At 46.0% G+C, this 270,460-nt stretch overlaps 1 protein-coding gene across 1 annotated transcript; it reads right to left on the bottom strand.

The window, feature by feature from the left end:
- Positions 1 to 86,467: 86,467 nt before the first annotated feature.
- LOC147701795 (germ cell-specific gene 1-like protein) lies at positions 86,468 to 210,507 on the bottom strand. Its single transcript, XM_086928701.1, has 6 exons — positions 210,410 to 210,507; positions 194,851 to 195,233; positions 100,923 to 100,970; positions 96,267 to 96,419; positions 93,645 to 93,756; positions 86,468 to 86,979 (listed from the first exon to the last, which is right to left on the bottom strand). Exons 2-6 carry the CDS (start codon positions 195,170 to 195,172, stop codon positions 86,631 to 86,633), a joined length of 984 nt encoding a protein of 327 aa, XP_086784827.1. The 5' UTR covers positions 195,173 to 195,233; positions 210,410 to 210,507; the 3' UTR covers positions 86,468 to 86,630.
- Positions 210,508 to 270,460: the final 59,953 nt, after the last annotated feature.

Below are 270,460 nucleotides of genomic sequence, written 5' to 3'. Positions count from 1 at the left end.
AGCACCATGGGCGTTACACCTTCCTGTGAAGACTTCTCGGCTTTCTTTAACCAAAAAAACGACAACATAAGAAGCGATCTCCTCAATGATGCAATCCTTTACTCCAACCCCCAACACACGGCATTGTCTGAACCAAAGAACAATGCTACATGGTCATCCTTTGGCACCTACTCCGAAGAAGAAATTGGCAGATTGCTCAGCACCCGGAAACCATCCAATCACCTCATTGACCCCCTTCCTGCTAACGCTGTAAAAGACTTTACCCCCTTGCTCCTCCCACTCTGGACTAAGATTATCAATAGCTCTCTTCAACAAGGATCCATCCCTAAGGCCCTCAAAGTTGGGCAAGTCACACCGCTACTAAAAAAACCAACAGCAGACCCCACTGACCTAAACAATTATCGCCCTATTACAAATATTCCCACCCTCGCTAAACTGTTGGAAAAATGCGTACAGCTACAACTGACTAAACACATAGATAAGTTTGATCTCCTCAACGCTCATCAATCAGCCTTCCGAGCAGGGCACAGTACTGAAACTGCCATGACTCACATAGTGGACGACGCCCTCCAAATCCTAGACCAAAACGATACCTGCCTCCTCATCCTTCTGGATCTCTCCTCAGCATTCAATACAGTTAAACATGAGAACTTACTCGATCTGTTAAACACAAGAATGGACATATCTGGGACTGTTCTCAAGTGGTTCACCTCCTTTCTACACAACCGATCACAAAGATTCAAAAGTAACAACCTGATGTCCTCTCCGGTACCTGTATCGCTAGGCGTCCCTCAAGGATCCTCCCTCTCCCCAACACTGTTCAACCTAGTTATGGAACCTCTCACTACCTTGCTACAGACATCCAATGTTCACTTTAACATGTATGCCGACAACACCCAACTTTATCTCAAAATACAATCTCCCAAGGACATCATGCTTCTGAACACCACGATCAGAAACACCCAATCCTGGCTTGCCGAGAATCACCTCAAACTCAATGCGCTGAAGACTGAGTTCCTCCTGATCTCACCTCCCACAAAAATCTCTACGGCTCAAACATGGCTTAAGCACTTAACGGCTCTAAATGTACAACCTACCGTCGTAGACTCAGCAAAATCTTTAGGCATAACACTTGACGCCAATCTCAACATGCAGCAGCACATCAGCAAGGCAACCAAAGGAGCGAACTTCCAAATCAATACCTTGAGAAAACTTAAACCCTTCCTTCCTGCCAAAGACTTCCAAACTGCAGTACAATCTATAGTCATCCCGCACATAGAATACGGTAGCACCGCCCTCTGCGGGCTCCCCCTAACTACAACGGCACCCCTAAGAGCGTCCCTTAACGCTGCAGCGAGACTCATCACTGGTTCAAAAAAACACTCGCATATTTCCCCTGACTTTAAATCCCTGAACTGGCTACCTTTTGAAGCCAGAATACATCTGAAAATCGCCTGCATGACACACAAGGCTCTACACATGAACTCTCCCGCCTACCTCCCTCAAAAGCTGACAATTTCGGGTGGCTCTAGAACTACTAGAAGCACAAACAATCTTCTGCTGAAGCCTCGAAGATTTCGGAAGAAAAAACCTATAAACGCTCCTTTTCAGGAATAGTTCAAGACAAAGGGTGCCACACCCTTTGTCTTGAACTACATATTGCCCAAGCCTACAAGGGTTGATTGGGTTTCCCCTGACAAAAATACCTTTTCAGGAATGGCACCCAGGATCTGGAACTCACTCCCACCTGAAACCAGGCTCATCTCCTTCAACAAACTTTTTAAGAAAGAAGGAAAAGCGATCCTCATGGCTAAATACACATGATCTATTATTCTGTATCTCTCATGAATCTGCTCTGGAAGACCTGCTTGACCCCCTGGTCTATCTGTATTATTTGTATTATCGACTTACTTGATTGTATACATTCCCTCGTTGTATATTGATTGTATACGTTCCCTCTTTGTATATTTTTATATTGTTGACGCACCTGTCTGACTTTGCACACTGTTTACCACCTCAACGATCCCTACTCTTGTACTACTGATGCACCTGTGTGACTATACATCCTGCACTCACCCACCTCAACTATGCCCACCTTTATGCCATCTCCAAAAACACTTTAATCACGCTTAAACAAGTATATGCGCTTTATTTTTGTACTTTTTATTATCGGCGCAACTGCTTGACTATGCACCTTGTACCGACACTACCTCACCTATGAACTACCTCATGTTTTTGACCTACCTATGTAACTACGCACCTTGTACCTAATTACCTCAACTATTACATTGTATTACTCTATCACCCCCGTGTCCTGTAAAGCGCTCTGATATCTGCAAAGATCTTGTTCGCGCTATATAAAACTTTCAAAATAAATAAATAAATAAAAATAAATACTTCAATCACTTGGTTAGGTCCTGTCAGCCACTTTCCACCTTACTATTACCAACCACCCTTTTTTACTCGCAAAATGTCCCCAGTCTCAACATTCACCTTTCTTCGCACATCAAACACCAACCTTGAACAACCCAGCCAGTCACACACTGCTAAGCTTCAGTTTTCAAAGATTTGGCAGGAGGCATTGTGCACATTGACCACTACATGTCTGTCACCATCTGTTTTCAGTTTAGTGCATTGACCAAGGTCCGTTGCAGTTGATCCTTCATCACTCATTTAAACCACTCTAATGACTGTAAATTGAACTTTTGGGATGCCACAAAGTCACAGAATCCAAATAAGTTTCCATTTCTTGTGATACTAATTGCATGTCCTTGCCCATCACTAATTCCTCTGAGTAGCGCTCCCTAATAAATTCATCCTTCAAAAACTCAATCATGCTTCTTGAGCAAGCAGCCACAATTTCTCCAAGAATCTATCTTCTGGCCTCTTTTAGGTAGATTCTGTTATCACAAACGCATATATTGGCAGCCTAGCCAAGACTGTAAGGGATCTAGAATATCCAATATTAGTTTATTTGAAGGTTGGATGGGAACATATACTGGTCTCATGGAACAGGAATATATTTTGAGACTCCCCACTCAAAATACATTTGTGAACCTGCTTCATGTCTTTTATGTCACGGTGGCCTCCAGTTGCAAGCTGAAGAATTTGATGCATACCTGTAGGAACCATACTAAAAGAACAATTGATGGACAGAATGCAAAACAATGTCATACATTCATCCCAGTACAGAGATCTGGTCCTAAATCCCTCGTTTTTAGTTCACCATGCCATTCCAGTTTGGACCCAGCCATATGCAAATCAGTCTTGACCCCGCGCCCAATGGGAACAGTCCTGCCCGAACTGCCAGGCCAGTCCTCCTCTTGACAGGAAACCAGCATCCTAAACCCGGTTTCGGGCCTTCAGCCCTCAATCGTCAGGATACTTTGACTCCAGTGGCATGGAGAGTACAGGACCCACGTCTGGGCTTACCCACCCCACTTGGGGTGACAAATGCAAAAAGAACAATTGATGGACAGATTGCAGAACAATGTCATACATTCACCCCAGAACAGATACCCCAGTCTGAATCCATTGTTTTTTTGCTCACCATACCATTTCAGTTTGGACCCAGCCATATGAATAAATGGGCAATTTGTTAAGCGCGGACTAATCCCAGGGGCATCAAGGCGCTGAGTACAGACAAGCCTACAGACAAAACCAGCATTCATACTCAAACCCTTCTCGCAGGAAACAACCAGGTCTTAAGGGTCTTACGGAAGATTGAGTGAACTTGTTGTCCCGAGAGGACAGGGAGAGCGTTCCATGCCTTGGCAGCAGCCAGTGAAAAGGTTCTCCCACCCCATTTCATCTTTTTAAATATAGGAACCACAAGCAGATTTTTATTACTGACCTGAGTTTCCTAGAAGGAGCGTACCTATGGAAGATATTCTTTATGCCCCCGGGCCATGTCCATAGTATGCATTAGGGGTGAGGCATAGGGTCTTAAACAAGACTCTACGGTCCACCGGGAGCCAGTGCAGTGAACAGAGAGAAGATGAGCCCGAATGACGCTTGGGAAGATTCAGCACCAGCCTTGCAGCAGCATTTTGCACCAGCTGAAGGCGGCACACCTGACCCTTGTTAATTCCCAGGTAAAGGGCGTTGCAGTAGTCCAGTCTGGCCAATATTAAGGCCACAACCACCTTATTACGAGCTTCAAGTGACAAAAACTGGAGAAATGTTCTTATGACTCGAATAAGTCTAAAACAAGTGGCCACTGTTCTGGAGACCTGACGAGTCATGGAAAGGCAGTCATCAACCACCACTCCAAGATTTTTCCTATGGGAGACAGGAGTGGGACAGGTACCCAGGAAATTGGGCTACCTCTCGCTCGACCAGATGTCAAAGTTGTCCCCAAAAATCAGGACTTCCGTCTTCTCGACATTTGAAGCCTTGACCCCCGGGCCAAGGTCAGCACTCACCCCCGCAGCCTCACCTGTTCTCAGCGCTTCTGTGGGTCTCCCGACCCTGGGTTCGACACTGCAGCCCGTGCGGCGGTAACTGCTCCTGCCGCTCTGTTATTTGTTTTGTTTGTGTGTATTGCACCCCTGTGCGTCCCTTTTTCATTGTGTACCCCGCTAAATTTATTATTTCTGCCTCTGTACCCCCGTTTTTTCTTTCCCACTTGCACCTCATTTCTCTGCCAGGCTCCTTTTGTTTTCCTGCCGCTGCTGCCAACGTGGCCACGCCCACCGATCCAGGCCGCCCTCGCCCACTCACTTTTCCCGCCCCCTCCCCTTCTTATGGCGACCGCTGTGCGGTCCCGCAGCGGACGGGCGCCGCTGGCGCTCCGGATGCACGCCAGAGACAAGCCCGTCTGCGCCCGTCCGTGCCTGGACCGCGTCCAGCGCTAGAACCGCTGGACTCCGCGCACACCACGACGCCAGACTCCAATACCACGCAACATCCTCCATGCTCTCAACACCGGCCGAAATCACACCTGCTTACAGGCCATCCCGAAACGCACCCATGGACCCTTCTCCTGTCACATCTGCAACTTCACCTGTGACAGAACCACTAAACCTCTAAAGGCCGGACCCAACCACCTTCACTGCATACTCCTCAACACCCGCTCCGCGCGCAAACACGCCGTCGAGCTCTGGGACCTGCTCGATGCCTCTGCCCCAGACGTTGCCTTCCTGACCGAGACCTAGTGGAACGACTCCTCGGCCCCGACATCTCCATAGCCATCCCAGATGGCTACAAAATAACCCACAGGGACTGCGCCAACGGAATCTGAGGAGGCCTCACCATCGCCCACAAGTCCACCCTCCAGGTCTACACCCACGCAGACGACACCCTCAACTCCGCCGAACACCTGCACTTCCGGATCCACACCGACCCCAACACCACCCTCAGAGGAACACTCGTCTACAGACCTCCCGGTCCTCGGGCTCTTTTCAGCGACTCCATCGCCGACCTCGCCAGCACCCATGCACTCACCTCCACAGACTACATCCTCCTCGGGGACCTGGACTTGCACCTCGAGAACAACAACGACGCCAACTCCGCCACCCTGATCGACAACCTTGCCAACCTCGGCTTCAGCCAACTTGTCACCGAATCCACCCACACCGCCGGCCACACGCTTGACCCCGTCTTCTCCACAAGCACCCACGTCGCCTTCAACCACACCACCGAACTCCACTGGACCGACCACGCACCACTGCACCCAACAGCTGCCCCGCCGCTGCTGGAGCAAAGTCACCGAAGACCAGCTGACCTCCACCCTCGCCCAGAACCCACCCACCGACCCAGACGCTGCCGCCCATAACTTCAAACAGTGGATCGACAACTGCGCCAACACGCTCGCCCCGCTCAAGAAACCCGCCAACAACCACTCCAGCAAGAAAGCAGCCTGGTTGGGGGGCGGAGCTTGCCAGCAACCAAAATGGTCGCATAAGGCCGGAGCTCAGCCATGCACAGACTAAATATCCTGCATTAACCGAAATCAGAGCGTGTATTTGCGCTCCCTTCCCTCTTCTCAAACTGCCCTGCGAACGGAGTATCCAGCGACACCCAAATCGTGGAGATCGCATGAGTCGGTGAGCGCTGGCGGCCAATGAGCTCCGGGAATCCAGGAAGGCCGTGACGCCGCGGGCTGAAGTTGACATCGAGTCCGAGCGACGTGACGTGGCGTGCGGCCACGGGATACGAGAGCAGCTCGGAGCCCCGGACCACGCGACTGCCAACTACAGCGGATCGCCGCGCCTGGGCCACAGCAGTGGAGGTGCCCTGTCGTTGTCGCAGCTGGAGGGCTCCCCGTGTGCAGTACCCCCAGGGTAAGTTGGCCCATGACGCTGTGACCCCGGGCGGCTACTGGAGTTTGCTGCGGAGAGGCGGCGGATTTCCCTACAAGAGGCCGTGATAGGGAACTCATGCCCCGGTGAAAGAACAGTGAAAGACGGGCACACGCAAGAGGGGAGAGAGGGCCCCTACACACGCCAGATCTATAGCGCTGGCTACGTGACTGTAGCACACACGCTTCGTGTGGTGGCCGTTTGTGCTGCACTGCTCGACGTGCTGGCAGGAGGCAGCTGGGCCCCCCCCCGGAGAATAGCTTGGCGGACGATCAACGGCTGGTGCGCTACAACAAGAAGCAGCCTGGGAGCGCACGGCTGCGGTGGGCCTCGGCTTCCGCTGCGCCTGGCTGGAGGCGACCCTAGACTGCCCTGCGGATCCCTTTGAATATCCTTGGCTGGGAGAGCGCGGCGGCAGCCGCACCTACGGCGGTGAATGTGTTCAATGTAAAGCGGAGGGAGTGCGGATTCGCCGACCACTCCTCATAAAGCACGCCCTAGGTGGGAAGCTGTGTACATTCACCTGAGGGAGAGTCGACGGGCGGAGCGGAGTTGTGGCCTGCGAGGGGGAGCCTGACTGCTGTGCAGCGGCGGCTGCCTGGCGACGGAGTCCTGTGAAGGTACCCCCCGCGATTGGAGCAAGCGAAGACACCTTGTGTTTAGTTGAGGGACCCGCCAGTCCCGGGAGACACCCCCCACCCCCTTTTTTTACCGGGATAACACGCACAACCCATCCTTTGACGAGTGGACAGAAAAGTGCACGATGGGCAAAGGGGTTAAAACGCAGAGTAGGCTGCCCTTTGCGCAAAGAAGGCTGCAACAACACAGCCCGCTCCCAGAGAGCAGAGATGCTGCGAGACCTGAAGAGGTCCAGGTGGCGAGCTAGGACATTAAGGACATGCTATTATCCATGGAACAGAGTCTCCAGTCTAGCATCTCCGCGCTGGGCACCAAAATGGATGCTAAAACCTACAGGATGGACCGCATGGCGGAATGCCTGGATAAGCACGCAGAAAAACATGATATGGCGGAGAGGAGGATGACGGAAGTAGAGGAGGCGCAAACAGACCCGGACACGGCGCATAAAAAGATGGAGAGAATGATGGAAGTCCTGCAGGTCAAGGCGGAGGACTTGGAGGCGCGCTCGAGCCGCAGTAATCTCTGCATCACGGGCCTTCCGGAGAGCACACACACGGGCCCTATGGAGCTGGTAGTGGAGAAACTTCTCACCACACTCCTGGGGGGCGGAGTATTCTCGGACATGTTCATTGTGGAACGTGCACACAGGTCTCTAGGCCCGCGATCCAGGCCGGGTGCGCCTCCTCGTCCCATAATAGCGAAGCTGCTTAATTACCGGGACAGAGACACTGCTCTTAGGTTGGCCAGAACCAAACAATCGCTTCAATATGAAGGTTCAGCAATATCAATATATCCGGACTTCACGGCGAAGGTTCAAGAAGAGCGCAAGCAATTTATTCCTCACAAGAAGCGCCTTAGGGAAATGGGCCTGGACTATGCACTGCTATATCCCGCCAAATTACGGGTCCATAGACAAGGTCACTCGCACATATTTACAGACCCCATAGAACTGCAGCAGGCTATGAAACGTTGTTCGAGGGACCAGAACGCGGACAAAGCCGGAGGGCCGGACACTGGAGAGGGGAGCAGTCACCTGGATGACCAGGAATGATGGATCACTGTAATATTGGTGGCAGGCCGATCTCCGGGGAAGCAACTGGCGACTGCCACTCTGTGGTGCCCTGCGGTGCGATCTCCGATGATGGTGGACTCGTCTCCAAGAGCTGAAGACTGTTGGCAGATAAGTGACTAAAGGGGCGGGGGGTGGCGGATCGGACACTTGCTCACTGTTTGGTATTTTACTGATCTGGACACCGCCACACTGTATTGATCTGAGCAGATGGTGCATGTAGTGTGGAGGACACGGTGAAGGGAGGAGTAACGGATACCTTCAGTAATGTTTAGGCACAAAATACATTGCTCTGATTGCACGAACTGTGCATGGCGGAGGCAGGTGGAGGGCCGCACAAGTAGGCTGAGACTTTGGAAGAGACTATGCCACAAGGCAACCTTGGCCCCTGTGCGCTAAGCATGGTTGAACTTTTAGTTCTCGACATTGGGGATTTGGGAGGGGTGGAGGGGGGGTAAGGTATCTGATGGGCCAGGTTGGGGTTGGCCTGCTGTGGGAGGGGTGGGGGGAGTTGAGGCAAAGATGGAAGAGTTACTGTGTGTTCCAGGGGGGGTAAGGTATCTGATGGGCCAGGTTGGGGTTGGCCTGCTGTGGGAGGGGTGGGGGGAGTTGAGGCAAAGATGGAAGAGTTACTGTGTGTTCCGCCAGCTAGAACGATATATCCATGCTACATTAGGCCGGCTCACTACTACCGCTCAACCTTAATACACAGATGACCAGTGCTACCGAAGTAACTGCAGTAGGCGCTAGGGAGACCCTTAGGGCACTGACGTGGAATGTGAGGGGTCTGAACGATCATCAGAAGCTTAGGAAGGTGTTGAATTATCTGCAGCGACATCATGTAGATTTGGCACTTATACAGGAAACACATCTCCCACTTGTAAGCAGAATGCTTCTCAGCAGGGGCCTGTCGGGTAACACCACAGTGGCAGGATTCACGACACACTCCAGAGGGGTACTGCATTGGATAAACCCTAGATCTAAATTAACGTTGTCCTTGCTGAGGGCAGACCCAGAGGGCAGGTACCTAATATCGAGATGCACGGGGAAAGGGCATGACCTCATCGTGGTTAATGTGTATGGGCCTAACTACGACTCCCCAGACTTTTATGAGACTCTAGCGAAGTTCTGCCGAGAATACTCCATGGCGCATATGCTGTGGGGGGGAGACTTCAACCTGGTGATGGATCCAGAATTAGACAGGTCTTCTGGCCCTATGCGAAGACCCTCTGCGGTGGCCATGAAACTCCAAGCTGAACTCTGTCCTTAGACCTAGTGGACATGTGGAGATTCAGGAACACTAACCGGGGTGGATACACACATTACTCAGCCTATCATGATATCCATACCAGAATAGACTACTGGCTGGCCTCCTTTTCACTTTCTAGACACATACAAACATGTACGGTGCTTTCACGCACCCTTTCGGACCACTCACCGCTCCTTTTGGTTCTGGAGACTCCGCTTAACAGAATTCCTCCTTTCACGTGGCGATTTCCCCCGTACTCGTTATTAGATGAAACCTTCAGAGGGGAATTAGCTGCAGAGATTGATTCCTTCTTTGATACGAACATAGAATCGGTAGACAGCTTCCAAACCGTGTGGGAGACGTTTAAGGTGTTTATACGCGGCATTGCTATGGCAAAGCACTCGAGCGTCCTTAAATCTATTCGCCAGCGTCTGAAATATCTGGAGACGCAGGTAGCCGAACTAGAGAAGAGACAGTTGAGTGGCTATGATCCCAACACGACGGAAGAAATTAAGACCCTCATTGCTGAATTCAATGAAGAGGCAGACAGGGAAGTACGCCACATGCGACGGCGCGGACATATGGAGAGGGCGAGCGTCCGAGCTCCCTCTTAGCTAAACTACTGAGTAACAACAAGCGCACCCCGACATTATCGGAGCTGGAAACGGCCACTGTTGACACCGTCACAGCAGATGAAGAGATACTAAAAGAGTTCAGGGATTATTACTCAAGGTTGTACACGTCCAGGATGGAGAATCTTGAGGCAGACATGGACGATTACTTAGAACATATACAAATGCCTTTCTTAACAAATTCGCAACGGGAGTTCTTAATGTTCCCTATACAGAAAGACGAGATATCGAAAGCCTTAGCAAGCATGCGTACGGACAGCGCCCCTGGGGCAGATGGCTTGACAGTGGGGTTTTACAAAGCGTTTACAGACAAACTGGTTCCCCACTTGTCCACTCTCTTTGATGATGTATGTGTGGAGGGCAGAATGCCACAGTCGATGCGAGAAGCATTAATAGTGACTATTCTTAAACTTGGCAAACCCCCGAACGCCTGCGGTTCTTACAGACCGTTATCTCTACTGAATGTGGACGCAAAATTATATGCCAAGGTACTGGCTACATGGTTGGCGTTATTGGCCCCTGAGTTGGTGGCACCGGAACAAGCGTGCTTTGTGCCTGGCAGAAACCTCACTTACAATATTCGTACTGTTCTGGGAACCATAAAGCATGTTAGACAGGACACGAAGACTATAGCCATCTTCCTAGACATGGAGAAGGCCTTTGACTCCGTGGAGTGGCCATTTATGTTGAGGGTCCTGCGACGGTTGGGACTAGGCGAGCCGTTCCTGCAAATGATTGGGGCATTGTATTAGTAGCCAACGGCCAGACTACGCATAGGCGATCGAGTATCTGACCCTTTTGAGATCCGCAGGGGCTCAAGACAAGGATGCCCGCTCTCCCCACTATTATATGCACTGGTGGCTGAACCTCTGGCATGCGCCCTGCGGGAATATCATTGGCACCAGGGGGTAAGTTTCCCAACGTATAAAATCGTCATCTCGACCTATGCGGATGACACTTTGTTGTATGTCCGTAACCCAGAGGTAAACTTAACTTCGATATTAAGGGAAGAGGTACACTTTGGCGCTCTATCTGGGCTCAGAATAAATTGGACAAAATCGGTGGCGTTCCCATTGACCCCAGTGACGGAACGATTTGATATGGAATACCCGCTACAATGGTCGGTGGAACCGGTGCGCTATCTGGGTATCATGATCCATACGGATGCGGAGGTCCTTTTCCGCAAGAACTATGGCGTTGCGTACAGTAGGTTGGAAGAAGACGTAGAAAAGTGGTGCAAACTCCAGCTGTCCCTAATGGACTGCATAGCCATCATGAAAATGGTGGTGCTACCTCGGTTTTTATTTTTATTTAACAACATACCCCTTGTGCTATCGAAGGCCTTCTTCAAAACATTGACTAAGCTCTTGATTCGGCTGGCCTGGGAAGGGAAACAACCAAGGGTGAAATGGACGACGCTTACACCTGCGTACGAGCTGGGAGGCCTGGGGGTGCCGGATATGGAAAGATACTACAGAGTTGCTCAGGCAGCTCACCTGCACACGTGGATACACAGTAGTGCGGACATACCCCATGTTCGCATGGAACGGCTTTATCCGGACCCGATCCCACTGCCAGCCACGATATGTGCTCAGCCGGACCGCAGAATTGGAGTTCTGGACTCGATCACCGCCACTAATCACGCATGGCATGCGCTACTGCAGGCCAGAGACGGTGTCTTGCTGTACTCCCCTTTAATGCCTATAGAGTGGGCACTGTGGCTAACCCCAGTTGAGGAGAAAGGTGTTGTCCGAGCGCTGCACGGGATAGGGATCAAAGTAGCGGGTGATTTGTTTGCAGACGGCAAGGTGAAAACTTGGGATCAAATTATACAGACACCCGGCGAGACGTCGCAGTTACAGAGTTTCCAGTTTCACAGAATTCGCAGCGCGTTGCTGGACCTCTTGGGTCCGGACCTGGAAAAACCTCCAGAGGTACCGGAACTTACCCACGTCATTAAAACAGTCCCCCCTCAAAAATTAATAACGAGCCTCTACAAAGCAATCGGAACACACAGAGAACAGCAACCCTCGAAAGCCAGAATAGCATGGCAGAGGGACTTGCAGATTACGATTGATGATAACATGTGGAAGTACTGCTGCATGAGCACCAAGAGACTGTCCTTAAATGGCAGGCACAGGCTAATACATTTTAAATTCTTGCAAAGAGTGTACTACACTCCGGAAAGGCTACACAGGTACGACCTCAGACAAACCGCTGATTGTGAGAGGTGCCATGCGCCAAACCCAGACTTCATACATCTGGCGTGGGGATGCCCGAGAATCCGCAACTTCTGGGACGATGTATTCGCGGAAATGGGTGCGATATTAGAGACGGAGCTGCCAGTGGATCCAGCCCTGGCACTCCTTGGCCACTCCAGGGGTTTGTCCGTGGCGGTAAGACGACTCACAGACATGGGCATGCTGATGGCTCGTAGTGTAGTGGCACAGTGTTGGATGAGGGGACCGCTGCCAGCTAAGAGGCGGTTGGAGCACCGCTGCCAGCTAAGAGGCGGTGGGCGCTTGACATGCTATATTGCTGCACGCAGCCGGAACATTATAGCGAGCTACTTCCGCCTACGAGTCGCCCGAAGAACTTCTGGAGCTTTAGGAGCACTAGGGAGGCAGTCACTGACCCATAGGAAGACAGACGAGAGGAGGCGGGGTCGCATACAGTGGGGGGCTAGTTAAAGAGGGTAATGCACTGGCGAGCGTAGCTACAGGACGCACAAAATCACACCTCTGACCTATACTATACTAGAGACTCATTCAGAAGAGAGCGGACCTATTAGACACCACGGGACCTAGATAGTCGGGGATTGAGTGTGACAACAGACAATCCGGATTGGTAATGTGGTCCTGTGTTGAACGCGCCGCCGGGCCTCAGGGATGCCTGCGAATTGGCTGTGTACCATCGGACTGCAACTCAGTCCAGCTATTAATGTTTCGCTGCCGGCCCCTGGGGTTGTAGGCTGCAAGCTGTGTATAATCTTCTGATGGTAAATAAAGGTGTTAAAAAAAAAAGAAAGCAGCCTGGTTCACCGAAGAGTTCCGGACCTCCAAACGTACATGCCGGAAACAGGAGAAGAAATGGCTCCAAGACTGCACTCCGGACAGCCACGCAGCCCAAAAGGACAGCACCCGCAGACATCGCCAACTCATCAGAACAGCCAAGAGATCATCCATTAAATCCCGCCTGTTCAACAACGCACACGACAGCAAAGAGCTCTTCAGCATGGTGAAGGAACTCTCTAACCCCAGCGCCAACACCAACGATATCCTGCCCTCGCAAGACCTGTGCGACTCACTGGCCACCTTCTTCCATCGCAAGATCGCTGACATCCAAGACAGCTTCAACACCTCGACCGCCCCATCTACGACAGACCCCACCACGAACGCCACCTTCACCAACCAGCTCACCTCCCGGTCCTACGTCAAAGACGACGAAACACGCAAAATCATGAACACCATCCACTCAGGATCACCGTCAGACCCCTGCCCACACCACGTATTCACCAAAGCAGATGCAACCACCGCACCCCAACTACGGAAGGTCATCAACATCTCCTTCGACACAGCGACTTTCCCGGAAAACTGGAAGCATGCCGAAATCCACGCCCTCCTCAAGAATCCCAAGGCGGTAGGGTGTTAACCTGGAATGTAAATGGTCCTGGTAGTAAAATAAAGAGGGGGCTGGTTCATGCCTACATGAAATGGATATGCCCCCTCATAATCCTACTACAAGAAACACACCTACAGGGCACCAAATGTAGCTTTTTAGCTAGAGGGCAATACACAGCTCTAGTTCACCTAGATCAGACGGGTTTCCTACCCGATAGGGCCACCAGATTGAACCTCAGACGGACGCATAATTGGCTACAGGAGGTGAGCAGGAGGCGGGACCCCTATTGGTTCCGGTCTCTAGACGCCGAAAAGGCGTTCGATGCAGTCCACTGGCCCTTCCTTGAAGGAGTCCTGAAAGGGTTTGGTTTCGGACCCAAGTTCCGGAAATGGGTACAGTTGTTATACACGGACCCCAGAGCGAAAGTTAAAGTCAATGGGATTCTATCTTCGGACTTCCCGGTACGGCGAGGGACCAGACAGGGATGCCCCCTGTCCCCCCTGCTATTTGCGCTAACTATTTAGGTGCTGGTGTGTGCAATAAGGCAAAACGCAGACATTAGGGGGTTTAGAATAGGACCAACGGACTTCACGGAGGAACAAATATCCCTATACGCAGATGACGTCCTCCTATATATCACCCACCCATAAACTTAGATAGCGACGTTGTTCTCAGAGCTGGAAAGATACGGAGCACATGCAGGCTACCAGATATACTGGCATAAGTCTGTTCTCTATGACCCCCGAAGCCAGGAACAATGGTCTGGCTTGCCAGAGAGGTTGCAGGCGACGAGCAAGGGTTTTGTGTACCTTGGGGTCTTTGTGACGCTGGATAGCGCCCGCTCCTACGAACGGAACATTAGGCGAATAGTGCATAACTCTATAGAAGATGCAAACTGGTGGCAGATGCTCCCCTTAACGATCCTAGGCTGGGCGGTCATGTGTAAAATGGTGACGCTGCCGCGGTTTCTGTACGCCTTCCAGAATGAGTACTATCCCCTCCCACATGGGGTGTTCACGGACATAAACGCAGAGCTGAGAGACTTTTGATGGCTGGGTAAACCGCCTCGGATGGCGACCCTAAACAGACATCAGTTTACTGGCAGGATCTCTCTCCCCAACATAGAAGCCTACTACTGGGCAGAACACCTGGTCCCTATCAATAACTGGCTCCACGCTCCCGCTGCACACCCCACCTACACACTGGAGAGAAGCGGTATGGCAGCCCGTACATGCACCTGCTATCTCTATGGGGCAAGGGGAAAGGGGGCTTGCTTCCAGCTACCAGGCTTACCCTGACGGTCTGGAATCGAGCGACCAAACTTATAGGCTGGGAGAAGAAACCTACTAGGCAGACACCATTATGGCACTGTGCCTGGTTAACAGAACTGAACAAACTGAAAGGGTTCCAGAGGTGGGATGACGGGATATCGACACTGGGAGACGTGATCGCAAGAGGGGTCTGAAACCATTTCAAGCGTTACGGACGGAATTCGGCCTACACTGTACTCAGTACTTTAAATATGCATAGTTGAGACATGCCTGGCGGGCGGAGGGGATCCAGGTGGGAGCGCTCCCTGAATTTGCACCTCTGGAAGGCCGCCTCTTACAGGAACAAATCCCGGTCAGGGCGGTCTCCCTAACGTACAGAACACTGATGAATAATATGCCTGATGGTTTGGCCACCCATAGGAGGAAGTGGGAGTGTGATGTGGGGGACATGGATGACGTGGACTGGGATGTGGTGTTGATGCATCCGAGAGAGGTAGCCATTAAATCCCGACTGAGGCTTATCCAATATAATGTCCTCCACAGGACCTCCTTTGACAGGGAGCGACTGCACAACATAGGGAGGGCTGGAGACTCGAGCTGCCTGAGATGTGGCCACAGTAGAGGGGATTTTTACCACACCATGCCCCACAATTCAAACCTACTGGGTGGAGATCCTGAGAGAATTGGGTGAGGTGCTGGAGATCGCCCTGCCGGTGGACCCTAAGCTGGTCTTGCTGGGCATGAGTAACGATGTGGATCTTGCATGCCCACTGTTGATTTTCTTAGTCCTGGCCCTGGTGGTAGCCAAGCGAGATGTGGCATGGAAGGGGGGCGGGGGGGGGGGGGGGGTCTGCATTACCGCAACTGGAGGAATGGAGAAGAGGTCTGGATTTGTATATGGCAGCTGAAAGAGTCACCTATAAGGCGAGGGGGTGCCTGAAGAAATTTGGTAGATTGTGGGGCAAGTGGAGACGATGCCATGGCTGGGGGTCTCTGAATTCTAGAAGACTGAGAGGGTCCATACATGGGCACTGGAGGATACACAAGGATTGGCATTTGGACGATGTTGCTTGGGACCTGCACAACAGTTTGCTGGGGCGGCCTAAGTTTAAAGGGGAATGTACTGCTTTTATTGGAGATGCATGGTGGGTGGGGGGTGAATGGGACGGGGGTGCTGACCGATGAGGACATGATCGTTATGTTGTTGAATAATAAAATGCAAATAAAAATAATTGAAAAAAAAAAAGAATCCCAAGGCGGACCCCAAAGACCTCAAGAACTTCCGGCCCATCTCCCTGCTCCCCTTCCCGGCAAAGGTTCTCGAGAAAGTCGCCAACATACAACTGACCCGACACCTCGAGGACAACAACATCTTAGACCCATCCCAGTCCGGATTCAGACGTAACCACAGCACCGAGACAGCCCTCATCGCCGCCACAGACGACATCAGGCGCAACTAGACAACGGCGAAACTTCAGCCCTCATCCTCCTGGACCTGTCAGCCGCCTTCGACGCGGTCGGTCACTACACACTAAGAACACGCCTCCAAGAAGCCGGAGTCCAGGAGAAGGCCCTGGACTGGACCACGTCCTTCTTCTCCTTCCGATCCAACGCCAACGACATAATCTGCGGCGTACTCCAGGGCTCATCCCGACTCTGTTCAACATCTACATGGCCCCCCTCGGACAAGTGGCCCGCCAGCACAACCTGAATATAATCTACGCAGACGACACCCAGCCCATCCGCTCCCTCACCAAGGACCCGCACACCGTCAAAACCAACCTTCACGAGGGAATGAAGGCCCTCGCTGAGTGGATGATGAGCAGCCGCCAAAAACTGAATTCGGACAGGACAGAGGTCCTCATCCTCGGCTGCACTCCCTCGGCCTGGGACGACTATTGGTGGCCGACCACACTAGGAACAGCACCAACACCCACTGACCACGCACGCAACCTAGGATTAATCCTCGACTCCTCCCTCTCCATGTCGAAGCAGGTCAACTTAATCTCCTCTTCCTGCTACAACACCCTCCGCATGCTTCACAAGATCTACAAATGGATCCCGACCCAAACCAGAAGAATAGTGACCCAAGCCCTACGGCAACGCACTCTACTCAGGAATCCCGGCCAAACACTTATGACGGCTGCAACGTATCCAAAACACCTCCGCCCGCCTGATCCCAAACGCCCCTTGGCGCAGCCACATCACCCCCCACCTAAGAGACCTGCACTCGCTCCCCGTCAACAAGCGGATCACCTTCAAGCTCCTCACCCACGCACACAAAGTTCTCTACAACACGGGACCAGCCTACCTTAACAGTAGACTCAACTTCTACACCCCCGCCTGCCAGCTCCGCTCCTCCAGTCTCGCCCTCGCTGCCGTCCCGCGCATCCACCAACAACCTCCGGCGGCAGATCCTTCTCCTTCCTCGCAGCTAAGACCTGGAACACCCTCCCTACCAATCTGCGGCAGACCCAAGACCTCCTCCCCTTCAGAAGGCTCCTCAAGACCTGGCTCTTCAAACAGTAGCTGCACCCCGCTTTGAGACCCTCTCGGGTAAGTAGTGAGCTCTACAAGTTTACTGATTGATTGATTGATTGATTTAATTTGGGGTAGTATTGAACCATCCATGATGAGACAGCCGTCATACAGTTTTGCACGGAGTCCCTGATCTTTTGTGTAATAGAGATCATGATCTGAGTGTCGTCCGCATAAGACAGCACCTCCAGCCCAAATGATTTCACCACCCTTGCCAGCGGGGCCACGTAAATATTAAAGAGGGTGGGGCTCAAGGAGGAGCCCTGTGGCACTCCGCTGACAAGGGGGGAGGACTCGAAGTAAAAATTGCCCATTCTAACGGTTTGAGACCGCTGACTAAGGAATGAAGCAAGAAGGTCCAGGGCCCGGCCCACAGCCCCTAACTCCTTGAGACGCTCCACTAGTCTCAAGGGAGACAGGGTGTCGAATGTGGCGGTAAGTTCGAGTAAGATAAGGAGAGTGGTTTGCCCTGCATCCACCTGAACTCGAATATTATCCAACACCGTGGTGAGAGCGGTCTCCGTACTATGAGCCCGTCTTTAACCCATGTGGAGTGGTGTGGCTCACTGGTTAGAGGCGGCAGACCCGGAAGCAGAGAACGGCCTGGGACCAGGGTTCAATTCCCGAAGCGGCAGGGTCGTGGACCAGGGTCAGCGGACTCTATAATTCTCGCCTCAGTGCCTACTCTCACCAGGGATCACACTCGGCAACTCTGGGCATTAGCTTGCCTCATCTCTACAACTGCCCCCCACATTCGCCGGGGATGCCTGGTTTCACCTTGGAGATACCCAGTAGGGACCATCTCACAGGGATAGCCAGGACGGGTTCCCCAGCCGTCTACAGCGCCACGACGCCTCAGGGCAGCAGTGCGCTTTACAAGACACATACATTACATACATAACATGTTGGGAGCTGTCCAGGATCTGGTGGTCCCTCAGGTAAGCACTCCGGTGTGAGTTCAGATGGGATTCAGGATTTTAGCAGGGAGTGGTAGAAGGGAAATGGGACGGAAGTTTTTTAAATTTAGAGGATCTAAGGAAGGCTTTTTTAGGATGGGCCTAACCACCGCAGCCTTCCAGATCAGAGGATATTGGCCCGAAGATATGGCTAAGTTCAAGACAGTCGTGAGATGCGGGATCAAAGCCACCTTGGCAATTTTCACGACTTTAAGGGGACAGGGATCCAAAGGTGACCCGGATTTGATACCTTCAAGCAAGAGGTCTCCAGTTTTGGGTGTGTAGCGCGGGTGTGGGAGCGGGCTCGATAGGTGCAGAGGGTGACTCAAGAACAGGCTGCACACTAGTTCTGCGTAAAAAGGGTTTTATTCGAATAAAGGATTTTCTGGTTCGGTATGTCAATCGTTCTCGTGCAAACTCCACCCGGTCCGTGATGGCGGTCGTACTGCCTTGGAATGATGTTGCTGTTGTCTCCACGTCAAGGGATGCTTTGCCTGGTCAGCTCCGCAACGAGAAAACCAACAGAGAGGGATACCGTCAGATAATATACTGATACCGGTTTCACCAAGGGGGCCCAAGTGATTGTGAGGGTACACCTGTGCTGTACAACTATTATCGGTGCTCTAAGAGGGGGGAAGTGAGGATCAGAAGGGAGGGTAGGGGGGTTTGCGGTAAACGGGAAGGGAAACGAGAGGGATACTATACACTATCATACACGGGCTCCTTTACTCCCGACCCAAGCTGCCCAACGCCGCCGTACCTGAGAAAGCCACACTCCTCCCTCGGGAGTGTGGCACGGCGGTTCACCGGATCGTTGGCCTCCTGGCTCTCCACCTCTGTCTTCTACGCTTTTTCCTCTGTCCTCTCCTCGCACGCCGTCTTCTCCGCGCCGATCCTCCTTGTCCTGACTTCCTTCCTCCCGGGTGTCGACACACCCCAGTAGAGTGCTTCCGGGCCTTTGTCCAGTCTTGGTCCTCCTACGTCATGCGGGGGCGTGGCCACGTCGCTGCTGAGATCCCAGTTAAAGGCGCCTTCCCTCATTTCGTCATCTTGGTCCAAGAGCAGGGGACGAGTGTCCCAATCAGACTGAAGGGAAGGAGGGGAAGTACAATCAGCTTTCCACCAGTCAGTAGGGATTGCCGCACCCACCCCGTTACAGGGTGACAACATCGGAAAAGCACAAAAACTTGGTGAAGTCATTTTACTTAAACAGCTGTTAGGGAGAGTTTCAGAGGAGGCATCAGGTGTCTGACTGGCATTTAGAATCTCCAACTGGTCATAAATATCGGAGATCTTAGAGCAAAAGAAGGAAGATAGGCTGTCGCAGAGCTCCTGTGAAGGCTCCACTTGATCAGAGACTGTAGGAGCAGTGGGCATAGTGGGCAAAGGACGATGGATTTAACCCAGATCTTTTGACTGGTGGAGAATGTTTGCATTGTCAGCATTCCGTCCATCATTTGTTTGCTGTAACACTTTTCGCCCTAAGTGGGATGGGTATGCCCAGATGTGGGTCCCTTGCTCACTGTGCCACTGGATTCAAGCTAGACTGGCTGAAGAAGAGTGACATACACTGAAACCGGTCCCAGGATGCTGGTTTCCAGGGAGGACCTAGCCTGGCGTTTGGTCTGGACTGTTCCCATGAGGCACAGGGTCAAGACTGATATACATATGGCTGGGTCCAAACTGGAGTGACGTAGTGGGAAAAAGAACAATGGATTTAATCCAGATCTTTTGACTAGGGGAGAATGTTTGCATTGTCAGCATTCCGTCCATCATTTGTCTGCTGTAATACCTGTATTAACCAGGTATCTCATACCTTACCCTCAGCCAGGGTATTTTTTATGGTTTCCTAATCTGATTAGCCTTACACACAACGACATTGTGAACATGTTTCCACATTTGTGATACGTTTGTGACTAAAGCCAGAGAGGGCTTGCCATTTTCTTGATGGAATCTGCTCTCACATCTAAACCATCTTTGTCTTGTATGTGGCAATCTTGCCACTTCATGGTGAGGCGCGCTGCATACATTTTTCAGTTGATTCAACAGAAAAAAAACTATGCAGCGTGCCCCACCATGAAGTTGTAAGATTCATCTTGATCAAAATGAGTAGTGTGGATAGCAGTAGTGTGAACCCAAGAGGTTGATGATAAGCATTAAGGATAACCAGGCTGTAATAATTAGGGAGGCTATGCATTACAGAATTCTTTGAAGAGGCCCAATGCACTCTCAAATAGTGGTCACTGGTCGATATACAATGTGTTCTTTCAGTGCAAATCAGGGGGGTTCCGTTGAATTCAGCTTGGGTGGACAGTCTTGATGAACACCACTATCTTAGGATACAAACCGTGACGGTGGATAGGGCTGTGGCTAGCCACCTCTGGTAATGGGTTGTGATACTATCCGAGTCAGCGCATCAGTGAATAATGGCCATCATGGCTGAGGACTGAAATGGATTGTCATTAGTAGTATGCAGCACATGCCAGGCCACTTCCAGTAATCAACTAGCAGGGGACAGCACATGGAACAGGACACAGTCATTTGTGCAAATGCGTGTCCCATATAGTGTGGAAGAGGACCAATACCAGTGATAATGATGTATCTTGATATAAGTGTATTTAAGAAGGCCTCTGTCAGCTCTTGCTCATGAGTAGCAAGCATTGCTGTCCATCATTCGCCAGTGTATTCCGTATTTAATAAGGTGTAACATCAGTCTCTAGTTTCCCGGAGCAGTGCTGCAGAGTGTATGGATTTGATCACCATATTGTATAGGTCTGAAACCATCCCCCAGCTGAAATACACCAACGTAATTTCTACAAAAGGTTTGGGAGACGCTGATTGCCAGAGCTGATGTTACCTGTCTGACAGTGCACTAATTACCTGTTTTTCCTTTACAAACAAAGGGCAGACGGAATTTGCTGCATAGTTCATGAATCGTTTTCCAACTGTTGTTATGTATTAGGTCATCTAATGTTTTTATTCTGCAAGACAGCCACTTATGGCAGTTGATCAAGACACCACTTTTATTACAGATTGGTGCCTAGCTATGTATGAATCCCCAGCTGCCAATGCACTAGAGCAGGGGTTTCAAAACTTTTGAATCCTGAGGACCCCCACTGAGTCACTAATTGAAGCCGGGGACCCTTAAGAATTTGTGCAATTTAAGCTTTTGAAACATTAAATCAGTAATTCGCAAAGCATACACAAACAAGTACACCCCAAACAAATACTCGAATTACTAAAGATTTTATTATTTTATATTGAACAATATGCAAGGGTGGGCTTTGGGGGCTCCGCCCTTCCCCTCGAAAAACGTGATAAAATTGAGTATTCTACAACCTAATTATGACCATATGGTGCACCAGGATATGACAGTCACAGAGCGAACTGTGTACCTTTGGGGCCCGTGAGTCAATTTTTTTTCTTCCTGACACTCCGACCCCTGGCCACCGGAGTCACCACGCCAGCCTGCCTGCCTCCCGCTGCCGCACACTCTCCCCATCAGAGTGCGGCCGCCGAGCGGAGAGTGGGACAAGGTGTTCCAGGGGACTTCAACCCCAGCAGCCCACGCGGAAGCCGCGCACCAGCCAACCGCGCTGGGAGACGCATAAAGAGCAGCGTCATCCCCGCCTCGCGGGACCACGCACGGGAATAGCCGGGCTAAGCCCGGGCAAAGGGCGGGCCGTCTGTGGCCGTCCGGGGCAGGACGAGGCTGGGCTGGGCCACGGATTTTGGATTTTATGACGTTGTAGCAGAGCCTATTCATACCCATCAAAGTGAGACTTCTATTTTCCTGTATGTTTACCTCCATGATTGACCTATAGGGTACCAGGAAATGAGCTGATATAAGCCCTTTATTACTGTATTTTGGTATCTATGATTGTTTTTAATAATTGAACGCTTTAGGATAATTCGACAGTGCTAACAATGTCTAAAGCTGTTAAAACCCCTCCTGTATCAGCCACGCTAGACAATTATCTTGTGAAAGTGGTTAACAAAATTGATGAAGAACGACGATTGTCGTTAGGCTGGGGGAGCCCTCCTGTCTTACCACCTACATCGCCTATTTCCTTATCTGCATCCCCACTGGATGATGGCTGTGATTCTGATCACCCTGACATTTTAACCATGGAAGCACTCAGCGCCTATCTGAAAGAAACACGTTAGTGTTAGATTCCTTACCTTAGAATATCCCCAGGCGTCAGTCTGGATCCGGAAACTTTTGCGTAGCAGTACCCCTGCGCGTCGGTAGGCGTCGTCTGCAGGCGTCCCCTGCGGCTCCGTGTCCGTCGTCGGCGTCGTGCGCCGTGATGACGTCGCTGGAGTATATAGACGCCGCCTCCGCGCGCTGACGTCAGTTCTTTTTTCCGCGCCAGTAAGCGCAGATCCGAAGAGCAGTACTCCGGTCTTTTGACCAAGTTTTGTCTATCTTTCCATATCTTTTTGGTGCCTGGTAGGATGCCCGGTTTCAAGAATTGTGACGGTTGTGACCGCACGATGTCGGTCACGGACCATCACCGACTCTGCCTCCAGTGCCTGGGCCCCGACCACGACGTGGACGCCTGCGTCGATTGCCGGGCTCTGACTAACAAGGCTAGACGGGAGCGGTCCCGCAAGCTACTCGAGCTCCGGGTGTCGGCCCCGCGTCGGGAGCGGTCCCGGTCCGGCCGGAGGTCCAGGGAGCGTTCGAGGGAGCGGTCGCGGAGCCGCGCCGGACGCTCCGGAAGTCGTCTCCATTCGTCGGGCTCTTCAGGTAAGAAACACAAGAAGTCGGGGCGTCGTCATCGTACCCCCGACTCCCCCGACGCTCGCACGACGCGGCCGGGGGTTTGGGTGACCCCAACCCCGCGGCTCCGCGAGAGTCGCCGGCGCGGCCTGCCCCATACCCTCCGGTCCCTGGGCAAGGTGCGACGCCTGAGGAGATTGAGGTGTTCCACATGGCCATGAGGGCGCTGGCTTCTCCGACGGGGCCTACGGCGCCTTCGGGCCCAGTGCTACCGTCTAGGGGCCCTGGCGGTTCGGGTGTCCCTGACTCGACGCCATCGGGTGCTCCGGCCCCGGTGCCGCCGACGGCTCCGACCCCGGCGCCGCAAGGGCCTTCGGGGTCGACGCCGGGTGGTCTGCCGGCCGCTCCGGCGCCGATTCCATCGGGGTTACCCCCGACGCCGCCCCCGCGTGGTGCCGGTTCTCCTGCGCCGGCTCCGGGCGGCGCCGTCCCCATACCCTCCCCGAATCCGGACGCGGAGTCGAACCGACGTCGCTCGACGCCGTGCTCGACGCCGATGGGGCCTGTTAACCCCGAGGAGCCGGTCTACATCGTTGACTCCGAATATGGAGATGATGAAGAGTACGGGGAAGGTTGGGAGGGGTCTGAGGACCCTCTGTCACGTGAGTGCCAGTATGACGTGGACTGGACAGGTGATTTGGGGGATGCCAGTGTTCTGGACGACTCACCTAACCCTGGCTTTGTCTCTCCTCCTTCCGTGGCATCGGAGGAGGGAGCTGCTTATTCAGTGGTGTTGATGAGGGCTGCCAAGGCCTTACACCTTGAGCTCCCCGTCGCGGCCGTGAGGCCTAACATCCTCACCGAGGTCTTCAAACCGCAGTCATGCCCACAGGAGCCACTGCTGCCGTTTAACGAAGCCTTGTCAGACGTTCTGTTGGGCACGTGGTCCAGGCCCGCTTCAGGTTCGCCTGTTGATCGGAACGTGGCCAGACGCCAGCGTCCTTGTCCGGACGACCCCAAGTTCCTGTCCACCCATCCCACCCCCGAGAGTCTGGTGATCCAGGCCTCGACCTCCCAGTCCGCATTCCCGTCGGCCCCGCTCGACCGGGAATCAAAGAGGTATGACCAGTATGGCAAGAAGGTCTTCTCGTCCCTGAGTTTGGGACTGCGGTCTTGCAACACCGCTTGCCTCTTGGGCCGCTACACCCACTCTGTGTGGGATACGGTCGTGGAACTGCTGCCAGAATGCCCCATGGAGGTGCGGGCAAAACTCGGCAAAGCTGTAGCTGAGGGCCGAGATGCGGCAAAATATTTCATACGGTGTGGTCTTGATACGACCGACTCGCTAGGCAGAGCGATGTCCACGACGGTGGCGATTCGTCGCCACGCCTGGCTGAGATCCGCCAACTTTTCGGCAGATGTCCAGAATGCCTTGATGGACATGCCGTTCGATGCCTGTTGCCTGTTTGGTGACAAGGCGGACCACGCGCTGGAACGCTTCAAGGACTCCAGGGTCACGGCCAAGTCCTTGGGTCTCTCGACCCAGCGCCAGCAGACTGGTTCGTTTCGCTCCATTCGTGGCCAAGGAAGGGGCGCCCCCACACGTGCTGCCAGCCACGCGCCGCAACAATCCTTTCAACGCGGTGGCGGCCATGGAAACCGCCGTGGCGGCGGTCGGGGTCAACGGCGGGGTCAGGCCACACCTCCCCCCGCAGCATCTGCCTCCAAATCCTCCTAGTCCTTGCTTTCGGCCCCATGTGACGCCAGTGGGTGGCAGGGTTCGCCATCACCACGCTCACTGGCGCACGATTACATCGGACAGGTGGGTGCTGCAACTCGTCCAAAGGGGCTACTCCCTCCCCTTCGAGACCACTCCTCCAGCCATGCCACCGCAGAACCACCGTGTGTCGGGGGACCACTTGACACTTCTGCAGGAGGAAGTTACGGCCCTCTTGGCCAAGGGGGGCATCGAGCGCGTTCCTGGGCCAGAAGTAGGGCGTGGTTGCTATTCCCACTACTTTCTGGTACCCAAGAAGGACAAGGGGGGCCTACGTCCTATCTTGGATCTGCGGAACGTCAACGGCTTCCTCTGGAAGGAGAAGTTCAAGATGTTGACATTGGCTCAGGTCTTGGCTGCTCTAGACCCGCAAGACTGGATGATAGCGTTGGACTTGCAGGATGCGTATTTTCACATCCCCGTCTTGCCGGCCCACCGGCGTTACCTGCGGTTCACGGTAGGCCAGGAGCACTTTCAGTTTATCGTGCTCCCCTTCGGCCTTACCAGCGCCCCACGGGTGTTCACAAAGGTGATGGCGGTGGTCGCAGCCCATCTGCGCAGGTGTAATGGCTGCCCTTTTCTGGCTCTTTTAAGGGGAAGAATGATGGAGAGTGACTCCAGCCTATCACCCCCATAGCATAGGGATTAGGACTATAGACAGGACCCCTGCCTTCCATATATTAGAGCATTTTCGTGTCACTTTCCTTAATGTAGGGCTTATGAATTTAAGTTAGGGGATAGATATATAAGTATTAATCATGATTTGCCCATTTGCTAACGTGTTAGGATATTTTCCATGGAGTTACGCATGTTGTGGGCCCCGTAGGCCTTAAACGAGACCGACTCCATTTTGCTTTCTGCCTGGTAGCTCGAGAAGGCTTTCTAGGTCAAGTGTAGTGTTTTAGTTTCAAGCTGTTGTTCGCTTGGAGAGAACCGGCTCAGGCTGGCCCTTATCGAAGGAATGTATTTTTCTCCACTCCGAAGACACAACTTCAGGCCGGCCGGCTGGGAACGTGTCCTTGGTACGGGGAGGTACAAGAATTTGGTGGGCGGCAGGTTGCTGGCCGTAGCTTTCCATGAAGGAACGGGCTTTGATATTAGCGAAGGGGTTAGTCAGTTGTCAGTCCGTAGGCGGCATCTAGCCGTTAGCATCTCTGCCATTAATTATTTCATGGCGGACAGTCGCCATCTTTGAAGTCCGAGAAAGATTTAAGACCGAAACTCTCTGAGAAAGACTGAAGGAGAATTAGCGCGGAGCGCACTGGCACAGAGAGAGAGAGAGACGGTAGCTAATAACCAGCAAGGTTCCGGTGGCCTGGAGGGAAGCAGACGAGGTTGAGCCTAGCGGTGCAGACGTGTACTTGTGACGGCTGGGGTGTGACTGCGAGGCGAGCCAGGACACAGAGACGAGGAGGGAACCTAGATGACTGCCGAGCCCAGACTCCATATTAACAAGGTGATCTCCGCCCTTTTCCCAATTAGCGCGCATTCTAATCTTTACCTTTTCTTTGCAGAAATTATGTTGCATAGTAATGTGATATGTGTTTATTGTTAATAAATACCCTAGTTCTTATAGAACGAACGTGTGCCTTGTGTTCCTGTTCAATCTTGGTAAATGGATCTCCTAGTCGAAAGTTGTTTATATGAACGGATGTGAAATCCCGATCAGGTAAATGGTGATCGAACAAAGAGGGAGTGAGTGGACCTTTGATGCCAAGAATAGGAGGTACATCATATGATTTGGGAACCGTATTAAAAGTCATTATTATAGTTTTATCCTGAGTAGATAACTGAGACATTGTCCCGATAACTGTTCATAGGAATGTGGTCGTCGTTGATATGCGGCGTTAGTGAGAACGTTGGGGGGGATTACCAACGTGTATACCCACAGGATTGTGGCTTGCATAAGTGAGAGCGTCAGGGAGGACACTGGCGTGTAGATCTACCGGATTGTGGATCGTTTGGAAAAGGGAGCATTGGGTTCTGCAGGCCCATTTTTAGACGCACCGGATTGTGTGTCATATCTGCCCTAGGGTAGACCGGTCTGGGTCGGGGTGGCCGCGAGACCAACTGATGTGAATAAGATATTGTAGAAAATCTATGCATGTGTATTGCTATTCCCCATCCTTAGGTGCGACCTGTATATACCTGTATATCTATCCATATACATTGTGAATACGTTCTAAGGAGGGAGGTGAGTACGTTTTGGCTGGGTACTAGGGGCCCCTGGGGGCTGATCCCATCTAAGCGGAAAATCCGGCCATTACATCTGGCGTCACGAACTGTTTACGAAGCCTGTGTGCATTGTGTTGTTTTAATCTTGTTGGTTTGCGCTCGGCTCGTACGTATAAAATTTTGTTTATAATTGTGTATATAACTTTTTTGTGTCAATATGTTTGCGAAAAAATCACCGTCAGTTTTCAAGTTACCGATTCAGATTCCCGGCTGGGAGTGTACGCCTTACGAGGCTTTGGCCCGTGAGTGGGCTGATTCTACTGGTTTGAGTGAAAATTGGTCTTCTTGCTTGGAGCAGGCGGAGCCTGCCGATGTGGTATCGTGCTTACAGAAAGCGCCGGTAGTGAAGGGTGATGAGCTTCCTATTTTAGGACGCAGAGGTTGGATTGTTCTTAATGCCTACAGAATACTGCATGAGAGGTTTGTTCAGCTACAGAAGCAGTTTAAGGACATGGAAGGACAGTGTGTTGAGTTGCAAAATGCGCATACTCTTTTGCGTTGTCAAAATAAATTGCTTGCCGACAAACTTGAAACATATCAGACCATTGCCGAAAGGGCTGCGGTCCGCATTGCACGATATAAGTATAAACATCGTCGTGGTCGCGTATCTACACGTAAAGTGCGTCTGGTTGTAGCAAAAGCCGGAATGGATTGGAACCCCGATGAGTGGGATGGTAATATCTGGGATTCACATACTTCTGACTCCTCGGCGGAGGAGGGTGACAAGCGCGAGTCTTCTCGCTCCGGACGTGATTGTAAATCTGCTTCATGTACTGATACAGGTCCTCACAGCGACCGTGCTCGTTCTTCCCGTTCGGATGACGTAGCTTGCCCTGATTGTTCTGCTAAATCTAAGATGCGGGCTTCCTCTGAAGCTCTTCCTGAGGTTTCTGCTCACCCTGTGTTTCGACGCAAATTACAACAAGCCCCTGGTAATCCGGCTGGTATAGCTTTAGACTGTATTGAAGATTTTACTCAGCAGGAGGTTAGTGACATTTTACAACGATTTCGACAACGGCCTGGTGAGGCCTTGCTTACCTGGATGGTGCGCCTTTATGAACTTGGCGCTGCCGGTATTATGCTCGATGCTGTTGATTGCTTACGGTTTTGCTCTTTGAGTTCTGATTCTACGATTCAAGATCATTTTCGAAACTATAATGGTGCTGGTCAAATTACTTTGCTCCAGCTTGCGTCTGACGGCTGTAATCATAAATATCCAACTGAATCTGATTGGCCCACTGATGAGAAACCATGGTACACTTTGCGCGATGCGTCGCAACGTTTAAAGGAGGAAGTCATGAAAACGGCTATCTTTCTTAGTACTGCTGATAAATTGCTGGATGGTCTTTTAACATCTTCTGTGCGCAATCGCATTATCCGTTCTTCGCCTGTTGCTTACAAGCAGGTCATGATGACTTTGTTGATTAATCAGACTGGCAATCCTTTGTCTGCTGTGCTTGAGTCTGTTCGTCAGCTTGGTGAGCTGGGTGAGTGGTTTAAACCTGAGAGACAATCTCGACCTGAGGGTCGTACTGGTGGGGACTATAAGTTCTCTAGACGTGACATGTTTCTTGCTCTCATTGCTGGTGGTGTCAAAAGGGAGGACATTGACGGTGAGCCTAATAATCGCTTATGGGACATGTTTCGTAAGCGTGGTTTGGATCGAAAGGAGGGTGCCCGTCGTGTGCGTAAGAATGAGTATGACCGTGGTTCGGATGACAGTGGTGATGAGAGGCGACGTGTGAATTCTGATCGCCGTGATGATCGGCGTTATGAACGTGATGGATCCCCTCATCGTAATGGCGGGAGGGGGAGAGAGGATGATCGTGAGAGGGGGAGAGATGATCGTGTTTCCAACCGACAAAGAGAGGAAAGGAGTTATTCCCCTGACATGAGAAAAAGAGAGGATCGTAACAGACTTTCTGACCGTAATTCACAATTTTTTGAACATGACAATAATCCGTTTCGTACTGGAGACGGATATGAACAAGACATTTTGATACCAAAGAAAACTGAGAGCATTTACCCTGATTTGTCTTGGTTGACGGAACGCAGGAAAAATGACTAGGAAATAGGTCAAGCTCCGGTACACAAGTGGGCTCACAGAGACAACAGACCCTATGTAGATATTGAGATTTTTTGGAAACATCGTAATATCCAAAGGGCCCGAGCATTAGTTGATACTGGGGCGGAGGCCACTTTAATTCATGGTAAATCAAAGAAATTTAATGGACAGTCTTTCACAATTACTGGTTTGGGTGGTAAAGAAATGCCCGCAGTTCAAACTGCACTTGACATTAAAATTGGTAGGATTCCTCGTAGAGAATACTCTGTGTTAGTTGTACCACTTTTGGAATATATAATTGGAATTGACATTTTAAAAGGAATGACTTTGCATTTGGATGATGGTTGTTATCAATTTGGAACTAGACAGTACATTTCGACCAGACCCGTATGGGTTGGCCGTTTGCGAATGCCACCTATTAAAATTCCTTTGGCCACGAAGGTGATTTCTCAAAAGCAATATCGTATCCCAGGTGGTCATGAAGAAATTCTGCTACAATTCAGGATTTGGTTGACGCGGGAGTCATAACTCCGGTCACGTCTGCTTGGAATAATCCCGTTTGGCCCGTGCGCAAAAGTGACAATTCTTGGCGCATGACTGTTGATTATCGAGAATTGAATAAAAACACACCTAAATTGACTGTTGCAGTGCCTGACATTGTCACACTAATTCAGAGAATTCAAAAGCATCCAGGTACGTGGTATGCTTCTATTGATATTGCTAATGCTTTCTTTTCAATTCCGATTGCCCCCGAATGTCAGGAACAGTTCAGTTTTACATGGAATGGACGTCCAATGACGTTCCGGAGTCTTCCTCAAGGCTATGTACACAGTCCTACGATCTGTCACCGGCTGGTGGCAGAGCATTTGTCTGAAGTACCCATGAATCCACGAGTTCAGGTCTGTCATTATATTGACGACATTTTGATTCAAGGTGAAACGCAAGACCAGGTACAGTCCCATTTAGATCTGATCCTTGACTGTTTGCGAGCGAAAGGTTGGGAAATTAATCCTGACAAATTACAAACTCCGTCCCAAAATGGGAAATTTTTAGGAATTAATTGGCATGAAGGTCACAGAGAAGTGATCCCACAGGTGAAGCGAAAAATACTTGATTTTGCAGTTCCTAGGAACAGGAAAGAGGCTCAATGTTTCATTGGTTTGTTTGGCTTTTGGCGTCAGCATATTCCCCATCTGAGTCAGATTCTGGCTCCATTATATCGAGTCACTCGTAAAAAGAATGCGTTTGAATGGGGTGAGTCTCAACAGAATGCTTTTAATTTGGCTAAAGAAGCTATTCAGTATGCTTTGGATTTGTGGCCTGTGAGTGAAGGTGATGTGGATTTGAATGTGTCCGTGGAAGGTCTGTATGCCAATTGGAGCCTGTGGCAAAAGCAGGGCAGACAAAAAGTGCCGTTGGGTTTTTGGACCAAAAAGTTACCTGAGGCTGGTGAGCGTTACTCACCCTTTGAGAAACAATTGCTTGCTTGTTATTGGGCTCTGGTGGATACCGAGCAACTGACCTTAGGCCATGCTGTGATTTTGAGGCCTGAAATTCCCATTATGCAGTGGGTTTTGAGTTCACCGAAGTCCCATCGAATTGGACATGCTCAGGAGGCGAGTGTGATTAAATGGAAATGGTACATTCAGGACAGGGCACGTGTTGGTCCGAAAGGTGTGGCGGTTTTACATGAGCGAGTGGCGCAGGCGCCCTCCAATGAGACTGAAAGCGATTGTTCGGTACCCGTGGTGCAGGAGTCTCCCGTTAAGTGGGGTAAATCATTTGATGATCTGTCCGTGGAGGATAGAAAACATGTGTGGTTTACGGATGGTTCAGCGAAGTTCATCGGTGACAAAAGACATTGGAAAGCTGTTTCGTATAACCCGATCACGCAGAAATTATTGAGTACGACTGGAGATGGTAAGAGTAGTCAGTATGCTGAACTCTATGCAGTTTACCAAGTTTTGAAACAGGAATTGCCTGGCACATGTCATATTTTCACTGATTCCTGGTCCACTGCGAATGGACTGGCGGTATGGTTACCAACATGGCATTCTCATAATTGGGAATTGCATTCAAAAGAATTGTGGGGAAAGGAATTATGGCAAGAAATTTGGGAGTTGCTCCCGCAGAGTACTGTAACAATCTTTCACGTGGATGCTCACACTCCGATAGATTCCCTTGATAAATTCTTCCATAACATTGCAGATGAAAAATCAAAAATTGCTGAGGCAGTGGTGGACATGCAAGATTCTGATTTGGCGGGATTGGCGAAGTGGGCCCACCAGAAAGCAGGACATTTTGGAGAAAAAGCCACTAGCAGGTGGGCTGCCGATAGAGGAATTCATATTCCTTTTTCTTTAATAAAAGATGTCATTTTACATTGTCCCATTTGTCAGCATTCTAGAAAAAAGGAGGTGCCTCAAATTGTTCGAGGCCACTTGCATCGAGGTAAATTGCCCGCTCAAATTTGGCAGATTGACTATATCGGTCCGCTCCCTATGAGCAGAAATTGTCAATATATTTGTACAGTTGTTGACACTTATAGTGGCCTTTTGGTCGCTTTCCCTTGCAAGAACGCTACCCAAGTGAATACCATTAAGACCCTGGAGCTGCTTATTCTGTACTATGGTGTCCCATTCCAAATTCAATCAGACAACGCATCCCACTTTCGTGGAAGGTTGGTGCAGGAATTCTGTGCGGAAAATAATATTGATTGGGTGTTTCACATTCCATATTACCCACAAGCTTCAGGACTGATTGAGAGAATGAATGGTTTGTTAAAAGAACAATTGCGCAAATTGACTGATGACCGATACAAGAACTGGAAGGATGTATTGTTTCAAGCTTTATTGATTCTGAATAATCGCCCTTTGTTACATGCTGAATCCCCTCTGATGCGTTTGTTTCCTCCAAATGTTGATGTAAAGCCTAATTCTTTATCAAACACTATCATGTATTGGGAAATTACCCCCGGTGCTTTGGCTCCATGTAGAGCGACCCCAGGTTCCGCAGGCCTCGACCTGCATGCTTTAAATGATGCAAAATTACCAGGAAAAGACCGAATCATTGTTGAAACTGGCATTGGTGTCTGTATACCTGCCGGTAGTTTTGGATTAATTGCCCCCAGATCTGGCCTGGCCCTGAAAGGCGTACAAGTGCTCGGAGGAGTAATTGACAGTGACTATCAGGGAGAGATTAAGGTTCTCCTGCTTAATAGCAGTGAGACTGACTTATTGATTAAAAAGTCTGACCGCGTTGCTCAGTTACTGATTATGCCTGTCTTCAGTGGTGAGATCAAAAAAGGCTCTGCCCCAACGTTGCTAACTGTGCGAGGACAAAAAGGCTTCGGATCATCTGATCTTCCTGGAGCTAAGATATGGGTGCAATCGCCTAAAAATCCTCCTGAACAGGCTGATATTATTGCGACCGGTCATGACAACACCGTTTTGGTGATGAAGCCAGGGAAAGATGGCTGGGAAGCTGTCCCAGCTGATAAATGTTATTTACGAGAATGATTAAGGCCTGTGTTTGTATTCTTTCAGATCATTCTCTGGACTGCTGCTGCAGGATGTGTCGGCGTTGGACTCCTTTTGGCCTGCTACGCCGGGAGAGGAGAGGATCTACCGACGCCGGTTGATGGGAGAATCAGAGTTCCACGGTCTGCGTGGAAGACTTCCTCTAACTTTTGGGTTACACTCGCAAAGCGGGTGACGAACTCTCCACATTTCTGTCTTACCCCAATGAGGTCTGTCACTGACATTTTAGCGACCTGTTTGGTTGCCGTCCCTGCATCTACCGAGACTTTGCGACATATTTTTAACATCTCGAATGCCCGACCAAATGTTATTCTGGGCGACTTTGCGGCCCACGAATTTTGTCCCTTATGTACTGCTCTTCCAGACCTCGATATCCCTATTCATTCCCGGATTACTACTTTTAATATTACCCCTGGAGATCTATGTTTTATAATGACGTGTGATCCTAAAGCCATCACCGAATGTATCAAGCTAAAAATACAGGCTGCAACTTCTTTTTCAGCTCCTCAACGATTACTGTGTTTAAAGAGACTTCCGAATTCATGTCTTTCTGTGAAGAATAATATGACATGTAAACGTTTATTAGTTGCCCCTAGTTATTATCGTTCCATGTTATTGCCAGCTGGATGGCTCTTTTCTTGCGGAAATTCATCTTGGCCCTATATTCCTGCCAATATTTCTGGTGGCCCATGTGCCATCACTAGATTGAGTTTATTAATGTTTTCCTCACATCCTAATTCACATTCCCGTATTGTACGTGACTCCATGTCGTTGCATAAGGACTGTGATTCCTCTGTCCACCTTTATTCTAAATCAGAATATCTTGGTTTAGCTTTTTCTATCATTGGAGTGCCTGCATTGGCCGTTTATAATGCCAAAACGATCGGCAATATGGCCTGCTGGATGGTTAAGTCCATCAACCAAACCTCTACTGTTTTATCTGACCTTTTATTAGACGCCCAAGGCGAACGTAGAGCTATTTTACAGAATCGCGCTGCTATTGATTATCTTTTGTTAAAACATGGACATGAATGTTCTGATTTTGAGGGCCTATGCTGTTTTAATTTGTCTGACCATTCTAAATCAATCCAAGCCCATATTGACAAACTCCACGACTTGACTGCAGAAATTAGACAACACATAGATCAGGGTTTCTTTGACTGGCTCTTTAATTGGTTACCTGACTTGCATTCTTTACGACAGATTTTAGGGGGAGTTATCGTTGCTATTTGTGTTTTGATAGCTATTTGTTGCTTTATTCAGTGCATCCCTTCCCTGCTCCAATTTTTTAGACTTAGTAAGAGACATAGATCAGTTAATTTTGTTTCCTATTATTCTTCTACTGATGTAAGTTCTATTTAGTTTGTGGTTAATAGACTGGAGTCAAGGGGTGTAATGTAATGGCTGCCCTTTTCTGGCTCTTTTAAGGGGAAGAATGATGGAGAGTGACTCCAGCCTATCACCCCCATAGCATAGGGATTAGGACTATAGACAGGACCCCTGCCTTCCATATATTAGAGCATTTTCGTGTCACTTTCCTTAATGTAGGGCTTATGAATTTAAGTTAGGGGATAGATATATAAGTATTAATCATGATTTGCCCATTTGCTAACGTGTTAGGATATTTTCCATGGAGTTACGCATGTTGTGGGCCCCGTAGGCCTTAAACGAGACAGACTCCATTTTGCTTTCTGCCTGGTAGCTCGAGAAGGCTTTCTAGGTCAAGTGTAGTGTTTTAGTTTCAAGCTGTTGTTCGCTTGGAGAGAACCGGCTCAGGCTGGCCCTTATCGAAGGAATGTATTTTTCTCCACTCCGAAGACACAACTTCAGGCCGGCCGGCTGGGAACGTGTCCTTGGTACGGGGAGGTACAAGAATTTGGTGGGCGGCAGGTTGCTGGCCGTAGCTTTCCATGAAGGAACGGGCTTTGATATTAGCGAAGGTGTTAGTCAGTTGTCAGTTAGTCCGTAGGCGGCATCTAGCCGTTAGCATCTCTGCCATTAATTATTTCATGGCGGACAGTCGCCATCTTTGAAGTCCGAGAAAGATTTAAGACCGAAACTCTCTGAGAAAGACTGAAGGAGAATTAGCGCGGAGCGCACTGGCACAGAGAGAGAGAGAGACGGTAGCTAATAACCAGCAAGGTTCCGGTGGCCTGGAGGGAAGCAGACGAGGTTGAGCCTAGCGGTGCAGACGTGTACTTGTGACGGCTGGGGTGTGACTGCGAGGCGAGCCAGGACACAGAGACGAGGAGGGAACCTAGATGACTGCCGAGCCCAGACTTCATATTAACAAGGTGATCTCCGCCCTTTTCCCAATTAGCGCGCATTCTAATCTTTACCTTTTCTTTGCAGAAATTATGTTGCATAGTAATGTGATATGTGTTTATTGTTAATAAATACCCTAGTTCTTATAGAACGAACGTGTGCCTTGTGTTCCTGTTCAATCTTGGTAAATGGATCTCCTAGTCGAAAGTTGTTTATATGAACGGATGTGAAATCCCGATCAGGTAAATGGTGATCGAACAAAGAGGGAGTGAGTGGACCTTTGATGCCAAGAATAGGAGGTACATCATATGATTTGGGAACCGTATTAAAAGTCATTATTATAGTTTTATCCTGAGTAGATAACTGAGACATTGTCCCGATAACTGTTCATAGGAATGTGGTCGTCGTTGATATGCGGCGTTAGTGAGAACGTTGGGGGGGGATTACCAACGTGTATACCCACAGGATTGTGGCTTGCATAAGTGAGAGCGTCAGGGAGGACACTGGCGTGTAGATCTACCGGATTGTGGATCGTTTGGAAAAGGGAGCATTGGGTTCTGCAGGCCCATGTGTAGACGCACCGGATTGTGTGTCATATCTGCCCTAGGGTAGACCGGTCTGGGTCGGGGTGGCCGCGAGACCAACTGATGTGAATAAGATATTGTAGAAAATCTATGCATGTGTATTGCTATTCCCCATCCTTAGGTGCGACCTGTATATACCTGTATATCTATCCATATCCATTGTGAATACGTTCTAAGGAGGGAGGTGAGTACGTTTTGGCTGGGTCATAGGGGCCCCTGGGGGCTGATCCCATCTAAGCGGAAAATCCGGCCATTACAGCAGGTTAGGGGTTTCAGTCTTCCCCTACCTAGACGACTGGTTGTTGAAGGCGGGCTCGCCCCAGACAGTCGTCCACCACCTTCAGATGACGGCAGACCTCTTGCACGACCTGGGGTTCTCCATCAATGTGCCGAAATCACACCTGTGTCCCTCTCAAAAGCTCCTTTTCATCGGAGCGGTTCTGGACTCGGCGCAGTTTCGGGTTTATCCTCCGGAACGGCGGGTCCGGGATATACAGGCCTTGATTCCCATCTTTCAGCCGCTATCCCGGGTTTCGGTCAGGTTGACGCTGCGGCTGCTGGGGCTGATGGCTTCCTGCATCCTTCTGGTGCATCACGCCCGGTGGCGGATGCGGGCTCTGCAGTGGGACCTGAAGTTTCAGTGGGCCCAGCATCAGGGCAACTTGTCCGACCACGTCTTGATCTCGGAGGGCACTGCGAGACAACTGCAGTGGTGGCTTACGGACCGCGATTGGGTCAGAGGCAGATCCCTCTCCCTTCCCCAACCCGAGCACGTTGTCGTGACGGACGCGTCCCTCCAGGGCTGGGGTGGCCACTTGGGAGAGGCAGAGATCAGAGGCATCTGGTCTCCGGTGGAGTCCCGGCTCCATATCAACCTGTTGGAGCTACGGGCGATTCGTCTAGCACTGAAGGCATTCCTCCCCTTTGTCAACGGGAGTGTAGTGCAGTTGTTCACCGACAACACCACCGCCATGTGGTACTGCAACAAACAGGGCGGAGTGGGGTCGTGGACCCTTTGCCAGGAGGCTCTGCGCCTCTGGCAGTGGCTGGAACGTCAGGGCGTGACTTTGATGGTTCAACACCTGGCAGGTTCTCTGAACGCCAGGGCGGACGAACTCAGCCGTCGGTGCTCGATGGATCACGAATGGCGTCTGAACTCAGACGTGGCGCAAGGCCTCTTTCTGCAATGGGGAGAGCCTTGGTTAGATCTATTCGCCACAGAAGAGAACGCGCAATGTCATCAGTTCTGCGCGTTGGAGTTTCCAAGACGGCACTCGCACGGCGACGCCTTTCGGCGTGAGTGGAGTTGCGGTCTGTTATACGCCTTTCTGCCTATACCACTTCTGCCCAGAGTGCTGAAGAAGATCAGGCGCGACCGGGCCCAAGTTATCCTTGTGGCTCCGGACTGGGCTCGAATGTACTGGTATCCCGAGCTACTCAGCATGTCAGTCGGTCCCCCGATCCGCCTGCCCCTTCAGGAGGACCTTCTGTCGCAGCAGCAGGGGACGGTCCTCCACCCGAACCTGTCCAGTCTCCACCTCCATGCTTGGAGATTGAGCGGCGGCAGTTGAGGCCATTTGACTTGCCTCCTGAAGTCTGTGATGTAATTCTGGCAGCCAGGCATCCCTCCACGAAGTCGGTATACGCCTGTCGGTGGAACAGATTTGTGGCATGGTGCACAGCAAAGGCTGTGGATCCTCTTTCTGCCCCTCTTTCCGAGGTTCTTCTGTTTCTTCTCTCTCTTGCCCAGCAGGGCTCTGCTCTGGGCACTATCAAGGGCTACCTTTCGGCCCTTTCAGCCTTTCTACGGCTTCCTGATCAGCCTTCTTTGTTCAAGTCCCCAATTGTAACGAGATTCTTGAAGGGCATCACACACATGTATCCACCTGTTCCGTTTGTGATGCCTCAGTGGGACTTGAACCTGGTTCTGACCTTTTTGATGTGTGCTCCCTTTGAGCCCCTTCATTCTTGTCCTCTCCGTCTCCTGACTTTAAAGACGGCTTTCCTGGTTGCCATCACCTCTGCCAGGAGAGTGAGTGAGCTCCAGGCTCTTTCTGTCCAACCTCCTTTCCTGTCCATTCATCCTGACAAGGTGGTTCTCAGGACTAGACCTTCTTTCCTGCCCAAAGTAGTTTCTGCTTTTCACATCGGGCAGTCCATCACCCTCCCCTCCTTCTTCCCGCCTCCGCATCCCTCAAAGGATGAAGAGCGGCTCCATCGTCTGGACCCAAAACGTGCGCTTTCCTTTTATATGGATCGCACACGCCAGTTCCGGGTGGATGACCAACTGTTTGTTGGCTACGTGGGTGCGAAGAAGGGACGGGCGGTGTGTAAACGAACCATCTCTCGGTGGGTCGTTCTGTGCATCAAAGCGTGCTACTCTTTGGCTCGGAAGGAGGCTCCGGTTGGGCTGAGGGCCCATTCCACTCGGGCCACGGCATCTACTACTGCCCTGGGCCGGGGAGTCCCCTTGCAGGACATTTGCCAGGCGGCTACGTGGGCCTCGCTGCACACCTTTGCGAGGCACTACTGTCTGGACAGTCAAGTCCGGAGGGATGGCTTCTTTGGCCTTTCTGTCCTCCAGGACTTTCTGGTGTAGGAATGTATTGGTTCGCAGACCCACCACCGGGGTTGGTATTGCTGGGGTATCTATTCTAAGGTAAGGAATCTAACACTAACGTGTTTCTTTCAGATGAACAAGTTACTTACCTTCGGTAACGATATATCTGTAAAAAACATTAGTTAGTGTTAGATTCCTTACCGAACCCACCCATCCTCCCCGTTCTGCGAACTGATACCTAGGGTTAAGGACATCCCTTTCAGGGCCCTAGTTTCAAATGGCACCAGTGTTGGTTCTCTCATGGCTCTGCGTTTTCTGGCGCGGAAAAGCTGTGTACAAAGAACTGACGTCAGCGCGCGGAGGCGGCGTCTATATACTCCAGCGACGTCATCACGGCGCACGACGCCGACGACTGACGCGGAGCCGCAGGGGACGCCTGCAGACGACGCCTACCGACGCGCAGGGGTACTGCTACGCAAAAGTTTCTGGATCCAGACTGACGCCTGGGGATATTCTAAGGTAAGGAATCTAACACTAACTAATGTTTCTTACAGATATATCGTTACCGAAGGTAAGTAACTTGTTCAACTAGGTCATACCGGATGCTTCTCATGATCCTCCAGTTCAGTGCTCCCCGGCCCCTAGAGCACAGAGAGTACTGAGATCATGTAGGAACACATGTAGGAACACACAAACAAAACAGAGGGGGAGCCGTAACAAAAAAAGAGCAGAAACGCCACCCAATAGTGTTGCATGTGATACTGAGTCAGTAGTTAACAATGCCACAGTTAAAATAGACACTGAGCAACTAGATTTCCTGATCAGTATTATAGACGCAAAGATCGATAAGATCTTTAAACCCCTAATGGTTAAACTTGACCTGATGTCTGCGGATGTAGTCAGATTAGGAGTCCTTTTGGGACCCCACATCGACACAACTGAAAGATCTAGAGCTGTTGAAAAGAGTTCTGCCGTTAATTATGAGACATCTAAGTTACCTAAAGGGGGATCTTGCACAGTTGAACCAGCTGCACCTGACCCCCCACAAATAGCATGCCAAAATACACCACCTATAACAGTCCCAGAAAGGAAGTCAGGGCGAACAGAGGTGAAGAATAAATGTTTTGTTAATTCTCTACCCAATTTACCACCGGACTGTGCGCCATATGTGGCAGTCCTAACTAATGTCCCTCCGGTAAGAGTGACCGGGCACTCAAGTAAGCCAGAATCCCACGAATCCTTGAAGAACAAAACTGTGTCATGGCTTAATCGAGAGTGTGGTTTCCCAGTAGCATTGTCAGATCAGATCTTAACTACCAGAAGAACTAACTGGATAGGCAGATCCCATAAGAATATTAGTGGCGATTGTGTTATCATTTATTTTAGTAATCCACACTTTGCCACCACCGCATTGATAAGAGCCACCTCCCTACCCCATAACGATCAGGGAATTACACTTCGACCCCTGGGATATTTTATCAGCATTTAATCCATCAGCCCATCAATGATTCCATTAGGGGCAGAGGTAATGGTACTGATATGCCCACTGGTTTTGAGGTTGTCACATCCAATCGATATCAACCCCGGACTGGTCTAGACTCTAATGATTGACTTGAACCTGACATTGCCCATTCTCAACCTGGTGTAGAAGCTTCTTTACCTGGTGTTGGGGCGGAGGCCGAAACACCAGGAAACTCTGTGAGTGCATGTGGGTGTGGCAACTCCATTACCACAGACGGTTTAGGGGATGCATCAGGTTGCTGCGGTGATGGCATGGCGGTAGCAGATAGGTTGATTGTAATCCATTACACCATGAAAGTAATACCTAGGAACAACAGATTAAGCCTTACGACCATCTTGCCTGATGGAGTCAATCGGCCCCCGACCTGTTTAATCGCCAACTGGAACTTCGCAGGTTTAGCGGCAAAGGGAGATTCCCTGGGGTGGTCCGAGTTTGTTAATGCTTTTGATATATTCTGTTTCCAGGAAACATGGTGTAAAGATTCAATTGGCTATAATGGTTTTGTCTCATATCATCTACCTGCTATGGCTTCCTCTTCCGGTAGAGCTAAGGGAGGGCTCCTGGTACTGATATCTGTAAAACTTCCCATTATTGTGAAAATACATGTATTGGTTGGGGCCCATTCCCAGATCCTATAGCTTTATCAGGAGCATGGTAGAAATATTCTTTTAATTGATTTTTATAATAATGTCTTTGACCGCACAAGGCACCTGGTGGTAAACGCCCTGGAGACTGCCTTGGGTGACTTAATTGCGGGATCAAATGTTGTTTTTGATTTTATTTGGGTGGGGGATTTTAATATTGCTGTTTGCCCCCTTTCGAACCAAAGGGTCTGTGGGGTTACTAACCACTTTGGGGATGTCTACCTCCATTTCCCACATAATCATTATGGGGAGTCCTTGAACAAACTCTTGGCCTCCTATGATATGAAAATATTGGTCAATGCGAAGAACGATCTAGGTGATACAGTCCCCACGTTTACCGGCAGGAACGCGAATACTGTGATTGATTTCATCTGTGTAAGGCCCCGAAGGTCATGGATAACATACTCAGCGATCACAAGTGTATCACTATCGAGGCTACCCTCTGGAAAGAAAAACTCGTACCTAACATGGGTATTGTTGCTAACATAGAACCACACAAACCAAATGGAATTGGAATCAAATGGAAAGGGGACAAAGCTGAAATGATGTCTAATTCAATCGTAAAAAGCTGCCTAGGAGAAATCATTGCTATCCTTGAGAGTGATGACGTTACCGTTGATACCGTCTGGAATTTTATAAATATTAATCTCACTATCGATAGATTTACTAAGAATGTTAAGGGAAAACCAGACCACTTAAGGGGGTGGTTTGATCATGCCTGTACCGCCGCATTAAAGGAGCTAAAAGTGGCACTGGCAGCTAGACCCTAGAGTCATGAGGCGAGGTAACTCAGCACAGACAAGTATACAAGGTAGCAGTTAAACGCAGGAGATTGAGTTACAGCAAGAGGCCTGGGATAAACTGGCACAGGCTGCCGAAACATCTAACTGCACTTTATTTTGGGCCACAGTTAACTGCCCGTTTCTCAAAGATGACAAGGTACCAGAATGAACATCGAATGTTAATATGGAAACATGGGTAACTCATGTTTCCACTATTTTTGACTCAGACAAGCCACCGGGTGATTTTTACGGTTGTTAGCCTATTGTCCAATTGGATATCACCATAACTGAGGTTCTAGAAAGTATTAGTTCCAGTAAAGGGAGTAAGGCTCAGGGATCCGACGGGGTGCCCATCGACGTTTATAAATTATTCCCTGAGCTATGGGGCCCAATGTTAGCCAACGTTTTTAACGCCGCTGTATGTAACGGTGTTCCACCAACGTGGGAGGAATCTATTATAATACCAATTTATAAGAAAGGAGATCGGGGGGACGTGAAGATTTACCGCTCCATTTCCCTATTCGATTCCTCTGTGAAAATTATGAGCAGGGTGTTATTAGTTAGGCTGGAAGAATGGGCTGAATCAAATGGCATTTTGGCCACCGGCCAGTATGGTTTTAGAAACGGGCGAGGGACTTTAGAACAATGTCTAAATCTTGAACATTTGATAGGAAAGTATACTCAGGCCAAGACGGGCTCCCTTTATCTCTGCCTTGCAGACTGGAGTAGCGCCTTCGATATGGTGGACCATTCCATCCTTTGGGCCAAACTGCTAGAAATGGGGGCACCCGAGGGTATCGTCTTTTTCCTGGCCCGACTCTATGATAACTTGCGTACCAGTGTACGATACGGTACATGCGGGGAGTGTACTACTAAGTTCAAGGTTGGGCGAGGAATAAGGCAACGGTGTGTTCTCACCCCATTGCTTTTTACTCTTTTTATTAATGAAGTGGATACTGTTTTAATAGCGATAGCGGCAGACGCCCCAAAATCTAACGATCTCGACGTCCCGGTATTATTAGACGCGGATGACGCCGTGTTATTGTCTAGGACCCCCATAGGCCTTCAACGTTTGATGAATACATTTTTGCTCTTCATTAGGGACAGAAAACTACTTATTAATAAGTCCAAAACCTATACCATGGCATGTGAGGCAGGGCGTGTGAAACCCCATTCATATTTTATCGATGGGCACAAGGTCCAACAAGTGGATAATTTTTGCTATCTTGGCATCATTTTTTCTAAGAACTGTAGCTGGGCCAGCGAGCTTACCAATGTGCAAGCCAAGATGGCTAAAAGTGCCCATGGGGTGTTTAAATTTGCCACCAAACTAGGGGACAAACGGATTAGAGACATGTTAAAGATCTATCAATCAAGATGTCTCTCCATTGCCCTCTATGGGGCCGGGGCCTGGGGATTTGCATCGGCCGGGAGCTTACAAGTGGAGAAAAATCTCTTTTTAAAGAGACTTTTGTGTCCGTCTAAATCTGCTTCCAATGATCTAGCCCACAGAGAGCTCGGAATCCACCATCTGTCCAATCTGATTTCTTTAAGACCATTAATGTTATGGAATTCGATCTGGCAGAAAGAGGAGACAACCCTAAATAGAGCTATTATCAGTGACTGTCTCTCTGTTGATAACCATCTTAAGATTCAGTAGATAAAATTTATAATTAGTAGCTATCAAGAAATCTATGGCTTTATTATAAAAGTGGATAGATATGCTGCCTCAGGTTTATCCAAAATCGAAATGAAGAATGTTTTTATGAACCACAAGTCAGAGAGGCGGATCAGCAATAGTGGCAAATTATCCACCTGTGTGTTCTATAGCAGATTTAGCGAGAGTGTGGGTTATCAATTATATTTGAGCCAAGTGGCTAGAGCCTCCCACCGGTTTGTTTTAAGGAGACTGAGGTTTCGGATTGTGCACAACTTGGTGGCTTTCCCTTCCCCCAATATGCACCCGGATGGTCCGTGCCCTTGTGAGAACAATTCAGCACAAAGCACTTTGCACTTTTTACTGCTATGTAAACTATATAGAAATTTTCACATAGCTTTTTTAAAGCCTGTCTTTGTCAAGTTTGGTGTTGGTACTGTACATGAATCCATGAGGCTGCTTGTTGGACTTGGCCCTTCTGGCAGGTTCACCCCTGAACTTTTTGCCTGGTGTTATTAAATAATTATAGTGATGTCTTTGTTTCTGCGCACTTTCACTGTGTCCCAGTGGAAAGTGCGTGCGCACTCTGAGTGCGTGGAGTAAGGTTGGCCTGCCCTCCCATAGGAATGCATGGGGAATGTATGTATCCCTGGTAGTTCCTGATGCGTGGGCTGTACAGGCTCGAGTCTGGTATGTGCGGACTCGTGTGATTGAATGCTGCGAAATGATGCGTGATTGGCTGGCTCCAGGATATCTGGATGGGTCTGCCCAGTGGTGAGTGTTGAGATTAGCATGCTGAAGTGGGGGGAGGAGTGCACCTGGGTCCTGAATGGGCTGGGTTTTCCCCACACAATGCTGGCTCTGCCCCCTGTGGTGCGTCTAACGACCCTAGCCCTGCCAGTGAATAGAGTGAGGGGCTGAGCCCATCACAGTGCTCACAAACCAGCTGCGCCTGCTTTTGCCCGCACCCTGCACCTTTAGACAAAGGATTTGTCTGTATAAAAAGAGGCTGTGACCTCTTGAAAAATGTTCTTGTTCCCAACTTGAATCTTACCAGGGGCATGCTGCTGCTGGGGCCCGGGGGAAGGCTTGCCTCCCTGGGCCCTGCGCAGCCCCTGGATGCCAGAAGGACTTTTTCTGGACTCCTGGTCCTTTTATTCATCTGCTAAGTGATGGGAGCACTTTGTGTCTCCCCCAAGGCGCCGGGGAGCGCTGTAACTGTCCCTAGCGCTAGGGAGCCCTTCATGTGCTTTGGCCGGTGCCCACCCGGCATTTCTTTGGGCCGCATTTTGCATGGGGGAAAGCAGGTGCCCACCCTGCGTGTCGCTGCTTGTTCGCGGCTGCCCACGCCGCACCTGTGGCCGTTTGTATTGCCCCGAGCGAGTGCCTACCTCGCTTTATATTTAAATTAGAGGGAGCCCACCCCTCGTAGCACCGAGTTCACCGCCACAGCCCTGGAGTGTTTTTAAACGTTGCCGGGCCGCTGCCTAGTGCGACCCGGAAGTGCCCGCCTCCCTGCTCGGGCCACGCTGTCATTGGTGACCACCCGAGGCAGGAAGCCAGGCAAAATGAGAGAAGACGTGGGCGGGCCTAGTCGTGCTCCGGGACACACGAGGAGAGGAAGCCCGGAGCAGAGGGGAAGCGTGCTGGTTCCCCCGCCTGCCGCCACTAGCAGCCCCCGGCCCCCAGAAGTGGGACCGGGTGAGGAAGGGCCCGCTTGCAGAGAGGCCCAGAGTGCAGGAGGGAGAAGAGCAGCCTCCACCCCCGCTGTCCGAAGTCAGGAGCGGGAGCCCTGCAGCCCCAGCCGCCGTGAGACCGGTGAGTGCAGCTCAAAGTAGAAAGGGGGGCCGTCGGGGCACACTGCCGGTGTGTAGATCCTGTTCAGGCTCAGGGGGCAATCAGTTTAATTAGAGCCCCGAGAGGCTCCCAACGCCACATCTGTTTGCGAGCCCAGAGAGGCTCGTGGCGGACATTTCTTTCGTTAGAGCCCACGGGAGGCTCTTGGCTCATTTTTGTTTATGCAGAGTCCGGGAGGGACTCCAACGAGGGGCATAATTGTTGTAGAGCCCGAGGCTCTTGGGGCATTGCTTGGTGTTTGAGCCCTGAGAGGCTCCACGTGGCCCATTTGTTAAGAGCCCAGAGAGGCTCAAGGCCACATTCTTCATTTAGAGCCACGAGGGCTCAGGGGGGCCATTCTGTTTGTTCTGAGCCTGGGAGGCTCCAACGCTGTCCCCACCATCATTGCTACACAGCTGCTCAGCACTTAGTGGGCAGCTGCTCCGTTTAGGACCCTGACTTTGGGACACAGGGCGTCCTAGCCCCAAAGAGGCTAGTTGGCCTAGGGACTGCCACAGGTGGTGGCTCATGTGAGTTTTGCGCATTGTTTTCCTTCCTTACACCTCTGAATGTGTTAGTTATGCTTCATGTGTTCTCCTGTGCTGCACCTCTGAATGTGTTGATTATGCGTCATGTGCCTTGTTCCTTACACCTCTGAATGCTTTTAGCCATCATGTGTTTTCCTTCCTTACACCGCTGAATGTGTTGTGATGCATCATGTGTAATGTGCTTATACCCCTACAGGTATTGTGATACTTAGGTGGTTGTTCTTGCTAGTACAGGTGGTGCTAGTGAGGTCCTGGTTCCCTGCGTAATATTCTCCTAAGGTAGTTAGGGTTACGTAGGTGGTACTTACCTGTTACCAGTAGTTACTGGTTGTGTGCTATTTTATGCTACAGTGATTTTACATTCTATGTGCTATGTTCTAAGTGCTAGTTCTAAAAGTGATGATTCCTGACAGTGGACCATGTGGCCCTGTCTTGTACATATCCCCTGTAAATTCTGCCGTGCCTGTTGGCACATTGTAAAGTGTGTGTGTTTTCGTCTAATGTGTTTTGGTGTAATACAAAGGCTATTTTTATATATAACCTTGTGTGGAGTTTCCTTTGTGGTGGGCCTTGGGTGTTGTTGCTGGGTCCGCGCGCAAACGCTTAACCTACATAGCCTCCAAGTTTAGCCTTGCTGCTCGCGCCACGTTACCTAGAGGGTGAGCAGGGGTTATCTTGGCGTGTAACTCCCTTGCCCTGACTTAGGAGTGGTGGTCTCTGACTGACTTTGGCGCAAGCCCTGGCCTGCCAGGGATCCCATTTCTAACACTGCTTTTTTAACATGCATCATCCTGATGTTTGCTTTTTTACTGCCACATTCCTTCTCAATCGGTTAATGCAAGGAAAAGTATGATTTTTTAAATATTTATTTTTGTCCTTGTAATTTCTACCATGATCTTATATTTGTTACTGTAAAACTGTTATGGAAAATATTATGTGCTTTTATGGACATTGTTTTTATGTACCGAATAAAGCCTTATGAAATGAATGACGGTCTTTGTTGAGGCTGTTCATTGATTCCCATCAAGGTCGCCCTCCAACAGTACCTCTCATCTCTCCATAGTCTTTCTATCGCATGTATTTCATTTGTTTTATAGCACCTCTTATCCAGTGTAGAGTGTCGAAGCACTTTCCATCACACACATAAAAAACTGTTCTTTAAAATACATGGTACATAATCTTTGTAACAAGAATATTAACCATCTGTGCTACCATAGATGAGTCTAAGCTGCCACTAGTCAAAACACCCATCTTTCTCCAGCAGGTACATTAATCACCTGAGTTATCTTGACACTTTTATTGTTGCCCGAAAACTGATGGGTATACAAGGAACTTTGCAGTGCTTTTAGAACTGCTGCCTGTGGCCCCCTGGGAATGTGCCACGTACCCCTGGGGGTCTGCGGACCACCTTCTGGGAACCGCTGCACTGGAGATGAGGAAGCCAGTGCTGCTTCAATAATAGGTGTCTACTGGAGTACACTCCAGTAAATTACCAAGGTGCGATCTTTTGTTCTGACCAATAATGGTGGATCATGATAGTTGTGGGTCAGATGCACCACTACCATTTTTAACAACCTATACCCTTCCCCAGAGAGATAAATGCATACAAACCATAAAGCAAAGTCACAGTCCATTTTAGCCATTAGCTGGCGATTGTAGAGTGTCCGGAACCATGTCCTCCCGGCCTCTTTAACTAGAATTCTTCATATCCCTTTACTGTACTTTAGAATCGCCTAAATAACCCTTATTTATGTTTTTTAACCTTCCAACGATCAGCATCCAGACTAGATACCATTATCTCTATTGTACACAAAGCAGCATGTTCAATTCCCCTAGTGATTTCTCTTGCCTGTTCCAATATGGGTTCTTATGTGGACAGTAGTCTCTCCTGAATCTTTTTTTTACACATGTTCTTTTCCTTAAACCTATCCATGGTCAACTCCTCCCTAAACTCTGTAATTACTTGCTGCTACCACCAATTTCAGTGCCGTCGTTTGTACAATGAGCAGTTCACCCAGAAGAAATTGTGTAGCCTTTTAAAGACCTTCTGCCGCTCCAAAACAGCCGCACCAAGGATTACATCTTGTATCTAACATATTAGTTACAGTGATGTACACATACTTCACTTCAATATCATCCTGTTCTCCTTCTCTTTGCATGTTTTTGAGAACATTTCTGCTGCCTCGACCCAAATAGTGGTCTGAAAGTGCAGATGCACTTTTTGTTGCAAATACATCAACCCTAATTATTCTGAGATAAACCACAAACCGTCTTTTTACTATTCTCTGTTTAAGAGTGATCGAGGTACCTCGCATTTTCTTGTACATGTCATTTCTTTTCTTACAGTAATAGTGGAATAATATTGATTGCGGAACGTGTTACATGTGGAGTTGATAAGTTGCTCCTTTTCTGTCATCTTTAAAGGAGGTGCACTTGTTTTAGCTTGAATGCATGTTATTCTAACCCAGAGCGATGGCTCACATATGAACTGATAGTCACTCCTGACATGGAATATTGGTGCGCTCACAGTGCAGCTCCAATGCTTGTGTAGTTTGCCCCCAGGTCAATAGCTCCAAAAGCATTAAATGTCCCTCCTCAGTGAGAAGTACTTCTTAAAGTGGCCATATGGGCTTGCGCATTTGCTGGTGGTACAGCAGGCAGGCTCCACACAACAATGCTGCACTCTTCAAAATCATTCTACTGTCTCACATCAATTAGGAAGCAGTGCTTGACAACATAGTGTGTCACATATTTGATGGTGGTTTTAGCGACACATAGCAGATGCACTGTCTGGCCAAGATACCGTTTCCTGGGCCTCGCTCCAAACAAGATTGTCAACACAACATGTGACCCCTCACAAATGTAGACATGGAACCTTCTACGTTATACACAGTCATGCAATAGTCCTATCCATCATTCCTGTGTATGAACAGATAGGCTGTCTTTGGCAGTATGCAGGGGTGGACTTGGGGTGGATCAGCCATGCCAAAGTATTCCTTGGGAAATTCCTTTATTCTGCATAGAGCAGGGTACTTCAATTCTGGTTCCCCCATGTACATGGACATGAAGTGTCAATTTATATGGTGCTAGAGGGGTTTAGCATTTAAGCTACAGATTTGGTTTTCAAATGTTTTCCTGCTCATGCAGTTGCTGATGATTCAACACTGAATCAGAGTATGAGAAAGACATGTCACTTGTGAGTCACAAGGTGGCGTTGAGGCTGCTGGTATGACTTCACTGCTCTAGTGGCCCCGCATTACCTACGATGCCTCCACCCTCCTAGCCCTTAACCCCGGCCGCTCCCCCAACTGCGTCCAAGCCGCTCCAGGACACACCCACGGACCCTTCTCATGCAACTCCTGCAAATTCAACGGCACCAACAACAACTCCTCATCTACGATCACACAACAGATATCCGACCCCAACCACCTACAATGCATCTTGCTCAACACCAGATCGGTCCACAGGCACGCCATTGACCTCTGGAATCTACTAGATACCATCTCTCCGGACGTCGCCTTCCTAACAGAAACATGGATGAACGCCACCTCATCCCCAGACATCACCATTGCCATCCCGGAAGACTATAAGATCATACGCAAGGACCGTACTGACCACACAGGAGGAGGTATCGCTATCGTCCATAAGAAATCCATCCGCATCTCAACCAGCTCTGACGTCAATCTCGCCAACTCTGAACACCTTCACTTCCAGATCCACATCAACCCCAAAACCACACTCAGAGGCACCCTCCTTTACAGGCCACCAGGACCCCGCGCAAAGTTTAGTGAAGACATCACGGACTTCATCACTCCACACGCACTCCCCTCCGAAGACTACATTCTTTTGGGCGACCTCAACTTTCACCTTGAAAAGAACAACGACCGCAACACCACCACCCTTCTGGACAACCTCGCCAACCTCGGACTTAAACAACTTGTCACCACCCCCACCCACATCGCAGGTCACACACTCGACCCTATCTTCACCTCCAGCAAACATGTCTCCTTCAGCCACACCACAGCTCTCCTTTGGACTGACCACAGCTGCGTTCACTTCACCTACAACAAGCCCACTTCCAACAACCACCCCCAACCCACTCTGCAAAGAAACTGGAACAAAATCACCATCGACCAGATCTCCTCATCGCTTCTTCTAAACCCCCCAGCCCACACTTCTAACCCAGACCAAGCAGCCACCAACCTCACCCAATGGTTATCCAACAGCGCCGACATCTTAGCACCACTGAAAAAACGACAAATCAAACTAGGCAGCAAGAAGGCCTCCTGGTTCAACGATGATCTTAAGAAATCCAAGAAACTCTGCCGCTCCCTTGAGAAGGCCTGGAAAAAAGACCCAACCACCAGCACCAAGGACGCCTTTAAAAACGCCACCCGCATACACCACCAACTGATCCGGACCACCAAAAAAGCCGCCTTCAAGGACAGACTAGATAACGCCCACAACAGCAAGGAATTATTCATCATCGTCAAGGAATTTACCAACCCCTCGGCCAACTCCAACGACATCACCCCCTCTCAAGCTTTCTGCGACTCCCTAGCTTCGTTCTTCCACAACAAAATTGCAGACATCCACAACAGCTTCGACAACAGACCCGAAGACCAACCCTCCCAACCCCCTTCAGGACCCTTACCCCCACTAAACATCCTCAACGACTGGAAGCCTATCTCCACTGAAGACACCATCCGTCTGATGAACTCTATCCACTCAGGATCCCCCACAGACCCATGCCCTCACCACATCTTCAACAAAGCAGACTCCATTATAGCACCGCACCTCCGAGACGTCAACTGCTCCCTCAACTCCGCAACCTTCCCGGAAAGCTGGAAACATGCCGAACTCAGCGCCCTTCTGAAGAAACCCACAGCTGACCCCACCGAACTCAAAAACTACCGCCCTATCTCACTCCTTCCATTCCCTGCCAAAGTCATCGAGAAAGCTGTCAACAATCAACTCGCCGCCTTCCTCGAAACCAACAAATCCCTCGACTCCTCACAGTCCGGCTTCCGAGCCAAACACAGCACTGAGACCGCACTCATCGCTGCAACTGACGACATTCAATCTCTACTGGACAACGGAGACACAGTCGCCCTCATCCTCCTCGACATCTCCGCACCCTTCGACACAGTCTGTCATAGCACCCTTCTACAGCGCCTCAGAAACATCGGAATCCAAGGAAAAGCACTGGAATGGATCACTTCGTTCCTCAACGGAAGAACCCAGAGAGTCCGCCTCCCACCATTCAAGTCAGAGGCCACTGAAGTCATTTGTGGCGTGCCACAAGGATCCTCTCTCAGCCCCACCCTCTTCAACGTATACATGAGCCCCCTTGCGACCATCGCTCGCCAACACAACCTCAACATCATCTCCTACGCTGACGACACTCAACTGATCCTCTCACTCACCAAAGACCCTAACATCGCCAAAACCAACCTACACGAAGGAATGAAAGAAGTAGCCGAGTGGATGAAGCACAGCCGTCTGAAACTGAACTCCGACAAAACAGAAGTCCTCATCTTAGGCACCTCCCCCTCCGCCTGGGATGACTCTTGGTGGCCAGAGGCCCTTGGAAAGGCACCCATCCAGACAGAACACGCACGGAACCTGGGCATCATCCTGGACTCCTCACTCTCGATGACCAGACAAGTCAACGCCGTTTCATCATCCTGTTTCAACATTCTTCGCATGCTCAAAAAAACATTTCGCTGGATCCCCACCGAAACTCGTAAAACGGTCACCCACGCACTGATCACTAGCCGCCTGGACTACGGAAACACCCTCTACGCCGGTACCACCGCAAAACTCCAGAAAAAACTCCAACGCATCCAGAACGCCTCTGCCAGGCTCATACTAGACATCCCGCGTAAAGAACACATCTCTGGTCATCTGAAAACACTCCACTGGCTCCCCGTCAATAAGAGGATTACTTTCCGCCTCCTAACCCACGCACACAAAGCACTCTACGAACTTGGACCTGAATGCCTCAACACACAACTGTCCTTCTACACCCCCTCCCGTCAGCTACGATCCTCCAACCAAGCTCTTGCCACTGTACCTCGCATCAACAAAACCACCATGGGAGGCAGATCCTTCTCCTACCTGGCAGCTAAAACTTGGAACTCCCTTCCCACTCACCTTCGCCTTACTCAGAACCACCTAGCATTCAGAAAGCAACTTAAAACTTGGATATTCGACAAGTAAGTCCCCACCCCACCGCAAGCGCCTTGAGACCCTATGGGTATGTAGCGCGCTATATAAATCTTTTTGACTTGACTTGACTGTCCACTTCCTAGTGAGCCTTCCCAGATGTATCTCTTTCAGCAGTCAGACTGATAGGTTAATGGTGAGGGTTATTGACTACATCTCTTAACCTGGTGGGAACCATTGGTTCCTTCTTGGTATTTGATAAGCAGAAGTCAAGCAAGCTGAAGGTGTCCAAATGACTTAGGCTGCCTTTTCTCTCATCCCTTTTTCCTCTGCACCAAGGCTAGGCATTCTGATAGCACAGCTCTCTTAAATTCATCACAAACCAAATCAGTGTAGCTCATATCCGTCATCTTGTGAGGTACCACGTCTTCTGTAAATACCTTGCAACCGGCTACAGCTATTTTGGCATCTTCCCCACAGTTCCTTCTTACTGCCTTTACCTTTTGAAGATGGGGAGAAAGGTGGTTCAGACATGGGATTTTTGAGTGTAAACGAGCGGAGTATTGAATAAAGAGGGAGAGATCCCTTCATTGAGAGAGGTTGAAAAGGTTTGTAAGATGAGTCATAGCTAGCAGACAGAAAGGTGGATGATATGGAGAAAAGAGGGGCAACCAGACACATGATGCGGTGGCCATGTTGAGAACAGATGCTTGTTATTCTAAAGCTGTAGGGAGAGAGAGAGGGTGAAGGAACAGAAGGACAAACGGGGACAGGCTGATTGCTAGATCTTTTTAGGTAAGAAGTGTACAGCAGAATTAAATATTAAAGAGGCTGAGGCTGGCGGTAGAAGAAAGTGGAGGGTGTTAGAGAGCCGGTAAGGGTCTTAGATTTTTTGCAAACCTGTGTTTTCAGCCAAGCAAGCCCGGAAGTAAAGCTGAATAGCAGATGAGTCTTTGAAAGAGTCAATTATATGCAACATCCAATCTTCTCATGTTAATATCTTGATTCCTTCGTCATTCTGGCTTACTCTTCTTCATTTTACTAATCCCTTTTCGCTAATTGTCAGTTTCTGCAGATCTAGCTCACTTGTAGGGTAATCTGGGATCACTGTGTTCATCAGATGGTGTGTGGGATCAAAAGGTAAGACCTGAAATTATCGCTCACTGGCTGTCTGATTGTTGTTGCTCTCACTAATTATTTAGACGTCTGATTTACCACTATTGGCTGTGCGCATAGCCTGGCTGCTAGGACCCGAGTTGACGGTCCTTGACGAAAGTAATATTATAGCTGAGTTAGGGTATGAAAACGGTTGTTTGTGCTAAAACCCCACAGTGGGAACCAAGCACCCTGCGTGCTGAATTTCCTGTTCATATATTTGTTTTTAGTGAAATTAATGGATTTGAAAATATTTTCTGAAGTTGCGTTGGGCTGCCTGTGACGCATGAGGCCAAAATTAAGATGTTGTCTAACATATGACCATAATGCCTTTCATTGTCTGGCTTCATTCAGTGCTCATCATAAGTTAATGATCGCCATCTCAGGTAAGTGTATAATGTTTTGCAATGTGTGTAATGTTCCCACAGGACACTCCAGTATCCAACTGCATACGTGAGAACATTTCATGCTACAGCCAGCATTGCCCAGGTAAGCTCTCTGGCTGGCTATGGCATGACACACAATTTCAAAAACCACTAAGAAACAACACATACAAAATTACATCAGAACACATTAGGATGATGACCTTTCATACATCCAACACAGCCCAATGAAGCCCACTATAGTGCTACTTGCAAGAGTAGTAACCATTTGTAAATAACACTCAAGCCTGTAATAGGATAGCCATCTGGGAGCACGGTTTTCTGGCGCCCCAAGAAATATAGTTACTTGGCGTTGGAATGATCTTATTAAAATCTCAAGAAATATTTTGGTGTCAGAACCCCGTTCAGAGGGCCACAGGGCAAGCGGGAGCTATTGGGCACTGCTCTGGGGGTTCAGGCCTTTTACCCCTGATGTCTTGGGGCCAGACATACTATGGATCCTGAGCAGTTGGGCCAAGTACCTCTTCAACACTTAACTCTCAGTGGTAAAGCGGGTCAGAAAGTCTAAGGCTTTTTGGGGAGGTAGACAAAGATGTGTGCACACAGGCTCACAACTAAAAATACCTTGAATAGCTGCAATAACTGATTGTCAAGTCAAATATTTGCTTTTATGAAAAAAGAGTATTTCTATACCAATACAAATTAAAATGTGGGAATAACAAACAATGCACATTGTCCCCCGAGGTATAGCTTCCCCGTACCTGGTGACATGATTCACCAAACCAAGGTATACTTGTTGCTTGAATGTGGGTGGGGAGGTTGAGGGGTTGAGTTCAAATGGACCAAGTATATCTATCCCCCCCAACGCCCTTCTGCTGAAATGCACCAACACCTTCAACTGGTAGAGACACTAACCGTTCCTTTGCGCTCCCTCTCATCTAACCACTCACCTGGCATGCAGGACAGGTTCTAACCAATCTTGCTGTCTCTCTTAGCATCACTGTCAGTAGAACCGAGGGTCCAACCTATCCTGGGTTTTTCTAATGCCAAAGTGTCCTGCTAAGGACACTTCATGGGCCAGTGACAACAGAAAATTCCTGTTCATTAATGGAACCACCAGCCTCTTGCTAGTTCCAGGCTCTGAATTCACTACCTCTCTATAAAGTAGGCAATCTGACCTGTTCCTAGACCTCCTTCCGAAAGTCCTACAAGCGTAGAACCCTCTTCCTGTGCCTTCTGTAGACCTTCCCAGTTAGGCCTTTCAGCAGCTAACAAACCATGCAGTTGTGGAAGCGACCTAGACTCTATACCTGGTCTGCTTCTGGAGCCTCATCCTCCACTTCCTGTGGAGCAGAAGTGATGACCTCCATGGCCAGGTCATTCCTGGAGGCTGCCTTTTCCTGCAAACTATCCTGCAAATCAGGAATGTTCCCATTTCCACTCTGAGACTGATGTGCAGCCTATACTCTGGTCAACACAACTGACGTGCTCCAAGCCATAAAAGGCTTCTGGATCTGGTACCAAGCCAGGGCAATCCAGTCATTGTCCAAGAGACATCCATCATCTTGATTTTCCCTTACCCTGACATAAACCATAGCGGCCTGGTAATTTAGCTAAATCTCAACCCAAAGTGAAGTAGAACACTCTAGCCCTCTCACCATCAACTAGTTAAGAGATTGAAAGGCCTTAGCCTCCATCCCTCTAACCCACTAATACCAATCATGCACTACACCATGAATCCAAGTCTTAAATGGAATGACATCTGCTCTCTCCTGGAATCTCTGAAGGTACTGAGCTGGCATCAACCCGACCATGTAATCAGAGCCTTGTTCATTCTGTTGCAGACCATCTGGTCTGCTGCAGGCATCCTTCCAAGGATGGCTGTCTCTTCCAATGGCATGTGCCCCATTAAACTATTGCTTAGACACCTCCCTACTAGTGACCTCAAAGCTTAAAAACATTCCAAGATGTCCTGTCCTTTCACATACATATGCACAAGATCTCTTAGAACCTTGGCCTCAATCGGGCCTGAACTGAATGTAGAGTTAGATATCCATGAAGGAATTGTCAAGGCTACTATCCTAAATTTCTCTTTCTCAAGGACTATCTTTCCCCTGTCCAGCTCTGTTTCCTTTTCTTTCGGTTTCACCTCCCATTCTCTGTTTCTTCTCCTTTTCTTCCCTTTCTTGCAATTTCTCTTCCCGGGCCCATTTCTCCTGTCTATCCTGTCACCTCTCTTGTTCCCAGTGAGCTAGCTTTAGGTACTCCCTCTAGAGCTCTCTGGCCTTCGCCTCTTCCTCAGCCTTTTGAAGAGCCAACTGCAAGCTCAGAGTCTCTGCTAGACCCAACCCACCCAAGGTACTCCTGAAATTGGTAACACTCCTGAAATTGGTAACACTGGTGCCCTAGAAGTTCATGGTGGCGTACATGCCTGTGGCATTCTAGAAAGCAAAATGTGGCAAGTTTCTTTGGGAAACTATTGATAATGCATTAGGGGGGGGGGGCGCACTTTCCGTGTCTCTTGGCTAGTTCTGTCATTAGGGAATCCTAGAAACTGAATCCACAGTTCTTTCTTCCTCTGTTCTTAACATGGTTCCCTCAGAGAGTAAACTATAGCCTTTCACCCAGTTTCTCAAACTGGACCCTAATGAAATTAGCAAGGACCGCTATCTCAACTCCTGGGAACTAAGCATGAGCGGATTTTGCGGATTGGCAATCCGCGAATTTGCGGATTTGCAAACTCGCAATCCGCAAAATCCGCGAATTCCCGCGAATTTGCGGATTTTTTTTTTTTTTGTGTTCGCCCGTGTTTCTGCCAGTTCGCGAGGGTTTTTACAATTTCGCAATTTGCGAACTTACCTGTCGGGTCGCAAGTTTTGCGAACTTGTTGTTTCTACGTGTCCAACCTGTTTGGGACACTCTTCTTCATCACTGCCACTCTCTGTCACCACTGCCACTCTCTGACTACTCATGCCACCCTCTGGCCCACCCATGCCACCCTCTGTTTCATCACCACACCCTCTGGTTGTCCAGTGTACATTATTTTTGGCAAAGCAAAGCACACCTTCCCTGCCTCAAGTGACCTGAATTAATTTGGGGCTGATTAATGTGTCACAGAATATTTTTTTAGCTGGCACCTGCTTCCTTAGTGCGCCCTGATTAGTGATCTTTTGCACTTGCTAAGTGCTTTCATTGTTGCAAAATTAGTTACAACACCTGCCCTGCCCCAACTGACAATAATGAATTAGGGGCTGATTAATGGATTTTAACTTCCAGCCTGGCTCCTGCTTGTCTCCCTTAGCTGTAATTCAGGACCTTTGTGGCATATGTGTAACTATTCTGAGGTTCAGAGCAGGGTCACATAATAGTTGCAACTGGCAACTGAACTCTGGAGGGGCCCCTCAGGAAGCACTACAGGAAATGGCTACTAATGATGAGCCTGAACTTTTGAACCTGGTAAGTAGTTACTTTCAGTTTTGCTAAAATCGTATTTCTGCAATTTCGCACTTATTCGCGGGGCGCGAACTCACGCGAACAGTGCGAGCAGTGCGAGCAAAATCCGCTGCTCGCGGATTTGCGGATTTTTCAGGAAATTCGCAAATCTCGCGGATTGCGGATTTCCCGAAAATCCGCAAAATCCGCGAGCGGAACGGATTTTCCGCCCATGCCTACTGGGAACCCTCCAGCCTCTGTCCCTACATAAATTCTTTATCTGGTCTACTGACATGCGAGGTCTATTCGCAACCCTTTGTTTTCCATTGTATATCTCTGCCGACTTTGTGCATAAAAACTGGATTTATTGTACCACTGGTGTAAATTGGAAATGGTCAATACCACACCTGTAGCCATGGCTCTTGAATGTTAGGTGTCGCACCACTTGCTGCCAATCGTAAGATCCTCATTCAGAGGCCCACAGGGGCAAGCAGGAGCTACTGGGTTCAACTGTGGTGGTTGATACCTTTTAATGCTAATATCCCAGGGCCCAACCTGTTATGAATGCTGAGCAAAGTGCCTAGAACCCCATCAGCAGTTGAATGTCAGTGGTAGCGCAGTTTGAGCAGACCAAACTTTTTCAGGATTGACGTAGATACAGGGGTTGAGCCAGTGCTTAATTTGTAAAATAATAGGTGCAGGTGCTCGCAATTTTTCTTAGGAGGCTACACCCACTTCTCCCGGCTCCACCCACATCTGCCACTGGCAAAGCTGAACACCAGGTGTAATACCTGATCGGAATTTCTGTTAGTGAGCCTTTCTAAAGTAAAGGAGGTTTTCTCCTTGATTACATTTTGGGGAAAATTAAACCAAAAAGTGCATTTATAGCACTATTTCTATTTCGGCAAAAAAGGTTGTGTGGTGAAATAAAGCTAATCTATGATCATGTGATTTGGGCAAGCAAGGTAGCTGTGTTTGACCTCAGGTGAGACTCAGGTTTCACATTGTGACATTGAGTCAGAATGATTAGATTAGTATCTCTTTCTGACATCCAAGTCCTAATGTTTTTTCCTTAGTTGTTATCGGATAAAAATTACAGTAGAGGTGACAAGCAGAACCCGTAATTTATTTCTGGCAGCTTTACATGGTGTGATGAGATCCCAGAATGAGGGTAGAAAAGCACTGCTCAACAATTGAGAGTGCATTATACTTTTTTTCATGTAAAGGGAGATTTATCCAATTCACAATGTGTTGAGCCAAGGGATTCCTACCTGGTTCCCTGTGATTCATGATGGGCAGCTGCAGTCATTAGGCCACGTGATCACCTCTCCTGAAAACTCACTGTTTTGTGTGGGCATGGGACTGAAGCTTTGAATAAATGAAGAAAAAAAACACCCTTGCACAATTTAAGCAGAGAAAGTACACAGACCCCTTTGCCATAACAAACGTTTGTGAAAGTTGAATTTATTCGGAAATCCATCTGTTGTGGCTCACATAGATTTTTATATTTTAAACAAAAATTGATTCTGCAGAGACAATGCAGCAACTATGTGGAATTCATATGCAAAAATACTTTACTGCTATTAGCTAACCTCCTTCCGACCATTTAAATAAAAAAGTGTTTCCATTTCTTTCTGGATGGTGGATGCCCTTTTTAGAAGCTCTTCTTTTTTTTCTCGTTCTTCTCATCACCCCAATCAGCCTGTTTCTTCACTTCAATAAAGTTAAAAGCAACTGGAACATTAGAAACGGGTTTCTCATACAGTGATATGTTATTCCTTATGGCTATTTCTTCTAATAATTGTGATCTTGTACTCTTGCAATCCTGTTTCCCCACATGAGGTCAGCAGACAGTGTGAACTGGTAAAAGACGTGCAGAAATGAAAACCCTACAAAATGCACAGTCCTTTTTAGGTCTCGTCTGAAGCAGCGCGCATGCGTTGCCCTGCGAGACTTTATGTAAGGCGCTTAAAAAATCTGACCACACGCTCGTGCGTGTGTTTTTGTTTTCGTTACAGGCTATTGACCTTTGCGTGCGTCTTTCTAGGAAAGACAGCACGCAATTGGGCGAAGGCGGGTGCATGTCCCGCCTTTGCTCTGCCCACAGCCTATTGCTTGCGGTTACCCGCACAACCGCCATCTGTTTTGAATTATCGCGCCAAGATGCGTGCCCGATAATTTAAAACAGATGGCTCGCTATTTGCTAATTATGTAAAGGGTGTGCTCGCTTGGCAGAAAGTCATGAAGACACAGAAAACCGCATTTCATCTTAAAAGTTTCACTGTGGATAGTTCTGCAATGTTTTTATTAAATTTCATTAAAAATCACACGATTTTGTGCCTCCACACAGCATGTACTAATTGTCCGTCTCTCCACTTCTAAGCTTTGCGCTCTCTAACACTCCTGCTTATTATTATACCACAGCGTCTCTGCAGGCGCCTCTTTCACTATCTCCCCGCATTTCCTTCCGTTCTTTCTACCCCACTACTTCTCCATATCACACTCATTTTTCAAGCTCCTCTGTTCCCTACCACCTTATTAGCATTTTGGAAGCGGTGACGGAGCAGCGCGCGAGCTCCTGGGGTCATTAATTCAGTGGTGGGGCATGTGCTGGTTGCCATCGAGCTGTACCTCTGAGCGGGAGATTAAGGCTGCGATCTGTGCAGTGACGCGGCCTCCAAGGGGAAATTATCTGTCATCTCTCCCAGGCGTTGATGAGACGACCCTGAGGAGCGGAGGGCAGTAAAGGGGGGGGGGGAGTGGGGTTGCGGGGGGCGCACCCTGAGGGTTTGAAGTGCGTTCTATACGCATATCTGTAGTGGGTGCTCATCTTGCAGAACGTCCTTGGTGAAACCTCTGTTATTGCTTACATAAAAAGTCTGCCTTGCGCATTTAAGTCCATGACTGAACCCTAACTGTTTTACTGTTTGCCATGGGCTCCACGCCTTTTTCTGACTATGATGGCTTTCTGCTACAACACATTCTCTTTGCCAGTGTCACTGGAATTATGTGGCAGTGGACAACCAAATATATGTCAGCTTTGACAAACTGTGTGGCTAGAAAACAAACATATGGTGCATGAAGTGGCACTATTTTGTAATTTCAACGCAAATTAATGTTGTCTGGTCAAAAGTTTCACGTACAAGTAGCACTGAACAGACAAGTACAGAAATTGACGGAGCATCTGCCAAAGCTCAGCACATGCCTGTCACACTTTTTGTTGTTATTACTTTTAATCCCTTTTGATTAGAAATTGAGTGTGCCCTGCTGGGTACTTCAAATGATAAGGCAAGTGCTACGTGGCAAGTGTGGTTAATCCATTATTATATAGAAAACACTGCAGTAGCATATTCTTATAGTTGCAGTGGCATTTGGTTATAACCAGGACCACTGAAATTATCTGAGAGGAGACAACCAAATTATGTGGCAGAGTTAATATTATACAGCGAGAAAAGGTAAATTATGCAGCATATTTTGTAACATCATTACTACATTATGTTGTCATTTTCACCCATGTTAATATTGTTATATCCAGTACAATACAGCAATAAACTTCTGAAAGGTGACCAGTTAACCTTTGGGAAGGTCCTTCCACTGTGCAGCAGCCCAAGTTGCTGCATTTTCTAATACATTTTGATCTGTATGCAAGCACTGAAAAAAATGCAGTTCCTCATTTTTTAGGTCTCACTTATAACACTTTTTTTATTATAACTTTTCAGCATGTAGCAGAGCACCCACACTGCTATATAACATAGCTTAAAACATTGGCACTGCCAATAGCTCTGGCTAAACACTTACCAGGTCCCAATTGGCTATGCCAATGCTCAGTCAGTCAGTCAGTCAAATTATCTTTTTTCGATTTAGTTAAAAATCATACAAAGAACATAAAAACATATTATGTACAAGTAAAATACAATTAAACAATTTCATTTCAATCGAATTCATGTGACAGGGTGTTACAGTAAAAAACAGAGTTTGAAAAATCTATAAAAACAATCTATACAGGGAAGTTTACTAAATTCTTACGTATACTTGATCTAGCTGATGCCACTAAGAAATTTGCCATGCAGAATGTAATGCGGATATTTTTCAATGATTGTAGGTAAAACATGGCTGGTCTCACCTGGGAGAAGCCAGCTTCCCTTAGAACAGGTAACAAGTGTTTTTTTCTCTGTTCAGAAAAGAAATCGCAAAACATAATAAAGTGCATGGTGTCTTGTACAGAAACATTATCACACGTACAGGGTGGAGCTAACTCTGGTTTTATCCAAGTGTTAAAACTGCCCAAATAAAAATGAATAAGGTTGAACCTAAATTTCGTTAAAAGAAACCTGTGGAATGAGTTAGTGACAAAACATAAGTAAGGTTCAAGTGCAGGTGAGTGAACTAACATATAATGGCGTCTAACTGTAGGCTTTAACAATTCAGTTTCTTCACGGCTCATTCTTGCCCTTAACATAAATTGTATTTTTATAGTATCCACATCTTGATTTGTTATGCCAGAAGGGTCAGTATATAAATCTGGCCGTCCCAGATCCATAAAGGTTTTTTTAAATAGGCCAACCATGGGATTGCACTACTATGCTCCAAACACATAACATATTTCATGATCAGATGGTTAAGGGTTAGTTCTGTGTTTAACCATGTCTTGAGCCAGTATATTAGAGGCGCCAGTTTTAATCTATCATGGACGTAGTCCATTCCTACCTCCACATGAGTGGAAAAAGTCAGTGTCGATTGGGGGAGGCACAAAAGAGAGCGTAAGAATCTATTTTCTGCCTTCTGGATATTTTCCAATCGTACGTAGCCCCATAAAGGCGCGACATATAGTGCTACAGAGAAGCATTTACTGTTATACACCTTTAAGATGGCTTCCATTGGTCTGTGGCCCAACCTTTTGGCAAAGCCCAAGAGTGCCGTTGCTGTCCATGTCACCGCTAGGCTTTTGGCTCTTACCTGGGGTCCCCAGGTATCCTTATTGTCAAAGAGCACACCAAGGTAGGGAAAACGGGTACTCTAGAGACTACCTCTCCTTTACATCTAAATGTTTTTACCATGGCTCTTTTCTTTTGCGGGCCAACAACCATAGTGTGGGATTTAGTTGAATTGACCTTCAGGTCAAGGTGGTCCATGAAGGTGCCAAATGCATCCAAAAGCTGTTGAAAACAGACGCCAGTACGGGCTATAAGTACTGCGTTGTCCGCGTATAGGAGAGCAGGAATCTTAACTTCTCCTTCACGCGGATGCTCGTTTTCAAGGCCAAGGCAAAAACACATGCATACATATGACACACACATCCACCCCATCCCACCCTTCCTCCCAGCGCCAGCAATGACTTCCTCCACTTACCTGATTTCATGAGGGTGATTCCTCGTCACAGTGGGCCACCGGATGGGTGCTCTAATTAGCTTGTGCAGGCCAGGCAGGAGTTTGCAGTTAAGAATGCCCTGCAGTGACTCCGGCCAAGCTGCTCCAAGTAATGCTGCGAGGCTCATGAAGCACAGCTATTAGAGGGCTGGGTGCTGGCAGTTTTTTTAAAGTGTACAGAGTAACACGTCCACACCTGCATCTGACAATGACTGAAGTTGGTAGTGGCCCGACCACAACACGAGCGTGTCAAATGCAGGACTTCAGTTCAGTGGGGGGTCATTGAAGAAAGGCTGCTACGCACTTCTTATCTGCTCTACGATATTGTGGGAAGTTTGTTCTGAACTTTCCCAGCCTGCCTCAGCCCACCTCAGCCATGAGCTCTCCCTCTGCCATGATTATCCAATAGAAATGGCATGTGAAGGGCAAGCATTCACTGCTGACCTCACAAACGTGTTGATGATTCACGTTCAACATGCCGTGACCAGGGTGAGCCAGTGTGCGAAGACATATCAAGCAGAGGCCAAGGAGAACAGGTAAACGTTTGTTAATAATTACCGGCCCTGCCGCCCAAGGGAAAATCAATCTTATAGACCCGGCCCCGTAAAATAAGTGCCGGTGCTGAGCACCGGAAAGGACCAGCACAAATTAAGCACTGGGGTGAACACAGGCTAAAAATACATGCAATGTAAATATTGTTTGATCAAATCCTCACTTTTATGAGAAAATTTGTATTTATATACCAACACAAAGTAAAATACAGCATTCACAAACAATACACACAGTCCCGCGAGGTCACTGCACTAGTGTTTCAATAGTTGGACTCAGTTCCACTCCTCTCACTAGCGGTAGTGGTTACTTCCCATTCACTACAGCCAACATTCAGGCCATTAGTAGTACAAGTTTCAGATGCTCCGATTCAACTCTAATTACAGTCAAAGGTGTTCCAGCACTGCAGCGCTATATGACGGGCAAGTTCCACTGGTATCTTGTAGTCCATTTTTCTGTGTTACCCGTACCAGTAGGACCTGCACGGCTGAAGTCTCCGAGAGCGGGCTTTGAAGCTTCAGAGGCAGTGGTCAGGTGTCTTCCAGGTCCTCACACTCAGTTCTGCGAGTACAGTGGCTAGGTGTCCTTGACACTTCCCTGTTGCAGGTAAGTTTCCTTAGATCCTCCCCACAGGTGCAGAGACAGGAGGATATTTGACACTCCTGGTGCAGATCCTGTTGGGGCTCAGTCCTACACAGGTTACCTGGTGGCCTCTTCCCCCTCAATGACAGTCCAGACAAGACACACTCCTTTCCTTTCTTCCAGTAGCCCCACCTGGCATATGGGGTTACTGTCCTCACTCTACTCTGCATACGGTCTATGGCCAGATTGGCATGGCAGGAACTTTCACAGCTACCCCACCTGACATACGGGGTCACTAACTTCACTCCCAATCTTCACAGCTGCCCCATCTGCCATACCAGGTCCACAACTTCCTTCTGCTTATGGGCTACGATTATTGGTGCAGAAGCAGTATCCTCACACCTTGCTTTAGAGATCCAGTTGCCAGAATCTCACTTAACCTTGCTCCCTCCATCACTATACTCTTCCTCACATAGCACACTGGTTTTGGCAAGCAGGCAGGCACTGGTGCTCCACACTCCAAGGGCAGGTAGTATTGGATTCCTTGGGTGACGTCCCCCATCTAAGCTGGAACATTGATGGCCTTAGCCTCCAGCCTTGGTCACAAGCAGAAGTCCTGCAGAGCTTTCCCTCCTCGCACAACCCGTCTGGCTGCCAGACAGTTGACAATTTTGGGAGCCTCGAGCTCCCCTTTTTATTCTTTATTTCCAGACTCCAAATGTGATTTTGGGTCTGAGTCTTTAATGTTTGCGTCAAGGGTCAGCTTCCTTTGAAGTTTTCTCTCCTCTACTCTGCCCTTCCTCCAGAAAGCAGTCTGTCACAGCAAAAGCAACTCCAACTCTGAGCCCCACACATAGGCTACGGTAGTGACTAGAAGTTCAGACATGGATGTCAGCCACAATGATATGTGTATCAAAAGGTACCTTCAAGGCCTCTGCCCTACACTTCATGATTCTTTTATCAGCCTCAACTTTTTCCTGAGATGTGCCCAGGCCTCTTTCCAGTGACCCTTCTCTGAATCAAGAGATCCCTTGTGGCATACTGAAGAGTATGGCTGTTCCTCCGATGTGTCCCACTCAGTTTGCAGGAAAGCAGAAACACACACGTCTCTATGGGAGGTGGGGGATTTACTCTCCTCACGCTCCTTCAGTCAGTTTCAGGTCTCCCGAAATTGAATCCAGAATCTTCCCTGTTATGTACCATTTACAAGCACACATTAACCCAGCACATGCATATTACACACATTCATACCACAGCACAACTTCTTCCATGTATTGCACCATTCAGAGGCACACATACACCTGGAACATGCATATAACACATGCACTAAATCTTACATGTATTGTACCTATCACTGGGCCACATACACCCACCACATGCATATAACTCACAAACACATTGCACAGCATTACATCTTCAATGTATTTACCATTTACAGGCACACATACACTCAGCACATGCATAGCGCACACCCAGCACATGCATAGCACTACGTCTTCCATGTGTTGTACCTCTCACAGGACCACATGCACCCATCACATGCGGATAACACACACAATGCACAGCACTATAAATTAAACTAACAGAACAAGGTTGTGTTAAGCACACAGCAGTGGAACTTTACATGAGTAAGTCTGTAGGTAAAAAGGTCTGTTCACATATACTGATCACTACATGGTATGTTGCCACCATTGTGCCTGTGTTGCTTAAACTTGGCAAAAGCAGTAGCTTTTCACCAATATCAGGGTAGCACTTTGGCTTCCCTCCCTGTCCAAAAAGAAAGGATTCAGCGAAACAGGTGTGTCATGGTGCACATGCATGATCCGTGTTTATCCATGATAACAAAAAACAGCACAAGGGATCTAAACATTTTTGCAGCTGAGGGACTCAGGGCAGGGGTACATGTTCTCCACTATGTGAGAGACTTTTCTGTTCCAACAGTTGACTTCAATGTATTTCAGGAAATAATTATGCCTTTCATCAAGAAGATATGTCATTTGCTTTAATACATAGTTTATGAACACAATAATGGGAGGAAATGATTAACCTCTATTAAGGTTAAGCTTTTTATAAAGCAATATATGATTGTCAGGTGTTGCGTCAGAACTAAACAATAATAATTGAACAAGAATATGGCGAAAGGTAACATGAAATTTTTCTTGTATGTTGGAGCATCAACAAAAACATCTTAAAATGTCACAATTAAATTGTGGCAATGGTTCCATGTAGTTCCCAAATCTCTGGCTGAACGCCATTAACGTGTGGTCATGGTGGTTTGCTTCATCAATGCAAAATCCTGGATATATTTCACTACGTACTCGTAATCTGTCTACACCCTTCATAGCAGTTTAGGTAACTATTTCCCAGGTGCACAAACTGTCTCTACAGTCTGTCACCTCACTGTTGAAGCTTGTCTCACTTTATAAAAAAATCTACCTGCGTTTTCTTCTTGGTCCTTCCCGCTAATACTCAAAACCTCCTTGGTAAGCAAATAGTTACCTTCTTGGAATGATATTTGTCAAACAATCATGTTTTCTAAGCATCATAGAAACATTGGTAGTCATTCTGTTCATTCACCCCATTAGGAGTTAATCAATGTCATTTTTCTATCCCAAATAATCCCTTTTCTTTCAATATTCTTTGTAGTTTAGGGACAAGACAAGACCGATGAGCAGAAAGCTTGTGCAATGTGATATTTTTTTTGTGTGCAAACTATCTTGCTATTGGAGATGCCAATACGTTATTTCTTTCCTAAATTGGAGCATCGTAGGAGCAGTTCTGATGGGTACAGGGATGTTGTTCCAGGGTGCATAGATAGAAAACGCCTTCTGCCTTGTTTTTTTTCTTTTGTACACTCATAGTCTGATGGCGCCATGGCTGTAGGTGTGCTAAGAACCAACAGAGATGATAACCTTGTCTGCAAGATAAGCGGCGTTCTCTTCGTGATGACTTTGGCCAGCAAAGGGAGCCAATTGACAATGTAAGTCGAGTAGTGGCAAATTTTAAATTGCTTTCCTTTGAAAGAATGGTAAAATGTAAGGGATTTAACTAAATACTATTTAAACAAAGGATACAACCAGTGCACTTTGGTATTCTTTGTTGCTTAGAATCCACTTTAATATATTTTTGACATTTCTGTTATTGTTGGTCATGCAAAGTAATTCCTTTTAAATTATTAACCTCATATTTGGATCAGTGCTTAGCAGTTGGCAACCTTTTTACGTTGATTTGTTGCTGTCTTTGACAGTGTTGAAAAGTTAGCCACAAATAACAGGACATTTGTTTTGGCCTTCTGAAAGGCGTGTGGCACTGGATAGCGTGAGTCTCTATTAGGCCTGCTGCTCATGCTTCAAAGGTGTCTTCTCAAGAGACCGAGAGCAGAGCTGCTTGTGATGGTAAGTAACCTAGTAATTGATGTTGGAGGTCAGCCCTGATTTACTTCTTTAATTAAATGTTATGTTTAGTGCTAATCCCCAGCAAGTAGTATTAAGAGGAATTAGCAGATGGGGCTGTTAAACCTTGCATCAGCCTTAGTTGGCAATTGTTAAGCGGCAGGCCATGGGAGACCGTCCTGGAAAAAGTCTCCTGGAATTTCCAATTGACCCCGCCTTGTAAGGGAACTGCCATATTGGGAAATGTTCTGAGAGGGCGGTAGGAGTAGAGAAGAGTCGGTTAATGAGGCGATGTTTAGATTGAGGAACTGTGTATCTGAGTTAATGTACGTAACTATATTTAAAGAGTGTAGGCGTGGCATAGTTCGGATGAAGGGTAGATTGGTATGGTAAATATGTGCAAGTTGGACCTGCCTACTCAGGCTGCTCTCATGAAGAATCGAGGGAACTCTATTTGTGATCTCTGCCCACAGATTCTAGGGTGCTCTGTTTGTGATCCCTGGGATCTCTGCACCCAGGGTCTAGGGAGCTCTGTTTGTGTTCTCTGCCCCCAGAGTCTAGGGAGCTCTGTTTGTGATCCCTGGGATCTCTGCACCCAGAGTCTAGGGAGCTCTGTTTGTGATCTCTGGACCCAGTGTCTAGGGAGCTCTGTTTGTGATCTCTGCCTCCAGAGTCTAGGGAGATCTATTTGTGATCTCTGCACCCAGAGTCTAGGGAGCTCTGTTTGTGATCCCTGGGATCTCTGCACCCAGAGTCCAGGGCACTCTATTTGTGATCTCTGCCCCCAGAGTCTAGGGAGCTCTATTTGTGATCTCTGCCCCCAGAGTCTAGGGAGCTCTATTTGTGATCACTACCCCCAGGGTCTAGGGTGCTCTGTTTGTGATCTCTGCACCCAGGGTCGAGGGAGCTCTATTTGTGATCTCTGCACCCAGCGTCTAGGGAGCTCTGTTTATGATCTCTGCACCTGGGGTCTAGGGAGCTCTGTTTGTGATCCCTGGGATTTCTGCACCCAGGGTCTACGGAGCTCTGTTTGTGATCGCTGCACCCAGGGACTAGGGTGCTCTGTTTGTGATCTCTGCACCCAGGATCTAGGGTGCTCTGTTTGTGATCCCTGGGCTCTCTGCACTCAGAGTCTAGGTAGCTCTGTTTGTGATCTCTGCACCCAGGGTCTAGGGAGCTCTGTTTGTGATCCCTGGGATCTCTGCACCCAGCGTTTTGGGAGCTCTGTTTGTGATCTCTGCCCCCAGGGTCTAGGGAGCTCTATTTGTGATCTCTGCACCTAGGTTCTAGGGAGCTCTGTTTGTGATCCTTGAGATCTCTGTACCAGGGTCTAGGGAGCTCTGTTTGTGATCTCTGCACCTAGGTTCTAGGGTGCTCTGTTTGTGATCCCTGCCCCCAGAGCCTAGGGAGCTCTGTTTGTGATCTCTGCCCCGAGAGTCTAGGGCGCTCTATTTGTGCCACTGCCCCCAGAGTCTAGGGTGCTCTATTTGTGATCTCTGCCCCCATTTTGAACCAACTGCAGTAGTGACACACATACTTTGTTGCATTGTGTCTTTCATATCTGCAACAATATCTGTAGAGCTACTGGCAAAGAGATAGATGGCACATGGGCAGTGTTAAAAGACAGACTTAAACAGGTCACAAGCGCACGTAGATCTACAGAGAACAACCAATTAGAAAAGTGCTTTACATATCGTAGTACAAACGAAGCGAGCACAGAGGTATACACAGTGAGGGTGATATTCAGGTTCAAGGACACACACTTTATACCATAGATAATGTCTCTCTGTTCTGTCTCTGTGTGACAGAGGAAGTCCCCAGGTACATGGCTCATGTATAGTAGCTCGCATTTTGCAACATCTTATGACTGACGGTGGTGATGCTGAGGAAACAGATGAAGAGATGCATTGACTAATAAACGGTGCAGAATTGAGTAAAGTGAAATTGAGGTTTTGCGGTTTAGGACAATTGTTCTTAATCTGTGGTCCTGGGACTCCTGGGGGGCCGCGTAGCCTACTCAGGGGGTCCGCGACTGCTTAAAATATGAAATAATGATCACAGACTAATAACGTTTATATTAATAAAGAAGTAAAATGTAGAATTGAATGTTTTTAAATGTTCAGTTAATATAAAGGAATTTGAAATTGGATGATAAAAATGAAGCTAGTATGCTCAGATTTATTTGCGGGAGCAGTGCACGTGCCTTGAACAGAATATAGTATGGAAGATGAGTGGCCTAATTTGAATTTAGAAAAGCTCCACTCTTCCCATTTAAGATTTCCATTTTTTCATATTTGCTCTTGAATATTTAATCATGTGTGCGTTTGTTTGAGGGGCACTAGTTCCTGTATTTTAGTGTATTGTTTTACGGTTCAAATCAATGAAAATGCTTAGTCCCAGGGTTCAGTAATGACTCATTGGGGTCTCCGCGTACCAGTAAGTGGGAGTCCATATAAGTCACAACATTAAAAGCCACTAGTTTAGGGTATTTTCTTAGTTTAATTGAGGCCGTTGTCCACTCCACAGACACTTTGTACAACTTGTTAAACCGGTAATGCACTGTGGGTCTTAACCTGATACTGGACTTTTCTCTTTCTGAATCAGTGAAGGTTGCCTCACCTCAGTCTGGTGAGCTACTTTTTACTTGGCAGATCACTCTTTTGTAATGATCGTTCCTGGTAGCTTCTTCAAGCTCATGTAAACAGTTTTAACTTCCAAAAATTCCTAAATCTGTAACCAAATAAAGGGAGTAAACATGGCTGCACATTTCCAAATGTATTCGAAGTCACAGTGTCTGAATTAAAAAAAGTGAATTTGCACCCACACGTCAAGCTATTTTAATGTCTAACCCGTACTTAAGTGCGCAAATGGCACTTCAAAACAAGTCCTAAGTGTTTTCTCAGACCTGACTTCGATTCTAGTTCTTTTTATTAACATTTTATAATCATACAACATAAGGTGGGCATTCCCACCTAACGGTCCCAAACCGAATGGAGAAGAGGGTCTTCAGTCTAGTCTGTGCAACAGTTTCTCTCACTTAGAGTGGCCTTCATCAGAACTCAATGTTTTGCCAAAATAAATATCCTGTAATTTGTGCCCCAGTCTTGCAGGAAGTAGTCTGGAGTCAAAACACCTTCAAAGTGCTTTATGATTCTTCCTCTTGTGAATAAACCAATATTAATAAAGTGCATTATAGTTAGAGTGCAGGCACATCCTTTTCGTTTTTACTACAGAAAAGTAGAATGGAGTTCCGTTTTAAACCTCTCTGCAGAGTTGAAGGGAGAAGCAGCAGGTATAGTACCAACACCTGTGGCTTCCGGGTGTTATATAGCATGTTATACTTTGAAACTGTGATACAAGCCTTCATGAGATCCAGAAGGGTTTTATCCCTGTAAACCTGAGAAGAACTGAAGTGGCAGTGTTCTGTCCTGTTACTAGACATCATCTGCTTTATTCAGCTGTAAACAACCAGCAAGTTTTATGGGAAACACGCTTTACAACACATCATTTACCACACATCCTTTGCAACGAAATTGTAAGTACATATCAGGTTAGTGAAACTTTATGGGAACTTGCTTCTCCCCCAGCTATGCGAATCTGCATATGGGCTGGTGGGAGGAGCAGGTATTACGAGTACTACACTCTGAGACCATGACAAACAATGTGGTAGTGTACAAAAGGTTTATCGATGACATTTTCATTCTGTGAAAGGGCAGTGTGGACAGTGCTGAGAAATTTGCATGTGAATTGAATGAAAATACACTAAACTTAAAATTCACATGTAACACAAGTACTAAGGCAATACAATTCCTCGATTTAGAACTGTTTATCCAACACAACATGATACAAACACGTACATATCGCAAGCCAACGGCAGGGAACCCAATACTACACGCACATAGTTTCCACCCTACACCCGTCAAACAATCTATCCCCTATGCTGAATGCCTGAGGATGACGCGTAACTGCAGTACCTCAGAGGGACTTTCAGAAGCGAAACAGAAACTATTTACTAGGCTCAGGAAGAGGGGTGACACAGAAAAGGCATGTTGAAATGCAGAATTAAAATGCAGCACTAAAACACGACAGGAACTACTGTTCCCGGCGGAGAAACAAACAATTAGTGTCAACCAAGAAAGACAACCTCCGAGGTTAATAACTGGGTTCAATAGATACCACACGAACTTCCGCAAGATCTTGAGGAGGCATTGGCCCTTGGTCCGTAATGACCCAACCATCGGCCAGGCAGTGGGCAAAACACCGCTAGTGTCATTCAGAAAAGCTAAGTCTATGCGCAGTCAATTAGTCTGCAATGCCCCTGCCATAAAAAAGCCAAATAACTGGCTACAATCGCAGAAGGGCTTAAAAAATGCAGCAAATGCAAGGCCTGCAACCACGGTATTAACACTGCCAAAGTCGATGTCCCCTTCAGACGAACACCATACACCATCAGGGGGCATTTCTCATGTAAAACAGAGTATGCGGTGTACGTACTGACGTGCGTGTGTGGTAAAAGATACGTAGGTTCCACAATACACCCAGTGCATGTGAGAATCCTGCAGCACTTGCGAGCAATCACAAACAATGAACAAGCATACCCTGTAGCAAGGCACATACATGAGACACACTCGGGGAATGCCCAAGGCTTAACATATTTCGTCATTGACAGTATCCCCAGAAATACCAGAGGTGGAAACCGTAAACTTGCACTACGCCGCCTGGAGTCAAGATACATGATTCTTCTGAACTCCAAGATCCCATTCGGTCTGAATGCGGATGAGGCCTTGAGTGCACACCTGTAACCCAGCCAGAACTCTCTCTTTCCCAAGTACCATTCTTTAACATCTGCAGTTCACGTATTTTAAGAAACACCAATCACCTCTCATGTAAATAAGGGACAGCGCACTCACAATATTTTCTAACTCTCACCACTTCACGTCACTTTCACAAATCACCCACCACTCATCACCACGGACACAACGAACACAAGCTCTTAACTAGTAGCTCCACTTGGAGCCATAAGGCCCATATGCGTATTGTTCAAAACACGAAGTTTCGATTGTGGAACAATTGCCGAGATCACTGCGGGTGGCATAGACTCTCATGCACTGTGCTTTAAATCGGGAGGTATGACCGCGGCTGTGGCACACATTGGTAAACTAAGAGGTACTGCGAATACAACGGGCACTGTCCACGTGAAATGTTCAAAAGTAATATAATCAGGTTAGCACTTACTGTGTGTACTTTTCCTTTGTTGTATTTAGCAGTAAGCCAGAGTAAATAAACACGCAATGGAGCCGCCAATCATTCGCACCTATTCAACAAGCAATACTAGCTGCAGTAACACTGTAACCAATAACGGCCCACATCACACACGTGAACGGGACCAGGTATGAGCCGAATCACACATACTAAATCCGAACTTGTGTAAACAAACAGTAATGTTGTAAATAACACAGAGGTGCAGCATGTATGGGTTTGCGGGTGTGATTTATCAGTTAGCACATTGAGAAACGTATTGGAATTAAGGACAGAAATGTATGTTTTAATTTAGTTGCGTTTTTTGACAAAAAAGTGTAAAAAGACTGCCATGACATTGAAATGTGCTAGTCATGAACTTTTCTATGTCCATACATGGGGAATAACCGTGTAACCTTAGCAACAGCTAGATGAAACCAGTTTGGTAATTGAACCCATGTCAAACATGTATGTGTATATATACCCAAGTTAAATGCATTGCAGATGTAGTGAACAAGGCGGGAGCAAGCCGCCGAAACGTGTCTAAGCAGCAACCGATCATTTAAATAAATTGTTTGGATCCAGATTCACGGAGTCAGCGCCGTCTTTTATTCGAAGTTTGGTGTGGTAAAGAATATATATATATATATATATATATATATATATATATATATATATATATATATATATATATGTATATATGCCACCTATGTTCAGAGACCAGGTTTTTGCTCGCCCGGTTTGCGACTTAATCAACACGTCGCTATCATCAGGCCAGGTGCCTTTGAAATGGAAGCATGCGGTAGTAATGCCCATTTTGAAAAAAACATCTCTCGACCCTACAAAATCGGAGAACTACCGCCCGATTTAGCTTCTCCCGTGGCCAGCCAAACTCGCGGAGGCGCATGTCACACCGCCCTCACTGGTCATCTGTCGCGTGCCAACATTCTGGACGACACCCAGAATGGTTTTCGGGCTGGCCACAGTACGGAGACAGCACTGTTATCTATGGTCGAGCACCTTCGGGTAGTTCTGGATGCAGGTCAAACGGCGGCGCTTGTTTTGTTAGACCTAAGCGCCGCCTTTGACACGGTCTCCCATGACATTCTCCTGCAACGTCTTGAGGAGCTAGGGGTGATCGGCACTGCACACCAGTGGTTCCGTTCGTTTCTCAGGGATCGTTCCTTCTGTGTGGCGTCCCCGCCCTACCAGTCCAAATGTCATCCTCTGTCTCTTGGGGTCCCACAGGGTTCCTCACTGAGCCCCACGTTGTTTAACATCTACGTGAGGCCGCTGGCTGAGGTTGTGAAGCTCTGTGGTATGACCATGGTGTCGTACGCAGATGACACCCAGCTAGCGGTCACGATCAGCGGGGACTCTGGGGTGGATGCCCCAAGATTCAGAGAAGGACTCAGGGCGGTGGCTGGTTGGATGACGTCCAACCGTCTCCAACTAAACGCCCAAAAAACGGAGGTGATGATATTTGGGAAGCGGACGGACCTATGGGGAGATACTTGGTGGCCCTCTGAGCTGGGGCCGACCCCCACTCCGGTTGCGGAGATCAAAAACCTTGGTGTTTGGCTGGACCCTTCCCTCAACTTCGTTGGCCACACCAAAAGGACGGCGGCTTGCTGCTTCGGCATCCTGCGCAATCTGCGCCCTGCCCTTAAATACTTTGATGCCGCAACTCGTCAATTGGTGGTGCAAGCAACGGTTTTGGCGCGGTTGGACTATGCCAGCTCCCTTTTTATAGGATTAAACCAGGCTGAGTTAACCCGACTTCAAAGAGTGCAGAACTCTGCGGCCAGAGCGATTGTAGGTCTTCCTAGGTTTTGCTCGGCCGGTCCATCTTTGCGAGCCTTGCATTGGTTACCCGTTAGGCAGCGGATCCACTTTAAAGTTTTGTGCCTTTCCTTCAAAATTCTGAAGGGCCTATCACCTCCCTTACTGCACCAACTTTTGCGCCCTTACATCCCGGGCCGCACTCTGCGCTCGCTAGACCAAGAATTAGCGGTAGCCCCTCGGTTCAAACTCAGTCGGGTGGGGGGTCGCTCTTTTAAGGTGCGGGCAGCCGCACTCTGGAACGCTCTCCCTTTGAAACTCCGGACCTTTGGTGACCTGCTCTCCTTCCGCAAGGCCGCTAAAACTCATTTATTTTCTGAGCTTTGTTAAATCCTTCACTCCCCAATTTCTTAATAATTATTTTTGTTCCCCAGTTGTGTTGTGTTCGCCACCTTGTCGGTGCGCCGGGACGCTCCTTCGCTGGAGCAGCCGTGCGCAATACAAATAGCACTAACATAACATAACATAACATAACATATTAGTGTGTGTGTGTGTGTATGTATGTTACAAATTAGGGTAAGAGCACTTTAAGGGTTAAGGGAGGGGTGAGGTGAGTAAGTGTGTTTTTAGGGTTCAGGGGTGGGGTAATGGGTGGTAAGTTTGTTTTTACGGATGGTTAAGTGTTTAGCGGTGTGTAAGGGGTTTGGGTGGTAATGGTAGTTTTAGTATTTAGGGGTATTCAAGTCAAGTCAAGTCAGAGCATTTATATAGCGCACTACATACCCAGAGGGTCTCAAGGCGCTTAGGAGGGGAGAAGGATTACTTGACAAATATCCACGTTTTAAGTTGCTTTCTGAATGCTAGGTGGTTCTGGGTAAGGCGAAGGTAAGCGGGGAGTGAGTTCCATGTTTTAGCAGCCAGGTATGAGAAGGATCTGCCTCCCATGGTGGTCTTGTTGATGCGAGGTACAGTGGCGAGGGCTTGGCTGGAAGAACGTAGTTGGCGGGAGGGGGTGTAGAAGGACAGTCGTGAGTTTAGGCATTCTGGTCCGATGTCGTAGAGTGATTTGTGTGCGTGGGTTAGCAGCCGGAAAGTGATTCTCTTATTGACGGGTAGCCAGTGGAGGTCTTTCAGGTGACCAGAGATGTGTTCGTTGCGCGGGATGTCTAATATGATCCTGGCTGAGGCGTTTTGGATTTGTTGGAGTTTCTTCTGGAGTTTAGCGGTAGTACCTGCGTAGAGGGTGTTTCCGTAGTCAAGTCGGCTCGTGACCAGAGCATGGGTGACTGTTTTTCTGGTTTCGGTGGGGATCCAGCGAAATGTTTTTTTGAGCATGCAAAGAATGTTGAAGCAGGATGAGGATACGGCGCTGACTTGTCTGTTCATTGAGAGTGAAGAGTCCAGGATGACGCCTAGGTTCCGTGCGTGGTCTGTCGGGATGGGTGCTTTTCCAAGGGCTTCCGGCCACCAAGAGTCGTCCCATGCAGAGGGGGATGTACCTAAGATGAGGACTTCTGTTTTGTCTGAGTTCAGTTTCAGACGGCTTTGTTTCATCCATTCGGCAACTTCTTTCATTCCTTCGTGTAGGTTAGTTTTGGCGGTGCTGGGGTCATTGGTGAGAGAAAGGATTAGTTGAGTGTCATCCGCGTAAGAGATGATGTTGAGGTTGTGTTGGCGGGCGATGGCCGCGAGGGAGCTCATGTATACGTTGAAGAGGGTGGGGCTGAGTGAGGATCCTTGTGGTACACCACAGATGACTTCAGTGGCCTCGGACTTGAATGGTGGAAGGCGGACTCTCTGGGTTCTTCCGGTGAGGAACGAGGTGATCCATTCAAGTGCTTTTCCTTGTATTCCGATGTTATTGAGGCGTTGTAGAAGGGTGCTGTGGCAGACTGTGTCGAATGCTGCAGAGAGGTCGAGGAGGATGAGGGCGACTGTGTCTCCATTGTCCAGTAGAGTTCGAATGTCGTCTGTTGCTGCGATGAGGGCGGTCTCAGTGCTGTGTTTTGCTCGGAAGCCGGACTGTGAGGAGTCGAGGGATTTGTTGGCTTCGAGGAAAGCGGCGAGCTGGTTGTTGACAGCTTTCTCGATGACTTTGGCCGGGAATGGAAGGAGCGAAATGGGGCGGTAATTTTTGAGTTCGGTGGGGTCCGCTGTGGGTTTTTTCAGAAGGGCGGTGAGTTCAGCGTGTTTCCAGTTTTCCGGGAAGGTGGCGGAGTTGAAGGAGCAATTGATGACGTCTCGGAGGTGCGGTGCTATGACGGAGTCTGCTTTGTTGAAGATGTGGTGAGGACAAGGGTCTGTGGGGGATCCTGAGTGGATGGAATTCATCAGGCGGATGGTGTCCTCAGTGGAGATTGGGTTCCAGTTGTTAAGGGTGTTCACGGGGGGAGAATGTTCAGCAAATGGTTGGGTGGGATGGTCTCTGGGTTGGTTGTCGAAGCTGTTGTGGATGTCTGCAATCTTGTTGTGGAAGAATGAGGCTAGGGAGTCGCAGAGGGCTTGAGAGGGGGGGATGTCGTTGGAGTTGGCCGAGGGATTGGAAAATTCCTTGATGATGTTAAAAAGTTCCTTGCTGTTGTGGGCGTTGTTGTCAAGTCGATCCTTGAATGCTGTTTTCTTGGCCTTTCGGATTAGTTGGTGGTGAGTGCGGGTGGCGTTTTTGAAGGCGTCCTTGGTGCTGGTGGTTGGGTCTTTTTTCCAGGCCTTTTCAAGGGAGCGGCAGAGTTTCTTGGACTTCTTAAGATCATCGTTGAACCATGAGGCCTTCTTGCTGCCAGGTTTGCTTTGACGTTTTACGGTGGTAAGGCTGTTTTTAGGAATTTGGGGCGGGTAAGGGTATTGAGTGGTTAGGGTATTTTTAGAGTTATGGGATGGGTAAGGGTTTTGGGTGGAATTTGGTACTAATGAATATTACGATTGATGAGGTCTTGTTAACCCTGAAAGAAAGTATAGAGGGAAAAGCCCGGGACCCGATGGCGTCCCAGTGGGCATTTGTAAAGCAGCCGCATATTTGTGGGGACCTATTCTAACCAGGGTCTTTAATATAGATGCAACTGATAAGATTAGATCATCATGGGGCATGTCTAATAGTATACCCATTTATAAAAAGGGCAATAAATTGGAACCGAAAAATGATTGCCCAATATCACTTTTAGATTCTTCAGCGAAAGTGATGAGCAAGGTATTATTAAAGAGATTAGAGGAATGGGCATGTGAATACTCATTACTTTCCCCCACACCGTTTGGCTTTAGACAAGGTGTGGGGACCCTAGAGCAATGCGGGAATCTGGATTTGCTAATAGGTAAATATACTTGTGGTAAAGGTGGTACATTGTACCTTTGGTATACAGAACAGAGTAGGGTTTAGATTTAGCTGATCATTCCATTCTCCGGCCAACCTTGGTGCCCCTAGAACAATTATTTGCTTTCTGGCCAGGCTGTATGAGAACTTATCAAGCAAAGTTCGTTTTGGCCCCCAGGATTAATACACCATGAAAACCAATGTGAAAAGAGGCATTTGGCAAAGCTATGTCCTTGCCCCATTAGTGTTCTCCTTGTTGGATAAACCCCAACAAGCTGTCCAAGCAGATGTCCCACGAGTTGCCGGGAGTCCTATCCCATTGTTATTATACGCGAAGGACTCTGTTTTGCTGTCAAGGACCCTGGTGAGCTAAGAGAAATTAAATAATACTTTTGGGAAATGTATTTCTGCGAGGAAATTGGTGGTTAATAAAACCAAAACTCATACCATGGTATGTGGGGACAAGTCAAAACAAATGCGGATCTTTTCATATTGATAATGCCCCGTAGCCACTGTCAATACCTTTTGCTATTTTGGTATTACTTTTGCAAGTAATGGATCATGGTTGCATGAAATAACTAATGTCGGAGCCAAAATGAGCAGAAGTGCTCATGGGATCTTTAGCTTCTCAGCGAAATTGGGAAGTTTCCCAATCAGAGATATGGTAGCGTTATATAAGGCTAGAGTAGGTGCGATCGCCACTAATGGGGCTGGTGTGTGGGGTTTCTCTAGTAGCAAAGCATTGCGGGTCGAGGAAAATTGTTTCCTCATGCCTTCATTCTGCCGACCCATATCTGCCTCTACAGAGATTGTCCATAGGGAGGCTGGGCTACAGTATTTAGCGGGAATATAGCATGTTTCTACGCATGCTATTAAATTGTATTCTATTACATCGCGGTCGTTACAACGACTGTGTTAGAAAGCGATACCTTTGCATAGCAAGTCATTAGATAGACTTGCTGTAGGGGGGTGCTGAATTTAGAAATAGTATAATTTCTATTCCAACTCCAGCGTGCGAAACAGTAGGGAATGTGTTGGAATAGTAAATTATACTATTCCTTAGGTTAGAGCGCCCCCACAGCAAGTCGATCTAATAACTTGCGCTGTAAAGGTATCGCGTTGTAAAAGGAACAAGATGAAATGGCAGCGATGTAAACGCTGTTTCCCATTTAGCGGACCTGATTACGCAATGCCCCCTGCTGCTCTGACGCTTTATATGGGTTAGAGACGAGACAAGTTGCACTCAATCAATCATTTCAGATTGTCATTAATTGTAGCTATAGTAGTCTGTTTAAGACATTAATTCGGTCTAACCCATCCCTGTTGACTACACTGACTGCATTGTATAGTAAAGATATCTTTATGAATTACAGAAGGGTATCCCGAATGAGTTCTGAAGGGGGAAAGCCAACTGTCACTTTTTATATGTCACTTTTGTTGGATGAGGGCTGCCAAAGCTATCTAACCAGGGTCACAAATTCACTGCACCGTTTTGTATTAACTAGATTTAGATTCAGGACTGTCTATAATTTGGTGGCCTTCCCCCCACAATGAAATCTTGCCCCCCAGATACAATTCTTTGTCTCGGTGATGGGTTGAGCAAGCAAAGTGCAATTAATTGTATGCTTTTTTGTGATTCTTATTCAAATTTTAGGCATTATTATTATTAAAAACCACTTCTGGTAGCTCAAAATATTAGATCGCATATTGCTGCCCTGAAATGTATGCTTGATCTGAATGATGGGGGGGGTCTGTTTTATTGTTGTACTCTTTATTTTAAAAGCAATTAACGCACAAAAAAGTATAATTTTTTTTTCAAATAATGAAGTATTGCAGCATTATTAATATATATGATGTTTAATAATGGTTTCTATTGAAATAAGTTTGACCGTACCTATTTATTCTTAAGGTTTTGGGATCGTTTTTATAGGTTTTTACCATTGTATCTACTTTTATGGCTGTTTACACATGCCAAATAAAGTTCTTTGAATCAAATCGACTGATAAGGGTGTATTTCGGGTTTAGGGGTGAAAGGGGGTTTTGGGTGATAAGAGGATTTTTAGGTTTATGGGATGGGCGGGGGTTTTGGGTGTAAGGGGGTTTTAGTGTTTTGGGGAGGGTAAGGGTATTGGGTGGTAAGGGTATTTTTAGGGTGTATGATGGTTGAGTTCAGGGGTGGGGTAGATAAGGGAATATATATTTATATATATATGTGTGTATATCTATATATATATATAGATATATAGATATACTCACACAAATATGTATGTATATATACATATATATAGATAGATATAGATATATTTTTATATATAGATATATATATATCTACACCAACTCCAGTCTATACTTTAAAAACCGGACACTGACACTGCAAGGAATAAAGGGGTTTCACTTACCTGATATATACTTAAAATTTCGTTGTAAAGCTATGCGTGGTAAAGACTTGAGTGGTAAAGGATGCATGGTAAAGGCATGCATTTTAATGACATACAACCAAGTTTTAGAAACAAGAACAGATCAGTCTTGGTTTCTATTCTGCGTCCGAAAAAAAGACCCTTTGTTCTAAGAACTCTGTCGCTTTTCCTCAAAGTCTAGCAGGCAGAGTCATAGAATATTTTATTGTAGTTCAATTTATATCAGGCGAATGCTGTTGAGTGTGATCTTTCAACACAAAAACCATTAAAGATATCAACTGTTTGCTTCATTTAAAAGCAATTTTCTGCAAGTCGATAATTTGTAAACCACTCTTAAAGTGTGCAATATCAATAATTTCTTGTGAGAACCGGTGACCTCAGTGACACCTGCCTCGGGAAACCTGGAGAAAATAAGAGTGACCCTTGCACACAGATTAGGAAAAACATTTCCTTACCAATACACTTTGCATCTAACTTACTTTATTTTCCTGATTTCGTTTTCTAAAGGTAAAAACAGAGAGGCGATAGCAAAAGTATAAGTAGAATCTTTTCAAGCTTAATGTTAGTGAAGCTTTCAGCTAGTGTTGCAAGAGAATTTGATTTGTTTTTTGAAGCAAGTTCCTTTGGATATTTGGTACCAGTAAAAGACAATATTAAATGGTGAGGTAATAGGTACTATTTCTGATCTTAAGAAAGGTTGGACGTTTCAGTGTGATAATTTTATGGTGGGTGGCAAGAGAATGCTTCAGGAACATAACCTACCAGTTTTTCTTTTAAAGGTGGTTGATTAGATCTGAGTAACGTCATTGAGGAAAGGGTTGTCAGAAGTGTGGCAAATTAGGAGGGTTTGAAAGTATTTATTAAGTGATTGTATTGTATAGATCTTGCCTAAGGTGGTTTGTGTGCCAAATTGTCTTGTGGAGCAAATAAAGTGATGTGCAGTAGAGAAGAGTGAGGTAAAGCTAAAATGAGCCCTTTTCTACAATACCCCATTACCCAAATAGCCTCCCTTGATGAGAGATTATGAATGTGACTGATGTATGGAACGTTGCATGGCTTTGAGGCATACGTCTTGCTGGGATAGATGGTTATGTGAGTTGATGTTTCTCATAGTGTTGTCCTTGCGTATTTTATTTTTCCTGTCCTTTTTAGGTCGTGCCTGGGCAACGCATGCGCTTCCCTGCTCTACATGCTGTATTTAGGTAGGGACTTGAAGCACCGCCCGTATTTTTCATTGGCTTGTGTTATTGTCCACTGTTAACTGCGCTGTTTATTGGTCAATAGTCTTAGTAGCCCCTCCATAGTACCGCCTTGTCTCATTTTGGCGACACCCCCTGTTATGTGTGTTGTTACTCAATAGGCTTTAATTACAGCCTACGAGCACTATTTTCTCAAATATCTCTGTCCTGCCGGTTGTTGTAGGCAGGGCTCGCTCTCTCGTAACACTTTAAAAAAATCTTTATAGCACGGGCCTGAACGCATTTGCAATGCAATATGCCTTGCATTTGCGAGAGTTTCAGCTATTGGCATTGTAAATGACAATACTTTTATGTATCTGTTTTAGAAACAACACATATTAAAAGGCATTGTCATTTACAATGCCACTAGCTCAAACTCTCGTAAATGTGAGACCTACAGCATTACAAATGCTTCTTCGAATATTGTTTCCTTTGCCGTTTTGTTTCAGTTGCTTATTGAGGAAGCAGAGTGTGTTATCTGCTTCTAAACTGACATTTATTCTTGATATTTGATGCCCTCTGTTTGGAACCATTATTACAGTGTATGTAAGCTCTATACTGGGTGATGTGGCTCTTGCAAGCTGCTTTACCTCCTTTATGGCATATTCTCCTTTACTCCTGGACCAAATAAAGATTATTTCAACCTACTTAGCCAGTGTGAATTATTCAAACTGATTCCTGTAGTTTCAGAACAATATGGGATTAAAGAGGCATGCTGTGTTTCATGATCTCCAAACATATAGATCTCTCCCAGAACATGAGTTACTTCAAAGTTATTTTTCTAGAAATCCCCAAACAACACGGGATTCTGTGAGTCTTAACTCATCTTCATCGCTAACCAAACGGCTTCGCAATCATAGACTTTACTTTTCCCCTCCAGTTACATCTTTTCTGGCCTTTTACATGAGTTGCTTCTCACTCAAAGAGCTGTCGCAGGAGCATAGGTTTGATATTTTTCATGATAAAAGCCAGACAAGCCCATTGAATTTTGTAAAGAGCGTAAGTGGAGCGTTAAAGTGGATTTAATGCTCACATGGAATCCAGTAAAGCACTCACATGATCATTAGTCATCCTTTCTGAACCATGGTAAACTCCAGGGTGATGCTTTCTGCAGCAGTATAAAAAGTTGGAATATTTATTTTGGTAATACCACGTCACTGCAGTCCAGCTTAATGAAATGAATGCTGGGATTCTGCTTCCTGTGTGATATGTAAGAGGCAGGAAGTCATTAACAACCACACTTGGGTAGGTAAAGACAGCTGAACATCGCTGCTTTACCAAGTCGTACGTCATTGGGGAGGTACACGTTGTCAGCCCTGAAAGAATAATCCTATCGCTGCCACCCACTGCATCTGTTTCCATCCACGCGGATCTCATCCAGTTCATAATGGCCTCCAATCATACATGGCCACATACGCTGTGACACCTCTATCACAACACATTGGGGAAGTCCAAGCCTATGGACCAGATGAACTGAACTGTACAGAAATGTTGACCATGATGGGCGACCGCGAAGCTCCTTAACTGACTTATCTCATCAGCGGACAGAGATACAACTTGAATCGCAAAAGGGTGAGCTCTTGCGTTCATTACAGCAGCAAAGAAAGCAGCCATTGGAGCTCTGTCTGCTGTGCTGACACTAAACAGCCGGCAGTATTTGACAAATTCAAATACCACTGATAAATATAAGAAAATCAGGCTGTCGCTTTCGGCTCTCAGGAGGAGATTGTTGTGGACTGAGATCAGCACTAATTCTCTTCCTCTAGCTGTGCAGACAGCATGAAACCTCCACAAAGGCTCCACTTGGAAGTTCACAACTCCTTCTGGAGGGAGGTGGTGGCATAAGGTAAATGTTTAGGCAAAGATTAAAAGGAACTAAACGTTAATAATATGAAATGCATTGAGGCTTGGTGAAATTTTCGGTCTGCAGATTTGATCAAATGTAGCATACTATAAGGAAAAGTGTCTGCATTCATACAGTGGGGGGAGCGATAGACACCTTCCTTTCTTTAGTTAAACTTACTTTGAAGCACTCATCAGAAATTATGAAGCACATAAAAACAATGTATGACAAAGAGGAGTGAAAATCTTTGTTATACATTGGTTAGTTTGGGCTTCATGATGGTGCCTAGCAATATAAAATTGTTATTGTAGAATTTCCGTGCATGTAATTTGCATAATGCTAACTCTGCCTTTCCAAGTCTTCATTAGGAAAATCTTATGTTCATTTTAAAGGCTTCTCTACATCTGTGTGCACTGGAAAAATAACAAAAAGCTACTGTGGAAAGAATACTTTTCTCAAGTATGCTCATTGTGCTATTCAATTAAAAAATAAAATCAGGACCTTTATTGCTAATTAGTAGACAACGGTAGCCTTCAGTGTGGTTCGTAATGTCATGATTAAGTGGTAAAGTTGCTTGTGTGATACTTTAGCTATCAAAAAAGGGCAGTGTGGTGCCTATTTCATCCGCTCATCCATCCAGTGTCTGAGTTGTTTTGAGAATGCTTTCTATGGTCAATGTTCTTTGGGGGCAAATTCATTCCAGTAAAAAAATGTTTACACTTCGGGGTTCACACGCTGGTTGCATGTAGTCGTTTATGATCTCCACAGGAGAAGACTGAACAGAGATCCACAGGAGATGACTGAACAGTGACAAATTCATTCATGGCTTTGTTAGGATTTTATAGAGTCCGCCAGGTGGATGCCCCTTGTTGCATGTGTCACATTCTTATTCTTGCTCCTGGCCAAGAGCCCATTGGCCATTTGCAGGTGGAGGTCATTTGTTGTTCCACCGTGGAGGGGTGGTGGACCAAAGAAGTGGGTCATGACAGGAAGTGGTCATGAGTTATGCGACAGAGTGGAGGGGGCAGTGTAGAGCCTATTAAAAGTGGGCTACCCACCAAGTGACCCCCTCTTTGTCCCCTGATGTGCTGCGGGAGCCAGACTGAATGTTTGCCACCCACCCACGCCAACATATCTAAATGGGTGCCCATCGCAGGCATGTAATGACACTAATGCTTGTGGCCACTAAGTTGCAGAGTTGGCTAACTCCTTCAGGCAAAGCCTTTCAGGGGTGAGACTGGTTGGAAGAAGGGCTGACCTGCTGGTGGCCCTACCCTTCTAACCCTACCTCGGGACTCCAGAGATTATGTGTGGCATGACCAAGGGTCATGGGATGCCCCGGCAGTGACCAATGCGCTGTGCGGTCTCTGTAGATGTCTGAAAAGTTTGATGTGAAAGTTTATTCCTATTGGGGTCCGGGGGGGGGGGGCCTGCCCCGCCCGGGGGAATTTGGGGCCGGGGAAAGGGAGGGAGGGGGGTAGAGATGGCGCCGCCCGGGGACGGGTTTAGGTTTTGGCAGTGACCAATGCGCTGTGTGGTCTCTGTAGATGTCTGAAAAGTTTGATGTGAAAGTTTATTCCTATTGGGGTCCTGGGGGGGGGGGGCCTGGGGGGGGAATTTGGGGCCGGGAAAAGGGGGGGAGGGTGGTAGAGATGGCGCCGCCCGGTGACGGGTTTAGGTTTTGGTAGCTTTTGGGCTGGGGGCAGGGCTTGGTTGGGCTTCTTTTGGGCTGGGCTGTGGTATCCGCCCGGCCACGCGGCAGAGACACCATTTTAAGTAAGGTGTCTGGCCGCCGGGCGGGGGGTGGCGGTTGGACAATTTTTCGTCAGGGATTTGTCTGGAAAGAGAGCGGTGCTCCCTGGCTGCTCGCCCCCTCGTTGATGATTACATTTCTCACACCTGGACTTTGTTTGGGATGAAAAGCCTCGCTGCAACAGTGCAAGGAATGTTTCACGGAAAACGCTGGTGTTTTGACAATGCACAATTACACCATAGAGAACGCAGTGCAAACAGAGGCGAACTGTTGAACTACTCCCAATGGCACCGGATTTTCCCGGCAGGCTGGACACTTCGCTGGTGCAGGGACGGGCCGCGGCAGGAGGTGTGCGGGAAACATCGCAGGAGGCCGGAGGAGCTCGGGAGAGCAGCATGCGGCTCCACGCGGCCGAGCGGATGGGCCTGTTCTGCCTGGTGTGGGCGGTAAGGCTCCCACGTGGGACTAGGTGAGTCCCGCTGCCCCTACCCGAAGGGTCCATACGGCCGCCGGGGTTTATTTGGGGCAGGGGAGAAAAGACGGATGTGCTTCTTGGGGGGCGGTAATTTCTGCTCTCTCTGCATAAGGGGTTTATCTCAAGTTTAGCTAGCATGGCATTGTGTGTTGATTGTATGGTGCTGTGGTGTGTGGTAACATGGTACCGTGGAGAGGACGATTTGGTACACCTGGCCTTGTATTTCAGTAGGCAGCATGTTATAGTGGGTACCCTGTTGGAGGATAGGAGGGAATAGTGGGTTGTGGTACACATGGTTTGTGGTATAAGCAATATAGTGGTACTGGTGAGTAGGAAACATAGCATCACGGTGCAGGTACAATACTATTGTAATGCGTTGTAGAGCCTATCCTGGTGTGGGTGGCAAAACACTGATGTGGATAGCATAACACTGATGTGGATGGCATAGTGCAGTGGGGTGGTAGTAGTATAGGCTGGCATTGCCCTGTGATAGGTACTGGTGTGTTCTGGTATCGGCGCCACGATTCTGTGGTGTTACCAGCATAAGTAGGGGGTTTGCAGACTGCGAAGAGGCCGTTCGCGTGACTTCCGGGCACTGCTTGTGGCGGGAGGGCACTGGGAACAATGGCGGATGACATCACGGAGCATCTGTCAGCACTGGGATTATCTCAATTAAGGGGAACATAGACTGCAGCAGTGGAACTGAATCCTTTTAGACGGAGTTCATTATACAGTGGTACTCCCAAACGGTGGGGAACTGTATTATCAAGGCAGCTAATTGGCTGAGAAAACAGTAGAGGAGCGGGATAGTATTGCAACTACTGAATTGAAATGAGGGAGAGCGAGGCGTCGTCCTTTCCGCTTCTACATCCTGACGTAACGCAGTGGTTCCAGAATAGGCATAAGGCATCACATTTGATATCCTCGTTGTTTTACATCGACACATTTCATATGTAACGAGACATGTATTTGGCTGCTATCTAAAATCACTCAGGCTGTTGTGCAATAATTAATTTTAGTCGGTTCTATTCATATTTACAGAATATGAAATACAGTTGGTGTCAATGGTAGGGTCAGATACACAGTTATGGGGCTGGTCGCACACGAAAGTTGAACTGCGGCTGTAATATTTTACTGCCTGTCTTCTTGTACGGCCTCGCGGCACCAATTGCGTGCAGTATACATGAAACGACCTCAGTCAAAATCCCTTATAAAAAGCTTGGGTGCAAACAGGGGTTTTTTGGATTGGGTGGGGGGGTTTTCGCATGTCGCTGGAGCAGGTGTGAGGTGCATTCTGTATGTAGGGGTGGTTCTTCCTAATATATGGGGGAAGAGCAGGAGAACTGTTTGGATTATCGGGGGGTAGGTCAAGCACAATAAAGTATTTAGCCAGGTGGAGAGGCAAATTGACGTTCTGCTAATTGTTACTGTTTGTGGATTGTGGGAATCAGTTAGGGGAGGGGGTGGGGGTGAGGCAGGAAATTACATATTCAGGAGGTTTAGATTGTGCGGCGCAGGCCAAGGATGTTATTGTGTAGAATGCACCTGCTTCCAATAAAGCGGCCTTTATCACACTTACATTGAGTCTCGGGTCGGTGCTTTCTCCCCCCCCCCCCCCCTTTCGCCAATGGGCCCCAATCTTGCTCCTTACTCAGCCTCGTTAGAAACAGCTAAAAGAGAATAATGCCCTCGTCTTAATTTAGTTTTGCAAGAATTGTTAAGTGCCTCTTTATGTACTTTGTTTTAAAACTAGGACTCATGGTTTGGAATTAAGAGCAGTACGTTGTTTTTTTCTTGGCAACTGGCTATCCTTGAATTTGCGTTTAGACTTTCTTCATTCTGGTTTCACTGACTTGGTAGTGGCTTATGCAGGAACAGTTGTCTACTTTTAACGGTCTTCACGATAGCGTCAAGCAAACTGTGTCATGATGCGAAGGGGGGGGCAAATGCCAGAGCAAAAAAAATAAGGGGCAGTTCAATTATAGGATTTCTACTCGTAAAAGAATAGAGGTAAAGTTGACATTACTCATAAAAGACATAGGTGCCAAAAATTCTGATTTGTGCTGCTGAGGCGTAAATCAGAACAGTAACTGCTTGAAAAGGAACGCAGTGTTCTCTTGGGGTAGGGAGTCTTTTAACCTGGATGAGAGGAGTAGCATTGGGGGAGAAAAAATGCATCATGCATCTATGGAAAGAATTGTACATGCACGTGTAGAATACAATATATTTACAGTTTAAGAAGGTGGAAAATCAGACTGGTACTCATTGGGGAATTACACACGGGCTGAATGTTCTGATTACATGGCTGGGATAGCAAAATCCCCCCCACCTTCCCCTCCTCCCACATGTTCCTCATTGATTCCAGAACAAACAGTTGCCTATAACAGAGGAAAGGCCAGTGCTTCCTCCTTTTTAAAGAGAGAATTTAGAAACATTTTATGGCGAGCAACGTTTTGCCACAATATCCCCAGTCCACTTCTTAGCCTTTCTCTCTAATCTCTGGAGCTTCATTGGAAATGTCCTCTCACTCCAGCATCAGCACTGCTCTCCATCATCAGTTTCTTCAGCTCCTTCTATTCGTTCTCCTTCCTCAACTGCATCCCTGACAGTTCCCGGCAGGTCTGTGATGCTGCCAACATCCACAAAAACAGAAGTGGTGGAGCCCTTGTGCCAATTAAAAGGGTCTTCCACCGAACCACTGACAGAGAAGATGTACTTTTCCCAGAGGAAGCGGACCATCTGTGAGTCCAGGAATGGATTACGGGCTTGTACGTTCTTCTCAAAGATGCGCCTGCGGTATTTGAACTCCAGAATTGTCTTGGTGTAGGTATTCAGAGTGAGAACAGAGGCTGACATGCAGAGGGTGAAGGAGAGCCAAGCCAATCTGCAACGGAAGGAGAAAGGAGGCGATTAAAGAAAGATTTTTCAAGTTAGCCTGTATTTAACGAGTGGAATCAGAATGTGCCCCTTCTCAAGTATTTGAATTTGGTATCCATCTTGCATGTTTGAGTGGAGTCTTCGCCAAAAGAGAATATCTCAACTTTATGAATAAGAAAAAAAAGCTTATGGAATTAAAATACAAGTAAAACACTAGGAACTGAAAACAATAGTACAAATCATGGAATGGACAAAAATCCAAATAATTAGGGAAAAGACTCACGCTGTTTCAGGTTGCAGAGAAAATGCAGTTGAAAAATCTTGCACCATCTTTAACCTCTTCCATGCTCGTGACGGAATTGTTCCGTCACGAGCCACGGGTGGGCTGTGCTGGTGACGGAACGGTTCCGTCACGGCCCTGCCGCCGCGTCTGCACGGCGCGAATTCCGCGCCTGCGCTGACGTTCTAAAGAACGGGCGGGGCCGTGACAGAACCGTTCCGTCACAAGCACAGCTCACCCGCGAGCCATGACGGAGCGGTTCCGTCACAAGCAAGGAACCGCCGCGCGGCCGCCCCACCCCCGTGGGCCTGTCGGGGCCCAAAAACATTTGGGGCCCGATTACGATGGGGGACAGACTGGAGTCCGTCCACCATCGTGGTGGTGACTGGGACTGTCCACAATACATGCGTCGGTTCTGCACACCAAATTAGGATGTGACCACCACCATGCTGGTTGCATCTTGCATTTTAACATTGAGGCGGGTGCTGCTGCACCCGCCGCAATGATAGCAGCACCAACTGTGATTTTAAAAGAGCATGTTGTGCATTTCAGTACACTAAGTGGCAGGCACCAGACGGTGCCTGCCACTTAGTGCACTGAAATGTAGGGAGGTACCATGGGTACCCCCCAGTGCACATACACCTCCCCCCAACACATTGGGGGCCCGCAACAGGCCCCCGAAAGGATGTCTGCCAGCCTTTTCATGACGGTTTCACCATCATGGAAAGGCTGGATCACAGCCTGTATCATAATATGGTGGACGGTGCCTGCTAGGCACCCCCACCATTTTATGCATGCAGACCACTCAGCCAGGCAATCGCAGCGTCCGCCACGGTCGCAGTGTGAATCCGCCCACCATCCTAATCTGGCGGGCAGTCAATCCAAATTTGATGGCGGATGGATCACCACTGCACGGCTTGCGGTGGCGGTCCTACCCCCATCATAATGACCCCCTTAGTCGTTATTCACAACCTGTACTGTGAGCTAAAATGTGTTGTCTAGAAATTGAAAGTTACTTAAACAGTCTAGAATCAACTGCAAGTCCCCCAAAGGTACAACCATCCAAGTGCTGGGAGCTCAGTTCTGGAGTTCCCAGTGCCCCCAACTGTGAAATTAGCAAAATTGTTTCACTAAATGAAAAATATGTACCCCATCCTCTTCAAAGTTGCATTTCTAAACCATCACTAAAGAAGTGGGAGTATCCCTCTATCCGGAGTTTGCAAGACATAGGTTTGATTTATATGCCTTATTGACTTGCCCACCATTGAGCTTCTGAGCTACCCTCCCACATATGTGTTAACTGTAGTCAACAAAATTGTGTAGATGGCAAGGGTGTACTAGAAGTTATGCCAGTGGAGAAGACCCTAACAAGGGGCTTTGCAAGTGGTTAGACATTTCGTGGTCCAAAAAACCAATAGAACCGAACCGTAAAACCAGAGGTGCAGCTCATACAGTGACCAACCCGGAGGGGTGGCTTGGGGCAGTATAAGTTAATGAGTCTGAGGCAACGGAGGGGGAAGTGGTGAAGGGGAGGGAGGATGTGTGAGAACAGCAGGAGGGCAAGACCACTGCATCCGTATCATCATCTTGTGGTGTTGTTAATTAAGTAGTCAGAGTGATTTAAGCCAGGGTGGCGTGAAACAGGTGTACTGTAGGTGGGTAAAGTAGCCACGCAGTGGTTGTCAGATGCAGGCGAAGTTAGCATCAGCATGTGCCAACTTATAGGACAAAAGTTCCATTGCCATAACACGCCAAAGACGCGTAAACCATTGAGCAAATGGCAGGGCATTGAGTTTCTTCCAGTGGAGCGTTATAAGCTGCTTTGCAGTGCCTAGCATGTGGCTGATGAATCACCAGTCAGAGTGTGTCATCACCTGTAATTTTAAGGGCCAAATACCCAGGATAATTGTGGTGTATTATGCAGGGAGTGGGAAGTCCGCAGCGCCTTTGATGTTGCCAAGAACCTCCATTCAATAAGTAGTAATAAGAAAGCATGACCCCCAGGTAGCGTATAAGTTTCCCGGTGCAGAAGATTTTGAATGCTGTTTCACATTGTGGGTAGTTTTGTAGGTTTTAAGGATGTTTTGCCAGAGTGTTTTCCACTGCTTTTGGGAGTTGCCCTGTACATAGCTCTTCTGCCATTGTGATTCGTTAGTGTGGAGTTGAGGCTGCGTTCAGTGCTGGAGTACTTGATAGATGCATGAGATCAAGCACCCTAGAACCATCATACGCTCTGACCAGTTTCTCAAAAGAGCTATAGCCCCACTTGAGTCCCGCATAGTTAGACGGGTGGAACACCCAGGGACACAATGGACAGTGTTGTAGGTGTGTTGTCTCAGGGACTTTGAAGTCCACTTTGCATAACTCTAAGGTTTTAATGGCCATCCCCTCTAAAAGATCTCATAGAGTGTGACATTCGCCAGCCTCCCAGTTGGAGATTGTATGGGGGTCAAAAGCCAGAGCTAAATCCAGGTTACGAGGAAGTGGTGTGTTGGGAGAGGTGAAGGTGGTAAGGCTTCTCTGCAGCACTAATCTATCCCATATCTCAATGACCATCCTCATAGGGGTGGCAATGGATGCTCTTCCTGGCCTGGCATGCTTGGGGAGCCAAGCTAGGTCCCACAGGGGGAGACAAACCAATGCACAGTCCATGTGAAACCAGTACTTTTTGCTTTCGCAGACTATCCATTCTGAAAGATCAGTAGCCCAGTAGTAGCCGGGAAGGTTATGGCAGGCTAATCCATCTTTGTCTCTGGGTAGCATTGAAATGGAGCTGGACAGCCGATGTCTATTGCCTACTCAAATAAAATTGTGTGAATCCAGCAGTAGGCATAGGATAGCATCAGAGGGGGTGGGTGTAGGTAGTGAGTGAAGAGGTAAAGAATTTGAGAGAGAATATTCATTTTTATGACGTTAAGTCGGCTCAACCATGACGGATGCAGTGACCTCTACTGCTGTCGATCATCCAGAATGGACTTCTGATATTCCGGCCAGTTAGCTTGTGTCCAGGATTTCAGAGTAGGAGTTAAGTTAAGACCCAGGTATCTAATAGTCCTAGGAACCCTACAAAAGAGAGCTGGTGTCTGTAAGGAGGGGAGGTCCTTTTTAGGTCTTGCCTAGGCAGCGCTTGCGCAGTCTCTTCGAGACCTGCTCTATTCAGGATATGTGCAAAAACAACAGTTGATGGACAGAATGCAGAACAATGTCATACATTCACCCCAGAACAGAGATCTGGGCCTAAATCAATCATTATTTTGCTCACCATGCCATTGCAGTATGAACCCAGACATATGCAAATCAGTCTTGACCCTGTGCCTCATGGGAGCAGTCCAGCCCGAACTGCCAAGCCAGGTCCTCCCTGGACTGGATACAAGCATCCTAGGGCCGGTTTCGGGATTTCACCCCTCTTCAGCCAGGATAGCTTGATTCCAGTGGCATGGTGAGCAAAAAAACGATGGATTGCCACTGGATTCAAGATAGCCTGGCTGATGAGGGTTCTGAACCCGAAACCGGTCCCAGGATGCTTGTTTCCGGTCCAGGGAAGACATAGCTTGGCAGTTTTGGCTGGACTGTTCCCATGAGGCACAGGGTCAGACTGATTTGCATATGGCCATGTCTGAACTGGGGTGGTGGAGTGAGGTAAAGAATGATGATGGATTAAACCCAGATCAGTTGACTGGGGATGAGTATTTGATTTGCTCAAACGCTCTGTCCATCATCCCCTTTGGTATCGCTTTCTTCGCCCTAAGTTGGCAGGGTATGCCCAGACGTGGGTCCCTTGCTCACTTTGCCTCTGGATTCAAGATAGCCTGGCTGATGAGGGTTATGAACCTGAAACTGGTCCCAGGATGCTTGGTTCCGGTCCAGGGAAGACATGGCTTGGCAGTTCGGGCTAGACTGTTCCCATGAGGCACAGGATCAGACTGATTTGCATATGGCCATGTCTGAACTGAGGTGGTGGAATGAGCTAAAGAATGATGATGGATTAAACCCAGATCAGTTGACTGGGGGTGAGTGTTTGATTTGCTCACACGCTCCGTTCATCATCCCCTTTGGTATCGCTTTGTTTACCCTAAGTTGGCAGGGTATGCCCAGACGTGGGTCCCTTGCTCACTTTGCCGCTGGATTCAAGATAGCCTGGCTGATGAGGGTTATGAACCCGAAACCGGTCCCAGGATGCTTGTTTCTGGTCCAGGGAAGACATGGCTTGGCAGTTCGGCTGGACTGGTCCCATGAGGCACAGGGTCAGACTGATTTGCATATGGCCATGTCTAAACTGGGGTGGTGGAGTGAGCTAAAGAATGATGATAGATTAAACCCAGATCAGTTGTCTGGGGGTGAGTGTTTGATTTGCTCAAACGCTCCATCCATCATCCCCTTTGGTATCGATGTATTCAGGATATGGGCATGAAGCTCTGGCCACTTTCCATCCATCTTTTTAATGGGCTCCTGTCCCTGTCCTTTGTAAATGGTGGCTTTTCATTGGTTAATAGTCTTAGTAGTGCCTCCTTAGTACCGCTTTGTCTCTTCTTGTAACCTCCCACGAGGACACCCCCTGTTACATGTGTTTTTATCCCCTAGGTTTTAATTCCAGGTGCAAGGCACAATTTCCTTAAAAGGATTCAGGCGGGACACACACTTGGTCCTAAGCTAGGCTGGCAGTGGTTACTTCACTCACTAGAACATCTCATATTTATATGAGATCGTCTTCAACCTAATTCAAAATTAACGTAATAATTATTTTGTCACTTTCCAAGCTACTAATTGTATATATGGACATAGCTATTTGAATGTACTCGTAGCACTGTCTTGCATGCAATGCATTCTGGGTAGGGTGGATTTACCATATCTTCTGCAGGGTGCAGTACCATATGTTACCAAAAGAGGTCCCAGGGGTCCTTTTACTTCGGTTGTTACACGTATGCTTTAATTAGAGCCTGGGAGCACTATTTTCTTAATTGGCTTTTTTTCTGTCTGCTGTTTGCGGCAGGACACTCTAGCACAACGCTTTTTTAAAAATGTAAGCAGTACTGCCGCCTCAGATGGCATAATGGCGGACGTGCTTTTCTATTACCTGAACATGGGCGTGCTTGTTTTGTTATAGTGGATGGTCAGCTGTCCACCACAGCCTTACAACTTTAAAAATAGGATCGCGATTATCCAGAAAGAAAGCCCATCACCACCTTTTTAATGTACATGTCCTTTGTTCGCTGAGAGTGTATACCACCAACTACTTGTAGAACTAGATTAAAAAAAAGTGTCTAATCAAAAATCAGAGTGTGCTGAACCTGGCTATCGCCTCACAATTATTTAAGTTTCACATGAGACTCTTAGCATTGCTAATGTCTGGATATGATTCAGACCACACTCGCATAGTCCTCTGGATGAGAAGTTGTCAAAAAATCTTTGGGAAAGTACTGACCGCTAAAATATGGCAATTAGCAGCCAGTCTATCGATGTTTAACCTAGCCAACTCTGTCTTTTGATCAAATAGAAGTCCTCACTCTTGGACACACTTCAATTAGCCCCTGCCATTGGACATCCCATATTGTAAAGAATGTCGGTACTTAGGTTCTGCTTTCACTTTCGATTATCAAATGTTTGCAATTTTCAAGAACATCATGCAACCCTTAAACTCAATGTGCACCATTACAGTTTTAGAGCTATGATACTACCAGTTTGCATACGCTACTCATAAAAACATAACATAGCAACATAAACCCAAAATTTCCATAGTACTAGATCTAGACTCTATATTATAGAGTCCAGAATATTCAGCTTTGCGAGAACCTGCAATCAAAACTCTCTTGCCTTTCAGCTCATCCTACTTATGTGAGATTGGGTTCTCAGCGCTTGCGGTACTAAAGACTAAGTACCGTTCAAGACTGGATGTGGAGCACAACCCGAGGATGGCAGTGGCAAAAATCCATCCACAGATTGACCGTCTCTGTGGCGAAAAACAGGCACACCCGTCACAATAATGTTGATGGTGTTATTATCAATCTGTCATTTGTAAAACAAAGCATTCTAGTAAAAACAATTTGCGCACATTTTATATTGGGAAATTTTGTTTTGAGCTGTGTAATAAGCCTCTGTAATTTAACAACACCCACTCACAAACCTACAGTTAACTAAACTCTTATTGCGTTGAACATTATTTACCGGATATGGCCCGGGATTTGCGGGTGGCGGTCAATTATGTAGTGTACCACATTCCTGAAATTTCTGCCAGGTGGTGGGGGGGCCCGACATTTCCAAAAATTCAGCAGGGGGGGGGCTCAACCTACAAAAGTTTGAAGACCTCTGCTCTATAAGCATATAATGACTATCTTTCTTCGCTCTTATAGGGGAACTACTCTATTACAACTGTGTCATTCTGTTTTTTAACTTACCCAAAGGACCAACCGTAATACCAGGTCTGAGGTCTCCAGTCTTTTGGGCCGAGGTTAACCGTCACCTGGAACACCGTCATATACATCATGTGAGCCACCATGCCAAGAAGCCCTGATGTGAACGCAGAGCGAGATTGGTAAAGGGAAGAAAATGACGAACTATGAAAATCAGCATGTGCACTCCATCCATCATAATGTATTCACAGACCTTCAAATAATGTGCTGGTTTTGTGCTACTGTGGCTAGCCCTACTTGTCCAAGTTCTTTTATCGAAATTAAATAAAAATCAAATTACCCATCAAGGATGACACATGGGGATGTTGTAATTTACTGTACTCTGTAGACTAGATCTGTCAGTTTCATGATGTGCTGAGATGCTGGGACGTCTCTCTCTCTCATTACACTAGCACGGCATGGCTGACTTTAAGTATGTACTCCCAAGTACACTTTACAATTACGCGCACATAGTTGACAGAGCCATTTGCACCAGAGATCACACAAGCACAAAGACAAACTCACCTTTTGTGTAATAAACCTTTCTACCTGAATTACCATTTTAATGCTACTCACCTTTGACCACACTCAAGTGAATCTGCTGTGGAGGTCAGCCCTCAACTTCCCCTCACCTGTGGAACTTTCACATTTTCACATAATACCCATAACAAACTGATTACTGTTCAGGAAACAGTTATTAACTATCTCTTCTTCCAAACCTTCAATCATCTCCCACTTTCCACTCTTGCTTCAGTTGTATGACGGAACCCCACATTCATTTACCCAGCATGCCCATACAACGCAGTCACTACCCCGACTGCAACGTTACCAGGTGTTACTTTAGCACACAAGTCGTTACAACAGCTTGCTTTCGGGAGCACTAGACTTTGGAATAATATAAATTACTATTTCAACTCCAGTCTACGCAACAGTAGGGATGTAAAAAGGCTTTAGTCGGACTTCGTAATGCAACTATTCGTCCTTGCATAACCCTGCCTGACTACAGTTACAGCTTTGTAGTCCTTCCAGACCCAACAACAGTGATTACGACTGAAAGTGAAACCTTGGGCTGGGCAAGACATCGAAGTGACATCAACAGCGATGAAACCCAACTTTGTCCTGCCCTGAGCTTTTGTTGCCAACAGCTTCAGCCGGAACTCGATGATGACATATCCAACTTCAAACAACCCTCATGTGATTCAGCCTTGGACCCTGCCCTGCTGGAAGACTTTGAGAACCAAAAAGTAAACTTTTAACAAGTGTTATTAGTCATTGGCTTCAAATCGTGCTGCTGCAGGTGCTCTATAAAATAAACAGCCCCTGTTAACATTCACCCTTGCCCTTCCCACGGCAGGACTGAATGTTCAAGGGCCTGTAATTCCACCACATCACGAGCCACATGCCTGGCTTTATTTGATCCAGCCAGTAGGGGAAACAACCTTTACTAGGAGGATTTTACACCGCAATTTAATCATGGTTGTTACAACGACCGTGTTGTTGCCATGCAGTGCCATTACAATGCAAGTCGTTACAATGACTTGCACTAGATGGCGCTCTGGACTAAAGAATAGTATGATTTACTATTCCAATACCTACCATATTGTTGCACACACTGGATTTGGAATAGTAAATCATACTATTGCTAAGTCCAGCGCTCCATCTAGCGCAGTTCGTTGTAACGACTTGCGTTGTAATGTCACTGCGTGCTAACAACGCGGTTGTTGTAACAACCGCATTGTGATTGTACTGCGGTGTAAAATCTGCATACTAAAGGTATATATTCAGCCAGTAGTGCCTTTCAATACCTCTGTGAAGAAAGAGTACACACTCACATCTTTGCAGTACTAACACACTGCTCTATCAAAGTGTTTTGGAGTGAAAAGCAGATAAGTGGGCTTCTTAGGCAATGGCGTGGGTAATATGATTCTGCTTCTAGCTCTATATTATGGGGGCTTCACGAAACATTCAATGAGCAGACAACAGTTGGAAAAATGCTAATTTTCAATGTTGCATGCCTACTTTTTTTCTTTCAATAGGCATATCTATGCAAATAGTTTCTGCTAAAGATTCTTTTCTAAATTGCAATGTTGGCAAAAGTAATTGTTCATTAGTTTATGTTGCTTTAAATAGACACAGCTACACCCAGAATTTCTTATAAAAACTCTATAGGTTGCCTTGTTTGTCATAAGTACAAGTTCTTTAGTTTTTCCCATGAGTAAGTAGGCAGGCGGTGCTAGCCTGGTCACTGTCAAGAAAGTCTTCAAGACCTACAAGTGACATTTCAACTAACTTCCACATCTCATCGCAGAACCTCCCCAGTGCCCTACATAAGCTCTACCATACTGCGTAATTGACACATGATTGTGAGTCAAAGGAAAAAGGATGAAGGAAGCCAGGGAGTCAATATATCCACAAAACAATGAATATAAGAGGGATTGGGCTAGCTGAGCTGACCATGTTCATAACTGAAAAATGAAACAGCAAATTATGGAGAGAAAAAAACCCATAGAGAAGAGGGGAAGATAATGACAAGAGGTTTTCTATCGTTTACTCTGGTTGACCACCCACCACCCCTTCACCGGAGCAAGATGAACTTGTTAAAGGTTATTGAGGATTACAGCTCTTTACCTGCAAGGACAGAAATGATTGCAGCGAAGGCATTAATCTTCAGCGCATTGATGAAGTGACTAGAGCAGGCCAGCTCCAGGCACATCAGCAGGAACCCCAGGCTTAGCAAACTGATGAAGAGGAATTCAGACACAACAGACATCCAGAGAAGTCCTGTAATGGCGCAATGCAAATGGATTCCTTTATTAAAGCAGAAACACATCTTGAACATTCTAAAAGGTTATATACCTCAAAGCCCCAAACATTGCATAGCTATGGACTTCTGATGTCCACTGTCGTAGCATACAAATGACACGCTAAATCAAATGAAAGTTCTGGATAATAGCTACATGTTTTTACTTTAAGATATTGCCACATTCTGAATGAAAGTGAAAACTGGCCACTTTAAATTGGGCAAGCTAACAAATGACCAAAACTCTGATGGCCCTTACTCCGTCAGGCTGTCGGAGGAGTATGCAAGTGGTGGAGATGAGTAGTCTGTGCCACTGACATATTCAAGTTCCGTCCGACTGTAATTGAGGCGGGCGCAACATTAGTGTTGCAGAGAGGGTACTCTGTTGTAGTTGAAAAGGAGTCCCTCTCTGCCATACTTTAAATCAGGCCCTTTGTGTGTTTCACCTGGTGTGGTACACCCTGTAGAAGAGTTTGCTACCTGGGAACCATTTTTGTGAGTATTTACACATGGCACACACTGATTATTGGTGTTACAGGTGTGTTAAAACAAATAAAGAATGGGCATGGAGCTACATCTACTGTTGATGTAGGGATGAAATTAATAGGCTATTTTGAAACTTTCCACAATATTTCTCAGTAACGTTTGAGGAGAAGTAGTGGTTCTCGCAGTGCAACACTTGTTGGTGTCTTTCTTGCTTCCCAAGTATACCAGCTTACAACTCTGTAAGCGGGTATACTTTAAGGTCTGGAGCCATAAAACTGCAACTCAAGGAAGGAGGAGTGAGGGTTTCGATAAAGAAAAGTCTGCACTGGCGACTTAGAAAAAGCAGAAGGATAAGCAGAAAGACAGGATTTGCTCTCCACAGCAGAATTCCAGTAGCAGTAGATCTCATTTGGTAGACCATGATAAAATTAAGAAGCAAGATCATATCAGTATTCCGATAACTTTTCTTTGCTTTTTTTGCCAGACTCTAGTGATAGTAAAAAGACAGCAAAGAGCAGATGGACTTAATATTGCAGAAAAATGAATATAATCCACACACTTGTACATCAAATAGATCATCACCCACTGTTTATTGCTATATCGAATATTATCTTTTCTAATCAGAACAAGATTAATGAATTACAACTTTCAATTCTGTAGTAATATCGCACCCATGTTCCATAATTTCATGAAAAGATGTTCAAGCTTGTCGTGTCTTGATAAATTCTTTCACTGAAAATGTGCCAAGTATTCACACCAGCGTAGCCAACATGTTTCATCCCTTCTTCCGAGACTTCTTCTGGGCTTTGCTCTCTCATACAGGTGTTCCACAGGCATCAGTTCACATTAATTAGTCCAAAGGGTCCTTAATTAAAAAATTAGGATCTTCGTTTTGTTAAAACACGATTAATCAGATTCAACAAGTTTGTGGTTTTGGCCTATGTCAGCAAATGAACCTAGTAAGCGATTCACTGAGCGCGTTCACCGTCTCTGGGTTGCGAGTTCAAATACATTGGCTACACTGGTGTGAATACTTTGCACATTTTCAATAAAATAATTTATCAACACAAAACAAGCTTGAATGACTTTTAATGAATTTCTGGAACAAAATTGAAAGTTGTAATTGTTCTGATTCGAAAAGATAAGATTCCATATAATCAATATTGATCAACAAGTGTGTAGATTATCAAATTAAGGGGACCCAGGAGGCTGTTTTCCCTTGATTTGAGCACCACTCATTTACAATATACACCACAGTTTGATAGGTGCGGCATCTAGATTATACGCCTGCTTTTGTAAATAGTTTGTAGAAAAATGAATATGTCAGACAAAAAAATATGTTAAACAAAAAAGTGACTGAAAGTCAACACCAAAGGTTGAGGTTACTGTGAAGGGAGAATAGAAAGGTTCAGACTCAAAATCTAATTTTAAGAAAATAAAGTAGCTGGTATAACGAAAAAGAATGCCTCAGAAATTTTTTGCACACTTCTGCAGAATGGAACTTGGGCAATAACACTTCTAGACAGGGCAGTAGAAGTGACAATATTTTTTCAGACTATCAAACAACACCTAGTAGTGGCTCCATCAATAGAATACAGGTTGAAACATGGAATAGACGTACACTCTCCAGACAGGTCAGTGATGTAGAATTACAAATTGAAAAGGATGCGTGTGCAAATTTAAAGCTGCATTCTGGTCTCATTTGTCCAATGCCTGTGACATAAATTTTGTAGAGGATGATTGACCACCATCATTTATAACTAAGCACCTTTAGGTAAAGTAAGAATGGAAGCATTTTCCTCCTTAATACCTGAAGAACTCAGAGAAAAATATGCATGTGAATGGGTCTTAAAACAGGCTCCTGCATTGTCTAGAAACACAGCGGATGGGACAAAGATTTTGCATCGCATAAGATTCCCATTAGTAGTGAGCCCCACGTTCAGGCTCAGTACCCATTAAAACCAGAAGCTAAACGGGATATAAAGGTCAGCCGTGATCAATTAAAATTTCAAGAAAAATAATAGTGCCTTACTATTCTTCTATGAGTGTGTCTATTTTTCTAATATTAAAACCCGGAAACTTATATAGAGTATTAAAAATTTACAATACTTGAACAAGCACGTCTTTGGACTGTTATACAGACTACCTGTTCCAGTTCTTGGAGTAGAAGGCATGCTCACTGCGATCCTGCCTCCACTTCCGGGTGCCAAGAAAAATGTAAAAGTGTCAATCAATAACATCAGAAAGTACTATGTTGCCAAATCTGTTTAACAGACAACAGCTGTCTTCTGTGATTCAGGAATTACAACGACATCCGTCTTCATACAGAGCCAAAAAGGTATTATGATGCTGTTAACATCACTGAATAAACTGGGCTTAATGGCGTAATTCGGGAAGGAGTTCCTTTATGAAACGTTTGATCCTACAGGAATGATTCAGGTCTCTTATGTTTTAATACGTTGTTTGGATGACATTCTCACAACAGGTTTATTTCAAAGTCATGGGGCATCAATGCTTTTAAATTACTGATGGATGACCTGGGTTCTTATGCTTCACTTGATAATGAAGAGCCCGATCTAAACACAAAGAATCATCAGGAGATGCTCTGTTCTCCTTATTACAATCCTCGAACTGACATGTGACATGTAAGAAACAACACCAAACTTAATTGGGGGTAATACCAGCTTGAGAGGCAGCACTGTGACTTAAATTGTCAGATTATCACATCTGTAAAATCCAATAACTAGATGTGAGTAAAGATTAACTAATAATTTCAGAAACGTTTTAATATTGAATGACAAAATCATAAGTAAATGTCATGGTCCTGAAGAACATTTGGATATAGGTTATTTTTTTGTATTCATGAAGGTTGGACAATGGATACATTTAAGAAAATAGGTCTAAGAACAATTAAATTGGGCTAAGTGTTATCTTGGACTGTATCATGATTCCGTTTTAGTACTATGCTGGCACAGAATAGGTTCATGCATCTGTTGCTTTTTAAATAGCACATAAATTAATTCAGGAAATCTCTGAGTTAGTGCATAGGCTGCAGACAGCAACGCTTGGTGTTGGGAAACAAAAGTCCACTGCATGATGTACAGTTGTGTCCCCTGCCCTGCATGCCAAAAGTGTGAGAATCTGTGATCCTGGCTTCTGGATTTTGGCTTGCTACACACTGATATATTGTGTGCTCAAAGGGCTAAGCCTGGCTTCAGTACAATATATTCTGGACTTGTTCTAAACCTGAAGGGGAACTCATGCAGAAGTGTGTCACTAACATTGTTGAGAAAAGTTGCCCCAGTAGTGGGAACGAGAAGGTTAGCTTTCTCCTTGAAGTTGTTAGGTTCTTTGTGATCCGAAAAGCTATTAATTAGTCTTCATGTAACTTCCATTTAGTGGATGGCAGGGGGTGAAGGGTGAACAATGCAGAATCTGTTGCCATTGAAGGAGAGTAGACTTTTGGATACCTTCTTGATCTCTGTCAGAAGTGTATGCAAACAGCCAGGGTGGTCACTACTCTTTTGCACCTTTGTGGTGGATGCTTCACCTCAAGCCTGACCTGCTGTGCAACACATCACTCTATGTATAGGCTGGGTCAGGCAGATCGATAGCCAGGCCTGGGCGCATCATAGCGGAACCAGTTCACCGAAGGCAGCTTTCAAGACTACATCCTCTCTCTGCGTAAACCACAGAATCACAAAAAGGAGGCCATACTTATAAGTTACAAAGGTATTTGTGAATGGTTTGTGACTCTACCTGTTTACGGCTCATCAATGTGATATAGCATACATCATTTGCAAGTATGAAAGCCCAAGTATTGGCTAATGCCGAACAATATGTTTATTGAAAGAGTGAAAAAAACAGTGTATGTAACAGAAAGAAAGCATCTAAATAGAAATTTCTTGTACAAACCTGACCTACTTGTACGTAGTATTCAACCCCATAAAGCGCTTTATCCAAAATGCTACCAGTCAGAGAATATGGAGTTTTCTTACCTTTTTCAGAGTCTGGGGACAGCTCGAGAAAGCTCCGGCAGAACTCATCTGTAAGATAAAGATACTGATTTAAGCACTGTAAAGCTAATTAATATTCACTTGAAAGTGGAATCCTTGTCGAGCCCTTCTAAGAAACAGAAAATAACGCAAGGTGCATTCTAATGGCATCAGATAATACCAAATAGATCAAAACAAACTGTCCAAGTTCCACAGCACTGTAATAGGTCAGGTAGTAAATAGGGATAGTGACTACTGGGTGATGATTGGCAACATGTGCTGGTAATTGGGTTCTTTCTTTGGGATAGGAGTTTACAAGCAGGGAATTTCAAGAACTGCAAATTCTTCCAGCCAGTTGTCGAAGAGAGACCTGATTTTAGACAAGGGTATGGTGCAGTCATTAGGTCGAGCCTCTCAATGTGCAAGTGCATTGAAGAGGCAAGACTATAGCGTCTTAAACAGACTGTACCTAACTGGGCGATTTGGTGCTGTGCCCGTGGCTTTTAGGTCAATGCGCAAGCGCATTAACCTAAAATGCGCGTGCACATCACCAAATCGCCGTCTGTTCCCTCAGCCGCACTCCTCCCACACCTTTGAAGTGAAGCTTAGCTTCACTTCAAAGGCCCCTGCAGCTTTCACACCCTCTCCCTGCTCCGCCCCCTCCCCTGCCCGCCGTGAGGCATTTCTCCCCCGCCCCCACTTCTCTGCCTTTCTTCCGTCACTCGGCCCCCTCCCCTGCCTGCGTTTTACGGACTTCCTTTTATCCTGTGCCCTTTAGCCCTGTTTCTTTTTCCCTAATCTTAGACCGTATTTTCTCCAAACTGTTCACACTATCTTTCTCAGTCGTTTGTAAATAATTGCATGTCATACTAAACTATAGCACTAAATGCCAGTTTTGCATATCACATCATTACATATAATTGTGTTCCATTTTTCATAAATGTATGCGAACTAAAAGAAAAGAAATTTACACACATTTCACACACCTTTATAAATACTACCTGCTTAGTGACCTCTACCTTTTCCTCAAACTTTCTCCTGCTTGCTTTGTCTTTGTTCCATACATCACCGACGAGGCAGTAAGTGGGCTAATCAGCAAGCTCATGCTACCCTTCACCTGGTTTTGCCAACACTAACCTACTATAGCAAGTGTTTCGATGTCTTCTTTCTCCCTTCCCCATCATCCTCTTCCTTATCTTGCAAAGTTTGAAGTGCTCAACACCTTCCCAGTGAATCGGGTACAGGCAGAACTCTCAGCAAATAAATTCCGTCAGCCGCAGCTTGACACAAATGCATAAAACACTCACTGGATCTTAGCATTTGTGAAGGCCGTAAAGTGTGTGTTACTTTGTGCTGGGGGGAAATTAGTAGTTGCTCTTCCATATGACGTAAAATAATAAAATGACCCTGCCTAAGGCTATAGGCCTTGTTTGTTTATGTTAAAGCCAATAGGAGCTGCTTATTTTAGTGAAATGTCCATGTCATTTTGATAAAGGCAATAGGATTCTGGGTATTGTTGCACCACACGTACCACAGGCTGGAATCCTGTCCCTTGATTTTTGATATCCTTAACAAAGCCAGTAGGCACACCTTCTTGATAGTGAATAACTGTTCAGATTTTTGCTATAGGGATATAAAGGGGTTTTAATATTTTGAAGGGTATGGCTTGCTGGTGCAAACATTGTGCTTGAAGCCTCAGAGATAATCAGTACAGGCTCTCTTTAGAAGGTTTATTGCCCACTGTGACCTTTCCTTATAATATATGACTTAAACACGTGTTATTCTGTGACACCCATTTATGAAGTGTTCCAAATTGTAATTCCACCTGCAGTCCTGAACGTATATACAATTTTGCACATTGTATTTAGTTATGTGTGTAAAGTACGTTTCCATATTAAAGAAAGCTGTCTGTCATAGTCTTCTTTTAAAGCAAAGGGGCTATTGTTGGGAGACGTCTGCAGACTGTGTCCAGGAAACGGCCTTTTCCCAAAATGCACCCGAATAGCGGGCTTCATTTGGACAAACGGGACGGATATTTGCGAAGAGTGTACACATATTTATTTTACACTCCAGGGGAACACTTGTTCTAGTGTGTACCGTGTGCACAGCAAGCCGTTACCTGCGCACACACGCCCACGGACACACACACAATGGTGCAAACGCGCGCGCACAGACACATACAGAGAAACACACTTGCACGCATATAGACACACACACTACACACAATAGCACGCACATTCACATTAACGCAGGCATGTGCGAGCACACATACACACGAACATACATGTCGTTTTGCAAAGAGACTCCCACAGATGATGATAAACACCCGCAGGCACGCATTCACACGGAAACAGTCGCAAACACACAAACACTTCTACAACAGATGTCCCTTCAACCATTTTCTAACAAAGACTGACAGAGACACACAGACCTTCCCAGAATAAATGCACGTAAAAACGGACAGACACGCACCAGGACACACCACACAGACACACACTGTAGGGGTGTAACAATGTCCTACCACTCACGCCTCCAGGGTCACCAGGTCACGTGCATGTTACCCACCTGTGTGCCACTGCTGTTATGTCAATAATGTCCAGCTCTGCTGATACAAGGCTTCTAGACAATATACACAACCACCCCATCCACCACCGCATCCACCATCACCACATCCACCGCATCCACCACCACCGCATCCACCACCACATCCACCATCACCACCACATCCACCATCACATCCACCACCACCACATCCACCATCACCTCCACATCCACCATGACATCCACCACCACCAAATCCACCACCGCATCCACCACCACCACCACCACCACACCCACCACCACTACATCCACCACCACATCCACTACCACCACCACCCCATCCACCACTACCACCACCACCGCATCCACCACCGCATCCACCACATCCACCGCATCCACCACCACATCCACCGCATACACCACCACATCCACCATCACCACCACATCCACCATCACATCCACCATCACATCCACCACCACCACCACCACATCCACCACCACCACCACCACATCCACCATCACCTCCACATCCACCATGACATCCACCGCCACATCCACCACCACATCCACCACCATCACATCCACCACGGCCACATCCACCACCACCACCACATCCACCACCACTTCCACCACCACCGCATCCACCACCACCACTTCCACCACCACCGCATCCACCACCACCACATCCACCACCACCACTACATCCACCACCACATCAACCACAACCACCACCCCATCCACCACCACCACCCCATCCACCACCACATCCACCACCACCACTGCATCCACCACCACCACCGCATCCACCAGCACCACTGCATCCACCATCACCACATCCACCGCATCCACCACCACCGCATCCACCACCACATCCACCATCACCACCACATCCACCACCACATCCACCATCACCTCCACATCCCCCATGACATCCACCGCCACATCCACCACCACCACATCCAACACCACCGCATCCACCACCACCACCACCGCATCCACCACCACCACACCCACCACATCCACCACAACCACCACCCCATCCACCACCACCTCCACATCCACCACCACATCCACCATCACCTCCACATCCACTATGACATCCACATCCACCACCATCACATCCACCACCGCCACATCCACCACCACATCCACCACCACTTCCACCACCACCGCATCCACCACCACCACATCCACCACCACCACCACTACCCCCACCACCACTACATCCACCACCACATCCACCACAACCACCACCCCATCCACCACTACATCCACCACCACATCCACCACCCCATCTACCACCCCATCCACCACCACCACCGCATCCACCACCACATCCACCGCATCCACCACCACATCCACCATCACCACCACATCCACCATCACCTCCACAACCACCACCACCACATCCACCATCACCTCCACATCCACCATGACATCCACCACCACCACATCCACCACATCTGCATCCACCACCACCACATCCACCACCACCACCACACCCACCACCACTACATCCACCACCCCATCCACCACAACCACCACCCCATCCACCACCACCACCACCGCATCCACCACCGCATCCACCATCACCACATCCACCGCATCCACCACCACCGCATCCACCACCACATCCACCATGACCACCACATCCACCATCACATCCACCACCACCACATCCACCATCACATCCACCATCACCACATCCACCATCACCTCCACATCCACCATGACATCCACCACATCCACCACCACCGCATCCACCACCACCACCACACCCACCACCACTACATCCACCACCACATCCACTACAACCACCACCCCATACACCACTACCACCACCACCGCATCCACCACCGCATCCACCACAGCCACCGCATCCACCACATCCACCGCATCCACCACCACATCCACCGCATCCACCACCACATCTAGCATCGCCACCACATCCACCATCGCCACCACACCCACCATCACATCCACCACCACCACCACATCCACCACCACATCCACCACCACATCCACCATCACCTCCACATCCACCATGACATCCACCGCCACATCCACCACCATCACATCCACCACCACCACATCCACCACCACTGCATCCACCACCACCACTTCCACCACTTCCACCACCACCGCATCCACCACCACCACATTCACCACCACCACCACTACATCCACCACCCCATCCACCACCACCCCATCCACCACCACTACCACCACCTCATCCACCACCACCACGGCATCCACCATCACCACATCCACCACCACCGCATCCACCACCACATCCACCACCAGCATCACCACCACATCCACCACCACCACCACATCCACCATCACCTCCACATCCACCATCACCTCCACATCCACCATGACATCCACAGCCACATCCACCACCACCACATCCAACACCACCGCATCCATCACCACCACCGCATCCACCACCACCACCACTACATCCACCACCACATCCACCACCCCATCCACCACCACCACCACATCCACCATCACCTCCACATCCACCATGACATCCACTGCCACATCCACCACCACCACCACATCCACCACCACTTTCACCACCACCGCATCCACCACCACCACCACTACATCCACCACCACATCCACCACAACCACCACCCCATCCACCACCACCACCGCATCCACCACCACCACCGCATCCACCACCACATCCACCGCATCCACCACCACCGCATCCACCACCACATCCACCACCACATCCACCATCACCACCACATCCACCATCACATCCACCACCACCACCACATCCACCATCACCTCCACCACCACCACCACATCCACCATCACCTCCACATCCACCATGACATCCACCACCACCACATCCACCACATCCACCACCACCGCATCCACCACCACCGCATCCACCACCACCACCACACCCACCACCACTACATCCACCACCACATTCAATACCACCACCACCCCATCCACCACTACCACCACCACCGCATCCACCACCACCTCCGCATCCACCACATCCACCGCATCCACCACCACATCCACCACCACATCCACCATCACCACCACATCCATCAGCACATCCACCATCACTACCACGTCCACCATCACATCCACCATCACATTCACCACCACCACCACATCCACCTCCACATCCACCATCACCTCCACATCCACCATGACATCCACCACCACATCCACCACCACATCCACCACCACATCCACCACCACCACATCCACCAACGCCACATCCACCACCACCACCACATCCACCACCACCACATTCACCACCACTTCCACCACCACCGCATCCACCACCACCACATCCACCACCACTTCCACCACCACCGCATCCACCACCACCACATCCACCACATCCACCGCATCCACCACCACATCCACCACCGCATCCACATCCACCAATTCCACCGCATCCACCACATCCACAACCTCCACCACCACCACATCCACCACCACATCCACCCCCACATCCACCATCACCACCACATCCACCACCACCATATCCCCCAGATCCACCACCACCACATCTATATGTGTGTGGCTATGTGTGTGTTTAGGTGCAAATGCAATGTTCTTGGATTTTCGTCACAATAAAATACACTGAACATAATCTTCACAAAAGTTATTTACAAACGTTTAAGCTATTGCCATTATAAATTACAATAACTTTTATTTAAGTATTAATTATTTACAAAATTAAAAGCCATTGTTATTTGTAATATCAATACATCTAAGTCACGTAAATACAACACACATTGCATTACAAATGCTATAGGTGTCACATTTGCAAAAGTTAAAACTATTGACATTGTAACTGAAAAAGCTATTAATTTTGCTACTTTCAAAACCAACACATAAATAAAAAAAGTGTCATTTACAATACCAATAGCTCAAACTTTCCTAATGCGAGACCTATTGCATTTCCAATGCTTGTTTTTCTAACCGTTTATTTGCAAAACGTAAAAACAAACTAGAATTCCCACAGTCCTGCTTACCTAGGCATGAAATGTAAACATAGAAAAGATGGGGTTTGGCCACGGAGGCGACCGAGCTGGCTGCTTCTGCCTGAAGTGCCGCCGGCCGGGCGCACATCTGCCTTGATTCCGCGATGTAGGAGCGTCCCTGCTTATGCAGAACACTCACCTTTGGCCCCGGAGACTGCGGGGATCTTTCTGATGTCGGACACTTGCGGCTGAGCTCCCTGGGACTGGGGCGATGCGTGCCGCTTTGAAGACCTGATGCGGCCCTGCGGCGGCTCCCGGCGTGGACGACGACTTCTTCGGGGGCGGTGAGTCTCTGCCCCGGCGGGCGTCCGGCGCTGCCTTGTGCTCCCCCTGCTCTCCGGGCTCTCCTCCCCCGCTCCCACTGCTACGGCTTTCGCTGGGTCCCCCTTGCTGGCTCGGCGCTCGCCGGGCCTTCTCGGGCCTTGTGGAAGGAACCGCGCCGGGGCCTAGGGTATTGGTCTCGGCGGGGTGTGGGGCGGGCTAGAGAGGAGGCCCTGGTATCCCACCCGGGGGCTGGGGCGGCGCTGGTCCTTATTGGGTGCGCGGGCTCCCCCCTTTGCCTCCCTGACTGAACAGTCTCCGAGTCGACCACACGTGGGCATGATTGTGTTTCTGCTGCCTTGCTGGACCCTTGTGTCCCGATCCGGGGGGCGCCTTCTGCCACAAGCCCTCGGCCTCCCCACTGATGCCTGACGCCCATTGGGCGTGTTGACTCTCTTCAGGAGGCATGTAACATTAGCGCCTCGCTGTGAGCTGTTTGCACGACTGTGAACTGCGCCCGGTGCGTCCCGCCTGGCGGTGTTTGCCTGGTTGGCGTTCCTCGCTGGTGGGGTGCTGCACTCTCACCGGCAATTTGCCCTGCCGCTGCTGGGTGCCTCTCTGTCCTCCATTTGCGACCTGCTCTGGTACCTGTTGCCTCGCTACTTTGATTGCCCTGTATTGACTTAGTTGCCTGCGCTCTGGCTGTGATACACCCATGTATTCGCTCCTTCCTGGTCTCCCACTGGTCGCTCCACGGCTATTGTACTTCGGGGTCTCTGCCACGTTCCCTCCCTCTTCTTGTATGATGGGGAAAAAGGATGCTAAGCAGAGGTTGCTGCAATTTGATAAGGCTGCTAACCCTGCATCGACTGTCCCTCCTGATTTGGCTGGTGGGGCTGGGGGCCCTGATGACACCAAGACCCAGGCCTCCCTTGCGACTGCCATGGTAGCCGCGAAGAGGGCTGGCTTTAAGGCGCTAGATGGGTGATTCTACGATCTTGATAAGAAGTTGGCTGATATGGGAACCAAGATTCAGGCCCACGACCCGAGGCTGGATGTTGTGAAGACGAGGGTCTCAGACGTGGAGGATGGTGCTTCAACCTCCTTCAAATGGCTGGAAAGGGTTGAAAAGATCCTCAAGGAAGTAGCTATTAAGAACGAAGATTTGAAGGCTCGCAGCCGCCGGAATAATATCCGCATTATTGGCGTTCCGGAGACGACATCCACTAGCCGTATAGATACTTTTGTAGAATTGTTGCTTGTGGAGCTGTTTGGCAGGAAGACCTTCACGCAGGGCTTCGTAGTTGAACGTGCGTATAGGTCGCTGGGGCCGCGACCCCATCCGGGTCTTTCACCATGGCCCATTATTGCCAGGCATATGAACTTCAGGGACAGAGATGCTGCTGTTCGCTCGGCCCGTGATATGGGAGATGTCCAATGGCAGGGCAGCAAGCTGGCTTTTTCCCTGACTTTACCATCATGATTCGGGAGGCGAGGCGCAAGTACAATGGAGTAAAGGCGCCTTGAGGAACCTGGGGCTCAAGTACGGCATGCTGTATCCTGCTCGATTAACGGTGGATGTGGATGGCAGGCCTCGCATATTTGACTCTCCCACAGAGGCGCAGGAGTTCTGTCAGAACAACAAGAAGAACCGTTCTGGCTCTCCAGTGGTGCATCGCCCTCCCTCTCCATCACAGGGTGGATTGCAGGACAGCATAGAACTTTTCTCCCTTCCCAGGACTGGTTGACAGATTTTTATGCCTTAATCGCTGTGTTCGACTATGTTTGCTACATGCATACATTTTTCTTCTATATGATTATGTTGTTCTTTCTATTGTCCGACCGGCGTGGTGTTGTCACGCCCTATGGTGGACACCAACATTTCTTTCTATAATGTGTTCTCTTTGCTATGTTCATCTTTGGTTCATGCAACCTTGTTACCTGTGGCATTGCAAAAGCACTTGGTTCGCAATGATGGGGTAGGCCTCTTTGGGAATGTTAGGAGGCTGGGTGGTGTGTGGGGGGCAGGTTATTCGTTCAATATCAATGGTTTTTGCTATATTATTGATCATGGTTCTTGTTTGCGGCATGCGGATCACATGCATTGCGGTGCGATTTTGGTGCTACATAATCAATGGCTACACTAGGGCGGCAGCCCGGTCCTTCCGGGCTCTCTTTGATGTCATGGAATGTCAGGGGATTGAATAATACTAGGAAACACAGACCGGCCCGCCACCACATTGGCATTATGTTTCTGCAGGAGACACACCTGTCTAGCTCAGACCACACTTCGATTGCGGCAGGTTGGGGCTCCCATAGACATTTCTCCAACTGTAGCCACTATGCCAGGGGGGTTACAATTCTTATTCACAAAAGAGTCCCTTTTTCTCTTCATAAAACTTTGATTGATGCCGAAGGTCGTTTCCTGGTTGTCACTGGGGCACTGATGGGACACAAAATTTAATTGGTTGGTGTTTATGGCCCCAATGTCGATTCCTCATCTTTCTTTCATGAACTGCAGGTTCGGCTGTTGACATTGGATTCTGGGCTCTTGATACTTGGGGGGATTATAATTTATTATTAGACCCATCCAGGGATAGTACTTCCACTTCCCCTGACACCAAACCTCGTTCCCGTCAAGCCCTCAGGGAGATATCTTCTCACTTTTCCTTGATAGATGTCGAGCACAGACTTCATTCGCATCTTCCGGATTTCACGCACTGCTCGGGGTTTCATAACCCATGGACCAGGATAGACTTTGGTTGGTTTCTCCGGGGGTGGCTGGTTAGCTGGATGGTATACACACTCTTCACTGCACGCTCTCAGACCATTCCCCTGTCGTGCTTCAATTGAATATCCCCAGAACGGGCGGTTAGGAACGGCAGTGGCGGTTCCCCAGAAGCGCTTTACTGGATCAGGTTTTCAATGAGGAGGTTAGACCGGCAATAGAGGAGTATTTTGAACTGAACACTGGGTCGGTTGACACCTGGGCGGTCCTGTGGGAAGGATTCAAGGCGTACATTAGGGGAGTTTGTATTGCCAAACATGCCGGGGTCCTGCGGGATCGCCGCTCCTTGATTTATCGCATTGAGAAAGACATTGCTGCCTTGGACCGTGAGTTAATTGGCTGCACTTCCAGTGCGGGAGAGGCACGTTGCCTGGCCCTGCTGCTTGAATTTAGAGAAATTGCTGAACTGGAGTTACTGTTCCTTAATAAACAACATGCTGCACGTAGGTATGGTGAAGGGGATAGACTTGGTAAATTACTGGCGCACAGTCTACGCCCTCTGCGCGATTCAGCTTATGTCACCGAAATCACCGGCCCACTGGGCGACCCACTACACTCTACCCCGGAAATCTGTGATTCTTTTCTTTCATACTACAAAACATTATACACTTCTAGAATTACCGGGGATCTGCGTGACCAGGGGGACTATCTGTCCGAAATTGCACTGGTCTACTATGAAAGATACATGCAGGATTTTTTATCCATCCCCATTTCTCCGGACAGCATAGTTGAAGCTATTGATGCGTTGCGAGGCTCTTCTGCACCTGGGCTTGACGGCTTTTCCGCCGATTTCTGGAAGGCATACAAGGACATCCTGGTGCCACGCTTGGTGGAGGTTTATGCGGAGTCACTTGAGGTTGGCACCCTTCCTCCGACATTCAGAGATGCGGTCATTATCCTACTTCCCAAACCTGGGAGGGACCCCAAATTATGTAGCTCGTATAGGCCGTTATCGTTATTGAACCTAGATTACAAAATATTGGCTAAGGTAATTGCAATTCGACTGTCTTTACTATTGGAATCCATCATTTCGCCGGCGCAGTCTGGCTTTGTCCCTCACAGGTCCACTTCCCTAAATCTTCGGACCTGTTTTGCCACTAAACTTGGGGACCATAGACTAAAGGATATGGTAACCATTTATAATGCCAGGAGTGTTTCTTCTACCCTTTATGGGGTTGGCATATGGGGTTATAGTTTCGACAAATCAATTCAGCAGGAAGAAAATAAGTTCCTCAAGCGGCTGCTTAGTGTTCCTAGTGTTCCTACATCAGCATCTACTGAATTGATCCACAAGGAGGTTGGCATTGATTACATTGCAGACCTTGCAGCTCTATGTCCCCTTCTTTTATTGCGGTCTATCTGGTCTAAAAATGAGACAGAGTTCACTAAATCGATTATTATGGACTGTATAAAGTTAGAGTACTGTTCCCATATTCTATGGTTAAATTATATTCATCACTGGTTCAAGCTTTTATTTAATGTCAATATTTACACAGAGGGTACAAAAGGTGGTGGTGATGGATGGAGCATCTGAATCAATCAAGCACTCACACCCAGTCAAAAGATCTGGGTTTAATCCATCACTGTTCTTTAGCCCACTCTGCCACCCCAGTTCAGACATGGCTACATGCAAATCAGTCTGACCCTGTGACTCATGGGAACAGTCCCGCCTGAACTGCCAAGCCATGTCTTCCCTGGACGGGAAACAAGCTTCCGAGGACCGGTTTCTGGCATTCCAGCCGTCTTCAGCTTGCTTGAATCCAGTGGCAAAGTGAGCAAGGGACTCACGTCTGAGCATATCCTGTCACACTTATGGCGGCCAAAAGTGGTACAAAAGGGGGTGGTGATGGACGGAGCATCTGAATCAATCAAACACTCACACCCAGTCAAAAGATCTGGGTTTAATCCATCACCGTTCTTTAGCCCACTCTGCCACCCCAGTTCAGACATGGCTATATACAAATCAGTCTGACCCTGTGCCTCATTGGAACAGTCCAGCCCGAACTGCCAAGCCATGTCTTCCCTGGACCGGAAACAAGCTTCCGAGGACCGGTTTCTGGCATTCCAGCCGTCTTCAGCCCAGCTTGCTTGAATCCAGTGGCAAAGTGAGCAAGGGACTCACGTCTGAGCATATCCTGTCACACTTATGGCGGCCAAAAGTGGTACAAAAGGGGGTGGTGATGGACGGAGCATCTGAATCAATCAAACACTCACACCCAGTCAAAAGATCTGGGTTTAATCCATCAACGCTCTTTAGCCCACTCTGCCACCCCAGTTCAGACATGGCTATATACAAATCAGTCTGACCCTGTGCCTCATGAGAACAGTCCAGCCCGAACTGCCAAGCCATGTCTTCCCTGGACCGGAAACAAGCTTCCGAGGACCGGTTTCTGGCATTCCAGCCGTCTTCAGCCCGGCTTGCTTGAATCCAGTGGCAAAGTGAGCAAGGGACTCACGTCTGAGCATACCCTGCCACACTTATGGCGGCCAAAAGCGGTACAAAATATTTACACAGAGCCAGATTATATAGCCCAGATATCTAAAAAGGAACTTAAGAGTACCTTTCTTGCGTACAAAAGAGATGCACGAAGAACCCTGCTTGAAGACCAACCCACAGCAGTGTTCTATCAGCAATTGGGTCTTTATGAAGGTGTTCAGGCCTATTTGACAGAAGTAACAAGAAGCTCACACTGCTTTGTATTAACAAGACTCAGGTTAGGGATTGCTCATCATTTTGTACCTTTCCCATTCATGAGGAAAGGATCAAGTACGGAATGTCCGTGTGACAACTTGTCAAAACAGAGTAGCTGCCATTTTTTACTATTTTGTAAATTTTATACCTTTTTAGGAAAATGTTATCTGAAGCCTATCTTTTTAAAGTATAATATTCGATCCACTGTAAACACCATGAAATTGATAAGTTCTCTGGAAAGCCCAGATATTTGTTTTTATTTAGCAGTTTACATTCTTAGATGCATAGCTGCTAGAAAATCTATTATTTTATGAAATCCTTTATAGCTCGGTATAACAGCACCTCAGGAGACCCGATTTGCTTCGTTTTAAAAACAATTGTTAGTTCTTTGATTTAGGCACAAGTCACTTTACTATCTTTATGTACTTAGTTCTGAAAGTGTGTCTAACAGTTGCAAACATTTTTTAAGCTAGACTAAAGCTTTTTTTTTATTTTTTATTTTGCACTAGCAACTTTATTGTACATTTGCACAGCTGTAATCAGACCAAAAATTGGCTATGGCGCTTAAAAACTGCAATTTGTTGCTTAGTTAAATATCTAAGACTGAATATGTATATGGCACTGATTTGCGGAATTTGCACTTTTTCTGTATATAACTTTGCACTAGCCACTTTTTCCAAATATGCAATGAAATATTTTTTGCGATGATTACACTTTGCACATTTGGTTTTAATCTCTGTATATTATTACAAGTGTATATTCAATAGCAAATAAATGCGTAAAATAGGTCATTGATATGTTGAATAGGATTAGAACATGATGTTTATGTAATTATTCTGTGCTGCTTATAAGGTTGTGCCTTGCAAACCGCATAAAAGCTTTTTGAACTAAAACTTGAACTTCACTGTTTTGCATTGGATCAACCCTGCCACACCTGCTGCTGCCGTCCTATTGGATGCTAAAAAAGCATTCGACTCCCTTGAGTGGCCCTTTTTTTGTCAGTCATGCGGCGGATGGGTATGCCAGAATTTTTTGTCTCTACGGTAGCGTTGCTATATACCGGACCCACCACTAGATTACGTCTCAATGGTACTATCTCTGACCCTTTCACTCTCTCCCGGGGTACGAGACAGGGATGCCCCCTGTCTCCGCTTCTTTTCATTTTGGCCATGGATCCCTTAGTGTGCCATTTTCAGGAAAAACACTAGCACCGTGGTCTTCAGTTTCGAACTGGTCCCCTTCTTGTTTCGCTTTATCCGTATGATACTATTTTATATGTCAGAACGCCCCAGTTGAATTTGGAACCTTTGATATTGGAAATTATTCGGTTTGGTAAATTCTCAGGGCTCTGCATTATCTGCCACAAGTTATCTTCCCGCTTACAGCTGGCACGACCGCCTGGACCTGTGAGTTCCCCCTTGAGTGGTGCAGCGACGTGGTTAAATACCTTTGGTGTTTATGTCCATCTTGATACCATCACTATGATTAGGCTTAATTACGGCAGGGCTGTTAGTTCCCTTGAATCACAAATCACGAAATGGCTGGGCTGCCTTTATCCATGGCTGGTAGAGTGGCCATAATTAAGATGGTAGTCCACTCCCTTTTTTTTTATATCCTTTTACAATATCCCCATTTCTCTCACTAAGACCTTGTTTGCACAGTTGCGTACACTGTTGTTGCGCCTTGTTTGGGGAGACAAGACACCTCGGGTTCGCTGGCAAACCTTGACCCTGCCGTACAAAAGGGGGGAATTTGGGGTTCCCTTTTTTTTCTTTCTGTATTACCTCATTGCACAGTGTTGTTATGTGCATCGCTGGTTTCACCCGGACACGCGTGTCCCATATTGAAGACTAGAGGCAGATCTGGTATTCCCGCACCTCCTTTCTAATGACCTCCCCACTGGGTTCCCTCGAGACCCCCAAGACATTCAAGCGGTCTCCACCACATTCTGGGCGTGGGTCAGGTTACGCAGACTGCTTGGACTCGACACACTGTATTCTCCTGCACTACCCCTGCCCAATTCTTCTCTGCTTCCCGTTACGGGCGAAGTTTTGGTCCAGCGCACGTTAGATAAGTTTCACATACTTACAATAGGCGACCTATTCCCTGATGGTCACATCTCCTCCGTTACAGAGGAGGCTCGTTTTTCAGAGCGATCCTTTATGGACACTTTTGTCATGACTCTTCTGTACTCAATGATTCGGGCCACATTCCCGTCATTTCCCTCAGCCCCCGAACCTACCCCGCTGTTAACATTGTTGATACAGTGTCCTACTGGCGCACACTTGGTTTCGAAATTGTATAAACAGTGTGGGGCGTCAAGACCTGTATCTGACGTTAAGGTGCGTGCGGCCTGGGAGGCGGATCTGGGTATGCCGTCACGGACGATCAATGAGAGCAGTGTTACAGGGCCACCAAGGAAGTTTTGCTAGCAGGCACAAGTTTCATTTTAAATTCCTTTGCAGAATGTATCACACTCCTGCATGCTCATATAGCATAGACCACAACAGACCCCATCATTGCCCGAAGTGTTTGGCTCCCTTTGCTGACTTTGCTCACCTCTTCTGGACTTGCCCCAAGATACACCGGTATTGGTCTCTTGTTCATTACACATTAGGTGACATGCTGTCCGTGCAGCTTACGCACACCCCTGAAATCGCACTGTTGGGCTATGTGGCCAACTCCCCTAAGAAGATAAGTAGACTGGCGGCTCTGTGCTTCCTGTTGGCCAAGCGAGAGGTTGCCCTTTTATGGGGCAGCAAAAGAGCCCCTTCCCTGCAGGCATGGCTCCGTAGTCTGGCATTCTACAATGTAAACTGCAAAGAATTCTTTACTCTGATCCCTAGTGTGTCACGTGCTGTAGACATCTGGGGGCCTTATAGGGACTACCTTACCGAGATGCAGTCTGACCGGGACTCGCTGCCGTCGAGCGGCATTGTTCTACAGGGAATTGGCTAGATGTCAGCTCTGAGAGAAGTATTTGATTGGCGATCTACTGCTTTGGTTTAATGGTGGTTGCCAGGTGTTCCTTCTTGTAATGCTTGGTCATTGACACGATCTCTATGTCCTCTTAGTGCGACTCACCTTCTTGCCTTCATTGGATGGGTATCCTCGACTTATTACCAGACTGCGCCATCTATTTTCATTTAAAACTGTGATCATTTTATCTTATATTTGCTGTAAATGTGATCTATTGCTGCTGATGTAATAATCTACACTGTAATGATTTAACTTGTTCTTTATGCAAAAACTGGAAAATAAAGTATACAAAAAAAAATAGAAAAGATACAATCAACACCTTATAAAATAAGGCAGCAACACAAGAAACTTTCTCTTTTCTTGATGTCCACAAACGTTTTTCACAGACCATGTGTGAACCTAAATAATGGTCCTCCTTCCAGCAAGATCTTGTTCCTGCAGCTTGACACGTAGTTAGTTGTGACTTCCGCTAAGATTAATAAGAAACATTCATAAACAGTAGTCCTCTGGGTAGAAAGAAATATTTCCGTGGTGGAATAATACTCTTTCGCTTGAATAAAATCTAAACTCTCTTTCACTACTACAATGGTATTAGAAGACAGGAGGCTCAGATAAGCATTTTGAAAGCATTTTTAAAACTCTGCAGCATGCTAAATCAGATTGCAGTAAAAAGTGACACTCTTGACTATTGTGATACCCTCAAGATGCTTTCTAATCCTGACCAGCCCAAAAGGCTTTACTGGCCATAGCTCCCCTGACTGAGTATGCCCCAAAGTCACATGTATCCACTTAACCCATCTAACCTTGTAGTTTAGGTTGCTGGTGTGAATGGCTTCCACAGAGCTAACAAGTGCAGAGTAGAAGGTCTCATATCCTTGTTTACCTCCACATACCTCCAAGACTTGGCACCTCACACAGCTTATGTTGTGCAGTGAAAGCAGGAAAGTCCACATAAGTTGACATATTTTTTTGTATGCTCAGTGATGTTAAACTACACCCCTCCTGGAGTAAAAGTATTTGTAGAAATACCTAGACCCTTACGCCTGACTCTCTCCTAAAGGAAACTAAACACGACAATGTAACCAATTTATCTCACAACAAATTAAATGTTCATTTCCATTCCGATACTGGAATCACTGAAACCCCAAATTCACATCTCACATCGCAGAGTACTTAGGTTCAGGAGGGTTATGTAACTTAGGGGCATATGTATGAAAGTTTGGTTTTGCGATTCTCAAATAGCACATTTTAGAGAATTGCTATTTGAGAATCGCAAAACAAGATGTATGTAGGATTTGCAAAAAGATTTGCGAATCCTACATTTTCCTTAATTGCGAATCGCAAAGTGCGATTCGCACTTTGAAAAATGCAAAAAAATGCATTTTCAAAGAAATTGCAAATTACCACCAACTTGAAGTTGGTGGTAATTTGCGATTCCTTGAGGCCAAATTGCACTTTTTCTGTGCTTCTTACATTGAATTTAAGGAATCGCAATTTGCGATTCCTTAAATGCAATCGCAAAATAGGGAATCGCAAATTTTCCGGCTCCTTATTTTGAATTCCTAATAGCGCTTACTGAGTTGTTTCGATCTTCACACAGGGCATCATTGATCGCCTTTTTAAACACCAATATTTTTTGAAGATAACAAGACTTCATTCTACCAGGTATATTCATCTAAATGTTTGATGACAACGCATAGGTTCTAGTCCAGCGCTCTTCTAATAATAAGAACATCCAATAATTTTGAATATCGCTATTCCCTGTAGCGTTAGTTAATTACGAAGTCTCTGAGTAAGATGAGAGTCATTATAACAATATCTTCGCATACAGGCTAGGACATGATATAAGTATATTTGTGTCATCTAGCCCTTTGCAAAATTGTCAAAATGGTGGTCAGATATACACATATAGTGTGCAATCGAGACCGTACTAAATATAAGATGAATAAGTGTGGCTTTAAAATCCACGTTATTCAGCTAAAGGTCTTTCTAAATATGAACTTTAGGGGTTTACTGATTTAGCAAAACTGATTATGTTGCAACATAAAAAGTTACTAGTGTTTACAAAATGAGAAGATACACCCTTTGAATATAATGTTCAGATAAATGAATATTTAAAGAGGGCCGTTTCACAAATGATTGCTAGGTTGTATATACTCAGTATGTGATGCAAATATGTGATATATGTATAGATCTTTGAAATTAAGTTGTATGTCATAGTTCTCAATCAAAGCATCAATGTAAATTTTAACTAAGTGTCCAAACTGAAGCTTTAATGCATATCTGAATTGAGTCAGACTGGAAATCACTGTCTTTGATATAGAGAGGTTTGGTGTGATATGCATATATTACTATTTGTGTCCCAATATAGGGGATTGAGACTGTTTTTTAATTATAACTCGGTCTTTTAGGGTTTTCAAGATATGATTCATATGTCCTGAGGATGGTCTCATCAACTCAAGATTAAAGACCGAAACGTCGACATATACGCTTTCTCTGCTTAACTAATAGATCAACTGTGAACAGGCGGATAAGTGCATACAATTGTTATAGAGATTTTTCTTTTGATTGCTATTTCTGAAATATTCTTCCTATAACATTGTTATTTATTCTGTACCCTTTTCTCTAATCGATTCTTGAGTATTAAATACAATTTTTTCATACACATCCTCTCCCTCTCTTCCATTTCGATCACTTGAAGTGACTTACGTAAATTGACTGAATATCTGTTGTTGTTGCTTTGCACTATTGGTCTTATGTGTACAAGGCCGTCAAGTACTGTTTGAAATTTTGTCTGAAATACATAATAACAAAATCCCTTGAAAGTACTTTTACCCTATCATATCCTTATTTTGCCAGTCAGTTTTCCATTAATACATACCACTAAGCCCATTGCGATCGCAAACACGTTTGCAATTACAATTTGGAATTATACATATGGCCCTTAGTCCTTTCAAGAAACTGCACACCAGAGGATGCTCCCCTACTGGTTTCAATCTATCTTTCGATGCCCTGCTGACACGCTGATCTATACCTGTTAATTGTCCCCAAAAATTTCTTCACTGCCACCTGTGATTCCAATCAGTTTACCACACCTAAAATATGTGTTGAAACAGAATCCAGACTGAGCTCCAGACAGCAGCCATTCCATACCTCCCATGCTGATCTATAGGTTTTGACTGCACCCCCAGGCCAGGATGCTTGTGTGTACCCAGAAGCAGACCTGAAAGTCCTGGCAAAACCTTAAATGCCCTGAAAAGTTCTGTGCCACCAGCACTAGTTTGTCCTACAGCAGAAGGCTGTTGCGCAGCCCATACAGACTTCTCAAAAGATTAGGGACTACCAGAAGATGCATTAAGATCCTCCTAGATAGTTCCAATAAAATTGGATAAAAAGTTGGCTCTTCTATAATTGGGTTACTACCACCACAGGCACTGCCTGTTTCTGTATCTGGAACAAACATCTGGATATCATGCCATATGGAGGAAAAGCATAATGTTGTCTTCCAGACCAGTCATGAAGAAAAGACCTCCGGATCTGGTCTTCAACTGAAGAACTTTCCAAGCTGAGCTGTTAGCCTGGAGACAAAGAGACTTAATTCCAAAGGCCCCCAAATCTTGTTTAAAACCGTGAATGTTTACCCATCCAAGCTGTTGTCTCCCCTACTCCTTGAACATCAATCTGCCACCATTTTGGCTGACCCTGGAGGATACTCTGCTATCAGATACCTCCAGCTGGAGACAAAACTCCCACAGAGCCTTGGCCAACTCTACCAAGAGTTTTGATCTTCTGCCCCCCAACTTGTTTACATTTCTAACTGTTGTCAGATTATCCATACAAAGGAGCCCTGTACATCTTGTGCTGCCCTACACAAACTCAGGATTGCAAAGGAGCCTACAAGAATATCTAAACAATTTATGTGGAATGATTGCCCCTTCCTGTTAGATGTGGGGGTCTCTAGTTGGCACAAGTAGGTACTTGTGACAAATAGGGACCCTTGCCTCTAGTCAGAGTAAGGGGGTACACTCCTAAAATAACCTCTGCTCACCCCCTTGGTAGCTTGGCACGAGCAGACAGGCTTATCTCAGAGGCAGTGTGTAAAGCATTTGTGACCACATACAGTAACCCAGTGACAACACTACAGATGGACACCACACAAGGTTTTCTATAAAAAAAACTAGCAGCCCGTCCCGACGTTGTCCGGGTATGAATTGCTGCCGGCCAGTAGTATATTGTTTTGTAGGATTTCGTTTTGATAGCATTTCTTATCTGTGACAGGCCTGTGAAACGCTCCGATTCACAGTGCACTGCTGATGCACTTAACCCCTTCCATGCTCATGACATGGTCAGCTCGTCATGAGGCACGGTTGAGCTGTGCTTATGACGAGCTGACCTTGTCATGAAACTATAGTATTCAAGCATTTTCAGCACAGGAGGGGAAAACCCCTAGCAGCCAAGGTGTTAAGAGTGCGCGTTCAGTAGTGTGTGAACTCGAGTTTCCCTACTTTATTTTTCCTTGCAATATTATATAGCGCGAACTCGACAACATGGCATGTGCACAATTTACATTACAGAAGAACACATTCATTTGTGGTAGGCACGGGGAGACAAAGCGATTTGCCTGGAATCACAGGATGTTGAGCTGATGCCGAGATTTGAACGTAGCTCCCCAGCTCTAAAGTTCGCAATTCTAGAACTTGTGGCGGGAGGTGTGTCTAAAAGTGTATGTCGGTGCTGGCCATCAATGAGAGAGACTTGTGCATTTTTCAAATGGGTGGTGAAAAAATATGAGTATGTTGCAGGAGATGTGGGCTGCCGTGCCACCAATGTACTTACCGGGGGAGGGTAAACACCCATTATTCCGCAACTTTCTTTCCGCATACCATCACTCTGCATGCTTTCATTACGAAAGTACCATGACTCCGCAATGCCATTATAACGCATGGCATTACATTTTATATGCTTTTACCACGCATATATTTACAATGAAATTTGTTGTAAATGCATGGATGGTAAAAGCATGTTTTTTTTAAATGTTTGGATAAGTATGGGTATAGGGGTATATGTTTTGGGGTACTGAGGTATATGTTTTGGGGTGTTTGGGTATTTTAAGGGTTCAGATATAGTTTTGGGTTTTGGGGTACAGGGTTATTTTTAGGGTTCAGGGCTAGGTTTGGGTTTTGGGGTACAGGGTTATTTTTAGGGTTCAGGGGTTGTTTGGGTTTTGGGGTACAGTGGTATTTTTAGGGTTCAGGGCTAGGTTTGGGTTTTGGGGTACAGGGGTATTTTTAGGGTTCAGGGGTAGGTTTGGGTTTTGAGGTACAGGGGTATTATAGGGTTCAGGGCTAGGTTTGGGTTTTGGGTTACAGGGTATATTTATAGGGTTGAGATGGGTTAGTGCTTAAGGGTGTTGGGGTATTTTAAGGAGTAAGGGTGGGTTATGATTATGGGGTGCAGGGGTATTTAAAGGGAGCAGGGTGGGATTAGCACACAATATGAGACATGGCATGAAGGGCGTAACGTATCACACGCGCCCAGCGTTTGTCACGCCCCAGCACACGCCCACAGCACAACGCAGACACGCCTACAAGGGACTACTTTGCTGGCACAGTTCTTATACCTTTTAAATGTATATGGTGGGCGTCTGCATAGCCTATGTCCTTCATCTGCAACTGCCCTTTCCAACGCTGTATTGGGTGTTGTGATTGGTGCTGTGGTTCCTGAGATTACCCGCCTCAAAGGTTTGGGCTCTCTCTTTATTATATTAGTATGGATAAGTATACTTTAGATAGATTTACAAGACCATAACGACAAAAATACACAATTCTGTTCCTCTAAGATGGTAGTTTTAGCTTAATTCTGTTCAGTTCTTAAGATGCGACCCTTTGCATCAATGTACCTTACGATGCATTGCTCTTCCATGACCAGCAATGTCGCAGCAAGGGAAATGCGGCAAAGTTCCAGTGCAAAGAAATAAAGACGTGGAGATCTTACAGATGCAGCACGCTTCTCAGTGGATGCGAGAAGTTCTCGGTACGACGCGTGGACTGCAGCGGCGACACCCTTGTTCAGAAGTGCGACAGCTTCAGCTGTGACTCTTCTCCCACGTTTGCATGAAGCTTCCGCACAATGCAACAACTACAGCGGCGACATCCTTGTTCAGAAATGCGATGGAAGCAGCTCCGACGGGGGCACGCTTCTCGGTGGTTGTGAGGCGCTTTCCTCGATGCGGTGCAATGCGACAGTTCTAGCGGCGACACCCTTGTTCAGAAGTGCGAAGGCAGCAAAAGCGACAGCAACATTCTTCTTTCTTGTTGCAAGACTCTTCTCTCGATGCGGTGCAGTGCGACAATTCCAGCGGCGACACCCTTGTTCAGAAGTGAGACGGCAGGCAGCAGTGACGGCGACACACTTCTTCTTCATTGCGAGACGCTTCTCTCGATGCGGTGCAGTGCGACAACTCCAGCGGCGACACCCTTGTTCAGAAATCCGATGGCAGCAGCAGCGACGACAAAACGCTTCGTTTTTGTTGAGTCGTGCTTCCAGCCCCTTACGCACGCAGTCCCTCAGAAGGTCCAAAACAGCAGCAAGAACTCTGGGGAGCTGGAGTGAAGTCTGTTGTCCCTGAGACTTCAGAAGGAGGCAAGCTCTTTTCCAAGCCCTTGGAGATCCTTCACAAGTTGAAAGCAAAGTGCACAAAGTTCCCTTTCTCCTCTCTTTGGCAGTAAGGCAACCACTGCAGGCCAAACCCCTAAGATGCACTTCAGCTTAGGAATAGTCTCTCCTCAATGTCTTCAGGTTTCACCCCTCATCAGAGGTTTCTTCTTGTAGTCCAAAAGTGATCTAATTTCATGGGATCAGGGTCTCGATATTTATACCCCAAAATCCTTTGTTCTCTGAGGGGAGAGGGGCCTTTGCCTAGTCCAAACCAGTTCTGAAGCACTTTGTTCACCAGACTTCTCCTTTCCTTACACAGTGCAGGGCAGAGACATCAGATGCCCCACAGGACGGGGAGCCAGCATTGTGGAAGGCAAGTACAGACCTGGAGCTTTTTGTTGACAGGATTCCTTCTCTTCCTGTCTCTTGGATTCCCCCAGCCCTGTCACTCACAAACTCCAGACAAGGAATACACAACCTAGAAGAGGCAGGCTTGAAAGGTTAGACAAGAAAATACCTACTTTCTAAAAGTGGTATTTTCAAACACAGAATATTAAAATCAACTTCACTAAAATTTGTATTTTATCATTCTGAGTCCAGGCATACTAAACTCGAATTTCCACCATGTTCTCTGAGTCAGTTAGGATCATAAGAATGTAATAATGTAACTGCCCAGTCTGGCCTATGGAGAACAGGTAGCCTTGCAATAGTGAAAAACTACAATGGCTGTAATTCCCTATTAGGACATGCCACACACACCAGGGCATGTCCTGCCTTGTACTTATAATGCACCCTGCTGTTAGCCCTACCACAGGGGTATCTGATATGAAGAAAAGGGAAGGTTTAGGGACTGGCAAGTGGGTGCACTTGCCCAGTCAGCATGACAGTACCAGACTGCACGCAGGCTCTGCAATGGCAGACCTTAGACACATTTTACAAGTCTGCTTCTGTGGGTGGCACAACCAGTGCTGCAAGCCCACCAGCGGCATTTGGACTTACACGCCCTGGGCCCACTCAGTGCACTAGACTAGGGTCTGACAAGTATACCAAATAGCCAAACATGGAACCACTGTTTTATATATCAATTAACAAATAGGGAGCACTCGCACTGTGGCACAGGACAGCAGTGGCACAGTGCCCAAAGCATCTTACACCAGCAAAAATACATTAGACAACAGCAAAAATGGAATGGAGACCCACGCCAATGGTGCCAGGTCTAACACGTTTCCCCTCCAGCTGAAATGTGGGGAGAACTTCCCTAAGTGGGAGTTCTCATCACTAAGGCGGAAAAATCTAGACAGACCATCAGAGTTGGTGTTTTCTGTACCAGGGCGGTGTTCCACTGTAAAGTCCATACCCTGTAGGGAAATGGACCACCTTAACAGCTTTGGATTCTCACCCCTTATCTGCATTAACCACCTGAGGGGCCTGTGGTCTGTCTGAACCTGGAAGTGAGTCTCAAACAGGTATGGCTTCAGCTTCTTCAGTGCCTAGACCACAGCAAATGCCTCATGCTCAATAGCACTCCACCTCTGTTCCTGTGGAAATAACCTCCTACTAATGAAGGCTACAGCTTGATCTAGGCCCTCCTCATTCATCTGTGACAAAACCGCCCCCACACCATGCTCTGAAGCGTCTGTTTGAATGATAAACTCTCTTAAGAAGTTGGGTGCCAGGAGCACGGGCGCTGTGCACATGGCAGCTTTCAGGGCCTCAAAAGCTTTCTGACAGGTATCAGTCCAAATCACTTTCTTGGGCTGCTTCCTGGAAGTCAGCTCTGTCAAGGGTGCAACAATGTTGCCATACCCCTTGATAAACCTCCTGTAATACCCTGTGAGTCCTAAAAAGGCTTTCACCTCTGTCTGGGTTTTGGGTGACTCCCTAGCCAGGATGGTTTCAATCTTGGGTTGTAGGTGCTCCACCTGGCTGCTCCTAACTTGGTGTTCCAAGTACACCACGGAACCCTGCCGGATCTGGCACTTACTCGCCTAGATCGTGAGGCCTGCCTTCCGCAGCGCCAACTACACTTCCCAAAGGTGGCGCAGATGTTCCTCCCAACTGGCACTAAACACTGCAATGTCATCCCGGTAGGCAGCACTGACCTCATCCAGTCCAACCTACACCTGGTTGACCAACCTCTGAAAGGTGGCAGTGGCATTCTTCATCCCATAGGACATAACATGGAAATGCCCATCTAGTGCGGAGAATGCTGACCTCTCCTATGCCCCATCAATCAAGGAGATCTGCCAGTACCCAGACATTAAGTCAAACATGCTGAGGTACCGTGCAGCCCCTAGCCGATCAATGAGCTCATCAGCTCTGGGGATGGGGTGCGCGTCAGTCTTCATGACTCAATTGAGCCCTGTGTAGTTCATACAGAACCAGAGTTCGGGTGTGGCACCCGGCGCTGCAGCCTTCGGGACCAAGACCAATGGGCTGGCCCAAAGACTGCTAGAGGACTCAATCACCCCTCGTGCAAGCATCTTTGAGTCCTCCTTTTTGATGCAAGCCCTCAACCTGTCAGTTACCCTGTAAGTTTTGTGCTTCACATGTAAGCTGTCTCCTGTGTCCACATCATGGACGCACCAATCTCTGACACCAGGAACTAGGGAGAACAGGTCAGAAAACGGTCCCAGCAACTGGTGGCAGTCATTCTGTTGCTCCTGGGTCAGGGTGGAAGAGAGGTTAACACCATCCACAGACCCATCTTGCTCTGTTGCAGACAGGAGGTCAGGAAGAGGCTCAGTCTCCTCCTACATTCCACCGTCTATTGCTAAGAGTATGCCCACTTCAGACCTCTCTAAGTGGAGCTTAAGGCGGTTGACATGCAGGCCCGCTAGGGGTTCCTGAGAGACCACAAGTCTACCAAGTAGGTAACTGGACTCTTGCACTCCACAACCTTAAACGGTCCAGTCCACTTATCCTGGAGCGCGCAAGGCTCCACTGGGGCCATGGCCCACACTTTCTGGCCAGGTTGAAGCTCCACCAGAGTGGCATTCTGGTAATACCATCGCTTCATCTCCTCCTGGCTGGCTTCCAGATTCGCCTCAGCGAGTTGTGTGAAATGCCGAGTCTGGTTCCTGAAGGCCAGCATGTAGCCATATACATCCTGGGGAGGTTTCCTGGGAGAATGCTCCCAGCCTTCTTTGACCAGACTCAGAGGTCCTCTGACTGGCTGTCCTTAGAGAAGCTCAAAGGGACTGAACCCTAGAGATTTCTGTGGCACCTCACGGTATGCAAAGAGTAAGCATGGTAAGAGGATGCCCCACTTACACCTCATGGTTACTCAAGACCCATTATCATGCCTTTCAGGGTTCGATTAAACCTTTCAACCAACCCATTTCCTTGGGGGTGGTAAGGAGTGGTGAACTTGTAAGTTACACCACACTCCTGCCACAGGGACTTCATATACTTAGAAATGAAGTTGGTTCCCCGGTCAGACACTACCTCACGAGGGAATCCCATTCATGAGAAAATTCCCATCAGTGCTTGTCCCACCACGGGGGACGAGACTGTCCTCAGTGGTATGGCTTCCGGGTACCGGGTGGCATGGTCCACCAAGACCAGGATGAACCTGTTGCCCATGGCTGTATTGGGGTACAGTGGCCCAAAAAATGTCCATCCCCACCGTCTCAAAGGGGGTACTGACCACAGGGAATGTCTGGAGAGGAGCTGTGTGCTTCCACTCTTTCCACTTGCTTGGCAAATCTGACAAGTCCTGCAATAAGTGTCTGACCTCTTGCGCATTTGGGGCCAATGAAAGTGGGTGACAAGCCTCTCAAAGGTCTTGTTCTGCCCCAAGTGTCCTGCTAATGGCACATCATGAGCCAGCCCCAGTAGGAAGGGTTGCTTCCTTTTAGAAAGGCACTTAAAACCTTCCTTTTTACTACACTCTAGGCCCATCTTTTTCACCTTTTCTGTCGTGTTGTGTTATTATTCTCCAAAGCGCCGGGACGCCACTTTGCTGCGGCATCCGCGCGCTATACAAAAATTATATAACATAACATAACATAACATAACTTCTGGGGTACCACCAGCACACATGCTGACCCAGGTACAGCAACCTTAGGCTCACTATACAGGAGACCATTCTCCCAGTAGATCCAATGTGATCCTGACTGTTCACCTGCTGCCTGGCTTACATCCTGTTGCCGCAACCCCTCAAGAGAAGGGCATTCTCTCTGCTCCCGGCAGGATTCTTCCCTGGAGGGGTCTCATTCTTGCTGCTAATGGGTCAGCACAGTCAGGTCCCCCAGTTCAGCTACTTGCTCCCTGGTAGGCTCCAGGGCATCCCCCTCAGTGTCTACCTCCTCCTGGGCCGTGAGAACTTCGGGGGCGGTTTCCCGCGCCCCCTGCCACTTCTCTCTAAGGCAGGTTCCTGGGCCTCCTTCTCAGGCTCCAGGTCCTCTTGAGCACCCCTACTGGCTGCTATTGACCGGGTGGTCAAGCACGCCCAGACAGGCAGACTCACCATCTTCAAGTGAGTACTCTTTTCCACATTCTCCCAAGGTGAGCTCTCTAAATCGTTCCCCAACAAACAGTCTACAGGCATGGCGGGCCTCAAAGCTACCTGAAGAGTACCAGAGACCCTCCCCACTCAAAGGGAACCTGAGCAATTAGACAATGACTCTGTGTTGTCGGCAGCAACAACTCAGAAAAATGCATGAGGGATAATCTGCTCTTGAGACACCAGGTGACACCTGACAGCTGTCACACTGGCTCCTGTATCTCTAAAAGCCTCCACCTTTTGGCCATCGATGGTCACCCACTGCCCATATTTCTTAGTGTTCCTTGGCAGCTGAGTTTCTGAGACTAAGCATGGGCGAATTTTGCGGATCTCGCGTTCGCGAATTTTGCGGATTTGCGAATTCGCAATCCGCAAAATCCGCGAATTCCCGCGAATTTGCGGATTTTTTTTTTTGTGTGTTCGCCCGTGTTTCTGCCAGTTCGCGAGGGTTTTTACAATTTCGCAATTTGCGAACTTACCTGTCGGGTCGCAAGTTTCGCGAACTTGTTGTTTCTACGTGTCCAGCCTGTTTGGGACACTCTTCTTCATCACTGCCACTCTCTGTCACCACTGCCACTCTCTGACTACTCATGCCACCCTCTGGCCCACCCATGCCACCCTCTGTTTCATCACCACACCCTCTGGTTGTCCAGTGTACATTATTTTCGGCAAAGCAAAGCACACCTTCCCTGCCTCAAGTGACCTGAATTAATTTGGGGCTGATTAATATGTCACAGAATATTTTTTTAGCTGGCACCTGCTTCCTTAGTGCGCCCTGATTAGTGATCTTTTGCACTTGCTAAGTGCTTTCATTGTTGCAAAATTAGTTACAACACCTGCCCTGCCCCAACTGACAATAATGAATTAGGGGCTGATTAATGGATTTTAACTTCCAGCCTGGCTCCTGCTTGTCTCCCTTAGCTGTAATTCAGGACCTTTGTGGCATATGTGTAACTATTCTGAGGTTCAGAGCAGGGTCACATAATAGTTGCAACTGGCAACTGAACTCTGGAGGGGCCCCTCAGGAAGCACTACAGGAAATGGCTACTAATGATGAGCCTGAACTTTTGAACCTGGCAAGTAGTTTCAGTTTTGCTAAGATCGTATTTCTGCAATTTAGCACTTATTCGCGGGGCGCGAAGTTGTACTGGGAAGCCGCGAACTCACACGAACAGTGCGAGCAGTGCGAGCAAAATCCGCTGCTCGCGGATTTGCGGATTTTGCGGGAGATTCGCGAATCTCGCGGATTGCGGATTTCCCGAAAATCCGCAAAATCCGCGAGCGAAACGGATTTTCCGCCCATACCTATCTGAGACCATCTCAATGTCTCCTAAAGAGACGAGGGTCATCTGTGCAGGACCCCACCTACCTTGAACATCAATCTCCTTCCCCAAGGCTACACTAGCCATCTGCCGGGGTGGAGCACCAGTGGGTGCAGGTTTCCCAACAGGCGCACCTGGTATCATTCACCTTATGACCCAGGTCGCCACACTTGTAACATTTTAGGGGTCCCTGTGGAACAGTACTACCTGTCGGGACCCCTTGCTTTCTCTCAGGGGGAGGCTGGGAGCCTTTCCCTTGGTTCCCTTGGGGACTACTTTGGGGCCTTATGCGGAACTCCTTTTGTTTACCCTTGTCACCCTCCACTCTTCGGCCTGGGACCCTGCCCTTCTTTGGCTGAGTCTCCCATGTGACCCTTGTGGACCTGGGTGCTCACCCAGCAGTCCGCCTCCTCAGCAAGCTTCCTGAGGTTAGTCAGCTTGCTATCGGTCAGATGCTGGCGCAGCTCTGGAAAACAACTATCGGACAAGTGCTCCCATGCAATCAAATCAAAGAGACCTAGAAAATCATTAACTTTCCCTTCACCCAACCATCCAATGCCCTGCAAAAGAAAGTGACATATTCAACCCAGGTACTGTTTTCTAACTTTTTGCATTTCCTGAACCTCTGTCTATAGAGTTCAGGGGTCAGACTATATCTAGACATTAATGCATCCTTAATGTGGCTGTATGAATTTTGGACTTCAGAAGGCAAGTCTAACAGTGTGTCCCGCCCCTCACTAAGGAACCTTATCCACAACCCCACTCCCCAATCTCTCTCAGGGACCCGTGGGAAGACATGGCTACCTCATTGGCTCTGAACCACTGACCAATATCATAATTTTTATAAAACTCTTTCACCACATCTTTGGGAATATACACTCTAGCTTCCACATGCACTGGCGGTATGATGCCACCAGAGGGAGTATTTTCTTAACTTTTGGCCTTCAAATCCAAGTCCCTCAAAACCTTTTCATGTTCAAATTGCAATTTATTTTCTTCCAGTGCTAACTTCCTGGTTTGTACTTCTAATTCTAACTGTCCACTTAACTTCAGTTTTGTCAGCTCCATTTCATGCTTTCTACTTCTCTCTCTGTCCTCCAACTCCTCTGGAGACAGACTCTTGTTAGAAACACTGCTACCGGCGAAGGAATGTGCTTTCCTTCCTCCTTGACCCCCTGGTCTTTCCTGTTTACATCTGCATTATCATCCCCTTCTTTAATCTCAGGGTTTTCCTTGCTTCTACCCAGGCCCTCAGCGCCTTGTAGAACTCTTCCTTCACTCTAAACCCAGAGGTGGGAACATTGAACTTCTTGCAGAAGTACTTAAGCTGCCTTACTTTGTAGCTTTCCAGTTTCTCTTCTTCCCAATCACAATCAATAGAAGGTATGGATTCTGTATCATCCATGATAACTGAATTAGGCATCTTTCAAAAATAGAAAATCCAAAAAGGAATCTACCAACAAGTATGTGGTTGCGTTATGGTCTGCACTCACTAAGTAGTGTTCACCAATCCCTGTACATGTGTCACAAATTCAAGTCCAGAATCTTCACCGCTGACCATCAATGTTAGATTTGGGGTTTTTTAGTTGGCACAGGTAGGTACTTGTGACTAATTGGGACCCTTTCCTCTAGTCAGGGTATGGGGGTACACTCCTGAAATAACCCCTGCTCACCCCCTTGGTAGCTTGACACGAGCAGACAGGCGTATCTCAGAGGCAGTGTGTAAAGCATTTGTAATCACATACAGTAACCCAGTGACAAAACTACAGATGAACACCACACAAGGTGTTATATCAAAAATAAGCATACATTAGCTAGATTTACCACAAGACCATAATTGACAAAAATACACAATACTGTTACTTTAAGATGGTAGTTTTAGCTTAATTCTGTTCAGTTCTTAAGATGTGACACTTTGCGTCAATCTACCTTATGATGTGTTGCGCTTCCACGACAAGCAACGTCGCAGCGAGGGAAATGCGTCAAAGTTCCAGTGCAAAGAAATAAAGACGTGGAGATCTTCCAGGTGCGGCATGCTTCTCTGGGGATGCGAGAAGTTCTTGGTTCGAGGTATGGACTGCAGCGGCGACACCCTTGTTCAGAAGTGTGACTGCAACAGCTTCAGCTGTGACACTCTTCTCCCACGTTTGCGTGAAGCTTCCGCACGATGCGTCAACTACAGCAGCGACATCCTTATTCAGAAATGCATCGGCAGCAGCTCTGACGGCGGCGCGCTTCTCGGGGGATGCGAGGCGCTTTCCTAAATGCGGTGCAATGCGATAGTTCCAACGGCGACACCATTGTTCAGAAGTGCGACGGCAACACGCTTCTTTGACAGGATTCCTTCTCTTCTTTCAGTGTGCATGGCAGAGACATCAGCTGCACCCCAGGAGGTGGAGCCAGTATTGTGGAATGCACGCACAGCCCGATTCAAGATTCAGGTGCAACTCCTCCCTCCCATCTAGATGCAGATCTCTCTATTCACCACTGGGTGACTCATCCTGTCTCTTGGAATCTCCCAGCCCTGTCAATCACAAACTCCAGACAAGGAATACACAACCTAGCAGAAGCAGGCTTGAAAGGTTAGACAAGAAAATACCTACTTTCTAAAAGTGGTAATTACAAACACAGAATGTTAAAATCCACTTCACTAAAAGCTGTATTTTATCATTCTGAGTCCAGGCATACTAAACTCGAATTTCCTCCATGTTCTCTGGGTTAGTTGGGATTATAAGAATGTAATAATCAAACTGCCCTTTCTGGACTATGGAGAACAGGTAGCCTTGCAATAGTGAAAAACATAAAGGTCTGTAATTCACTATTAGGACATGCCACATACACCAGGGCATGTCCTACCTTATACTTACAATGCACCCTGCCCTTGGGCCTACCATAGGGGTGTCTGATATGAAGAAAAGGGAAGGTTTAGGGACTGGCAAGTGGGTGCACTTGCCCAGTCAGCATGACAGTACCAGACTGCGCGCAGGCTCTGCAATTTCAGACCTTAGACACATTTTACAAGGCTGCTTCTGTTTGTGGCACAACCAGTGCTGCAGGCCCACCAGCAGCATTTGGACTTACACGCCCTTGGCACACTCAGTGCACTGGACTAGGGTCTGACAAGTAAACCAAATAGCAAAAAATGGAACCACTGATTAATATATCAATTTACAATAGGGAGCACTCGCACTGGACAGCAGTGGCACAGTGCCCAAAGGATCTAACACCAGCAAAAATACTTGAGGCAACAGCAAAAATGGAAGGGAGACCCACACCAATGGTGCAAGGTCTAACACCTCCCATCCTCAAAGATTTCCATCTGATTCTAAAAACTAGATCTGGGTACATAGGAAAAATGCCCCTTCTGTCCCAGGCATCTAGATGGTCTAACCCCCTATTTGCTTCTGCTCTTGCTTCTTGATCTACAGGCACCACATTTGAATAACGTAATCCTTTCTGCACATGTTTGATTTTTGACCTTTGCAGGGCCCTGTAATAACAGGGTCCCAGGAAGGTTGTCTTTATAGATGAAGACAGGAGACACACCAACCACGAGGGAGTCAAACACACTAAAGGTAATGGGAGAATGCTTGCAACAAGTCTAACCACTGGCTATCACTTGGGTAGCATTCCAACCCAATGTTCATTGACAACCATTCCTCCTTGTATTAGACCCAGCCATATACAAAGATGTTGTGGTCGTGCTCCAATGGGAACAGTCCAGCTCGAACTGCCAACTACCCCTGAGACCTGCGGGCTGCACTTTAGCAGTTAGTGATACATCATGGAGCGGAGAAAAACCCATATGGAAGGGATATCGACCTGTAAAATTGCCGATGGCAATAAAACTGAAGAAACTTCCTGTGCTCCTGATAAATTGGTGCTGTTCGATAAGCATTCTTCAATCCAAGAGCACCATACAGTGCCATGGAAATAAGATATCCTGAAGGCTGATGTTCTTCTCCATCTTGAGATTACTGTGTATTACAAAGTAATTGAGATCCTTTTGATTTATTTCTGGCCTGAATTTGTTGGTTGAAAAGTCATCTGGGTGCATGAAACATATCTCTAGTCCCCATCCGCTAGTAAATCCTGCAACTCTATAGATTTCAACTCCATATATGATTGTGAAAAGTGAGTTGGAGCTGAAAATGTGAATTGGACTGGCACAGCCTAAAAGTCTATTCTGAACCCCTGAATTATTTGTTTAAAAAAAGGACCCCTGGATAACTTGAAATTGACCCCCGATTTTGCACAAACAATGCAAACCTGCCTCATACCTTTGCAGAGGGAACTGAAATGACTGTTACCTTGAGTTCCTCCTCCCCTTGCTCGTCCACCATAGATTCAGAGCTGTCCACCTCTTCTCCTCTCAGGGAAGAACATTGGTATTGAATACACGTACTGGCAGTTGTAATACAAATAGATGAAATCAACACCGCAGAGTAAATACAGAGGTTTTCTCTCGCGTTTTTTGCGACGAGACAGCGGACTATTACATTCTGTATAAAAAGAGAGTGGGGAGGGAATATGTCTACGCATTACGAAAAAAGAAGGGAATATCTCATACCGCTACACAAAGGTAAGGTCACAGGATGAATGATACCCCGCATGAGACTGTGCATATATAGCTAGGGACTGCGAGGTCCTCTCCATTTCTGAGTAGGAAGTAATTTGTGGGGAGCCAGGGGAAAAGAGACCCAGTACGTAGACTTAAGAGACACACAACCTGGGGGGAGGGAGTTTAACTGCCCAAAAGGATAGGCATCGAGTGGTCTGCCATATTAAACAATTGTTGAGACAACGTGGGGAGGTCTAAGCGGTAGCGACTTCTCATGGGCTCCGAACGCCAAACATAGACACACAATAGGCAGTACTATGACGGGGATAATGATGAACAAATAAGCAACCCCCGCTCGGCATGTAGAGAGAGTAACGAGGTAGTGACACCTTGCGAGGCGCTGAGACTTAAACACAGATATGCAATAGGCAATACTGTGAAGGGGGACCAGGGTCAACAAATGAGTAACCCCCGGTTTAGGTACTAATACCTCCCGAGTCTTTGAGCCTCAAAGTATAGGCATAATATGTAATTATGTGAAGGGGGACAGTGACAATTGAGCTATTAAACCCCGCCATTCATTGATTATTTGTCGAGCAATTCCGCTAACCACGCAGAGTAAGTGAGACACAATAACGGATGCAGAAAGGTAGAAAGATAGCAAGGACCATGTAAAAGAAACTAGAGGATATATGATTGCCCCTGTGCTTTTTTATATAATAACAACAGATCCAAAGTCTCTGGATAGCCCTGGATAGATGCATCAAAAGTCTACTACAGTGGGGAAACGTGCGGGGATATGACGACTCCCGGAGCGAAAGTAGCAGGCATGACCTTAATCCATTTTTTATTAAAGGTAAGCCAAAAGTAATCATCCAACCTATGTGAAAGAATTTAGGAAGTGGCCAAATTACTAAGAGGTCTTATAGCAAGGTGACTTATTGGACCATTTGCTCTTTCCTTTGTATTTCTCTAATAGATACAAGTGTTTTTTAAGATATATAGTCAATTGAGGGACCTCATTACAAAAGGCCATTTTCGTCCCATAAAGAAAAGGGAAGCATCAACAAGAGGAATTGGTAATTAAATAGAAAAATGGAAGAAAAGTCTATAAAGAAGCAAGTGTAGGTAAACCCTCACTTTTGTACACTTATCTCCTTCCTTTAAAACATCATCCAGAATAAAACAAGGATTGAGGATAGGACTATATCCGGCCCTAACCTGCAACACAACTGATACTTCCAACGGTCAGTATTGGCTGTGGAATGGTATGAATGGAGTATGAATGGAGGAGAAATGAATGCTAGGGTGTATGGAATAATTGAGAAATGCCCAAGGAAGCGAGCGGGTAGATGGGAGGATAATCACAAGACATCACAGTGAAATGTAATGCATTTTCTTGAGTTGTTTTAAATTCTCTCACAAAAAGACATTATGATGTACTTTCTGATGTTGTTAATAAAAGTTTAAAATAATAGAGTGGGAGAAGGAATGTTTTTAATTATTGTTTTAGATTGGATGTTATCATTAGGAGGTTGAGGCCACTAATTAAAAGATGGAATGTTCTTTGATTAATGTATTTATGTTTAGTCTATACTGTAGTTGATTTGTTTCTCTCTCTTGTATAGATATAAACTGTACTGTGAGGAGCAAAGTGACCCCATATCGAATTTTGTCCTGAGGACGGTTGTTCGGTTTATATTGTCTTTAAGCCACCGAAATGCGTCAACACCTTCGCATTGTAAAGAATCCATAAAAGCCTAGGGACATTTAGATAAAAAAGAGTCCTTTTTACTAACAGTTCCAATTCGAGCATATATGGCAATTGGATCAAATAGATGTCCGAACAGATAATAATGACTGTTTTTTAAACTGGGGTTCTAGTACGTTTTTTGTTGTTTGCCTGTATTGCATTATTTTGTATAAAGATATTGGAATGTATAATTTTTGAAAAATGTTTTTATATATTGATTGTGTACACACTTTCGGGATATTTCCGAGATTTTAATCAATTGAGGAAAAAGAGATCATTTACATTATTAAAACAGTGAAATCATTACATTTCAGTCTAAAGGTATACTTGGAATCTGGATCTGCATATTCAGTAAAAGGGTGTGAATTAGCTGTATGGTGAGGTTACTGAGGAGATTATGTGAAGTGACTGAGTGAAAGTATGTAAGATTTTCTTCCAGGGATGTTCCAATTTGCTTAGTAGTACAAATAGGACTGGAAGAATCCTGCAAGGTTAGCGAAGTGGCCCCTGTACCAGACGAAATCTGCCCAAACTTCCTCATTAGTGAGGAGTAGGCGTTCTCAAGAGATGTGAATGCATGAACATACCGGCTGTTTTCTTTAATAAGTTTGTCCCCAAATAGGGACCCTTAAGCATTCAAGTCAGCATCTGCCCTTTCTAGCTTAAATTAGAGTCAATTGTTAACAGTAAGCCTTTCTCTCAAAGGACAACCCTGAGTTAGTGTTATCCAGAAACCAAATGGTCATCTAGGCTCACCTGAGTGCTTAGCTTGTTCTACTAAACTTAAAAGGCCCAGAGTATCTACAAAGCTTGCCTTGGCAGGATGCCCAACACCCTGACAACTCCCCTTCTGGGGTCCTTGCTACCCTACTTAAAAACTTCTCAATGTTGGTATCAAGCACAGGCTTCTTTACCTGAATGAAAGACCTAGGCCCTAGAGTATTCTGCCCTCATCCTAGATTTGGTTGCCCTATTCTTGTCCTGATTCTTCTCTTAATATTTTCATCCAGAAATGGGTGAGGGGACGAATCTGCAGAATTTGGATACAGCAACAACCCTGGATTAAGACAGGACTGCCATCATCATCATCCAAAAATCACGGTCTGTGGTTTCTCCTTCTTATTTTTTCTTAGTCATATTAGGATTATAGGCTGGTCATTATAGTAATCCGTAGCACAAAAATCATCCAAACATGTCAGAAATATAATTAAATTGTCTCTTCTATTTACCACCAACCATACTTTAATCCATATCATTCCATAAGGTATTTAATTCCATTTCCCTATGTGGAATTGCACCACCAGAGTGCTCCTGCTTATTATCCAGCACTACCACATGCTTATTTTTCATTAAACTTTTTACACCGTGAGGGTGAAAATAAACTTGATATTGCATTTCTACTGAGTTTATGGCCACATTTTTTAAGTATGCTGCTGCTTTATTAATATATTTTGACATTGATGAATCAAGAAATTCAAAGAGATTTTTCATAAACACTTCTTCCTCCACTTCAATAACATTATTATTATCAATTCAATATTAGCTTTATTTGATTTTTATAAAAAAAACAATAACAACAATAATAAAAAAATAATAAATTAAAAAGTCAGTGCAGAAAGACTTAATCATAACCAGTTAAGTTAAAAAATTAACAATTAAAAAGATATCAATTTAGTCATTAATCAGTGGTTACATCTCCCACAGTCTGAACCGGCTTTAAAAGCAGACAGGGCACAGTTGGGACTATCTGGTATGCTGGCCCCCCTATAAGATAAACCACTATCCCTCACAAAGTTTGGGCCATTGAAACACACACTCACTATATGGCACACAGCACTGGCCAGGTTGGGATGGAGGGGGGTATTGATACAGTCGACTCCGTTGTGGGACACGAAGAAGCTGGGGAAGCTCAGGCACACCAAGGGCTTCGACCTGTACAAGCTAGGACCGACTGCCTCAACACACGACTATCCTTCTACACACCCGCCCGCCAACTAAGATCTTCCAACCAAGCGCTCGCCACAGTTCCGCGCATCCACAAATCCACCATGGGAGGAAGATCTTTCTCCTACCTGGCGGCCAAGACCTGGAATTCTCTCCCCACCCACCTCCGCCTCACACAAAACCACTTTTCTTTCAGAAAGGAACTTAAAACCTGGCTATTCGATAAATAACGATCCCCCTCCCAAAAGCGCCATGAGACCCTCTGGGTGAGTAGTGCGCTATACAAATTCCTGAACTTGAACTTGAACTTATATCGACGATTGGGGATTTGTGGCAGAAAGTACAAGTACTACCCTTTGAGACCTTGAGACAGCACTATGACTTAGCCCCATCAGAACACTTCAGGTATATACAGATACGCCACGCCTTAACAATGGCACTAACGCCTGAAACTGAAGTCCCAGAAGCGTCCCCTCTGGAGGACAGACTTTTAACAGACTACATGCCATCGAAGGCGACATCCCTAACTTATTGCAAGTTAATAAATAATTTACTCGACCCAACAGGGCCATTACGGGAGAAGTGGTCTCTCATAACTCTGGGGAAATTGATGATTCGGAATGGCAAGAGGCGCTGGCATCCCCAAAAGAAGTAGGCATCCCCTCGCGTCTCCGCTTGGTGCAGTTGCGTATACTACATCGATCATACTACACCAGAAACACACTGCATAAGATAGGACGGATAGCACACCCATACTGCCTGAGGGGTTGTGGTGAGGAAGGGACCTTCTATCACACTATATGGAATTGCCCGAGAATAGCAGATTATTGGACACAGGTAATGAGAACCATGTCTCAATCGGAGGGGATTTCCCTGCTACCGGATCCTAGGCGTTACCTTTTGAATATATGGGAACCCAATGATCTCACACGTTCGGGACAAGGCTGGATGACGCTGGGTATGTTGATAGCTAAGAGAAACATAGCACAGAGGTGGGGTGGGGCGGAGAGGCCTACGCTAGCGGCTTGGAAACCTGATATGAATGCAGCAATGATTTCGGAAAGGGCGGTGTTTCGCAACAGGGGCTGTCCTAAGAAGTGGAGTAAAATCTGGGGGGCATGGAATGAGTATAGAGGAAACATTTGCGAACCTCCCTCTGATGATGACGATGCTAGCTCCGATTCCGATTAAGACCTTAGGAACATTAAATGTGGTGAGAAAATCGGACCACGACTGTTGAACTAAGATATATTTTTAATTGTGTAATAATCATATTTGTTTCTGTTGAAAGGATATTGTGCCTAATCTGTTCGGTATATCTAATGAAAAATGTGCTGCATTGTTTTGAAATGCGAATAAAAATATTTTTAAAAAAAAGATATCAATTTGAACAGTAGTCCTCATAATGAAAATGTACAAAGATAATAAAGTTGCTGTTACGCTATTCCTATGAACCATCTTTTCCTAAGGTAGATCACAGACCACATAAAACTAGATATTCTAGAACAAATCGGTAAATAGGTTAGTTGTTTCAAGAACAATGAAGCGGTTGACATTGTCTAAAATTGTAATCATGTAAAATAGGCAATATAAAAGGACCGTATAAAATGTAGAAAAATACATTACGTGCTAAGTACATTGGCTGGATGTGTCGTCACAGGGGCATTAAATCAGAACATCCGACCTATTTTTAATATTGGGGAATGTAACTGGAAGGCTAAAAATATCCAGCCTAAAACGTGTCAAAATAAACTTATGGCGGAAATTTTTCACAGAATTAAGATAAAGCTGCATGCCATCATTGATGAGTATCATTTTGTTGTTGCCTGCATTTGGGTTCGCTAGTTCCAAAGATAGTCTACGTTCTTCAAGCAGGGATAAACATTGCTTCTTTAAATCTCTTCTACTGATGAGGTGAGGGGTGTCAGGGTTCTCAAAGTACTCAGCATGACCTATTTCCAAGCAGATCTGTTTTATAGATTTGAACCAGGGGATTTGGTGAGCCAAACACAGTTTAGGAAAATCAATAAGAATCTTACAATTTAAAACTGTCTTCACAGGTACATATAGTATGCTATTCGCCAAAAAAGTGCTTCAATGCCTCGTCAGGGATAGTAATCGCTATATAAATGCAATTACAATGCAATACAATACAATATAATGTCTTGTGCCATAATAAAATGGGGCGGGATCAGATCACGTCAGTTAGAAACAAAGCCCCAGGTATCGAGTGACATACGAAGGAAGAGCAGCTCTTGGGGACCGAGAGACAGTTTCTAAACAAGCCTTTGCAATACAATAGGTCTCGCATTTACGCTGGTTTGAGCTATTGACATTGTAAATGTCAGTGCTTTTTATTCTTGTTTTTAAAACATAAATAAAAGTCATTGTCATTTACAATGCCAATTTCTTAAACTTGCGTAAATGCGAGACCTATTGCATTGCAAATGCTTTTTTCTAATGCTGTCAGTCAGCGCCCTGGCCTGGTGCGGCCCAGCAATATGGCGGTGCGTGGCTCGGAATGCCACTGCCCCTAATAAGTGGGACGGCTGCATCCGGAAACAGCAGGGACAAACCATCACTGACGTGGGAGAGACGATTCTGGAGAGAAATCAGAGGAGGTGGAGAATGGAACGGCATCCGCCGACACTGGACTCACAGACCGCACCAGTGGGACCTCCCGAGGAAAGCCGGAGGGGATGCAAATATAGAGGAATGAAGTCAGGCTCCTCGGAGCTCATTCAGTCAAGGATGCAACTTGCTTGATGATCCATCACTAACCGGTACAAATTGATAGCGCTCTTGCCAGGGGAGAAAACACACCAGTAGCAGCAGCCTCACCCACTGAGCAACAGTCTGCTTTCAATACGTAATGTAGTGCTGCTTGTTCTGTAGGAACCACAAAGCCTCTAGGCTGTGGTTTGCACTCAGTATTTAAGATGGCAGCAGAGGTCATAGTCGGCAGCACCCCGAGGCGTACCAGAGTACCATACTGCTGGATTTCAATGTTTAGGTCTGGTGTTAGCCAAAACCTTACAATTTTACTAATACTTCATTCTAGCTTCTTCATCCATTGGTCTGCTCTTTGTTATATTATTTGTACTTTCCTCCCACCCACTATAGCATACAACATAGGGCTACATTCCCTGTCAATGACAGCATTCATCCCTTTGACAACCCACACATCCTCACACAAAGTTGTTTATTTATTTATTTATGCATTCATATAGCGCACAATAAACTGAAAAGTTACCACCATGCCTTGCAGTGGACCAATACAACACATAGCATTGTTACTTTTAACCAAAGTTTACAGCAATGTAACTTGAATGATTATGTTCAAAAAGCATCAGAACCACATCATGACATACTATGAAGGAGGTGAAGCAGGACACAAGAGATCAAGAGGTGGGAAAGAAACTGTAAACTGGGCAGTAGAGAGGACACCATTGAATGATTAGCTGAAACAATACTGCAGAGAAGAGCCCAACCAAGTTCTTGACATCATGTTTTGCAAGCGAGCCACATGTTCCCGAAATAACAGTTGTGACAAAGAAACTACCACATACCCTGCCCCCTCGCCTGCCCGTGTTGGGAGACATTCACCGCACACGGGAGCTATTGTTATTCCATTGTTTTCAACACACCGCATAACAAGCCGCTTCCAGGGCAGCGTTGAATGGCCGCTGTGGTGACTAACCACATTAAGCCAGATGTGCTGCAATAGGAGCTAAGCACCTCTTAAGCACCCCGGGCGCTCCTCATGTACATAGGGCGCCGCGCTGCCCCGGGCACTGTGTGCAGTGCGCGCACCATGTAGAAAAGAGACCTCATTGTTCCTCTTGTTGTGGCCAACACGTGTTTCATCGCAGGGAAACAAGCTGCGAATCTTCAGGGCCTAGTTCCGATGAAAGCCGAGATTTTAGTGATGTGGCCAAAAGCCCATGCGGGCGAGAGTGTGATGAAGGCGCCTTAAGCGCGTAGTATAATTCGAACCTTATTGAGTTCTTAAATGGGCCATAACCGGGAGGAGAAAAAGTTTGCAACTGTAACGTTCGAACAGCAAAATCAGGCGGGTACACCTGGTTAGCTTAGTTCCCCCTCTTGTTGTTCCCGGCGCCGTTTGTCGAAGACGGTCACCTGTCTTCGACAAACGGCGCCGGGAACAACAAGAGGGGGAACTAAGCTAACCAGGTGTACCCGCCTGATTTTGCTGTTCGAACGTTACAGTTGCAAACTTTTTCTCCTCCCGGTTATGGCCCATTTAAGAACTCAATAAGGTTCGAATTATACTACGCGCTTAAGGCGCCTTCATCACACTCTCGCCCGCATGGGCTTTTGGCCACATCACTAAAATCTCGGCTTTCATCGGAACTAGGCCCTGAAGATTCGCAGCTTGTTTCCCTGCGATGAAACACGTGTTGGCCACAACAAGAGGAACAATAAAGTTTTCTCCATATCAAGGATTCTTCTCCATTACAAATTTCTTTCTGGATACATTGGTTTTTTGACTTTGTAACATTGTTGATGTGCTTCTATTACTAATGTTACTCCCAACCTGAGACCATTGAGTTCCAAATACTTTCTTCCTAGAGCAGGGGCTTCTGTTGCTTTTGTACACTTGTGTGGATTTCTGATCCACCTTCGAGCGGTTACGAGGGATTACCGCCCGCCCCATTGCCTGGAAAAACAATACCTGACAACCATAAAATATCCTACGGTTACCCGGCTGTGCGCCTTTCACAATCTGGAATACCTTAAACCCTCTCAGTAGATCTATAGAAAAGAGACCTCATTTGAATGCTTTCCAGGGAGGAAAGGAGCCCGTTCCGAAGCATTATGCAGACTTCATGTTTTGAATGTTTGCAAGCAGTAGGGGCCTATTCTCTGCGTGCCCTGGAATACCAGCACTAAGCTACAAATTGTGTCTTAACTCTTAGGCCTGTATGAAAGTCCACTTGGGCTTTAATGGCGTTGAACTTACAATAACATCAATTAAATACCCACAGATCCTGGATAGATTAAAGATCTGATTAGGGACTAATGATGGTAAACATCCCCACCTTTGACCTGTCCTATAACCGCTGCAGCGTGACCTCTGACTCCCTCTTGTAGGAAACATGCCCTCAAATGAAAGTGGGCAATCAATAGCAATATGGTTAAGTGATGCAGTTAATGAGGTGCCGACGGGAGGAGGCAGGGCCCGTCCTTTTGGGACGGCCCATCACGACTGGATCTCATGGCTTATTTATATAACACACGTCCTTGAGATAAGAAACTGTTTCATGAAGGAGGTGATCCAGTCTGGATGGGCTGGACCAAAAGGCGAAAGAGAGGCAACCCAAACAACTCATTTCCAATGGCAGGCCACTGTTTAGCATAAACGATGATGCAAACCAATGGAAATGAGGAGCGGGGCTACGAGTCCTTTCTGAAAACCCCTCATCCACAAAATCTCTCGCCGAGCGAGCAGCACTTTGCGCTACAATGCCTCGCGAGACCTAAAAAGGCCATTCTCTACCATCTGGATTGAATTAAGGTTGGTATAACCACACATTCACACCCCTTATACAGCTCTCAACACACATTTCACCTTGTATATTGTTAGCATTTCTCTCATGGGTTTTTCATCAAGTTTGATACCAAAATGTAACAATGCTGATGTGGATTTATGAAACTGCAACTTCCTGTTGTTAATGGCCTGGTACCAAGCGCCACAAGCCTCAAACAAAATTCCCAAAAAAGAGAAGGTGGTAGTGAAGTTTAACTTGACATTGCAAATAACAAAGTCACAGCACTTTTTAGCTTTTCTGCCACATTTCATTATGTATGTTTTACCTACATTAAAAGTCAGACCCAAATCTAGCATATAGCTGAGAAAACAGGTAAGTAGGAGCTGTAAACCCAACAGTATGCAGGACATAAGTACAGCATCATTGGCTTAAAGCAGAGCGCAAATGGGTCTATGCCCAATCTGTGGGACATCCCTACATTTTGTTTTTCAAAACAGAACCTGAAATGTTAATGTACAGGGTGAACAAAAATGGTGCAAGGGCACATCCTTATCTAACCCCTCTCTAAAGATCAAAAGTGTGAGTGCATTCCCCCTTGGTCCGCAACTCACCCTTGCATTTCTCCCCGGATACATTGCACTGAAGAAGGATATTATTTAAGGGTCCACCCCAAGCTCTGCCAAAATGTTCCACAGTTTGTCATGCAAAAGGCAGTCAAAAGGACATGACAAGTCAACAAATGCTAAAACATTAATGACCATTGTTTATTAGGGTATATTTTCCATTTAGAAAATTTAAATGTAACCCCTGTTCTATCGTCCCCAGACACCTAGGGAAGCCATATTGTAAATCGGAAAGGATTTTGATGTTCTCTGCCCACTCTTCTACTCTGTTCAGTAATATTCTACCAGTGACTTTCACCAGGGAGTCGAATAGGGAAATTGGGCGATAACAAGAGCGATCCCCTTTCTCATAGATGGGGCTATCCGAGACTTCGACCAGGTATTCAAAATACTAAAGCAGCAACAAGCACCTAACACCCTGGTCAAAATAGGGCCCCACAATGGAATATTAACCATAAAGAGATCAATTGGAATGCCATCTGGGCCAGGAACTTTCCCACCCTTACTTCCCATAAGTGCCCTATCGATTTCATCCAGGGAGAAAGATACATTGCTCATGTCCAATGGAGAAACTTCAGCATCAGTGGGTTCGGCTGAGGTTCAGAAAATGTAGGAAAAGTGGGCCACCAATGAGACTCATTGATGACTACTTCTAATGTGAGAACTATTATCTCTTAAGAATGGGGCATTAATAATAATATGCCAAAAGGCAGAGCAATCTTTAGTCACACAGGCCCCAACTAAAGATTCCCAGAGGCATTCTTTAGTCCTAATTTCTTTTGTTTAGCGCTAGGGTGCTCTCACCTCTACACGTTCTCACTTCTAGAATGCACCGCGGGGTCTTGTGAAGGGCTAACACGCTTATGAGCATTAGAGCATTTACGGTCAAACCAGCCTGGACTATAACGACTGGACTGAGGTGAGGATGTAGTTCATCATTCTTTAGTCCCATAAGCAATACTAAGGAAAGCTTCCTTGTTGCCAACATCATTAGAAGAATTTTCTAAATAGATCTCAAAATCCTCCTTATAATCAATAACCAGTTTTTCACAAAAGTTGACCAGAGGATAACGTAGTGAAAGTCCTTTGTGGGTGACTAACACAATGTTGTTAGTGGTGCGCGCAGGATGATTGCTATTCTGGATCAACAGGCAGTTCACGTTTACACGCTGTGGAAAGTGATCACTCCTCAATATAGAAGGAGTGGTGAGATTAGATAAAAACAAACCTAATTTTTTAGGAAGAAAGTTTGTAATAAATAACAGTGATCACAACCATTAAATGTGCAATTAAAATGAGGTGGGAGGGGTACACAACTCATTGGCAAAAGCAAGATTATGCTTTGACACAAGATCATTCCATTTCCCTCCATAATCATTATGAAGAAGGTGCATTTTCTTAGTTCCTCGCATGTCCACTAGGCAGCATACCTTTTTAGGTGAGAGTTGACATAAAATAACATTAAAATCACCACCCTCCGGTATAAGAAGCTCCTTCCCTCACAACAACATAAGTTTTGAAGATTGTGATTAAGCTGAGATAAAACCTTGAGTAAATCAGATAATGGAGCATTAATATAGAAATTAACAATCACAAAATGAGGATTAATAGAAGTTTCGATAATTATTTGATAATAGGTAGATCTAATCTCTAATTGTATGCAACATAGAACAATAAACTTTATATAAAGATGGACAGCCCAATCTTGGCTCTACCAGCTCATGAAGGGACTGCAGGTAGGTGAAATGTCCTGAAATGGTTCATATGGATGGACTCCTGGTAGCACAGAATGTGGAATTTAGTTATAAAATCAATCATGAGTAGAAGGAGCACCTTAGAGCGTAATCCTGCCACATTCCAAAATAAAGCATTACAATGCAGGTGATAATCGTTGACCTCAAATGTTGGGATTAAGGAACATGATTAACCAAGCTGGTCTGGCGGAATGGTAAATAAAACATGACACTCCCGAATGACCCTTAGAGCTAAGTTGAGAGGGCCTGGTACCATAGGCTGTAGGGTCAATAGTTGGGTTATACTTCTCAGGCTTGACTGGGAGTCAGTCTGTTCCATCCTATGCAGCCAATGGTGCAAAATGGACAAAAGTAGTAACCGTTGGATGAAATTCATGAGTCTGTACAAGACTAAAAGTGGGTCGTGGCCTATCGTTAAAAGTCTGAGGGCGGTAGAAATAACCAAGGGGGAGAGATGTAACTTGACTGGAGGGAGCATTTAATAGAGGAGGTCTACACAAAATTGTCTCTACCAGGCTCGGAGATTTGAAAGACATGACTATGCAATTGCCAGCCTTTGTTATTCCAGTTTTCTTACCTACCAAATGAATTGATTTATTCTTCAAGATATCTCAGGTTGCAAGCTCTTTTGAGAAGGAGTCGGCATGTTAGCTAGAATCATGATATACAGAGTTGCTTCTGGGGGAAGATCAAGAAAATTGGGCACACCTCTGGCTCTAACTGAACCTAAGATTTTATTGTGTTGCAAGGCGAATAAGTGGGCAAATTTACTTTGCTAATAATAGATGTTTGAGCAGTGCCATTTCGAGACTGGGTAATACTGAATGGTTATTTGAACAAAGCGGTGGGTGAGTGGGTACACTAAAGGGAAGTGGGGCACTAGTCAGGTTCAGGTTATGGTGAGAGCTAGAACTGCTTTTTGATTGGAAAATATCTAAACAACTAGCAGTCACTTTTTCTACTAGTGTTAACCTTGCAGAGAGAGATTCTAACGATGACTTGACTAGGGCTTCTAGGGCTTGAACTGAGGCAAGTACACATTTGAGTTCCTAGTTATTGACCAGCAGGACTTTGGCAGCTGTGCCCCTTTTGGTGATAGGCCTGGAAGACGTGGCAGCTGAAACCAGCCCATCCTGTACATTAATGCCTGATCTATCCAAAGAAGGGACAGGGATGTTCATACTCTTAAAGAGGTGGCTGGGAAATCGATTCAGATTGAGAAACTGCGGTTATAAAATCAGAGTTATTCTGCGCACATCCGGTAACTGCCTTACTCAGAGCAGTCCCGCTGGTCCCTGCATCAATTCTAGGATGCAAAATTGATGGTAAACTGTTTTGGGATGTTTATCGAGGTGTGATAATAGGTCTCCAGTCTCTCTTCGACTGTGGTAATCTCTTTATCAAGCACTCCCATCTCCCTAGTCAAAAAGTTTGTAATTGAAGAACAAGACTTACCCAGAGGCATGGATGGGTAAAGTTTTCTCTTCTCCATGGTGGTGGGGGCCGGGAAAAAAGATGACACAATTAGCGCGAAAGAATGGTCTAGAAACAGAGGACCAAGAGAATAGCTCCAGCTCAGCTGTATCCAGTGTTCCCCTCCCCCTGGGTTGTGCAGGGGCTGTTGGGGTGCCCAGTCCAACAGCAAAGCATCTAATTAGTCCAGTTGAAATTAGCTAAGACTATGACCCCCCGAATGCACTGGTGTAGAGAATCCCTGGACAGGGAATGGTGCCCCCAGAGTCACAAGGCCAACTCACTTCCAGGTAACTGGGTTTTCTGACACACCCACTGGAACACGACTGGCAGAAGGTGGGGTGCTGCTCGATTGCCTCTTGTCTCAGAGCCCCCCTGCGCAGCAGCTCCCCTTCAGCTGTCAGTTCCGGGTGAGGCTTCTCGGGCCCCGGCCGATGACACAAGATCTCTGCTCAATTGAGGCCTGTTGGAGCCCAGACAGGCAGGAGTCCAATGCTAACATGGCAATCCTGTTTCTCACACTGGCACCGGGGGGCCCAGGTGTGGATATTATATAACATTATTATCATTACCACCTTCATCACTCATGGTGCATTTGAATTGCACCCTCTCTATGTAAAACCAGCATTTGTAATGCAATATGTCTCCTATTACTGATAGTTTGAGGTATTGTTGTTGCAAATAATAATGCAGCACCAATAGCTCATACTTTCAGTAATGCGAGTCCTAGTGCATTGCAAATGATTGCATAGTGAGCCAGAAACCAGCATTGTATGTCTTAATGCAGTACCGCAAGCTACTCCTAAAGCTCCGTAATGAGCAAGGCACCAGAACTGCTTGTCTAGGTGCAGTACTGTAAGGTGTACCTAGAGGTCCCTAGTGAGCAAGGCACCAGCACTGCTTATCTAGGTGCAGCACTGTGGGCTGCTATAAGAGGTCCCTAGTGAGCATCATTAACTTTGAAGATATAGTACCCCTAATGCATTGCAAGACAGTACCACAAGTACATTCAAATAGCTATATCCATATATACAATTAGTAGCTTTGAAATGTGAGAAAAGAATTATATTAATTCTGGATTAGATTAGGTTGTAGTCTATGTGGAGCTGATGAAGGAAAGTTTGTAGAAGGTCTAATATATGTGTGAGATGTGGTAGGAGCAGTACTGCAAGCTGCTCCTACAGGTCCCTAGTAAGCAAGGCACCAGCACCACCAGTACCGCAAGCTGCTCCTAGAGGGCGCTAGTGAGCATCACAAACATTTCGTCAAATATGGTACTCCCATAAAGCATTGCAGGCAAATCTGTATGACAAGTTTTATTATTATTATTAGATAACTTTATTCGGTATATAAAAATACCATAAAAGCAACAAATTATCCAAAACAGGTTACAGGTACAGACATAAAAAAAATAAAAAAAATCATCAGTTTAAAATCTATATGATACAATTTCAATCAATAGGTTAAAAGAAAGTGCACATTGCATCTTGCCTGTCCCTCATCGGTCCAAATCATCTAGATTCAACCTGAACCGGGTCCTTAGGAATCTATCATGTGCACTGCTTATGCAAGACAGGTATGGTTCAATGCCTCGGGCAGACTTTACTACCAAGTGTTCTCTCACCGACAGCTTGGCTAGCTCTGTGTCTGTGTCCATTGTACATTCAAATAGCTCTGTCCATATATACAATTAATAGCTTTGAAATGTGACAAAACAATTATTATATTAATTCCGGATTGAGTTGTACTCTATGTGGAGCTGATGAAGGGAAATTTATAGAAGGTCTAAAATAGATGTGTAGGTGCAGTAGAGGTCCCTAATGAGCATCAAACGTTTGGTCACATATGATACCCCTAATGCATTGTATGCTAGACAGTACCATCAGTACATTAAAATTGCTTCTCTGCCTTTTGGCTAAAATCGGTCACGTGTAGATGACGTTTTCTGCTACGTTTTTGCAACTGGACGGCTGGACTGCTATGCAGCTTGCGCCAATGGCCGACCAGTGATTTTTTACGTAGGCCAGTCGGCTGAGGTGGACTGCTGTGCAGGCTGGCTAATGCTGATGAGGCCAAGATGTTGTCCTTGGCTGAAAGGCAGAGCCGAAACGTGGAGCTGAAAGGCTAAGCTGACCCCCTGTCTGGTGCAGCTCCCCTGGGTCACCGGCTTAAGGCTGACCGGCTAATGGCTGACTGTTGAGTGGTTTGGCTTGACTGGCTGGCTGAGAGAGGGATTGACGGATACATAGATTAAAAAAAGTACATTCAAATAGCTATGTCTGTATATACACAATTAATAGCTTTGGAATATGACAAAAAAATTATTATATTAATTCTGGATTAGCTTGTACTCAATGTGGAGCTGATGAAGGTAGATTTATAGAAGGTCTAATATAAATGTGAGATGTGTAGGTGCAGTACCACAAGCTGGGCCTAGATGTCCCTAGTGAGCATCATAAACTTTGAAGATATGGTAAATCCACCCGACCCATAATGCATTGCATGGAAGACAGTACCACAGTACATCAATATATACAGTTAGTAGGTTTGAAATGTGACAAAAGAATAATTATATTAATTCTGGATTAGGTTGTACTCTATGTGGAGCTGATGGAGGGAAATGTATAGAAGGTCTAATATAAATGTGAGGTGTGCTAGCTGGTAAAGTAATCACTGCTAACCTCGTTTAGGACCAAGTGAGTGTCCTGTCTGAAGGCCATTAACAAAGTAGTGCTTTGAGGTTTTGATTACAACCTAGGGCTTTACAAATAGGAGGTGTCCTCATGGGAGGTTACAAAAAGAGACAGGGAGTTACTAAGGAGGGACTACAAAGCCTTATAATTAACGGAAAGCCACCATTTACAAAGGAGAGGGACAGAAGCCAATTAAAAAGATGGACGGGAAGTAGGTGGAGCTTTAATCACATATCCTGAATACAGCATGTCCCGCAAGGAGGATGCCGCCATAAGCACGAGTGCAGTGCTTGAAAATGAGCAGAGTGATGGCTAAAGGCCCTCCTATGCAGCACTGCGCGCTGCGTAGGCAAGACCTAAAAATGCGGGCAGGATTTAGGTAAGGAGCTGCAAAATAAAGAGTGGGAAGCAATATTAGCCTTCCTCAGGAAAGTAGCATGCAACACTAGGTTCACAATCATTTAACACATGATACTGCTCCTTCCGTAAACAACTAAAAACACATCTGTTCAAATCTCGGTAACAATTCAGCCCCTCCCCCCTCCTCCCAGTTCTGTTATCCTCACTACACCCCCCCATCTGGTTCCTCTAGCGCTTGGACGCCCCAGGGCAGCAACCGCGCTGTATAAATCCATTTTCATTCATTCATTCATTCAGAGCATACCTGACACCACACAGGCTACACAAAATGTACCCAGAGGTGTAAGCAAAATGCCCCAGGTGTGTGCCCCAGATGCAAATTTATTGTACATGTTATGGACATGCCTGGCCCTCTCACTATACTGGGCAAAAGTGGTAGACACAATAATTAAAACAACTGGGGGAGCACATTGGGACACACCCGAAAGCTGTATACTGGGATTTTACTGCAGACCCAAGGGCCAAAAAGTGCAAACAAAATTTGCAGATCTGCCAATACTAATAACGAACAGATGGAAATCATCCACTCCACCATGCCTACAGACCTGTTCAGAAGAAGTGACCCGTTGAGGGACGGCAAAAAGTGAAGCGCTCTGCAGAGAGGAACGTAGAGGTCTGCGGAAAACGCCAATTTCATTGGAATGGAACGTACTGCTAGAATCCTTTAAAGTGCTAGAGATACAGGCACACTGAATACACTTTACTCTTTCCTCAAATTAATAACGCTGACTCCAACCATGGCGATAACACTCCGAAGACGCAATTCATGCAGTTGCTACTAACTGGAAGAAGTTGCGGAACTGTAGGCATCTCTCACTAGCAAAAGTACCCGAGCAATACCCACTAACTCCTAAACACACAAAACAGGTCTCAACAAACCCATGTATTACCATTTCAGTTTAAAACGACCGGTCAATGTTATGTGTACAGTAAACAATTGAGCACTAAGTATGGGGGAGAGGGAGGGAACATTATAAGTCAAATGATGGGCCAGTAAATAATAATGCATCGTAATGATGAATAATACGTAGTTATATGTTATTGACGTCCAAATGTAAACGATGTATACAATTATAAGAAATATAATACATGTACTTGGCGAATACATGAATGACAATGTAAAGGGATGCCCTTCAGTGTATGAATTCAATAAATGTCAAAATCCACAAAGTCTGTTGGAAGTAAAAAAGATCGCTTAGAATAAAACTGAGATTTTTCAGTCGGTATTACCCCAGGAGATTTTTCCTCATGTGATAATAGCAGTAATCCCGCATGTGTAATTTTGCTCTCAGTTGTACTGCATGAAAACATGGGAGTCATTCCTATTCTGCAGAACTGTTAATGGGGGCTGGAGGGAGTTTTCTTATTATGGAATCCACAGCTCATATGCTATTATTGAAACGTCTGCCCTAACAGGACACACCTTCTGGCATCATACTAGCTAGTGGTTGTTAATAGGTAAAGTTCACCTTTGAAAACACATCAATAACCTCAATTCTGATTGAGGCAAGAGAACCGGGACACTGACAGATGGGTCGTTATCCAAGTCAGCAAGCTATGTCTAATTTTATTATGGACGACTTAGTGATAGTCGCAGTGTGGAGTGCGGAGAAGCCCTTCTGCCCAGTACCTTTTCGTCCAAGGGAACTTGCCCGTGACTTGGTAGCCCGTGTGCTCAATCACCAACGTTCGTGAGGAGAACCAATCGCTGTGCTCGGGAGCGGGACTGCGAGGACCAGGAGTGCTTGCGCAACACCATCTCGCGCACCTGGTGCCTCTTCCCGCCCCCTCCTCCCTGGGAGCTTCAAAACGACTTGCGGCCCCCGCTTCCCGGGTGCCGCTCGCAGTCGTAGTGTGGAGTGCGGAGAAGCCCTTCTGCCCAGTACCTTTTCGTCCAAGGGAACTTGCCCGTGACTTGGGAGCCCGTGTGCTCAGTCACCAACGTTCGTGAGGAGAACCAATCGCTGTGCTCGGGAGCGGGACTGCGAGGACCAGGAGTGCTTGCGCAACACCATCTCGCGCACCTGGTGCCTCTTCCCGCCCCCTCCTCCCTGGGAGCTTCAAAACGACTCGCGGCCCCCGCTTCGCGGGGGCCGCTCGCAGTCGTAGTGTGGAGTGCGGAGAAGCCCTTCTGCCCAGTACCTTTTCGTCCAAGGGAACTTGCCCGTGACTTGGGAGCCCGTGTGCTCAGTCACCAACGTTCGTGAGGAGAACCAATCGCTGTGCTCGGGAGCGGGACTGCGAGGACCAGGAGTGCTTGCGCAACACCATCTCGCGCACCTGGTGCCTCTTCCCGCCCCCCTCCTCCTCCTACTTAGCCCTGCCCCCTGACGCGAACGCGGGACGCGCGCGGACGGAGGCGCGGGCGAAGACCGGGCAAAGAGCGGGCCGTTTGAGGCCGTTCGAGTACGGCAGAGTCCGGCCCGGGTCTATCCCCCATGTCCGTTCTTGATACACTTAAGGTAGGCGGACTACATAGTATCAATTCCCTATGGTATTGTGCGTATGGACACAAGAAACAACACACTGACTGTGAGGGCCATTAAGCCAACAAAATATTTTGTGGACCAGTGTGCCAGTACAAACGTAGTTGTAGCGGGTCCCATCTAGATTCTACCATGCCTTTAAGATCAGGCAAAGAACGCACAGTCCAAATTCAAACAACCAAGGGAGTTGTTTCGGGCCCGCTGGATGCTTTCATTACACGAGCCACGGGGATATTAGAAAAAGAAATCGCGATGGTGGAAAAAAGACTCTCGCTCGATCTTGTTAGCGGGAAGCGCTCTTCGCTGGGTGGACTAGCAACTACCACCAGCCCTGTAGCACACGCAGCATTCAACTGTATACACTCTGTCACCACTGAGGCAATAGTCAATGTAGATAGTGTGGGGGAGAGTCCTCCTGTTCGCTTATTGGATGACGATGCATACAACCTAGACGATTCCCAAGCTAGTAGGGGGGATGGATCTCAGGTTAGTATGGAATCTGAACCTAGTTTGAATTCCAACCACTCACCTCCCAATGCCCCTAACACCGTAGTTGTTGCAGACCCCCCAGGCATAGACATAACATCTAGAAAGAGAAAGCAAGACTCGAGCCTTTTGGAGGGGAGAGAATGTAAATGTAAATGTAAATGTGTTTCGATTTATATAGCGCACTTTAACCCAGGGGTCCCAAGGCGCTTGCTTAGGGAACCCGTCCTGGTATTCCCCTGTGAGATATCCCAGCCGGGTATCCACAAGGTGAAAGCCAGGCATCCCGCCGCGAGGGGCCGTAGTGGAGATTAAGCAAGCTATTGCCCAGAGTCGCAGAGTGTGACCCCGTGAGTTGAGTAGGCACCGGAGCGAGAATTGTCGACTCCGTGGAATTTTTGAGCCCGAGACCCGCCGAGGCGGGAAATCGAACCCTGGTCCACAGCCGATCTCAGCTTCCGGGTCTGCCGCCTCTAACCACTGAGCCACGCTTCTCCACCAGAATGTAAGATGCCAAAAATAAAAGACGCAACTGGCAATGAAAGCCTGGCCCCCAGGCCTTCCATAGACACACGCATTCCCTCTGTATTCCCTAATGTCTTGTGCCCTTCTCTTATCCCTTTGGGTTCCTCCGATCCCTGCCCAATGTGCCTTAATAGTGATGAGACTTTGCTAGTAAAAATGGAGGCCATGATTAAAACCCTCCTACTCCCCGTTTTGGAACGGACTAGGCTGATGACCTCAAAAATAGACACACTGGAGGCTGTAGTGAGCACAAACTTGGCTTTGCTACAAAAACTAACCAGCACCAGCTCAGTGGGAGTTATTACTACACAGCTAGCACCAAAGACATCAAGTGTAAATAACATTCCCACTAGTAATGCCACTAACACTAAATTGACAGGGGCAGTTATCAATAGGCCTACAGGGGGGGGGGGGGGGGGGGGGAATCAAAAACTACATCCAGCAAGACAACTGAGATCTCTTTACCACATACCCTCAAGACGAAGGCCACTGACAAACCTAATTTTGTTAGACCCCAAAGCACCAGGCCACCTCCACAGGTAAAACTTAACCCTAATCTTTCCCGACAGCCTTCCCACGGAGATATAGTTACCCAGCGTAGTAATATGAACCCAAGGGTGGAGAAACACACCAGGCATGCTATTCCACGCGCTGATCTCCCTACGGAGGCCAGACAATATACCATAGTATTAACTGGTGTTGCTCCCTTAAAACCCGGTAGTAAGGAGTTGTATTGGGACTTACGCAACAAGGTGATCTTTTGGCTAAATAAAAACCGACCCCTGCCCCCATCCTCGCCAACTGAAATACTTTTTGTAAGGAGAGTCGATTGGGTGGGTCATGGTTCCAAGGATCTGGAGGGAGATTGTATCCTAATCTCGTTTAAGGATCCATGGGTGGTGGACACTATTCGAAGAGAAGCTAGGTTTGCTAGACAGGGGGATGTCCAAACATTGGGGCTATCATATTTTTACCCCCATAGACAAAGTTTTATTCCATCAGGCCCCATCTTTAGACAACCCCCAGCTAGGAGGTATCCCTTGGAAATGACACCCCAAGCCCAGCAACGTCCATTTCTCTTCAACCACTTTGGCCCTCTATCTGACCTTGAGGCCATAGATTGACATCACATACCACCTAGGCTGACCAACCCTGTTGAAAACGACGGGTACCAGTCAGTGAGGCGGAGTCAGGAGGCCCCACAGTCTATACACAATGTAGAGGAAACCATGGGGGATTTACCCACGACGGAGGTCACCATATTAATACCCAAAGATGTAATAGAGACTATGAAGGGTGGGGACATCCCGGATAACCTTAGGAGTATTGAGAATAGGTGGAGTAGTGGGGGTGACCAGGCAACCCGAGCAGTTCCAGTTTTGATGTCCCCCCCTGTGGTTTATACCACAGAAAAACTAAACATAATATCCTGGAATGTTGCTGGGGTTAAGGGCCGAATGCTCTCTGAAGACTAATTGGAGTTTGTGGATAAATTCGACATCATCCTACTTCAGGAAACCTGGGCACCCGACCCAACCTTTAGGTTGGGCTATGTTAATTTTTTTAAACCAGCGATCCGAGGGGGCAAAGGGCGTGCATCAGGGGGTTTATTGATTTGGGTGAAGCAGTCATTGGGATTCTACCCCACAGAGATATTTGTACAGAACCCGGACCTTCTTATAATTAGGCTGCGCAGGGCTGGACATCGGGATTTGATCATGTTTAATATATATGCTCGAGGTCTACCTGGTGGTCGCAGCCCCGCCCTGTTGAATGAATTAGATCATAACCTTGCTGGTTTGGGTAGTGAAAATGTTATCCTTCTAGCAGGCGATTTAAACTGTACCTTTGAGCCGCTGTACGACTTAGGGGACAGCTGGGGTTCAGCAGAGGACGCTGCTTGGGATATTCCTGACCTGATGTCTGATAAATCTGTCAATGCGACCGAGGCAGCAGTGAACTGGATGGCTCTTTGCCTAACTTGGGGATTTCGGGCCAGCAACGGCCGCACCAGATCTGACAAAGGAGCCAAATACACTTTTGATAATGGCCTAAGGAGAAGCCGTATTGACTATATTTTGCTAAAGTTGGAATATTGGCCCCTGTTAGTGGACATGGAAGTAGTATCCCGCCCAGAAAGCGACCACAACCCTTTGTCACTCCAACTAAGGTTACCAGGCATAAAGAGACTGGAGGAGCCTAGTACCTCACGAACAGGGGATGTTCTCTTAACTAACGACAGGAAGAGGTTAAAATGGTCCAGGATCGTGGAGGATGAAACTTTACAGGACAATGTTAACACTGTGGTTACAAATGTGTTTAATGAAATGCTGAAACATGATTTGTTGGGGGGTAGCCCGGAAATGGCTAATAATATTATTAATCTCCACAACCGCTGTTTCGACCAGTTAAAGTCCCTACTTTCTCTCCCGTGCCGGAAGGGAACCACTAAAGTAAATGCCCTCCACCATAAATGGTACAACAAAAAATGCAGGGAGGCCCATACACACCTTATTAAAGCAATCAAATCCCGGGATATGGGTGCAGTTAAGGTAGCTAGGCTGCAATATAGGAAAATACAGTGGGAAGCCAAACGGGAGTGGGAGGACAAGTATTGGTTGGACCTTCTGGATGCCTCCACCTCGAATAATCCAACAAAATTTTGGGATCTAGTCAAGTGGGGGAAGGGTTCTGACTCACGCTCCCCCGCAAATCATGTACCTCCTGAAGAGTGGGCGACTTTATATTCAGCCCAATTTAGTGTTGAGAATCCTAAATCCCTATGCATTCTGGGAGAGGCACCCCCGTTACTTACTTATGGGGAGAAACGTATCTTCTCAGAAACAGAGGTTGAGCTAGCACTAGGCTTGACCCTGCGAGGGAAAGCGCCGGGGATGGACCTCATCCCGCCGATCTGTTCAAAGCTAACCCCGCTTTGTGGCTGCCCTATATAACCAAGATTGACAACTCACTAGCTAAAGGAGCAAGAATCCCCAAGTCCTGGAAGGGGGCCGAGATAATACCAATATTTAAAAAAGGCGATAGGTCTAATCCAGGCAACTACCGCCCGATTAGTCTCATCGACTCCATACAAAAAATCATTGCGCGCATGGTCCTGGGCAGGGTTCAGGGCTGGATTGAATCTGAGGACATATTATCTCCTATGCAGGCGGGCTTCAGATCGGGCATAAGCACCATCGACCAGGTGTTCAGATTTTGTCTGATCTACTGGAAAGTGGTTTTACTCGGTGGTGGTACCATCTTTGCAGCATTCATCGATCTGAAGTCCGCCTTCGATCTCGTGCCGAGGGACACATTGTGGGGAGTCCTGAGGAAATTAGGAATACCATCGGAGCTACTTGACCTAATAATTAAATTGCAAGAGGACAACTACGCAAGGGTGGGGAGGCCAGGGACAAGTGACGGAATCATTTCCCGTAACTCGAGGTGTCCGTCAGGGGTGCGTCTTGGCACCAACACTTTTCCTTTTGTTTATTGATCAAGTGGTGAAATTCTTCTCAAATACTCCCACTGATGCCCCAATGCTGGCCGGGACAAGGTTTCCAATGCTCATCTTTGCCGATGACACCCTACTCCTCTCTAGAACTCGCTGCGGATTACAGCGGGCGTTGGACCGTTTTGAGGAGTTCTGTGCCACAAATAACCTTAAGGTAAATGTGGGCAAAACGAAGTTCATGGTCCTTACGAGGAACCATCCTGTCCGGAGCTCCGTAAGCATGAGTGGAGTCATCCTGGAGCAAGTTGAGACTATGACATACTTGGGGGTCACTCTAGATAGCCATCTGAGATGGAAAGATCAAGTCGGTGCACAACATCTCAAGCTCGCCCAACTAACTGGTTGCTTAATAAAGGAGCAAAAGAGATCTAATACTAAGCGGGTTACCCCAGCTCTCAAGATATATGACGCCAAGATTAGCACCGCAATCTTATACGGCGCAGATCTCTGGGGTTACATGGACCTCTTAAATCTGTTTAAAACCCAATGTAAGTTTCTACGGAACCTAGTAGGACTACCACAGTCGTCCCCATCCATCCCTCTTTGTTTGGATCTGGGATGCCCTCCGATCAATGAGATGGCCAGGTTCAGATTGGTGGCCTTTTGGAGGCGATTATGGACCTCCCCTGACCTGACTCTATTTGCAAAAGAATTAGCAGAAGTCAGGTCAATTGGGGGTTCTGGGAAAATTCCTTGGCTCCACACTGTAAAAACCATCTTGGTAGATATGGGGCTAGAACAGCTATGGACAGCCCCCTCAACTAGCGCCTTTCCCTCCAAACAAGAATTTAAAGCATTGTATTGGGCCACGCTCCGCCAAACTCGAGTTACAGTTTCCAGCTCTACCAGTCTCACGGGTAGGTTCCTGACCTTCAAGTTGGATCCGTCCCGTGAACCTTACTGGGATGTTATTACCAAATCGCTGGACAAGAAACTCTATCATCAGTTTCGGGTAGGAGCTCTGCCATTGAACACCTTTATAAACAAATGGTCCATTGGTGCTTCGGATCTCTGTAAAGGGTGCTTAGGTCAGAAGGAATCAGAAGGACACTTTTTATTTGCCTGCCCTAGCTACTCAGAGCCGCGAACCAAATGGCTAAAACCGCTGTTTCAGCGTCTTCCTTTTAGAAAATCTGCAGAGGCCATTTGGGCGCTAAAAACTAACACCTCTGAGGTGTTTGTAGTGAGTCTAGCCAAGTATCTAGGGTGGGCCTGGATTATTAGGTCAAAACATCTGACAAACCCCCGATAGTGTCCTCTGATGCTCCACTATAAGGCTGTACATTTTTCTCTGCTGTAAATATACGATTGCATCCCATGCACCTTATATCTGGAACGGTTTCTTATTAAATGTTCTTGTATAGAATGTAATTGCTAATTTTTATGTCCGTATCAGGTTTTTCTCTCACGATGTTTAATATCTTTTTAAATTAATTTTTTAAAAACCTTGGTTTAATTTAGCTTTGTATAGTCTACCCCAGTTTTGTTTATCTAAATCTTGTCTTAGTCTAGTGTTGTATTGTCTTGTCTACATACTTGAACCTAGCCGTTGTTGTAGTGGCATTTCAAACAATAACAAATATAATTGTACATGGATTAGACTAGCTAAAACTATGTAACTTATTTAATAATGTGTGTTATAATGTGTCTTTTATGATTTTTTAAATCGAAATAAAGACTTTAAAACCTGAACCTGATAAGCTTGACTCTGATATTAATTGGTGGTGTTTCTGAAGTAAATAAATTGGGACCAATTATTCTCAAGTGAATTTTGGAGTATGTAAAAACATACTCCTGTAATACTTTTTTACGTACTCTTGGATTCTTTTTGAATTACCCCAAAAACTTCTAAATAAGAATAAAATGGAAATGTTAAGGGAATAACTATAGTACAGACATAATGCACTATGCCCTCTTCACACATTTAACAATAGGTAGTTGGACGTTTTGGGGCCAATTCAAAAACGCATGCAAGAACACATAAAATAGTGCTACAGGAGTGAATTTTTATATACTCCAAAATGCCTTAGGGAATAGACCCCACGGTGTAAAGAAGCTAAGTTTTCTTTTCGAGATTGAATTTGGCTCAGCAAAGTACAGATTTCGCCCATAGCTCTAGCAATACACAGATCGATTTGGGGTGGGGGCTCATTCCTTGCATAGAAAGTAGGGGGCCGAATATTCACAGCATCATCTTCTGAAGCTTCAGGAACCGAATTATCGGAAACAAATTTTTAAAAGGAGGAGATTGACATTTGAGTCTTGGCAGTTCCCACATCATAAATCATTCACTGCATCTTGACCAATTTGTGTGCAATGAAATATTTAGAAAGAAAGCAGACTTCTTTCGGAACGCTTTTATCATATGTAAACTTTCAATTGACCCAGCAAATTCAAAATATTTTTTTTTAGAAAGCAGATAGAAAGAAATGTGAGTCTTGTAAACAAGTAGGATCATAAAATGGAAGAAACTAAAGAATAAGTTTAACTTGCAGTATCAGTTAAGAGCACAGGGAACTTTTTTGCCAGTACTTACCTGCTTATGAACAACAAGCATTGTAAAAAGAAGTGAAGTGGTCTTGGTGCTTACCAGACACAGGAAGAATCACAACAAAGGCGCGAGTGCTTGAATAGTGCAGATTCGCGCGCTGCACTTAATGAGGCCAGCAGAGTGACAAGATCTGTGGTGGGGGAGGGGGTTGGAATTGAAGCGCAGAGAGAGGCACTCGAGCTCTAGGCCGGCCTTGGCAGCATCTGGTAGCACTTTTTTTTACCCCTTTACTAAAAGTCGAGCAAGCAGAGCATGTGCTGCTCTAGGCTCGACCGAAAAACCAAGAAATCAGCCACCACAGAGTGCACACCACAAACTAAATATACTCTTTCCTTTTCAAAATTAGAATTCTCATGCTATACAATACCATCAAAAAGACATATCTCAGCCCGTGCAGTTGAAATTGACTCTCACACCTCCCCACTAGAAGACCCCCTCCTCTCATAGGCACCAAAGCAGTCCTCTCTGACTGGAAATCCAACCCTACCCCACCCCAGCGCCTTTCACCAGTGGTCGAATGCAGGGCCCCAGGGGAAGTGAAGACGCAGTCTAGTCTTCCCCTGGGGTCGTTCGTACGGGGAGGGCCAGGCTGTGGGTAGGGGTGTAGTTTGGGGGGTGGGTATAATAATGCAGGAGAGGAAGGCGACTTCCTCTTCCTGCATTCTGGCATTATCAGGTGGGGTAGTTTTTTCTAAGGTGTTAGGAAGTTAGTGTAGGCCTTTTGGGGTTTCTACATGCTGCAGGTGGACGTCGACGTGGCCTACTGGTCGCTGGAGCGGTTCGGTGTCGTCCGGTGTTGCGGCGGCTGTTTGCGTGGGACTATGGCCAATATGACGGCCGCGGAGGTAAGGGAGGCCTTGAGGGTTCGGGGGCGGGCCGGGCGGGAGGACTTGTTGAGGCCCGGGGTCATTAGTGAGGCGTAGGTGGGGCTCGAGCGGGTCCCGCGGGTGGCCTCCGCGGGTGTATCTGCGGCAGTGAGGCCATGTCTGTGGAGGAGCCATCACCGCCGAGGTGCGTCTGGGAGGGGGTGGGGCCGAGCAAGCGCCCGTTGGCAATCTTGGGCAAGGAGGAGTGAGGAAGCCCCCCTTGCGACCGATGCTATTAGCCCAGAAAGAGGAGGCAGGGGTGCAGGGGCAGGCCTGCACTCTCTAGAGGACACACTTTCCAAGGTGCCCGTTCAGGAGGTGGGGCTGGGGGCAGTGGGGGCAGCTCCTGTTTGTTTAGAAGAGGCTGAGCAGGGGGTGGACAGTGAGGGGGAGGAGGCGACATGCGATGAAGCTGGGTTTCTTGGGGGGGACATGCCCATAGATCTTTCGGGGGCCGGCGATCTCGCCCCCTGGCCCTGAAGAGGATTGAGGAGAGGGGCAGCAGGGTGTGCCTGGGAGGTCTGGGGGTGGGGGCTCCACAGTGCAATCACTCCTTGGAGGCACATGCAGGGCATGGGGCCTAGGGGGATTACCCACCCTTGTTGCCCAGGTGGGAGCCCTTGGACCTTGAAGCCAGGATCAGGGAACTGAGGCTCGGTGGGCGGAACCGGAAGCACTCAGGGCAGGGGCAGTCTGGGATGAAGAGATGGAGGGGCCCCCTACGCCCACCTCGGAAGAGGAGCGATGGGCGGGGCTGGAGGATAGGGAGAGAGCGGAGAGGGCCTGGCGGGAGCCAGTGGGGGGCAGAGGGGTGCAGCCAGGGCAGTAAGGGATGGCCAGGACGGTGGCGAGGCCCGACAATGCCAGAGCCGGGTCAGGTTGGAGCGACCTGGAGGGTAGGGGGGATCCCAGCTGGCGGAGGTCAGCAAAGGGGTGACAGGTTTGGCGGTGTGTAAGACTGCCTCTGGACACCGCCTTGAAGCAGCAGGGGGTCTGCGGTGGCCTTCCCTCCAGCACGGGAGTGGGCAAAAGCGTTGTGTGTGGTGCGGGAGAGAGGTGGTGGCGTGAAGGTGCAGAAAGGAGTGAAGAGAGCGGTACGTGAGGTTGTGTGGAAGCCTGTGGCAGATGACCCTGTTTTGGAGTTGGACTATGGTTATGAGAGTGATGATTTGGAAGTCGGGGAGGTGAGGGATGACTTGGACAGGACGGGGGGGGGGTGCAGAGCAACAGTGGTCTTGGTGTTTTGCAGGCCTCACAGAAGAAGACGGGCAAGGCGAAAGCGTCCACCACTAAGGCCAGCAGCTCGGAAGGACGATCGGAGTGACGCAGACGCCTTTGTCAGGTGAGGGGGCTTGGCGGTCTGCTTGGGAAGAGGGCCCGAAGGGGGGCCGGAAGAAGGCTTGCAGGTCTGTGGGTGTGGGGGATGGGTCTTTGCGGGATGCGGGGGGGAGTGGCAGCTGGTGTGTCGGGGTCGGGGTGCCCGCTGCTGCAGCAGGCAAGGCGGTGGTGAAGGCCGTGTCCAGACTGACAAACCTGTAGGGAAAGAGGACAAGACTGGTGGGAAGGAGGACAAGGACAGAAAGGCGGAGGACAAGCATCAGAAGAAACTGCCATATATGGGTTTGGCCTTGCCCCTGGGGTCCCACTTATCGGATAAGATTAAGAGTAGGATTTGGAAGCATGAATACATAGACGTATTCAAGCTCTTGCATAGGGAAGTGCAGGCGAAGGAAGGATCTAAGGAGGAGGAATGGGAGCTGACTAGGTGACCCAGGGTGCCAGTGTGCATGGAGAATTGGACATCTGCCTTTATCATCTACGCAAGTATATATTGCGAGAAGCACTTAGATAGGGCTATCCCCTGTTGAAGTACATGGATATTATAAGGAAGGTGCAGTTACAATTTTGGGGGGTTTGCCTTGTTGAGTTATGATGAGGAGTTCTGGGCCCTGGTTAGTGTGAACCCCAACAAACCTTGGGGTGCAATTGATCAGAAGCTAAGAGAGATCGGAAGAAAGGGATGAAGAATGGAATGGGCCATAGAGTGGAATGGAAGGTGAGTCCGGTGTGTATGAAGGTTGAGTTGATGTTGGGCGGGGAGTTGTTGTTGATTATTAAATATTGTTTGGTTATGTTTGTGCAGCCTGGTCCTAATAAATGGCCTTTTACACTTTAAACATCAGTGTGGCCTGATTATAGAGCGACTTACTGTGCTTAGTTAGAGGCACTGATAACACTTTATACTCTAGGCTCCATGGCTCATCGAGCCGTAGTGGCTTGTGGACACATTGGATAAATACTTACAGGAGAACAAACCACCACAAAGTCTTCTTTCGTTTCCTCGCTTGTTTGGGGTAATGTCTGGAATTTATCATATATCCAGCTTACCCCTGACCAATGTAGCGGTACCATCCATGCCTCTACCCCCCTTCCTTCTCCCCTCTTTTCTCTCTCTCTCTGTCTCCCTCTTTTCTTTCTCTCTCTTCCTCTCTCCTCTCATGAGCCAGTAGACTTGTTTTTGCAGTACTCTTTGATCAGACAGTCTGAATTGTGAATAACTAGACCTACCAATTGCTAGACATAACTACCACCATGTGTGCTTCGTAACCACTCGTTATTACGTGTAAACTATCACCAGCCACATCATTCAATTGATGTAATTGTTTCTCTCTCTTCCCTCGGACATTTGGCATGTACTGCTTATCTTTGTATTGTGTGCTTCTTGATTTTCTTTTCCATTTTATATCAAATAAAAATATTCGAACAATAAAAAGAACAACTTCTCTCAGCAGCAAGAAATGAGAACATTTCTTGTGGGACTGCACTATTTATAGGGTGCTGATTGTATGTTTGCTATGCTTACACTTCCTGCCTAGGTGAGTAGGATTGTGGGAATTGTAGTTTGCTTTTACGTGCTACAATTAAACAATAAGAAAAGAGACTGCTTAATTTGAACCTCGCGTCTTATAACAAAATAAATCCTCTCTGTCCAGTCTTGCTTAATAATGATATAAGCAGCACTTTAGAGGCCTAGAAGTTAGGGAAAGTCTTTTGTAGATGATTTCAACCTCCAATCTATAGCAGATGCCAAAAAGTGTAAAGAGGTTTTCATAATGAATAGTGTGTCAGAAAAAGAGTAACTAAACTTTAATGCAGCAAGAAATGAAATAATCAGCAAGCACAGACAGCATGGTAGTTGTATTGATGTGCTTAGCATTGCTGGTGTGCGGCAAGTGCTTGCCATCCAGTAAAAATGAATGGTTTAGAATATTGTGTTAAAGGACGGTAATGGGGGAGAGGAATGCATTGCTTAGTTAATATGTCTTTAATGAAGTGAAAACGGCAACTTAACCACTCATGCAGCATAACATTCCGATTCTTATACTTTCAGGACTAGGCTCTAAAAAGATATCTTCAAACTCCTGAAACAGGAGTGTAAGATCCTCAGAGTATATGTCCCAGTATGGAACACCCTAAGCCTCACCCCAAGGTTGGCACAGAACAACACACATTTCAGGAGAAACCTGAAAACGGAACCTTTATAACTCACCTTAAACTCAACGAATAAATAAGAGGAGACGAGTAAGTCCAGAGCTCCTCAGCACCCCAGGACCAGAAAAAGAATAATCAGTGCAAAACTACCGGAAAAGTAGAATCCAAGCAGAGAATTACCAACCGGAACCATCCGGGCATGTCATAGCAAGAAAAATCGAGCCGAGCAAAAGACCTGGCACCCAAAAATAAGGAAGTATCGATCGTGTGAGCAGAGCGGAGCGGAATCGGAAAGATGGCGGGAGCTACAACGGGGGATAAACGAAGGCACCGCTGACCGTGCAGATTAATAGATCAAGGCCACAAGGTTAGCACAGCGCAACTACAACAACAAATAGCGCCCACACCACCCCCGCCCAACTTTTACCGAGGTTAATAACAAAACAGTGCACAAGACGCTAGCATAGGCAAAAGCAAAACCAACACTGCTACAGGGGGCGGCCATCTTAGAAAACTCAAACTTAGTTTTTCCAGCTCCTGGCCAGCAAAGAAAAGGCACTACCGTGGCAGAGCAAGGCATAAGTGCACAGAGCAGAGTTAACGGAACCACGCACCCACCGTAGTGAAGGATATGCCCACTAGAGCGCTACCGAGCTAACTGGCAAGCAGGGCTCACACGAACACGCGGGTACGAACAGGTGGCCATCTTGGGTGTGGAAGCAAGCACCGAGCAAGCACCGAGCCGCGAACAACGAGGCAAAGCACAGCTAGAGCCAGAGGGGGACTGCCACCGCCAAATCGTGCGAAGACAACTCAGCCGCCGCCCAGACAGTACACAAAATTTAACAAGGAAGTGCTCCACAAATAAGAGGGGGGAGCAAGCCACAACACAGCGGCCATATTGAAAGGAGAAGCGAGCACTACCCGCACACAATCAGCAAACAGTAAGACAGTGGCCATCTTGAGAGGAGAAGCACAATAAGCCGCGCACAACCAGGCACACGAACAAGCAAAGAAGCACAAGGGGTCCAACCACCAGCTAACAACACATCAGCCATAACTAGAGGAATAACGAGCACCGATCCGCCGACATATAGCTATACCGAGGAAGCAATCCACATCACAGCGGCCATCTTGAGAGGAGCAGTGGGCATTTACCCTCACACAATCAGCAAACCGCAATACAGCGACCATCGCGAGAGAGGAAACGAGCAATTATCCGAGCACTACCAAGCATATGCTCCAGCAAACAACAACATAGCAAACATACCGTTCTGGGACCAAATGCACAAAGGGCGCCATTGAACTCACAGAATAACAACGAACAGGGACAGATCAACCGCCCTATCGCCCAAAACAAGAAAAAAGCGCACACAAAGAGCGTGCTGCCGGAGCACGCGGAAACAAAAGCGAAACTGGCACCAACACAACCAAAAGCAACGGCAAAGACCAAAACTAAGGGAGCCACAAGGGACACTCGCCCAACAATAAAGCCAGTCCCTGCTGGAAAACCAGCGAGACAAAAAGCACAAGACAAGGAGCCAACAGCAGGAGACGAAAAGAGATTCGCTATCCTACAGTCCAACAGAGGACTGAGCAACATGGCGGGTAGCGAGGGGAAGCTATCCCAACAAAAAAAGAAACCGAAAGCAGACGCCACACCAGAATCTCCACTCAAACAGATCAGACATCAATGCCACACTGGATGTCATCCTCAAAAAACTGGCCGAAGTCCACGAACTAGCGAAATTGACGAAAAAAGACACGGATGCCATCAAACTGGAACTCGCAGCATGCAGGGCGGACATCCACACTGCCAACAATAGAATCAACTCTGCCGAACAAAGAGTCAGCGACATCGAGGACAAATCACAACTGTCAAACAAGACCATGGGTCACATTCCCAAAGTGACAACGGAGCTACAAAAACAGGCAGCCGATTTCGAAGACCGGCAGAGAAAAGGGAACATAAGAATCCTGGGCATCCCAGAAGGTGAAGAAGACAAAGCGGGCTCGTGCGTGGCCCTGCTACAAGACCTCATCCCGAAACTGACAAATCTGAAGTTTGAAAACCCCTTCGAACTAGACAAGGCATACAGAATCCCGGCGCAGAAAGAAGGCAACAGACAAACTCCAAGGCCAATAATATGCAAACCCCTATGCTCACACCATACAGAAGCGATATTCGGAGTGGCAAGAAAAAATGCAAACCTACAATGGGGGGGTAACAAGATCATTCTCACGCAGGACTTCTCCAAACCAACAGTAGATATCCGTAAAGGCTTCCTCGCACAAGAGAAAATTTAAGGAGGAAAAACATAACATACTCCTTTGTCGGTCCCACAAAATTCAGAATAACCAGCAACGGCGCAACACTAATCTTTGATGACCCAAATGAACTAGCACTACATATAAGGGGAACGACACCACAAGCTATGGAACTAGCAACGACATCGGCGAAAAGAAGAACATCACAAGATAACGCAGATTAGGCGCCCAGCTCGCAACAAAAACAACCAGATCTACCTCACACATGATCAACCAGCCATATCTACCTCTTTCAGACAAGGACTTCAAACATTAGCACTAACAAGCACTGAATAAGCCAAGCAACGTATCTACCTCAGCAAAGTCAACGTGCACACCTCCAATGACTGGACAACGCGAGAGGTCCAAGCAGCACACCAAGAAGCCAAGAACAACTACAAGAGTAAAGCGACACATGTCCTTTCTAATGTACACTATAGACCAATTCCACAGACCAAGTCAATATTAATAGAGCCAAGGGAAATTGGAGGGCGCATTAAAGACGAATCACAGCAAGATCGCCAACCCTAGTAGAGTCCCGGGGAAGCGGGGAGAGGAGTACATTGCTGTTGCACGCTTCCAGAACGACAAAGTAGGGAGGGGGGAGGGTAGGGAGGGATAGGCAGAATGGGGGAGGAGGAGGAGCACCTGTATTCATCATTTATGTTTTGCAGTATTAGTCATGTTTGTCATGTTAGTCAACACCATACCCAATGCACAACTCCGGACAGGAGTCAGGCCCAAAACCCTAGGCACCAAGAGCACCTTGACACCCGACAAGACAGACCTCACAATACACTTCCCAGACACTCACAGACCAAGTTAGAGCGACCACAACCAAGACACAATGAGTAAGAGGGACACTCTACAATCGGATCTCAAGGTGGTATCGTTGAACGTTAAGGGGTTGAACCACCCGGTCAAAAGAAAAAAGATACTAGACTATCTTGCAAAAACTAAAGGAGACATCATCCAACTGCAAGAAACCAAACTATCGGCAGATGTGGATAGGCCACCTAGCATGCGCACCAGCAGTAGGGAAAAAGAGAGGAGTGGTCACCATGGTGAGCTCTAAGTTCAAAATAACAATCGAAAATGTAGAACACGATGAGGAAGGCAGAATTCTGCACACACAACTCAAAAGAGGAGAGGAGACAATATCGGTAACAAATATATACGCGCCCAACACGGAGAACTCACCATTCTGGGAGAAAGTAAACAAGGTACTAGGAAGACACCACACGAACGGTCTAAACATAGTAGCTGGCGATTTCAACCTAGTCCTAGACCACACGCTAGACAGACAATCACACGCCAAGACAACACCAGCAGCCTCCCATAGCATCTTAAAAAACATCTGCAATAGATTCCAGCTACAAGACCCATGGAGATTACAGCACCGAGACACTCGAGACTATACGTTCTACTCCAACCCGCACAATACCTACAGCAGAATTGACTACATCCTCATCTCTAAATCACACACGCACCTGATTGAACATACAGAGATAGCAACTAGAATGATCTCAGATCACTCGTGCATAAGCCTACACCTAACAGGCAGACACAACAACCACATCACCAGAAAGTGGCGATTCAACAACATAACCTAGCTAGACAAGAAGACAAGGAAACAATAGAAACAGCGATCAAAAACTACATAAGAGAAAACGATATTGAGGGCACCAACCCAAAATGTCTATGGGAAGCCTTTAAAGCGACTATAAGAGGCAATCTCATAGAAATTAAAGCCAGGAGAGATAGAGAAGCAAAAGCACAACTAAATAAACTAGACAATGACATCAAGCAACTAGAAGCAAAACACATAGATGATCTGAAGAACTCAGACCTCCTCCTCACCCTCACAGCTAAGAAATATGAATACGACAGAATCCTAAGTGAGAGGGCAGGTTTGTGGATCAGGAAATACAAACAGATCAACCTATGCGAAGCCAACAAAGCAGGGAAGATTCTAGCTTCATACCTCAAACGCAAACAAAGACAACACTCCATCCCAAACATTACTGACAAACAAAACATAACACACACAAGCCATAATAGTATCCTACAGACCTTCAGAGAGTTCTACAAAGAGCTTTACACCAAAGACAACAACATAGATGAACACGGCACCACAGACTACCTTAACAAACTCAACCTGCCCAAACTACTAGATGAGGAAGCTAGAGCATTAGGCCAGGATTTCAAGCAATCCGAAATAGCTACGGCCATACACTCACTTAAAGACAACAAGGCACCAGGGCCAGACGGATACACAGCACCCTTCTACAAAAAGTTCAAAGAACTTCTCGCACCAGTCCTGACAAAAACATTCAATCAATGCTCGAATGAAGGCACAACAACAGAAACTATGACACAAGCTGATATCATAGTCATCCCCAAAGAAGGCAAGGACACACAATGGCCCAAAAACTACCGCCCCATATCTCTCATCAACTTAGATTGCAAGATATACGCAAAAATACTAGCCACCAGACTCAACAAATTCCTACCGCAACTAATCGGGAAGACGCAAGTAGGGTACATGAAATCACGTATGTCACATGATAACACCAGACTACTATGCCACATGATCGAACACGCCTCAAACTCGACGCACCCAGCCGTAGCTATCACACTTGAGGCGGAAAAAGCGTTTGACAGAGTCTCCTGCCTACACCAATACAACGTAGGAGCTGAATACACGATGAAAGTAATGGCGCTATACACTAAACCCATAGCAAAGATCGCCATAACCAGTGGATTCTCCGCACCATTCATACTTGAGAGAGGAACGAGACAGGGTTGCCCTCTAGCCCCGCTACTATTCCTACCAGCGCTAGAACCCCTGATCACAGATATCCTAGCGAACAGACAAATCGCAGGAATATCAATAAACAACTCAACAGCCAAAATAGCCGCCTACAATGATGACCTTTTAATCTTGAGTAACGACCCAGCCAAATCCATACCTGCACGCATGCACACAATAGAAACATATGCCAAACACTCAGGCTATAAACTCAACAAGGACAAATCGGACTGCATGCCACTCAACGTCCATACCACCAGAGAAGTAATGGATAATATAGGACTGGCGTGGCAACCAAAAGCCATCAAATACCTGGGTATCCAATTCAAAAACAATCTAAGAAGCACCCTAGAACTAAACGAAACCGTTACGCTGTCCAAAGTTAAAACCCTGCTGGATTCCTGGTCACCCAAGTTTATCACCTGGTGGGGCCGCATAGAAACAATCAAAATGATGGTCACGCCAATAATTAACTATCCAGCAGACATTCTCCCACTGTCCCTTACAGAAGACTTCCATAAAAAATTAGACTTCATGATCAACAAATTTATATGGCAGGGCAAGAAAGCGAGAATAGGCCTACGCAAGCTCAGACTAGCAAAAAATCTAGGCGGGCTAAACATAGCGGACCCAAAAACGTTCCAACTAGCATTCATAGCTAGGCAAGAAATGCACTGACTGCTTCCCACCCAAAAATACACACCCACATGGCTAAGCATAGAGAGAGCGATCCTAAACAACTCTGCACCACTCACTATACTAACAGCAAACAAACACGCACTCAACAACAACCCCATCCTAAGGCTCACAAAAAATGCGCTACTGACAATAGACCGGTAACTAGAGGTCAGCATCAGATATTCAAGATGGGAAACACTATGGGAGAACCACAAGATTAAATACAGAGGTAAAACCCTTGACATGAAGGCTTGGAAATGCGAAGACATCCACTTCCCAATTCAACTAGAACCCGATGGAGTACCTTACACTTTCAACCACCTCAAAGAAGAACACAACTTGCCTGACGTAGAACTTTACACATTTCTACCCATCAAAACAGCCCTAACGAAGGCAAAGATTCACAGACAGACCCCCTCTATCTTCCAACTAATGGAGAACATAAACCAGACAGGCCACCAATTCTCACTTCTATATAAACTGCTCCGACCTGGCACGTCCAAACTGAATGACAAAAAAACGGCCTATTGGGAAACCCATACTAAGACAAAACTGTCACAACAAGAGCTTCACACCCTGTGGGCTTCCCCTTCTAGGAATATGATATCGCCAGCACTGGCGCAGAAAAAATTCTGGCTGCTACACCAGGTCTATTGGACACCAGCAAAACTAGCATCAATAGGACTGCTAGACAACGATAGATGCTGGAACTGTGACACAGAAAAGGGAGACCTAGAACACATCATTCTCAACTGCACTAAAGTAAAAAACTTCTGGACAAGGGTTTTAGCCTTCACCAATGACACACTAGGCAGCAACATCAAGCTCACATTCGCCTCACTAGCCACAGCACAGATCTCACAAGAAGTCAATACGCAAGAAGACTAGAACCTCCTCGATTTTCTTCTCACCACAGCAACAAAAATCATACTCACAAACTGGAAGAATACAGCAAAAGCCAACTTTTATAGGATGGCTCAACTGGGTGATCTTCCTAAGGGGCGCGGACACCACCACCCTTAGAAATACACCAGGTAGACACCACGACCGAGCAATGTGGACCAAACTGGACAACACATGGACACCTTCAAACCATCATAGCCACACCTCTTCCACAAACTCAGGCCCACCGACCCCTGACAGACAACGGCCACATTCCTGCCCAACAAACCGCCCCCACTCTGAGTTTTATGTTTCATGTTTTATGTTTGTATGTCTCTTTTCTTTATTTTTATACAAATGTCAGCGAATAACATCCAAAAATGTCTGTTATATCTGTTACATGTAACCTGTAAATACCAATAAAACATTAAAAAAAAAATATTACAGTCCAGGGCAAACACTCACTCACTGGACTCTAACTTTTCTCTACCCCTTTGAATCTTTTTCTTATCTAGCGCTCTGAAGTAATCCAGAGGTTCTAGGCAGTGTGATAAGAAATTCCTCATGAAATAAAAAAATACCTTAGAAAAGGACTTTTAAAAACAAATGCAGAACAAAGTTTACCTTCATCCACATATTAGGACTTAATTACACAACCGTAACACAGTCAAATCTTTCTGCTTGCCATTGCTAATACAGTGGATACATATGTTATTGCTAATACTGTTTATGTCCTTGGCATTCCTCATAAAGCAGGCGCACATAGCAATGCCAAAATTGCAGACATTTCTGAAAGGAAAACAGGCCCGACATGCACACTGCACCAGCCCAGGTGTTTCGCTTCTCCACCAGAGGCTGGATGGGCACGCTGATAGACATGGTCAGAGCCCAATATGTAACGCCCTTCAGTGTACTCAGTGGCTCACCCAAACTCCTGCTGGGTATGCAAGAGGTCCACTCTGGATGAAAGGCAGTGAGCAAGGACTCTAAAAGGCTCACCCGTTCCAAGTTTTGGGAAGGACCAAAGCAGATGGGGCTCGAATTTGACTGTGGGCACATAAAATGTTGTACTCACTTCTGTATATATTAATCAAGGGAAATGGAGAGAAATTATTTTCCAAGTTCCAGCATACCCTCTCCCCAGTTTAACTGTACATGCAAAAACCTTAGTGTGGTGTTCGGCTATGTGACCACTGAATTAGATTAGTCCATTGTAACTTCATAGTTACTGGAATTTCTAATCCAAGGATATAATTGCCCTGACCCACCCAGGGTAAGGATCCAAAGTTGCACTATAATTTATATGGAGATATTCGATGTCATGTGGTATAAAAGATAGTCACAGAGCCCACAAGTAACCAGGGGAGACAGCAACAAATACGTGAGAGTGTGAAGGTCAATCCGAAGTGGATAGCGATGAGGAGCTACCAGTCCCATTACCAGGGCCCAGTCAGAGCCATAGAGGTCCAAAAAGGTAGACAGCAGTTTGCCCCAAGTGTCAAGGTCCTCACCTAGTTTGTCATTGGGCCTGCATTTTTTCAGGCTCACTTCATCCGCTACAGCCCATTCTGCTACATCATGTTCCCAGCGCTCCAGACTAGGGCCTACCGTACCCATCCAAGTAATTGCCACACAGCACTTGGCCAAAACTAGAAACGTGTAAAAAATTTAAAGCAATCTTATGGTCCCTACCCTGACAAACATCCTGCAGTAAGTACGCACTTGGGTCCAGTAGACAATGGATTGCACCACTGTCATCACCATCTGGACCACACGGTCCCAGAAATAAAGCACCGGGGAACAATGCCATGCAGGATGCAGGAAGGACGTTGTTGGATGACCACATCTGGGGCATCGCTGGGGCCTGGAGGCATCAATCCTGTGTAACCGGCATGGTGTCATATATGTTTGTTGGAGAGAGTGAAAGTGGGTGAGTTTAAACCTAGCATTCCTTGAGACAGTGCGTACTAGTCTGCACACACGTGACCATAGTGAGTTCCCTATCTCCACTTTCAATTCTCCATTCCAGGCCGCTCTAATGGGAAAAGGATACCCCCTTCTAAGCATGGGCGGAAAATCCGTTTCGCTCGCGGATTTTGCGGATTTTCGGTAAATTTGCAATCCGCGAGATTCGCGAATCTCCCGCAAAATCCGCAAATCCGCGAGCAGCGGATTTCATGGCTTGCTCGCACTGTTCGCGTGAGTTCGCGGCTTCCCAGTACAACTTCGCGCCCCGCGAATAAGCGCAAAATTGCAGAAATACGATCTTAGCAAAACTGAAACTACTTACCAGGTTCAAAAGTTCAGGCTCATCATTAGTAGCCATTTCCTGTAGTGCTTCCTGAGGGGCCCCTCCAGAGTTCAGTTGCCAGTTGCAACTATTATGTGACCCTGCTCTGAACCTCAGAATAGTTACACATATGCCACAAAGGTCCTGAATTACAGCTAAGGGAGACAAGCAGGAGCCAGGCTGGAGGTTCAAATCCATTAATCAGCCCCTAATTCATTATTGTCAGTTGGGGCAGGGCAGGTGTTGTAACTAATTTTGCAACAATGAAAGCACTTAGCAAGTGCAAAAGATCACTAATCAGGAAGCACTAAGGAAGCAGGAGCCAGCTAAAAAAATATTCTGTGACACATTAATCAGCCCCAAATTAATTCAGGTCACTTGAGGCAGGGAAGGTGTGCTTGCGTTGCCACAATAATGTACACTGACTGGACAACCAGAGGGTGCTGTGATGAAACAGAGGGTGGCATGGGTGGGCCAGAGGGTGGCATGAGTAGTCAGAGAGTGGCAGTGGTGACAGAGAGTGGCAGTGATGAAGAAGAGTGTCCCAAACAGGCTGGACACGTAGAAACAACAAGTTCGCGAAACTTGCGACCCGACAGGTAAGTTCGCGTTTTGCGAAATTGTACAAAACCCTCGCGAACTGGCAGAAACCCGCGCGAACACAAAAAAAATAAAAATCCGCAAATTCGCGAGAATTCGCGGATTTTGCGGATTGCGAGTTTGCAAATCCGCAAAATTCGCGAACGCGAGATTCGCAAAATTCGCCCATGCTTACCCCCTTCCTGTTTACGGGCACACCTCCCACCTATTTCCAACAAGGCCCGTAAAGTATAGGAGTTGGGGGAAGCTGCCGGAAAAGAGATCCAGATGTTCCTAGTGATCACCGAAAGTCTGGCATGCTGGAGGAAGTGCCCCGGCCCCAAAGTAAAAGTACAACAGGCTGTTTCGAAGGAACTGAATTCCTCATTTGGGATGAGATCCCATAAAGGATCACAGCCTCCATTTTACCATGGGGTCATGTCTACTGAGCAAGTGAAAGCCGAGAACGCAGGTAGATCCCGAAAATTGAACTCCCTGAAAAAGGGGACCCTTATTGAGAAGTAGCAACTTCCCAAAGACAACACGTTAAGTTGGAGGAAGTGCTATTGTCCAAGTCAAAAAGTGATATACAATTTGGGTGTTGTCTGCATAGGGGTCTGCCACCAGAGTAACATAGACATCAAATAACACGGGACTCAAGGATGAACCTCGAGGAACTCCATGGAGAAGAAAAAACAATGGTTTGGCAATCAGCTGAAAAAAGCAATTTTCCAAGAAGAATTAAAACCATAAAAGTGCTGAGCCATGAAAATCTGCTCCCACTAGTCGTTTAAGGTGCACCAAATGGGATATGGTGTCAAAGGCAGTGCTGAGGTTCAAAGGAATAAGAGCTGCAGATCCTCCTGAGTCCAGCTCCGGCCTAACATTTTCAGTGACCCCAAACAATGTCTCTTGATACTGTGTTCTGGACAAAAAACGTATTGAGAGGAGTGGAGCTTAGTGTTAGATTCCAAAAAGCCAGAAAGCTGGATGTTAATGTGCTTTTCCACAATTTTAGCAGAAAGTAGCAGCAAGGAATTTGGGCAATGGTTGGCCCAGTTAGATGTATTCAAAATTGGCTTGTTGAGTAACGGTAGCACCATAGCATGTTTCCAAGCTTTGGGAACCATGCCATTTGCTAAAAACCTCTTCATCAAATCAATAAGATTAGGGGTTAAAATGGGACTTAATAAACCTAGCGTTTCCGGAGGCAATATGTCAAAGGGGGAACCGGACTCAATTCAATTCAATTCAAAAGACCTTTATTCGAATTTCATAAAATCCATAAAAGTACACAATAAAAAACATTTATTTGTACATTAAAAACAGATGTAAGATAATATATTTAAAAACTGAAGCATTTCTTATGGGGCAAGTAAACAGTTTAAGGAGGGCTTTCCATGGTTTTGTGTGCACATGTAATAATTCTCAAGAAAGTGCTAGTGCGGGAAATTAATTCATCTGTATCCAGGGACAACAACATTGCATAGGATTCCCCTAATGAAAGGGGTCTGTGTTTTCTAAAATACGGAGTTAAAAACCAATTAATATATTTTAAATAAAATTTACAGAAGAATAGAAAATGCAAATCATTCTGTTTACTAATACCATCACATGGGCATGGATTGTAATCATTTGCATGGTGATAGCCCAAGGGAAATCCCAATAACGTTTTTATAGAGCCTGCCCTTAATCGGAACAGTAGTGATCTTTCCCAATTCGTCATTGGTAAAGTGAGGTATTGTGCAAGGTTATTCCTACTTAATTCATTTTTCTGATAAAGCACAACGGTTGATTTGACAGTTTCTTTTTCCATTCGTTCTGAACTATAAAGTGCATACAGTGCTTGTTTGACCTCAATTTTATCATTCGCTTCAATGTTGTTAGGGTTGGAGAAAAGATGTTCCCTGTTTACATCGCTCAATGCTTTTAAAACATCAGCGAGCCAGGGAATTGACATGCCATGATCACATTTAAGACAGTCTTTTATTATATTTTGTGTTAAAATTGCAGAGTCATTTCTCCAGATCCTTAACCAAAAAAGAACAGGTCTAGATCTAATAAAGTCGCATACATAGGGGAGGTTAAGTTCCTCATGGCAAATCCATTCTGTCGAGGAAAGTGGGGCACCCAGGATTTTCCTGCAAAATAGCGCTTCTTCACACTGGATCCCGGGACTTTTTCCTGCTCCCCAGACCTCAGCTCCGTATGTGGCTACTGGTAAACACTGTAGCTTAAAATTTTTTGAAATAGCTCTAGTGGCGCCTATTTTCTTGGGTCGGGACAAACTCAGAATAGAGTTGTTGGCTTTCGAGAACTTGCTCATGGCGTGGGCCTTATGTCCACTCCATGAGCCGTTCGCAGCGAAAACCAAACCAAGATAGGGAAATGAACTAACAGATTCTAATTTGTCTGCCCCTATATGTATCGCATTGAGTTTACTTTTCCCGGTGCCACAGGGCATGATAAAAGATTTTTTTAAATTGACGCGCAGGTCTAAGCCCTCCATGTATTGGACAAAGCCTCTGACCAATAGACGAAGGGCATTGGGAGTTCTTCCCATCAAGACCGCGTCGTCAGCATATAATAAAACTGGCAATGGGTGCCCCTGGATCAATGGTACGTCACTAGTTACATCTTTTAGTGCCTTGGCCAAGCCATTAATGTAGATAATAAACAGCAGGGGTGCTAAAACGCACCCCTGTCTTACCCCTCTGCCTATTTCAAGGGGTCCCGATACTTCTCCACCCGCCCCAATCCTGACTAGCGCTTTGAGGTCTGTGTGGAGATATGCGAGAACATTTACTAGAGCCTCATCCAATCCATAATCTAAAAGAATTGCCCATAGTTTAGTTCTATTCACTAGGTGAAAAGCGGATGAGAGATCCATGAAGGCGAGGTAGATAGGGGACGATCGGGCAATGCTGTACTTATCAATAATCAATTTCAGGTTCAAGCATTGCTCGACAGTCCCCACCCCGCTCCTGAATCCCATCTGGCACGGGTCCAGCATGCCCGTGTCCTCAGTCCACTCTACCACCCTATTATATATAACTCGCCCCAAAAACTTTTAGTGTATTGTCCAGGAGAGAGATCGGGCGATAATTCACTGGATCTGATCTCTCCCCTTTCTTAAAAATTGGGGCTATGATACTGGTGGCCCAGGTTTGGGGCATGGGGACTGTAGGGAGGCTGTTAAAAACATTGAGGAGGATTGGTGCCCATAGATCTGGGTTATGCTTAATCACGTCTATGGGCAAGCCATCAGGACCTGGTGCCTTGTTTCCAAGGCTCTCTTTAATGGCTAAAACCACCTCATACAGTTCTATCTTTAAGCCTTGGAGCTGGCCCTCTGGTGAGCCGGATATATCTTCGGTTGGGGCAGCGTATATTTTAGAGAAGTGGGCCTCCCATGAGTTACTGGTTATATTACAGCTAACTGGGGTGAGTTGTTTGCCCATTTCTCGGGTTTTTTTCACTGCTGACCAAAATAGTCCACTATTTTTTAAATTGGCACTCCGAACCAGCGACTCCCATTGTTCTGTTAGTAATGTGGCCTTCCTTTCAGCTATTTTTAGTTTATAAAATTTTCTAGCAGTCTGGACCTCAACTAAGCATCTTGGTTTAGCATTTAATGCCCTGCGCAGCTCCCTATTTGCTAGTGAGCAGGCGGAATCAAACCACTGAGTTTTTTTCAACACCTTGGGTAACGGGACTGACAAGGAGGCTTTTATTGCTGTACACAGTTTTCCGAAGTCTTCAATTATCCTGTGACAGTCTCCATCCATATTTAGGCAGGAGGTGAGCAGATTAGGGTGTGCTCTGGTTACGTTTTCTAGCACAGCCCCACTATCAGCTCCCCTCCATTTGAGGCGCAAGCCATCTCCTGTTGGTGTAATGTCTCTTGCCCCATTTATTTTTTCATAAACCTTATTACATCCTAGTTTTAACATCACATTGAGGGGATTATGGTCACTGAACGAGGTCTCTATCACAATAGATTTTATCACACAATCTAATAATCGAGGTGACATAAAAATAAAGTCAATTGTGGATGAACAGTCCCGCCCTCTGAACGTGGGGGCGTGGGATTCGCTAGAGGTATGGCATATATCCATGACATTACATAGATTATACTCAATTAGGATATTTGCTAATTCAGTACCCCTACGTTCCGCCAAATCTGGGTGATTCCTCCCCTCGGTGCCATATTTACTAACAATTTTTGCATTAAAGTCCCATCCAATAAGGAACAGTGTTTCATCCTCCTTCGCAAAACTAGATTCAAGGTTTCGTAGAGTCTTAGAAAGTGCTTCAAAGTTCTTGTTAGGAACAAAGGAAAAATCATTGTTATAAAAGTTAATTAAATAAATCCGGGTCTTTCGCTTATACTCTAAAATCTGGATATTCGGGTGCCCTCTTGAAAGGTCTGTGATTGTGCCACCAGCCAATGTCTTGATACCAATAAACAAGCCTCCCACTGCACGTCCGAAATCTGGTTTTGATGCTGTCACACTGAAACATTGATATTCTATGTATAGGTTCTCCACAGCCAAGGTTTCTTGGAACATAATAATATCTTTGCCATCCAATATTTTAATCCATTCAGGGTTTGTTAGTCTTGCCTCTAGTCCTGCAACGTTCCAGCTGAGGATAGATAAGCCACAGTGTCCAATATGTTTGACAGATTTTCTTGTAGCATTATTGGATTTGCTCTGCATGGGGATAGATGAAGTGGGAAGTACTGCCTCTTCCGTGGTTAGCGATGTTGAGGCGTGACTTTGTGCAGATAGTTCCTGGGTGGGAATAACTGACACCAAGGAAGGAAGTTCTTCAATATCGGCACTTCGGTCCTGCCGTTCATCACTGTTTCCCTTTACCCCAAGTCAATCCTGTTCATCTAGGTTTGAGAAAGCATACTCAAATCTATTATAAGTTGGTATATTATATATGGGCCTCAACTCATTATACCCGGAGTTAGAATTTACATTAGAACTAAAGTGTGGCCTCTCACTGTAGTTATACCGGTGCATGAACGAAGGATGTGAATGAGTCATCGGGTATCCCATAGATTTTGTTTGATAACACTGGGCATGGATATTCATGGGATTGAAATCTTGGTTTAGTTGGTGTGATGGGTAGAAGTTCCTAATTCCAAGATTTCTGTCCTGAGGATATACAGCTGGTTTGGGCATAGACTCAGATGCTGGGGCTAGATGTCTATAGAAATAACCCAGGGGGAGCAGGGTCGTATTAAATTCCCAGGGTGAAGGTAGTGGTGCATTAGCAAGGGTTTTTTGGGCCCATTGTGGGGACCTAAAATTGATAACAACGCAGTCTCCCTCAAACTTCTTTCTCAATGGGCCTACCCACCCCACTCTTTGTGTTTGAATGATCTCCCCTGCCCCTTCCAATGGGAAGTTGCAATTAGTAGTTAGCCAGTGGAGAATCTTATTATTCAGGGTTGTATGACTTTCTTCTTGTTCATTCTTTAATTTAGGAACATTTACCAGAATCAGCACATACGCCCCACATTCAGGAGGGAGGTTGATGCGAGAAGGCATTTCTTTCTAGGATTCAGTGAATTCATTTCAGATTCAGTTATGGGGCAGTTTTGGGGATTGATCTTCGAATGGTGAGTTGGGGCCCTTGCACTATTGTCGGTGTTAGGGGCCATCCTCACCACGCTTGTTGTATTAGTTAAATTCTGGTTTGAATTAGGAGCCTGTTTTTTGGGGGGAGGTTGGTTATTGCTAGTGCTTGGTGTGGGGACAGATGGGGTAGGTTTGTTATGGGCCACTGTTCTTGTTTTTGGGTTAGTGTTGTTGTTTATATTGGGGCCGCTGGTTTTGGCCTAGGAGGGCCAGATGTCCCGTTTTCAGCTATATTACTAGGGATCTGCCCTACACCCAATTTTAGTATTCGATCATCCAACACTTTCAGCCCAAATCTAAAATTTGTTGCTTAATTGGGCCTAAAAGTGTGGACAGTAGTGTCTCCATTCTCCCCCCAAATGCCTCATTTCCTGGTACTAGAGTGGTTTCTGTGGTTGGAGTTTTAACAGCCACATTTTCATTTTCCCCCCTGATCTTTTCCTGTTCTACGGAGACATGGGTTCTCCGGTTGCGCTTGCGCCCTCCTTTATTTCTGTGAGTTTTTAGTGGGGACTCAGTATTTAGATGCTTCGTTTTCCTCTTCGCTTTTTGGCCCCTGGTTCGTATCGGAATACTGTCGCTTTTATCTACCTCAGTAATTGATATATCAATATCCGCCTGAGATTCAGTATCATTTATACAAGGCTGGTCATCAACCAATAGTGCACAAGAGTCTTGGGTAGTGTTTATTTCAGCCCTGGGCAAAGTAGGGGTAGAGGATAGTCTACTGCCAGGGGTGCGTTGTGAGACTGATACGTTATCCAGGATTATGCAGTTCTCATTTAGCTCTGACCCTGGGAGTCCTGCATAAGAAGCAGCGAGTAATGAGTCCATAGAATTATCATGATGCAATAGGAGGGGAGGCAAAGTAGATGGGAGAGAAAAGCGTCTTTCAGTATTTTGAATGGCATTCGCGACAACATCGATAGTTTTTTGGAGCATTTTATCAATTGCAGTCAATGTAGGTCGCGGGGTAGTAGTGACCAGAGAGTTGGCCTATTTAAGAGAGTTTTTTGGCCTAGTTACAGGTGCGGTTTTCTTCCCCATAGTTCAGGCGCAATTATAACCAAAATATGAATGGCTTTGTCACTGACCTCACGTGTGATTCACAAAGATGGTAAAGGGCAACCAAAAGGGGGGTGGCCCAGCCCAGCCTCCTTCGGCCTCTGACGGCATAAGACGGCCCGCCCTTTGCCCGGGCTTAGCCCGGCGACACTCCCGCGAAGCGGGGGAAGTGCCTGGTGATATAGCGCCTCCTGGCGCGTTTCTGGCGGCGGCTTCCGGCCGCTTAGCAGGATGGGACCTGTAGTCCTGTCGTCCCGATGTCAGCTGCCCTCCCCCACACAGCGGCCGCAGAAGGTCTGTGGTGTCTTGCGGCGGCGGGGGGAGAGCTAGGAGGCAACAGCAGGTCCGGTTGCGCTGAGGGCAAGGGGCAGATTCTCTCCAAACCCCTACTGAAACGGTGAGCCTCTCCCACAGCTCTGCGGCGTTTGCAGGTTCCCCCACTCCGCCGGGGAAGTGCCTGGTGATATAGCGCCTCCTGGCGCGTTTCTGGCGGCGGCTTCCGGCCGCTTAGCAGGATGGGACCTGTAGTCCTGTCGTCCCGATGTCAGCTGCCCTCCCCCGCACAGCGGCCGCAGAAGGTCTGTGGTGTCTTGCGGCTGCGGGGGGAGAGCTAGGAGGCAACAGCAGGTCCGGTTGCGCTGAGGGCAAGTGCAGATTCTCTCCAAACCCCTACTCAAACAGTGAGCCTCTCCCACAGCTCTGCGGCGTTTGTAGGTTCCCCCACTCCGCAGGGGAAGTGCCTGGTGATATAGCGCCTCCTGGCGCGTTTCTGGCGGCAGCTTCCGGCCGCTTAGCAGGATGGGACCTGTAGTCCTGTCGTCCCGATGTCAGCTGCCCTCCCCCGCACAGTCGCCGCAGAAGGTCTGTGGTGTCTTGCGGCGGCGGGGGGAGAGCTAGGAGGCAACAGCAGGTCCGGTTGCACTGAGGGCAAGGGGCAGATTCTCTCCAAACCCCTACTCAAACGCTGAGCCTCTCCCACAGCTCTGCGGTGTTTGCAGGTTCCCCCCTCAGTGATTTTCAATATTGTCATAAACAAGTTCATATCCAAAGGCTGAAAATAGCCCAGGCTCTTTATAGATTCCATCATTAAAATTACGAAGTTAGCCACGATGATGGTGTCATTAAGAATAGAATTTGCATCATTTGCGATAGTGGTCAGAGAAGCAGCTGATATCCAATATTTGCAAATGAGTTAAGTCAAGTCAAAAACTAACATCAATATGGGAATTTTGCAGCATGAGCTAGCCACATCTGAACTCTAGCTCCCCTTTAACTATGCGTTCACTGATACCTTAATGGGAATTTGGCCAAAGCCCTGTTCCTACATACTGGTAAATGGGGAGATGGCCAGGTGTCACATGGTGGCTCCTAGTGGTCCTTATCATCTCAATGAGCATCTTAATGCCAAGAGTATAGTTGTTCAAGCTTCAACGAGCAACGTGAACCCCAAATCATTCCCCACAACTATTGCTGATAGGGAACCGAGACTCGCATTGAAATCGGTCAATGTTTTTTGTTTATTGAGTCTCTACATACATGCTGTATAGTACATAGCTAACAAGATCTTGCTGGTGGTCCTGGAAGAACTTAGCATTTCTCTGGCTCAGATAATTCATGATGGACAAGACACAGCCAAATATGTGATGTGCACAGGCCTAGATACTGCTGACCGCCTGGAAATTGTGGTTGAAACCAATTTTCCCTCTGCCGACATATGTAGATGTGCCCCACAGATGTTTCTGAGATGTACACGCCTCATGTGTGTGCCATTTGCTAGCTCTCACATTTTGCCTTGGAGCAATGACAGTGGAGCCATTGTACACTCTTTGGATTTCTTGACCTGTGCCAAGCAGTTCCCATACCAGTTCAGAAAATTCAGAGGCTACACGAGGAGGCTGGCATATAGGCAACGACACTCTACCGAAATATGCATCAGTCACCCCAGGTATATGATGCCTTGAACATGGTTCTGGTAGGCGATGAACAGGTCAGCAGGTGTGCTAGTCCTCCTAATTCCCTCACCCCGTGGCAACAGCCACCAAGTTCCTTTTAATTTGCCATTAATGGTACACACCCATCCTTTAGCAACAGGATACAATACTTGCTTTCAGGTTGGCAATTCATCATGTCTACAACAAATGTAAAGTATCCAGAAGCATCTAGCTCAAAATTAGACTTATGTGATCTACTCCGCTCTAATGCAGGAAAGGAGGCAACTCCTTTTTGTTAATTAACCCTCACACACCCTATTGGTGTCATGCTTCATCATCCTCTCCACCCTGACTCTTAAAGATCAGGATGGGCTCGACCATGTTTCAGGTATCGCTTAGAAGATGTAGGCCAGAGGGTCTAGAGATAAAAACCCTACCACGTTCCCCAGGTATCCCTTTATTCACGGCGACGTAGTGGATATTAAAATAATTATATACAAGGGGTCGTTTGGAGGTAATAGTCCTATCACCCTAAAGACGTGCCAACATGTTTCAGCCCTTGTTTGGTGGCCTGTTTGGTCCTGGGCTTTCTTCAGGGCAAAACAAAGTTCCCTCCCTGGTATTTGATTAAGGAATTTTTTATTTGACGGAACAGAAAGCTCTTCCCTCGTGAACAATATATGGAGGGTATACATATCTCTCCATCCGGAAATCACGCAAAAATTCCGCCCGGTCGTGGTGGAATAAACGATTCTCACGGAGATCGGGAAGGGGTAGCCTTATAGTTGAACGAGTTTTAGAACTGTTATTATTCATATTGCATGCAGTAGGATAGTATTTTGATTTTAAATAAATCTTGAAAACATATTGAGGGTTTTTAGGGGTTTGGTTCCACCAATTATCCTTGTGATATCTCACAGGTTTGATAATTACCTAGAAAGCATTTCACTCAACTAATGTTCAGTGGGTTACCGGGTCGCTGCAACCCATTGGTTCTCTGTCACAGGTTTGCATATTGACTATGTCTTCAGAACCAGAGGTCTACAGAGTCCATTTCCTGGCCATGCTCTGGAAAAGAATCTCTAAACTCTATCAGGTGCAACCTCCCTACACTAACATTTTCTGGACAAACTTGTGCTGAAGAGTAGAGCAGTCTTCTTGCCTAACATTGTGGCTCATTTCCTCGTAGGGCAACCCATAATCCTGTCAGCCTCCTTTGCTCCCCACCCTTGAAAGAGTCAAAAGAGACTTCATTGGTTGGACCCCGATCATACCAAAAACTACCATGTGGCAATCAGCTTCATGTGCAGATCTCTGGGATGAAGAAAGGAAACGCAGTCTAGAAGATGACCCTTTTAAGGAGGCTAGTCCTCTGTTTTAAGATCTGCAACTCACTGGCCAAGAAGCAGCCACCAGACGGTTTGAGAGCCCATTCTAACAGGACTGAGTCTGCTACCATGGCGTTGGCACATGGGGTACCCATACATTACATTTACCAGGCTGCGATGGGGGTGATGGTACATGAGCTCACAAAGCACTACGGCCTTTACAGCCAAGTACAGTGTTAACAACATTTAACCCAGCAGGTCCTGCTGGACATCTTGGCCTGAGTCAACTCAATAGACCCTTCATCTGGGGAGGTACTGCTTTGGCATGCATCCTAAGGTGAGAAATCTGCATGTAGAATATCCATCCGGAAATAAGTTACCTAACTTTGGTAACATTCTTTCTATTGGGTACTTTATCTAACTGCAGAATCCTCACCTCCAACCCACCCCCGTTTAGTGAAGTGCCTCATTTTAACTTACAAAAAAGGTTCCAATTTAGGAATCAGTTCACTGGTACTGACAGGTTTTCCCGCTCTGCGTGCAAGTTGCCGGAAAAGGAAAAATAGGAAACTGCACAATGGTAGTACTTTTATGAGTCGCCAGAATGTAGTGCTGTTCTATCACTTCTAGGTTGGTGCAGAGCCACACAGCACCACCTAGTGGCATATGAGAGCATTGCTACAGAGCAGTTTCCCGATCCCGACCCAGTCTTGGGGAAGGTGAGGAATCTGCTAGAGTATTCACCAGAAAGAGCTAGCTTTTCCAAATGCAGGTGCGCAACACCCATTGGGATCAAAGGGCTTCAGCCGCCCCGTCGTGTGTGGCAGTCCAGGTTGAGACAGTTTCCTGGACACACACACAGCTGCACCCGAGTACTTCACAGGTTTTTAAAAGACCATTCGCTTGTAAATGAGGCTTTGTTGTTTTTTCACCCCTTCTAGAGCCCCTGCATCTCCACTCTAACAATTGCTGGAAGAGTCAGCCCCCCCCCCCCCCCCCCTCACCCTCTCTCGAAATGTTTTCCTAGCCCCCCACCCCGATATTTGGCTCTAGTTGTGCTCCTGACCGAATGTAAGTAATGTGTACTTTTCAGTTGTGCAAAACCAGGACTACATATTTACATCTCAGTTATCATAGTTGTAAATCAATTTTTCATTAATAAGTCCCTTTGTTTTAGATACAGAGGCCTGGCTACTACATAACTATTTCGTAGCTCATGTTATAGATGTTGCCTCAACCGTGCTGCTCACATTTGAGTGTTCTAAAGTTTGTGCCATGTGTGCACTTACAAAAAAGCTAAATAAGGAAATCTAAAAATCAAATCAAATACTTTTATACAAAGAGGCTAAGGCAATGATGCATCGCACCTAACACTTTAGTGGGGGGTGTTAACAATAGACCAGGGTAGTGCACAAGTCCAGAAAGCCAGCTCTCATTGTTTTCTTCACAGGAAAATATCCATACACAATTGCCAAATTAGATGGCTCAGCAGTACAATTTGTTAATGTGATTTTAACAGTCTGAAATTCAAACCAATATAATTTAACACAACTGTTTGATATAATGCCCAGACTCCATTGTGTTTGTTCTTTTTTTTTTAACATCCTTCTTTTATTCAAATATAGCCATTATGTTTCATCCCAAAGGACTTCTTCAGAGCTTCACACAGAGGTTCTTCTGAATGAAGTGGCATAGAAATATTAGGGTGCGAATTATACTCTGATTTTTTCAATAATATCCAGTTTTCCCTAGGACCTCTATTGGAAAGGTACCCACTTGAGGATGTACCACTTTATGTGATGTGTCCTGGGGTCAAAGAGTTTCAGGAAGAAATTAACATTTTATGGCATCATAGTCAAGAATCCGAGTAGGGATTTCTTATATGTATTGTCCGTAGTACTGTGAATCCTGTGAGTAAGATGGCTCAAGCTGACCAACCTGTAGCATGTTCCCAAGGGAAAATTTTGGATATGGTTGAGAAAATCAGTGTCAGTTGTGTTAAATTGTATTGATTTGAATTTTATTAACACTGTTAAAATCACATAAAAATTGTAATGTTAACCCATCTAATTTTGCAAATAAAACAGGTCTCCATATTTAGGGGAGGCACATGCAGTTGGGCCCAAAATGCTCAGAAGTATAAATATTAGCTATCAACTCTAAAATAAGAGAATCATGTCCAAAGTTGGGTTTCCGACAGGACAGCTTTTATGACAGTGAATTACTTGTGTAAATGTAATACAACGAAAGTGGATGAGGTTATTATCTAGTTGAAGTGCAAGATATTCTGATTATAAAATAAGTACATAACATTACTTATAGAGTTAAAAAGGAAGACATGTTTGCAGCCTAAGAGTTCCATTTTACTGTGACGTTGGACATGAATAACAGTTCTAATAAAGCAGAAGTCCAAAGGGTTGATAATCAGAGTTATCTCCGCGTAAGTCACTATATGTACCTATGAGTACAAGTTTGAAATTTCTAATACAGTGGGAGTTCAAGATATTCCAAATACGGTCCATGGCACTGCAACAGTATGAAAATATGTCCCTTTCTTTAGAGAGTCAAAATGCACAATATTGTAAATACTGTGGAGTGACATGACATATTAGTTAGAGTTCTCCCTACTTTATGCTTGAAAGAATATTTCAATGTCCGAAAAGAGGAACAGGGATTCTATATCTTGAAATATCAAGTTTACAAAAACGAGGAAATATTTTATTCCTAATAATACACATCACACAGTCACCATTCTCCGTCTTAGTGAGTTGAATGCTAGCTGCAAGCCCCATTTTTAAAATTTGACAAGTCAACTCTGCCTTCCACCCTTTTGTGGTCATTATTACATTGAATACCAATACATTTAGTAATTGTAAAACCTGCCATTCACAGTGCTTAGGAAACGTTCAGTGATAAGAACTGTACAACAAGCATTTACAATGCAATGGTTTTGCCTTTGTTAAAGTTAGAGCTATTGGCATTGCTCTTGACATTTTCATTTATGTTTTTTTTTAACATAAATAAATGGCATTGTCATTTACAATGCCACTAGCTTTATCTCTCGCAAATGACACACAAACACACACAGAGCCCCCCCCACACACACCCACACAGAGCCCCACACACACAGCCACACAGAGCCCCCCCCACACACAGCCACACAAAGCTTCCCACACACACAGCCACACAAAGCTTCCCACAACAGCCACACAAAGCTTCCCACACACACAGCCACACAAAGCTTCCCACACACAGCCACACAAAGCTTCCCACACACACAGCCACACAGAGCCCTCCACACACACCCACACAGAGCCTTCCACACACACCCACACAGCACAAGCAGGCAACAGGGGCACAAGCAGGCAACAGGGGCACACGGAGGCACAAGCAGGCAACAGGGGCACACGGAGGCACAAGCAGGCAACAGGGGCACACAGAGGCACAAGCAGGCAACAGGGGCACACAGAGGCACAAGCAGGCAACAGGGGCACACAGAGGCACAAGCAGGCAACAGGGGCACACGGAGGCACAAGCAGGCAACAGGGGCACACGGAGGCACAAGCAGGCAACAGGGGCACACAGAGGCACAAGCAGGCAACAGCGGCACAAGCAGGCAACAGGGACACACGGAGGCACAAGCAGGCAACAGGGGCACACGGAGGCACAAGCAGGCAACAGGGGCACTTACGGAGGCACAAGCAGGCAACAGGGTCACGAAAACTGAGGCACAAGCAGGCAACAGGGGCACGAAAACTGAGGCACAAGCAGGCGACAGGGGCACAAAAACGGAGGCACAAGCAGGCAACAGGGGCACACGGAGGCACAAGCAGGCAACAGGGGCACACCGAGGCACAAGCAGGCAACAGGGTCATGAAAACAAGTACAAGCAGGCAAAAGGGTCACAAGCAGGAATTGTAATTTAGACGGGGCTTAAGTGGAGAACGGTCAGTAGGGAAGTAGTGCGGCTGGTGCAGTGGTACCAGGCCGAAAGGTGAGAGGGGCTGTCTGCACCCCAGTTTGGACAGTTTCCACTACCTAACAGGGATTGGTGGGAGGGGGGCGTACTTCTTGCTTGCTTTAGGGCTGTTACTTCGAGGACGCAGTGCACGCTCCTGCCTGCTGCCGCCGAGACACGACAACAGGCAGGGAGAGGACAGGCTGGGAGAGGGCAGGGAGGGGACAGGCTGGGAGGGGACAGGCTGGGAGGGGACAGGCTGGGAGAGGGCAGGCTGGGAGAGGGCAGGGAGGGGACAGGCTGGGAGAGGGCAGGCTGGGAGAGGGCAGGGAGAGGGCAGGCTGGGAGAGGGCAGGGAGGGGACAGGCTGGGAGAGGGCAGGTTGGGAGAGGGCAGGCTGGAAGTGGACAGGATGGGAGAGGAAAGGCTGGGAAAGGGCATGGAGGGGACAGGCTGGGAAAGGGCAGGCTGGAAGTGGACAGGCTGGGAAACGGCATTTCGGTTTTCTTGTGAAATCAGTCAGACTTCGGGAAACCTCGATGCCATTATAAGACCATGAAACACGGCTACCCCAAGGATACTTCCGTTTTCAACCACAGGCCCCGTTTGATGTAACAGTCACTACGCTAAGTGCATCCTGTTTTAAATTGGTTTCTTTTTCCATGTCTATCTGCACTCCCTGTTGGCCAATTAAAAGCCTACACCTCATGTTCACCATGCTACAGGATTCACATAGTAAGAAAAAGTATGAAAGGGGGCGACTTTAGTGAGAAAGCACGCGTTTCCCCCTGGGTTGCAGAGCCACATCTTCTGAAATAAGAATTCAAAGTCCTCTCTCTGCATATCTAGACATCTGCTTCCCCCTCCAATCATCTCACTGACAACCACACCTGACCAGTCAATCATTCGAGCTGTGGACTCCGCTTCAGCACTGATGGGCTTAACTTCTGCCCCTCCCCAATTGCAATATCTTGACGCTTTGCGAGGCAGTGCAGCTCGCTTGTGCCAGACCCCAGCACATATATGATGGTATGACGCCAGCCTATGTACACAGATGTGTAAATAATAATCACATTATAAGTAATAAGGGTGTGTGTGGGTGTGTATATATATATATCGTCCCCTCCTTCCCAGTCCATGAAAAGGGCTCCCGTGCTTGCTCCGGGGCAGCCCCAGGGTCTCTGCATGTTACTGGTCCCGTGTAGCCGAGGCCCAGGAAGAAAAGACACCGCTCAAGGTCAGCGGCTGAGGTTGAAACCTCTGGCAAGCAGCGCTTCCAGCCCCCGCCCTCCCCCCTCACACACACCCACCCCCATGAAGGATTCCTATCGACATAGTACTGCTACGTGGGATGGAAAGATCTGTTTTATTTTTTTATTTTTATTTGTGCGTTTTTATATAGCGCGGACTTTACCCGAAGGTGTCAGAGCGCTTCACAATAGGAACAGAACTGATACATGAGAACATTACAAGTGAACAAAATATAAAAGCAAACGTTACATTAAATGAAGCACAAATGACAATCGTGAGCCAACAAAATACAAAAGCTCTTCAAATGTTAAGAAAGCTTCAGCACAACCGCTAAACAACCGAACGGGACGCGGTACAAGGTGCCGGGACACACAGAGCACAAACACACACACCCTAGTGGCCTGAGCCACCCTCACAAGTGCTGCTGTGTGCAAGTGTGAAATAGGAAGTGGCGACAGGGCCCTGTGGCAGCAGGTGGGCGTGGAGAGTGCAACCCATGGCGCGCAACACAGTAAGTGAGTGCACACAGGCCCCTCACACGGTACACGTCAATAGATTGCATCCCAGGTTGTGCAACGATTTCCAAATATGACGCTGAACACAGATATTGAAATGCCTTATAGTGCCCTGCCCCCCACAAGATGCAGAACCAGGCCTGGTGTGCAAATCACAAACAACCACCATACGTTGTGCACGAGAGACACCAGCACACTGCATACACGCAGGTCTCCCCCCAAACATAGAACACCAGAGGTCTTTCCACGCAGAAATGGTGTGATACGCAACACCCCGTTACTCGCACACTAGGCTAGGGACACAACGTCCTGCTCTCAGGCAAACAGCTTCCAAACAAGACTCAGGGGCAAACGAGGACAGCCGAGGCCCACTTATCAACCCCTGTCTGGGCAGGTTCTCCCCCCCGTCAGCCGGCACCAGGGCGGGCCGCGTCCTCGCCAGAACATCCACTTTAGCAATCACACCAAACACATAAGTTAGAGGTGGGTTTCACGTGGAGCTGATGGAGGAGCACGACTACGCGCAATTGTGCCACCACCATTACTGTGTGCAACCCAGCCACACGCACACACCACAGCCTCCAAGCATTACAGCCACACGCACACACCACAGCATCCAAGCATTACAGCCACACGCACACACCAAGCCTCCAAACATTACAGCCACACGCACACACCAAGCCTCCAAACATTGCAGCCACACGCACACACCACAGCCTCCAAGCATTACAGCGACACGCACACACCACAGCCTCCAAGCATTACAGCCACACGCACACAGTACAGTGCCCTGTAAACACAATCTGGCCACACACTCGGCAAACACTCCCAACTGCTGAAGAGCAACACGTCCTAGTGCTTGTTTTTGCGTATTTTTCTGGGCAGCTGGTATTTGTTTTTTTGGTACAGGGATGGCACAGACCCTGCCAGGAGGGCTCCTTCACGGAGGGTTTTTACATGCAGAAGAGATTACTACCAGGCACGTTTTTGTTGTTTCAATTCCCCCTCCATGTGCCTCACTGCCAGAAATCGGGTATATAAAATGACACTGAGTGGCTTGATTAAAGGTTATTGGACGAGGACGGAAAGGAGCTCCACAAAAGGCTTACACACCCTCAATTTATTAGCCACAAGCTTGATTAGACGGAGGGAGGCCTCGCAGATGCGGCCGGGCCGCCTTGAAGGCGGCTGCCGGCGGGCTGACCCGGGAAGCCCCGCGCGGAGCTGATTGCAATTACCCGACGCTTTACACATCGTCTGGCCCGAGACTGGGCTGTCGCAGGACCACCAGACGCTGCTGCGGGCGCTGCAGATGGCACCGGCTGACACACTTGGGGCACATTACACGAGCATCTGCACAGCACATGATGCCGGGCTGTTTCATGATAGCTGGGGCTCCACAGAGTGTGTAAACGAGCCGGCTGTCAAAGGCAGATATATGGGAAGCCTCGTGAAGCCCACACGGCAGGGGAAAAGGAAATGGGAGGGGAATCACGCGCAGGCTGGATCATTTCAAAGAAGCCCAAGAAAAACCACGCTGCAATAAAACTCCCATTACCTTATTAAAATGTCCTTGTTAGAATGAGTTCCCTTTAAAAGCACGCACTGCAAACACACTGCGCTGGTGCTCTGCTGACTTATCCCGCTCGGATTCTGCATCTACTCGAACTGCCTCATACGAGCCTTCTGGCGACTTTTGCTCGGTTGTCATTGTGCATCCAGAGTGGCTTTTAGGATGTGATTCTGCCTCATTAGTGATGTGTTCTGGTCGTACGGTTCGGCTCCCGGTTCTGTGCACGCAGCAGAGAGGCCAAGGACTGGTTGTGCAGGTAGGGGGGCGGGAACGGGGCCGGGGAGACACGGAGAGCGAGGCAGCGGTAGGGGGGCGGGAACTGGGAGCCGAGGCAGCGGTAGGGGGGCGGGAATGGGGCCGGGGAGACACGGAGAGCGAGGCAGCGGTAGGGGGGCGGGAACGGGGTGTATAATTCTGCACATCGCTGATGTAATTATTGTGGGATGAATGCAACTTTGAAATGTGACAATTGTTCGCAATTCCAAAAATACCAAATAAATAATACATTAAAACAAGGAGCTGAGGAGCCGAGGAGAGGTGGGGAGAGGAGGACACCATCTCACTCACCTTCGCTTTTAGTGAGAAGCGACTCAGCATCCAGCCTTTAGCCTCCAGACTCCTGCTGCCTGCCTGCGTGTATTCGGCGGCGGGGGAAGCTCCGTGCTCCGTGTTCCTGCAGCCTGCAACGGGAGAGGACACGGGGGGCGGGAGGGGACACGGGGGGGGGCGGGAGGGGACACGGACGGGAAAGCAGAGGACACGGGGGGCGGGAGGGGACACGGGGGGGGCGGGAGGGGACACGGACGGGAAAGCACTCACGCAAGCAGGAAAGGGTGCCGGCTCAATGCCGGGACAGACTCGGGGGCGTTCCCGGCGTCGCGTGACGTTGGCAAAAGCCAAAGAATGTCGGGAACGCCCCCGTGTCTGGTCCGGCATTGACGGACAGGCCCCTCGTCCAATGGCAAGGCTCCGTTTACGGAGCCAGCCAATCAATGACGAGGGCCGACCCAAAGCCACACACACAACTCAAGAGGTTTTTTTGGCACATGCGCAAAGCGCATGGCCAGTCAAAACCTAAAAAGGGGATCATTATAAATCCTTAGTCTACTGCTCCTTTCGATACAGGTGGGGCTCTAGTTGAAGACATTTAGAATACAATGTGGAATCTGTACTGTGGAAATGAGCTAGATAGCATGCAGCTAATTGTTTATTGCTATCTCAATTTTTATTTGTTTAGTGTAAGACACTTCTTTTGGATTTTTCTATTAGAAGGTATGGAAGGTACGAAAAATTGCAATAATGCAACAAACATTGTACAATACTTTATGTATCTCCTTATGGGAATTTGTCTCTGAATTATAATGGAAAGGTAATTTCAGCAGTAAGGATGTGAACTGCTAGTTTCCCCTTTGTTTAAGTAGCAGTTGATGCTCTGTTCAGGGATCTGCATTTCACATAGACTGCTTCTTCTATTATTGCAGTACAGTAGTAAAGCTATTTTCTTTTTACAACCAATTACAGATGTCACAGAAACTAGATTCTAATAAAGAATATAACAAGCATTTGCAATGCAATAAGTCTCGCATTAGGAAAGTTTGAGCTATTGGTATTGTAAATGACGAATGTTTTATTCATGTTTTGTTTTTTAAAATAGCTAAATTAATAGCTTTGTCATTTACAATGCCAATAGTTATAACTTTCGCAAATGTGACACCTATAGCATTTGTAATGCAATATGTGTTGTATTTACGTGGCTTACATGTATTGATATTACAAATAACAATGGCTTTTAATTTTTTTTCAATAATTAATACTTAAATAAAAGTCCTTGTATTTTATAATGGCAATAGCTTAAAGTTTTGTAAATAACTTTTGTGAAGATTATGTTCAGTGTATTTTATTGAAAGCGAAAATCCAAGAGCAGATGTGAAATATTAACATCTTTTTGTTACATTTGTAATAAAGCTTGAAACATTGAGAGAACATATTTGAACCAGGTGCTTTTGAATGGTTGCACAGATTGATGCTGTGGTGGCGCTGAGTGATGTTGTAAACAGAAAGGAAAACAAAGAGCACTGCCTTTAGGGGCAGCAATGCAAGTCATTCTCTGTTTATTTGTTTTCAAGAAATTCCATGTGTTACAAGGTTTGCAGCACTTTGCAGCACTGCAATGTCCTTTAGTTTAATCTAGCTGCCAGTGGGACAGACAGGGTCTTCAGGGTCTCGTGTCTTCTTTGTGGGAGAGGTGGGATGTGGACGGGGCCAGTAGAGTAACAAGGATGCCATAGGCCCTGGTGCAAGTATGGAAAAGTACCCCTTCACTGCTGCTAGGGTAGTAAAATACAGCAATTATCAGGGTTCAATGGGCCCCTCTGGGCTCTAAATGCCGGTGCAACTGCACCAGCTGCACGAATGGTAGCCACGCCCCTGGGTGTGACGAGTTGGTCCAGTACTATTAAAATGCCACTTTAGAGAACACTGTTTTCGAAAACTTTTTGAAAGTTGGAAGGGTAATCAGTGTCTTTCGGTCTGGCTCCAGAACAGTGCGTATAACTGCCTAGTGGAATGTGTGACACTTCCATCCAGTACCGGCTTTTCGGAAAAAAAACAAATCGCATCCCAGGTTTTTTAGTTATGCTTTTAACATTTGAAGTATGTTATGTCTGAAAATTCCCGGCATGTAGAGTGCGATTGGCTAAAAAGACCTGACGGGTGAAGATGTCACGCATGACACAGGGCATTCGGCAACTATCTGACTGCAACCTTTTAACAGGTGACATTCTGGCGAGGACAGTTTTTTCAGTGTGTTTACTTCTAGTTTTTCAAAAATATTGTACCTGAACAATAAATAGTAATTGAAGGTTAATTTATGACGTCCGGCGGGTTAACATAGATATGAGCTCATACTGATGAGAACTGTAACTGAATGTAAATAACCGTATGAATCATGATTACTTTACAACAGATTATTGCAGCAAGGGGATCTCTTACCGAACCACTTGAAGTAGCAATCAATGTATCAAGCCGAAGTTGCCCTCCTCAAAATTGACCCATTCCAATTGGTCATACATAAATGACTTTTAGAACACAAGATGAGAGGCAACAACAAACCTCAGTGTAACAGTCAACACATTAAGAACAGTACTAGAAGAAGCAAATTGAATCAGTCACTCCGTATTTTCCCTCTTTTATTCCAATCCTTTTTCAGGTAGCACAGACAACGTTTTTCGCCTAAACATAGGCTCCTCGGGGTGAAATCCTACGATTGATGGTATAATGTTTTCGACTTCTCGTACACCACTTTGATGTATCCACCTCTCTGCCCATCAATTATTATATCACTATGTCCGATATCAAATTCAATGGTGTGGCAAAGAACGCCTCTCCAGCGTCTCATAGGACGCACATAGCAAGAAAACCAAACAAGCAAACTCACCGCCGCAGCCCGGCTTCAACAGGAAGCCAGGCAACCTTTGTTGGGACGGGGCGGGGCCGGACACGCGACCGGAGCTTCCCAGGAGGCAGGCTGAAGTGGCTGGTGCATGGCTCCGGTGCAGAGAGAGGAGAGCCCTGCGTGCAGCCGGCGTCCGCCCGGGAAGCCAAGGAGTGGAGTGCCGGTGTCTGTGTGCCCGTTGACGTCGGAAGAGTCCTGCGGAGTAGAAGTCCCGGTGAGTGGGGCTCCGTGCTTGCGTGTCTGTGTGTATGCAGAGGGGTGGGGGGTGGCATCGTGTGTGTGTGTGTGTGCGCACGCGCCTGTGTGTGTGTGTGCGTGCATGCAGAGGGGTGGGGGCTGGCTGTGTCCCGGTGAGTGGGGCTCCGTGCTTGCGTGTCTGTGTGTATGCAGGGGGGTGGAGGGGCGGCAGCGTGTGTATGTGTGTGTGTGTGCGCGCGCGCCTGTGTGTGTGTGCGTGCATGCAGAGGGGTGGGGGCTGGCTGTGTCTGTGTGTGAGCAGGGGCTGTGAGTTACTCTGCGCAAACGCGGCTCAGACGCGCGCTCCCGCGGTCAAAACTGAGACTGCAAAAGCGCGCGTCTGAGTCGTGTCCACTTTCCTAAATACGGGCCACATTAGGTCTGTAGCAGACACTCTCAATGCTCACGCATTGAGAGTACGTCTGCTCGACCTAAAAACAGGTATGGCTATGGTATACTGGTAAGGCTTTCATGTATTATATCACAGATAAAGTAACATGCTACTAATATACAGTGGAAGGGTATGTCATTACACGACTACAACGCCCTCCACATCTCCGGACCTGCATACTCAACCACCGCCTCTCCTTGTACACTCCCACCAGACATCTCTGCTCTGCCCAAATGGCCCTAGCCACCATCCCACTGATCCGCAGGACCTCAGCTTGAGAAAGATCCTTCTCCTACCTCGCTGCGAAGACCTGGAACTCCCTGCTGCTACATCTCAGGCAATCATTGTTGCTGCTTCAATTCAGGAAGGACCTCAAGGCCTGGCTTTTTGACTGAACCGCAGATCCCCCCGCCCCCCAACGACTTCAGACCCTAACAGGTGAGTAGTCGTGTTATACAAGAAACATGATTGGTTGATTACAGTAGAGTGGAAGAACATGCCATTCATAATACAATAGAACTGCATTCCATTCTTAAATCAGTGGAAGTGCTTGCCATTCACAATACAATGAAAATGCCACATTTGCCATCTTACCATCCATATTCTTCTCGCAGGAGTGCCAGAAACCTGTGTGAAAGTATCTGTATGAGAACTTGTCGTCGCCTGTCTCCCAGTTGTAATGTACCGCGTTGGGGTCCTGTGTCCCATTCACCTCTACAGGATCGGCAAAGCTGCCATTGAGGTTGAGCATTAGGCAGTTCTTACTCTTCACTGCCGAAAGGCAGGGTGGCTTGACCACCTTGTGGGTGCCTTCGCACCAGTAACTGGTGAAGAAGGCGCCCACTGATGACGTAAGTGCCAGGGAGTTCAGTACCACTGCGAGCTGAGCTCGGGCTCTCCTGCTCAGCTCGATCATTGTATCTAGGGCGCACAGAGCTTCGGAGAGGGTCTACATGTGTTTCATGGAAAATACTTTTCTGTAAAAATGAGAACATTTATGGTCAGAAATTAAAACTTACTCATTGTTTTTTTTTCTCCTGTTATTTTTAATTAACTTAATTCTTCTACTACCACTACTACTGATAGCAATAAAAAAAAACAATCATAACAGTAATATTAATAATACAAACAGTTATAACAATAACATGCTGAGCAACCACCTAAAGACTGTAAGCTACAGGCCTCTGTCCCAAAAAGATAGATTCAGCCATTCATCCTTCTGTGGATGAACAAATGAGTGAGCAAGGTAATAATATCATCAATTGTTCAAGCCTCTAGAGCCCCAGGTGTCCTATTTAAATACCCATGATTGGTTATCATAGAAATGTGTTTCTTAAGTAGCATTTATTACTATCTTCATTTAATTTCAAAGCACTGTAAATATTAAATGCATGTCTCTTAACATTCTTTTTTAACCTATTGTACTCCCCATCACCACCCCCTACCCCACACCAGTCCACCTGCTCCCATTTGCCACTAGATGAGAGCATGTGGTAAGTATGAACATTATTCTACATGGAAAAGGGAATCAAAGTGCATCCGCTGTTATGTCTCATTCTGTGGGCATTTACTCCTAACTGCACCATACTGGCGGGGTCTTGCTGCACGGTAGCGGTGTTTATAGGTGCAAAGTTACTAACACGCCAGTACCATGCAACATGTAATCCAGGCCCCTGTATCATTTCAAAATTATGCCTTTCAACTCCTTGTCCAGGCCTCTTCCGCGTCCTGCAAACGGAATACCTAGAAACTAGGGATTTCTTTACTTATTTACCAATTGTATAACCAAGTAACTGCCCACAAGCACGAGGTGCTCCATGGTAGCACAACCAATGCTTCGTGGATGAGGCAAAGAGAGCTAGATGCAGCATAATGTAGTAAATAGCACAATATAGACTCAATGTACCATCACAGCTCTAACTCTTTGAAGAATAAGACTTTACTCACAGCTTTTACAATTTAAACTATAGGAGTGACATATTTGAAGAAGTGATACTGCAGCCTTGACATATCACTGCTTTCCAACTGAGTTCTTGCACTGCAGCGCACGGGTGGCGAAGCGTCAGTCAATACACTTATGATGCATATATAGTGGAAAGGGCTCCTGTGCCATCTTGCAATGGCAGGTAGACCATCAGCTAGGACAGAGAGTTCAGTGTGGTTAACTTTCTTTCATTAGGGCATGTATGTGCATCACATGTGCACCCATGCTTATTTCAGGGGTGCAACAGGGTGTCCTTTGGACACCCTTGCACCCTTGAAATTATTCTCAATTTGCGATTAGCAAATTGCGAATCGCAAATTGAGAATGATTTCCCATTCATTCCTATGGGCATCCTGACCCATAGAAATGAATGGGAAATTATTCCTTAACTGCGATTAGCAATTTGCTAATCGCAATGAAGGAATTTTAAGAAATCGCTAAAAAATAGCGAATTTCTACATACATACCATTTTGAAATTCTCAAATAGCCATTCCTTAAAAATCGCTATTTGAGAATTGCAAAAGTGTATCTTGATACATCTGACCCAAAGTCACCTGTCACAAGTCGCGTACCCACCCCTACCCCAGAGCCTGCTCCCTCCTACCAAGAAAGAGCATGCAACCAACGTACAAAGGGTGTCCATTCCTGGACCTTTTCTTGTGCAAACACTTTGAAAATTGGGAGTAAACACTGCACTCCATTTTCCATGCTGCACTTGGAGAGCGCTGTTGCTGGTTTACATATCAATGTGCTACACTTGTGATTAACATGGATTGACTCTCCTTCTTTCTGGAAGACTTGATAAAGTCTGTTTGAGCCAGCAACAACTGCACCCAAAAGCTGTTTGTTATTAGACTGCTTTTAACACTGGAGGGGTTTTGTCCTACAAGTCCTGACTGGACAATGTACGTTATATCAAAAACAAGGGTGCCAGGGCTCGGGTTCAATTCACAACAGCTTTTTATTTAGCAGCTGTGTACCTTCTTTTCATAGATCCCGAAGGTTTGTATATTCATTCAAACATTTTCAAAGTTTCAAGAGAATATTTACATTTTATACAAACATCAGAGGTTTAAACATTCCTTAAGCAGTTGAAACAATACAAACATAAGTCATAAATGTGATACTTTGTAAAAAACAAATCATAACATTCATTTATAGTTACACTTTAACTATTTAGACTGAAACGCAACTCAATTTGATACACCTATACTTGTTTTTATATTAGTCCTTACGACCAAGCGTGCATGTTTAGTGGGACTAGACACATTGGGCATTATGACTTCGATGAAATCGCCCTATGTTCGTGTGCGAACCCTTAGAATTTAGGTTGCCTCTGAAACAGCCGAACAGCCGACGCGTTTCCAAACCCTTTGTTCTGTTTACAGGGTTCTTCCTCAGGGCTGAGCTGTGTACCTATGGTGTAAGATTGGGGTACATTTAGTATCTCCTTTTCTCAAATTTGTTTGACTGGTATATTGCATGAATAAAACATGGGGGGAGGTTTTACCTCTTCTCACGTTGATGTTCACTATGGATTTTGGGCACAGGGCATCTGATTATCCTTCGTTGTCACCATTGCCTCAACAATGAATTAAAGGATGGTGTTCTTATAAGTTTTTTATCTTAAGGTACATGTTGTCACATTTTGTATCCTTATTAAGAATTAGCCAGCACTTACTTGTTGAATATTTCAGAGTGCTTGCAAAGTTGAGTTATCCGTTTGTGGGAATCTTTTTAAGTTCTGCGATGCTTAGTTCTGTTGGAATGAAAATTTGAATCAGTCCTTGTATGAAAATGACTGAATGTTTGTTACGCACTGGTCTAAAGCGGTGAGACTTACTTGTGTGTGGCGAGGTGTGTGTCTCGTATGCGGCTCCACTTTCTTTTGTTTTCTTCGTGTTATCCTCCTACCGATTAAGAGTTTCTGTGAATTTAAAACACAGGGAGGACGACCATTCAGTGTGTTTCTGGTTACGGTCGTGGTGTCGCTTAACTATAGTCCGGGATGGTTATTCCGAACTTCTTACCTCTGTCGGTGGTTCCCTAGTGAGTTTCAAAAATCTCCGTGTGGCCGCATGACTGGCGTTCAGTTCGCTGCGAGTCGAATGAGTTTTCAGACGTCCCAGCGGAACTGGTTTTTCTTTTAAATACTCTGCTAAGCATCATGGGACTTGTAGTGTTCTGTGTTTTAGGGTGTTTTACACTGTGTGGAGCTTAGATTCCACAAAGTTGAATAGAGTTGTGTTTCAAGCAGTGACTGGCACTGTGTCTTACGGGAGGGTGTGTGTTTACACGGGGTGGTTTAGCAGGGGGCTCAGTAATTAGATCGTTGTAATTCAGACATTTCGTTCAACCCGTCCACCACACAGTTAAATTTAAGAATTAAGTAGGCTTCTTTTTTCAACAACATGGCATCTATATTTCCTCCTCTGGGGGGAATCTATATTTTCTCCTCTGGGGGGGTACAACACTTTGTTGAACAACAACACACTGAGACAGATTTCAAATGGACAGTACTATCAGCAATAAAAGTTCCCCACGAGCGGGCCGTGACGGAACCGTTCCGTCACAAGCACAGCTCACCCGAGGGGCGTGACGGAACGGTTCCGTCACAAGCGTGGGAGGGGTTAATGGGCCGGCCCAGCGAAAGAAAGGGGTGATACCTCCACCCATCTGCCTCTAGAAAGGCCACTCAGGCACCCACTGGGCTGCTGGTGGCATCCTAACAGCACAGACAGCCCCCAGGCTGTCCAAAAAAAGCAGCCCACGGCTGGAACTCGGCTATTGGCCCCTTTGTCATTTCCCGAGTGCCCTCCTTACCAATCCAATCCTTGCTCCACACAACATTTACCACCGCCCGTTTGGGGTGGACTGTTGCAGGCTTGGCTATTAACGTGTGACCTATCTGTTGACATGTGATACATTCTCCTCCTCACCGGAAGTGCTGCTAAGGTTAGTGGTGCTGGTGGTCCTCTGACCATAGTCACAAAATCAACAGGTCATGCACACTGGCTGGCACTGCTCCGTTCTGACGAGAATCAAAAATGTAAATTGACTTTTGTAACGGGATGTCAGGGACGGACTGTGCTTGATCTGATCAGCAGACACAACGCCTGCTCTGCACTAAATCTGCTGTGATGATGGGGAGGGCTTCCGCAGAGCTGCCAATCAGCGCGCGCTCCACATCTGTTGCAATTTAATTTGAACTTCTGGCCGGATGAGCCCAGGGCGGGTGCCTGAGCCGGTGGTCTATATTTGAGTGTTGTTGGGTGTTTGGCCGCAGGAGCAAAAACAGCAAGTTTACACTCGCAAAGTGACTGCTCCCTTCTGACGTGTTCCAAAAGAATGATGCATGTGTACATAGAGGGATGCTTGGCATGGGCTGCACTTGAACTTACCATCGAACACTATGAGAAATGCGGATAAACAAACTGCCCTGCACTACATCTAGCATGATGATGTTTGGAAGGTCTATTGCAGAGCAGGACTAGTCCTAAAAAATAAATGGAGGACTAACCTAACTAAATAGTATACAAGTGACATCCTGGCCCGTGACATCACAGCACGTGACATCACGGTGCATGACATCATGGCGCATGACATCACACTTGGCATCACAGGAATTGACATTATTGGCAGGAAGTGGCATCACAAGAAGTTACACCAGATCTTTAACCCTCACATATATGTTTAGCAGGTCTATCATGAGTACATTTGAGTGCAATTCGAGTATATATGCAAACCCTTCTCATTTAGGCAGAGGATTCACACTTTTGTAAGCTGCACATAAAACAGCATTGCCTTTTGTCAGCGTAAAGCTTCCTTTACCCAAAGATTGAACAAACTAACTCTACCGCCAGCCTACTCAACCAGGTAAATTATTCCATATGCAGCACATTTCCATCTAGATATGATAGCTTTAACTGCCTGCGCTCTTCAGAGGTGAAACCACTCTCCTAAGCGAAGTATTCTTACTCAGCCTTACCCACCTGCACTCATTTTAGGAGACCGGGACTCACTTTTTGCCAACAGATCATGACCCAAAGCAATAGAGAAAGACAGAAAGGGCGAAAGGAGAGATATAAGAAAACAGTGATGAATGCAGAATAGAGGGTGAAAAAAGAACCTGCAAGAATAAGCCATTTTAGGGTAGTGAAAGAAAGGTTATGGCAACCTTGACATTCTAGACACAATTCACAGACAACCTGTGTTATGGGAAGCACTATTCACTGTCTCACTCCACGTGATAATTTATTCTTCCTTCTTCATATATCAATAATCATATCTCAACATGTAAAATATGTCACAAAACAATTTCATGCGAAGTTTTTATCAGCAGTCTTACAAATCAGATTGCTGATGTACCCATCATGCAAAATATACAGAGCAAAATGTAAATGAAATATGAATAACTCTCATCAAACCGATGGGTGTATTTCTGTCCTTCAAAATTGTTTTTATTCTTCTTAAATATCAGAAGAAGTGTAAATCAAAATTCTTCAATCAACTTTCCATCTTTACACAAGTGAAGTCATATCCCAATGCATTTCGGTATGCACCTTCGTCAGGGGAATGCACTTCATAAACCACAATAGAAGCAGCTTTAAACAAGATTCGTGATCTCCTATTTTATTTTTATGTCCTGGTTCCCCTTTACGTGAAACCTCTATCACGTTGTTACTGATCTGTGAAACGAGGGAGGAAACTCTCTTCCCCACGAAGTCCCTTTATACCTTGTAGATCTATCTTACTCGCGCTTGCTAAATGATTTCCCTCTCGCGTCTCGCTCTCTTGCTCTATCGTTCTATTCTGCAATAGGACCCTAAGAAAAAGTTTGATGCTCTGCGTTTATGTTTTTACAAATTACACACTGCCCTCCAAAATGTAACTTCCACATTTAGCAGCAGACATATCTCTTATTTCCATTGTTGGCATAACTATATCTAAAGAACCCTCAAATTTACCAGCGCAACATGACAGCTCATCCTGGAATCAGTATCACCTGAATACACAAAGCAAGAATGGACCATAAATTTCAAAGTAAGCGGGATCTGCTCCACATCTAAATAAGTGTAAGCTGCACAGTATCCAAGGATGAAAAGGAATCAGTGACACAGGTAACTCACAAGAAAAAGGCACATGTAATTCCAGTGACAGCTAGCACTTTCAAGAAAATATTGGCCTTTCTAAGGAAATATCACTAGCTTGTATAGGAAAACCAAGCCAAGCGGGGAGATGTAAGAACAGCGAGAGATACCACAGACTATCGCTAGTCATCAGAATCTACACTAGACGACACTTGCTAATAAGAACTCTGCATGCTCTAGACATGTTACTCTGTCAACGTGGTGCACCAGATACGGCCTACTTGTTTACAGCAATACTGACCTGTGGGCTTACCTATTCACTGTAACCTCATTCTGAAGGAGCAAGTCCTAGGTAAGTACACATGATCTTTCATTTCATAGATGGCATAACTCTGAATTACATCAGTCTCCCAAACCTAAGAGAATCATAACAACTAAGCTAACCTGTATTATTGTGTTTTAATACAGTACATTGCAAAATTTACATCGCTGCAGTAGGTAGGTGTGAGAAGAGCAAAAAACAAAACCACCCATACCTCAGCAGGGTAACAACTTGACAACATTTAACATTGCCATATCTAGCTCTCTCGAATTTACAGTTACAAAATTGCAACTAGTCTTCCTTTCAAGGAAAACAGGTCTTCAACATTTATTGATTGGAACTGGTAAATAAAGCCTACAATTTCAAATGTTGGTAAATAATTTTCTGTTGTTGGGTGACAGGTTTAGATACTTCTGCTCAAAACTGAAATATCTGGGTCATAGAGGAGCAAACAGGATTGTGCAAGGCAATCCTTATTTGAAGTGAAAAGTGCACAGTTTTTCCATCTGCCCGCTACCCAGGCTTCATCCTAATTTGTCAAGAATTAAAGATAAAGCATTAACCTTTCATGTAAAACAGGAGAAATCAAGATATGTCCATCTGATGGCTGAAATGAACAATGTGAAAGCAGAAAACCTGGCATCAACCCCGGCTTCCCAGCTTGACAAAATTCTGTGATTTGAGGCAAATCTGTCTCTTGCGTTTGATTTAATAAGCTGTAATGTTGCACCATGTGTCTAATAAGAATCTTGGATGTGGGGAAAAGAGGAACCAAATAGGTTCACGTACGGAAACAGACCTGTGAAGAAAGTTTGACTACAAGGCCCACTTGCATTCTTACCCTCATGGAGCTCTAAATAGGATGCTACTAAAGAAATGCAAGCATAGCGACCAATTGGGTATGTATGCCTGGCATGTATGAGTATGGCGATTGGAAGTTTCACAATTAAATGCAAACAAATAAAATGTTAATGAGAACCTTAAAGGTCCTGATAAAAGCCAACTAGCCCGGTGAGGCTTTGATGTGACGGCTGAAACATATTAAACCAGGGTTACAGAGGATACTAATTTCCATAGTGCATCCCCACCTATTTTTAACTTGTTAGGGTGCCCTTTGAAAATAAAATTAACCCCCAGGACACCCTAAAGTATTTTAAATCTAGGATCCCACCCAATACCCAAACAGCTTCCTTGGCTACCAAGGTTAAACACACCTAGATACACTACATATCTGGACGAGGATTCTATGATGAAGCATGCCACTTGGAATTCCAAGGGGTGAGAGCCCTTTAGAATACCTTAGCGTGAGCCCCTTGGGCAGGTATGGAGAGAGAGGATAAGAGAGTAGAGGTTTTTCCTGTTGTTTTTCTATGGTTATGTGTTTGGGAAGGTGAGCAACTCCTGTATCACTTCTCAGTCACTCCTTCTTGGAATATAGCAATAGGAATCTAAGCCACATATATATTACATTTGACATTTGGAATATAATTTGACTTCTACCTGCCAGCCACATCTAACCTCTTGCACCAAGAATTAACACCTTCGACGCTCATGACGAGCTCAGCTCGTCATGAGGTACACCTCCATACACTCATGACGAGCTGAGCTCGTCATGAAACAATGGTATTCATGAAATATCAGCACAGGAGGAAAATAACACTAGCATCGATGGTGTTAAACACAAAACATTGACTTTTGATGCGAAATAAGAGAAATAAAGAGATGTCCATTTAGTGGCTGAATTGCACAAAGTAAATGAAGAAAACTTGTGTAATGCCCATGACCGCCGTATGCCAGGTGAGGGCCGGGGTGATGATTGAAGGTTGTCATCCTGGTGCAATGCTCTATTAAGAAGAGGGCCGTTGCACCATGCAATGCTGTGACATGAAGGGGCATTTTCCTGTGCACGCTGTGCCAGGAGGGGGGTCGTGGTGAAGTGAGAAGGATGTCGCCCTGGAGCAGCATGCAGTTTTGGAGAAGAAGCAAGCCATTAATCTCAGAGGAAGAGCAACGATTCAACTACCCAACAATCCAAGAGGATGACCTGCTGCAGATTCAGGGAAGCTTACCACATAGGCACAGAACCGTGTGGACGCATCCCGCCTCTACCTTCTGCTAACCACTGGGCCACAGATGAGAGAATGGGCACTCTGACCACCCACTCCAGTGAAAGAGGGTAAGACTGAATACTGTACCCATAATACAGGGCTTGCTTCGACTGACACACTACAGCGCGGAGGCACTTTGACATTCTCAAAGCCATCATGGAACTTCTAAGACTTGAACTCACCAGCCGGCGTAGCTAAAATGCCCCCTCACATAAATAGAGAAGAACCTCGATTCTCTTACAGGGAAGTGAAACTCCAGAGCTGATCCGAGGAAACCCAGTGTGCTCGCCTTTAGAAGACTGCATATATTTTTTGCACACAAAATACAGGTACAAGTACGCTAATGCAACACTCATGCTAGACCTACCTAATGCACGGTAACGAAAGAGAGGGCAATGGGCTCCCTTGCATACAGCGACGGCTCGTGGAAGGAGTTACGGTGGGGCAGGAGGGTGGGGAGGGGGAGGGGCAGGGTGGAGGTTGCTAAAAACCGGCATATGGATAATTGCAGGTAAGTAAACAATTTAATTAATAAAACGAATTTCGTAGCGCGCCTTGCATCGCAAAATGCAATGCAGCAGCGACGGCTCGTGGAGGGAGTTACGGTGGGGCAGGAGGGCGGGGAGGGGGAGGGGCAGGGCGGAGGTTGCTAAAAACCGGCATATGGATAATTGCAGGTAAGTAAACAATTTAATTAATAAAACGAATTTCGTAGCTCGCACTGCATTGCATTTTGCGATGCAAGGCGCACTACGAAATTCGTTTTATTAATTAAATTGTTTACTTACCTGCAATTATCCATATGCCGGTTTTTAGAAACCTCCGCGCTGCCCCTCCCCCTCCCCACCCTCCTGCCCCACCGTAACTCCCTCCACGAGCCGTCGCTGCAATGCAGTGCGAGCTACGAAATTCGTTTTATTAAGTAAATTGTTTACTTACCTGCAATTATCCATATGCCGGTTTTTAGCAACCTCCACCCTGCCCCTCCCACTCCCCACCCTCCTGCCCCACCGTAACTCCCTCCACGAGCCGTCGCTGCTTGCATAGTTCTTTTCCCCAAAGTCAATCAAAAACTATCCTAGAGGCTATTTCCTCTTTGTACGTGTGCTGCAGAATGCAGCATACATGCAAAGAGTAAATAACAAGAAGAAATGGATATATTTATTCTTATTACGCCAGCCTCAGATAGACGCACCAGTTTGGTGCAACCAATATTTACAAGTCTTTGTAAATTTGGTTTTGCATCAAAATACAACGATGGATGCACAGGAACGCCCTAGCACCACTCATGTAATGCCTACCTGATGCAAGGTAATGCAAGGATGGGGAATGAGCTGCCTTGCATTTTATTTATTCATACGTATACCACTAGCATAAAATCTATAAAAAACATTCTTATTAAATTAAAACATTAAACTATTTAAATAATCTTTATATTTAGTAATTTATTTATAGATTGCAAATATTAATAATTAAAAGTTTTATCATTTAAAATTTCCAAAACATAATAATATAAATTATTTCAATACAAAATACATTACAACATTTATTACAGATACTATTCCCACTAAAATTTAAACAAAACTATGGAAACTAGTAAAATAAATATATTAAAAAAGTTACCACTCCCACTTAGCACAACACATACATTTAAGACTGGATAAAAATAAAAATGTACAAATCTCCCTCCAATAGATGCAACAGTAGTAAAAGTGACAGACTGCACATAGGTAATTTGTACTGCACCAATTCCAGCAGATACAACACTAGGGAAACTGTTAAAGAGCAAAGTGGTCAAATGTACTATTCCCTCTCCACTGAGTGTAACAGTAGAGAGAGTGTTGAATTGCGGAGGGATAAAATTTACTATTCCTCCTCCAGTCAGTGCAACAGTGGAGAAAGTGTTGGATTGCAGAGGGGTAAGATGTAATATTGCCACTCCAGTCAGTCTAACAATAGGGAAAGTGTTGGATTGCGGAGGGGTAAAAATTAATTTTCCTACTCCAGAAGGGAAAGTGTTGGATTGCTGAGGGGTAAAAATTACTATTTACACTCCAATGAGTACAACAATAGGGAAAGTGTTGGATAGTAGAGGGGTAAAAATTACTATTCCCTCTTCACCTCTTCAGTGAGAGCAACAGTAGGGAAAGTGTTGGATAGCAGAGGGGTCATATTTATTATTCCCACTCCAGTTAGTACAACAGTAGGGAAAGTGTAGGATTGTGGAGGGGTAACATTTACTATTCCTACTCCATCACTTCCAAATTAAAAACAAACAAAATATCTTCAACAAAAAAAAAATATTATAAAAACAAAGTAAAACATAAAATATACAAATATGTTGTAAATAAAAATATATTTAATATTAAATACATATCAGAAATACCTACAAATATTATATTAAATAAAATAAAACAATTATCAATTATTTCCCTACAAATAAATATTTATAGTTAGGAATTATTATTTAACCAAAACATTAATTATTACATAAATTTAGTTTGTTTACTTCCTACCTTATAACACCACAAAACTCACAACCCACATCTAAAATTTGAAAAAACCTATTTGCACAATTAACATAATTAATTATCAATTAAACAAATATTACTAATGAAAAACAAAATTTAAATTAATTAAAATTAATTTCCCACCCTTTACCCCTATAATCCCCACAACCTGCACCTAAAATTAAACTTTAAAAAAAGTAATTAAACAATTAAAATTAATTCACAATTAAGTTACTAATAGTATTTAACAACTGATTATAAAGTAAGTAAAATTAATTTACTCCCCATCCTTTACCCCTATACACCAAAAACACACACACCCAAATAAGGTAATTAAACAATTCCCATAATTAATCATCAATTAATTAATTAATTTTAATTTATAACTATGTATTAATTGATTGAACAAATAATTCATTAATTGAAAATAAAGTAATTTCCCACCATTAACCCCTATACACCCCAAAAATGTAATTAAATAATTAACATAATTAGTTATAAATAAATTAACTGATAATTAATTAATGAAACATAAATTACTTCCCACCCTTTACCCCTACAAAGCCCACAACCCACACCTAAATAAATTACAAAAATACCATATTTAATTATCAACTAATTTATTCTTATTAATTAGCAACTAATTAATAATTAATAAAATATAAATTACTTACCACCATTACCCGTATAAACCCAAATCCCACACCCCAAAAAGTGTATTTAAACAATTAATACAATTATCAATTAATTATTATTATTAATTAACAACTAATTATGAATTAATTAAAAATAAAATACGTCCCACCCTTTACCCTTATAAACCCCACAGCCATCACCCATAATTTTCATTTAATTAATATTAATTAACAACTAATTAATAATTAATTAAAAATAAATTACTTCCCACCTTTAATCTCTATAAATCCTACAATCCACACATAAAATGTACCCCAAAAGAATTACAAGCACAATTAACATTATAAAATATCAATTAAATAAATATTAAATAAAAAAATAATAAATAATTCATTATAATTAAATTACTTCCCATCCTATTCCCCTTTATACCCACAACCCGCCATGGAACTAAAAAAGGCAAAACGCAATTAAAATAAATGTAATAATTACTAAAAATGTAACACATATATTAAAAAAACATAAACAATAATTATACAAAAGAATATATTACAAACATTGAAAATATATACTTAAATACATAACATTAATTGAAGAATCAATATTTTAAACAACTATATTTTTGCAAACGATATTAATAACTTCTATTTTTTTTAAATGTGTACTACTTACCTTAAAATCAATATTCTGGTCCACGATATTTTTGCTGTTGATATTTCTGTGTCACAATATTTACAACTCAATAATTGTGTCAGTCGATATAACTGACTTGTATTTTGTCTGAATCCCAATCTGTTATGCTAATTGGTTGCAAAGACTGTAATATTAAATATCTTTATGGGCTTAAGGCGCCAGCTGCAGAGATCTGTGGGTTACCAGTAAATATGAGTGAATAATAATTGTAAGATAACTCTGGAGGTTAATGCATTTGCTGGAAAGATCTGTGTTTTGTCTAGCCTACGTTTTGACTCAAAGTAGCAAAGAAGGTTAATGTGTCTCCTGCAAAGCACCTCATGTAACATGCAAATGACAGATTTTATTTTATGTAAATGGGTACACATTGAACACATAGATCTTTATGTTACATGTAGTTGCATTGTAATCCTTCTAATATAACACAGTGAGCTATGGAAGATAATATGTGACTTCTATACCTTTTAACACCCCACTGTTTTATGTAACACACCCTGTATATTGATTTACAAATGAATATGATTTTTTACTGTATATGTAATATTTACATGTGATGTGAAGCATTCTGACACCCTGCATTGTGATGAGTAGCGCTATACAAGGAAAAATAGTGGTACTTAAATTATTTCAATTCCTCATCAGGGGTTGTAAGTGCTATATCCATTTCATTTATTTAGTGTAAATGCTGGGAATAGACCAGCACATCTGATATTCTCACAGTACATGCAAATCTTGTAAAGAGAGACTGAACAAAGTGAAAAGCTGCCTCTCTTAAGGACGTGTGAAGTACTAATAAGGTGTGAGCCTTTGTTTACCCTGTGCTGCATTTGTATCTAGGCGTGAGGCTCCTGACTGCTCCCAGTCAGGAGACTCACCAAAAGAAGGTCTGATGACCCCTCAAATTTGGCCTTTGTTTTGGGCCCAGCAGGCGTCTGAAATAAGAGAGCCCCCTCCCTGCCTGCACAATGTTGTGGATCGAAAGCAGACAATGTGCAGGCGCTGCTGAATGTGTCCCGGTGTTTGAAAATTAGACTGGGACAAGTTCAGCACATTATTCAGTGGGGCCCAACTTCTTGGCAGGGTAGACGGCGTTCACCCTGTGAAAATAGTGGGTGGATGCCATCCACCTGTGTGTACCCCCGGCTCCTTGTCGTTATCATAGGTGTATAGCGAGATCCTATAGAAAGGTGTGCTGAGTCTTTCCCTTTAAGAGCCTTCTCTAATATCCATCCTTAAACCAGATAGGGACCCGGCCCTTTTAGCATCATACAGGCCAATAGCCAGATTAGAAACCGACTAGAAAATCCTTTGGAAAATCCTTGCGGACAGATCTCCCAGAGTTCCCACACAAATAATACACAGCAACCAGAACTGATTAGTCCCAGGACGTGGTACATCACAGAACATATGAAGGGAATTCCATATAATGGATAGAGCACTCCAGTAGTTTTCTAATTCTACCTGTCTGGGGCTAGATCTAGAGATGGCTTTGACACCCTAACGTGGGATTATCTCTTTCAGGACCTGAAATATATGGGTTTGGGACGAAAGCGAAGAGCTTTCACGAAATTACTGTACACTGACCCATCCTCTTGGGTACCAATAGGCAAATTAATATCAGCTCCCTTTTCGGTCTGAAAACATATTGTGCCATTTATATCCTGCTGGGATTATGTGTCCAAATGGAAGGGAATCCAAATATTTTTCAAAACTCCAACCCCACTTCTAATAATCACACTGTAGATACTTGCATGTGTCAGTAATGCCTGCCTGACCTGCACAGTATGTTTAGCAATCATGCATTTGATTGCATTTTTAAAACAGTAACAGAACTGAACTGGAATATTTAAATAAGTCTAGACATATTTAAAGATTGTCAATTGAACAGAATAATTGGGAAAAATTCTGAGGGGGGCCCCCATGATTTTTTCCCCAGGGGTGATGGAGAGGGGGGTGGGAGCGGCATGAATAAAATTTGAAGACCACTGCACAATAATTCACCTGTAAGTGATGGTCAACCTTGTTTTTCCTAAAATGTAAAGCCCGATAAAAACTGTTTAAAAAAATCCCTGAAGCCAGCCCTTTCCCTAGTGAATTTATAAAAGATTGCTTCCGAAAGCCACTAAATACCCTTCCTTATTCGTGCCTTGTCTGGGACAATTAACCTTTCGTTTTCAGATGCAAAACTCTCAAAATGCATTAATTGCATGTTGATTAGCACTTGTTTTCAAATATGTTTCTTAAACTGGGTTTAAATTGAGTTTCTCCCCATCTGAAACTGTACATTTTTGTATTACATATTTGATCATTTTAAACTGGAACAACAAAAGCAGTACAACATGATACAGTATATTATTTGTTAAGGCTACAGAAACCCCTTCACTATTTGTAAGCAGTTCGTTATTTCTACAAAGGTTAGTCATGCATGCACAAACTAAACAAATCGAATTTCCCTAGATCGCACAGTTTGTTCCTTAGAAGATTAAAAATTATTACCAATTAAGAAATCAAATTAACAACATGAACCCTAATTGCTGCTGTTGGCATGCAGACTTATGTGCAGAATATGAAACTGGGATTCTAATCTCGGCTTCCCCCTTTACCACGCTGTGTGCTCTTGGGCAAATCGCTTTATCTACAATCGCGAATGCTTCCTTGTTAAAATTGGGAGCATTTAGAAGTAGGCCAGTGTCAGATATAAGCCTTGCATAATACAGTGGGAAGGAATTGCCATTTGAGGGGGGGAAAGGAGAGTGCGGGGAAGGGGCAGCTCGCTCGCGGCTCCGTCTCCCCCACCCAGCCCCCTTACCTGGACGCGGAGTCGGACGGAGGCGTCTCGTAGACGGCCGCCTCGTTAGTGAGACGGGGGAAGGCCAGGTGACCCAATGACTAATAATTCATGTCCCCGTCTCTCCCCCGCATCTTAAAGAAGTCAGCCCCCTCCGCGGCTCCCCTCCGTAGAGTTCCTTGTTCCGGCTGCAGCATTTACTATCCTGAAGATGAGCGCAAAGCTGATTAAAACTCCTTCATTATCCAACGTGGGGGAGCGACAGTCTGTGGGAGATTTACATCCCGATGGCAATCGAATCAGAGGGCTTTTCTGATTTGCCTCCCCCGGAGACTTCCCTCCCACCCCCCTCCCCGCCCGTCCAGACCAGAGGCACTGGAAGGGAAGGAGGGGTGCTGGACCGTGCTGCCGCACCCCCAAAATACCCATGCTGGAGTTCAGGAGGGGAATGGACAGCAAAGCTAACCTCCATTTTGTTTTTATCTTGTCACATTTGCTGTGTGTTTAATTAGAGAGGTCAGATGTCAGGCTGTGTCCTCTGACAAATTGCTGTTCATTCCTTCAGCAGATTGGTGTTTACTTTCTCTGACTGCAAAGTGAGAGGATTCGGTAAAGTGCGCGATGTAACAGTGGGGCATATTACCAAGCGATAGCGATAATTATCGCTATTGCTTGGTTAGAGACAAGTCAAGTCAAGTCAAGTCATATAATTTGTATAGCGCACTACATACCCAGAGGGTTTCAAGGCGCTTAGGAAGGGGAGGAGGATTATTTGTCAAATATCCACGTTTTAAGCTGCTTTCTGAACGCTAGGTGGTTCTGGGTGAGGCGAAGGTAAGCGGGGAGTGAGTTCCATGTTTTAGCAGCCAGGTATGAAAAGGATCTGCCTCCCATGGTGGTCTTGTTGATGCGAGGTACAGTGGCGAGGGCTTGGCTGGAAGAACGTAGTTGGCGGGAGGGGGTGTAGAAGGACAGTCGAGAGTTGAGGCAATCTGGTCCGATGTCGTAGAGTGATTTGTGTGCGTGGGTAAGCAGTCGGAAAGTGATCCTCTTATTGACGGGAAGCCAGTGGAGGTCTTTAAGGTGACCAGAGATGTGTTCGTTGCGTGGGATGTCTAATATGATCCTGGCTGAGGCGTTTTGGATTCGTTGGAGTTTCTTCTGGAGTTTAGCGGTGGTACCTGCGTAGAGGGTGTTTCCGTAGTCCAGTCGGCTCGTGACCAGAGCGTGGGTGACTGTTTTCCTTGTTTCGGAGGGGATCCAGCGGAATGTTTTTCTGAGCATGCGAAGAATGTTGAAGCAGGAAGAGGATACGGCGCTGACTTGTCTGTTCATTGAGAGTGAAGAATCCAGGATGACGCCAAGGTTCCGTGCGTGGTCTGTCGGGATGGGTGCTTTTCCGAGGGCTTCCGGCCACCAGGAGTCGTCCCAAGCAGAGGGGGATGTACCTAAGATGAGGACTTCAGTTTTGTCTGAGTTCAGTTTCAGACGGCTTTGTTTCATCCATTCGGCGACTTTTTTCATTCCTTCGTGTAGGTTAGTTTTGGCGGTGCTGGGGTCCTTGGTGAGAGAAAGGATCAGTTGAGTGTCATCCGCGTAAGAGATGATGTTGAGGTTGTGTTGGCGGGCGATGGCCGCGAGGGGGCTCATGTATACGTTGAAGAGGGTGGGACTGAGTGAGGATCCTTGAGGTACGCCGCAGATGACTTCAGAGGCCTCGGACTTGAATGGAGGAAGGCGGACTCTCTGGGTTCTTCCGGTGAGGAACGAGGTGATCCATTCAAGTGCTTTTCCTTGGATTCCGATGTTATTGAGGCGTTGTAGAAGGGTGCTGTGGCAGACTGTGTCGAATGCTGCAGAGAGGTCGAGGAGGATGAGGGCGACTGTGTCTCCATTGTCCAGTAGAGTTCGAATGTCGTCTGTTGCTGCGATGAGGGCGGTCTCAGTGCTGTGTTTTGCTCGGAAGCCAGATTGAGAGGGGTCGAGGGATTTGTTGGCTTCGAGGAAGGCGGCGAGCTGGTTGTTGACGGCTTTCTCGATGACTTTGGCCGGGAATGGAAGAAGCGAGATGGGGCGGTAATTTTTGAGTTCGGTGGGGTCCGCTGTTGGTTTTTTCAGAAGGGCGGTGAGTTCAGCGTGTTTCCAGTCTTCTGGGAAGGTAGCGGAGTTGAAGGAGCAGTTGATGACGTCTCGGAGGTGAGGTGCTATGACGGAGTCTGCTTTGTTGAAGATGTGGTGAGGGCATGGGTCTGTGGGGGATCCAGAGTGGATGGAATTCATCAGGCGGATGGTGTCCTCAGTGGAGATTGGGTTCCAGGCGTCAAGGGTGTTTACGGGGGGAAGATGGTCAGCAGATGGTAGGGTGGGTTGGTTTCCGGGTTGGTTGTCAAAGCTGTTGTAGATGTCTGCAATCTTGTTGTGGAAAAAAGAGGCTAGGGAGTCGCAGAGGGTTTGAGAGGGGGTGATGTCGTTGGAGTTGGCCGAGGGGTTGGAAAATTCCTTGACGATGTTGAAAAGTTCCTTGCTGTTGTGGGCGTTGTTGTCAAGTCGATCCTTGAATGCTGTTTTCTTGGCTTTTCGGATCAGTTGGTGGTGAGTGCGGGTGGCGCTTTTGAAGGCGTCCTTGGTGTTGGTGGTTGGGTCTTTTTTCCAGGCTTTTTCAAGGGAGCGGCAGAGTTTCTTGGATTTCTTAAGATCATCGTTGAACCATGAGGCCTTCTTGCTGCCAGGTTTGCTTTGACGTTTTTTCAGTGGTGCTAAGGTGTCGGCGGTGTTGGATAACCATAGGGTGAGGTTGGCGGCGGCTTCGTTGGCGTTAGAGGAGAGGGCTGGGGAGTTTCGAAGGAGCGATGCGGAGATTTGGTCCGTGGTGATTTTGTTCCAGTTTCTTTGCAGGGTAGGTTGGGAGTGGTTGATGGGTTTCGGCTTGTTGTAGGTGAAGTGGACGCAGCTGTGGTCGGTCCATAGGAGATCCGTAGTGTGGCTGAAGGAGACATGATTGCTGGAAGTGAAGATGGGGTCGAGTGTGTGACCTGCGATGTGGGTGGGGGAAGTGACTAGTTGTTTAAGTCCGAGGTTGGCGAGGTTGTCCACGAGGGTGGCGGTGTTGTGGTCGTTTATCTTTTCAAGGTGAAAGTTGAGGTCTCCCAGAAGAATATAGTCTTTGGAGGGGAGCGCGTGTGGAGAGATGAAGTCCGTGATGTCTTCACTGAATTTAGCGCGGGGTCCTGGTGGTCTGTAGAGGAGAGTGCCTCTGAGTGTGGTTTTGGGGTCGATGTGGATCTGGAAGTGAAGGTGTTCGGAGTTGGCGAGGTTGGTGTCAGAGCTGGTTGAGATGCGGATAGATTTCTTATGGACGATAGCGATTCCTCCTCCTGTGTGGCTGGTACGGTCTTTGCGAGTGATCTTATAGTCTTCAGGGATGGCAATGGTGATGTCTGGAGCGGAGGAAGCATTCATCCATGTTTCCGTAAGGAAGGCGACGTCTGGAGAGAAGGTGTCTAGTAGGTTCCATAGGTCAATGGAGTGCCGGTGCACCGATCGGGTGTTGAGAAGGATGCATTGTAGGTGGTTGGGGTCGGGAATCTGTGGTGTAGTCGTGGCGGAGATGTTGTCGGTGCCGCTGAATTTGCAGGAGTAGCAGGAGAAAGGTCCATGGGTGTGTCCAGGAGCGGCTTGGACGCAGTTGGGGGCGCGACCGGGGTTAAGGGCTAGGAGGGTGGCGGCATCGTAGATAATGCGGGAGGGCTGGGCGGCGCGAGGGGCAGGGGGTCTGGCGCTGGGCGCGGTCCAGGCGCGGACGGGCGTAGACGGGCTTACCTTTGGCGCACCTTCGGCGCGACTGGGGCGCGGTCGCTGCGCGTAAACGCTGCGCGCGGGAACCACTGTCATATATGGATGGTGGAGGGGGAGGGGCGAGGGCGGCTCAGCTGGGAGGCGGGGCGGGCTCCAGGGATCACAACAACAACAAAATGGAGGCGGAGGGGGGAGCACAGCGTCGCGCTAGTCAGAGCGCGCAAATATAGTGAAAGCGGCACTATTAATTATTTAAATAGCAAAGAGAGCAACTCGGCAGGCAGGCACACAGCAGGCTAATGCAATTGGGCAGAAAACAATGGCAAAAGCGGTACAACGCTACCGAGTACGGTGAAAGCGGCACGATTAATTAATTAATTAACAGATACAACAACTCGGCAGGCAGGCACACAGCAGGCAAATGCAAATAGGTAGAAATCAGGGCAAAAGCAGCACAACGATACCGAGTGTCACGAGGGGACACTGGGGAGCGACCACTCAGCCTGAGGGACAGGAGCGAGTCACGGCGCTCTAAGGTTCTGCAGCGCTAATCAGGTCTGTGGGAGGGCGGCTCAGCTGGGAGGCGGGGCGGGCTCCAGGGATCACAACAACAACAAAATGGAGGCGGAGGGGGGAGCACAGCGTCGCGCTAGTCAGAGCGCGCAAATATAGTGAAAGCGGCACTATTAATTATTTAAATAGCAAAGAGAGCAACTCGGCAGGCAGGCACACAGCAGGCTAATGCAATTGGGCAGAAAACAATGGCAAAAGCGGTACAACGCTACCGAGTACGGTGAAAGCGGCACGATTAATTAATTAATTAACAGATACAACAACTCGGCAGGCAGGCACACAGCAGGCAAATGCAAATAGGTAGAAATCAGGGCAAAAGCAGCACAACGATACCGAGTGTCACGAGGGGACACTGGGGAGCGACCACTCAGCCTGAGGGACAGGAGCGAAAAAATTTACCGCTACGCTGCGGCGATTGTTACCGCAAATAAACCTTGGTATTACCAAGGTTTATCGCAAATGCGATAAAAATCGCCGCAATGCATGAATATCGCTGAAAAATCTGCGATATTCAGGCATTACCGAGCTAATGCTCTTAGCCATGTTATCCACCTCCCATTGGATAACATGGCTAAGAACTGCTCAGGGCAGGTGTTAGCTTTTGGAGATATTCGCGCTTAGCGCGAATATCTCCAAAAGTTGGTAATAGGAGACAGCGATGTTAGCGACTGTTTTCAGTCGCTAACATCTTGGCACGCCCACTTTGCATATCATTAGTGATAAATATCACTGACATTCAAAGTGGGGCCCAAGATGGTCGCTATCTCCTACTAGCTGTCGCTAACTGGTGTTAGTGACAGCTAGGTAATAGGGAGATAATTGCTTTCTTGGCTTTTAAAGCCAAAAAAGCAGAGATAAACCCCCTTGATAATATGCCCCAGTATTACTGGGGTACAGGAAGTGTAAAAAAAAAAGGCTGTAGGAATTCAGGGGCGTATTATCAAGGGGGTTTATCTCCGCTTTTTTGGCTTTAAAAGCCAAGAAAGCGGAGATAAAATTATCTCCCTATTACCTAGCTGTCGCTAACACCAGTTAGAGACAGCTAGTAGGAGATAGCGACCATCTTGGGCCCCACTTTGCATGTCAGTGATATTTATCACTAATGACATGCAAAGTGGGCGTGCCAAGATGTTAGTGACTGAAAACAGTCGCTAACATCGCTATCTCCTATTACCAACTTTTGGAGATATTCGCGCCAAGCGTGAATATCTCCAAAAGCTAACACCTGCCCTGAGCAGTTCTTAGCCATGTTATCCAATGGGAGGTGGATAACATGACTAAGAGCATTAGCTCAGTAATGCATGAATATCGCTGACTTTTCAGCGATATTCATGCATTGCGGCGATTTTTATCGCATTTGCGGTAAACCTTGGTAATACCAAGGTTTATTTGCGGTAAAAATCGCCGCAGCTCAGCGGTAAATTTTTGTCTCTAACCAAGCAATAGCGATAATTATCGCTATCGCTTGGTAATATGACCCTACATTTGTTTAATATGCAGCAAAATGTAAATACCTGTACATTACCACTGCGAATATTTCCCAACGTATCAGTGGTCAGAACAGCACAAACCAGAGCTTCCAGTCGACTGGATCTCCTTAGTAATTACCAGGACTCGGCTTTAACCTCAGTGCTAAGAACACTGATCGATTACTGAAAAATGAATGTAAAAAATGTCAAAGTAATTCCTGTCAACGATTTGGTTCCTGTTTTTGTTTCACACGTTTTACTTACACTTGTTTCATATGTTTATCTTACATTCCCAGAGTGCTTTTTCTAGGATGTTGTATTTCTGTATTTTATTCATGTAGTAAATTACTCTTGTATAGTGCATACTATGACTTGAGTCACCTCCAGGTGTTTATAACGGGCCACGATTGAGAGCTCTGGATTAGGCGCGGCCGGCACAGGTAAGAGCGGTGAGGCGGGGGCGTGTCAAAAGGAGGGGCGGGGAGTCGACAGACGACAGGATAGGTAAAATTGAATAAATTACCTATCCCGTCGTCTGTCGATTCCCTGACCCTTCCCGCCAGCGACGGCTCGTGGAGGGAGTTACGGTGGGGCAGGAGGGTGGGGAGGGGGAGGGGCAGGGTGGAGGTTGCTAAAAACCGGCATATGGATAATTGCAGGTAAGTAAACAATTTAATTAATAAAACGAATTCCGTAGCTCGCACTGCATTGCATTTTACGATGCAAGGCGCACTACGAAATTCGTTTTATTAATTAAATTGTTTACTTACCTGAAATTATCCATATGCCGGTTTTTAGCAACCTCCACCCTGCCCCTCCCCCTCCCCACCCTCCTGCCCCACCGTAACTCCCTCCACGAGCCGTCGCTGCTTCCCGCCCCACTGTTCTTAGCTGTGTCGGCCGCACCTGCTCTGGAGTTGAGGCTAAAGGCAGTGCCAGTTTCTCACTTTGCCTGCCAGTGGGACAAAAAGGTGTTCAGAATACATTGTCATCCAATCGTTGGCCTCCTTGCAGAGCGCACAGAGCAGTTGTCACGTATTCCAATTGCAATTGTGAGTCTGTGCATGATGGCGGAATACAGTTGTCCACATATTGAGGTGAAAGTAAAAGAAAGCGCAGTGACCAGGTGTGTGGGTGCGTTGTGTGTTTAGGGGTGGTGATGTGAAGGAGATGTGAGAAAGTGCATTCAGCAGAGAGTGGAAAGATGGTGCTTAGGAGGAGAGAGATAACGTGTAAGATCTGCAAATGAATGAGATGTGGGAGAAAAAGAGCCAAGTGTCTTTTTTTAAACACTTTATCATTTTTTTGATGTCATAAAATACAAACATAAACCATCCGCAGTGTGGACACAAAGGAAATTACAACAGTGTTATGTTCAGGCCCTCCGAAAAGAGCGCATGGCATTGTGGATATCATAGTCCCAGTAGCAGAGCCAGATGCAGGAGGAAAGCGTAGAGGAAAAAGGAGATGGGGGGGGGGACAGCGACCTAACACGTGTTTATGAGGGCAACATCACATATGTGGGAATACTAAGACACTTGGGGGCAGATTTATGAGGCCCTTGCGCCTCCTTGCGCCGCAATTGCGTCACTTAATGTGACGCAACGGCGGCGCAAACAATGCGCCCTATTTACAACGTGACGCATCTAGGAGATGCGTCACGTTGTAAAGCCCTGCGCCATAAGGAGGCGTTCCTGCGCAGGGGGGGCGTTCCTAAAAGAATTATGCATTGTAATGGTATGCATTGTAATGGTATGCATCGTAATGGAATGCATTGTAATGGTAGTTTGTAAAAATGCGTTGTAATGGCATTCGTTGTAAAACCATTCAATGTAATGGTAGTTGCAATGTAAAGACTGCGTTGCAAAAGCATGTGTTGTAATTGCATGTGTTGTAACATCATATATTCGTCCAAATCATATGGGCAAAGTCACCATCGTCACCATGACACTTAGGTCCCTTGGCAGTTCTCGATGAGTCGATCCATGCCAGTTCACTAGGTGTGGTATATGCCCTACGAAGGTACTTATAATGTAAGAGATTGTGTCAATGGTTTGCAGAGACAAACCAGGTTTGGGTGCAGCAGTAGTACCAAATTGCATCAGTCAAGGGGCGTCTCTATTCTTGCTCTCAAGTCTCCCGGAGCCTCGCATCCCTTGGGAGTAGGAGGGCAATGCTGGTGCTGTAAACTTTGGAAACTGTGTTGGTCCCCTCTGTTATTTATCACGAATGTCGGAAGGTGAAACTCTTCCAGGGCCGAGGGGATCTGAGTCTGCGGTGCGCTATGTACACTCTGCAGTACAAAGAAGTCCTTTTGGGCACTGGTAAACAAGCAAAACAAACAAGATGACGGACGGAATGTTGCACAATGGCAAAAATTCAACCCCAGTCACAGATCTGGGTTTAATCCATCGTTATTTTGCTCACCAAGCCACCCCAGTTCAGACATGGCCATATGCAAATCAGTCTTGGCCCTGTGCCTCATGGGAACAGTCCAGCCCTAACTGCCAAGCCATGTCTTTCCTGGACCGGAATCAAGCATCCTAGGACCGGTTTCTGGCTATGAGCCGTCTTCAGCCAGGATAGCTTGACTCTAGTGGCGTAGTGAGCAAGCGACCCACATCTGGGCATACCCTTCCCACATAGGGTGAACAGCAAAACAAACAAGATGATGGACGGAATGTTGCACAATGGCAAAACATTCACCCCCAGTGACAGATCGGGTTTTAATCCATCGTTATTTTGCTCACCAAGCCACCCCAGTTCAGACATGGGTATATGCAAATCAGTCTTGGCCCTGTGCCAACAGTCCAGCCCGAATTGCCAAGCCATGTCTTTCCTGGACCTGAATCAAGCATCCTAAGGAACCCACGTCTGGGCATACCCTTCCCACAGAGGGTGAACAGCAAAAAGAAACAAGATGATGGACGGAATGTTGCACAAAGGCAAAACATTCCCCCCCAGTCACAGATCTGGGTTTAATCCATCATTATTTTGCTCACCAAGCCACCCCAGTTCAGACATGGCCATATGCAAATCAGTCTTGGCCCTGTGCCCCATGGGAACAGTTCAACCCGAACTGCCAAGCCATGTCTTTCCTGGACCGGAATCAAGCATCCTACGACCGGTTTCTGGCTATCAACCGTCTTCAGCCAGGATAGCTTGACTCCAGTGGCGTAGTGAGCAAGGGCCCCCCCATCTGGGCATACCCTTCCTACATACGGTGAACAGCAAAACAAGCAAGATGATGGACGGAATGTTGCACAAAGGCAAAACATTCACCCCCAGTCACAGATCTGGGTTTAATCCATCATTATTTTGCTCACCAAGCCACCCCAGTTCAGACATGGCCATATGCTAATCAGTCTTGGCCCTGTGCCTCATGGGAACAGTTCAACCCGAACTGCCAAGCCATATCTTTCCTGGACCGGAATCAAGCATCCTATGACCGGTTTCTGGCTATCAGCCGTCTTCAGCCAGGATAGCTTGACTCCAGTGGCGTAGTGAGCAAGGAACCCACGTCTGAGCATACCCTTCCACACATCATCTGTATGTGAAAGGGAGTACCATCAGGGAACAGACCTCCAAATGTGTAGAAGTAATACCATGTGAATGGATGTTGAACCAGTTTCTCTTGTGTGGTTGAGAGTCTTTGATTTTCTGCCGATTGGCAGCAATCATGGAGCAATCAGGTGAGTTTCCTCCATGCCCAGCTGGTGGTCAAGAGGGTTTGAATATCAGTGTGATCCTATGGCAGGCCCTTCAGAAGGAGGGTGCATAGGGGCGCTGGATCTGCCTGATCCCTTTCTGGCTTAGCATACGAGAGGTGTACATTTGCTTGGTACCAGTGGTGTGCAAACTGACACTGTGCGACAAGGTAAAATAATTGGAGGTCAGAAACACCGAATCTGCCACGTTCTTAGGGATGTACTAGAATCAAACAGCTAACCCGGGTTCTGCCGCTCCCCCAAATGAGCCACAGTAAAAGACTCAACAGGGTAGTAAAGAAAAGTTTTTTAAGTGGGATAGGAATGTAGAGAAAGAGGTATAAGAATCAGGGAAGTACCACCATCTCGATAATTACAATGCGGTCAGCCATAGAGATGGGGAGACAGCTCCTTCACTCAATTTGAGTAATTAGCTTATCAATGGGGGGCCATAGTTTAGGTATATGACTCGTTCATTCTCCGGGTGAAGTGTGCAACCTAAATACCCGACTGAACAGGAATAGCTCAGACTTGCACCAGTTGATAGTGAGGCCGGAGAACATCCCAAATCTGATAAATTCCCAAATTAGTGGGGGGCAGTTTATCTGCAGGGTGGTGGACAAATAACATCCACGTATAAGGATAATAACAGAGGGCCTGGTTTGATGTGTATACCCCTCTGGAGGTGTTTCTCTGGTAGCTGTTGGGCCAGGGGATCCATTGCGATAATGTACAGTAGCGGGTATAGGGAGCACCCCTGCCTGGTCCCATGTGAAATTGTAAATGTGGAGGTAATGGAGCCAATTGCTCGAATGCTGGCCACCGGTTGTGGATATAGTAACATGACCAGCATGAGGAACCCCTGTGACAATCCAAGTTTGTGGAGTACGGCTCACAGGAACGGCCACTCCTGGTAGTCAAATGCCTTTTCTGCATCCAGTAAGATGACTGCAGCAGGAATGTCCAGAGAAACTCTGTTCAGCACTGAGAATACAGCCCTTAAGTTAAGCAATGTAGAGCAGAGAGGCACAAAACTCAACTGCACAGGCAACATTATGTGTTCCATCAGTAGCGACAGGCGACTAGCTATGACTTTGGCAAGTATTTTGTTGTCAAAATTTAACAGCGAAAAAGGCAGCTATGAAGTGCAACTCCTAGGGTCTTTGTTAGGCTTCAACAAGAGAGTAACTAGTGCCTCTCTCAGTGTTGGGGGGAGAGTGCCCGAGGTGCCCGAGTCGAGTGACTCGGGCACTGATCCCCTGTTGCTACATGGGTACATAGTCAGGGAAGGTGTGTGCTGTACATGAGGGTCTTTCCTGCAGGTTAAAACGACTGATACAGACAAAAAACAGAACTACAAACACTCCCACCCTTCTACCACAATGAGCACTGAATCACCCAGCAAGTTCCTGATAGAGGCAACGAAACCCCAACATAACATCAACAACAACTAAAACATCACCCCCAACAATTTCCAGGTTGGAATAATCTTCAGGGGGAGAGCAACATTAAGGCGCCCTGGTATTGCATCGGGTCCTTTTCGCGCAGCAGTCTAAGCACAGTATACCTGTTCCGAAAATTGAGGAGCTGTGCAATAATAGGGTGTGGCTGGACCCTTGGGACAGGTCGTTGGCCTAGTGTCCGGTGTGCACGCTCCACTACAAAGGTGGGCATAAAATTGTGAAGACTAAGAGCTCTGAAAGTAGGCACTACACAAATATGTCCATACGACCAGTGTCTGTGGACTCCACCACACCAATGTAATCATAATTTTGGCGAGACCTTACATCCAAGTCCTCGTTTTTAATAGCCGCGGTTTTAAGCAAGCGTTTGACTCGCTCCAGTCTCTTGTGCACCATCGATGCAATGTCCTCCATACTGGATATTTGCTCCTCTGCACTGTCTAATCTGGTGTTCTAACAATCAAGGCGCTCCCCCATACGGTCAAGTCTGTTTGTGATTGTGTCACCACCAGCCAGCGACGGCTCGTGGAGGGAGTTACGGTGGGGCAGGAGGGTGGGGAGGGGGAGGGCAGGGTGGAGGTTGCTAAAAACCGGCATATGGATAATTGCAGGTAAGTAAACAATTTAATTAATAAAACGAATTTCGTAGCTCGCACTGCATTGCATTTTGCGATGCAAGGCGCACTACGAAATTCGTTTTATTCATTAAATTGTTTACTTACCTGAAATTATCCATATGCCGGTTTTTAGCAACCTCCACCCTGCCCCTCCCCCTCCCCACCCTCCTGCCCCACCGTAACTCCCTCCACGAGCCGTCGCTGCCACCAGCTATTACACCCCTGCAACGTACCTGTTGCCCGACTGGGCCTGCCCACCCCTACTCACATGGCGTGCATTTCCCTCAGCATTCTTTTTTTTTTTTTTTTTGGAAAACCTTTATTTGATATTTCAACCAAGTACAATCACGGGCCTACAACCCCCAGGGCCGGCCGCTAAGCAGTTGCAACACAATAAAACAATCAAAACCCAGATTCAGCATCCCGGGGAGCAGATTCGCCACGTCCACCATACGTACTGGTTGTAAAACATATCAAGTTGGTAACAGGATAAAAAGGTTCCATTTTATAATATAAGATAGAAGGATCAGGTGCCATTCAATATCTCAAATTGCGAAAAAAGGGGGGGGGCGAAATAGCAATATGTCCACAGTTAAATCATCTTCGTGTAAGTCAGCGGCGTTAAAACATACTATTCAGGATTAAGCAAGCGTACAAATACTGTTCACGCCAGCTGAATGTCCGCCCAGTAGCACTGAAACATCGCGAGAATTGAGGCACATATGAAAGTGCAGAGATGGCCATAAAAATGAACCCATTACACTGACCCGGAAAGGAAGAAAAGAAAAGGGCAAAGAAAGATGAGAAGAAAAAAGGCCATAGAAATAAAACAAAAAACAAAACACCCATCCCCCCACCCTGCACCCCTGCAGATGACTACGGCCTACCCCCCTAGCAGCGTGCCTGTCGTCCAAGAACTGAGACCCGAAATATAGAAAGACCCAGAGAAAGACAGAAAGAAATTAGACCCCACCCAAAGAGGGGAAATGGAGGAGGGCTATCTTCTACGTGCTCCCGGTCTCTCCCCCCCGCCCTAACAAAGGGGTCCCCCCGAAACTGTCACATCTGAATAGTCCAAACTGAAAAAACATCCCGGGGGGGAACCACCAACCCTGCCCCGGACTCAGTTAAGCTAATGAAGCAGTCCCGTTACCGATAAAACCACAATGAACAATCCAAACAACAGTCTCAGCCTTGGCCCTGTCGATCGAATTCACCGAGTCCCTCAGACGAATAAAGTCCCATCATCAGAATGTCAAAAGATACACAGAAGTGGTCGGAACATAGTTCAATAGATGAAAAAAGAACAGTAAATCCCCAAGTAAGCAGCTGGTACCGACGATGTCCCGCCCCGTCTCCGAAGCCAGGCAGTATCACATCCGCCATCTTGATATACCGACTGGGGAGGGTGTTCAACACAATCCAATACAGTTCACAGTATCAATTAAAAGGTTCCAGGATAGGGACAGCAGTTGAATGTTCCGACAGCTGCAAAACCGGGGATTCCAAAAAATTAGTTAAGTCACCGATCACAGCCCATTCAAGTAGATCCACTTCTGTAGGGGCAGGCACAGCTTCCAGCACCGGGTCTAATTGTGCCACTGGGGCGTCGATCAAAAGGCAAGCTGGCTGCCGGGTCTCGGGCATCGAGTCAGGATCCGGTCTCAGTCCTTTAAGTCCATCTGCCGCCGACAACAGGCCGCAGGTCTGAGCTGCCACAGTCGCCTGAAGTGCCGCTAGGGCCGCCAGCACCTCCCGCAATGACGGGCCACTTTGGGCTTGCTCCGCCCGGTTCTATATTTCTTCAGGCATAATGATCCCCACGGAGAGGCCCCTTCTCCGGGGTAAGATCAGCCGGAGCAGGACTGAGCCGCGAGGGACCAACCGTCAGCATGCATTAGTGCGCGACGAGACTCCAACCCACGGTGCGCCGGCGATGCAAGTGCCGGGCCTCCGGGTCAGGGACCCCTGAAACACAGCACCGTGCGTCACTCGTCTCCTCACCTCCAACACAACACCAGGCTGCAGATGGTAGCAAAGCAATCCAAAAAAATTTCGAAAGTTCCAGAGACCGGACCCTGCCGCCCTCAACAGCCCGCTGTTGTTCAACTCAGACCCGGCTAAGCCAGCACTCGAGACCCCGGCTTCCAGACTGGGTTAGGCCACAAATCGGTCCTCGATGTTACTCAGCTCCACAATGTCAGAAAAACCCCGGGATCACACCATCGGAGTGCAGATTAGTTCACACACACGGATCCGGGGCAGGAAATCAGGATAAATGACAGGATCTTGAAGCGTAAGACGGAGGTCAGCGGAGCCGGGAGACTATGCAGCCATCTTGCTTGCTGTCGTAGCTTCTCCCCCCGCTTTCTGATCTCCCTCAGCATTCTTGCTAAGTGGGGGGCCGGCCATACTAACAGCACGCCGGAGAGACTTGTGCTACGCAACTGGTGGAGCAGCTGAACAGACCTTGCCATGGCGGTGTCGCTCGGCTCATAGGCCTGAGGGCTTGTAGCATGTGCCTTACCGCCAGGTCCAACTGTTGTGCTGTGTACAGGCCCTCATCGCATGGTCCAGGGGGCCACAGCATCCAGGCAGTATATTTATTTGTATCCCACAGACAAATCACAATACAACAGGGGGGAGACCATCAGGAGGGAGACACCATCATGGAAAGCCCAGCGGGGCTCGTAGCCCTGTGCCTCAGGCTCGCCCGCGGCCCTTCTCACCATGGGGACCCCGAGGCAGGCAACAGGCCGCCATGCTTACTGGCAGATCAGCAATCTGGTCAGTGCTGCGGTTTGGTAAATGATGCCGGCACGAGCCACATTTCTGTACACAGGGCCGGACTGGCCATAGCGGCACCCGGCAATCCCCCGGTGTGCCGCACGGGTGGGGGACGGTTTTGGTACAGGGCCGCTTTTGCAGCATAGCTGCAAAATCGGCCCTATACCAAAATCGTCCGAAAACCAGCCCCTGGAAGGACCTCAGCGGCACCTCCAAACCCCCGGAGTGGGGAGGGGGGCCGGCCGAGCACTTCACCAGAGCCGGTTTTACATCCCAGTCCCGCCCTCTCTGTACGATGGCAGTGACAGCATGTTGGATAGTCACGGATATCTCTAGACACAAATCTCTATTTTAAGGGCAATGCTCACCAGAGTTCTTCAACTGCATAGCAATCTTGGTCGCTGGTATGGCCACGCCCCCCATGAGCATACATGTCTGACATAAAGTGAACATAACAGGAGTGACTGAGACACTTAGAACACTACTACCAATTCCACAGGCCTCAGTAATATGTTTAATTCACAGTCTCGTAATTTCAGAATTAAAACATTTTCAATGTCATGACAACTAAGTCATCATTGTTACTCATTTATCTTAAACAGCCAAAAACCATTGACAAAGCCAATAGTTCTGGCTGCTTTTGGTGCAAATCTGTTAGATGTCTGGATACAATAACAGAAAGCTCAGAGAGGCACCAAAATACCAGTCAGGAGGCACACTATGGAAGTCACCGAAATGTGAAAAGCCACGCCTTTAATATAGGTCACGTCCCTTTTAAAGACACCCCTACTCACTTTTTTCATTCCACTTACAGCGCTGACACAAATGAAGCAAATTGTAATTACTGATAACTATGCGCAACCGCTTTATAGGACTGGATGAAATCAAGAGTTAGCAGGGTCGACACTAGTTAGTGACTTGTAATTAGGTGAATGTCGATTCGAGAAATCATGCAAGAGTCCAACACTTACATTATATAACAGTTTCAACTAAAAGGTACCCCCTGTGGTTTCCATCAATGACTACTGACAACCTTGGGCAATCCTCCACTGAATGCCAATGTGACTTTACATGGTAAACCATTTCTAAACCAAGTACATATATTTCTTCCACAGCCGCAAATGCCATCCTCCGCCTGTCGTTCGCACCGGAACTCTTAGGTCCTCATTGGAAGAGCTCGGGTAATATCAGGAAGTGACGTTGATACTGAGGGGTGACATTTTTTTTCTAGTGCTGTATTAATAATAAATAATGACTTTATAAAGTGCAACTAATACCCAGTCAGGTGTCAGGTGTCCTAGCAGTGGCAGAAAGCACACAAATTGAATTCTAATGAAAGAGCCCTTTTCTTTTCTTAAAAGTTCAGCGGGGGATTATGCCAAGCTTCAATGAAGGGTAAAAAAGAAACTTCCTACAATCCGTGATTGCTTAAACCTAAGCAACCCAAGTAAGGATCGAGAGGTCGACCACAACCTAAAGGGCGATACGATCGAATGGGAGAGGAGTTGGCCTAACAGCTGGGGCGGTCGTCCTCGAATGTGGGGAACTGGGCTCGAGTCTCGGCAGCAACGCTGAACATTCTGTGATTCTGGGCAAATCTCGTCATCGTCCCGTGCCTATCAAAAACAATAATGTGTCCTCATGTAACACAACTGGTGCTATGTAAAGCTCTCTGATAGCTAATTCGGGTCAAAAAGTTTGCGCTACATAAAACTCAGCAAAAAAAAAATTGATTTAATGGCAATTGAATGAATCATTGTTTGCTAGAGCGTTGTGACAAATGCATAGTGTTTTGAAGATTGTTCTTAGCTGAACTTGGAGCCATTTCAAGGTTCCCATTCGGACTGTGGATTAATGCTGTAACACCACACTTTTCCTCCTATTTCAAGCTGTGAAACACAATACATTCATTCATTTGATAACTTTATTTCGGTCATAGACCATAAAAGTGCAAATAAAATACATACAAGCATAATAATAAAATCCATTGGAAAAACAATTAAAAAAGCTATTAAACAGTAAGTTATCAAAAAGAGGGCTATTGCCCCAGTTAATTCCTTAAAACAAAGGTAGTCCTTCTGCGCCAGAAACCATGTAAGAAGCGGGAAACCGCAAAAACAATAGGAGGGGAAGCGTCATATGTTAAAATTCTACAAGCCTGTGCACATTGTTTAAGTCTCAGGTTTCTGCACAACGGTGTCAACCAGTATTTCAGTATTTTACTATACGCCGGGCAGAAGAACAAAACAAGAGCAATATCTTCTATGCTATTATTGCAAGCTGGGCAGGTTCCCTCCTCTGAATCGGCCCATTTAGAAGTCAGTGCCTTAATGGGCAGGCAGCCATGGTATAGAGAAAAAATATCGACTTTTAATTATCGACTAGACATAATATCGAGTAAAAAATATAGAATAGACAAAATATCGACTAGACATAATATAGACTACCAAAATATCAACTAGAAAATTTTAATATCGAATAGAATGGACATAATATCGACTAGACATAATATAGACAACAAAAATATCGAATTTAAGGTAAGTTATTATTCATTTAAAATGTGTGTGTAATATAATTCTGTAGCGGGTTGTGGGTTTATAGGGGAATAGGGTGGGAATTAATTTAATTATAATTAATTAAATATGTTAATTGATTTATTGGTATTTATTTAGAATTAATTGTTAATTAATTATTAATTGGTAATTAATTAAAATATAACTGGTAATTAATTTGAATTGATTAATTGATAAATATGTTAATTTTAGTATTTTATTTTCTGTAGCGGGTTGTGGGTTTATAGGAGAATAGGGTGGGAAGTAATTTAATTATAATTAATTAAATATGTTAATTGATTTATTGGTATTTCTTTAGAATTAATTGTTAATTAATTATTAATTGGTAATTAATTAAAATATAATTGGTAATTAATTTTAATTGATTCATTGATAAATATGTTAATTTTAGTAATTTATTGTCTGTAGCGGGTTGTGGGTTTATAGGGGAATAGGGTGGGAAGTAATTTAATTATAATTAATTAAATCTGTTAATTTATTTATTGGTATTTATTTAGAATTAATTGTTAATTAATTATGAATTGGTAATAAATTAAAATATAATTGGTAATTTATTTTAATTGATTAATTGATAAATATGTTACTTTTATTACATTATTTTCTGTAGTGGGTTGTGTGTTTATAGGGGAATAGCTTGGGAAGTAATTTAATTGTAAGTAATTAAATAAAAAATAAAACAATTGTGTCTAATTTTTATTTATTTTTATATTGTAAATTAATTTATTGGTGATTGGTAAATAATTAGTATTAGTAGGTAATTTTTATTGTTATTTAATTTTTATTTGTAATTTTAATTGATTAATTAATATGTTTTATAAAATTGTAAAATATTTTTATTATTTTGTAATTAGTATTAATATTTAAGCTATTTATATTTTTATATGAAGTATTTACTTTCCCTACTATTGAACTCACTGGAGTGGGAATAGTAATTTTTACCCCTACGCTATCCAACGCTTTCCCTACTGTTGCACTCACTGGAGTGGGAATAGAAATTTTTACCCCTATGCTATCCAACGCTTTCTTACTGTTGCACTCTCTGGAGTTGGAATAGTAATTTTTACCCCTATGCTACCCAACGCTTTCCCTACTGTTGCACTTTCTGGAGTAGGAATAGTAATTTTTACCCCTAAGCTATCCAGCGCTTTCCCTACTGTTGCACTCACTGGAGTGGGAATAGTAATTTTTATCCCTATGCTATCCAATGCTTTCCCTACTGTTGCACTCACTGGAGTGGGAATAGTAATTTTTACTCCTACGCTATCCAACAATTTCCCTACTGTTGCACTAACTGGAGTGGGAATAGTAATTTTTACCCCTACGCTATCCAATGCTTTCCCTACTGATGCACTCCCTGGAGTTGGAATAGTAATCTTTACCCCTACGCTATCCAACGCTTTCCCTACTGTTGCACTCACTGGAGTGGGAATAGTAATTTTTACCCCTACGCTATCCAACGCTTTCCCTAATGTTGCACTCTCTGGAGTTGGAATTGTCATTTTAACCCCTACGCTATCCAACGCTTTCCCTACTGTTGCACTCACTGGAGTGGGAATAGTAATTTTTACCCCTACGCTATCCAACGCTTTCCCTACTGTTGCACTCACTGGAGTGGGAATAGTAATTTTTACTCCTACGCTATCCAACGCTTTCCCTACTGTTGCACTCTCTGGAGTGGGAATAGTTATTTTTACCCCTACGTTATCCAATGCTTTCCCTACTGTTGCGCTCTCTGAGGTGGGAATAGTAATTTTTACCCCTACGCTATCCAGCACTTTCCCTACTGTTGCTGTCTCTGGAGTGGTACTAGTCATTTTTACCCTCTCACTATCCAACGCTTGCCCTACTGTTGCACTCTATGGAGTTGGAATAGTAATTTTTACCCCTACGCTATCCAACGCTTTCCCTACTATTGCACTCACTGGAGTGGGATTAGTAATTTTTACCCCTATGCTATCCAACGCTTTCCTTACTGTTGCACTCTCTGGAGTTGGAATAGTAATTTTTACCCCTACGCTATCCAACGCTTTCCCTACTGTTGCACTCTCTGGAGTAGGAATAGTAATTTTTACCCCTATGCTATCCAACGCTTTCCCTACTGTTGCACTCACTGGAGTGGGAATAGTAATTTTTATCCCTACGCTATCCAATGCTTTCCCTACTGTTGCACTCACAGGAGTGGGAATAGTAATTTTTACTCCTACGCTTTCCAACACTTTCCCTACTGTTGCAATAACTGGAGTGGGAATAGTAATTTTTACGCCTACGCTATCCAACGCTTTCCCTACTGATGCACTACCTGGAGTTGGAATAGTAATTTTCACCCCTACGCTATCCAACGCTTTCCCTTCTGTTGCACTCACTGGAGTGGGAATAGTAATTTTTACCCCTCCGCTATCCAACGCTTTCCCTACTGTTGCACTCTCTGGAGTTCGAATAGTAATTTTCACCCCTACGCTATCCAACGCTTTCCCTACTGATGCACTCCCTGGAGTTGGAATAGTAATTTTTTACCCCTACGCTATCCAATGCTTTCCCTTCTGTTGCACTCACTGGAGTGGGAATAGTAATTTTTTCCCCTACGCTATCCAACGCTTTCCCTACTGTTGCACTCTCTGGAGTTAGAATAGTCATTTTCACCCCAACGCTATCCAACGCTTTGCCTACTGTTGCACTCACTGGAGTGGGAATAATATCTTTTTACCCCTACGCTATCCAACGCTTTCCCTACTGTTGCACTCACTGGAGTGGGAATAGTAATTTTTACTCCTACGCTATCCAACGCTTTCCCTACTGTTGCACTCTCTGGAGTGGAAATAGTTATTTTTACCCCTATGCTATCCAATGCTTTCCCTACTGTTGCGCTCTCTGGGGTGGGAATAGTAATTTTTACCCCTACGCTATCCAGCGCTTTCCCTACTGTTGCTGTCTCTGGAGTGGGAATAGTAATTTTTACCCTCTCACTATCCAACGCTTGCCCTACTGTTGCACTCTCTGGAGTTGGAATAGTAATTTTTACCCCTACGCTATCCAACGCTTTCCCTACTGTTGCTCTCACTGGAGTGGGAATAGTTATTTTTACCCCTACGCTATCCAATGCTTTCCCTACTGTTGGCTCTCTGGAGTGGGAATAGTAATTTTTACCCCTACGCTATCCAATGCTTTTCCTACTGTTGCACTAATTTAACCCTCTCTCTATCCTACGGAAAAAATATAGTATATGTTTTGTTAATAATATATATATATATATATGTATATATATGTATATATATATATATATATATATATATATATATATATATATATATATATATATATATATATATATACGACCTCCGTCTCGGTTGCGCGATCGTCCTCCCCACGACAACGCTTTTCAGACACAGACACGGACCAGGTAATTCGGATGCTGTTATTTTTTATTCAGCTGTCGCCATAACATTTTGCCACAAAGCCTTGATCACATGACCATATATATGTATATATATATATATATATATAGGTTTTAAAATTATTATTATTTTTTTTAAGTTACATTAATTATTTATTAATTTTGAGTTTATTTAAGTATTTTAAATATGTTTAAGTTAATTATATTTATTATTATATTACTTTTAAATTACTTTTAAGATATTTAAAAAAATCGATATTTTGACTATATTTTTTCCTATCGATATTTTGGAGTCGATATTTTTGTACTTACCTGTTTGTAGATAGGAAGTCGATATTCTGGCATTCTATATTTTTACCTCAATATTTTTGACAGTCGATATTTTGACTGTCGATATTATGTCAGTGATCTGCCAGCCATGTCTTAGTTGGGTGTATAATTTTTTTGCAAGGGGAGGCTGCACCAAATCTAAAATTCCTCCCTCTTTGGTGCAATTTTCACCTGCAAAAATTCAGTGGACAGCCTACCCAGAGTTGTCGGACAATGTAACACACTAAAGCTGTAATATCTCAGAGAGGCCAACAACTCTGACCTCAGCACCCTTGGGCAACTCTCTTTGGGGGACTCCCACAGTTGAGGCAAGCCTCAAGCCTGGTAGGAGAGGGCCTTGATGTGAGATAACCAGGGTATATTTTTGTTCTTTATCTGCCCCCAAACTGCAGAAAATTCCGCTCTATAATCTACAAGCTCCGGTACGGACCAGAGCCTTCTCCAGTAGAGCAGGGGTCGTGCGGCTATCAATTCTTTAATGGACTCGAGGCTCAGGTCTAGCCGCAGCGGTATAAGAGGGGTGCTTTGGGGTAGGCCCACCAGATTTCTCATAAAGGACTGCTCAACCTTTAGTAGGCTCAGTGCATTCTTGTGTCCCCAAAGTTCTGCACCATACATAGCTGATGACCTTGCCTGGGTTCTATAGATCTCAAGAACAGGGGCAACTGGTTTAAATTGTGATGTTTTGTGGAATTTGCCGATACCCCCTATGATCTGTGTAAGTCTCAGGGCGGAGCTAGATACCTGGCAACCCCAATCAAAATCTTCAGTCAACTTGACTCCAAGATAAACAAAGGTTTTCACCCGTTCGAGTGGGGTGCCATTCAGTACAGGGTTCGGGCGGGTATGTCTCGGGGGATTTAAGATCATAAACTTGGTTTTCTCCAAGTTTATCTCCAATCCCAGCGAGGAACAAAAGGTTGCAAACCCGTCCAAAACCTGCTGGATCCCCGTTGATGTTCGGGACAACAACAAGGTGTCATCCGCGAACATCAAAGCGGGCACCCGGCCAGTAGCCAACCACGGGGCACCACTATCCCTGACACCCCCTAATTCATTCACCAAGCCATTAACATAAAGGCTAAAGAGTGTAGGGGCCAGGTCACAACCCTGGCGTACATCCCTGGTTACGGGGAAACGGGCCGATAGTTCTCCGTTCCTCCCGCACCTCACCTGGGCATAGTTCCCTGCATGGAATCGAATCAAAACATCTAATAAGTAAGACGGATGGCCTAGTTCTTCCAGCACTTTCCATAATCTCTCCCTGGGCACAAGGTCGAAAGCGGCCAGCAGGTCTACAAAGACAAGGTAGAGGCTGCCACCCTCTGCTCTTGCAGTTTTCCAAAAAAGGACCTGCAGCCTAAAAATTTGGTTCAGGGTTGAGATGCCAGATCTAAATCCGGCTTGGAGGGTGGACAGTATTTCCTGTTCCTCCATCCACCCCAGTATTCTGTCCAGTAGTATCCGGCCCATTCGCTTTTGAGTGGTATCTAAGAGACTAATGGTCCTATAGTTAGATGGGACTAACAGGCAGCCCTTCTTATAAATGGGGACGATCTCAGCTCCCAACCAGGTTTCCGGTAACTTGGAACGCCAGAGGACCGCGTTGAACAGAACTACAAGGTACAGTGCCCAAATTTTGGGCTGGGAGCGAAAGAGGTCACCAGGTAATTTGTCAAAGCCTGGAGCTTTGTTTGGGAGCAATCTGTCAATAGCAGATTCCACTTTCTTGAGAGAGATGCTCTCGAGGTTTTCAGAGGGAATCGTCTCCCGGGCATCCAGCAGGTCCAACCGATGACCCAAGCCCGAGGCCCCCGGCAGTCGATGCTCATGCAGGAGGTCTAGGGCCGGGGAGATCCGAGGGGCACTGTCTGCTTCTGGCATCTGGTCCTGGGGTTGGTACACATAGGCGCCAGTCTCGGGACTTGTGTAAAGGGCTGAAAATCGTGCCTCCCATACTGAGGGAGCATTGTTCGGTAAAACAGCCTCTCCTCCCCCTTTAGTACCCAAATTAACTATGGCCCAAAATGATTTGGCATCCTTTGAGTGGAGCGCATATCTCAGTTCCTCCCACCTTGCTTCCTCCCACTCTCTCTTGCCCCTGATGATCTCCTTTTTGTACAGCAATCTAGTTGCCCTGATTTTTACATTATCTTTAGATTTGATTGCCGCAAGGAGATCCCTTTTTACTTTCTTACAGATGCAGTCAAACCAGGGGTGTGTCCTAGGCATGCGCCGTTTATTTCCACTTGCTGGGTAGAACACTTCCCCTAGCGTCACGGCTAACTGCCTGTGTATTTCTACGGCTTGCTGGCAAAGAGTCAGATCACCCATCTCGCTTATGCGTGGAATTGCGATCTGATATATTTTTGCAAGCCGGGTAGGGGAGTCCACAAAATGGGGCCATTTAATCCTTCTCCTGTTTTTTGTTAAAATGAGAGGTGGTATCACCATGGCAAGATTGGGGTCGGAGTTTGTTAAACCAAAAGACCCAGGCTTAAGGGTTAAAACCAAGGCATTATGATCACTATCATGCCTTGGCACGTCCCTAAATTCTTTCAGCCTATCCCACTGTTTTGCTCCCATCATGAGGTAATCAATGATGGAAGTTTGGTTTGCCCTATTAAACGTGGCTAGGCCTGGACAGTCGGGATCCAATCTCCCATTGCACGCCCACAGAGACGTTGCAAGGGAGAGAGATTTTATTTGGAGCACCAGCGGAGTCCATGCCCTGACCGGGGTGATCTTGGGGTCGGGGATGCACCAGAGTGAGTCTACTTCGTCTTGTTCACACGACTCCAGACTACCCAGAGGCTCAAACTGACAATTAAAGTCACCACCAAGGGTTATCGCAATTGAGGGTCCAATGCCTGGATAAAAAGATTGGTGCTTTAATTGTGTTTGATTCCTGCCCATTCTTGACTGGCCTTGAGTAGATATTTATTATAGCTACTTGTTGTTTGTTTTGGGGTGTTAGTAAAACACACTGGATGTCTAGGGAATTTGTTTGCATTTGGGTGGCCTGGATACCCAGATGAGTGCCTATCCATATTGATATTTATCACTCTTCCATTGTTAATTGATACTTACTTGATACTTGATCTTGAGGTAAAAGAGTGATCGTTTACACCCTGACTCTCCTGTTGTTTGAAGTAGCATCCATATTGATAGCCCGCCCGAAGGGCGGGCCCTACCTGTAGAAACTGCCAGGATATCGTAAATTGCAAAGGCCGGGCTAGTGCTCTCCTCTAGTGCCCAGGTCTCCTGCATCAGGCAGATATCGTGAGCAGCCAAAAAGGAGGCCCACTCTGGTGTGAGCAGTTTGTTTTTTATCCCGGCTATATTCCAGGAAAGGAATTTTAAACATCCTTGCACTGCCTTTTCAGAACCCTGTACGTCCTGGTTCGCCTTTTCTCTGGTCCCCTCCCTCATCAAGGAGTGGAATACTAAGTAATCTCCGGTGGGGGTAGGTGGGACATTTTCCTCCAGAACCCGTTCTCTAATGGGCTCTGCATTAATGGTTTGTGGTGGGGAATTTCTCTTCAATATGAGTCAATCTACCTCCTCCAGCACGCTAAACCTGTTCCAGAGGGGTTGCAGTGGGTGTGTGTGATTATATGGAGGCGTGCCCTCCCTGGATGTTAACCAGTGTTGCATTCTATTTGATGGAGGATAATGGCCTCTATTGTGATAAGCCCTATTGGAGTAAGTTGGTCTCAAGTTGGGAGTAGGGTAGAAATATGACAGGTGTAGTGGGTATATTTGGGAATTTTACCTACAGGGTGGAGCATTACAAATGTGGTCCACAGCAGAGGTGTCCCTAAAGTTTATTATTACAACATCTCCTGACACTGTTTTTGGTCCCCTCCCTATCCAATCTATTCTTCTAACCGCCAGTATTTCACCTGAAACATTTGGGGGTAGGGGTCTATTTACGCTTAACCATTGAATGCACTTGTTTTTTAAATCGATCGCATTTTCTCTTTTCCCCTCACTAAGGACTGGAACTCCTGTGAGGGCTACCACGTATGGTAGGGCTTCCGGGGTAAGTTAATGGTTGGCAGCTGGAGAGGAGTAGCTTTAGATGGTACATTCCTGAACGTTGGTGTACTGGTTTTACTCTCATTTTTACCCTTCTTAGGCTTTGATCTAATTTTATCAGTGTTGGCAATTAAGTTTCCCCCTGCCTGGTGAGTTTGATCATGTGTATTAATGCTAGGAGGGGGAGGAAGTAGAGCATGTGCCGACTTGGGGATAATTATTGGAGTTCCTGCATTTTTAGACTGTATTAAGGGGTTTTTAGGTACAGCTACCCTGTTACTAGGTGTGTTTTTAGGTGTATCACCACAGTCAGAGGGTGCTGAGTTTCCCAAGGGATTAGCTGACTTTGTTGCCCCTACCCCCTTGTTGTTTAGGATAGTAACCAGTCTATCAAGCTTTGACACCAGGGGTTTGATATGGGTGACAATGGTCTGCTCCAAACATGCTTGTAAGTCAGCCACCATGTTAGTGACCCAGCACAGTATTCCTGAGGTCGGATGCGACGTGTAACCAGTCGGGGTCACCAGATTGTGATTGACCAAATTCTTTTTGCCCGATTTTTTTGGGAGGCTCTCTTTCTTTTTCCTAGGACGTGGTTTGTATACTGTGGGGGTTTTCTTGGGAATGGGGGAAGTCAAAACAATAAGTGGATCCTCAACATCTATAGGAGTCTCTATAGGCGCCTGTGCGCAGGGCAATCCTACGTAGGACGATGTCAGGTAAGAGTTTAGATCCGGGACATCGGTTACAATAACTGAGCAGTCACCTCCCTGCTTTTGCAGACATAATGTGGGTGTAATTGATAGTCTTCTCTCGGTATTTTCGATTGCAGTAGCCACAACCCCTATTGTTTTTTGCAGCATCTTATCAATTGCTGTCAAGCTGGGTAGAGGCTGTGGTACTGCCGCCTGCAGTCTGGTGTTTGGTCGTGTTGCTGGGGTTTTTGCTTTTTTGCCCAAGTTATTCATTCTGTAGGAATGGGTGGTGATGGGTGGAAATAATGAGCAGCTACAAGTTCCCAATCACATTGGACTAACACCCTCAAAGTTACAGAATGAACTGCTGCTATAGTATGTATGTAGCCAGGGGGTTTGGGGTCCAAGTAACAGTACCTTTTAAAGGGAAACCTTTTCCTTGTTAATCTCCTCGGCAGATGAAAGGGGGGTGGCCCGTCCCGTCCTCCTCCGGTTACAGACGGCCACAGACAGCCCGCCCTTTGTCCGGGCTTCGTCCGGCTCGTCCCGCGCTGCGGGAACCGGATGCTGATGTTAATGCTGGTGGACGGGTGGGCGTGCCTCCGCACAGGTGAAATCACGCACGGGCTCCTGGACAATGGAGTCCCGTGCGGCGTGCAGGATAAGCCCTCCTCAGGAGTTTGGCAGGCGCTGGAAGCAGAGCCCCTCCAGGGGCGGCGGCAGCTTAGGTAGCGGTGATGCTTCTCCCACAAAGTGGGACCCGCGCCAGCGGGTCCGGCGAGAAGTTTTGAAATGCCGGTGGGCGGGTGGGCGTGCCTCCGCTCAGGTGGAATCACGCACGGGCTTCTGGACAATGGAGTCCCGTGCGGCGTGCAGGATAAGCCCTCCTCTGGAGTTTGGCAGGTGCTGAAAGCAGAGCCCCTCCAGGGGCGGCAGCAGCTTAGGTAGCGGTGATGCTTCCCCCACGAAGAGGGACCCGCGCCAGCGGGTCGGGTGAGAAGTTTTGAAATGCCGGTGGACGGGTGGGCGTGCCTCCGCACAGGTGGGATCACGCACGGGCTCCTGAACAATGGAGTCCTGTGCCGCGTGCAGGATAAGCCCTCCTCGGGAGTTTGGCAGGCGCTGGAAGCAGAGCCCCTCCAGGGGCGGCGGCAGCTTAGGTAGCGGTGATGCTTCCCCCACAAAGCGGGACTTTTTTTTCTAGTGCTGTATTAATAATAAATAATGACTTTATAAAGTGCATCTAATACCCAGTCAGGTGTCAGGTGTCCTAGCGGGGGCAGAAAGCACACAAATTAAATTCTAATGAAAGAGCACTTTTCTTTTCTTAAAAATTCAGCAGGGGATTATTCCAAGCTTCAATGAAGGGTGAAAAAGAAACTTCCTACAATCCGTGATTGCTTAAACCTAGGCAACACAAGTAAGGATCGAGAGGACGACCACAACGTTTGTAAAGGGTGATACGATCGAATGGGAGAGGAGTTGGCCTAACAGTTAGGGCGGTCGTCCTCAAGTGTGGGGAACTGGGCTCGAGTCTCTGCAGCAACGCTGAACATCCTGTGATTCTGGGCAAATCACTTGACGTCCCCGTGCCTCTAAAAAAAAATAATGTGTCCTCATGTAACACAACTGGTGCTATGTAAAGCTCTCTGATACCTAATTCGGGTCAAAAAGTTTGCGCTACATAAAACTCAGCAAAAAAAAAAAAATGATTTAATGGCAACTGAATCATTGTTTGCTAGAGCGTTGTGACAAATGCATAGTGTTTTGAAGATAGTTCTTAGCTGATCTTGGAGCCATTTCAACGTTCCCATTCGGACTGTGGATTAATGCTGTAACACCACACTTTTCCTCCTATTTCAAGCTGTGAAACACAATACACCCTTTTCCCCCACACACAAAGCCCATGTTTAAATGACGCAAAAGTGGTGCAAGGGGCTTGTAAATCTGCCCCAAAGTTTTCAGGCTCTATCCGGTGAAATTTGTGCAGGAAAAAAGACCTGGGTCTCAGTGAAATTTTTGTGCAAGTTGACTCCCCAATATGAGCCAAAGACCTGGTTGGCTCTGAGTTAGGGATGCCAAGACTCTTATAATCTCATCACCATCAGCTTGAAGCCTCAGGGGTCTGGTCGAAAGCTAGAAGCGTCTTGTATCATGAGTTGCCGTCACCGCTAGCTCCCACAAAGGGGCAATCTGGCCTCGTTTTCACTCAGCCGAAATTCTGGTAAATAGATAAGTTGTGATCTACTGTAACCATCCACACATGGAACTCTTTTCTCACCCTTGATAAAGTTGTGGCGACCGAGCCCTGTTCAAACTTTTCATGCCAACCCCACCTTCTACTAGTGGTCAGCGGCGGCTCCTCCACTATGGCGCAGGAGCGCCAGCAGCCTCAAAAGTTGAAAAATAAAACGATAATAAAAGAAGTTTATTATCATTTGATTTTTCAACTTCTAAGTGCCGAGTCTTGGGGGCAGGGCAACCGCGGGGGCAGTGACAGAGGGGGAGTGGTGGGCACTGCTATCAGTGCGCATGTTGGTTTGGCCAGCCATCTTAGGACGGATAAACCAACATGCGCACTGAGATGTCTTCAACCCGAGCTGCATTGCTGGGTTGGAGACAAGAGGCACAGGCTCCCAGTCTCTGTGGGAGCGTACATCCAGGCGCTCAGGCCAATCCTGATGCTGCTCTCATGCTACCAGCTGCATGAGAGCAGCGTTAGGATTGGCTGTAGGGTAGTCTGGGAGCTTGTGCTGCAGTCAAGAGCAGAAGAGCTGGGATGCGGCTGAGGCAGGTATGTTCTTTTTATTTTTTCTTCTTTTTATGTATATTTGTCGTTGTCCACTCCTGCACTCACCCCACCCTGCCACTTTGTCCTGACACCAGCCGCTACTGATAGTGGTACAACGCTGTGTGGCTCTCTGCCATAAGTCGAGGCCTGCTCAAATTCAAATGCAGTTGAGCATGAATTTAGCCTGACCATCTAATCCACTTAGTGTTTTGGGGTATTCAAATGCCACTCAACCTCCATCATAAAAAATCGTCATATGTAGACATGTCCCTTACATATTCACAATATCCAGTTATAGAAACTGAAATTTATTGGAGCACTGGTTTACTGAAGGTGCTCACCTCTGACTGCCCAACTAATTTCAGTTGAGTTTAAAACAATGTTCAACTCACAGTGAATAAATAGTTCAAGAGCGCTCATTTAATACTTTGTAGACATTGCTATTGTATGGTTATTATGTACCATCACAAGGGTCTTCCATTACTTCAAACTGCCCTCCCTCTAAAGTTTACGTTTCCCGGCAGCAACAAAAATTCCCATTTGAGGAGGAAACCAGAAGGCAGCCTCCCAATCAGGATGCAGACATTCTCACATACTGTTAGTACGAAGAGCACACCTTTGAGAACGTTTGACAAATGAATACATACAGTTCAATAAATACAATTTCAAAGTCCTTCTTGGATGAGTGGGAGAGAGGCTGAGACCGAGACAGAGAGATAGTGGTATAGATAGGCACACAGAGAGGTAGATGGATAGATCAATACTTAGACAGAATGACAGAGACTGATGCAATGGTAGTATCCTAAGTTACCTCTATCTGAGCAGAGTGCTGGATTTTAGTGTACCAGGAAGGGTTGTTTGGAACAATGCCAACTATCAGACACCTCATGAAACTTGCTGTAAAGTACCTTTCAGGGAGTTAGCGATGAGTAGATCAGTTTTCCCACAAGAATTTGTAGAACACCAGTACAACACCTGTTTCCAGTAATCATGAATGTCTCTACCTGGTATGATTTTGTTTTCTCATGAATGTCTACAGAATTGAAGTCCTGCTGGAAATCATGACTCTGACAAGGGGGTCTCACATGTGGTGAGAATTATTTCAATCTTAAGAAGTACCACTTGTTGGCCAAGCAGCTTGGCCTTCGGGTAACTGGTGCAATCATTCACAATGAAAAAGGTCTGGCCTTTTCCAGGGACACTAAACGCTGATGAGTGGCTTCTTCCCGTGTACCATGCTCAGAAATTTAGACACATGGATGGCTGTTCTGTAACTTCCCCAAAGACCTGGTGCATTAGACAACAAGATAGTTCCTGGTCCACTAACTTTCCAGGGCCAGAGAACCACCCTCACTCAATATTTGGCTTTTTGTTTTTATAACTTGAAGGTGTTCCACTTGTGCAAGCTTGCTAGTACTTGACATGATTTGTCTTAATACACAGACCACTCCTGCAGGGGCATACCAAACACCCCGCAGCCCCGTGGTGCAGGGGCTCCCAGTCTTCAGTACATGAAGGGGGCCCCCTCAGCTCATGGGGAGGTCTGCTCTAAGGCAGCTAAGGAAGCTGCAATGTGCAGCCTGCTCTGTGCTCCTTGCCTGACCCAGGACTGAAGAGAAACAATGTAACAACTTGATTTGTTTCTCTTCAGTCAGAGCCAGGCCCGGAACAAGGATGGGGGTGGGGCCCTCTCGGAGAGAGCATTCTCCAAATGCAGGGGTCTCCAACTGGTCGATTGCGAGGTGCTGGTAGCTCTCCCTGAGCAGAAGGTAAGCCTAGCATAAGGAGCCTGGTTCTAGACAGATCAGCTCCACACCCGCACTGAGCCCCTGCCATGATAGTTGTTTGGGCGAGGAGGTTCATTTATCTTCGGTAAGCATCAGCGTCATTGGGGCTACTTATTTATGTGCTTCATTAATTTTACTCTTGCCAGGGCTACAAAAAGTTTTTTTCTCCCTCGAACCCCCACCTGCCCACCTGTCCCCCCCATGTCCTTCTACTTATTGTTGTTACAACAAGTCGTTCCTCTCCCCTCCTTTCGCTCACACTGTGGAAAAGTAATTGCTCTGCCCTGTTTGTGTGAGAGAGGCCAAGTACCGGTGCAGCTGCTGGCTCCTCTCAAGGCATGCATGTAATTTGTAGCCATCCTGTTCCGAGCTGGAAGCGAGAAGCTGGCGATAGCTCCTATGGCAGAGGCCCATGTATCCTGCTGGTAGCTCTGCTGTTCGCTGAGGCCTGCGGGGCCGGGGAGGCAGAGGGTTCGTTTAGCTGCTGTAAGCATCAGCTGCATTGGGGTCAAATCACGCTTGCCAAGGCTTCAAAAAGTGTTTTCCCCTCCTCCCACACCTGCCTCTCCTGACCCTCCCTCACCTTTGTTCCACTTATTGTTGGGACAATTTGCCGTCAACCAAACAACAGCCCTTCCCCCCCTCAACCCCCCCCCCCCCCCCCCCCCCCCTGTGGAGAAGTCATCACTCTGCCCGGTCTGCATGAGAGAGGCCGAGCAGAGGTGAGAGGCACCGCGCCAGACCACTTATAGGGCCTGGGAGTAATTCAGAGCAATCCTGTGCCCTCCTGTAAGCAAGTAGCTGGTGATATGACTTATGGCAGAGGCCGGTGCATCTTGCTGGTGGCTTTGGCGTTAGGTGCGGCCTGAGCGGCCACTAATGGAGTCGTGTATTAACTAGAGCACATGTAAAAGTGCTTTCTGTTTATATTTGCTGTTTGAAGTATGTACAAAGGGCTCGCTAAAAATACAGGGTTTAGGTGATCTTACTTTATTTTTGTACCGGCTTGGACATTAAAATAAAGGCAGCAAACCGGTCAGGCGGCAATACTATGTGAAACCAATGCCAAATATATACAAAACATAAAAGTATGAGCTTATAAGCTTATAGCCAGTGAAGCTGGGCGTGGGAGGTTTCTCTGAAAAATGTGTGAGTAGCTAAGCCTTTAGTAGCTCACAACGATTTTCACTGATCAGAAGTAGCTCTCACTACAGAAAAGGTTGGAGATCCCTGCTCCAAAGTGTACTGCTCATCTGAGAAGGGACGAGGCAGCACAGAGCTGACTGGGGCAAGAAAAGGTTTGCAGCTCCAGGACCAGGATCTGCTGGGACGCATTGAAAGGTAAACAAGCATTTGCAATGCAATTGGTCTCGCATTTGTGAGAGTTAGAGCTATTGATGTTGTAAAGGACTATGGGGCACATGCATCATTGGAAATTGTGGTCGCAAAGGAGCAGATTCACAGATTTTTTGCATTTGGGATGCATCACCCCAAATGGAAAAATCGCTATTTAAGTAATCGCTAAATTTGCGATTACTTAAATTGCAATTGCATTAAGGGAATCACAAATTGCGATTCCCTAAATGCTATGCAACAAAAAAAATTGCAATTTCTCATTTTAGAAATGCAAATTACCATCAACTCAAAGTTGATGGTAATTTCTGATTACTTTGAAAAATGCACAGAAGTGCATTTTTTAAGTTCTATGTTATACACATGCATGTCCTTACGGCATGTGTGTGTGCAACATATTTTTACATTTTAATTTCAGGGGGGCATCAGGGTATTCTTCTGGCACCCTTACACCCTTGAAATTGCATGCACAATTTGCGAGCACCTATTTGGTACTCGCAAATTGTGCATGCAATTCCCATTGATTCCTATGGGCCTCTAAACCCATAGCAATGAATTGGAAGCAATTGCTTATTTGCAATTCACAATTTGCGAGTCGCAAATAAGGAATGTGTAGGAATCACAATTTGTTTTGAGATTCCTACATGCATAGGGAATTGCAATTTCTAAATTACAAATCGCAATTTAGGAATCGCAATTCCTAAATTTGATGCATGTGGCTCAATGTATTTTACCTATGCGTTTTCTGTTTGTAGTGGAGTGAATGTGTGTGGTGTCAAGTGGACATATGTGGTTTGGATTGGAATTATTAGTTGTGGAATTGTGTTGTGTGGATTGGATCTGTGTAGTGAAATAATGTGGCATAGTGTGCAGTGTAATTATGTGGATAGTCATTATGTGGTATTGAGGGTACTGGAATTATGTGTAGTTGAATTGTGTGTCATGGAGTGGGATTGTGTGTCCTGGAGTGAGATTATCTGGAATGGTATTTTGTGTTGTGGTGTGGTTTGTAGTGGAGTATACTTATGTGGTGTGCTGTTAAATATTGTAGCATGATGTGGAATTTTGTGGTGTAGAATGGAGGTATGTGGTGTGTTGTGTAATTGTGTTGTTGGTTTGAATTGTGCAGTTTGTTGTTGAATTATGTGGTGTGGAATGGAAATGTGTGTGGTGTGGAATTGTGTGATGTGGAAGTGTGCGCTGTTGAGTGAAAATTATGTTGAGTGGTATTATGAGGCATGGTGTAAAGTGTAGTTATGTGGAATGTTGCTACGTGGCATAGACTGGATTTATGTGGAATGTATTTATACAACATGGAGTAGAGCATAATTATGTGGAGGTAAATTATGTGGTGCTGAGTGGTATTATGTGGAGTGTAAGTATGTTGTTTTATGAATTGTGTGGGGATGAATTGTGGAATTATGTGACGTGTGAACTTATGTGGCATGGCGTTGTGTATAACTGTGTGCAGTGGAATTATGCAGCATGTTGCAGAGTTGTATTTTGTGGAGGGTAATTATGTGTTTTGGAGTTGAGTGTAAACATGTTGTGTGAAGTATAATTATATAGGTTGAAGTGGAATTATGTATAGTTGAATTGTGTTGTGTGGAGTGTAATTATGTGGTTTGGAGTGGTATTAAGTTGTGTGGAATGTAATGCGATATGGAATTATGTGGTATGGAGTGAAGTAGAAATATGTGTTTTTTAATTTTTAGGATTGTAATTATGTGGTATGGAATGTTGTAGGGTTAAACTATTTATAGTAGAATTGTGTGGCATAGAATTATGAGATGTTCAAATGTGCTGTGTGTGGTAGAATTAGGTGACGTGGATTTGGACAAGCTGTGCACGCTAAGGCTTTTATGTCATAGGGTATAAAGTTGACAATTGTCTTTTTTTCTTTGTAAAAATAATATGGTCTGTTTCTTTACTTTACGGTACATTTCTGAACAATTTGTTAAGCTAAATTGTATTGTTGCATCTTGTGCGCATGCAGGGAAGAACGAGTAATTGGCAGACATGCAAAAAATCATCCTACGTCTCAGTATTAACTTCCACACTTCTAAGCAGTAATTCCAGTCCTAGATTGAGTTACCTGCTTAGTTTACAACAACAGTTAGTGAAACAAGTAAGTGCAATGCCAGCCTGTATAAGTAGCAAAGGTTTTAAAGGGACTTGTTTTCGTGCAAGGTATTGCTTTTCCCAGTTCACGGAAAGGGGTAAAAAACATCTCCAGATAATAATAGGGTTGATAGGATGGTGAGATAGCAGAATATTCATACGTGTGGATCTGGTGAGGGCTGCGGGCAGCAAGTGCTTGATACGCTATTTGCATAAGAAAATACTATATATTTTTTTCATTATCCTCCATTAGTTATTGGTAAGAAAGGGGGAAGAGAAGCGTTCACCGACAGCATTCGTTTAGTCTTCGGGAGACAAAGAATGCTTAGGTCTGTGGTAGATGCCGCCCAGACGGCCTAGGTATGTGTATAAGGAGCTGCCAATGAAAGGAAGTGGAAATGCACTTTAGACTTTGCCGGCATTGATGGCTACTGTGCGGTTGCAGACTTCGCTGGGCTGACAGTGGGTGGGGAAATGCTGCATTGTCACTGTAGGTTTAATTGCATGAATCGCGCATTCTCTCTGGTGTTTTTCCGTGGTGTACATGCTGACTATTACTAGATATGGGATCAGGTTCGCCTTTGACAGGAGGTATGGTTTAGTATGGTACATAGTGTAAATTGATTTTGGCATGAGGAAACAAAAATCAGACCATTTATTATTATTGTGTGCATCATGCAGAGGATGAAAAGTAGCAGGAACGGCTTTGATGCCGTAGAGGCTAGCAGGAAGAACTGTTTTGGGGTGGTCAGCTGAAGAGATTGTTTAACATATTTTAAACTACCACAATGGCATTGGGGAGGGCAGCAGCTGAAAGGCTCTGTATTTACTGGTAGGCAGTTTTTAGATAGGGACCGGCCATCAGTCTTTCTGTCACTGGTGGACAGGGGAGCATGGGCGGCGGTCACAGGTTCGCAGTGACAAGGGTGCTTTTAAAGGCGGGCAGAAAAGCATACTGGGTTTCGTAGGGATGAGAGTAGAGTGTAATGGATGCATTAGTAGCAGACACAATGGCAGTGGTCTGTGTTTGGAGGTGGTTAACTGAGCGGGCTTCTCTTGGAGGTGGGTCATCAAGTAGGAGGATGTGTTTGGTGGGCCGGCTGGAGGCAGTGTTATGTAACTTTGCTGGAGGGTGCAGCAGCAGTTTACTGATGTATGTAAATCACCTGGTGAGAGGGCGGATGTGACCAATGGAGGAACCAGAAACCTTTTTTTATGGCTGGGGTGAGCCCCTGCAGTATGGCGGGTCGCTGGCCTGAGAGCTCTTGAATGGCACGGAGAATGGGGGGCCCAGTCCATGTACTTTGCAGGGGGGCACCTCAAGTTTCGTTACGCCACTGCATTCCCGCCAAAATGTGAACGTGCACCCAGTGCTTGTCAGGTCTCCATGTTTCTGCAGCAAGGTATTACATCTTCTGTGCATATGGTCATGGATAGGTCTGGATGAAGTTTTGTAGGTGAAGGATAGTTTGTACTAATTTAAAATAATGCAGTCAGCTTGCAATACTAGTTTTCAATATTTGCAGAATAATCGTACACGTTTATTTTATATGAATAAGCTTCTCTCTCTGCTTTTGTGTTTTTTCATTTTAGCCTAATCATTGAAAAAGAAACCTCATTCTGTGGTAACATGTGTGCTCTCTCAAGGAGACATTGTGAATAATGTTTCTTTATTTTATAGCTTGCCATAGTTTCCTGCCGGTGTTCCGAGAAGCATTGTATCCCCATGAGGCGCTGCACCCCCTACGTCACGGGGGTGCAGCGATTTTAAGAACTCAGCTATTCGCCGTCGCTCACCCATTGCGCTTTGCCTCCCCATACGTCACGGGGGAGGAGTTGTTCATTCTTTGTTGTTGCTTGTGGGAGACGGTCGCTGTGCTTACACACAGCCACCATTTCTTAGCAAAAGTCTTTATCGCGAGCAATTTTTTAGTTCTTCATTGTTCGTTGCAGCTTCTGGTAGAAGGTCGATGTGCTTACGCACAGCCGCCATTTCTTTGCAAAAGTTTTTATCGCAAGCAATATTTTTAAAAATCGAGGGAAATAATTTTGATATCATTTTATTTGCATAATTTTCAAGAAGTTAAATTTTCATATATTCTTTAATTCAACCATTTTAATAATCTAAATTTTGGCAAAGTAAGTGACGTGGGAGGAGTTGTTCGTAGTCCGTTGTAGTTTCTGGGAGACGGTCGCTGTCTTTACCAACGCCCGCCATTAGTTTCTACAAGTGGATTTACGCCAGCCATTCTTATAAATTGATGCAACTAATTTTGAAAACCTGCCATTTGCATGGTTTAAAGCAAGTTATTTATGACATATTGTTTTAATCCTTCTTTTCAAGTATGTTAAGTTGTGAAGTTGAGGTCTGTTTTCGTTTGTGGCTCGTTTTTAGGGCTGTTTAAGTGGGTGGAAATGCGTTTTTTAGGGCTTTGGGTCCTATTAAGTAGGGTTTCACGGATTCTATGGCTCAGTGCCCGACTCAGGTTCGTACATATTTAGGTTTGCAACATTTTCATGCATTTTGGCGTTTATTGGTCCAGATTTGGGCGAATTTTGGGACTTTTTTATGTTTATTGGGGGGGCGCGTGTGTTTGGGTGAAAATTCGTACCCTTTCTATTGGATGGATTTGGTTGATAATTGTTGAGATTGTTGGTAATCGCTCCAACTAGTTTCCTTGTCATTTTGAAGATGATTCAAGCATTGCAAGTGCTCTAAAAGCATTTCTTGTCGAAGGCACGATTTGCAAATTTATGCAATGTGGGTTTTGAGAAATTGTTTTGGGGGTGTTCTATTTGCGCTAGGAGGACGCGGGTTGGATGAGTGGTGTGGACAGTGTTTTGGCAGGTGTGCCTGATTTTTGGGACTTGTAACTGGCACGGAAGGGTGTGTTTGGCCAATGTCGAATGTACTAAAATGTTCGGGTGTGGTTTTTGGCGTGTTTTGAGGGCGCTATAGCAGGGTGTTCCAGCTACTTCTTAGCTGATTTGGCGAGATGGGCTGAGAGTTGGGAGTGTTTATTTTTCCTGAAATTTGGTTTGAAGAAAATTGATGGAGGTTTGTATATTTTTGATATTTTGAGAGACCCAATTGGAGGCCTTGTCTGTTTCCAATTTTTTCGTGTTTTCGTGACACGATTGTTGTGTGTTCCAGCTACTTCTTAGCGGAGTATGCGTGCTGGGCTGATAGTTTGGGCTCTTGTTTGTTGGTAGTAATTGTTTTTAAGAGAAAGGGCGGCTGCAAGTGGTGTTTTGGCCCTAGTGTGGAAGTGCATTTTGTCGGGATTTGAGGCGTAGGCATGTTTTCATTGTTGTCTAGGGCTCAGGGCCCTGTTCTGTTTCATGCATATTGGTGTAGGGAAGGGTTTGAGGGTTTTATTATTTTTTAGGTCGAGATTTGCCTGTTTTATGGCCCTTTTTGGTGTTTGCATGGGGCATTTTTTCAGGTCAAAAGTCGTACTTGTTCCAGTGGATGTATTTTGTGGTATTTTTGGTGGCATTGTTGGCAATCGCTGGAACTAGTGTCTAGACAAGTTTGAAGAGTATCAGAGCAGTGGAAGTGTTGCAAATAGCAATGTGTGTGCGGAGTTGCGATTTGCAATGTTATCCAGTGGGCGTTTTGGCGCACATGGAGAAATTGTATTTGGGGTCTTCCAGTTGCGCTAGGGGGACGGGGCTTGGGTGGGATGTAGGTAGTGTGGATTGTCATGTGTGTCAGGTCTGGGTATTTCTTTGCTTTGGATTTTTGTGTTGAAGTGAAGGGTGTGTTTGGCCAATGTAGAGTTTGCGATAATGGTGTGTTTTCTATTTTGCCGTGCTTTTAGGCCGTGATTTGACGGTGTTTCAGCTAGTTCTTAGGTAAGTCAAAAGGGAGCTCATACAGATGTGTTTTTGTTTATTAGTGTGTGTTCACTAGGGTTTGGCTGGTGTTCATTTTGAGCAGCTAGTAATTGTGCTCACCGTGGTTTCCCCCCCCCTAAGATATAAAAAGGAGCTTTTATTGTACGTTGGCTAGGGTTCGGCTGGCGTTACTGGTGAGCAGTTCGTATATCTGCTTAGCGTGGTTAGTGTGTCCGTCCTAAGTCAAAAGGGAGTTTCTACAGGCCTGTTTCTGGATTTTACTGTGAGTTCACTAGGTTTCGGCTGCTGTACATTGTTAGCAGGTACTTTTTCTGCTCACCGTGGTTTTCTTTGCTCCCTAAGTCAAAAAGGTAGTTGACAAAATGCCTGTTCTTGATTTTTGTATATTGGCTATGGTTTGGCTGTCTTTCCTGGATGTTTCTGGTCACCGTGGTTCTTGTGTCCCTATTAAGACAAAAGGGTGCTTTTACATGCCTGTTCCTAGTTTTTACTCTGTGTTCATTAGGCTTTGGCTTGTGTTCATTGTGAGCAGCTAGTATTTCTCCTCACTGTAGTTCTTTGCGGAGCTTATACAGGCCTTTTTTTTGTTTTTATTGTACTTTGGCTAGGGTTCGGCTGGCGTTAATGGTGACCAGATAGTATTTCTGCTCACCGTGGTTATTGTGCCCCTCCTAACTCAAAACTGAGTGTTTGTTCCTGGATATTACTGTGAGTTCAGTAGGTTTCGGCTGTGGTTTATTGTGAGCAGCTAGTATTTATGCTCACTGTGTTTTTCTTAACCCCCTTAAGTTAAAAATGCAGCTTATACATGCCTGTTGTAGGTTTTTGTAGGTTTGCTAGGGTTGGGCTGGCGTTACTGGTGAGCAGGTAATATTTTTGCTCACCGCGGTTATTGGCTCCCTCCTAAGTCTAAAGGGTGCTTATACAGGTCTGTTCTTGGTTTTTACTGTGCGTTCGCTAGTGTTCGGCTGGCATTGATTGTGTTCTGCTTGTATTTCTCCTCATTGTGGTTTTTTGTACCCCCTAAGTCAAAAAGGGAGCTTATACAGGCCTTTTCTTTGCTTTTATTGTATTTTAGCTAGGGTTCGCTTTGCGTTACTGTAGAGCAGGTAGTATTTATGCTCACCGTGGTTAGTGTGTCCCTCCTAAATCAAAAGCTAGCTTTTACATGGCTGTTCCTGGTTTGCTTTTCTGTACACCCTAAGTCAAAAAGGGAGGTTATAAAGGTCCGTTCTACTTTTTTAGTGTGTGTCTACAAGAGTTTTGCTCGCGTTGATTGGGGAGTAGGTATTATTTCAGCTCACCGAGTTTTTTTGTACCCCCTAAGTCATGAGGGAGCTTATACAGGTCTGTTCTAGCTTTTTAGTGTGCATGGACTATTGTTTGGCTTGCGTTGATTTGGGAGCAGTTACTATTTCTGCTCACCAAGCTTTTTTGTACCCCCCAAATGAAAACGGATCTTATACAGGCCTGTTCCTGGTTTTTAGTGTGTGGTCACTAGTGTTCGGCTGGTGTTCATTGTGAGCAGCTACTATTTCTGCCCACCATGGTTTTTGTGTGCGTTGACTAGTGTTTGGCTTTAGTTGATGGGGGCAGTTATTATTTCTGCTGGAAAGGGAGCTCATACAGGCCTATACTAGTTTGTATTATTTCTGCTGGAAAGGGAGCTCATACAGGCCTATACTAGTTTGCTACTGTGCGTTGACTATGGTTTCATTGTCGTTTATGGTGAGCAGATAGTGTTTTTGCTCCCTGTGGTTCTCTGTACCCCTTAAACTCAAATTGGAGCTTATACAGGCCTGTTGTATTTTGGGAGTGTGCGTTGACAGTGGTTCTGCACCTCCTTTGCTGTGCCTGAAAAACTGGGACATATACCTTTTTGCACTTACATTTCTTTGTAGTACTACAGTGTTACCTCCTAGTGTGCTTGGTATTTAGGCTATTCCACCTTTCCTTTTTTTTTTTTTGGGAACACCGCATTTTGATAGTTCTTTTGCACCTGTCATCGCAATCTGTTCCACATTGTGTGTTTGTTGTACTTTTGTGCACTTCTTCTTTAGCTGATTTTTCCCTTTCTGTAGAAGATCTTACCTTTTCATGCAGTTTTGCTTCGTTTTATGTTTAATGTATGACATTGGCTCTTCCATGCTCTATCCAGAGTTCTGACCACACCAGTACATTTGTGCACACATACTTTACCCATTTACTTCTTACAACCTAATTTACGAAATGTTCGTGTTACATAAAGTAACAGTCTTTGGTTGCTACTGTGTGTTACATTTTCCACATAGTAGGTAGGACACAGATTAGATAGACTGAGCCTTCACCACCCACGGACCTTCCAGCATTTTCTTTCCACCTCTTTTTCAAAGCCTTATGTAGTACTTTGTTATCTGTAATGGCAGTTCTGTAGTAGGGTTGTCTCTGTTATACTTGTAATCTAATAAATATTACTGCCTATGTGTATGGACCCCCTTGCGTAATCTAAATTACTCTGTCAAGTTGTCTTCATTGCAGTTCTTTTTCATCCTGGTGGGGGGAGGGTGGGTGCATGACTATAACAGAGATACCCCTAGTAACAGAGATAAACTTAGTACAGAACTTTACTGACTGTTAAGAAACTACTCCATCAAATCTGTTGACTTAACCTGTTACTCGTCCAGTGTTTTCTCCGCACAGTGCAAACCTGTATAATTCTTCTGTCGTTGCCCTCTCAGTGCATGTTGGATCCACCACTTCATGTTCATTATTAGACACCACCTTGTGCGTACCCACCCTGATAAAGGCTCCAATGGGCATTGTTCATGCAGACTTTTTCCTGGCTTTTCTTGCATTTTTCGTGCATTTTTTGTGCAAATTGTTTTTGAAAGACCTCATCAACCCTTCTCGTTAAAAACAATGAAGGGTGTGAAGCAACTTTATATGCTAGCTCTGCATGCCATATTAATCCCAAAATCATTAAAGTAGTTTCTTTTCACCTTTATGCAATATTCTTTAGTTGCAGTCTACTCTTGTGTTTGTGCGTTTCACAACAATTGTTAATGTTAATGTTAATGTTAATGTTAGGCTAAATTTATAGAGCGCACTGACACCGGAGGTTCCTGGCAAAACAATTGAATTCACCATCTCCATGCATATTGTGCACGAAAGGACTTAACAATGGAGTCACATTATTTATTTGTTATTATTCTTTATTTCATTTATTAAAATAAAAATTCCACATGTACCAATTAAATTCATTTATTAGCATAATAAATAATAAATACATTTTACATCATACATCACAAATACAAACATTACAGTAAAGAATTGTTGATAATGTATCAAAATTCACAATTGTTTAAAATTTTGCAATTCCAACAGTAACATTTAAAAATAAAATTCGGTACTTCACACTAAAAATTGTGGGCCCACAAATACTAATTACTATTATTGGAAATTCTGTACTCTTCCAGTTTAGCTTTAATTTGTAAACATGATGTCCACAAACACTGAAACAACAGTACAGAACAGGTCAAAATACTTTCAATGTTTCAGAATGGTCATTTACATTTACTGACATCTTTCTTTACTACTGACATATGTTACATATGTGAAAAATCACTTACACAGTAAGTATTTGTTTTGCATGTTCGGCTGTACATTAACATGGTCACTGTCTCCTGATATTTTTTCAAGGGCCTACATTCTTTTGTTAGCATCAATGTATTGAGATGGTGACAATTGAATTATGAACACTGTAATATTTTTCTAGGTATATGTTAGTAAATGAAACATGGAAACTTGGTAACTATAATAATAATAATTCGCATTTGTAAAGCGCAAAATCACACGGAAGGGGCGCAGGGGGCCATCTGTAAGATAAAGCAAGCTATTGCCCACAGTCACATAGTGCTGGCCTAATCTCCTGCAGCTGATCGATCTGTGATCCCCAGATTCGGGAGTCAGTCACCCTACGTGGTGCCACACCTCTTCCCTAACTGGACAGTGCAGCCCTGACATAGTACTGACTGATGACATTATATACGACACTGCTAAATCACTAAGACATTGAAGTGTACTTTAAAAAAAAATGTATGTGCACACTTAAGTTACGTATATTGTCATCTGTAGACATAATTAATCATTAATGCTTGTAAATAAATCCTTGTACTTTAATGTTAAGCAATGTATGCAAATGTTGTCCTCTATACTGCCGGGCAATTAATGTTATTCTGCTTATTGAGTAACTATTCAGATGTCGTATTCAGATTCAGTTGAGTTTCATAGATATTTTCAATACTTTTAAAAACTGGACAACTTTTTTAACCTGATAGATTTAAATAGGATAAATTTGTCCTGTATGTCAATTGTTCTCTGGAAGTACCCATGGAGCCCTAAAACACATGCCGAAAGTGTAAGAAGAGCCATGTAGAAAAACCATCGGAAACTAGTGCGAAGAAGCATGGCTCAATACAAAAATCAAGTGCACCTTTACTTCCAAATGGCGTCTACAGAGGTACTCACTTTCCAAATGGAGTCTACAGAGGTAGCCATGGCTGTTTCAAAAGTGTTATGCAGGTTCATCCAACATGTTAGCTCTCTCTCTCAATTTGCTTGCTCAACACGATTATTCCTTATGACTCGAGCATGAAAGTTAATCTACTGAAGGGTACCTATTAATTTTCAAAAAACATTATTCTTGTTTTTATGATCCTCCTTTTATAATATACACGCACCTTTATCGAAATTTGAAACTATTATTTCTCTGACAAATACTGGCGTTCATTAATTATTAAAGTTCTCGTTTACTATAAATCATTTACTTTCGCAATGTGTTAAGACCACACATCTGTAGCATTACTTCTGTATTAGTGGATTTCTGTGTACTTAAATAATGTCATTGTCTGTCTTCTCTGCAGTTCTACATTTTCACTTAAGATGAAATTAAAGACAAAAAAATTCAGCCAATAAATTCAAGGCAACATTGGCCACAACGTCATTGCGATTGAAAGTGTAAAGCATAGCTGAATACCATCACTTTTTAGATATTTGTCCTATAATACAATTCATGTGGAAAGAGGGGCTGAAGATCTTACCTGGTATATAAGAAATTGTATGCCTGCAGTATTGCCACACGTACAATAAAAATGTAAGGCCGCACAACACATTTTCATGCCTTATCAGCCAATCAAACACTGAAAAATCGTCTCCCAAGTGGCTCAGATGGTCCAGATTCTCCTCATCACCAGTAAGCACTATACCTAGCAGGTTTGGTAAACGTCTGGACTCCATTCCCAACAACGTCTCAACTACAGCACTAACATGAATCATAATATGTTCCCTGTGTTGTGCATTATTACGGGGTCCAGTAGGTGGCTGTGGAATTGTAGCCAAATCTTATTTTTACCTTGTACCAGATGTGGGTGTCAACGTCACACCTTTTGGTGTACTTCCCGTGACACCGGCATTCTTCCTTTAGTCTCTCCCACCATTGGGCTTTATTTTTGGATTTTTTTTTACCCGTTTTCTATTCTGTTGGAATAATCAAGGAAGTCTTTTACTCAAGTAGGGGCATATTACCAAAATTAAGCTATATTTATCGCTTACGATACTTAGCGACAAATTGTTTTACGCTAAGCATCGCCAGAAATTATCGCAGATAAACCTTGCTATATTCAATGTTTATCGCAAAATCGACAAAAATAGGTCGCATGCATCAAAAAGTTTGAAAAATCAATGATATTAATGCATTACCGAGGTAATGGTTTTAGGCAGATCATCCACCTTCCATTGGATAACAGAGCTAAGAACAGCTCAGGTATGGTGTTAGCTTTTGGAGATATTTGTGCTTAGCGCCAATTTTTACAAAAGTTGCTAATTCTTGATAATAGTTGAAATGTCGCATATCAACATTTCTCCTATTATTTTTCTCTGTAACGCCATGTTTGCATCTCTTTAGAGATGCAAAGTGAAGAGTAAAGAAAAAGGGTGCTAACATGCGTATTTGTGTGTTAGCACACTGTTACTGATAGGGAGGGAGTTGCATCTCTGCTTTTTTGGTTTTTAAAGCCAAAAACGTGGAGATAAATTCCGTGATAATATGTCTTCTACTTTGGCAAGGTGTCTTTTTTTATTATTTTCCACGTATGTGCAACATCTTCTCCACTCTCATCTTCATTGCGGAGGTGGGTGGGTTTGCTAGTGAATCCAGCAAGATGTTCAAGATGAAGAATGAAAATGACTTGGATTACAACTAAAGAGGGTGTCAACAACCTTTCTGCCCGCCGAGTTGGGCAGGTGCGCCACACAGGCCGGAAACCTTTTTCATAATAGAAGATTATCAAAGGAAGATTAAGAATCTGCCTTACAATGGGTCTACTCTCTTGAGTACGCTTAAAATGATGGAGCAGGTAGCATCAGACAATGCCACAACAATCACTTGTTGTGCCATCTGTTTGGAATATGTTACTGAGCTATTTAATTCCCTGAATCTCGTTGCTAGAACAGCAGTTGACTTCTTGTTTACAGTCTGAAAATTTATGAATTGTCAAAAAAATATATAATTTCTCGTCATCATCTACACATAGATGGCCATTACTGTTGTCATTCTTCAAAGATGATGATTCAAAATTTCCAAAGTCTTTGTCAAACAATGCATGGGAAGTGATGTAAATATATAATTTACCGTCTTAATTTCTATGCAGGTAAGTACTTAATCAATAATAACTCAAATCGGAAAGAAAAAAACAGAGTCCGTGGTGTTAGAGTTCTTAGGGGTTTTATTCCTCAAAAGGAATGGTCAGGACCAGTATATCATGTTCTTCCCACCACAGGGGTGGAAGAAGGGATAGAGCGCGCTCCATTTTATTGACAGTACATAGCTTATATACTTAATTTACAGCATAGAAAGCAATGCAGTAGGCGTAACAGCTGAGAGAAGACAAGATAACAGTGTCCACGTGTTACTAGTACGTAATCAGAAGGCGTGGACTAGGCGTGAATTAGAGGTGTGTGCTAGAAACGTCACAGGTAGGTGTCACAAGGGGGTGGCACTAAACAGAAAAGTTGCAATGTCAGCAGAAATCGGAAGCTTGGATGCGCGCGCAGCTACATGACGTGTGATTGACGTGAAACTGGAGGGTGCAGGGGGCTTGACATTTACACTGACGGAAAGAGACAGAAGTCTGGCATGTCAGATCAACTTGTACTTCTATCATATCTGATATCTGATGTTTGGGAACCATATTATCTGGACGGGAAAGGTCTCTGGGGCAGAAGCTATTCTATACTGACTGTGAGTGCGTGTATAAGCGCCTGGGTGTCTGCATGAGAAGTGTGGGGCATGGGGCCTTCCATGGGAGCATGGTAACAGAGGCTATGAATTACTTGCACGGAGACAGGTTGGCCCTTTGCTCTGCAGATGAGGGGGATGTTTACTGAAACTAGTAGGCAGGAATGTATTTTCGAGGAGCGGAACAGATAACTCGAAGGTTATATTCAGTCTTGGCAGGCAGCAGGCTGAGCTGAGCGCGGTGGGCCGCGCTGGAAGTAAGTCAGAGTTCACGGGTACAGAGGCAGCCTGGGCTGAGGCTTTCCGAGTCAGAAGCCAGAAAAAAAGCTCGATGGCAGAAATTCAGGGCCTACTTTGCCAGAGCTGAAAAACGTGTAAGGTACACTATAAAAAGACGTTGGCATAGCATACTTAGGAACGGACTATTTAACCCATTCAGGGTGGGTCTGAAAGAGGGCATGTTAACGTTGGACGCAAATGTATTTGCGTCTTCATAGCTGGCACAGGAGGGAAGTTACATGCACTTTAAGCTGGTACATGGAGACGGTGGGGTACGCGCTAGGGAACACAACTTGACCATAGTATTTATATTTCCTCATTCCCTCCTTGTTCCCTACGGACCCTTCATGATATATCGATCCTCATGAATCGATCAGTTTGTTCTTGTAACATCATTTGCTCTTCTTTCTTTCTTTTACGTCTTGAAAGGAAACTGGAATGTTCAATACATGAAGTGGCACACAGTCCACAAATCGCTGGCCCACACTGTAAACACAGGCAGCAACTGAATACTAGGACTAGGCCAATGCCTAGGAAGGATAGGATCTTCCATCCCCAAGCTGTTAACGTTGTCCAGAACCAACCGGACCAAGTCCAGGTGCCTGGATTCTGATGTATCTGATTTGCAATTTTGTGGAGACGTGTAATAGCTTGATATACAGATGGTGCGTTTTGTGGAATGAAAACACAGCAGCTTGACCCGATGACCTTACAGGCTCCACCTCTATCTGCCAAGATGACGTCAATAACAAGACGATTCTGAAGGACAACAACCCGCATGGCGGACTGCTCTTCGGTTAAGTTACCTAGGGCGTAGGCAGTTTCATTCACTACTGCTTCAAGTGTTCTAGTTAATCTGCGTATTAGTTTACTATTTTGGACAGGGCCTAAAAAGAAAAAGAATCCTTTATTAAAATCGGTGTATTGCTCCCATGCCGTTTCAGTATAGTCGACAAGTGAGATATCTCTTCTGAGTCTATTCTTTACTATGTTTGTATTTCTGTGATAATCAGGAGGAGCTAGAAAAACAGGTGGCAGAAGGAATGCAATGTAACAGGTACCATCCCAGTCGGGAGGTAGGCGTATGTATGCGGTATGACCACAAACAAAATAGGAATGACTGATAGCTTTAAAGGACGATTTACCATGATCACTGAAGTCGACCACAGTAGTACATTTACTATGACCTAAGTGTACTGAACCTTTCTTTCTGACACATAATTCACCGGTGACTGGTAATACTGACATAGCGGGCAGAACTGGTGCAGCTTCGGACTCAACAGTAAGAATCATAAGGTTAATTGTGTAATTACCTAATCCATATACTTCATTTTCTAGATCAGTTCCTATTCTAATGGGGAGTCCCTCCTTATCCGGGGAACAGACATCGAGCAGGACCAAGTTCAAGTTTCCCCAAACCCAGCCCCCATCGAAAACAGCAATATCAGGATCTAAGGAATTAATTATTTTAAACCATGCACCACAGGAGCCATTGTGAGTGAACGGGTATGGAAAGAGGGGCAGAGCTCCCTTGTAATTCTGGTAGGGAGGGAGTCGGCCACATATCCAGCAGTTTGTAGCATTATTAGTCTGATGGGAATGATGTAGCATACTAATGAATGTGTTGTTGCGCAGCGCAAGTCTGTAAGAAAGTTCATGTGGAGGTAACTTACTAAAAGAATGTTCAGCAGATACATTGTAAGCAGATTGTTCACGCTTGAAAATAGGGTAATAGATAGGGAGAAGTATGCTTGCAACAATAATTAGAAGACTTAGAAAAAACATGATTAATAATGTCACTATACAGTGACTACGCAGTGATTTGCAGTATGTACGTTTCTTGAATTCTCTCTCTCTCTCTCTATCTCTATCTAGGGGATACATGTCAGAAACTATTTAACCGATTCACCTAGGGGAGGACTTAAACAATTAAACTGTCTGACTTGCTAGATCGGAGCTTTGATCTATATTCTTCTTGTGAAGTTTTCTCTCGTTCAGAGACTTTAAAGTCATTAGTTTTGATACAGTCTTTGGTGGGGGTGGACGAGCCTGGGTCTGGTTTCAGTTCATTGTATTTTTTGATATGGCTCGTGTGGACCCACCCCTTTCTGCCTTCCAGTTTCACTGCGGTCCTCGTTGTAAGAAGGACGGTCTTTGGCTCCTTCCAGCGGGGCTCCAGCGGACTCTTCCTGTCGAAGTTCCGTACTAAAACTGTGTCCCCAGGACGGACATCATGTGGCTTTACATCAGTGTTGTCGGGGAAAGCTGCGGCAACCTGTGAACGACATGATTGGAGTGCAGACATCAAGGAGGCAAGGTAATCTGTCAACATATTACAATCAACATCAGTAATTTTCTTAGGAATGGGCGTCCCCCACATATTCGGTGGTCTACCAAAGACCACTTCGTACGGGGATAGTCCTGATCTCGAGTGGGCAACCATCCTCATATAGAACAGTGCCACTGGCAGGGCGACTATCCAGTCGACCCCTTTCTCTTGACATATTTTAGCAAGGCGTGTCTTTAATGTCTGGTTATGCCTTTCTACAAGGCCTGCGGCTTCGGGATGTCGGACACAATGGAATCTCCACTGGTATCCTAGCAATAGGGAAACCTGCTTCATTAATTCGGATGAGAATGGCTGACCGTTATCTGAGTACACGACACGAGGCAAGCCGTACCGTGGGAAGAATTCACGAACCAACTGCCTGGCAGTGGTCGGAGCAGTGTAATCTGGGACTGGGTATGCTTCGGTCCAACGGGACAGTGCACAAACAATTACGAGGACATATTTGTATCCTCGACAACGGTCCATCTGGATATAATCCATCTGGAGGACTTCAAAAGGGTGATCGGGAAGATGAAATCCACCTTGCTCTACAGGGACGCTTTTACCTGGATTGAACTGACAACAGATCATGCAAGTACGCACTTTCTGTTTTGCTGCTGCTCGTAAGTGTTTATTGCTCCAAAGATTTTGTAAACTGTCTAACATCGCTTTTTCTCCTAGGTGTGCTGGACTATGTGCTGTATTAACCATGACTTGAACCATAGAATCAGGGAGAAACCATGTAGATTTTCCCTTCGTCATCCAACCTTGATCTGTCTGGATCCCTCCTAGTTCAGTCCATTTCTTTATTTCATCTGGAGTAGCATGTGCCTGAATATCGATTACATCTAGTGTGGGATCCCTGACTGTCATGCAATTTGTCGGTCCTATTGTCTTTGTCACATCCGTTGTCTGAGTGTGAGTCAGTGCTGTATGTTTTGCTGTCTGGTCTGCCAGGTCGTTACCCTGGGAAACAGAATCTGTAACTTTAGTATGTGCTTTACACTTCATGACGGATATGCCTGAAGGCAGATGTATTGCTTCTAACAGTGCTTGAATGAGGGGACAATGTTGGATCTTGGCACCATGAGAGGTCAGAAAACCTCGTTCTTGCCATAACATGCCGAAGTCGTGTACAACTCCGAACGCATAACGGGAATCAGTATATATATTAACATTTCTGTTCTTGGCTAGAATACAGGCTTGGGTCAGAGCAATAAGCTCTGCCGCTTGAGCAGACAGTGTGTCAATACGATGTGTTTCTTTTACTTCGGTTTCAGTGGTCACGGCATATGCGGCCACTAATTCTCCTGTACTTGTTCGCATACATGAACCATCCACATAAAGTGTCAGGTCTGGATTTGTCAATGGAACATCTGTTAAGTCTCGTCGGGGCTTTGTTACTGCATTAATGATTTCTATACAATCATGCGGGGCTGGATCTGTCATAATTGTAGGTAACAGTGTTGCGGGGTTCAGAATGCTGCAGCGTCTGATTTCTATGTGTGGCTGGAATAGTGTCAATTCGTAACCTGTCAGTCGTGCTATAGTCAAGTGTTGAGTCTGGGTTCGGTTTAACAGAACGTCTACAGAATGTGGAACTTGTACTGTTAACTGATGTCCTAGAACAATTGAATCACTCTGTCTGATTGCTAATGCTGTTGCTGCTACAGACTTTAAGCACGCAGGGAGTGCCTGGGCTACTGAATCCAATGTACTTGAAAAATAAGCGCAAGGCTTATGTGAACCTGCTTGATCTTGAGTGAGGACAGACAATGCCGTACCCTCACGTTCTGTAACAAAAAGTGTAAACGGTTTGCTGTAACATGGTGTCGCTAAAACTGGTGCTTGACATAATGCTTTCTTTAGTTCCTCAAAGGCTTGTGTATGTTCCTGAGTCCAAGGGAGGACAGTCGAAGTCGCTGCCTCCTGTGTCGTTAACTGGATGAGTGGTTTAGCTAGAAATGCATATTGAGGAATCCATTGTCTGTAGTACGAGGTGAGGCCTATGAAGGCCCGCACTTCCTTTTGTGTCTGGGGTCGTGGCATGTTTACAATTAACTGAATGCGATCGGGAGTGAGCTGTCTCCCCACTTTGGACAGCAAGTGACCCAAGTACACAACTTGCTGAACACAGAATTGCAGCTTCGAAGGAGACACCTTGTGTCCCTTGTCGGCCAGAAAATGTAAGACTGTCAGTGATGCTTGTTCACATTCGGGCTCACTTCGTGCGGTGATCAGCAGATCATCGACGTATTGCAGTAAAGCAGTGTTAACTGGCATTTGAATACAATCTAGTTGTCTTTTCAGTGCTTGACTATAGATGCTGGGGCTTTCTGTGAATCCTTGAGGTGCGCGGGAAAATTTGAAACTTCGTCCATTTAAACTGAATCCGAAGAGATATTGGCTCTCTGGATCAATAGGTACACTAAAGAAGGCGTTCTTGAGATCAATTACAGTAAAGAACGTTGCTTCTGAATCAATAGCAGTCAATAAGGAAGAGATATCGGGGACCACAGGGTACTGTGGTACAATACATTTATTCAGCTCTCTTAGATCAATCACCAGCCGATATACTGGCGGTGCATTGGGATCAGTACGTTTAAGAATTGGAATGATGGGTGAATTACAGATATTGGAGTCGGTCTCTACGACCACTCCTTGGGCAATGAGCTCTTCAATGATTTTCAGTAAAGCCACTACAGCATCGGGTGGTAACTTGTATTGTCTGATTCGTGGTAGAACAACTCCTGTCTTGAGTGTAACACGGTATGGTGTGATATGCATACAACCTACATCAGTTGGGCCTGTTGCCCACAAGTGATCTGGTACATTTTTCAATCTGCCATCGAATTCTCGTAAGACATAATGACCCTTGAAATCCCGCAGAAAGAGTCTAACCCCCTCCGGGGAACAGCAGATTATGGCTCCTAAAGCCTTCAATGTTTTAATTCCTAACAGATTTTCTGGGCATGATTTCGTAAGTAGCAAGTCTGTAACTCGCGATAATGGACCCACAGCCAGGGGGACTGGTTCAGATACTTCATTTACAATGGGCTGTCCTGAAAAACCAAGGGAAACATTCTGTGAGCCTGAGAGGGGTGCCCCTGGGACTTCATTATGACTGATCGTTGTGCGGCTTGCCCCTGTGTCAATTAAAAACTTTCTATCTTTTCCCAATACTTGACTGTGTACATAAGGACCTTCTTGATCTACAGGAATTTCAATAAGAGGCAAGCCAAATTCCCTCTCTAGGCTGTTTCATGTGTATCGTTGATACTCTGGATAAGCAGATTGGGCATACTGGTACATCTGTTGGGAAACTTGTTGAGTCGAAGCGGTGGGCTGTGGTACCGCTACTGTCTGTGCTGTATGAGATGAAGCATGCGTAGGCTGTGTGTTCTGCATGGGCTGTACATTCTGTGAAGTCTGTTGCTGGACTTGATCTTGTCTTGGTGGATGCGGTCTCTCTTTAGTTTTACCTGTTGCTATGTTATGTTTCAGAACTGGACATTCATGTACGTAGTGACCTGGCTGCTTACAATAGTTGCATGTCCCTTTAACGGGAGCTGCAGAATGATTTGTCTGATTCGTACCCTTTCTGTTTCCGTCGGTATGTACCGACTGGGCTACTAACATTTTCATTTTCGTGTCTTTCATACGTTTCTGTTCCTGATCTTGTTCTTCTCTAATTCTATTCTGATGGTATTGTAACATTTGTAACATCTGGGATGGCGTATTTGCTTGCCATGTACTCTCAACCTTGTATACTCTATTCTTGACTGCTAACAGGGAATTCTCAACTAACTTGGATACAAAAAGATGCGGGTACGACTCGCTACTTGGTTTAAGACCACTATTAATAATAAAACATTTCTCGAATCTTGAATAAAAGTCACTAGTATCTTCGTCGGGTTTCTGTTTACATGCTGAGATTGCATCCCAGTCTTCTTTTCTAGTTGTCAATAACCTTGGCAGAACCTGTACTATCAAACCTGGTAATGCTTTAGTTTTCTCCCCAAGGCCTACCCCTGGGACACGTTTGTTCTCTTCGTCTTCTATTTCTGCCCATGCAATCTTTTTGTCTCCCACCTCCCATTCCTTTTCCTTTAATTTCTCGTAGATGCCCGTGGGCAGCAGTACCTTTAACATTTTCATGATATCTTCGTATGTGTAATCCCCCATCAGTAACATGTCTTTAAGTTCTCTGTGAAAACCTGCAGGGTCTTTATCATGGCACGGGACTAGTTTCTTCATTTCTAACAGTTCTAACTTAGTCAGTGGCGTGTGTACATACACGCGTTTCAAGACATTATCCTCACCCATAACTGGATGTACTTCTCGTAAGGGGTTCTGACTTTCAATGCCACTCAGGCGTTGCATGTGATACATTTTCCTTTCTGGGGGCGGAGCGGGAACATATTCAGTGCTTACAAAAGTGTTATATCTGTGTCGTTGTTCTAGAATTATTTGTATTAACTTGGTACTTAAACCTCTCCATCTATCCATGAGTAGTGCTTCTAGTATTTCGGGTAAGGGGCCTGGATCAGAATGTTGGTTTCTGTATTTCGTGAGGAGGTGCTGAATCATGTATACACCTGCTAATTTCTGCTCGTCCGGGGAAAGGTTCAGAAATGTCTGTGCTACTGTGTCATCATTATATATGTCGGGATTTTCAGACCATAATATGGCTGACCGGGCTAGTTCTTGTTCATCCATAGAATAGAGTACGTGGTACCCCACTCTCTCTCGGAGTCTTTTATCAGTTTCCTGGAACTGATGTTCAGAAGAATTCGGGTTGGTTAAGGCAGAGAGAAAAACTCTCTTGCTTTCTGGACGGATACCTTTCCTAAGGTAAGTTCCCTTACCTACATATGATATAGTATCTGTAGTCTTTTCTGGTTCTTCAATTTCTTCTTCCTCCTCGGAGGAAGCCTTTTCCTTCTCTTTTTGGTGTATTTCTATCACTGTTTTTCTAATTTTCTTGTACATACTGGCTATGCAAGTCCCCTTATCATGTTTTCCTTCAGATATATTTTGACCCCACTTGTTTAGTGCATCTAACTCGCTCTGATCTGTCCCAGGCCTGTCTCGTTCTCTTATTAGGCAATTTATGAAAAAACGTAGTATCTGTGCTTGGACATCAACTTTCTGATGATCCATGGCATCCTGAATACTGTCAGGGTCTTTCCCAGTCTGAACAAACTCATATATTCTATCTAGGCGTTCCTTCATTCCTGCATAGCACAGCAGGAAATCAGTAGCAGATCTTAACCGTAGTGATGCCATCATCATTATATCGTCTTTACCGGGTACTGGATCATATCTGCAAGCTGAAAGGTTTTCTTTGAATATGTCAAGGCGGGGTGACTTGAATGCAAGAGGATTCCGCAAATCCCCGAGCTGTAACCTGCGTGTTAATGGCGGGGTGTGAAGACCCCCGGTCGCACCTCCTGAGGCGGAAGCTTGGGCATTATCTCTCTGTGGAGTCTGTACCTGAACTTGAATTTTTCTTTTAGCAGGATCAGGTAGAAGTGGTTTTGGTAGATCAACTTTAGGTACGGGAAGTGGTGGAGGTGGTGGAACAGCAGTGTTCTGTTGTGGTACTGGCGGAATATGATCTTGGGGCGGGTTACCACCCCCGTCCCTGTCGTTAGGCAGGGCGCGGACAGGCAGATTGGTGTAAGCGGGTACTACATCCTCTAGGTAGGAATTCAGGAATATGTCTTTAGTGGTCTTATGCATTACTTTAGTTGGAACTAATGGTGGCGGCAGATTTTTCGGTATTTCTGAAATGGCCTCAGGCGAACCCTCGGCCGCGAGATACATACCGTTTACGAGGTTATTTCGTGCGCGGTCTACTTGTTCTGTTTTTACTCGGATCCCCTCGGTAACTAACTCGTTTTCTTGGGCCTTGTCTGATTCTTTAAGTCTGTCTTCTCTACGTAGTGCTTTTTCAGCACGCTTATGTGATTCCTTACGCCAAAACTCTATGGCGTCTTTCTGAGATTGTCTGGCTTTCTTTTTCCATAATGCTTCTTCTACCTTCATGATGCACTCGGCATCCCATGTTCCAGTAACAGGCCATCTGTGTCTTTCGTCTAGATGTTTAGTATAGTCGGCCCATAAATCTAGATACAATATGGCATCTAAGCCATGCTTGTGGTACATGAAGTTTCCTGGAGTGTCCCTAGGGGGGATAGGAATTGCTTCCTCTAGTATCCCTTTCCTAGTTCCTATCTGCTTTAACTTGTTGAAAAACGGCATCTTGTTTACTTAATACTGAATGCTCAACCCTAACTGCTTAATACTGAATACAATTAGTTATACAAGAACACAATAATGCACATTAAAAACAGTCACACTCATACCACGACATTAATCACATGAAAAGACATTTGAGACATATATCACTACCCTATATAACGGATGTACTGCTAAACAGTACAGATACACTGCTAGAACAGTGCAGAAACTTGAATAACGGATGTACTGCTAAACAGTACAGATACACTGTCTAAAAACAGTGCAGACCGGACTTGTGTACCCAAACCCGTCTAGATACGTCCCAGCAATGGTACTCACCGGGAAGCACAGAAACTGAAGGCCTCGGAAAACTCGACTGGACTTGACTCGACACTTCGGAAAACTTCGGAAAACTTCGGAAAACTGGTGGGCATCTTGACACCTCGGACCTTGCTTCTTTCGGCTAGGCTCTGGTCGGGATCCTCCGCACTCCTCACCGCCTCGTCTGGGTACTGATCGCAGTCTTCGTCACCTCCGTGGGCCAGAAGGAGATGCAGGAAATCCTGCCGGTACGCGTAGTTTCCGTCTAACTGATGGCAGGGGACAGAGCTTGCAACGCACCAACCGGCGCGTGAGGTGGGGGAGGGGTCCCTGTTCGGGCGCCAAAATGATGTAAATATATAATTTACCGTCTTAATTTCTATGCAGGTAAGTACTTAATCAATAATAACTCAAATCGGAAAGAAAAAAACAGAGTCCGTGGTGTTAGAGTTCTTAGGGGTTTTATTCCTCAAAAGGAATGGTCAGGACCAGTATATCATGTTCTTCCCACCACAGGGGTGGAAGAAGGGATAGAGCGCGCTCCATTTTATTGACAGTACATAGCTTATATACTTAATTTACAGCATAGAAAGCAATGCAGTAGGCGTAACAGCTGAGAGAAGACAAGATAACAGTGTCCACGTGTTACTAGTACGTAATCAGAAGGCGTGGACTAGGCGTGAATTAGAGGTGTGTGCTAGAAACGTCACAGGTAGGTGTCACAAGGGGGTGGCACTAAACAGAAAAGTTGCAATGTCAGCAGAAATCGGAAGCTTGGATGCGCGCGCAGCTACATGACGTGTGATTGACGTGAAACTGGAGGGTGCAGGGGGCTTGACATTTACACTGACGGAAAGAGACAGAAGTCTGGCATGTCAGATCAACTTGTACTTCTATCATATCTGATATCTGATGTTTGGGAACCATATTATCTGGACGGGAAAGGTCTCTGGGGCAGAAGCTATTCTATACTGACTGTGAGTGCGTGTATAAGCGCCTGGGTGTCTGCATGAGAAGTGTGGGGCATGGGGCCTTCCATGGGAGCATGGCAACAGAGGCTATGAATTACTTGCACGGAGACAGGTTGGCCCTTTGCTCTGCAGATGAGGGGGATGTTTACTGAAACTAGTAGGCAGGAATGTATTTTCGAGGAGCGGAACAGATAACTCGAAGGTTATATTCAGTCTTGGCAGGCAGCAGGCTGAGCTGAGCGCGGTGGGCCGCGCTGGAAGTAAGTCAGAGTTCACGGGTACAGAGGCAGCCTGGGCTGAGGCTTTCCGAGTCAGAAGCCAGAAAAAAAGCTCGATGGCAGAAATTCAGGGCCTACTTTGCCAGAGCTGAAAAACGTGTAAGGTACACTATAAAAAGACGTTGGCATAGCATACTTAGGAACGAACTATTTAACCCATTCAGGGTGGGTCTGAAAGAGGGCATGTTAACGTTGGACGCAAATGTATTTGCGTCTTCATAGCTGGCACAGGAGGGAAGTTACATGCACTTTAAGCTGGTACATGGAGACGGTGGGGTACGCGCTAGGGAACACAACTTGACCATAGTATTTATATTTCCTCAGAAGCACAATCAAGGGCCACAAGCCAATAAGCTCAAAAAATACTCATGCTGTGGTCAAGTGTACAAACTTGACGCACCTGAAACATCACGCATGTCCATTAATACTAGTGTATTTTACAGCAGGATTAAAGGCAGCTGGCAAGACCAAGAATCCAGTGGCCCAGTAAGCTGGCCCCGCTGCCAAGGAGCTGAACATCTCACAGGGATAATAAAAAAAAATGTTGACAGACAGTACAATAAAACAATTTAATATTTACCTGGTAAAGTGGTACGATAAGTGTCCTTATATATATACAGCAAGCCACTGTTGCATACAACCATAAAGACTGAATGTGCAAGTAAAACATGTTTTTCAAAAATCATTTCATAAATATAGTGTACTGTTGCCTATCGGGTCCTTCAAGCAGAAGGGAAACATCTGAAAGGTCGCCTGACAAGGATCACCAACACATCAGCCTAGATAAGTCTGAATTAACCTGAAAACAAACAATATCATTATGGACAGGTCAGTACTTGTTAGGAGTATGTGTTAAGTGTCCAATGATTTTGATCACTGGGAGTGCATAGATTGTGCCAAGCAACCAGGATGTTCAACGTCCTGCATAAGCACAGTTAACTACCAATCTGATACAGGTGTAGCATTTGATAGAGAAATAAAAAAAAGAAGAATGTGTCGACGCACATCGGCATGTTTGCATCAAAATCTGGTGACGGATGACTGATACGATGCGACCAAGAAGGTCAGCAAAGGATCATCAAATTACATTAATGACTAACCCAGTTTTATCAAAAAGGTGGAATGGAAACATAAAATACTTTTTTAAAATATTATGGAAAATGCAAGTAGGCAGGTGGATTGTAAAAGTCTGCCCCAGGGTCAGAGCCACATCCGACAAAACCAGATAGCCTGAGTGGATGGGGAGCGCGCTTCATTAGACAACACTACAAGAATTTCGGAGCAAAACAGCAGTAACCATGCCTCTAGATCATTCAAGGTGAACAAAAAAGAGCTGGGCTCCAAGAAGTTAGAAGTTGGCCAATAAGACAGGCGCCAAGTTCAAGAATCCAGCGGCCAAAAATGCTTCCCCCCCCCCCCCCCCCACCCCCTCCAAAGAGTCCCAAAAAGACTCAAGGGGGTGAGGGGGTGGTACACACCTTGATGGCATTCCAAAATATGCAACTTCACTAGGAGGCAGGTTACTTCCTTTCTTCCTCGAGTGGACCAAGATAACCATACAAGAATGCACACTGCACAACATACAGTTAAGTGTACTGCATACAGAGTAAAAAGCTATTGACCGCTCTTTCATTTTGGAGTTTTTAAAAAACGTATTCTGAAATGTGTTTTCCTTTCACCCCGAGTCACTTTTTGTGCTCCACCCTGGTAGGCTTTTCTGCGTGTGGTCAGTGATCTTGTGACCGACTCACCTGCATTCTGTTTGTTGTCATCCTATATTGTTGGAATCCTATTTATTTTGATTCTGCAACTTGAACATCTTGCATGATTGATTACCAAACCCACCCACCTCCGCATTCAAGATGAGGCAGTACTACCTGTTGCACATACATGGGCAATTATCTAAAAAGACACGTTGACTATGTAAGTGTGTAAAAAACGTCATTGAATATTGCAAAGGAATACGGAACACAGAACAAAATGAGCAAAAAAGAATCACAAGATAGCGCACAACGGTGGGCACGTCCCCAGGAAGAGCGCCGATGTCAGTGCAAGGACACCAAAAGGTGTCAAGTCGACACCCACATCTGGTGCGAGGAAAACAACCATTAATTAGGCTATGAGTCTGCAACAAACCACTAGACTCCGTAATAATGCACAGCGCAGTCAACCTATTCAGATTAATGTTGCTAAACTGTACTTAGTGCTATGGTTGAAACGTTGTTGCAAATGGTGTCCAGACGTCTACCACCCCTGCTAGGTATAGTGCTTACTGGTGAAGAGGGGAATCTGGACCATCTGAGCCAGTTGTGTCACGAGTAAATCAGTGTTTGATTGGTTGACAAGGCATGAAGATGAAGTGTGTGCCGACTTCAATTTTTGTTTTTTGTGGCAATACTGCAGGCACACTGGGGTCAAGAAGGAGCGTCGACTGAACGCAAAGACTCACGCTGAGGTGAAGAAGAGACCCCCGATTGTTGTCATTGTGTCCAGTGTGAATACATGGAACAGAACAGGATAATATCTGCTGACATCAAGCCAAATGCATGTTCAAGAACATCAACCCCAACAGACAGGTGGCTAAACCTAATTAACCAACACGGACACTGTAAAGAAGTCACAGCAACCCCCCCAAACATACCACCCATGTAGCGGATAATGTACACAGTACATTTAAACCTGCTTCTACTCGAAATTCATCCACTCAACTAACATCAATTTTGAAACTCTGGCCACTCACTTATTACATACATACATACATACAGTCAGAGCATGTTCATATGATCACTCTACAACAAGTAGTCCCATTTTGACATTCCTATACATCCTGCTCCCTGAAATTATCTAACACTTGTCATACATGCTGAAGACTATCAGTTCAAAGTCAACTCATTTGGGCTTCAAAACAACACCACAAGTGTTTACAAAGTCCATACCAGTAGTAGCAGCACATCTTGGAAGACAACAGATACGTGTCCTAGACGATTGGCTCCTAAAATAAAGATCACCCATTTAAAACACTCTGGCCCAGAAAGCATTTTTTGGGTGATTCTACAGGAATTAAAGTTGATTTCTACAGAGTAGCAACAAAAGCAAACAGAAACGGATTGCAGAAAGCTATAATGGTGCTGCACTAATGAGTGTAACAAATAAAATAATCAAAGATGTGCACCCTAATGCAAAATACGTGCACTGTTATGCCCACCAACTAAATCTGATTTAGCAGCAAACATTATGAAAGATGTGAAGCAAAGATATTCCTCATGGGTGGAATGTCAGCCTTCTTCTCATGCTCCCCCCAAGTAACGTAGGTACTTCATACTATTGCTTAACTGAAGGATTCCAAAGGGAGGCCAAACTTGTTTTATTTTTCAAATTTGTACATGTCCAGGATGCTCCCAAGGAGCCCTGAAATGCAGCTCACAACACATTTACATTTACAAAGCTGAGGATCCTCAACGTGCAGCCACCACACTGCCTCTGCTGTGAGGCTGGACAGTTCAAAGGTATCTGGTGTGGTCAAAGTTATTTACCAATGACGGGAGTCGTGTACACCATAGAGGTAAAGCTGCTCCTGGAGTGTCTTCTTGTATGAAAGCTCTAAGGTTTAATCATTCAGAACTGGTTGTTTGTGTGGCACTCGAATGTGTGGGACCATTTCATCGGCAGAACATTCTTCGATATTTTGTGGCCGAAGTTCATTTGCTTTCAAATTCTAAATTTTAACTACAGTATTATCTGTGGCTATAGTAAACTGAACTTACTCTGTCTGGTTGATCGAAGGGTTTCATCGCCATGAATGTGACACGTTTGCTTTGTCTACCGGCCAGTGAAGCAGAGGTGTACAATATGCACATACTGGCTTTCACAACACCTCATTTGGAAGGCAAAGCTACTGTATATTTGGGCAATGCCTAATCAAGTTAGCCAGTATTAATCAAGATCAGATAGAATAGTTGATGTTATAAAATTACATTTTCTTGACCAGTCAAAAAAAATTTAAAGAATTTAAAAAAACACACAGAAATGTCAAGCCATCTTCTTAACTCTCACAAAATAGAAGAGTACTACAAAGCTTGATGCCCTTGACGGCAGAAGATAAAGTTAAACAAAAAAAAAGAGCTGGAAGCCAAGAAGGTGGCCAGTATTAAATGCAAATAAATAGCGGCCCCCCGACCAGGAGCACAAAAAAGGGTCCTGGGAGGGAGAACAGGAGACACCAAGACGGAGATCCCGTCAACCGTGCAATTCTGTTTAATTTCATAGGAACTAGTGTCGTACACTGACTGGTTACCAATGAAAATAAAGCCTGAGAAGGAAGGAAATTATAGAGGATGCTGAAGAGATGGAGGAAGACACACTTATACTCCGGATGCTACTTGAATCTTGGAACATCACACATCTCTTATATGTTCATGTATGCAATTTTTAACTGCCATAGGTTTACTGAATACTGTGCAACCGGAAGGACAGATATGATGCTCAAATTCATTCTGCTGCATGTGGGAGCGTTGGGCTGCACGTGAACTTACTCCACGGTTGCACCACAAAGCTGAATCATGGAAGATGGAAGAGGAAATGTGAGGAGTAGAAGAAAATGGACATGAGCAACAGGTTCATGGAAGACATGTGATGAAACACAATAGGCAGGTGCGTCACACTGGTCTCAAAGCTGTATTACAATAGAATATTAACGATGGAAACAGCATAATGTAATGTTACTGCTTTGCAAGTTTCGTGCATGGAATGTACATAGCATCGATGATGTGCACCGTCCACTCGAGCCGCAGGCAGCTCTCAATATCTGTATTGAGTTGGGGCATAAGATTGGGATAAAAACTTGGCTTCAAATATCATATTCGTGCAAGCTGTGTCTTGTAGCCTGTTGCGCAGACGTAAAGGTCTCCGCAAACACCATTATGTAATGCTACTGCTTCACCAGTTTCGTGGAATGTACATAGCATCCATGATGTGCAAGGTTCCGTAGTTAGGATCTCCCCATCGATGATCTCCCCCTTACA

Source organism: Lissotriton vulgaris, chromosome 7 (genome assembly GCF_964263255.1).
Source record: "Lissotriton vulgaris chromosome 7, aLisVul1.2, whole genome shotgun sequence".
Lineage (NCBI taxonomy): Eukaryota > Metazoa > Chordata > Amphibia > Caudata > Salamandridae > Lissotriton > Lissotriton vulgaris.
This window is presented reverse-complemented; position numbering and strand designations above follow the sequence as displayed.

What these genes read in the sequence shown, in the direction of transcription:
- LOC147701795 (XM_086928701.1), bottom strand. Translation starts at nt 195,172, where the DNA reads ATGATCGAGCTGAGCAGGAGAGCCCGAGCTCAGCTCGCAGTGGTACTG. An exon ending in AATCATTTCTGTCCTTGCAG is followed by an intron (nt 93,757 to 96,266) that starts GTAAAGAGCTGT and finishes CGTTCACATCAG; the next exon opens with GGCTTCTTGGCATGGTGGCT. An exon ending in TATTACGGTTGGTCCTTTGG is followed by an intron (nt 86,980 to 93,644) that starts GTAAGTTAAAAA and finishes CTTCCGTTGCAG; the next exon opens with ATTGGCTTGGCTCTCCTTCA.